General features: G+C 22.5%; 59 protein-coding genes, 6 non-coding genes and 2 pseudogenes across 65 annotated transcripts in view, besides 2 other annotated features; 31 read left to right on the top strand and 36 right to left on the bottom strand.

Moving 5' to 3' along the window:
• Positions 1-316, bottom strand: part of PVVCY_1000680 (ribosomal protein S8e, putative) — a gene marked incomplete at both ends in the record, with an annotated part of 780 nt that extends 464 nt beyond the window's left edge. The window contains one exon of the mRNA XM_008625520.1: positions 1-316. This exon is cut by the window's left edge and continues 464 nt beyond it. Within this exon, the coding sequence (XP_008623742.1) occupies positions 1-316 (316 nt within the window).
• A 1,189-nt stretch (positions 317-1,505) lies between these two features.
• PVVCY_1000670 (RAP protein, putative) lies at positions 1,506-5,255 on the bottom strand (the record flags this gene model as incomplete). The annotated part of the gene is made up of 3 exons (XM_008625519.1): positions 1,506-1,593; positions 1,795-1,854; positions 1,993-5,255. 3 exons carry the CDS (start codon positions 5,253-5,255, stop codon positions 1,506-1,508), a joined length of 3,411 nt encoding a protein of 1,136 aa, XP_008623741.1.
• Positions 5,256-6,596: 1,341 nt separating this feature from the next.
• Positions 6,597-9,338, bottom strand: PVVCY_1000660 (E3 ubiquitin-protein ligase, putative; the record flags this gene model as incomplete). Its single annotated transcript, XM_008625518.1, has 1 exon — positions 6,597-9,338. The coding sequence occupies one exon, from the start codon at positions 9,336-9,338 to the stop codon at positions 6,597-6,599; it is 2,742 nt and encodes a 913-aa protein (XP_008623740.1).
• Positions 9,339-11,149: 1,811 nt separating this feature from the next.
• Positions 11,150-11,923, bottom strand: PVVCY_1000650 (conserved Plasmodium protein, unknown function; the record flags this gene model as incomplete). Its single annotated transcript, XM_008625517.1, has 1 exon — positions 11,150-11,923. One exon carries the CDS (start codon positions 11,921-11,923, stop codon positions 11,150-11,152), a length of 774 nt encoding a protein of 257 aa, XP_008623739.1.
• Positions 11,924-12,929: 1,006 nt separating this feature from the next.
• On the bottom strand, positions 12,930-17,192 carry PVVCY_1000640 (conserved Plasmodium protein, unknown function; the record flags this gene model as incomplete). The annotated part of the gene is made up of 1 exon (XM_008625516.1): positions 12,930-17,192. One exon carries the CDS (start codon positions 17,190-17,192, stop codon positions 12,930-12,932), a length of 4,263 nt encoding a protein of 1,420 aa, XP_008623738.1.
• A 2,505-nt stretch (positions 17,193-19,697) lies between these two features.
• On the bottom strand, positions 19,698-21,647 carry PVVCY_1000630 (AAA family ATPase, putative; the record flags this gene model as incomplete). The annotated part of the gene is made up of 1 exon (XM_008625515.1): positions 19,698-21,647. One exon carries the CDS (start codon positions 21,645-21,647, stop codon positions 19,698-19,700), a length of 1,950 nt encoding a protein of 649 aa, XP_008623737.1.
• A 2,026-nt stretch (positions 21,648-23,673) lies between these two features.
• Positions 23,674-26,079, bottom strand: PVVCY_1000620 (rhoptry-associated membrane antigen, putative; the record flags this gene model as incomplete). The annotated part of the gene is made up of 6 exons (XM_008625514.1): positions 23,674-23,759; positions 23,884-23,934; positions 24,051-24,098; positions 24,282-25,528; positions 25,679-25,724; positions 25,989-26,079. 6 exons carry the CDS (start codon positions 26,077-26,079, stop codon positions 23,674-23,676), a joined length of 1,569 nt encoding a protein of 522 aa, XP_008623736.1.
• A 2,490-nt stretch (positions 26,080-28,569) lies between these two features.
• Positions 28,570-34,212, top strand: PVVCY_1000610 (conserved Plasmodium protein, unknown function; the record flags this gene model as incomplete). The annotated part of the gene is made up of 1 exon (XM_008625513.1): positions 28,570-34,212. One exon carries the CDS (start codon positions 28,570-28,572, stop codon positions 34,210-34,212), a length of 5,643 nt encoding a protein of 1,880 aa, XP_008623735.1.
• Positions 34,213-35,075: 863 nt separating this feature from the next.
• PVVCY_1000600 lies at positions 35,076-35,148 on the top strand. Its single transcript has one exon. It is a non-coding gene; the product is annotated as a tRNA-Lys (tRNA).
• A 904-nt stretch (positions 35,149-36,052) lies between these two features.
• On the bottom strand, positions 36,053-36,125 carry PVVCY_1000590. The gene has a single exon. It is a non-coding gene; the product is annotated as a tRNA-Lys (tRNA).
• A 556-nt stretch (positions 36,126-36,681) lies between these two features.
• Positions 36,682-36,753, top strand: PVVCY_1000580. The gene has a single exon. It is a non-coding gene; the product is annotated as a tRNA-His (tRNA).
• Positions 36,754-37,173: 420 nt separating this feature from the next.
• On the bottom strand, positions 37,174-37,246 carry PVVCY_1000570. Its single transcript has one exon. It is a non-coding gene; the product is annotated as a tRNA-Thr (tRNA).
• A 576-nt stretch (positions 37,247-37,822) lies between these two features.
• Positions 37,823-40,387, bottom strand: PVVCY_1000560 (DNA mismatch repair protein MSH2, putative; the record flags this gene model as incomplete). The annotated part of the gene is made up of 1 exon (XM_008625512.2): positions 37,823-40,387. One exon carries the CDS (start codon positions 40,385-40,387, stop codon positions 37,823-37,825), a length of 2,565 nt encoding a protein of 854 aa, XP_008623734.2.
• Positions 40,388-41,165: 778 nt separating this feature from the next.
• On the bottom strand, positions 41,166-42,872 carry PVVCY_1000550 (conserved Plasmodium protein, unknown function; the record flags this gene model as incomplete). The annotated part of the gene is made up of 1 exon (XM_008625511.1): positions 41,166-42,872. One exon carries the CDS (start codon positions 42,870-42,872, stop codon positions 41,166-41,168), a length of 1,707 nt encoding a protein of 568 aa, XP_008623733.1.
• Positions 42,873-46,675: 3,803 nt separating this feature from the next.
• PVVCY_1000540 (conserved Plasmodium protein, unknown function) lies at positions 46,676-51,250 on the top strand (the record flags this gene model as incomplete). The annotated part of the gene is made up of 1 exon (XM_008625510.1): positions 46,676-51,250. The coding sequence occupies one exon, from the start codon at positions 46,676-46,678 to the stop codon at positions 51,248-51,250; it is 4,575 nt and encodes a 1,524-aa protein (XP_008623732.1).
• A 2,259-nt stretch (positions 51,251-53,509) lies between these two features.
• PVVCY_1000530 (60S ribosomal protein L37, putative) lies at positions 53,510-53,788 on the top strand (the record flags this gene model as incomplete). The annotated part of the gene is made up of 1 exon (XM_008625509.1): positions 53,510-53,788. One exon carries the CDS (start codon positions 53,510-53,512, stop codon positions 53,786-53,788), a length of 279 nt encoding a protein of 92 aa, XP_008623731.1.
• A 959-nt stretch (positions 53,789-54,747) lies between these two features.
• On the bottom strand, positions 54,748-55,383 carry PVVCY_1000520 (conserved Plasmodium protein, unknown function; the record flags this gene model as incomplete). Its single annotated transcript, XM_037634408.1, has 2 exons — positions 54,748-54,789; positions 54,949-55,383. 2 exons carry the CDS (start codon positions 55,381-55,383, stop codon positions 54,748-54,750), a joined length of 477 nt encoding a protein of 158 aa, XP_037490507.1.
• Positions 55,384-56,108: 725 nt separating this feature from the next.
• On the bottom strand, positions 56,109-56,430 carry PVVCY_1000510 (conserved Plasmodium protein, unknown function; the record flags this gene model as incomplete). Its single annotated transcript, XM_037634407.1, has 2 exons — positions 56,109-56,196; positions 56,366-56,430. The coding sequence occupies 2 exons, from the start codon at positions 56,428-56,430 to the stop codon at positions 56,109-56,111; spliced, it is 153 nt and encodes a 50-aa protein (XP_037490506.1).
• Positions 56,431-57,467: 1,037 nt separating this feature from the next.
• On the top strand, positions 57,468-62,820 carry PVVCY_1000500 (conserved Plasmodium protein, unknown function; the record flags this gene model as incomplete). Its single annotated transcript, XM_037634406.1, has 9 exons — positions 57,468-58,116; positions 58,227-59,044; positions 59,173-61,455; positions 61,596-61,926; positions 62,056-62,155; positions 62,258-62,312; positions 62,419-62,514; positions 62,629-62,696; positions 62,808-62,820. 9 exons carry the CDS (start codon positions 57,468-57,470, stop codon positions 62,818-62,820), a joined length of 4,413 nt encoding a protein of 1,470 aa, XP_037490505.1.
• Positions 62,821-63,222: 402 nt separating this feature from the next.
• On the bottom strand, positions 63,223-66,906 carry PVVCY_1000490 (importin-7, putative; the record flags this gene model as incomplete). Its single annotated transcript, XM_008625506.2, has 1 exon — positions 63,223-66,906. One exon carries the CDS (start codon positions 66,904-66,906, stop codon positions 63,223-63,225), a length of 3,684 nt encoding a protein of 1,227 aa, XP_008623728.2.
• Positions 66,907-68,340: 1,434 nt separating this feature from the next.
• PVVCY_1000480 (ATP synthase subunit C, putative) lies at positions 68,341-69,332 on the top strand (the record flags this gene model as incomplete). Its single annotated transcript, XM_037634405.1, has 4 exons — positions 68,341-68,577; positions 68,855-68,950; positions 69,086-69,206; positions 69,289-69,332. 4 exons carry the CDS (start codon positions 68,341-68,343, stop codon positions 69,330-69,332), a joined length of 498 nt encoding a protein of 165 aa, XP_037490504.1.
• Positions 69,333-71,244: 1,912 nt separating this feature from the next.
• Positions 71,245-71,985, top strand: PVVCY_1000470 (40S ribosomal protein S29, putative; the record flags this gene model as incomplete). Its single annotated transcript, XM_037634404.1, has 3 exons — positions 71,245-71,300; positions 71,780-71,879; positions 71,977-71,985. The coding sequence occupies 3 exons, from the start codon at positions 71,245-71,247 to the stop codon at positions 71,983-71,985; spliced, it is 165 nt and encodes a 54-aa protein (XP_037490503.1).
• A 1,382-nt stretch (positions 71,986-73,367) lies between these two features.
• Positions 73,368-76,406, top strand: PVVCY_1000460 (RNA helicase, putative; the record flags this gene model as incomplete). Its single annotated transcript, XM_008625504.2, has 1 exon — positions 73,368-76,406. The coding sequence occupies one exon, from the start codon at positions 73,368-73,370 to the stop codon at positions 76,404-76,406; it is 3,039 nt and encodes a 1,012-aa protein (XP_008623726.2).
• Positions 76,407-79,029: 2,623 nt separating this feature from the next.
• PVVCY_1000450 (inositol-phosphate phosphatase, putative) lies at positions 79,030-86,317 on the top strand (the record flags this gene model as incomplete). The annotated part of the gene is made up of 2 exons (XM_008625503.2): positions 79,030-85,562; positions 85,684-86,317. The coding sequence occupies 2 exons, from the start codon at positions 79,030-79,032 to the stop codon at positions 86,315-86,317; spliced, it is 7,167 nt and encodes a 2,388-aa protein (XP_008623725.2).
• A 2,277-nt stretch (positions 86,318-88,594) lies between these two features.
• PVVCY_1000440 (DNA replication licensing factor MCM7, putative) lies at positions 88,595-91,078 on the top strand (the record flags this gene model as incomplete). The annotated part of the gene is made up of 1 exon (XM_008625502.1): positions 88,595-91,078. One exon carries the CDS (start codon positions 88,595-88,597, stop codon positions 91,076-91,078), a length of 2,484 nt encoding a protein of 827 aa, XP_008623724.1.
• A 693-nt stretch (positions 91,079-91,771) lies between these two features.
• PVVCY_1000430 (origin recognition complex subunit 2, putative) lies at positions 91,772-94,108 on the bottom strand (the record flags this gene model as incomplete). The annotated part of the gene is made up of 1 exon (XM_008625501.1): positions 91,772-94,108. One exon carries the CDS (start codon positions 94,106-94,108, stop codon positions 91,772-91,774), a length of 2,337 nt encoding a protein of 778 aa, XP_008623723.1.
• A 1,265-nt stretch (positions 94,109-95,373) lies between these two features.
• Positions 95,374-99,429, bottom strand: PVVCY_1000420 (conserved Plasmodium protein, unknown function; the record flags this gene model as incomplete). Its single annotated transcript, XM_008625500.1, has 1 exon — positions 95,374-99,429. The coding sequence occupies one exon, from the start codon at positions 99,427-99,429 to the stop codon at positions 95,374-95,376; it is 4,056 nt and encodes a 1,351-aa protein (XP_008623722.1).
• An 858-nt stretch (positions 99,430-100,287) lies between these two features.
• Positions 100,288-102,813, bottom strand: PVVCY_1000410 (conserved Plasmodium protein, unknown function; the record flags this gene model as incomplete). The annotated part of the gene is made up of 1 exon (XM_008625499.1): positions 100,288-102,813. The coding sequence occupies one exon, from the start codon at positions 102,811-102,813 to the stop codon at positions 100,288-100,290; it is 2,526 nt and encodes an 841-aa protein (XP_008623721.1).
• Positions 102,814-104,510: 1,697 nt separating this feature from the next.
• Positions 104,511-107,647, top strand: PVVCY_1000400 (mRNA cap guanine-N7 methyltransferase, putative; the record flags this gene model as incomplete). The annotated part of the gene is made up of 2 exons (XM_037634403.1): positions 104,511-106,932; positions 107,094-107,647. 2 exons carry the CDS (start codon positions 104,511-104,513, stop codon positions 107,645-107,647), a joined length of 2,976 nt encoding a protein of 991 aa, XP_037490502.1.
• Positions 107,648-108,851: 1,204 nt separating this feature from the next.
• Positions 108,852-109,799, top strand: PVVCY_1000390 (peptide chain release factor 2, putative; the record flags this gene model as incomplete). The annotated part of the gene is made up of 1 exon (XM_008625497.1): positions 108,852-109,799. The coding sequence occupies one exon, from the start codon at positions 108,852-108,854 to the stop codon at positions 109,797-109,799; it is 948 nt and encodes a 315-aa protein (XP_008623719.1).
• Positions 109,800-111,154: 1,355 nt separating this feature from the next.
• PVVCY_1000380 (conserved Plasmodium protein, unknown function) lies at positions 111,155-114,523 on the top strand (the record flags this gene model as incomplete). Its single annotated transcript, XM_008625496.1, has 1 exon — positions 111,155-114,523. One exon carries the CDS (start codon positions 111,155-111,157, stop codon positions 114,521-114,523), a length of 3,369 nt encoding a protein of 1,122 aa, XP_008623718.1.
• A 520-nt stretch (positions 114,524-115,043) lies between these two features.
• Positions 115,044-118,736, bottom strand: PVVCY_1000370 (phosphopantetheine adenylyltransferase, putative; the record flags this gene model as incomplete). The annotated part of the gene is made up of 1 exon (XM_008625495.1): positions 115,044-118,736. One exon carries the CDS (start codon positions 118,734-118,736, stop codon positions 115,044-115,046), a length of 3,693 nt encoding a protein of 1,230 aa, XP_008623717.1.
• A 2,787-nt stretch (positions 118,737-121,523) lies between these two features.
• PVVCY_1000360 (E3 ubiquitin-protein ligase, putative) lies at positions 121,524-132,906 on the top strand (the record flags this gene model as incomplete). Its single annotated transcript, XM_008625494.1, has 8 exons — positions 121,524-121,604; positions 121,904-131,332; positions 131,497-131,593; positions 131,768-131,889; positions 132,033-132,193; positions 132,326-132,460; positions 132,595-132,731; positions 132,881-132,906. The coding sequence occupies 8 exons, from the start codon at positions 121,524-121,526 to the stop codon at positions 132,904-132,906; spliced, it is 10,188 nt and encodes a 3,395-aa protein (XP_008623716.1).
• A 1,416-nt stretch (positions 132,907-134,322) lies between these two features.
• On the top strand, positions 134,323-138,201 carry PVVCY_1000350 (serine/threonine protein kinase, putative; the record flags this gene model as incomplete). The annotated part of the gene is made up of 1 exon (XM_008625493.1): positions 134,323-138,201. One exon carries the CDS (start codon positions 134,323-134,325, stop codon positions 138,199-138,201), a length of 3,879 nt encoding a protein of 1,292 aa, XP_008623715.1.
• Positions 138,202-139,000: 799 nt separating this feature from the next.
• On the bottom strand, positions 139,001-141,421 carry PVVCY_1000340 (phosphoinositide-binding protein, putative; the record flags this gene model as incomplete). The annotated part of the gene is made up of 1 exon (XM_008625492.1): positions 139,001-141,421. The coding sequence occupies one exon, from the start codon at positions 141,419-141,421 to the stop codon at positions 139,001-139,003; it is 2,421 nt and encodes an 806-aa protein (XP_008623714.1).
• A 1,968-nt stretch (positions 141,422-143,389) lies between these two features.
• On the bottom strand, positions 143,390-148,948 carry PVVCY_1000330 (conserved Plasmodium protein, unknown function; the record flags this gene model as incomplete). The annotated part of the gene is made up of 1 exon (XM_008625491.2): positions 143,390-148,948. The coding sequence occupies one exon, from the start codon at positions 148,946-148,948 to the stop codon at positions 143,390-143,392; it is 5,559 nt and encodes a 1,852-aa protein (XP_008623713.2).
• Positions 148,949-151,635: 2,687 nt separating this feature from the next.
• PVVCY_1000320 (methyltransferase, putative) lies at positions 151,636-155,025 on the top strand (the record flags this gene model as incomplete). Its single annotated transcript, XM_008625490.1, has 1 exon — positions 151,636-155,025. One exon carries the CDS (start codon positions 151,636-151,638, stop codon positions 155,023-155,025), a length of 3,390 nt encoding a protein of 1,129 aa, XP_008623712.1.
• Positions 155,026-155,702: 677 nt separating this feature from the next.
• On the bottom strand, positions 155,703-164,375 carry PVVCY_1000310 (conserved Plasmodium protein, unknown function; the record flags this gene model as incomplete). The annotated part of the gene is made up of 1 exon (XM_008625489.1): positions 155,703-164,375. One exon carries the CDS (start codon positions 164,373-164,375, stop codon positions 155,703-155,705), a length of 8,673 nt encoding a protein of 2,890 aa, XP_008623711.1.
• A 3,153-nt stretch (positions 164,376-167,528) lies between these two features.
• On the top strand, positions 167,529-176,519 carry PVVCY_1000300 (conserved Plasmodium protein, unknown function; the record flags this gene model as incomplete). Its single annotated transcript, XM_008625488.1, has 1 exon — positions 167,529-176,519. The coding sequence occupies one exon, from the start codon at positions 167,529-167,531 to the stop codon at positions 176,517-176,519; it is 8,991 nt and encodes a 2,996-aa protein (XP_008623710.1).
• A 1,396-nt stretch (positions 176,520-177,915) lies between these two features.
• On the top strand, positions 177,916-189,639 carry PVVCY_1000290 (conserved Plasmodium protein, unknown function; the record flags this gene model as incomplete). Its single annotated transcript, XM_037634402.1, has 1 exon — positions 177,916-189,639. The coding sequence occupies one exon, from the start codon at positions 177,916-177,918 to the stop codon at positions 189,637-189,639; it is 11,724 nt and encodes a 3,907-aa protein (XP_037490501.1).
• Positions 189,640-190,507: 868 nt separating this feature from the next.
• On the bottom strand, positions 190,508-192,928 carry PVVCY_1000280 (conserved Plasmodium protein, unknown function; the record flags this gene model as incomplete). Its single annotated transcript, XM_037634401.1, has 1 exon — positions 190,508-192,928. One exon carries the CDS (start codon positions 192,926-192,928, stop codon positions 190,508-190,510), a length of 2,421 nt encoding a protein of 806 aa, XP_037490500.1.
• Positions 192,929-195,379: 2,451 nt separating this feature from the next.
• On the top strand, positions 195,380-195,994 carry PVVCY_1000270 (conserved Plasmodium protein, unknown function; the record flags this gene model as incomplete). Its single annotated transcript, XM_008625485.1, has 1 exon — positions 195,380-195,994. One exon carries the CDS (start codon positions 195,380-195,382, stop codon positions 195,992-195,994), a length of 615 nt encoding a protein of 204 aa, XP_008623707.1.
• Positions 195,995-196,524: 530 nt separating this feature from the next.
• PVVCY_1000260 (conserved Plasmodium protein, unknown function) lies at positions 196,525-198,422 on the bottom strand (the record flags this gene model as incomplete). The annotated part of the gene is made up of 10 exons (XM_008625484.1): positions 196,525-196,611; positions 196,756-196,828; positions 196,948-197,084; positions 197,195-197,261; positions 197,353-197,445; positions 197,604-197,698; positions 197,831-197,920; positions 198,035-198,112; positions 198,233-198,297; positions 198,419-198,422. The coding sequence occupies 10 exons, from the start codon at positions 198,420-198,422 to the stop codon at positions 196,525-196,527; spliced, it is 789 nt and encodes a 262-aa protein (XP_008623706.1).
• A 1,259-nt stretch (positions 198,423-199,681) lies between these two features.
• Positions 199,682-205,600, bottom strand: PVVCY_1000250 (erythrocyte membrane-associated antigen, putative; the record flags this gene model as incomplete). The annotated part of the gene is made up of 1 exon (XM_008625483.2): positions 199,682-205,600. One exon carries the CDS (start codon positions 205,598-205,600, stop codon positions 199,682-199,684), a length of 5,919 nt encoding a protein of 1,972 aa, XP_008623705.2.
• Positions 205,601-209,052: 3,452 nt separating this feature from the next.
• PVVCY_1000240 (conserved Plasmodium protein, unknown function) lies at positions 209,053-211,110 on the top strand (the record flags this gene model as incomplete). The annotated part of the gene is made up of 1 exon (XM_008625482.1): positions 209,053-211,110. One exon carries the CDS (start codon positions 209,053-209,055, stop codon positions 211,108-211,110), a length of 2,058 nt encoding a protein of 685 aa, XP_008623704.1.
• A 956-nt stretch (positions 211,111-212,066) lies between these two features.
• Positions 212,067-212,495, bottom strand: PVVCY_1000230 (conserved Plasmodium protein, unknown function; the record flags this gene model as incomplete). The annotated part of the gene is made up of 1 exon (XM_008625481.1): positions 212,067-212,495. The coding sequence occupies one exon, from the start codon at positions 212,493-212,495 to the stop codon at positions 212,067-212,069; it is 429 nt and encodes a 142-aa protein (XP_008623703.1).
• Positions 212,496-213,829: 1,334 nt separating this feature from the next.
• PVVCY_1000220 (conserved Plasmodium protein, unknown function) lies at positions 213,830-217,465 on the top strand (the record flags this gene model as incomplete). The annotated part of the gene is made up of 1 exon (XM_008625480.1): positions 213,830-217,465. One exon carries the CDS (start codon positions 213,830-213,832, stop codon positions 217,463-217,465), a length of 3,636 nt encoding a protein of 1,211 aa, XP_008623702.1.
• Positions 217,466-218,391: 926 nt separating this feature from the next.
• PVVCY_1000210 (conserved Plasmodium protein, unknown function) lies at positions 218,392-218,925 on the bottom strand (the record flags this gene model as incomplete). The annotated part of the gene is made up of 1 exon (XM_008625479.1): positions 218,392-218,925. One exon carries the CDS (start codon positions 218,923-218,925, stop codon positions 218,392-218,394), a length of 534 nt encoding a protein of 177 aa, XP_008623701.1.
• An 851-nt stretch (positions 218,926-219,776) lies between these two features.
• On the bottom strand, positions 219,777-224,684 carry PVVCY_1000200 (conserved Plasmodium protein, unknown function; the record flags this gene model as incomplete). Its single annotated transcript, XM_037634400.1, has 1 exon — positions 219,777-224,684. One exon carries the CDS (start codon positions 224,682-224,684, stop codon positions 219,777-219,779), a length of 4,908 nt encoding a protein of 1,635 aa, XP_037490499.1.
• Positions 224,685-225,952: 1,268 nt separating this feature from the next.
• PVVCY_1000190 (centrin, putative) lies at positions 225,953-226,824 on the top strand (the record flags this gene model as incomplete). Its single annotated transcript, XM_008625477.1, has 4 exons — positions 225,953-226,027; positions 226,149-226,257; positions 226,568-226,669; positions 226,784-226,824. 4 exons carry the CDS (start codon positions 225,953-225,955, stop codon positions 226,822-226,824), a joined length of 327 nt encoding a protein of 108 aa, XP_008623699.1.
• Positions 226,825-227,915: 1,091 nt separating this feature from the next.
• PVVCY_1000180 lies at positions 227,916-227,999 on the bottom strand. Its single transcript has one exon. It is a non-coding gene; the product is annotated as a tRNA-Tyr (tRNA).
• A 421-nt stretch (positions 228,000-228,420) lies between these two features.
• On the top strand, positions 228,421-228,493 carry PVVCY_1000170. Its single transcript has one exon. It is a non-coding gene; the product is annotated as a tRNA-Ala (tRNA).
• Positions 228,494-229,727: 1,234 nt separating this feature from the next.
• PVVCY_1000160 (chitinase, putative) lies at positions 229,728-231,860 on the bottom strand (the record flags this gene model as incomplete). The annotated part of the gene is made up of 1 exon (XM_037634399.1): positions 229,728-231,860. One exon carries the CDS (start codon positions 231,858-231,860, stop codon positions 229,728-229,730), a length of 2,133 nt encoding a protein of 710 aa, XP_037490498.1.
• A 3,077-nt stretch (positions 231,861-234,937) lies between these two features.
• On the top strand, positions 234,938-235,308 carry PVVCY_1000150 (conserved Plasmodium protein, unknown function; the record flags this gene model as incomplete). Its single annotated transcript, XM_037634398.1, has 2 exons — positions 234,938-235,129; positions 235,282-235,308. The coding sequence occupies 2 exons, from the start codon at positions 234,938-234,940 to the stop codon at positions 235,306-235,308; spliced, it is 219 nt and encodes a 72-aa protein (XP_037490497.1).
• A 1,521-nt stretch (positions 235,309-236,829) lies between these two features.
• PVVCY_1000140 (conserved rodent malaria protein, unknown function) lies at positions 236,830-238,887 on the bottom strand (the record flags this gene model as incomplete). The annotated part of the gene is made up of 2 exons (XM_008628205.2): positions 236,830-236,906; positions 237,000-238,887. 2 exons carry the CDS (start codon positions 238,885-238,887, stop codon positions 236,830-236,832), a joined length of 1,965 nt encoding a protein of 654 aa, XP_008626427.2.
• Positions 238,888-241,605: 2,718 nt separating this feature from the next.
• PVVCY_1000130 (early transcribed membrane protein) lies at positions 241,606-241,980 on the bottom strand (the record flags this gene model as incomplete). Its single annotated transcript, XM_037634397.1, has 1 exon — positions 241,606-241,980. The coding sequence occupies one exon, from the start codon at positions 241,978-241,980 to the stop codon at positions 241,606-241,608; it is 375 nt and encodes a 124-aa protein (XP_037490496.1).
• Positions 241,981-244,382: 2,402 nt separating this feature from the next.
• On the bottom strand, positions 244,383-245,471 carry PVVCY_1000120 (erythrocyte membrane antigen 1; the record flags this gene model as incomplete). Its single annotated transcript, XM_037634396.1, has 2 exons — positions 244,383-245,240; positions 245,376-245,471. 2 exons carry the CDS (start codon positions 245,469-245,471, stop codon positions 244,383-244,385), a joined length of 954 nt encoding a protein of 317 aa, XP_037490495.1.
• A 1,987-nt stretch (positions 245,472-247,458) lies between these two features.
• Positions 247,459-248,736, bottom strand: PVVCY_1000110 (lysophospholipase, putative; the record flags this gene model as incomplete). Its single annotated transcript, XM_008627147.2, has 1 exon — positions 247,459-248,736. One exon carries the CDS (start codon positions 248,734-248,736, stop codon positions 247,459-247,461), a length of 1,278 nt encoding a protein of 425 aa, XP_008625369.2.
• A 4,710-nt stretch (positions 248,737-253,446) lies between these two features.
• On the bottom strand, positions 253,447-254,328 carry PVVCY_1000100 (erythrocyte membrane antigen 1; the record flags this gene model as incomplete). Its single annotated transcript, XM_037634394.1, has 2 exons — positions 253,447-254,097; positions 254,236-254,328. The coding sequence occupies 2 exons, from the start codon at positions 254,326-254,328 to the stop codon at positions 253,447-253,449; spliced, it is 744 nt and encodes a 247-aa protein (XP_037490494.1).
• A 2,106-nt stretch (positions 254,329-256,434) lies between these two features.
• On the bottom strand, positions 256,435-257,947 carry PVVCY_1000090 (fam-a protein; the record flags this gene model as incomplete). Its single annotated transcript, XM_037634393.1, has 6 exons — positions 256,435-256,548; positions 256,671-256,904; positions 257,001-257,110; positions 257,262-257,331; positions 257,417-257,672; positions 257,832-257,947. The coding sequence occupies 6 exons, from the start codon at positions 257,945-257,947 to the stop codon at positions 256,435-256,437; spliced, it is 900 nt and encodes a 299-aa protein (XP_037490493.1).
• Positions 257,948-259,806: 1,859 nt separating this feature from the next.
• PVVCY_1000080 (fam-a protein, fragment) lies at positions 259,807-261,052 on the bottom strand (the record flags this gene model as incomplete). The annotated part of the gene is made up of 4 exons (XM_037634392.1): positions 259,807-259,808; positions 260,185-260,336; positions 260,478-260,818; positions 260,960-261,052. Coding segments are annotated over 4 exons (588 nt in total).
• A 3,604-nt stretch (positions 261,053-264,656) lies between these two features.
• PVVCY_1000070 (PIR protein CIR protein) lies at positions 264,657-266,929 on the top strand (the record flags this gene model as incomplete). Its single annotated transcript, XM_037634391.1, has 3 exons — positions 264,657-264,716; positions 264,846-266,570; positions 266,660-266,929. The coding sequence occupies 3 exons, from the start codon at positions 264,657-264,659 to the stop codon at positions 266,927-266,929; spliced, it is 2,055 nt and encodes a 684-aa protein (XP_037490491.1).
• Positions 266,930-268,395: 1,466 nt separating this feature from the next.
• Positions 268,396-269,592, top strand: PVVCY_1000060 (annotated as a pseudogene).
• Positions 268,396-269,592: a sequence feature (PIR protein CIR protein, pseudogene).
• A 1,627-nt stretch (positions 269,593-271,219) lies between these two features.
• On the top strand, positions 271,220-273,140 carry PVVCY_1000050 (PIR protein CIR protein; the record flags this gene model as incomplete). The annotated part of the gene is made up of 3 exons (XM_037634390.1): positions 271,220-271,240; positions 271,371-272,966; positions 273,054-273,140. 3 exons carry the CDS (start codon positions 271,220-271,222, stop codon positions 273,138-273,140), a joined length of 1,704 nt encoding a protein of 567 aa, XP_037490490.1.
• A 1,763-nt stretch (positions 273,141-274,903) lies between these two features.
• PVVCY_1000040 (PIR protein CIR protein) lies at positions 274,904-276,079 on the top strand (the record flags this gene model as incomplete). The annotated part of the gene is made up of 3 exons (XM_037634389.1): positions 274,904-274,936; positions 275,074-275,889; positions 275,987-276,079. 3 exons carry the CDS (start codon positions 274,904-274,906, stop codon positions 276,077-276,079), a joined length of 942 nt encoding a protein of 313 aa, XP_037490489.1.
• A 5,251-nt stretch (positions 276,080-281,330) lies between these two features.
• Positions 281,331-284,699, top strand: PVVCY_1000030 (CIR protein PIR protein; the record flags this gene model as incomplete). The annotated part of the gene is made up of 3 exons (XM_037634388.1): positions 281,331-281,345; positions 281,488-284,325; positions 284,430-284,699. The coding sequence occupies 3 exons, from the start codon at positions 281,331-281,333 to the stop codon at positions 284,697-284,699; spliced, it is 3,123 nt and encodes a 1,040-aa protein (XP_037490488.1).
• A 1,464-nt stretch (positions 284,700-286,163) lies between these two features.
• Positions 286,164-287,277, top strand: PVVCY_1000010 (annotated as a pseudogene).
• Positions 286,164-287,277: a sequence feature (CIR protein PIR protein, pseudogene).
• Positions 287,278-288,358: the final 1,081 nt, after the last annotated feature.

Below are 288,358 nucleotides of genomic sequence, written 5' to 3'. Positions count from 1 at the left end.
TAAGTAAATTTGTTAAAACTTTAGTACGTTGTGTTTGATTTCTTTCTAATAAATATGCAGGTAATCCATTTTCGTCATGTATTTTTTGAGAGCTCTTTGCATCCTTAAGTTCATGTGATTTTATTGTTTTCTTAAGATTTACTTTTTCGGTATATTTCTTCTTATTGTATATTTTTGCTTTTATTCCTCTTAGTTTTTTAGCTTTTAACGATTCTTTATGAACTTTTCTTGCTTCCTTTTTTCGTGTTTTCTCAAAATAATCAAATCGATACCCATACCTTTTCCTGTGAAGCTCGATATAATCGTTCTGCGGCATTTTGTTCGTATATGCAAAAGATATAAAATTATTAATATTTTTTATATGCTATTATATAATAAACTATAGCGAATTCATATAGTCCCGCAGTCCTCGTTCAATAAAAAATATGTTATCAAGCAAAAAAATCACGCCTTCTTAAAACAATTATTCATTTATTTTGATATCATAATTAGGGTATTATATCTTAGTTTTTGTCCCTTCCACTATTTTTTCCTTTTATAGCAAATTTTCCTTTATGATTTCATATATTTCCCCTTATTATTTGGAAAAAAATAATATTTATATATCTCAATTACGGTTAAAAATACCAAAAAAATATAAATAATAATGAATAAAAATTAAAACAAAAATAATCTACAATTTTGTATAAAAAAAAAATTAAGCCTAATATACTTGAAAAATTCTGTAGCAAAATTGAGGCCAATTTTTATTTGAAAATTTTTTAAAATATTAAAAAAAAAATCATCTTATATTCGCGTATATATTAATCTAGTTGTTTAATTATGAGATAATTTTATTACTCTTTTTTTCTCTATATTTTTTGCCTATTTCTATATTATTGTATATATTCTTATTAATTTCATGTTATGCTTTCAAAAAAAAATTTTTTTACATAGTTCTCCGTCATATGCTATATGCATATTAGTAGTATGCATATTAATATTATTTTTTTGATTTGAAAAAATATTATAGGCTACGCCCTCATTTTTTTTCCTTATCATAATAAGAAAATAATATGCTACTTGGAGAATGAAAAAAAATATACAATATTTAAATACATGATTGAAAATGTTAAGGAAAATTCTTGACTAAATAAATATAATATACATTTATGTGAAATTTTTTTAGTCATATGAAGTTTTTTGAAAAAAATTAAAAAAGATATATCATATATAAAAGACTCGCACTTTTTTTATTTGTTATACCAAAATGAACAAAAAAAGGAGATGAGTGGTAAATTGAAAATAATTGTGAAAAGGCAAAAAAACAAATATGATAGTATACATTTATTTGCATAAACTCTTTAATTAAAATATGAAATAAAAAAAGAGACCAACAAGTAAAAATTTTATACTTATGTAGACTATCACGTAAACTTAAAAAAAAAACAAGTAAATGAAGTATTAAAAAAAAAGTATAAAAATATAGAAAATTATAAAAATTTGTAAAGGTTTCAATATATTTTTTATGAACTTTTAATTTCATTAAAGAATGATTTCAATCCCTCAGGAAGCATCTTTAAAATGTAATTTTCCTTTCGTGTTTTGGTAAACCTATAAATAGATAAGAATGAACATAATTCCGTGATAAATGTATTTTTATCATTACTACCTTCGTTTTATATAAATATAATGAATTGAATTATTAACATCATACATCCATATATTGAAAGGGAATTCATATACTATATCACAAAGCTCATCTGCATAAAATGAAGCTTGTCTATAAGTTAGCAAAATATGAATTATCCTTACCATGGTTTAACTTCCCAAAAGGGAAAAGAAATAACATGCCATCCTTCATTATTTAGTAATCTAAGAAATATAAAATAATAAATAAATTTATTGTTTCCATTTATAAGAAATATGATTATTTAATAAGGGCCCCAAAACAGTCATATAAATATTGCACTAAGTTATGCTTTTTTAATGGTTGTATTTTTTTGTTCTTACTTTCTTTTTAAAATGGTTTTCGTATTAAGTAATGGATAATCCGTAGTTAATGATTTTGTTTTGTAGTGGAAAGGGCCATTTATTTCAATAGCAATGTTTTTAAAAAAAGGAATATTATTTTTCACTTTTTTAAGGTCTTCATATAGTATAGCAATATCTATGAATAATCCATTTTCAGTTTGATATTCAACATGACATGGTATTTTAAAATCTTTTTTTATAATATCGGCTATTTCATAATGTAACGAAGATGTACTGTATGATGATATTTTCATATTATTTAAATACGTATTTTTAAATAATTCTAAAACATTTTTATTAAACACAAACGTATTTATTTGATCATTTTTTTCGAGAATGTCTTTAATATCTTTGTCATTTCTAAGTGTTATATTTTGAGTAGTATTATTATCATTATTATTAGTATCGGCAGCATATAATCCGCGATATGCAAGATAAGATTGATACAACTTGCAAATCATAATTTCGATAGGTGTATTTATGCTGTTATCTTTTGTATAAGCATAATATGATTGGTTGAAATATATGTTATTTTTGTAATAATTTAATGTCTCGGTGTTTAAATTTTTAAAAAAAGATAAATTATAAACAAAATTAAAAAGTTCTTTGTCAATATAGTCCATTGATGATAAATATCGAACAACATCTACTAATTCGATTGGTGAAAAATTATTTATATTTTTAAGAATAAGTTTTGATACGAAATAAATCATGAGAAATTTCACTGAGGGAATATTGATACTGGTATTGTTTTTACTCGTGATTACATCTTTTTTCATTTGCGAAATTTCTTCAGGTGTTTGATTAAAATTTATATTTACGTCTTCTTTTACATTAACTAAATTGTTAACCGTATATAATGCTTTTATTAATTTTAGTATAAGCCCCGTATTTCTATAATCTAAAGATGGTAATTTTTTAAATATTAATACATACAAATGATTCAGTAATTTAAAACAATTGAATTCTAAATTTGCTAAGCTATAAAACGATATAATTAACTCTTCTATAGTTAATTGTTCAACAATTTTTGGCAATTTAGAAGTAATGATTTTTAAAAGTTTGATATTTGTATAGGGGAACTTGGACAATGTATATAAGCAATAGACATAAAAGTTTATAGAGCGAGCGCTGCAATAATTGCTATTATCATTAGTAGCGTTCTGAATTACTGATGTTCCGTCTTCTTCTGGGTTTGAAACACTTTCATCAAATTTTCCATTTTGTAAAATATTCATTTTATCACTTCTTTTATCTTGAGGACTGAACATTTTTAGGTCTTCAAATTTTTTTGTTTTTTCATCTTTTGATGCATCATTAGTAGGGCTATTTAAATTTGAATAATTCCCAGAATGATAAATAGAATAAGTAAAATTTTTTCCATTAAAAACCTCGAACATATCGGAGCAATTTTTATCATCTTTATTTAATTTTTTATCCTCTTTTTTTTTCCCGTTCTTTTTTAAAATGTCAAGCATATTTTTATAAACATCTTCTACGTTAATTTCATCATATAATGATTGAACCTCATCTTCTTCATTTCGCGTTAAAGCATTCACCATTTCTACTTCATTCGACGATGTACTATCTTTTACTATTTGTTTCTCTTCGTTATTATTGGAATCATCTGTCGTATTATCTATATTACTATTATCCGTTTGTATATGTGATGATATAACAGCTTCTCTTTCTTGATGAGGATATGCTTGTGTAACTAGCTGATTGGCTTGCATTTCGGGTTGACTATCCTTTTCAAAGTATTGCAGTAAATATTTTGAAAAGTTTTGGAAAAGTGGCTTAATGTAGACATTTTTGATAATACACATATGCACAGCCTCACATAAATTGTAGATATCAAACTTATCAATAAAAAAAATAATATAAAAATAAATATATTTATATATATTTGCATGATCATATTTTAATATAGAAAATGATTTTAGAATTATAATTATATCCTTAATATTTATATATGGTATATATGCATATATGTTTTTGTTTTTTTCATAAGTTGATAATTTATTATTAGTTGAAAATATTTTATAAATTATTTTTAAATGTTTATTGATAGATCCAATAATTCTCATAAAATTTCTATTTCTTGTGATACTATATAATCTTTTTCTTTCATTTTTTATTTTCAAAATACTTCCATCATCATCAATGTCGTTATGTTGGTTATCCATGGTTAAGAAATTGTTCGTTAACTGTTTTCCATAATTATTTATATTATCATTTGTATCGCTATTTTTTGTTTGCAAATTATAAAAATTGTATTTTGTCCCATCCATATTATCAACTTTTTGTCTTTTTTCGTTCAGATAATTTTTAGCAATTTTATACAAAGAAAATACACTCATGGTAACATTTAAATAACTAAAAGGATACGTATCAAAAGCAAAAAATATATCATCAACATTTTGTTTATCATATATATCATCATAAATCTTATCAACGTTATTTTTTAATAATTCGTTATTTTTTTTTAAAATATAATTCCAATTTATTTTTTTATCAGTTCGTTTCCTAATCATTTTAATATTCTCTTTAGGACATACCCATATACCTTCTTTTATTAATTCTTTTATAGTTTTACTATTTTTTTTTAGCAATATATAATCATTTATTAAATCATAGTTGGTTTCTTGTGGTTTTATCGTACCACCATCATTCATCTTGAAATTGTTATCATGGGATGGGGGACTCAAATTGTCTTCAGATACCTCGCTATCACCATTCTCGTCAATTTCGTCATTTACATCATCGTTTTCGTTAATCATATCATCAATATTTTTATCAACTATATCCTTGTTTGTTTTTTTTATAAATATAGAATGCGTTTTTTTTAGTTGTTTTCTCCATAAATCCTCCCCCTTTTCTCTAAACAGGGAATAACCGATAAAACCTGATCCATTCTTCGGTTTTACAAACTGATGATTTTTATTAAATGCCCGAACAAAGGTGCCTGGTCCTTCATTGTTATCCCCAATATAGTAATAGGAAATACCCAACCTTCTTTTTTGAGTTCTACTTGCCAAATTTAAACTTTTATTTGTTATATGTTTTACATTTAGCTGATAGGTTGGCTTATTTATTGTTGAATAAATATATCTCGGGTAATCATTTTTGGAGAGTATTTTAGGCACAATATTTGCATCGCCATGTTGTGTAAATAAAAGTATAATAGCTATGGCATATATTAAATAAGATACCAATAAATATGTATTAACGAAAAAAAACATTATATTTTATATTCACATTTTAAGTGAAGGTAAGGAAGGTACAATATATACACAATGAATGTGAATAAAATAAAGAATTCGAATGGTTTACAGCCTGAAATGGTACATAAATATATTCATACGTGTACCTGCATACTTGCGCTTATGAATATATAGTTTCCTTACTTATTATTTTAGAGAATTGTGTATATGAATATAATTCACTTTTTAATTTTATTAAGGAAATTTTTATTCATTTTTTTGTACTTTTCTATGCTTATATTTTGAAGCAATTACTATTTCTCTTTGATTTCATTAGGCTATTTATTCATTCATACTATTTTTTTTTTTTGCGTTCTCTTTTTTTTATCACAAATTGTGATCTCACTTATAATGTCGCTTTGTTTGGTTTATTTTTATTATTAGCATTATTTATTTTTTTTTTCCATCACTTTTTGTAATAGTTAAAAAAAATATAATAATAAATAAAAATTTCCAAGAGAGGTTGCATAAAACGGGTTTAAAAAAGGAAATATAAAGAAATAAAGGAAATGTAAGGATACACGAAATGAACGAGAAACACCGGATATTGGGGGTTATGTGTAAAGGAGGGTTACTGTAAAATGTAGCCTTTTAAATAAATATTATATATTTTTAATAGTAAATATTATGTATTTATAGTTTAAAATTTTTAAATTTGTTTGCTTTTAAAACTTTAAAAAATTATTTAAAATAAATAAGGAACTTATGAATAATGCGGGCATAGGTGAGAAAATATCAAAATGCGCAAACAGCCATAGACATATATACGCATATGCACATTTTTAAAAAACAAATGCCACATTTGAATTTCAGTTGTTTTAAAAACTACAAAATGATGGAGAAATGCGAACAAATAACATAATAATAAACATGTGATAATAAATATAAATAATAAAATAAATAAAGTGCTATAAATTGAAATATAAAAATATACACGAAGTAACACTGCGATGCCAATAAAGCAATGAAAGCATAATAGGAATATAGGGGAAAACTATGAATGAAAAATAAAAAAAAAATATGCCTAATGCTCAGGAAACTTCAGATGCTTATAAGCGTTATGATATATGCAAGCTAGCCATATATATATGTAGCTTTGGCACATGTATAATCAAGAGAATAGTACATATATATACGTGCTTGCTTGTGCATATGTTTTCTTTGATCATACATAATTATCGCATGGTGTACCAACGGTAATGTATATTTATCAAAACGAATTTGGATAAAGCAAAAAAAATAATGAAAAAAAACGGGCTAAAAGAACGATAATGCACAGGCCCAGGTCGCAAACGATCGAGAGAATCATGGTCAGCACTCTTATTCTTCAAAGGCCCATGGGTTTGTCTTCAAAAAATTATCAGTTGCCTCTTTAATGGCATAATTAGGTATAACTTCTCGAATAGAAAACTGCTCTCTACTTACTGGATCAAATGAGCCATTGTGTTTTACATGTTCATACAAAAAAATTTTATCATATGTCACACCACTTGGAGTAATAACAGGTTCATTCATTAAGCACATAGATATTTTACAACATAAATAATCTGGAATTTGCTTTTTTTGGAAAGTTCCTAATACTTCTTTAAATAGATCTTCTGTTTGTTCTGTTCTTAAAAATTTTTCTTCATTAGTTATGTACCCCATTTGGTTTAATAAATTAATTTTTTCAATAAAAAATGATTGCAATTCTGCATATTTTAATTGTTTAGTTTGTTCATCACGCAGATATATTAATTTTTTTGCTTGTAAAATATATCTATTGATTTCACTTTCGTTAGAATCTTTTAAATAGCTAGATAATGTTTTTGCTTTTGTTAATTTTTTTAATCCTTCTTCTAAACTATTTAGATGTAATAAAGTTAATCCAAGTATATAATGAGCCTTTACGGATTCTTCTTCTAAATTTAATGCTTGCCTTGCATCTATATTTGCTAATTTCCATAATTTTTGTTTTTTATAACATAATGCTCGATTAGTAAAATAAACATGATTTGTATTATCATATTGTATAGCTTTTGTATAATAATCTATTGCGGATTCAATATAGCCTAATTTATAACTTTGGTTTCCTAATACTTTATATTTTTCGGCTTCTCTTTTTCTTTCTTCGGGGTTTAACATATCTAAATTTAGTGAATTATTATTTTTTCTTTCAACTTCATCATCCATGCTACTTTCTTTGCGACGATTTTTACTTTTCTTTCGGCTAGCGCCATCATCACTATCCCCTTCGCTATCTCCTTCGCGATTTCCTTGTCCATTATTATCTCCACTTCCGCCATCGCTATCTCCTCCATTCCCTTGCCCATTATTGTCATAGCTCCTCCCTCCACGTTTCTCATATCTATCACGCCTATTATATCTATCGTTTCCCCCGCTCTCTTGGCCATTATTTCCCTGTCCATCGTTGCTCATTCTCATCTGGTTAGTATAATTCTCACTATATGCATTATTACTAAATCGAGAATATTTTGGGTCGGTGTCTTGGGAATATTGGTTTAAGCCTCTTTGGGTATCGGTAAAAATTTCACTATCATCTTTATTGTTGTTATTACTGTTATTATTATCGTTGCTAAAAATGGAAGTCCTTTTATTTTCTGTATTAGTATTTACAAAATTGTAGTTTATGCTGTATTGACCGTTCTTGCAATTCCTTCTATTACCATCATGACCCCCATAACCGCTATTAGGGTTATCATTTAAGATACATTCAGAAGAATGTGGTCGTGTTTCAGAACTTGTATTTGTACTCGGATTAGTAGTTATACAGTTATTAGTAGAACAAGTTTGGGTATTCCGATCATTGGATGTATAGGCTGATATATTTTTATTTAATTCTGATCGATAAATATTATAATTTTCTTTTTGTCCATTTTCATTAGTTTGTTCCTCTGAGAGAGGATTATTATTTTCGCTGCTATTCCAATCAAGGTGCGAATTTTCATAGGCATAATAAGTATGGCCATTGCTATTATTATTTATAGTATGAGATATGCTGCTACTCCTTTTATTAACATTATTATCATTTGAACCAGTATTTCTCGATATTTTATGCTTCTTCTGATTAATTCTATTGGTTTGAGAATAATTAGGCGATTGACCAGAGTAAACAGATGAAGGAATTGAAGAGTTGGAAGATACCATAGAAGAAACGGAACATGATCGATTATTTTTAAAGGATATTTGATCACTATTATTAGAAGTATTATTATTTTCGTTTCCTTGGTTATTTAAATTCATTAAATTATCTTTGTATTCGCTACTATTCTCATTAATAAATCGATTTTTATTCATACAATATTCATTGTTTATATCATATTTATTTCTAGATTGATCATTGTTATTAGTATTTTCAGTATTGGAATTATTATGATTTTTTATGTTTTCAATTTTAATATTATTTTTATCATCAAATGTGCATTTATTATAGTCTATATTATATTGTGTATTCATTGTATCGGAATTATTATTATTACAATTATGTAAATTTCTATATATGCATTTATTATAGCTATTGCTATTCTCCTTTATGGAATTCATATCGATAAAGCTGGTTTTGTTATTTTCTGCATTAGTTTCCGCATTAAATGGTATACTAGTTTGATGAAGATTTTGAAAATTGATTTTATTGTATGTGCCAGAAAAATTCATATGTGTTTTTTCCTTATCATTAGTATGAATAAAATTTATTTGAATATCATTACTGTTGGTGTTGTAGTTATTATATTTATGATTATTAATGCATGTATTGTTATTTCCAATTTCAGAAGTAGAATATCCTTTCCCATAATAATCAGGGCGAATATTTTTTATATTATTTATGTTTATATCACTCATTTCTCTAATGTCAGTTATGTGTATGTTATTATCCATTAAATTATAGTCATTCTTGCTAGTATTATCGGCAGTGCCATTACTAATGCCAATTTTAATACCGCTATTATTTTCGCTTTTGTTATGAATGTTACTTTTAATAAAATTGTTGAAATTATTTGACAAATAACTAATATTCCAGTTTTTCAAAAAACTTTTTTTTTTCACTTCCCTATTATTATCCATAACTTTTAATAAATTTTATAATATATTTTTTAGGAAAAAAAAAGTACCCTTTATATATTTAAATGTGTTTACATTACAGGTTTTTTCCAAAACGTACTGAAATATTATTATTATATTATTTTTATAACATACAAACAAAACATATATATATAATATATATATTTTGAAAATTCAAAAAAATAGTTTGTGCTATTTATAAATATATTATTTATTACAGTTGCTTTCCATAGTTTTTTATTATTTTTTTGTTCATTTGTATTCATATTGCATATCATATGCTTGGGCCATTAAACCGCTTCCCTTATCCCCGTTTATATGTAGCCATTCAATTTAACTTATGCTTGTGTATTTTTGTTTATTTTATTTTAATTATTTATTTTTATTTTATTAAATTTATTATTATTATTTATTTATTTTTTTTTGTAGAAAAGTCTTTGAATAATTACAATAAAATGCCATAAAAATAAATAAATATATACATATATTATATATGTGCAATCAATATGCGTACAATATAAATAGTATAAAAATATATCATAAGTAGTATGATTATTTGTATGTATATAAAATATAACAATATTTATTTATGTGTAATAATGGAAAATATATCCTTTAAAAAATATCGTAAATACGTATTTTCACATGTAAAATAAGCAGATATCATGCATATATTATTTTCATACTCTCCTATACCATATGCATATTCTCATCCCCATTCTGCAGCTATCTATATATAGTTATATGAACAATAGAGTATAACTGTATTTTGGCGATAAATACGAATTGGTGATGAGGATTTATTATACACGATGCTCCCCCTCACGTCATATTTATCGATTATCTTATATGCTTTATTTTTGGCTTTAAGTAATTTTATTAAAAACCTATATGTATAAGTAAAAAATTATACAGGCTGGGTTTAATATTAGTTATATTTATATATGATACTAAATATTGAATTAAACGGGAGAGCTAATAGCAATTATTACAATAATATTAAAATAGAAAAATGAGACTACTAATTTATATATAAGGACACAAAACAATTGGATGGTTATAAATTTTATATAAACCAATTTATGTATTATATATAATATACTAATAATTAAAGAATAATATGATCAAAATATGTTCTCATAAAAAAGAAAAAGATGAAAAATCACATGATAAAGGATAATATATATAGTATATTTCTACAGTTTTGTTAGTGTACCCATACAATTAGGATTGTAGTATATTCTTTGCATATATATGGAGACAACCTATTTGAATTACAAACATATTGTAACTGTTATAAATAGTTATTTACCACCTAACATATATATTATATTTGTCATTCTAATGAGCTGTAATAAATGAACTCCTAAACTATTTTAGAAATATATATATATATACCATTACTTAATAATTTTCTTTATTTTTTATTACAACGTTACTACTAATTTAAAGAAATATACCACTTAAAAATATAAATTTGTATCATTTTCCTTTTTTTTAAAATATTAATTATTGGTACATTAAAAAACATATATATTTATATTGTTCAAGTTTATGTCTTTTTTATTTACATATAGAATTTATGCAATACAATTGCACACAAAAAAATAAGGATAAGAAACAAATTATGTATACATATGCTCATTTGTGCATGCATATGCCTAATTATTTATTAAGCTTAGTGCGACTGCTCTTGCAAGTAAGCTTTACTTAGTATTTTTTTTTTTAATTTCCTCTAGAATACAAAGACATCAATAATCATTTGCAGCATATGCATATACATAGTTGTGTATATTCATGGAGGTATTTGCTCGCTATTCACTTGTTAGTTGCTGTTTTTCTTGTTCATTTGATGCTTCACCCTCATGGGGCTCCTTTTCTTTAGTCGCTAGTTCGATATAATTTTGAGCAAGCTCTTTAGGTATGTGTACGTTTTTATAATAATTTCTATGTGATTCATCTAAAAATGACAATTTATCGTCGGAAACAGGGGAGTAAATAGGCATAACAATTTGGTTAGAATCTTCGTTAAGAATTTTATGTTTCAATGTTGCGTTAAATGTAGAAATATTTTGTATTATATTTCTGTATTTGTCGTTATATTTCTTGCATTCAACTAATAAATATTTATACATCCATACATCGGCACTCATGTAATTATCAACTGCTTTGACTAAGCCAGTGGGAAATGTAACTTCATCAAGATTATTATTTTTATCATTTATATAATTATTTATATTAATTAAACATTTTTCATATTTGTACATTTGCTTTATTAATTTTTTACAAAGTTTTATATGCTCGCTATTATTTTCAATATTGTTCAAATTAGTAGTTTTTTTATTTTCACATATACAAGCTATTTTGGTTAACTTAGATATAACTGAAACTATCTTTTTTTCTAAATTTTTGTCTTTAAGTTTTTTATCGGATGCGTTACTATTATTATCATCGCCTTTAAAATTTTCTTTACTTTGATTTGAATCACTGTAAACTGAACTCTTATTTCTTACTAAACTACTTTCAGTATTGCTATTTTCATTCCCTAGTTGTATTTTTAATTTTATTCTTCCTTTATTTCCTTTCATTTTAGAATATGTATAAAACCCTTTTTTATGTGTATATTATAAGAGGATTACTAAGTATTTGGGGTCCTATGATTACTATTATTTCTATTTTAATTGTTTGATTCTTGCTTCTTTTTTCACATTTGCCAAGTTACTTTAGAGCATCCTGGAACTGATCGAATATACTTATGTGTATGGCGAACAAATGGAATTTGTGGAAATATATACATGCTATATGCATATATATAAATATGACATGCCTTGGCTTATTTATTCACTTGCATTTTCATTAGGAGAATGTATAGGGTAATATTTCAAGAAAAATGCAAAAATACCCGTTTTATTCAAATATTTTTTACAACAAACAAAATAAATACGATAGAATAGTAGCAAATTAAATTCAGTTTCAAAAAATATTTTTTAGAAATTATTAAAATTGGTTTTCATAAAATTGTAATTTTATTTTCATATAAAGGCTCCATTTGTAAAACATTGCAGTGTATATTATATACCTACTATTTGTTTTAAAAATTCATTTTTCATTTTATTTAACGGAAATAATTATATTGTTCTAAAAAAGGTTATTATATATATTTTTTACCCATCATTATAAGAGCCTATCTTAGCATATCATCGCCCCTATAAAAAGGAAAAAAAAATGATGCCCAAAAAAAGCAAAACTTAATATTCAACAATGTCAATACCCTTTCACATGCAAATGAATATCATTTGTTTGAACCTTTAATTATTTTTATTTTATATTTTTTTAAATAATAACAATAATAAATGTTAAATGTATAAATTATAGGTAAAAAGTAATTAAGTTATTTTCAAACGACGAAAAAAATACAAAATTGTTTATTATAAATAGGTCTCAAAAAATTTATAACACACATATTTCATGCATATATATAAACAAATATGTAAAGGTAAAAAACACACAAGCAGATTTATTCATGAAATGTAAAAAATTAAAGCATCAAAAAAAAACGACGGCAAAATAAAAAACTGCAAATGTTAGCAGAGACTAATTTAATGTACATTGGGAATACTCTCTATAAACGGACAAAATCGATTCCATTTGTTTTTTCCAATATCCCATTTTATTTATAGATTTCATAGATAAGTCTATTAAACTTATTCGATAAAATATTTGTTTGTTATCCCATGGAATATAAGAATTTATCATACGGTTTTTAAATTGCTTATATTCTTTTTTCATAAAATCACGTTTTTTTCTACTTAAATTTAGTATTATAAATGGATATTGATAAGAAGATAATTTATTTCTCCTAACATATTTCTTAATGTGTTTTTTCATGGATTCCTCTTCAACATTATTATTTTTTTCGCCTTTATCGTTTTTTTCGGGTGGAACGATTTTAGATGAATCTTCTTCATTAATTTTTTGATCATTACTCAAATATTGGTCTTCTTTTTTATTACTATTTTTGCTTAGAATTAATGGCTTAAATCTGTTGTTCTCTAAAAATTTAACAATTTCTACATCATTAGCCTTGTTAGAAGTTGGTATATATAGGTTAAAAATTGTGCTGTTATCACAAAAGGTTTTGCTTATTAAATAACGGCAAACAAAATATATCATACTCTTAAAAATTAATAAAGCTTTTTTATATATTTTATCATGATTATATGCTATTCGTCTTCTATTAATATATTTATCCAAATTAATTAGTCCAACTTTTTTTCGATAAACTTGTAATGCATTAGTTAAATATTCGAAATGCTCATTTGTTATAAATGTTTCTTTTGATAAAAATTTATTAGCTATATATTTTTTACTTTTTTTATGGTTTCTTCTAAAATCGCTTTTGTAGTCACATGTATATCTTTTTGTAAATTTTTTTGCACTTTTATATAATCCGTAATATAATTTTCTTGTGTTAATTTTTATATCAGATTCTAGATAATCAAACTTATGCTTGCATAACTTATTAATGATATCTAAGGCCTCAATTAGGAGTTCATTTCCAAGCATAAAATGAGCGTTTTGCATATAAATAAAATTTTTATATTTTATTTTATATCTATATTGTGAATTTGTTTTTTTCGTATCCCTACTACGATGTTTACGTTTTAGTTTTTTTCGGATATTTTCCTCGTTAAAAACATAATTTTCTATTCTCTTCAATTTTTTAATATCCACCAAATGGCGCAAATGTTTGTTTGAATTAAAATAGTGATTTTCCTTAGGCATAAAAATATCCTTCAAACTTGATTTGTAATACATAAAATTTGAAAAAATATGTTTTTTTTTTTTTAAATTAAATAATTTTCCAAAAATATCTATAAAGTCCATCATAAAATAAACTAATTGTATCTGCCCTGCACTGAAGGAATGGAAGTACAACATTTTATAAAATATATTTTTTTCATGTCTTATAACGTTTGTTAAAATTAGTAAGTTTAAGGTATTTTTATTAATTTCGGTAACTTTTTTGCATGCCATCATTGCATTATTATTATTTAGCACTTGTTTAATCATATTTACAGAACCAACATAAGTATTATTATTATTCCATCCAAAAGTACTACCACTGCATAAGTAACGGCAGCTACCAATCTCACATATATAAGCATTTTTTAATGCATAAAACAATCCATTAAAAATTTTACGAAATTTTGATATATGGCCTTTTTCATTGGCTATATTATTTTTGATGGTGTTAAGAATTTTTTCCGCATTATATTGCAATTCTTCAAAATATCCCTTAATTGCTAAATTCATTTCATTTGTAATTAGGGTGTTATAATAATAATTTGTTTTGATTTGTGTATCATATATATATAGAATATTTTTTTTAATTTTTTCTTCATATATTTTAAGTAACTCCTCTTTTTTTATGTCAAATTGTTCTTTCCATATAGGAAATTTGTTATCTTTTAATTTAATTAATTCATTTTTGTAAACATGGAAAAAATGTTCACACCATTTTTTTACATTTAAAAACATACCATTAAGATTTGTTATATTATTTTTTGTATTGGAAACGAAATTATTCAACAAATCTGGGTCATTTAATAATTCTTTATTTTGCATAAAAAATTGAATAATTTCATTTTTTATCCTTCTGTAACTTAATTTAATATTTTTTTTTCGAATTTTTTTCTGATTGGAATTTCCTTTGAATTCATACTGAGCCAATTCTTGGTCCCATATTGTTTTTCCCTTTACTTTGTTTTTTTTCCAACCATTAGAATGTAATTTATCGTCTAAATAATTTCCCAAAATTAAACGGTATCGTGCTTCTAATAAATAACATGTTTTTTTATAAAGAGATAGAAAATTTAAATAATAAATATCTTTATATAATTCACATATATCCAATAATTCATCTACACTGCTTTTATAATTTTTTTTTTTTAATGAAGATAACACTTTTCTAAGTTTGCAATCTGCACTTTTGTTCATTATATATTTTAAATAAAAATTATTGCTAAATATATAATTTTTATAAGCATATTTTACATGTTTTGGGACAAATAAATATCTTTGAGAATAATCTATTATATTTCTTTTCTTCTTGGGCATTCCCCATGACATTTTCATTTGAATTTTATTTAACAAGTACAAAACAGTGTCATGAAAGACATTTGTATAGGTATCTTCACCAGCATATATTTTTTCAAAATTATTAGTTTCACCTGAGCGTGCAGCCCCATGTGCTTTATTGCTGTTACTAGATATAGTGAAATTATTAGCGTTATTATTGTCTTTTTTTTTCCCAACATAGCATGCTATACTGCTATATGACGAAAATACAGGATGCTTGAAGTTTTCTAAATTGAAAGATTCTAAATCTTTTTTTCGCTCTTGTTTTCCGTTTAGATAATCAAAATATAATTTAATGGATTTATTTTTACTTTTTTTTTTCATTTCCCAAAATGCATCACTCTTTTCATTAATACTGCTATGCCTTTTATCATTCTTCCTATTTAAATAATTTGAAGAATAGTTAAGCTGTGAAAGAGCTGTGCTTTTCTCCTTTTTGTTATTTATGTACATGTTCATATTGTTATTTTTCGATAAAAATATATAATTTAAATTCGTAAAGATGTCCTTGAAATTAAGATTAAAAAACTCATTTGGCTCATATAATGATAACTGTTGTATATTTTTTTTATTATTTAATTTTATTATTTGTTGGATATTATATTTGTCTATCATATCATTATAATCTGGGATACCACATTTTAATTTTAATTCGACACTAATATAACTATCGTGAAAATTCAAATGTTTATTATCATTATTTTTTTCTTTATTGTCCTGGTTGGATTCTTGTGAAATTGGAAGATCCTCGTTCTTATCTTGCTCAATATTTTCACTATTTTCATGGTTCTTAGGTTGATTATTAATTGTGCTTAGCAATTGTAAATATGGGGGTATGAAGAACAAGTTTTCCTCTACATATCCAATGCTATACCTTTTTAAATTGTTATACCAAACAAAATTGTGAAAATTATAAATTTCCTTAAACATATATTGATTTGTTGTTATGCGTTTTTTTTTTTCTCTTTCTTGATTTTCTTCGTATTCTTCTTTTATTTTGTTTAGCATATTAATATAATTATTATAGTGTGCCAATAAATATTTCACGATATCATGTTTAGTAAGGCTCATAAGATGTATTTGTATATTGCGAATAATATTAGAAATTTGATTTTTATAAATATCTGATTTTTTAAATATTTCTATATAATTATAAATAAGTTCTAATAGTTGTTTCATTTTTTTTTGCAATCGTCTGACAAACTTGTCCACATTTTCAGCAATTTCTGGATTAGCTTCCTTTTGGTTTTTAATGAATAACTTTAATTGATTTTTTATATAAATTAGTATTCTTTTTAAATTGTAATTATCTAATATATCTTTTATAAAATCAGTAAATTCTGAATTAAAAACAACAAAATTATTATCAACTAAATAATTGTCATCAAATATTTGCTTATTATTATATGTTAACTTTTTAACCCAATAATATTGTAGCATGACATTTAAATAATTTATATCATTATCTTTTAAAATTTTTATAACTACATTTTTTATAAACATATCACTAAAATAATGTATGTATTTAAAGGTGTCAATATAAGAGTATAAAATGTTTGTGCTTAATAATTTATATTCATAGTTAATCATATTAAATCCTTTATTTGCTAGTAGTTTGGAGTAATAATTATAAACTATATGTCTATATTCTTCTTCCCTTTTTCTAACCACAATCAGTTTATTCCCCTCCCCAATTATCTCTAGTGAGCTTTCCATTTTCCCAAATATTTATATCATAAATTAAGCGGTTTATGGTATATGTTGTTTCTACTATAATACGGTTAATTGCAGAATGTAGATTCCGTATGCTCGTATGTTGTATTTTCAAATAAATAAATTTATGTAGCAATTGTGAACAAATCAAATTTGGGGTAAAGCGTAATATACATAAATTGTATAGTTGGTCTTATTAAAAACAGCTCACGGAAATATATTTGAATCAATAAACACAAACTGAATTAATTTCTTTTTGTTTTGATAAACTTATCAAATATATAGCATTTTTTAAAAGATGCGACATCGAAAATGTAAAAATTATAAACATTAACATAAACGTATAAGCAAACACATAAATGAATAGGTATATATATTACTAATTGCTTGATTACAAAGAAATTACGATCAAACAAGTAAAATTAGCATGATAAAAAGAAGAAAAAAAATAATAAAAATGAAAGAATATATAAAAAACAAATGATGTAATATTTCGTCGTTATATGTAGAAACATTAGCGTATTTAATTTTATATAGGAAAGTATAAAGGGATGATAAATAATTTTTCCTTAACAATGTAGTTTGGCCCCTTTTTTTACTAATATTATTTTATTATTGAAATATTAAAGAACATAAAATAAAATATAAAATGAATGGAAATATTAAAGCAAAATTAAGCGTGTAAGAAAATAGTATAGCTATTAAATAATGGGCACAATACGAATTTTACCAATCACCACAGGTTTTAAAAACATATAAAAAAAATACACACATAATCTATTAAATATGAAGTTTGTGAGAAAATATGGTAGTAAATATAAGGATAAATACAATATATAAACATATATACACTGTAAAGGAATATATACAATATATAACTGGGCGGACGAAGAAAAAAATGTTATTTTTCAAAAAATTAAGAAATAAAACACGAAAACAGCTAATATATGTTTATCACATACCTTAAATATTGCGTTTTCCATTTTTTATTATTACCATTTTTGGCATAGAAAAAATATATAACATGTTATTTTATATTTTTTTATTTTTTCATCACAATTCATAATGTATATTTTTTTTAATTAAGGCTACGCAATTTTGTGTTTTTTTCCTTTTTTAAAAAACACTAAATAAGTTACATTGCTAAATGAAAATAAAAAAAAAAATAATAATAAAATAGTTACAATTAATAGGTTAATTAAACCATATTATATAACATGATAACAATTTTCTGTATTGCATAATAGCAATATATATTTTTTTTTGTATATTTTTTAATATTTCGTAGAAAAAAAACTTATAATTTCAGCGCCACTGCAACTCTATATAAATTATGTATTGTATGCATACATACGTAACGATTTTTTTTTCTTGTATCATCTTATTTTATAAGTATATTTTTTCTATATTTTATTATTTAATTTTTATTATAAAAATAATTTAATCAGGTCATGGTTTATTTTCAAGGCGTAAAAATAAAAATATTATATATACAATTAAAAAAAAAAAATAATATATATGGCATTGATTGGTGGTGAATATATTCGAATTATTACATAAAATATTTTTCTAAAAAAATATGAATTTTAATCTATGTTATCTATGTGTGTTTAATATATGGATAATAATATGATTGGGCAGTTTTGCTTTATACCTTGCTATTTTATTTTGGCATGAAAAAATAGAGGAATGTAGAGAATACTATAAATATGCATATGCATACACATATCTTTATTGAATATATTTTATTAGTAGAAACCTGTTTTTTTCTCTAAACCATATATACAATTTTAGCATTGGGTAGCAGTTTCCATTTAAAGCACCCTTTTTTGATTATGATATGATTTAAAAAAAAAAAAATGAATGTTTCTCTAAGTGACATGCTTATATATGTGCTATTCTTAGCCTTCTAAGCATATATGCATATTAAAATATTTTGAAGGGTGAAGCGAATCGATGCATGGTAAATACGCATACGAACATGTGCGTGTATGCATTTTATTTTTTCCATTATAAAAGACATTTTAAAGGGAATATATATGATCGAAAAATAAAATAATAATTTAATAAACGTTTATAGGGTTTAAAAATAAAAAATCATAGAATAAATATAAAAATGGCAAATTTTAATAAAAAATAACAAGCATATAAGTTGTGTATGCATGTATAACAAACATAATTGAAGGTAAATTAAGCCGCTTAAATATGTATCTATTATGAATCTGTCTCAAATATGTTCAATTATAGTTTAGCACTTTTTATTTTGGGGTTTATAAGCTTTATGTTATAAACTCACGATTATACGTCTTTATTTTGCACATAAAAAAGTAGGCCAATATGTTGGCCAATAGGATTATTTTGTATGATAAGTGAAAATAAATAGAAAAGATAAATTTTATTGTAAAAAATGAGACTATAAATTATTGTAGTAAAAACAAACGAAACAAACAATAGGGCTGACTATTTACATAGGATATAAATTATAAAATTTTCTTCATTATGAGATTACTAACTGTTCATAGCCATTTTCTTTTCCTTCGAATAGGCTGCACTATGAGAATTACCTTTATTTTCAGTGATTTTGTTATTTTTCGGGGTATCTCGTTTATCAGCACCTTTATTATTATCATCACCATTTTCATTAGTATTATGAGCCGAATTAAACATAAAATTATTTTCATTTTGTTTTGAATGCATTTGTTGCTTTTTACGTTGATCAACCGAATCAAAAGAATTACTTAGATTCCATTGAACAATTAAGTCAATTAGTTCTTTTGTGACAACTTTTGAATTGCTACCAAAAACACAACTTTGTATATTAAAACAAAGCTTTGATATTTGTCGTCCTGATAGACCTACAAGTTTACTAGATAGATCACTTAAATATTGATCATCAATGTCTTTGTCAATTATGATTTTATATTTTCTTAGTGGGAAAACATATTTATTAAAATATACTGAAACCATTCTTTTAATTTCATTAACTTGGGGTATATCAAAATTATATTGTTCATCAATTCTATCAATTACTGCTGCATCTAATACGTCCTTGCAGTTAGTAGCTAAAATTATGGAGAAATTTTTTGATTCTGTTCCTGTATGATATAAAAAAGCTGCTAATGCATTTCTTAAACTTTCTGAAAAATGATTTGATGATTCATTTCTTCCTTTTCTTAAAAATGCTTCTGCTTCGTCAATAAAAATTATACATTTTTTATTTTTCCTTTTTTTTACAAATTCAAAAATTTTATTTAATTCCACAGGTGCATGGACTCCTAATGCGCTAACATCACCCCCATTTATTATTATATAGTCAAAATTACTATAATATGATAAAGTTTTTGCAAAAAGGGTTTTACCAGTTCCTGGTGGGCCATGTAATAGTATATTTTTCAAATAAAGATCATATCTTTTTGAATTTTGCATACTATTAATAGACCAAGTTAATTTTTCTTGTAATTGTTCATTAAGAACAATTTGGTCGAATATATTTCCACTTCCCTTTTTCGAAGTAGGATTAACTCTTTGAAATATTTTATTAATACGATGTATGTTTTTTTTTATATTGAATATATCGAAAAATTTATTTATATGCCACAAAGATGTTTCTCTAATTAATTTTGGTTTCCCTAATTTTGTTTCAGCGTATGATCTAATAAATCTAGTTGTATGCTTAGTAGTATATATTCCTACAGCTGTTAAAGTAATAAACGAGGCAAATCTATAAAGCCTTTCTTTATCACTTAAAAATAAAAGCATTGAATTATTAAATTGTTCAAAATATTTATTTATGCTTTCTAATTTTGTTTTTCTTTCTTCATCTGCTTTCATTTTTAATGTTTTTAGATGTATATCTAAATTTTTTCTTTCTCTTTCTATTAATCCTTTATTTTCTTCATGAATTTTTGCTTTCATATTTTCTCTTTCTAACATTTTTTCTTCTTTTATTTGTTTCATTTTTAAATTTAATAATTCTAGTTCATTTCTTTTTCGAATATTTTCTTGTCTTAAATATTGTTCATGTTGGGTTTTTAACCAATCTTCATTTTGTTTTTGTTGATCTAACAATTTTTTTTGATATGCTTCAGCTTCTAATCTTGTTTTATATTCAGCTGTTATTCTTTCTTGCTCTTGCTGATAATTTATCGTTTTTCTCCTTTCCTCATTTTCTATTCTTGCTTTATTACTTAAATATTGAGCCTTTTGTAAGGCTATTTCTTCCATTTGCTTTTCAAATTCTTTCTGTTTTGTTAATTCTTGTAATTTTATTACTTCAAATGCTTTTTTAGAATTTGATGATTGATCCAATTCTTTTAATGCCTTTGCTCCCCTTTCTAAGGCAGTTGGGTCAAAATTACCCGTAATATGGTTTGTCTCTCCCTTATTATCTGTTACATTATATTTATCACTTGGCAATGGTCCTGAGACCATCTTCTTAGAAATATTTGGGAAATTCATTTTTATAAAAATTACTAATTACACAAAAAGAAAAAACGTCCCCAATCAACTGCTTAAATTATATTACTAATTGAATTTTTCACAAAAGACGCTTTGTTTGAAAAAAATATATATACTCTTGTATATACAAACTCCTTTTCATAAGCTTGATAAAATATCTCCCCTATCACTGTTATAGTTCAAATAGTTAGGGGGAAACGTACATAATATGTAGATATGTATATTCATATGCTCACGATGTTGATATAAAATAGTTTCTATTATATCATTTAAAAAAAATATTTTTAAAAAAGGCTAGTCCCTTCCATAGTATTTTAATTGTGGTTCTTCGTGGAAATTTGACTTTTTCTATTTTTATTTATTTTTTATGTCATTCGTTTTTCCTTTTTTTAAATGCCACTTTCACAGATAACTCCAAGCATTGAAGCACTGAAATTATTCTGATACCAAAAAATATTTATTAAAATTTAACATTTTTTATAAATTATTTTATTCGTCTTAAAGAATTAATGAATGGCAAATAAAACGTTGACCATCTAGATTTATTGAAGGATAAAATAATATGTTATACACAAATTTCTTCTATTTATATTTTTTTTATTTTATTATTTTTTATGGTTATAAAATATGCATAATTTTATATATATGCAAACTACAAAAATAATTTTTTATTTTTTACGTGATTTATAGCTTTAGAAGAAAATTAATTCTTTAAAAAAAATCAAATATTTGCATATAATATTTTACGCATACTCAATATATGAAATCGTTCAAATTTTTAATCTTTACATATTAACTTATGCTCCCGTATTTTTTCCACCATCATTCTATATAAAAATAAATTTTTTTTTATTCAGCCAAATTATGACGAAAGGGAGAATTTTTTAATTTTTTTTTTATTTTTTCCCCCTTGTGTTTATTTACCATATCTGCTTTCCACATACATTCAATTTATTACTTGTTTTTCTTCGCCATTTTTCAATATTATATACAATTCATAAAAAAAATATGCCCATTGATCAATGAGTAACCATAAATTTTTCACTCATAATTGCCTAGTTTTATTGGGAACAAATGTATATATGCATATGCATACTTTTTCCAAAGTATTTCAAAATTAATATAAGTAATACATCTAGGGGAATATTGTTCTTCCCACTTTATACTCAACTCTCAAATATAGAAGAGTACTATATGTTGTGAGCGTAATACGAAATATTTATTCTTTCCTTTTTTTAAAAATAGTAATTTTCTTATCATATATAATACGAAAAAAAAACGTTGTTGCCGGTTAGTCTATCTGGTTGTAAAATAATTCCTTTTGAAAAATCCTTTGAAACCATTTCATAGAAAATTGAGAAATAAATGGAAATTACATATTTTCACATTGATTCCCATTTTGTTAAACATGTGTACATTTTTTAATATACATATAGTTATTAAAAAAAATAGTTTTTAAAACATATTAAGCATAGATACTATAAATTTCACAGTTTTGGAAGTTTTTATTCATTAAAAACAAACAAACAAACAAAAATGGCATGCAATAATATTTACATTTTGCCGTGATTATCGATATGGAGACTATATTTATATGATATTAATAATAATATAAAAACAAAATACGGCAAAAAAAAAACTTTTCAACCGAAAGGAAACAAAATAAAACACATATAGAATTATATATGTACACGATGTCTAAATAAAAAATTAAAAAAGACTAAAAATGTATTAAAATTAGAAAAAATATATATATCTATTCTATCACATTTTACTTTTTTTTCTTTTTTGCATTTAATAATTTACTTCATCTTGAATTATTATATATGTAACAATGTGATAAGAAATAAAATGGAAAAACCAAAAGCAAAAAAACAAAAATAAAAACGTAATTATGAAAACATTATGATACGCACATGCATATGCTTTTATGCAGTATTGTATATATGTGTCTGCGTATGCATGCTAATATAGCGTGTCATATAACTTCCTTATTTTATTTATATATAATCCAATTAGTATTTTTTTAGTTCATTATATATAAAAGTCCTAAAATAATAAGTGTGAGAGAGCTTAAGAAACTTATGGAACTAGAATTAGGCTCATTTGGATCTGAAAAAGTGAAAAAAATAAAAATAAATGCATAAGAATACAAGTATATGACATACTCAGGAATACTAAAGAATTCCCAATGAACAAAAACAATCTCAAAAAGAGGATAAATATGAATAGTTACCATCATCATTATCAGGATCGTCTGTTTCGCCAATTATGGGGGTATCTTCTTCTAAAAAAAATAATCAGAAATATAGATATGTAGATATATAAAAAGAAAATAAATATTCATGTGTGAATAATGAAGATATTTATTTTTTTTTTATCAGTCTCATTTATTTAGCATACCATTGTGGCTTTCTAACTCCATCATATCGTCACCTGAAAGCTCTTTCTCTGTGGTGTGAAAATTAGAAAAAATAAAATAAACAACACTCAAAATATAAGAAATATTTAGCAAAAAATATCAAATAAAGATCGATAAATAAAAGCATGTCATTGTTTTGTCATTATTATATAATTTTTTATTATCTAACTTTATTTTTTGCCTCTCGGGAAATCATTTTTATATCTACTTACCATATTCTTCCAATATTTCGTCTAATTTTTTATTTTTTTTATAAGCATCTGTGTGTATATGAGGGAATATTTGGTTTTCTCCTCTTTTATAAGGAACATGTTTTAGATTTTTAGCGGAGGTGTTACTTTTTAAATTGTTTTTGGTAGATTCATTGCCTAATTTTTCTTTTTTATGGAATTTTGGTGCAACAGCATCAAAAACACTAGGCATCATATCGGATGCAAATTCATCATTTAAGAATCCATGTTCTTCTAAATTTGTTTGATCCATGTTATTTTTGGTATTTTTAGCTTTTATGTCCTCAATGTTTGATTTTGTTGAATTTTTATTGTGACTTCTTAGTGATTGGTTGTTTTTAAATTCGGTGCTTCCAGTTTTATTTAATTTTTTAATCATGTCTTTAGTACTATCATTTATTGAGCTTGCGCTTGAATTCTTATTTTTGTTTCCTTTTTTAACAGCATCTTTTATAGTTTCTTCACTATCAAATAAATCGTCGGAATATATGTCGTTTGTTTCAATAAACGATTGAGCAGTTATTGATGAATTAATATTATTTGCATAGTTGTCATCATCCATATCTTCATCCTTTTCATTATCAGCTTCTTCATCATATTCGTCAGTTTCTAAGAAGCTTTCTTCATATTCATTGTCTTCATCTTTTTCATTGTCAGCTTCTTCATCATATTCATCAGTTTCTAAGAAGCTCTCATCATTTTCATTATCGTCATCATATTCGTCAGCTTCTAAAAAGCTTTCTTCATTTTTATTATCTTCATCATTTTCATTATCAGCTTCTTCATCATATTCGTCAGCTTCTAAAAAGCTTTCGTCATGTTCATCTTCATCCTTTTCATTATCAGCTTCTTCATCATATTCATCAGTTTCCAAAAAGCTTTCTTCATATTCATTGTCTTCATCTTTTTCATTGTCAGCTTCTTCATCATATTCGTCAGTTTCTAAGAAGCTTTCTTCATATTCGTTGTCTTCATCTTTTTCATTATCGTCATCATACTCATCAGTTTCTAAGAAGCTTTTACCATTTTCATCGTTGTCTTTTTCATTATTATCTTTTAAAAAGCTTTCTTTATTTTTATTTTCATTGTCAGTTCCAAAAGAGCCTAAATCCCTTTTGAATTCTTTTGCATCATAATAATCCTTTTGGGCATTAGAATCATAATAATATTTGTCTGTAATCAAATCATATTTACTAAGTTCTATATCCTCATTTAACTGTCTACTTATCCTGCAAAATTATTTAAATTTTAAAGTATAATTTTTTATGTGTTTATTAATTCATTGTTTTACTATTTATTTAAATAAGTAGATAAATGATGTGCATAAATTAAATAAATAAGAATCACAATTTTTAAATTATATTTTTTCAAAAAAATACTTATTTATGCTGCTAACGATGTTTTCATTGATATATTGAATGTTTCCTAAAAAAAAAAATAAATTATAAATTGGATGAATGAAAAATAAATAAATCGAAAGAATCTTCTAAATATTATAATAGTATGGTAAATACAATATCTCTTTTCATAGAAAAAATAACACATTGCATTTCATTAACTTGTAAAACAAGTCTACGTTGATGAAAATATTACATCTACGTATGTATATATATGCAACATAGATATATGCAAAAATGTATACAACCATACTAACACATGTATATATATACGCATTGGAATTTTCAGTACCTCCATTGTTTTCTATAATGGCAGCATTTTTAAAATTATCAAAATATGTTGTAATATTTTGAAAAACGAGTAAAGATAAGAGAATCTTCATGTTTATTGAAAATTAAAAAACAAAAAAAAAAAATAATAATAATAAAATAACGTGCAGAATTATTCTTTATAATTTGGTGTCAATAAATATTTGTGTATTTATAGTTTTCCAATTAAACAAATAATAATAATGATAAATATGTACTACTAAAACTTATTTATAAATTAAAAATAAATTTTGCTACATATCATATACTATTTGTAATATTAAAAAAATATATAAATAAAAGTAGCATGCGTAATTTTATTAATACACATTTAGACAGTGTTTTCAAATACAGTTTTCTATTATAATTTTTAATTAAATATATAATAATGTTATTGAAGTGTTAACTTAAACAATAGGTGTAATAATCATAGAACAAACACACCAGAAAATAAATATATGCATAAAAGTATAATTATATTAAATGAAAAAAAATGCAAAAAAAAATGCAGGAGAAAAAATAACTATTTTCACTTATATTACTAATTAACATGTTTAAGTAATTTTTCCATTATTATTTTTTGTAGACAATATATTTGGAATTATATTTCTATTGATAATACCACATTTATTATGCTACATTACGATTTTTCTAATTTTTTTTGTGTCTTTTTTATAAATTTCCATTTTACTAAATTCGTTTGGACTATATGCATATACAAGAAGAATAATTTTATTATGCATGTGAAGTGCCTGCTATTTTTAATTATTCATATTGTAAAAAAAATAAAATATCTCATAAGTTTATATGTTATATTTGGTTATATAATTTATTGAATGTACATAGCGTACATATTACTTTGTAGCTGCACTGGGTGGCAGCATTCTATACCCGTTTTTTTTTAATAAATTGTTTGCTACATTATTTTTATTTAATTCCCCGTTATATATTACCATTATATATTTTACATGCAAAATATTGGTATTCCATATGATATAGTTATTTTATATAGCACATTTCATATATTTAGCATTTTCAGTATATTGTATAGATATGGCGCTTTAAGGAAATATTCAAAATGCATCATTATTTTTATTTTATAGATGTGCACAACGATAACTAATTCTGTTTTTGGGTAGTAATTACAATGCACATACGAATATATGCCCAAAATACTTATGTATATATTGATAACCGAAAATAGGTGTGAAGAAAAAAAATGTTAATTAATGTACCCTTATATGTAATGTTACATGCATAGCCTTAATATTGTGGGAAATAATTTTTAATTTATAGACATATTATGCATGAATAAATTATTACGATAAAAATACTTTTGTCCCGTATTATGATATATTATATATATTTTTTTAGAAACAAATCAGAAGTTGTTAATGTATTACTTTTTTTATTATTACGATTTAGCTATTATATTTTTTGATGATGCCTTTTTAAGGCTAGTTTGCACTTTATGGTTTTAGAATATATGGGTGTTCGAATTGGGATAGAAATGAAGTTCTATTGAATCCATAACTTTATAACGATAAAAGTTATGTGTCAAAGGAAACGAAAAAAAGGATAATTCAAAATATTTGCATATTTTATAGAAAAAAAATGATTATTTTATATTTTAATATTTTGTATTTTTTCCAAATATGGATATTCCATTATATAATGTGATAAAATTATTAATGAAACTTTGTCAACTGTAATGATAGTTAAATACACGCCCTAGTAATAGCTCATATTACGTACGTTGTGTATGAAAATAATTAAATCTTTCGGTATATTCTGTAAATATCTAAAACTGAAATAAAAAAAATTAATATTATTTGAATTTTCTTAATACGATTTATTATTAAAAAAAATCACATAAGAGTAAAAAAAATCGTAATTTAAGATTAGCATTTATGTATGAAATAAAATATACAAAGTGCTGAGATATATATATACATTATTAACTGGAATTATAAACATATATACTTGAGGGAGTGCGTATATTATATATGCATATTATTCACATAATGATTAAACCTTAATAAAAATATGCTGGGTAGCTATATAAGGTAAAAATTAAAACGCTTGTAGGTTTAACTTAATTTTTATTACGTATTTTTTCATAAGATTTCATTGCCATCTTAAAAAATACAACATTTTTAATATCAATAAAAAAAATATATATAATATATTAAGAAGTAATAGCTTAATCAAAGGCTCCTGGTAATTTAGTGCAAAGCCATCACAAACTTACTGGAAATTACTAATAATATAGTGAAGATAATAATATTCGAAAGGGCTCGTGACAAAAATATAAGAAATAATAGCATATTAAAAGCTTTACAAAATATTTAGAGCAAACTAACGAATTATTTTATTCTGAACAGCATATATCTTGATGTACACATAAGTTGGTATATGCGTTTTTTTTTTAATTTAACTGTTGCCGCATTTTTTCGGTGAACTTTTTGTTGGCTTTTTCGCCATTCCCACGAAATTTTTAAAAAATAAAACGTGGTTGGCTTGTTCATTTTCTTGTTATGTTTTAAAATCGAACCTTACTTTTAATGGCTTACCATTTATTTAAGAAGTTACAAAAAGTAAGCAGTAAAGAAAGCCGGGTAAACAAAGAAAACGTAAATGATGGTTTAGATAAATGGCTAAAAGATTTGAACGACATAGTTGATAAAACTATTGTTGATGATAGTGATGATGATGGAAATAATTTTCCTGATAACAATTATGTAGTAAATATTAAGGAGTATTTAAAAACAGTAAATAAAATTGTAACACATAGTGAAAAGGTAAAAAATAAAAAACCTGATGAATTAAAAGATGAGAAAATAAATATATCACATATTAAAGAATTTTGTAAAATATTAATTACATGTAGTAGCTTATTAAACAAGTTAAAAACTGAAAAAAAAAAGGAGAATGAAATATTACAAAAAAATAATATATGGGATCTCTTTGAAGAAATTATTTTGAATAGTTCAGAAGTTTTGAATAAAATAATTAGTTTGAATAAAGACATGTTTCATACAAAAAATATAAGAATAGATTGTAATGAATTAAAAATATATATAAATTATTTAAATACATTATTTAAAGAAACACACAACTGCGATATTCTGTTTGATCTCTTTTATTTAGAGTTTGAAAATTCTATATTTATTAAATATGAAATTATATTGTTGTTACAAAAATTATATATCTATGACAATATAAATTTTTATTTTTATTTATATGAAAATGTTGTTTATTCAGACAATATTAATTCATGTTATTATTATAATTTGTTTAGTGTAAAATTTTTTCAAATTTTATACAGCGAATATTACACAGAGGGTTCTAGTAGCAATAGTAATAATCATATTAACAAAATAAACAACAACATTAATTTAAATGACCAAAATAAACTTGTGACAAACTTGCATGATCAATACATGCTAATAATTAATAAGCTAAGGAAAGGAAAATATTATTACACTGATTATATTAATTATCCGTTTAATTATTCAAGCGATAAAATTGTTTACAAAAATAAAAATGATAATTATTATATAAATGAAAATAAGGAATTTCATTCAATTCCTTTGAATAAAACATTTAAATCTTATATATTTAATCATGATAATGATTTCTTAATTCAAAAAAAACTTAAAACAGTAGATCAGAAAAGTAACTTATATGAATTAGTGACAGACTCGCATGATTTGAGCCACTCCAGTTCCTCCTGTTCATATTCTGATGATATTAACACAAATTTTAAATCTGTAGAAAATGCGGGGAAAAATAAAACAAAAATTGGTAACAAAAATGATGCAGATATTTCTATTATTAGTGAAAATATAAGAAGACCATATCAAAATGAAAAACAAGAAAAGAGCAATTCGATCAAAAATTGTTCTAATGCATCATCAATTAACATAAACCCTCAATCTGATTCAAACAGGAACATTTTTAATGATGGGGATAAAAATAACATAGAAAACATCAACACGAATAGTGACAATGCTCGAAGTAGTAACGATGATCCAAATAAGGACAGTGTGTACTACTTTAGTTCTGATGTTTCAAATGATATAATAAGTGTTAACGAAGAATTTGATGGGGATAAAAAAAAAAAAAAAAAAATCGATTTTTGTGAGGAAAATATATGTTTAATTATGTTTCGAAATAATAAAATCCGTACTTTAAGAAATACCATAGATAAGTTAGTACTAAATAGAAACAATTTTGTTTGTGAACTAATAACATTAATGAGTTCAAATCAAAATGCCTACCTAATAAATGAAATTATTTTATTGTTATTATTAATATCGAAAAATAATAGTGAAATTAAAAATATTATAACTTATGAAAGAGTAATTGAATGTATATTAAAAACGATAAAAGAAGAACACATTTATTTATTTAACAACTTTGATGAATTATTTTTTTTACATAGTGATACACATTTTGTTCAGATAAATCCAAAAACAAAGATCCGGTGTTTTATTGATGAAGTATATGAAAATAGTGAAATTGAAAAGGAAAATATAAAGATAATCGATTCGAATGACTATATAAGTAAAAGCTTGCAATGTATTAATGAAAGTATCAGTAGTAATGGAAAATTAAACGATTCGAATTTTATAGAAATAAAGAAAAAAAGCACAGATGTGGATGAAAAGTATAATTCTATAGAAGTATATCTTGACAATATTTCAGTAAACATAGATATTAAAAGTAGTTTATTACTTCTTCATTGTTTAATAATAAATAGTGATTTTGTTTTGAAGTATATTTATGAGCTAAATATATTAGACGAATTTATTAAATTAGTTCTCAATTTATATAATATAAATATATATGTATATAAAAATTTTTTCCACAAATTTTATAATAATTCTTTGTTTATTATGAGCACTTTTATTGATATTATATATAACATAGTAAAAGTGAGTAAGGAAAATAGATCAGTAGATATTAACTTAAAAAAATTATTACCAATATTTCAGCGTGGAAAATTTTTTGAAGGTTCTATTTTTTTCCTCTTTAAATTACTGCTGATATATTTAACAAATATATCTAAATATGCTTCTAAAAATAATAAAAGGTTCATAGAAGCTCGTGAATCTAATAAGTCCGATAATAATTTGGGTACCCCGAAAAGAGAATTTCCACATAGTGATACTGGAAGCCATACAGTTATTGGCTCATATAAAAAATTAGAAGCTGCGGAAGGAAGTAACTTGGGTGATAGCTGGAGTGGTTATGAAAAGGGATCACCAAATTATAATAACGGACTGAGCAACCTAAATAATGAAATGCTTGAAATGTTTAAAACGTTTATTCACACAAATGTTAGAAACATTTTGAGTATATGCTGTAAATTTTTGTACGAAGATGAAAAATATTGTTCTGAATTTATTTTTAGTCACTTTAATACTACTAAAAGTTCTAATAACAGTAGTGCATATACAAAGATAAACAAGTCGAAAAGTTTTGATACCCTTGAATCAGATGCACACGGAGAAGAAACTAACTTTATTCTAAAAAATTATCGTCAAAACAAATATTTCTATTATGAGCATATGCTAAATTATTATATAAACAATTTGAATCGTATTAAATACGTTGATATGTTGTTGATAATATTTTTTTTCGATAAAAAAAATGTAATCCAAAATTATATATACGAATTTTTTATGTGCTTATGTGAAAAGCATAGTAATATATCTAAATATTTAAATTATGTTTTTTTTGTTCAAAAAAATTTATTCTATTATTATGTTTCTTATATAATGAATAAAATCAAGAAAAAATCGTTATATTTCAAAAAATTTATAACCAATTTGAACAAGCTAGTTGATAAAGGAGAGAAGAATGACTGCACTAAGAAAAAACACATTGAAAACGAGGTAGAAAGAAAAAAATTATTTTTCTATAAATATATGAAAGACCTAGAATTGATACATAAGATATGTAATCTTACTTCTAGTAGCATTAATGTGAAGGGTGAAGAAAATGGCAACAAAGATGATAATAAGGTTTTAAACAATTTCAATATAAATTTTGAAGAGATTATTTATTATAACTGTATGTATGTGCATATGTATAATGGAAAAGAAAAGAAGTATTTTAAAAAATTAAATAACAGGTTTAATAAAAATATATTAATATATAGAATATACAATTTTTTATGTCAAAACAACATTAATAATAGTGAAAAGAGAATAAAACTAATGATTTCCCTTTTAGGAAATAAGTATGTGGAAAAACGAGTAAGTTGCTTAATATGCGCTTATGTTAGCATTTATTTATTTAAAGAACAAAATGATAAGGCAAAAAATAAAGTTATAAACGTAATTATAGAAAAAGATATGTTTAATAACTTATATAATTTTTTAAATGATTTTATAAAATATAAATTTGACAATAAATATTTTTTTTGTGCATTTACACAAAAAAGTAAAATCGTCGAGCAAGATATACAAAGTGTATTACACATTAAAAAAGATAAATACTTTCTGTTTTATTCATATCAAAAGGATCTTTATTTTATTCATTATATTTACTCCAGTTTTATTCATCATAATATATTAACATACTTTTTTAATGAAAGCAAAAAGGAAGCAGGGGAAAGAAATAGCTTGGGTGGATTTGAAAAAAGAAGAAGGCAAAGAAGACGAATAAAAAATACCTCCAAAAAGGGATCAAATTATAAGGATTGCTTAAATGATGCATCTAAGAAAAAATCTAAATATTATGAAATGAACAATGGATTATCAAATGGAGAAACGGGTTCAGAGAGTTCTTATGAAATTGAACAAAATTACACAGATGAGGAAAATTATGAAAACAGTGATTTCGACAAAGAGTCGAATAAAACAGAAGATGATGAGAATAGTGAATCGATGCAAAGCAATCAAATTAATAGAAAAACAAAATATCTTCCAAATAGTAGTGCAAATAGAGGAAGTAGAAATAAAAAAGGGAAAAATAGAAGGAAAACAAGATCTCCATCCTTAATATATATGTATGATGATGAAAGAGATAGCAGTGATAGAAGCTCAGACTCAAGTAATTATTATCTCAACGATGAAAAAAATAAAAGAAAAGGAAAAAACAAGAGAGAAAAATTAAAAAAAATGATGGATGATATTAATAATATGAGGAAAAAACAACATGAAGACGAACTTAAATATATAGAAGAAAAACTATACTTAAATAAAATGATTGAAAAAAAAAATGACATAATAAATAATATTTTATACTCTTATTTATTGATTAAAGAAAAATCAGAAAAAATAGAAGAAGAAAATATTATGTTAAAAAATAAAAATTCTTTGCGAGAAAAAGAACATGAAGTTCTTATAAATAACAATATGGATGAATTAAAAAGGGAGCATATAAAAATGTTGGATAATTACGAAAAAATAAATAATGAAAATAAAATCTTACAAAATAAGGTTGAACAATTTTCTGATCTGTTAATATATCTATACAATAATGTTAAAGGATGTAGTAAGTACATGGAGAATATTGAAAACTTGAGTTTTTTTAACAACAAAAATAAAACACACAACATGAATGACCAACCAGATAAAACATTGGGAGCTTACGATCAATTAGATGTAGCTCCACAAGGAAAGTGTTATGAGGAAACATATTCGAATTCACATATCGGAAATGACATTCAGCCAAGCCAAGAACCAAGAAATTATGACTACCCAGCTCCTAATACTCAAGTAGGAAATTATGAACACCAAGCTCCTAATATTCCAGTAGGAAATTACGAGCAACCATTTCCTAATATGCAAGTAAGAAATTACGAACACCCAGTTCCTAATATGCAAGTAGGAAGTCATCAGCAACCAGTTCCTAATATGCAAGTAGGAAGTTATCAGCAACCAGTTCCTAATATTCCAATAGGAAATTATGAACATTCAGCTCCTAATATGCAAGTAGGAAGTTATCAGCAACCAGTTCCTAATATGCATGTAAGAAGTTATCACCAACCTAATTCACAATATCCTATGAATAATTATGGCCAATTTAATATAAACCCGCACATGGAAAGTTATTTGCAAAATAATATGAATCAAAACGTGGGCAATCAATTCTATATTAACAGAAATGAAAATATGGGTAAAGAATTATATATCGGAACAAATACAATAATGCATAATAATGCAAACCCAAATGAAAACGAAAACAAATAATTTAAAAACTATCCTATTTTTTTTATAAGTAATTGGGAAGATGATTTTTTAACCCCGATTTTGTTAAAAAAAAAGAAATTTCCACATGACTTTATGATATATCTACAATTATCATAAAATTATTTCGGTATTATGAGCATATATGCCGCTTTTTTTCCTTTTTTTAAGTGTAGATATATATATGTTTATTCGCTAGCATAATTGCGTATTTCCTCGTTCTAAGCGTATAAACAGAACATATAAAAATAAAGTATATTTGTCTTTATGTTACATTTCACTGATTTTTTTAAATAACACAATCTTTATTAAGAATATTTATTTATATACTCTTTTTAATTCCATAATTTTATTAAACCTTTTTTTAACTACTCTTTTAAAGCGTTAAAATGAATATCTTTTATATAGCCATAATTTAACAAAGGACATACGACATTACGTAAATGTGCAAATAATATATAGCATATTTATCATTATTTTATAAAACCCTTAAAAGTTTTTATATTATTAGCAATTTTGATTTATTTACAACAAAAGATGGAAAAAATTGTCAAAACAGCAAAAGCAACAAATATATTCTTTTCATAATTTAAAAGGGGTATTATAATCATATTTTTTAGAATATATAAAAATTATATTTTTTTTGATAAAAATTATTTATTCACATTAATATCACAAATTGGGAATTATTAATTATGGATACATTATTATATACAATTTTTACAGTTTGATTTTACCCTTAACATTCTTTATATATAAAAAAATGTTTACTAAAACGGAGCAATAAAATATATACCATGCTTAAAATTTATCGAAAAAGAGAAAAAATAAAGAAATTAATTTATCGTAAGTATGAAACATTAACTGCCTCTTTAGCTCAGTCGGTAGAGCGCCAGACTTTTAATCTGGTGGTCAGGGGTTCGAGTCCCCTAGGAGGCTAATAAAAAAATAAGCTTTCTAACTTTTTTTTTAATTCAAATTTTTTTTATAAAAGACAATAAACTTGCAATATTAATAAATTTATTAAATTAATTTTAATTTATTTAAAATATAAATTAAAAAATTAAAAATATATTAATTATATGTAAATACCCTTTTCATTTCCTTAATTCCTTTTCGTATAAAAAACGTATTTATATATGAATAATTTACAGTATATATTATTATATCAAATTAATTTATCTCATTTATTATTTTTTACTATTATATTACTATTAAAAATATTGTTGTATTATAAGAATGCAAATTCCAATTATTTTTTTAACTTTCGATATTTTCCAATGAAGGCCAAATATAAAATAATCTTTCCTTTACCATTTTATGTGACATATTATATTGTATGTTTACAAGAAATAATCGGTTTATTTTAGACCAACGTTGTATTCTTTTCTTAAACACTAAAAGTTTGTTCATACTTAATTAAAAACTAAGGAACAAAATTATATAAAAATGTGCTTAAAATAGTTTAAGCTACAATGATGCCTATTTATATTGTTAGACGATAGGAGCAATGCACATTCATTATAGTTAATAATGATTCATTTTTCCAATCTTTAAAAAGCTAAAAATTATATTACACTTGTTTTCATTTTAATAATAAATTGAAGAGCAATGAACTGAATGGGTAAAAATTATAAATTTTTTTTTAATCGTATTAGTAACATAATTTTATTATTGCCCTTATTTTCCTCATGTTGAAATATTTTTGTAATATTTAATAAAATTAATAATTATTATATTTTTGCACATAAAACTACAACATTATATGATATGTAGTCATTTATATATTTTAAAATATTGTTCTCTCAATAAAAAATTTATTTTTAATAAACAAAAATGAAAAAGCTACCTAGGGGGCTCGAACCCCTGACCACCAGATTAAGAGTCTGGCGCTCTACCGACTGAGCTAAGGTAGCAATCATAGTTTTCTTCAATATGCCTTTTATAAAACATATTATGCCAATATATATTTTTTTCAACATTTTTATATTACTCAAATATTCAACATTATGTATATATAGAATTAAAATGATTGTGTTCCTATACTTTTATTTCCAAAAGAATGATATTTTATTATTATTACTATTTATTTTAACACAGTAAAATTATAATACTATGGCGTATTTATGATTTTGATATATTAAAATGGCATATAAAAAAAGAAATAAATAAAATATAAAATAAAATATAGTATTAGAAAAAATTAATCATTGTAAATTATTTATTTGTTATTGAAATTATAAATAGCCTTTGCATATTGCCTATCAAATGTGGTAGGGATACATAATATATCAAAATAAAAAATAATTATAAATAAATATATAAGTAAATGAAAAAAAAAAACAAATATTATCTACAATTTAATATTTTATTGTTTTAATTATATCATTTTATTTTTCTTATAAATTATAAAAGCTAATTTGTTTGGGGAAAAATTGTATTATAAATATAAAAATTAAATAATAATTTAGCGTCCAAATCGTCTAGTGGTTAGGACTCCACACTGTGGATGTGGCAACGCAGGTTCGAATCCTGCTTTGGACAAAATTTTCTTTTGTTAAAATAATTTTATTTTAATTAAATTAAATAAATAATAAATCTATGCAAATATAATAATAAATTTGTATATTTGTAATAAAATTATAGTTTAAAATGGGTTTTTATAATTTATATTATATTAATAATATAAAGCTTATAAAGTAGGGATAAAGTTAATTGTGCTTATATATTTAAGAAAATAAAACTGCCATATAAAAAATACCATAAAAATAATTTTAGCATTATAAATAATAAATTCTTTGCTTATCTTATTAATATGGCCATATTTTAAGCACAGCTTATACTTTTTATTATATATTCATACTTAACATATTTTTTGTGTGCTATAATAAATATAACTATTATTTTTGTATGACACAAATAATATTTATTTATCTCTTAATATAACTTAAATAAAAAAAGCTTAGCCTACAACCGGAGTCGAACCGATGACCTTCCGCTTACTAGGCGGATGCTCTACCAACTAAGCTATGCAGGCATACGTAATTTTTATTTTTGTATATCCAAATTTAATATTTTTTAAGTAACAAAATATTATTGTTTTTTGTAAATATAATTATTAAAAATTAATAATAAATAATTGTACACAATAATTTATTCATAATGTATATATTAATAGTAAATTTATTATGTTTCAATGAAATTTAAAAATATTTAATTTTTTAAAAATATAAAAATACATACCTAGCTAAGCATGAAAAAAGAAAGGAAAACTTTAATTTGGGAAAGACTCATTTGGTAATTTAAAAATTATTTTATCCTGTTTTATAATGTGATCTGTTAATTATATTCTTATTAGAATATAGTTCCATATTTAAAGAATGGGAAAAAGAATATGAACCACTTATATATGCGGATATTAAAAATGAATGGTGTTCTTTATTTTCCGGACAAAGCCATGAAAATCTTCATTGAGCGTCTTTTTTTATTCAAATATTATTATCTATCAATTATGATGATAAAAAAAAGTGGCATATTCACACTAAATTGTTTATCTGCTTATTTGTTTACATATTTTCCAAATTGGAATAAAATAATGTTCATATTCTTATTCTCACAAGGAACTAAAATTATCATTTCCAAGTAATTCAACTAATAATCCTTTATTTTTTTTAAAAAGTGAAATAAATTCTTGTTCATTATTTGCCTTAAATATCTCCTTTAAGCATGCCTCGGATTTGTTATGTATTTCAGTTTTGGCTTGATCATATTCGATTGAATTATTATCATTGTTACTTTTAAGTTTGTTTTTAAAATAATGTTTATTTTCAATTGATTCTAATTCTTTTGACTTTTCAAATGATTTGTCAATAACTTTCTGAGGTAGTTTCGCTATTTGTGCTACATGTACCCCATAACTTTTATCTGCAAATCCCTTTTTAATTTCGTAAAGAAATGATATTTTTTTTTTTACGTCATCAATTTTTGCGGACACATGATTATTTGAGACAGCTGCATACTCGTCCTCTAAATTTGATATTTCATGAAAATGAGTTGCAAACAAACACAAGCATTTTATGTTATTTAATAAATAATTAGCAACCGACCAACTAATACCAAATCCTTCATATGTTGATGTCCCTCTTCCTAATTCATCAATAATAACTAAAGTATCGCTGTCAGCATTTTTTATAATTGCAGATACTTCAATCATTTCAGAAAAAAATGTAGATATCCCTTTTAATTGAATATCTGATGAACCTATTCTACACATAATTTGAGAAAATATTGGTATTTTTGCATATGTGCTTGGAACAAAACAGCCAATGTGTGCCATTAAGGATATTATAGCTATTTGTCTTATATATGTACTTTTTCCTCCCATATTTGGGCCAGTGATAATATTTAATCTATTATTTTCCTTATCCATATATATATCATTTGGTATAAAATTTTGTGTTTGTAAATAATTTGCTTCAACTAAGGGATGCCTTGAATTTCTTATTTCAAGTATCTTTCCATTTTGTTCAACAATTGGTCGAACGTATGTAGATATACATTGTGATATTACATAAGCAAAAGAACAAAATATATCTATTTGAGAAATAATTTTTGATAATTTATTAAATGGTTCCCAATAGGAACTAGCTACTTCAATAGCTTTATTAGCTAATTGTTCTTGTGATATATTATAACTATGTAATGCATATTGATATTGTTTACATAATTCTCTTAACTTATTTGTATTGAATAATATTTCATTTTTATTTACTCTAACCTGATTGTATGTTTTTTTTCTTTGTTGTATAAATACTATATCTTTTTTAACCGATCTGAATAAAAATACATTAGTGTTACAATCTATTAATTTGACATCTTCTTTCATACCACTATTATTAGAACTATAATTTTTGGTATTTTTAGATTTGCTATCTCCTCTTTTTAGATAATTAATGTCTTCTTCGACTTCTGCTCTATGATGTAATATCTGTTTATATATTTCTTCTTTTTCTTTTGACAAGGCCATTAAATTATCATCAAAATTTGGAGAAATTAAAAATTGATTTTTTATTACTTGATCGAAGTCTACAGTTAATTCTATTAATTTTAGGAATGAAGTTAAGCTAATAATTATAGATTCTAATGGGATTATAAAATTTTCTTCTAAGGTTTTTTTGGTATTTTGTTTGTGTGTATCATTTTTATATTCATTTAATGCATAATATATATTTTTTGATGCAACAACAGTATCATACAATTTTACCAAATCTTCAATAGTGCATTTATTATTAGAATTTCTATATGGCCTATTATGTGTAGCTCCGTAATTATCAGACATATTACCATTTTTTACAATATTGTTGGCAATTTTTAATTTTTTAATAATCAAATCTAAATCACAAACTTTTCTAAGATAATCTGCTTGAATCATAGATCGCAAAGCTTGATCATCATTCATAATTTCAACCATATCTAATCTTTGATTTATTTTTTTTTCATCCCTTATTGGATGCATTATCCATTTTAATAATTTTCTCTCCCCAATTTTTGTTTTACATCTATTTAAAAATTTATACAAGGTCATAGTATTTCCACCATTCCTTTGTGAAAGTATTTGGTTAGACCCTCCTGCATTATTTTTTTGTTCTTTTGATATATACGTATTTATATTTAATGAGCAAATAGCTGCTTTATCTAATTTTACATATTTACTAATGTTATACCATTTTAGAGTACATTTATTTATTGCACTATCTTCATTTAGTAAATTTAAATATTTTATAATACTAGATAATGCTTTGGATCCTAGTGTTAAATTTAAAAAAGATACATAATTTTTTACATTATCATTTACTTTTATTAATTTTTCCAAATCTGTTTCAATAGACATAGTTTGGAAAATGTCTTTATTTAATTCACATAATTTTATTTCACATAAATTACAAATTAATTGTATTCTTTTATTATCTAATATATTATTACATGGTAAGTATATTAGTGAATCAGGGTTTGTTTGGATTAATATTGATTCTAGAGTAGTAAAATGATCATTTTCGATATATTCAGATAGCGAAAATTCATTCGTTGTGGTACTATAAATGCATATTCCTACATATCTAATGCTATTCCTAAGTTCCGATATTAAGCTAACCAATAATTTATTGTCATCTTCCATCATCCCACGAATATTCACCTTTTCATATATATTATTTTTGTCGATCGGTTATCTGCATATGCTTATATAAAGTATATAGGCATTCCCTGATTCGAGCAAGCTTTATATTATTATTTTCAATTTTCCCTTATGCGTTTAATGTGGATAGGCATGACTTTATTATAGACAAAAAATATTAAAATTTGTAAAATTTAAATACGTTATCTTATTTTCATGAAAAATAAATGATGCACTGTTTTTACTTTTATGGTAAAACTGAAAAAAAATCAAACTAATATTTGAATATGCGAAGTAAGGAAAGAAAATTCATTTGTTAAACAGCATATTTTACTTTATTTTTGAGACGAAGAAATAAAGTAGCCTTTAAGTCTATATATAATACATGTGTATTATGTGCAAATTTTATCATTACGTATAATGCTAATCTGCCCGCGAATGTATATTTTATTGAAATTATGAAATTTTTTATTCTATTAATTCAATACTATTTATCTAAAACGCCACAAATCATGGCAAACTTATAAAAGTTTTTATTCACAAAATTTTTTTTTTTTTACAAATATGTAAATTGTTTACTAATTAATACGTTATTTACATATAAAAGTTTAGAAGGTACAAAAAAAAATTATAATTTCACAATGGAAATGCAAGGGGATAAAATATATACAAATAGCAAATGAGATGTTGTTTCATCGTGTGTGCATTATGTCTGTGTACATATTGTGGTGACAAGAAGAAATGAAAAAAGGATAATACATGACGGAAATCGGTCTTTTGGGGGTTACTTATTTACTATGAGGGCATCTATTGAAAAGAGTGTATGAAAATTTGTTGTGTCAAGAAGACACATATAATTGTTTGTATATTTTTTCAAAATTTCTTGAACATTAAAAAGGATTTGTTTTTCCAACAAAGATTTTTTGTTGTTAAGAATTTTATGACTTTGATTATGCTTGGGATATATAAAAAGTTGGTGATAAATTAGTTTTAAAGCATATAGTGGAATACAATCAAGCATATTAAAAGTGTTTTTTATTAACAAATTAGTCATAGGCATATTAATATTTTTATCTATATTTTTGACAAAATCGGGAATAATGTTATTTATGATATATGTTAAAAGTAATATTTTTTTAAAATAAGACGCATTGAATAAATAGTTTACGTTTTCGAAATTGATTAATATAAAATTATTCTCATCACAATTATTATTGTTCATATTTATTATGTTTTTCTCATAACTGCTTTCTGTAATATTTTTTGTAGATTTAAAATATTTGTAATAGTCATAATTACATACCAATTTTAGCAACATCGAAGATATATATATCATTTTAGTTATAGAGGATATTTTTCTTTTAATATTTTTAATAAGATAAGAAGAAGACAAAAAAATTATAAAACTCATGATAAGATTGTCATATATTTTTTCTTCATCTTTTTTTGAAATTATGTTATTCTTATTTATATCTGAAGTGTAGGTGGTACTATATTTTTCTTTTTGCAATGAAAGCAGATAAATAAATATGTTATAATAATATTTATTAAAAAATATATCATAATAATATGCATCACATTTTGATAAATAAAACAAAAGTTTACTAATATTTTGTATATTTAAAATTGGGTCGCACATATTGTATTCCCTATATATATCATCACTAGTGTGAGCATTCTTATTAGACTTGTTATTATAGTCATATTTGTTTTCACTATCTTTTCGAATGCTTTCTAGCCTTATTTCATTGGTGGAAGATAAGTTGGTATTCCTTTGAATTATTGTATTGTGCATACACAAACCTTTTGCAGACACATTTAAATGCGTTGAGGAAAAAAGAGAATGAAGATATTTATTTAAAAAATTGAATGGTCGTATATTATTAGTACTAAAGCATTTATATAGCTTTATTAGATATTTTATTTTTTGTAATTTTTCACTATGACTACCCCTACTATTATTATTGTGATTAAATAATATGGTATAGTTATTTGGATTGTAAAATTTGTGAAAATTATGCAATTTTATATTTTTATTCTCCTCTCCTTTTCTTTTATTATTCACTACATTATAATCCGAGTATAAATGAATTGGTCTACATAATCGGATAGATGAAATCAATAAAATGTTATGAACAAAATTATAATAGTTTGTCTGGAAATTGCATTTATATTTATAGATATTGCAGTTATATATATGATCTATTATAAATTCATTTTTTATTTTGAATATACTATATATTGAAGTATTATTAACTTTGTTGCATATATAATATATTAAATTTTTGTGAATAAATAAATATTTGTTTTGTAAGTAAAATAGATTAAAACAAGATTCGATTGATAAGTAAGTTCTATATTTATTGTAAATAAAATCATAGTAAGGAATACAATTATAAAAGACGTTTTCCTTTTTTATTTTACTAATTTTTTCTATTATTTTTTGTGTAATCAGAATATTTTCTTTTACCATTACTGAATTCATTCCCATTGTTATATAAATTGTTTTATCGACTTACTATTTTTTTTCTCCTCATTTTTGTAATCAAAAAAATACGGTGTATACATTTATTTGGTACATCAATAAAATATGAGCCCATGCTTCGTTTATTCATATTATACATATATGTGATGGGGTATTATTTTTTTTTGATTTACCTATTTTCGGATTTTTAAGCCATATGCTTTGCTTATACATAAATTTTTTACACGTAGTTATGTATTTATACAATTTGTGCTGGAATTGGTGATGATTAGCCTACATTAGTATACCCGTTTTAATTTTCCGATTTTTATATTCGACCATTTATTACACAAAAAAAGTTTAAAAAAGTATAATGATGTTGTAGATATACAAATAGCTAGCTAAATTAGATAAATACAATATCTTCCCCAAAATATGTAAGCATAATATGCAATAATGCTTGATTAATTCCTTAATTTACAACATTCAGAATTTTTTTTTCATATATTGTTCTGATCGCATAGATATAAGTTTATAAATTAATTTATTTCTTTATAATGATACATGAAATTTAAATAAAAATATAGAAAAATATTCCCCGGTGAATGGATGACATCACATGAAAATTTAATTTCATAGGTCGTCACAATTATAATAAGGAGTTTATATTTTTTAGGAAAATTCATACCATACATATATGTATAATATGCATGTGCATAGTTTTTCATCTTTTTTTAGTGAAAATATTTATCAATTTATTGAATTATATAATGGGATTATATTTTATTGAAGAAAATAAAATAAATTATTAAAAAAGAATGTGTATATTATTATATTGAATAACTTTTTCTTTCTTTTTAAAAGCCTTTATTATTTTATTCTTAAAGGCGAAAAAAAACACAATAGAAAAAACTCTCTATATATGTGTATGTCACTAATAAAAAAAAATATATGTATATAAATATTTCAAAGAATTGCATCTACCATAATTTATATACTAAATGCCTTTTTCCGTTTTTTCATTTCTTAGTATAATATAAAACAGTGATATCAACGTCTTTTTATTGCTAACTATTATTTAAAAGATTTTGTTTTCGTTAATTTATTAAACCCGTACGAAAAACTTAGCATTTTTCTCATGCATTAGCATATATAATAAATATGTAACTATATGTGTACTTGCACGAATAGTTAGCACAATAGTCACTATAATTTTTTATATTTCTATACACACAGCTTTACATTGCCTCTTTTATATGCCCCATTATTCAAAGAATGAAGAAAAATGTAAGAATTAAATTATTTTATAGTAAAAGAAAAAAGAGGTAAACAATTGAATTAAATTGGCAATTGTATATATATCATCTATTTTTCGTATTCATATGGTTTCATGCAAATATTATGAAGTACCCTTGTCTTTTTAAGGATTGCCATTAAAATTATATTTGTAGATATAGATATAATACGAACACATTTACGTAATAATAATAAACATGCATATATATATTTAAGTACTAAAATTGTTTATTTTGAAATAATTTTAAGCAAATTTCCGAGAGTTATATATATATTTTTATATGTTTAAATATAAAGCTAGTTTATCACATGGCTTTTTTTTGTTTAATGTATTTTCGTATATTTCACATGTTTCACAATTGTATAGTTTATTTAAACAAACGGGAAAACAACAAACATAAATTTCCAGTTGGTGAATTTTTTTTTAACAATAATAGTATAAAATAAGAGGAAGATATGCTAAATATCAGCACAAATACACAAAAATGTCATTTCGTTAATTATTTATAAACTTAAGTTATTATTCCTTTTTTTGTGTTTTTTTAGTTATTATTTTTCGAGTAATATTGGTAAAAAAATAATTGTTTTATGGTTTTTATGAATTAATAAATTATATGCGACTGCATTATAATTATTGTACTAAAAATGGAATAACACCTCTCTATATATATTTAATATAGAGATATATATTACTTATAAGTATTTATATTTATTTATATATAGTACACATAGCATGCTTGCATAGAAAATAAAATAAGCTATGTAAATATTGTATAAGCTTATTTATTTTACTGTATATAAGCAGCCTGTATTCATTTAAATATGCATAAATGTATTATATATATAGTACTGAAGGGTTATTAATTATATATATATATTTTTTAATTTATATATATAATTTCTTTCCTTATATACGTTTGATTGCATGCTATTATACTATAAATGCATAAACATGTATATGTGCATATTTTTAAATCCTTATTTGTTATTCAAACAAATGTATAAGCCTGCATTTTTAAAAAAAAAATGACATAATTTTTATAGATTTGTTTACCTATTATATATTACTGTAATAAATTAATTTAATTTTATTATATGGGATATATATTCACGCGTGTTTTATTTTTTGTATATAATAAATATGTATGTAATATAAGTGTATATATTACATAAATGAGTGTTCTTATTTTTAAAAATATATGCAAGTTTATTATATAAAATGGCATTACTTAAAAAAAAATAAATAATGTTGTGTTATAGCTATATTTCGGTATTCGTAAAAAATCGTATACATATTTAATATATAGTATATATGTTACGAAAACGGGAAAAATATGAATGCTATTTTTTTCACATTTATGTATTGAACTAAAAATATAAAATTAGTACATCCATATTTTACATATTTATATATATAATTATATCACAAATGATGAATTGTTACTAGGGGAAAGGTACGAATATTTTTTCTTTTGTATTATTTTTGTAATAAATAACATTGTTCTCTATTATATTTTATTTTATATATTATTTTGTATTTTATTATATATATTATTTTGTATTTTATTATATATATTATTTTTTATTTTATTATATATTATTTTATATTTTATTTATATTTTATTTTACATTTTATTTTATATTTATTTAAGATATATGCTTATACAATAATAAAGAATAAAATGGGCAATCAAACCAACAAATGAACAGTTGAATGTTCGAATAATCAATATGTGTTATTCATATGTATATATAGAATATAATTTATTTACATACTTATGGTTTATTTAATTTCATATAGACTGATTTACTGAATATTTAGAAATATAAAAGTAACATATATTTATATTTGAAAGTATATGCTTAGAGAGGGGTAATTATTTCTATAGACCTCCAAATATATTAAATTTAAATATTTTAAGTACTTCCACAAAATATATATAATAATAAAAAAAATAATAATAAAATAATAAAAAAAAAATAAAAATAAAATAATATTTATATAATAATTAAATAAAATATCTATATATATATCAATATTCTATATGTATAACTATATATAGTGGTACAATCAAAAGCAGTTAAATGTAATTATTCATAATTCTTTATTAACCGTTAAAAAAAAATTAAATACATATATTTATATATCACAGTACTCTTATAAATATAATTTAATATGATCAATTGTCATATTAAATGATCGTAAGCAAGCACATAGTGTATATATATATATATACGTTTTCGTGAATATATGCATATATATGTGTGTAGGCTCACAAACATATGCATATATGCCATATATATATTATTAGGGATATGTAATAAACCATTTATAAATGTATATATTATTTTCCAATATTACGTATATGTGTATACATATATAGTATAATACGTGTATGCTATATACGTATATTTATTTTTACAATTAAATGCGTTAATTTGTATTCGTCTTTAGTTAAAAAAAATTTATTATTATTAGCACTATTATTATTATTATTATTTATTTTTTTAAGTTAACGTTTATAATATAAAAAATGAGTACAAACAAAGATAATAAGGACAATAATGATAGCAAAGAGAATAAGGAAAGTAGCAGTGGCGGAAAAAAGGTTGGAAAAGGTAGCACTCCAAATAAAAATAGCAATTGGAAAATAAAAGAAAGTTCATGGGGTAATGAAGACAAAAATACAATTAAAAAGGGGAATGATAATAATGGTAAAGATAAAAATGTTATAAAAAAAAATGAGAATAAAAAGGATAACAAAAACAGCACCAACCACAACAACAATGGGGATAATTTAGCTAACAGTATTGATAAATTAAAAAATGAAGAAAATAAAGAAGATATAAATGATGAAATATTTGATGGAAATCAAAAAGATAGTAAAGATGAAAAAAGAAAAAAGAAAAAAAATAAGGCCAATGCAAATATTGAAAATGGAGAAAATAATAGCGGAAAGGGTAAAGGAAAAGAAGATATGAATACTGAAAATTATTTCGAAAAGGATAATGATAATAATACCATGAACATGAAAAATAATAATAATAAAAATTCAAATACTCATGGTAAAGCATCCAAAGAAAATAAGCACGCAACAAAAAACGAAAAAAATGAATATGGGCACTATAACAATTATAGTGGAGATAATGATTGGAGAGCTAATAATAACTATGATGGAAATAATAAAAATAATTCATATAACTATAAAAATAATAACAATGTGACCAATGCAAATAGTAATACTAAAGATAAAAATAGTGAATATAACGACGGTGGTGCCAATAATAACGCACCTATGAAAGATTTTAATAAAAAGAAAGGTTATAATAAGCATGAAAATAACAATGCAAATGGAAATGTGAATAATTTTCCAAACAAAAATAGTTACAAATATGATTATAATAATAATTTCGGAAATAATAATCCAAGCAATAATAACAATAATAATAAAAATTACAATATTAAAGGAAACAAAAATTATAAAATTAACAATGCAATAAATAATAATAACCCTATGCCTTACATTGATTATCCTCATAATGAAAATGGCGCAAATCCAGTAAACAATATGTTTGTTTATAATAATGGCAATATGCTTAATCCTGCTAATAATGGTGTTATAAATGGAAGCATTAATAATAGCGGAAATAATAACAATTATATAGGAAATGGTTATTTATATAATTATGCTTATAACAGTTTCTTTGATGAAAATGAGGGTAAAAATATGGATTTAGCCCTCAATTATTATTCTGCAAAATTTAATGGAACTGGGCCAGATGGATATAATGCTAATAATAACCCTAACAATAATAATAGAAATAATAATAGCAATGGTAACGAAGCAAACGCTATAGATGCTCGATTTAATTATAATAAATTGATGGGGGATATATATAATTACTTGCCTATGAATTATTATTATTACAATTTAAATAATATGTATTTCAATAACCCCAACCATAATAATTATAACAATTTTCATTCTATGTATCATGATAATATGAAAAACCGAAAAAATAAAAAATTTTTATATGATAAAAATAAAAAAAAGAATTACAAGAATTTAAATGCATCGAATATTTATAATGAAATGAAAAATCGAGTTATTGAAATTTTTAAAAGAGAAAATATTATGTCTGACGACTATTTGTTATATTATATGTATAATAATATCAAATTAAATATTGACGTAATTGCTAAGCACCCATATATAGCCCCTTTAGTTACCATAGGTGGAGGGGGAGCTCCCGCTACTCCTGCAAATAACGGTAATACAAACCCTACTCCTAATGACAATAATAACAATAATAATATGGCAATATTAGCTAATGTTTTGAACGATTTAAAGTGTATTAATGTTGATAAAAGAGATGATAACATGGATGATGAAACTAAAAATGGTATTTCCGAATCTGGCAATAATGGTGGTATAGATATAATCGAGGATTCAGATAATATTATAAAAAATGGCACTCCAGAAGATGTTCTAACACCACAATATACGGAGGATGGTGATAATGCTTCGAAAAATAAATCCGAAAATAATGAAGCCTCAGGGGAAGTTGAAAAAGGGGAAACTTCGGGCACTACTGATAAATTGGCAAAGGAAAACGAAGCATCAAAAGCAGGAACTTCCGACGATGTTGATGCTATAAAACGTGAGGATTTTGTAAATGAAAATAAAGATGAAGAAAAAAGTGGAGATAAAAATAACGAAAATGATGCTAAGGCAGAAGAAAATGGCGAAAAAGATGAGAAATTAGAGAATTCAATCGATGGGGCTGATGACGAAAAAACAGAAAAGAATAAAATGACAAAAAAAAATGAAGACGAAAAAAATGCAGAAAAATTACCATTTGAAGAAGATAATAAAAACTTTTTATTAAATTTGAACAATAAAAGAAATGTAATAATAGTAAGAGATATAAATTCACATTATATTAATGTAATAAAAAGTATCGTTTTAAGTACCCCTAATATTCAACCTAATGATGTATTAAACATTCGAAACGATGTTAATAATACTATATTTATTACTTTGAGAGATGAAAAAAAAACAGAAGCATTAGCACAATATTTAAAAACAAAATCAGTAAATGACAAAAAATTAAATGTAAGAATTAAAACAACACAAAAAATTCAAAACATTATTGAAAATAATATTTTTAAAGCATCAAATGCAAATAATAATTCTCAAGAAAATAATAATACCACTGGAAATGCAAATAATAATGTTGATAGTAGTAGTACTACTACTGTTGCAGGCAGTAGCGTTAATCAGGGTACTTCAATAGTCGGAACAAATTCTCAAACCCTTATTGGAGGACTTCCAAATTCTTCTAATCCACCTGCAATGCCAATCGGACCTCCAAAACATTTTTATAATTACAATAATTTATATTATATACCTAATGGGCTAAATGGTTATGATAATAATATGTATGGGCATCATGGAGGAAATAATCCAAACCCTCATTTCGATGCATACTTTAATTATTACAATTATAACGTTAACAATTCATCTCATAACTTATTTCCAAATATGAATATATGTGATCCATATAACGCATATAATATGTATAACGATATGTATGGCCAAGGAAATGATATGAAAGGAAACAAGCATATGCATAATAATCATAAAGGTATGAAGTATATAAGAGGAATGGATGCTGCTAATAATAACATGATGAGAATGCCGGGAAATTATAATGGGATAGATGGTGAAAATTATTATAATAATATGTATAATAATAATATGATGCCAGGGGGTGTAAATAATGTAAATTATCCTAATGCTCATATGGATAGTGGAAATAACAATAAGAAAAATGAGAAATATAATGAAGATTCGAGAAAGTTTTATGGTGATAATGATAAAAATAATAATGCAGCAAGAGGAGGTAAAAACCCAAAAGATAATCCAAATGATGGTAATAATAGTGGAAGAAAAAATAATCGAAACAATAATGCAAAAAATAATTCAAAAAATAATAGAAACAGAAGTAGAAGTAGTAGTAATTGCAATAACAACATGAATGGAAATAATAATAATAACAATAATAGTAATAATGGAAGTGGTAATACTGGAAATAGTGGTAATAGTGGAAATACTGGAACTAATAATAATAGCGGAAACAACAACACCAATAGTAGTAGTAATAATAATAATAATAGTAACAACAACGGAAATGATAATAAGAGCATGATGAAAGTAAATGATTATGGAAAAAATTTTAAATCCAATAAAAATAATAAAAAAGAGTCACAACATGGTATGAAATATGAAAATGCAGGCTCAAAAAATGATGGTAAAACATTTGAAAGAAAAAAAGGGAAAGGATATTTTAACAAAAAAAATACCAATGGTGTTAGCAGCAATAATAATAAAACTGTAGAAAAAAATGCATCAAATGGTGGAAACGGAGAAGGAGATGAAGAATTAGAAAAAAAAAAAAAAAAAAAAAATGAAATTAAAAAAAAAGCCGACATCGCTGAAAATGAAGATTCAAATGATTCAATAAAAATTGGTCATGAAAAAAAAAAAAAACCATTAAAGAAAGATAATGATAAAAATAACCAAATAGATGGTGAGCAAAATGGTATTAATGAAGATGAGCATGATGAAGACAGAAAAAATAATAAAAAGGAATGGAAAAACAAAGATAGCAATAATGCCAATTCATTAGGCACAGACTCCAAAGATCAGACAAAATATAATGCTAGAAATAATGCTAGTCGAAAATTTTTCAGTAATAAATTTTTTTCATTCAAAGATAAAAATGCAGTTAACCACGATGAAAAAAAAGCGGAGAAAAATAAAAACAAAAATGAAGATAGTACTAACACAACTAACAATAATAATTCAGCTAATCAAGTTATTGGATCAAACAATGGTGTTCCAGGGGTTACCATTAATCATAATAATGCTTATGGGAATCCACAATTTTTAAAAAAATACTCATATGCTGATATAATGGATTCATGTAAAAAATTAACAAACAAAGATGCACCTCCTGAATGCATTGACAAATTAATGAAAGAAAATGTTTCTCTTTTTAGAAAAGGGGACGATCAATTTTGTTGGAAGCTAAACGTTTTCTAAACGCGATAAGAAGCTTTACTTGCTAATAGTAGTATATATATGTAGAGATAAATAAATTAAAATAATTATTGTAGTGTTTCATCTTTTGTGTGATAATATGTATATATCTTATACTTTGAATTATTTTTATTTTATTTTACTATATGTTATTATAATTAATTTTTTTTTTTTTGTTGTTGTTGTGTGTGTGCGTGAGTGTGTGTACATTGCTTATACTATATTTTATCTTATATTGGTATTATATTTTTTTTAATCTTTTTTAATTTTTTTTTTACATGTTTTCAAAATTATTTGCATAAACTAATTAATAATACACTTATTAAAAATATGAAATAAATACATGATATAGAATACCATTTTTAATATGGCAAAATAAAAATAGGGGTACATTGCTTATATTCGAAGTAAGCTCACTCACATATATATACTTATTTTACTTTTTTGGGCATACAAATGCAAACGATTAAATATCATATTTTACAACACAACCAACAAAACTATGCTGCCTATAACTAAATAGATAGAATATATCCTGTATTATATTTTTTCTATGCTAACTTTCTTACATATATAGGAACACGTTGAAAAAATTAAGGCGCTATTTGCATAGTTACATTAGTATAATACTGATAAATTTCACAAAATTGGGTTAAAAACTTTATATTTTTTTAACAAGAAATTTGGTGGTATATACTTAAATAGTATCAAAACGTAGTACCCTAATTTTGCTAAAATGACATTTTTTCTTTTCACAAAACTTTAAAATAGTTTAACTATTAGAGAGACAAGTTGTTTTAAGAACCATTGCAAAAAAAATGAAATGCTTACTTTTAGGTTTATTAAGCATTTTTTGTTATAACTTAGTAGAAAGTTACGAGATAATGATACAAATATGCCTCAAAGAAGATAAATAAGAAATTGTTACATATATTTTCTATTCATATAAAGGTATTACCGATAATTTTATTCGGAGTTATTTTCCTTATATTCTCTCCTATACGATAATTGTTGTAATTTCGATATTCCCAGTATTAAAGGGATAAAAGGGGATGAAAACATACAATTTTTTTATTCTTTAGCTTTTAAAGTATTAAAATTAGGAAAATTAAAAAATTGATTTTATTTAATATTTAAAATGCTAAAACTTTTGTTAATTTTTTGAAATTATTTTATTTATTTTTTAATTCTATTTATTTGCTTGTTAATTATAATTATATTTATATATGCAACAATTGCTCACATTTATTTTTATATAGTATGGGGAGTGGTTTTTAATTAAGAAATAATCATATAATATATATGCATAGTATTATATATAATAATATATATTATATACGTAATACTATGCATATACAATACCCCTATAATGACGACCCATAAGCCCTCCAAAAGTATACTATATGTATTATGGTTACAATACGATAACACATACAAATAGGAAGGATGAACATTTATTAAACATAAAATGGCAGTTTTCCATTTTTTTATTAAAAATATAAAAGTTAAAATTTCATAAGTTTTATTTATTTTTATATTGTACTAAAATTGAAATATTAAATAGGGTATTTAAATATACGTTATATCCAAAATAAGGTATTTTTTTCGTTGGCTTTTTTGCAATAAAGAATGTAGGGGCAAATAAAAATTTTCTATAATAAATAATTTATATGCCTATATAGCATTTTTTTATTAAATGCATATGAAATAATATTGTGTTATGGATTATATAATAACCCTAATATATATAAACTTGTAGGAAGAGGTTAACCCAGCCGGTTTCCGACAAAAATAAATAAAATTGTGTATATATTGAAAATAATGAAAATAAATAGGAAAGCACCATATATAGATATTTACGATATAAATATATGCTAATTTATTATGGATATTTTAATGTAAAATATATTTTGTATAATGCCATATATTATGAGCTTATATCTATAGCATATAATAATGTATTGCATATAAATAATGCATACTATAAAAAATTATACTTTATAAATATATGATATAAATTAAAAAGTTCGCTGGAAATTATTCAAAAAATATAAAATAAATATAACAATATTAATAAAATAAAAAATACTTACAATTGTAAAATTACATAATTGGAAATGCAATATTAAGGAATAAAAAAAAATTAATTAACTATATAAAAATAGAATAATATATATTTATATTATTTAAAAAAAAGATATATAATTTTACTAATAACATATTAATTTATTTATATAATTTTTAAATATTTAAAATAATAAAATGGGTAAAGCTGGAAAAGGTACAGGATCATTTGGTAAGAGAAATGGAAAAAGTCATTTCCTTTGCTTAAGATGTGGAAAAAGGAGTTATCATTTACAAAAAAAAAGATGCGCTTCATGCGGATATCCAGATGCTAAGAAAAGAAGATTTAACTGGTCAGTAAAAGCTAAAAGAAGAAATACAATTGGTACTGGACGATGTAGATATATTAAAACTTTGAGGAGAAAACTAAAAAATAAATTTGCTGAAGGAAGTACCCCTAAACCCAAACAAAGATAAATGGTATATCGATATATCCCATCAAAAAATTAGCAAAATATACAATATTTGCTTGTGACTTTGAGGGGGGTTGCAATCCAGGCAAAATGAAAACACGATGAAAGCTAATATTTTTCATAATTACCCAAAAAAATAGTATTACCACAAAATATTATACATGAATGTATATCCATGTGAGTACTATGGAGGTATACTATTATTACGTTTTGTTATAAATGGTATTCATAGTAAAAAAAAGATGTTTCTTTATACAAATTTTGTTCAGAACTACTTAAAAAATGAAAATAATCTATACCAGTTTTAAATGAAAAAAATAAGATATATAAAAAAGATTAAACTTTTAAAAAGAGAACTACTAAAAAAAAAGATGCAATTATGTGTTGATAATAAAAAAATAAAATAAATATATATGCATATATATTTATGTTATGTTTTTTCCTTTTTTCCCTTTATGTATATTAATTTTTTATGAAACATTATTTTGTTTACATACTATTTATGCTTTGCATTATTTATGACACATAATAAAAAACATTAAAACAAAAATAAACTGTAATATTTTATATATAATACAAAAAAAAACGTTATCCTTGATAGGTATATATACATATCTGTATTGTATATATATGAGCATATGAACAGGAAATATGCATAGATATTATTTCCATGTTTCTTCTTATTATTCTTTTTTAATTTTAAAAACAATTATTGCCCGAATGGGGTATATTGAATAGTGCGGTAATCCATGACCATGATCTGCTACCAAACATATGTAGATTTATATTATTACAAAGTGATAAAAAATCGAAGGAAACATGAAATTGAAATTAAGTTGGTTTTTTCAGTGTGCAAACTTTATCTGTTATTATTGTTTGTTAGTTGTTTACTTTTTTTTTATTTTTGTAAATATAGGCAAAGAAAGCGATTGGCAGTGAAAATTTGTGTGGCATTATATTTTTTCATCGTTTTAGAAGGAAGTCGGATATTTGGCATCGCATTATCTGTAAGATTTGAAATATGGAAAAATAATAAAATTAATTGAAAAAAAACGAAAAAATAATAAACTACAAAAAACAAAACTTGTTAATTCCGTCCTAAATGTTGCTTCGAATATGAATAAGTAATACTATAATTGTGTGCTGTTTTATCTTTTTATTTACCTCTTTAGTGTTGTATTCCTTTCCAAAAAAATTGGCAATTTGATTATCCTTAGGGGTACGATTACCTTTTTTAGTGTTCATTTTATTATTTGTTTTATTACTGGATATACTAGTTTGAGGAATATCAATTGTACTACTTCTACTAGCGTTGATTGTACTGCTTCGACTAGCGTTAATTGTGCTGCTTCTACTAACATTAAGTGTACTATTTCTGCTAACGTCAATTGTACTATCTTTACTAATGTCCAAAATTTCCTTATTTACCGAATTTTCTATTTCTGTAGCATCACTGATCACATTTTCATTTATAGTTATAATTTTTTTAGGAACTTTTTTTTTAACATTTATTATAATTTTGTTTTTTCGTTTTTTTCTCTTTTTAATTTCCTTTTTGGTGTCATCGACTTGCACACTTTCATTTAATTCAGTATCCATTTTTTTTCTTTTTAAAAATAATATTATTTAGCGTCTAAAAACGCATTTTTAAATACAAAAAAATATAAACAAATAAAAATGGCACTTTAGATAAACTCTTGACTATTTTAGTTCAATGAATTTATATTTCTACATATAAAGAGACATGAATCTAAAAATAAATAAATGAATAAAACAAATATAAATGTAATGTAGACAAAATTATTAGATGCAATTGTTGAAAAAAAAATATAGAAAAAAATGCTTATAAAATTTGTATATATTATTTTTTTTAAATTACAAATTTATTTTTATTTTATTTTTCCCAACAGTTGTAAATAATATCACTATTTTGTTTGCAACACTTTTTAGCATTACACACATAAAAAAATGGTATAATATGTTGACACATGACTATAAAAAGTGTCACAATAATATATATATATTTTTTATTATTTCTTATTTATTTAATTAAAAAAATATTATAATTTTTCTAAATAAAAAAAGAACAAAATAGAAACAAATAGTATATAACTTGAAAAAAATATTATAAATTAAAATTTTCAAATGAATATTTATAAAATATTCTATGTTATGTGGGTACAGTTGTACATGTAGAATTTCACAATAATAATGAAGTAAAAAAAATATGTGTTAAAAAGGATTTTGATTAATTCACAAATTTTATTATATTCGGTTTGGTAATTCGTCGTTTTATTCTGTCTCGATTCAACTAATGAATCCAGTTATTTTTTTTGTGTGTCAATGATATCATCCTTTTGGTAGTAACAAAATCGAAACAATTTTAATTGATCTTGGCATTTTCCCCAATTCCTGTGTGTAAACATGGGAGAAAAAAGTATTATCATGAAAAATGATGTAAAGGATATAATTGTTACGCTATATATATTGGATATGTATATTTTAGATAGTTATTATCCATTTTCATAAAAAGTAGTTCACTGATATATGTAAATATATTTTTATTCATGTTCAAAGAAACCTATCATATTTTTCCAAACAATCAAGCAGCTCATTATACTCGCTTGCACATTTTGTATTTTCCATATTTATGTATGAATGGGGAATTAAAAAGTAAGCAATCTATGTGATAGCAAAAATGATACTGAATTAATAGTAGCCGCTTATGAATAAGTAAAATTTGTTTACAATAAATTAAAGTAGATAAAAAAAGACTATCTATGGAAAAATAATTCTAGATTTTGCATTTTTAGCTATTTAAATTATGCCTTATATTTTTTATCCATTTTTTATATATTTTTTCATGTATTTTTTTGTTAAAATTAAAAAATATCGTTTATCGGCTAAATGCATGGATCTGTATAACTATAAAACATTTCCGTTTCCAATAATTTTGATTTGTATACGTTCTTAATTCAAATGCGCATAAGCATGGGTCATAAGATAAAACAAACATAAAATGTATATACAATTATATATGTATAAAACGTATATTTATTATTACAAGGAAAATAAATATGAAAACATTTTTTAAAATCGTAAAAAGTACGATATGAATTTCAGGGTAAAAAAGTAATAATAATAATACAATTTTGTGAACAAAAAAAGTAAGAATAAAATATATGTAAAAAGGGAAAAGAAAAAAAATACACACACACGCACAAGAAAGTTTTGAAAAATACCACATGAATATGGGTAAATTCAACATAATTTGATTAATTGTAAATACATATATATAACACTTAAAGTCAAATATAACAATTTGGAAAATAGTATTTGTAAAAATAAAGCAATGGGGGAGATACAAGATTAAGTTCAGATCGAGTGAATTAAGCATAGGAAAGAACATTGAATAGTACGAGAGTGTTTAAACATATATTTTTGCTTATTCGTTTTTTTTTCAATTATTTGAAAATTAAGTTTTATACGATATTACTACATAGTTGCTTATACAAAGTTGGCGTTACATCCATTTAAAGAGAAAATTAAAAAAAATCAATTTATAAGAAATGTGTGACAAAAGAAAAAAGAAAAAGAAAACAGGAGGATTGATTTTTATGAAAGTTATTTCATAGTGTTTGCTTCAAAAAAAATTAATGTACCAATTTATATTAACCTGAATAATGCGTTATTCTTATTTCATTTGGGTCTTATTACTAATTTTGTCAGAAAATGTATCGATTTTCGCTTTAAAATGTTATAATAGGCATCCTGTTAAAACATATATATTGGTTAATTTAAAGGGACAAAATAATAATTTGGTAGGGAAATTGTCAAAAAATGAAGCAACTAAAAATAGACAAAAGGAATTACACCTTAAAAAAACAAAAAAAGTTATGTCCCTTTTACGTATAAAAGGTAATAAAGACGATGATATTACATATGAAGATATCGAAGAGTATTTAAAAAATGAGGATGTAAATAATTCAGAGGAAGATGATGGGAGAAAAGAAATAATGAAATTAATCAATTATATTCCGACTTTGAAAAATGAAGAAGAATTTTTTTCAAAATATGGTTATAAAGCTTTTAATGGGAAAAGAGGAAACAAAAATAGTATAGAATATTATTTAAACGAAATGAAAATTTTAAAAGAAAAAAAGGAAAAAAAAAATTACAATATCCTTAATTGGATTTTATCTTATTATCTAAGGCGCCCAAATGATGAAAATAACCTTCCTTATAATAAGTATTATCAAAATATCCAGTCCTATTACAACTACATAAATAGTTTGATTAGCCATCAAGGGGGATCTCTTTCCTCTTTTACAGGTTTGTTCTTCTGCTGTTGTATATTTGTGTGTATATTCATATGCATGCTATAGTTTTGCTTTATTTTTTCACACTATTTCATTGCTTCGGATCTTTATAAATTTTTTCAGATCACCCAGATAAAAAGGACAATATTTTTTATAGAACAGGGATTTGCCATTTCTTATCATTTTATCTGAAAAATGTGAATATACTAAAGTATGGGTCTTTTTTTTGTTTAAGTGGTATATTTGCATTTTTGGTGAAAGGGCTAATAAGAAATATAAGGTTTGAGGATATGTTTTTATTACAAAATTATTTTAAATTAATATATTCAATAAAAAATTTATCAATATATAAAATAGGAGCATTTTCAATATTATTTAATTCGTTATTTTTGAATAAATACAACCAATATTTTTCAATATCAAATGATTTATTTGGAATGCTATTTACAAATTATTTTTTTTATGAAGGTATAAATAATTTAACAAAAAAAAAAATCGAAGATTTTATGGATAAATATAATTGTACAAAAGAAGACATATTTAATTCTTTAAATGATTTATTTTCACAATTTTTAAATAAACAAATATATGTAGAAAAAGAAATGGATGAAAAAATAATTTATAATATAAGTTCTTTTATTAAGTTATATAAAAAATTATTTATTAATAATATAGACAATATTAAAAATATTACATCTTTAGTTTTGAATAAATATAATGTGTATTATACAAGTTCCGAAAATATTAATAAAGCAAATAGTGAAGTACTTTCACGAATATGTTACATATTTTATATAATTAACATCTTATTAAAATATAGTGTATCTTCTCTACAAAACTTTAACATTATGAATAATAATGAATATAATATTCCTATGTTTAAGAATAATAATAAGTTGTCTAACTATTTTTTGTTAACCTCCATAAAGGATCATTTGATGGTAAGTACTATGAAATACACACTCATTTTGTGCGTCCCTGTTGATGTTTGGATAATGGTAGTGTATAAATAGTCATATTAAGCATAGGGATATAAATAATTTTCATTTTATATTTCTTTCTTTTTCAGATAAGTGAAAATGTTATCAGTGATTGCATACTCGATCAGATGAAGAAAAATTACGAAAAGCACATATCCTCACTTATCAAAAATAAAAAGATGTCTACAAATATTTTTGATGATATTAAAAAATTAGATTTTTTAATCCTTGACAAAAGTATAATAAATGAAGTAAATTTATCTATTTTTAATAAACTTGTAAATGATATTTTGAAAAAAAAAAATTATGATACACCATATTTTAAGCATAGTAAATTGGATAATAAAAACAATGACGATTTTAATAATGTAAAAGATAATATTATTGAGGACACAAGTTCAACTGACCCATCGATAGGAGACAGTGAAAGGGATGATGACGATGGTGATGTTGAAAAGTATTATAGCAAAAATAGAAATTATGAAGAAGAAGAAGAAGAAACAGAAGATATTGGAGGAACAGACTCAGAAATATATGATGATAATGAAGGTATAGATGAACGAATGTATAAGTCTATAGAAGATAGTGTCGATTATATAGTTGAGGGAAGTGTAAAAAAGGATGAAAATAATCAAAAAACAAAAAGTTCAAATGGAAAAGATAAGAACAATAAAATTGATGAAGAAGAAAAGAAAGAATTAGAAACATTGCTCAAAAAAATAAAAGATATTCATAGTTTTCGAAAATATTTATCAATTCCTAAAGAATTCGTAGATAATCAATTAGAAAAATACTTATTCCCATATATGAATAAAGAATATAAAATATTTCTTAATAATTTAATTTTTAAAAATTTTAAAAATAAAAATGAAAATTTATTCTTTTTGAAGAATGGAATAACATTAAGTTCTGGATGTACTGAGCATATTATAAAAAATATTATTCTCGATTTTGTTATTAAAACTAAAGAAAATGTTAATATTTTTTTTAAACTAAATAATATGGACAAGTGTTTAAAACTTGTTCTCAACTTATTTTATGTTTATAAAAAGTTAAAGAAAAAAAGAAAATATATTAAAACGAAAAATATGGTTCTTAACTTGGAAAAATTATTTTCTCATAATTCATTTAAAAGTCAAACTTCTGGAAAACAAGAAACTCCCTTGGAGACAACCAGAACAACCCCAGTATCAGATTATACTAATGATACTGACATTTTAAACAATATTAACAGTACGAAGAAAAATAATATGGATGAAAATGTCGCAAAGGAAGATGATATTGATAATGATATGAGTTTTCCTAATCAAAATGACGAATTTTTATACAGCGAAAATTTCGAAGGAAGCATGCCAGAAGAAGAAGAAGGCGAAGAAATACTTTCATTAGATGAACGAAAGAGATTATATGAAATTTTTGTTTTAAAATATATGAAAAATAAATCAGAAAGGAATATATTCAAAAAGGTTTTCAAATTGGATAATATAGAGACTGACAAAGAAGTTGAGGATAATATTATAAAAAATTTTTTAGAAAAAGTTGTAAAAAATAATTTAGAAAGTTTAAGAAAACTAGACAACGATTATGGAATAATAAGCAATGAAAATTTATTTGATTACAAGAACTTGAAGTTTATAGACAAATTCGAAAAAGTAAAAAAAAGTAAGCATGATAGTAATATAAATATAAACAAATATATAATTCAAAAAGATGATATTTTTGAATATATAGACGATGAATCATTTGAAGATATAAGTAAAAAAATGTACATAAACAAACTATTATTATTAAAAGATAATCTTTATAATAACCGAAAAACTTTATATTTATATGAAATTATATTAAACATAAATAATTCAGAAGAAATACATGATATATATTTAATTGATCAATATGAAAAAATGATAAATGACATTATTAAGACAAATTTATTGAACAAAAATTATACAAATATTAAAAATATGTATTTAAAAAAAATTATTAATTTTCTAAATATTTCTGAACAAAAAGCTACAGATGTAGAGTTAAGGTGTATATATGATCATATATATTCTATATTTTTATCTATTAAGGAAAATTTCTATATATATAAAACCGATTTGGATTTTTTTAATAATATTAATGAAATATTGACTATATATAACAACTATGATCTTATCAAAAAAAAAGGGGATGGATATCTTCTTAAATTTGCACTAATTGAAACGAATCATAACCTTCTCCAAAAACTAATTGAGCGTTATGTTTTGTATGTAATCGATATTATAAATAATGAAAATAAATTGACCTACAAAGAAAATATATTTAAATTAGCAAAAATTTTGAACGTCAACAATACAATTATATCTGACATCGGCGCAAAAATATACAAGGTAAGTTCGTCCCCAATCCGGGAAAAATAAAATCAACGTCTTTCTTTCGATGCTCATGAAAGTTGTCATATTTCATAATCGTTCTATACACATATATATATTATTATGCATATCTTTATCACCTTTTTTTGCCCTCACAGAAATATATAGAAAGCCAGGAGCTTCACGCAATGAATAACATGGATGTATTTTTCAACTTTTTATTTAACATGGATAAAGGAAAACAAGTGGAAATAATATTAGATTATTTAAAACAAGAGGTGCAAAGCCATTTAAACTCAAACGAGGATTATCAAGAAAAGTTACAAAAGTTATATGATCTGTTAAATTTTATAAATAATAATTTAAAACTTAACAAAAATATTTTTGATTTTTATCATCAAAATGAAGAAATTATTTATGAATTTTTGATATCATGTATTGATGATTATTTGGATAGGAAGAAATCGACTACCTTTATCTCTTCTCAAAGTAGGTTTTTATATGCATATAATTTGGTGGCATTTTTCATGTTTTTTTTACATGAACAGCTTATGCAATTATGAGAAAAAGTAAACACCTTTGGTGCAATGTTTACACATATATTCTTTTTATTTTTAGGTGACTATATGACGGATTTTAACAACTTTTTGATCAAAATTAAGATGCTAATAAAAGGCCCTAAAGAGAGCTCTCGTTTCACACACGTTCTAAACATTTTGTAAGACCATAAATAGATGGATTATTTATATATAAATTTCTGTTTAGTTATTTAAAAAATAAAGTTATGGCACTATATTTTTTTGTTTTCTTTTTTTTATAGGAAAAAATCCATTATCAAAAAGGCAATTAGCTTTATGGAAAATTTTAAATATGACGTAATTTTATAAAATATGAAAAATAGGAAAAAGTATTTGTGTACATAATATATGCTCAATTTCAAAATCCACATTCATTTTTTTCTCCCTTTTTTCAATTATGCAGTTGTGTGTAGAGAAACTATATAACTTCATTACACTCCAGATGATAGACAGTACCTTTGTTTTATCCGATATAGATATCGAACAAAGGAAAAAAATGGTATGCATATATATTATGTAATTTTTTTTATGTACAACCTAATGTTTATAATAAGGATAACAAAATGTATACGTAATATATATACATGTTTATACTATATTTTTTCGCGTTTAGATTAATATATTTTCCTATCAAAACATTGATGATGAGAAAAAGCACTTATACATGGATATCCTCAATAAGTAAGTATACATACAAATATTTACATTTAAATAATATATATTTATATATGTGAATAGGAATATAGAGCAAGATTTTGTGACATTCATTTTCCTACTTTTTCCCTTTTTTAGAGCCCTGCTATAGCTTTTACAAGGTTCAATTTGATATTTCGTGAAGCATTTGAATATTTTGTGACTTTTAAAATAAGTTATAAAAATGCATGGCATTAGCGAAGCATATAAATATGTATTCGCCGTTTTGTTTATTTATTAATTTGCTTATTTAGCATATTTCCGAGCAAAATATACTCGCATATGTGTATATTTTTGCTTATATATTTAATTGCATAATTTGTTTGAATTTTTTTTTAAATAATATAAAGGAAAATGTTTTTTTAAGTAGCCGCATGAGCTAGCAAAAAACGTGCACACAACTATTTCGTTAAGTTTGTTAAAAAATAAATTTTTATACATACATATATATACGCATGCAGGTATGGTTATAAATTTAGGTACATTAATTGTTTAAAATATTTCGCATGTTTAATTATTTTGACTGTTCCTGCATTTGCGCAGTTAAGTCAGCATCAACAAGATATTTAATTTTTCCTAATATTTCTTGGTTACATAAATTTTCATATTTTTTATAAAAATTAAAGGTTGCGTCATATAAAGTTTTAAAAGGATTAATATCGTCAAAAAAACCATTTCGATATTCATCGCTACTATAATCTGAACAATCGTCATAGTCATAATAATCATCATCGTCATCATCATCATCTTCATCTTCTTCTTCTTCCTGGTCAGCATTTTGATTAAAATTTCTTCCTAATTTATTTTGAGTTTGATTATCTCCTTGTATTTGTGCCAATTCATCGACATTATCTATAACATGATCTTTAAGCTTAATTTTAAGATCATTTTTTTTTTCTAAAGCTTCAATAGTTTTAATTAATTTAAATGCTTTATCATTAGTAGCATCCTCATTTTCATCAATGTCGATTTCACTATTTTCATCTCCTGATGAAGATTTTGAATCTATTGATTTTTCTGATGAATCATCATTATTTCTATTTATATGATAGTCATTTGCAACATTTGCAATGTTTATTATAAAAGAGTTGACGTCAGGTATGTGCATACTTATATTGGGGTTGTGTATATTTTCAAGTATTGCACTCATAGCTAATACATACATTTTTCGTGTTGAATTAATTTTGACATCACTCATATTTGATAAAAATAGTAATATATAATTTGTTTTATTCATTTTGTTAAAAAAAATAAAGAAACTTTCAGAATTATAAATTATGATTGAATAAAATAATTTTTTAATATATTCAATACTTGTTTTGCTTAATATATCTTCATCATATTCACTGCATAAACTATCAGCCCCATCATTAGCTCCATTATTATCTGCCCCTGATGGTGTTTCTTTTGCTTTTTTCTGACTTAATAATAATGCTTGAACTTGATCATGTTTAAATAGTTTTAATGAAAAAGCTGTTAAAATTGGTTCTATCAATTCATCGATTCCTCGAATTTTTACTGTAGCTTCAAACAAAATATAAAATAATTTGCAACTGCTTTTAATAATTCGTGAATGTAAAGCAAATATACCTAATCTATATATCATATGTGTATATTTCATACAGTATCTTTCGCTATATATATTAACAAAGTATTGGGTTGCTTTCGAAATAATATTGTCAAAAACTCCAAGAGAGAATGATAAGTCAAAAATAAAATCATAAAAATAAGCATCTGTATTTTTTTCGTTTAATATCATATCTGTGCTTAAAGCAAGTTGTGGATTATTTCTAATCATATTTAATTCTTGCAATTTCAAATTATCATCGGTATTGAAATAAAATATATCATATAATTTTTCAAAGCGCATATAAACTTGTTCATCAATATCTAAATAGTATGTTATATTAGTAAGAAGTGATAATGCTTCCTCAAGGTAATCAATAGATGGTGATTTAAATGTTTCATCAACAACAACATATAAATAAGATAAAGTGCTACTATAAATTTGAGCTTTATTACTTTCATTAACGGAATCAAGCAAACTTAAAATAGCAGTTAAAATAGATAAAATAACGGAATTTAAATCTAATTCTTCATTTTCATTTTTTTTATCTTTTTTTTCATCCCCATTTATACTAAACTTTGAATCTTTAAATAGTGAATTATTATCATCTGTTAAGGTATTATTCATTGCATTTCCAGTATTACCATTTCGTAAACTGTTTTCAAATGAGTTTGAAGTTCTACCTCCTTTAGTATTTTCCTCATCTGCTTCTTTCTTATTTATTAGAAAAACAAAACTTGAGCATAGTGCTATAACAACGTCATTAACATATGGTGTTATATAGTCTTTATATGTATAAGCCAAATTATCTAATGTCATAACAATATATTCACATTTAACTTCCTTAATGACATTCAATAATCGCTCGATTAAAATTGGTATGGTTTTTATAATGGCTTCTTTTAATACATAATTTTTTATTTTAAAGAACTTTTTAATATAAGATGCACTAGCTACACGAATTAACAAGCTTGAGCTTTTCATGTGATTTAATATGATTTCATAATTACGTAAAAGCCCATTAACATCTTTAAATTGTTCAATTTTTTTTATAAACGAGCAATATGTTACAATAGATTGATAGCATAATAAATAATTTGGGCTATTTAAATCATTTTCTATATATGTCTTTAAAAATTCTTCTATGTTCATATTTCGTTTTTTATCACATAATCTGTTATATAAGCATTCTAGTATTTTTAGTGCACCATATTTATATTTACAAAATTTGTTTCGTAAAACTTGCTCAAGTTTGTCTGTATCTATAGGGTTGTTATCTGCCCCTTGAGGATTGGCTGGTGAAATTATGCCAGTATTAAGATCATTATATATGGAAGCATAATTTTGGTTATATGCACTGATAACACTTTCGCAAAGCATAAAAAGTTCGGATGTATGTTTTACTCCCCTATACCTAGTGAGATCTTTTATAAAAGAAGTGACACTAACTTTTTTGTCTTCAACGGAATAGCTGTTAAATATATTCATTGTATAATCATATTCATCGTAGAGTATTTTTTCTATATCGTCATCACTATAGCATAATAATGGGAATATAATATTTTTAACCAAAAATTCGATATTATTTTTTATATAATTTTTATATATAACTGCATTTTCAACACCATATGATAAGCCTTGTATAATATATATCAAGCATTCGTCAGTTAAACTTTTTTTATTTCTATCATAAGTTTGCAAAATTATTATAAAATCGTCAAAGAATGGGCATAACCATTTATTTAAAAAGTTTTGACAAAATTTTTCGCTTAAATCATTGTTAAACTTATTGTAATTAGCATTGATATATCTCGATAATAATCTTGTAACAATGTCTAAAACTATTCTCTTGCATTTATATTGTGGTAAGGTTTTTAGATAATTTTCATCATTAATATAGTTTGGTATATTTATTTCATTCTTTAATATATGATCAAATAAACTAAAATAGTTATCCATATACTCCAAAATTATAACCTCTTTAATTAAAAAACTATCATTAACATAGTAATAAATTTTGCATATAATACTTAATATTTCACTCACGTCATTATTATTTATATCTAATGAGCTTAAATCATATAGGCAGTTTATTAATGGATAGAAATATTTATTTAAAATTTCTGTGTATAATTCATAATTCTCTTTTTTTTTTATTTTTAATTTTTTAAATATTAATTTTAAGCAGTATAAACTAACATATAGCTTCCTTACATCCTTTCTTTGATTTATATCATTTAATATATTTTCTAAAATATAAAAATCTTCAGGGAAATTCTTATGGATTAAAATTTTCATAATCTCAAATAATTGAACATATAATTGTTTGTCTTTCATCTCTAAGTATAATAAGCTTTCATAAATATCTTTTATAAGTATACATATCTCTTCTTTTTCTAAACTATCATAATTATTTTTTATACTATTTTTTAAAAATATCGAAGCAGAAATTCTTATACTGTCATCTATTGTGTTTACACTTTTTACTATGTTCAATGTTGTATTGATATATCCCGCTATTTTCGGAACCTGTTTTAAATATTCTTCACATTGAATTCGTCTTGCCCTTGATGTACTTAGGGATCCTTCCAGCATTTCACAAAATGTTCCCACATCCAATACATTTTCCATTCTAAGTGATGTGTAATTTAGAAATTTTAACGTGTAAGAAGAAAAGAGAGGAGTACCTTTTCAATTTTATTGGCTAGCTCCAAAGATAATAATAATATATTATACGATAAAAACGTACAAAAATATAAGGTAAAAGTATATAAATATGTTATATAAATATGCTATTAAAACAAATAAAATGACTATATAAAAGAATATACATGTTCTTAAACATTTATATATCTGTGTCGTATATACATAGATAGGTAAATATTTTTTATATGTATCTATATTTTTATAGCTATTATAATACTTTAATTTTGTGCTATATTTATTTTTAAGTATATTCCAAAATTATTATGTCATTGAAACTTGTTATTTTTACCCATTTTTTTAACTAAGTTTTTTTTTTCCATGCATATAAACGTGTAAACGTATAAGTATGTTTTTATACTTGTTTTTTAGCTAATTCGATAAGCATTTAAATAAACCTTTTTGCGTTTATATATGTTTATATTAATTTGCATGTTTTACATAATTTGAAAATATGATTAATAGGTTTGTGTTTTTTTCATTTATTTCATTATTATATTTTTATGTTTTTTTATGTCAACAATAAATAACGTATAAATTAAAATTTTGTATAATTTTATGTGAACAACTGTAATAGAATATAATACATTATTGCGCATATTTATTTGAATTTGTTTTAAGGTATGGAGGGCGAAAAAAAAACAATATAAGGTCGGTAGGAAAAAACAAGGGCATAAAATACAGAGTCAGATAGTTATATATTATTAAGGATATTTAAAAGAATAATACATGAATTTTTTTTAATTAGGAATTTATAATATATTATATATGTTTTTATTTAATTTCTCCGTGTTTTGTATATTATGTATATATATGCACATGTATTTCAAGTGTGTTTAAAAAAAAATTATTAATTGGGTAATGTATAAAATAACATATAGCTTTATATGTCAATACATATTATGGGCATTCTTAAGTGTAGATATAAAAAATGTAATACTACTCGACACTCTTAAAAAAGTGAAAGGGAAAAAACAAGTACAAACAAGCGAGCATGAAACAATAAGCCAAAGTAAAAAAAAAATATATTTGTTAACGCTTTTTTTATTACAATTATTATATATGTATTGAATATTTTTATAAATAAATATTATGCTAATACCTTAAAAAACTTTATACACCTATTAAAAATGATATAATTTGAACATAATATGGAAAAATTATTTTAAATAAATAAGGGGAAAACAATAAATATATGTACACAAAATAATACACATATAAAATAGGCATTATAACAATTACATAAAAACATTATTAATTGGCATAATCATTACAATTATCATTAAAGTATTTATTTTATTGCATTGTGTGTTATTGTTACAATTATTCGTTATCTCTAATTTTTAAATAGTACAAGTAAAAATGAGTAGGTTTTTTTTTAATACGTTAAACTCTTCGGGCCTTTTTCAAAATTTTAAATTTAAGAGTTCATTTTTAAATAATGGATATTCAATAGCAAGCAGAAATGTAACAATCAACGCTGGAAATACTATTTCAAATAATGGCTTATACAAAAATTATAATTTTCACAGATTTTATCACACCTCACCATTTATGTGTAAAACAATTAATACCCAAAACGTCAATGCTATTCTCAAGGTAAATATATATATTTTTTTTAATAAAAGCATGTTCACACAACATAAAGAGCAAATTATGTGTGTATTATTTTTGGTGTGCATAATAATGAATTGTTTATTTTTTTAATATTATAGAAACTATATGTAGCTTTATTATTATATGTGTAGTCACACAAATGATATGTATTTATCTATTAAGTGTTTGTCTACGGATTTTATAATAATATGCCTTTTAAAAATACATAATGTTTTGGTGCCACATATGCTGTATTAATTTGTGAATACATTTTTTTTAGGACGAAAAAAGTTGCATTAACAGTAAATTAGGTGTTAGACATGATAGTGGTATAGCAAGTTTATCAGCAGCCATTGCATTGATGTCAGTTGGAGGGGTAATAGAGAAATAAATAAAGTGTAAAAATATTTATGTGCATATTACAGCAATAATACTTCCATTTGTTTGCACACACATTATTTGAAAAAATCATTTTTATTTTACATTATTTTTATTGAAAATAAAACTATAGGTTGCTCAAGGTATTGGAAGTTTATTTTCAGCTTTAGTTTTGGGTACTAGCAGAAATCCATCTATAAAGGATGAATTATTTACTTACACTTTAATTGGGATGGGTTTTTTGGAATTTTTAGGTAAATTTTTTTCCATATAATTTGTCTTTCCTTTGCTGTTGCTTCTCTTTACATTATATTATTTTTTTTTTCATTTTTATAGGTATTATTTGTGTTTTAATGAGCGCAGTTTTGCTATATTCATAAAATAATAGAATATGAATTTTTTGCTTTTTAATATGGTACAATTTTTTATTCCCGTAAATAATTAAACCCTAATCTTATATCAAAATAATAAGTTTAATGAAGAGTAGGGAATGTTTTATATATTTAAGAGCATATGCATATATGTTTTTTCATGCTTATAATATTAGCATTCATCCATAAAAATGCATGAAATATATATAGATATACTATCTATTTATTATTTTTATTTTTTTCCTCTATATAATTAATTGTTTTCTGAGAAAACTTTTAATTATATATAGTTTTGTTTAATATTATATACATACTTATAGACATTTTTTTTTATGTTAAGAAAAAAAAGGACACCAAAACAAAATGAAAAGAAATAACAATAATAATAATTATTATAATAGTTAGAATAATAAAAACTTAGACATAATTTAAATGATACTTTAAAAGCATTTTTATAAATATGAAGGTGGTCTACTCACTTTGTTTTTTTTTTCCTTTTTTCTAATCCCTTCATGCAAATTCGAGGGCGATATGTTTTCAGAATTAATGTAAGATATATTATAAAAAACAAATAATATAATAAATAAGTGCACACAAATTATATATATGTTGGCACTAGGTTGGTGTATGCTTGTTTTCTTTAATATAAAGAGCAGTTCGTAGAAACCACAATACATTAATAAAAAAATGGATCGCAAATCTATTGTCCTTGTATTTTCATAAACCTTTAATGGTATATGTTTATATAAGTTTCCTATATTATTTTTTGAACATGTACAACACTAGCGTGAAATATAAAGTCCTTTTACCTCTTTCGTTTGTTTTTAACTAATGCGCATTAAAAATAGAAATAAAAAAGAAAACTGTAATATAAATAATAGAAAAGTGACAGATTTTCTTAAAATGAAATTTTAATTTACACAAAAAAAAATAATTGTTGAACCCCTTCACTCGCTATGTTTTCAAATATAAATATATGATATAAGAAAAAATCGAAAATATTTCTTTATTTCCTTTTTATATGTACAAAGTTGTATGTTCGTTGTGATTAAAAATGTTGATTGGTGGAGTTTCCTTTTTTTCAAGCATTTTTTTATATGCATACAGCCGATTATATACTATTAATATCGTATATATGAAAATCATATCATTTATAATTGTAATTGAGGTAATAATAAAAATTTAAGAAGAATAAAATATAAATTGTGGAAAAATACTAAAAAAAATAATAATATATAAAAATATATGAAAAATATAAAAGTGTATATTATTGTTACGGTTTTAGTGCCCCCTTTTTTTTTCTTTGTGAAAAAATGGAAATTTCTTCAAATATATTCCTATATTTTACGAAATATTAATATTGCCTTTAATATAGAAAGATATGCATTAATTTTAAGGATCGGCTTTTATAATATATGCATGAAAACTTTATAATAATTTATTCATAATATCGCTATGGGAAAAAAGGGAAGCGCCATTTATAATATGTTGCAATAAGAGGATATTAAAATGTTTCGCAATATACTATATATTATTTAATATATAGCTTAAATACATCATATATATTTTTTGTTTATTTGATGGTTTGTATGTATAACATAACGTGCATCATTATCATTGCAGTTGGCTTATTTAAAATAAAAAATATGGATATTAATATAATTAATATATTTAATATTATATTGGTTTTTTATGCAAAGCAAATTTAATTAAAAATGTATGAACATGAAATTTTATAATAATTAAAATTAAAAAAAAAATATTTTTTTACATTTATTCTCATTAGAAAATAAATAAAATATTTTACAAAATTATTAAATAAATATTAAATATTATTATAGTGATTTTTTCACAAACAAATTATTATATCTAAACTAACCTTTTTTTAATTGATATATTTTCCATTTTTTATAATAAAACAATGGGCTGTATACAAAACGTTCACCCCAAAAAATACGGTCAAGGATCAAGGCAATGGTAATATAATATCATTTACTGCTTTTAAAATTCATGAATTACAAACCTATTTTATTTATTTATATTTATATATATATATTTATGCGTGGAAATAGTATACATATATTTACTATGTGTTAAATAAGCGAGTGGGGAAATATATAGAGAATGTATGTTGACTCATTTGAATATTAATATAAGTGGCATTTTATGTATATGCATTAATTTGTGGATATATAAATATAGATATAATAATGTACAAATATATAAGTATCCTTACATATATATATAAGATCCTTTTATGGATATATACAAGTTTTCGTATTATATAATAATGTTTTATATATAGTATTTTTCCATCTATAAATATTGCATATGCATTTAATGAGGCATATCATTATGCCTTTATATAAAAATACATAATAACTTTTATATATGAGTGGATGCATATATGTACAGTTGTATATATGAATTTTTTATTTCCTTTTTTTTTATTATAGCCGAGTATGCTCCAACAGGCACGCCATCATAAGAAAATATAACATCAACATATGTAGACAATGCTTTAGAGAAAGAGCTGATATAATTGGATTTAAAAAGGTTTGTACATTTTTTATATTTAAAAATAATTTAATATTTTATTAATTTTTCACTGAGGTTATATATATATTTTTTTTTTGATTATTCCTATTTACAGTATAGATAAAAGGACAAATCCTAACAACCATATTAATGAAGGAAAATTACTAACCATATCTATCATTCGATGCTGCTTTTTAATAATTAATACTTAATTTTAAAAATAGAGAAAATGTAAGGCAATCATTCTGAATTTTACAAAAAGAAAAGAAATAATGAAGAAATGATTAAACACGAATATGACAATTTAAATTTTGATTTCCTAGTATATATGTTTACAAATAGATATAGAGAGCAAGTGGATATATGAACTAAAACATTTGAAAGAAACAAATTTTTGGAAGTATTGTAATTAATTTTTTTTATTCAAAAATTATGTATTAAAAAAAAAAATATTTATATATATGCATGTATTATATATGTGTATTTTTGTAAATTGATACGAAGCTACATGATAATGCCTTTTTATCATATATGTTTTATTATTCCCTATATATTTGTTAAACGAACACAAACACATAAATACATATATTAATAAATACACTGTATATTATATATACCATTATAGTCTGCCCTCATTGTATTTTTATAAGCCCCATTTTATTATAAAAGTGGGTCAAAAGGTTTATTAATTTTTTTATAATATTGAATTGGTGAAAAAAAATGGAAATAAAATATATCTTAAAATGGCAATTGTCTGATAATAAATTGCTATTGATATTTTCGTTAATTCTTATTAATTTATTATGTTATACTCAATTTTGTTGAAAAATATAGTTTACATAAATTAGGGTATTATATATAGATAATGAAAACAAAATAAATGTTAGAAAGTAAGCAAATATGGAAGCGGTAAAGGAAATAACATAATGGCTGGTAAATGTGTATATGCTAATATATGTAAAGCAGAATTAAATAGCTTTCATCATATTTTTCTTCTTTTTAAGAAACATTTTTATAAGGTATAATTTTCGAATTATAAAAATTAATAAAATTTTTCATCAATCAAAGATAAACGAATGTAGTATAAATTATAGAATAATTTTTTTCTATATTGGAATATTACTATTTTTAATTTCTATATCCATATGTATGTCGTATTTGCAAAATATATGTGCATATAAAGAGAAAAAAACACTACTAATATTACTCATAAAATATTTAATTTTTGCTTGATAAAATACAACATACAAAGTAGAAAAAATAAAGAATATGAATTTGGATATATTCATATTTATATATGTGTGTTGTAAGAGAATTAGAATATAGGGATGTATTATATTAAAAAATGGATTTTTTTTTGACGAAATCAGATATATAATATGGTTTAACTAGAGATATAACCATTTTCAGTCATTTGAATTTTCCATTTATTTTTTTTATTTTTCAAAATTTAAAAACACATAGCAATGAGTAGGTTAATATTTATGAAATTGTAAGGCTGATAAAATGATGAAAAATTGGTACTTTAGGCAGATAATAAATCAGCAAAATGTAACACTTTGTAAAAATTTGAAATCAAGTCTTTTCAAAACAAAGATATTAAGAAATATATCAATTGTACGACGAGTACGAAAAAGAAATATCCAAGCAAATATAAACGGTGATGGAAATTTCGAAATAAATAACGGAAGGAAAGGACAAGACCCAATCAAAGGGGGTATTAAAAATACAAACAAATCAATACTTAGGGAAAAGCGTGAAAAAATAAAAGATGATTTATATAAAAATAGTTTTTTAGATTATAATTTTAAAATAAATATATATTTAAAGCTTAATGAGTTAAAAATATATAACCCAACAGAAATTCAAAAAAATGTAATTCCGTTGTTGCTACAAGGAAAGGAAGAAAAAGAACTTACAAAAAATCAAAATGAAATGGATGTAATGCCTTCACAAAGCTTATATAAAACTATTTTAAAAAATAGAGCATATGTTAATAACTATTTAAAATCGAATTCATATATTAGTACTGATTTTTATGATTTAGAAAAGTACAAATGTGTTAATATATATGAAGATGATAGACATGCAAATAGCAAATATGATAAATTTGAAAATAACAAAATAAATACAACAAAGGATAATAAAAATGCATCAAAATGTTTTAATGATATATATGTTATTGTTAGTCCAGATAATAGCGGTAAAACACTGAGTTATTTTCTTCCTATTATTGATAATTTTTATAAGAATAATGAAAATATTATGACAAATTTGTCTAATTTTTATAACTTTTTAAATAAATATAATTACAAAAAATACCGAAATAAACTATTCCGTAAAAAAGAAAAATTAAGATACCTTAAAAATAAAGAAAATTTATTTTTTAATATATCTTATGAAAAATTTAAAATAAAAAATAGATATATATATATGAGAAGATATAACAATTTCAATGTCAGTAATAGTTATATTAATAATAAAAAAAATAATAAGCTTAATAGTTTAAAACATAAAAAAAACATTTCTTTTCCATATGCCATTATATTGACAAATACTAGAGAAGCAGCTTGTGAACTTTTTTCATTTTTAAAATCCTTTGATATAAATATCGAGCTTTTAGCTGGTGGTTATGGAAATAAAAAAAAGTCTATCAAAAAATTTCATGTCCAATCCTTTCATTCTAACAAGAAAGAGACAACACATTTTTGTGATAACGACGATATGTCTAATAAAAACTTAGACAGCTGTTTCAACACAGAATCTCAATTTATTAGTTCCAATAATTTTTTGAAAAATATAAAAAGTAATTCTCAAAAAAAAAAGAATGTTGTAAATTACAACATCGATATTTTAATAGGAACACCTGATAAAATTTTTGAAAAATTAGATAATGCTAAAAATAAACATTTGTATAATTTAAAATTTTTAAAATATTTAGTAGTAGAAGAATCTGAAACATTGTGTAATCCTTTTAATGAAAAAAAACTTCAACTTATATTTAACCATGTTAAAAATTACACAAATATGTATTATTTTAAGAGACCTGCATTATTAAATCAGGGTGGGACTCATAATGATACTGAACATGAAGAAAAAAAAGAAACACAAAAGTTAGAAGATGAAGAAAAGACGGATAAAATAAATACTAGAAAGAGGAGTAATAATACTATTAAAGAATTGAATAAAAAATATGCTAGTATTACTGAAGAAGCTAATGAAAATGATCAAGATGATGAATCCGAAATTGAGGATGAAAAAAATAATAGTTCCAGTATTAGCAATGAAGAGATAGACAATTCTCGTGATGAAACTAAATCCGTAAAGACAATAAATAAAAATGAAAATATAATAAAAAAAATTGAAAGTATTGAAAATACAAAAAATACAATAAGTTCAAATATTCCTATTACAATATTTGTATCAGCAACAAAAACATTTTGTATAAGTGAATTTTTGAGCAACAATATTAGAAGTAAATATGTGCAACAAATAATTAATTTGAATAGCCATGATATTCGTAGTGAAATAAAGCATGTTTTTATTAATAGCAAAAGTAAGGAGAAAGTTTCTTTACTTCTCGAAATGCTTAGCAATAAAGAGTTGAAAAGAAAAGAAGGAAATAATAATAGTCAAAGATCGGAAAATAGAGGTGTAAAGGGTAATTCACATATTTTTTTGAACAAATATGTGATATTTTGTAATACTCGAAAAAGTGTAATGAATTTAAAAGATATATTATCCGAATTAAAATATAAAGTCAGTTGTATTCATAATGAAATGAATTATAAAGACAGGAGTCAAAATTATAGAGATTTTAAAAAAAGCAAAACAAATATATTAATATGTACAAACATACTAAGTAGAGGTGTACAATTTGAAAATTGTGAAATTATAAATTATGATATTGGTAATAATATAAATGATTATATTTATAAATCGAGCAAAGTCAACTTAAACAAATTTAATAACACAAGTAATTCATTAACATCTTTTTTTAATAAAAAAAATACAAGTCTAGTAAATGATATTATAGAAAAAACTGTTGATAAAAAACAAATCGTTTTTCAAAATTTAAATAAAAAGGTTAGTAAAATGCTTAATATACATAATAAATATTATGATATTATAAAGAAAAAGAAAAAATATCAAAAGAGAGGTGGAAGAAAAGCATTAAATATGGCACCTAGAAGAAATTGTCTCAGTAAAAAAAATAAAATTTTGTCAAAAAAATTATATTTTTATCATAAAATGGGTATTGAGCGAAAGAGACTCATAAAAAAAGGGATACTTAAGTCTCACGAAAAAATACCGCGGTATCCAAATAGAAAAGCAGATATATACGATAGCAATGAATATAATACTGTAACCAAATTAGAAGATGGATCATTACAAATATTAAGGAAAAAGAGAAAATCGAAAAAACCTACAAATGATGAACAAGGAAGTTATGACCAAGAAACTATCGTTTTGGACAATATGCCAACTTATGAGGATGAGGGAAAAATAAAGGAAAAAAAACATCAAAAAAAAACATATTTCTAGAAATTTCGATTTTATAATATGAATGTATATCCTTTTTTGTTTAAAACTGAAAAAGGTGTATACCAAATTTTGTATTTTTTTAATTTTAAACCTTTTTTTGGTAAATTATGAGCCGTGCATCAGTTGGAGTGAAAATAAGTAAAAGACTATTTGTTTGGTTACCCCATATATTTGACGCTCCACATTTTTGTTATTTTATTTATTTTTATCATGTATATATAAATAATTTACATAATTTACTATGCATAATGCATTTATGCCTATTTTCCCATTCCCTTTGTTTATTTTGAAAAATTTATGACTTTCATTTTATGGAAAAAGATATAATGTATACATATATTTAAATTACATTATTGTAATAGATAATTTGTAAGTTTCGTCTTAAAGTTCATTTATTACTTTAATCTCATTTTTCATTGTAAACTTATGCATTAATTGTTTTATATTTTTTTAAGTATATTATTTTTAATCTGCTAACTACCCAACAATACAAATAAATCAGTGATATAGAATGAGGCTATGTCGTTCATCAAGCAGTATACACACATATATATGTGTATATGCAATTTGAATGTAAATACGATTTCCTCAATTCATATCGCAAGTATAAAATATAATTTTTTAACATATGAATATTATCTTATCTGTGCGATGGAGCAACATGGTCATATGCATATGTGATATTCAAGGGTTTTTAAAAAAATATTAAAGTATGGAATTCAAACTAAGAATATGATATTAAAAAGTAGGTGATATATTTATATATATTCATGTTTATGGGCCATATATTGTAAGAAAGTAAAACTGAGCCCTCAAATGAATGTGACTAACCAAGAATATATACACGTATTTTACACCCTTTTACTGCCTTTTTATTTGTATATAAAAAACAATGTAAAGAATAAAAAATAAATTTGATTTTTATACTACATAGGCATGTGATCGTATACATGGGAATAGAGATAAAAAAATATGCCCCAAAAGTAAAAATAGAAAATTAATGTGTTAATAATAATTTGGTATTATAAAAACTTTTATTATATGAAAATTATAAATGAAATTTGTTTATTTTAAATACCATTTTTTTATTTTAAAAAAAACATAAAAATTAATATTATAGCTTAAATTGTGAAATTATATATGCATAAGCTTAAAAAATATAAGTGATAAATATATGGGAAAATATATACAAAATATATCACATTTATATATATGCGTATTAAATTGTATAGCTAATTTTTTTTTTCGTCTTGCATTGAGATATCTATTGAATGATATGCAAAAAAAATATATACACAAAGAAAATAATAATAATAAAGCAAAAACAAAATATTTGAAAAATAATAATACTAACAAACTGAAAGTTATATTATTTCCACAAAAAGCAAATAAATATGAAAATAAAAAATCATTATTATATATATTTTTTAACAATTGTTTTTAATATATATTAAATTTTGTTATTATTATAGCTTTTGAATTTTCTTATGAATATAACAATTTTTGATGATTTTCTTTATTTATTAATTATATACTATTTATTATACAAAAATATTTGTATTCTTAATGTGATTATATAATATATATATGATTATATTCCCTTGCTTATGTTTCTCATACGTATGGAGTACTCCTATGCCATTTATATATGCAAACGATAGAGAATTTGAGCATAGGATTAAAAGAAGTAGTTATATATTTGTTACACTAAAATATTTAAATGTGCAATAATGATATATTTATGTATATAACAAAAAATAAATAACATATGCCTATAGCATATAATAATATATATGTATATATACATGTGTCATAAATAGTTACTTGTATGAGGTATACATTTATTTACCCCCAAAATTAACACAACTTCACATTTATATATGCATTTATATATATAATTTTTAAAACGATAAAGTTAAAGAAGGCAATTAATTTGTCATAACTTTATAGCTGGAATATACTATTCTACTGACAACAAAAACAAAAATTAAAAAAAAATCACAATTACTGTTAATCGATCAAAGACGATTTAAACATGATTAAAATGATTCAAAATAAGTGCAAGACAAGAGAAAAAGTATGATTGTGTATGATTCATTATTTTAATTTATTTTTAATTTATATATATAGGATAAGTTATCCACTGCTATATATATGTACATATGTATGCTTGTGTGCATAATAATTTATATGGCGTAAATACGTTAGCAGATTTCCTTTGCTAAAAAATATTATACAATACATATACTCAAAAAAAATGTTTTGTTTATATGAATACATGATTATATGTGCAAATACATGAAAATTTTTTAAAGACGATAAAAAAAAAGTGAATACGGTGATAATATTGTGTGTTCTATTGTTTATTCTAGTGTTACTACATTATTATTTTTAGTCAGAGCGTACTTATTTATGTATTTTATGGCCATGTAAAATAGAAATAAAAAAATAATAAAATTGGTATTATTATCTCTGGAAGATTGACCTATTTTTGCCTTCTACTATGCATATGTTTCCTTGACTATCAGGAATCCTGCTTGAATTGGGCTTATTTTTATTTTATTGAATTTTTTATTTGTTTTTTTTCAAGTCATTTGTTCTTATATAAACCAATTCAATACTGATGAATGCAAATAATACAGAAGGAAGATATTTGTTAATAATATATGAAAAAGTATTTAAAATAATTTATACAAAGCATTTAAAAGGCAATAAAGATGAGATCTCTAAAACCCCATGCTTGTTTATTTACCGAGAGACTGGGAAGTGCTCCGAAAAGTTAATATATAAAGATAGTATTCGAAAAAACAGTAAAAAGTTTGGTACGCTATTAAATGAATTAATAGTTGATAATATAATAGGTACAATAGAAGTCCATAACGAATTATTTTTATTTGTTTGTGAAAAATGGAAATTGTTATGTAAATTTTTTTATTTAAATAAATATAGAAATATATATAAAATTGAAAGGGTGCAATATATACCATATAATATAAATCTCTTCTCTATGAATACAACAATAAATAATTTCCTTAATATTGATGATAATTCAACGAGTTTTTTTATTAACAGTTCAAAAAATAATGAAGATATAAATAAGAAATTTGAAGTTGTAAATTCGGACCAGGTGAAGGATATATATGCTAATATTAAAGGTTTAGATGAAAATCAAAAGAATTTACAAAATAGGAGAGGAGATACTAACAATGATGGAAAATACGAGAGTGACTCATTAAGTACTTCAAATAGAATAAATAATAATGAAATAAAATTAGACAAATTTGAAAATAGCGGAATTATAATTGCAAATGAAGAACCAACTAACCCTTATCGTTTTAGTAATGATATATATAAAATAGACGATCAAAATATATGTAATAAATATTTTATGGATAAAATAAATAAATCTAATGATGATATAAATAATAAGAATAAAATAGAATATATTGAAAATTTAGAAATTGTAGAAAACACTACTGAACGAAAAATATACGGCAATAACTATGAAGATAATCAAAATAATTTTAGTAAAAAAGAAGAAAAAAATAAGAAGCTGCTAAACTTTAATACAGCAAAAAAATGGTTAACAAATCAGTTTAATAATAAAAATATACTGAACATAATTTCAGATATAACGAATTATGACAATAAAAATATGAGTGGAATTGAAAAGGCTCCCTTGGGAGTTCAACAAGAAGGTAATAATGAAAACCAACTTAATACTAACCAAACAAATTCACAAAAAATGAGCACAAGTACACACATTCTTGATGATAATGCAATGTTACTTGATCTTATGAATGACAAAAATGAATATAATTTAGTAAATGAAAATACGTGGAATAATAATATGGGAATAGAACCAAATGATGCCAATGTCAAATGTTTTGATATTAATGAGTATGAATATGTATATGATACTAACAAGAAAAATGATTTAAATTATGATAATGAAATAAAAAATGACAAAAAAAAAAATGGTGATTCGAACATATTGATCGATCTAGATGATGATAAGACTCATGAAACTTGTTTTAACGAAAATAAGGGTGATGAAAAAGAGCATAAAAATCTTATACCCTCATTTAATGATGAGGGAAAAAATGAAAATATAATCGACAAGCCATACGATACTAATAGTGTTGAGGACACCCAAAAAAGTAGTGAAAAACAAAACAAATGCAAAGGTGGTGAAAGTGTTAAAACTGTTAATGGGGATATTAAAGATTTGATAAACACCTATTATTTTAATGCTAGTAATTATGATGATATTGACAAAAGAGATCCATATTTTATGGATATTAAAAGTGAAAATACAGAACATATGAAAAATGAAGAAGATAAATTAATTTTAAAAATGGATATCCCAAAGATATTAAAAATGATTCAAAAAATATTATGTACACATATGTATTATTCATACGATTTTGATCTAACTCAGTGTATTCAAAAAAAAAGAAGAAAAAATATTGAAGAGAAAGAGAGGGCTCCTTTATTACATCATTATTCTTCCTTAAATATAAGAAAAAGTTTTTTAAAAATATGTGAAAAAAAGTTTATATGGAACTATCAAATGATTAAAAAAATAAAAAGCAGATGTAAAATTGATGATAATTGGTTTTGCCCAGTTATTCAAGGTTATATATCTTATACATCTATCGAAATGAATAAAAAACGTGTAGAACTATTTTTAATAAGTCGAAGATCTTCGATGTTAGGAGGTACAAGATTTAATAAAAGAGGTATAAATGATGATGGACATGTAGCTAATTTTGTTGAATCAGAACAAATTATTAGAATTGATAATAGAGATAATATGACATACAGAAGCCGATTCGATAAGGTCGATGTGGATAGTTATGTTAAAAAAAATGACGGGCCTAAAGATAATCAAAATGATGAAGTAAAAATGAATAAGATATCCAGCCCAAAAGGAATAGATGCAAAAAAATATGAAGGAAAAGAAATTGAAATGAAGTGTTTTAATAATTCCCTAATTGATAATAGTAACAATCAGGAAATTATCAGCAAAAGCGATATAAGCGAAAGGGAAATGAAACCTGCAAGAATGAGCATATGCAGAAATATTATAAATAAGCATATATATAAAAAACCTATCGAAATAGATAGAAATAAATGTATAAACAATCTTTTGAATTTTGAAAATCGGATTATTTCGTTAGTTCAAATAAGAGGTTCAATACCATTATTTTGGAAACAACATTCTATGTCATCCCATGTGAATATTGAAAGATCATCGTTACTAAGTATTAAAGCATTTAAAGAGCATAACAAAAAATTAATACATAATTATGGTAATAATATATATTATATAAATTTATTAAGTCAAAATAAAAATAATGAAAAAAAATTAACAAAAAAATTAATTGAATTAATGAATTGTGTTAAAAAAGATGATACTTATAAAGAAAAAGATTTTCTAAATTATATAGAATATGATTTTCATATTTCAGTTAAAAATAAAAGTTTTGATGATGCAATGGATAGTTTTATAAATAATGTTTTATTAAAACAAATAAAAAATGTTTCATTTTTTGTTGAACCAGTAAATAATGAAAATAGTAGGAATCAAAAAAGTACAGATACTTGTAGTAAACCTAATGAATCATATATTTTTCAAGATGGCGTTTTTCGAACGAATTGTTTGGATTGTTTAGATAGAACAAATGTTTTTCAATACTACTATTCTTTGTTTTTTATTTTATATATTTTAAATGTTTCGAAAAATGATAAATTCTTAAAGCCTGTTAAAAAATCAAGTATTAATTTTCCAAAAAATGCAAGTAGTATATTTAGTAACAATGAATTGGTAACTATATTAAGTTCAATGGAGATGGATAATTACTTGATTGAACCAACAGACAGAATTCCATCAGATAAATTGTATGAATATAACAGCAATGCATATTCTTCGGGTCATGGCTCAAGCCAATTGAATAGTACCAATAATTCTAATTTAAGTAATAGTGGTGTAGCTAAAAAAAAAAACAATAACGAAAGTAGTGGCCATAGTGCTGTTAGCTTTTTATTAGAAAGATTTAATTATATTAGCACAGGAGGATCAAATAATGAAAATTCCAATAAAGGAAATGAAGAAAATAAAAATCAAAACAATACAAATTTAAGTCCTGCAAATATGAATGATACATATAATGTAGCAAACCGAATTGATAAAGGATATAGAGCAGAACAAAATGATGAATATGTATATGTATTAAAACATTTATTTAAAAAGATGTGGGTGGAAAATGGTGATATTATAAGTACACATTATACGGGTACAGGTAGCGTTTTTTCGTCTCAAATAAATGTTGGTCGATCATCAATTACTACTAATATTGATCATGCTATTAAATCAATTGAAAGATTTTATCAAAATAATTTTGAAGATAATTTTAGGCAAGAATGTATAGACATAATTTTATGTGTAGGTAAATATAGTAATAAAAATAAAAGAAGAAATTATTTAATTGGAGGAGATTATAATTATTTATTAAATTATAATAATTTTATAAATATGGATAATTTTATCAAGTTATGTAATAAAAATCCATATTTTTCTATTCCTCATTTGTATCAAAGCATGAATAATAATAAAGATAAAAGTCAAATTAATGGCATAACTGAAAATTCGAATAAATCCATTAATAGCGATGGTTATATATCTCTAAAGGCAAAAATAGGAGGCCTTTTAAAAAGCAAATTTGATAAAACTAAGAAAAAACGAAGATTTAGAATTCGATTATCTGAACGATTAAGAAGAAAGTATTATTCAAAATCGATTAAATCGATTCAGAATAGGAATAAAGACAAAAGTGATAGCAATTCTAAAAGTGATGAAAAATGGTTATTAAAAAATAATACTCCTAAAGACACTGAATTGGGAAAAAGAAATAAGCTTAATGAAAAAACCAATGGTGCAAATAATGTTTTAATAAGAGAAGGAAAGAAAAAGACACATAAAAAAAGTGCATTAAGTAGTGGAACTAGTATTATTAAAAAAGAAAATGAGCAACATGATGATGAAAAGCTAAACCACACAATTGTGAAAAAAAATGAAAAACGTAAGAAAAATGTAAATCATAGTAATAACAATATAGGTGGTAATAATAATAAAACAGGAAAGGAAAGAAAAAAACACAAAAGCAATTTAATATATGTAAAAAATTTATATAAAAAAAGGAATTTTATATATAGTTTGAAGAATAAAAATAAATTTGGAGATTTACTAAGTCATGATTTGATAAATCAATATTATATGAATAATGAAGATTCAAAATTTACGCAAAATCATATAAAAAGTAAAAATAAAAATTACAACTATGAAGAAAAAATAATCAAATTATGGACAGGAACATGGAATTTATGTGGAAGTGATATATATGAATTAAATGATATATCTTCATGGTTACATGAAAATAATGAATATGTTGATATGTATGTATTTTGCTTTCAAGAGGTTGTTGAATTAACTGGATTTAGAATTTTAATGAACATGAAAGATACATTTAGGGAAAAAAAAATAGAACAAAAAATTACACAAACTTTAGCAGAAATTTCACAAAGACAAAAAGAAATGTATTTAAAAAGTCAAGGCCATCATAATGAAAGTTATTTTATAGATGAAAATACTTCAAAAAATGAAAACAATACAGAATCAAACAAGGATTATTTTTACGATAGCTATATAAAAGAGGATAGAAAACTTAAACATAACGAAACAAATGAAAACGATAAAAATGATGACAATTTAGATATTCTTGATATATCTAAAAGTGCATTTTTAAATAGTTGTTTTAATAATTTAAATAAGGAAAATAACGAAGGCAATAATAATGATAATAATTCATATAATATGAACAATAATAAAAATTATGAATTTCCAAATGATTATAATTTTGTCGATAGTGATTTGATTTCTAAAGAGAATAAAAGTGATCATGTTGGTAGCGGTAATTTGAAAGGAGATAATAATTTTCTTAAGCATGATGAAAATAATACATTTTTAACACAAAGCTTAAAAGGAAGTGGCACAAGATTTAGTCGTAGTGTAAATGAAATATTTGAGGATAATTCCTCATTAGGTTTAACCAAAGATATAGATATTTTAAACTCTGATAAAAATGATAGCAATTTTTTTAGTAATAATGAAAATTTAACTAATTATAAGGGCTCACAAAGTAGTAGTATATATACTAATGCCCAAGGAGAATTTGGAACAAATAATAATAAGCTCGATAAGGAAATGAATGTATTTAAAAGCTATAAACAAAATGATGAGGATATAACAAAATCAAGTGCTAATAGTAGGTTTGTAAATGTCAATCACAATTTTGATGATAATAAAAAAATGTGTATAAACAGAAATATGAATACCAATGATAGTTGCAGCAATATAAAAAATACATGTAGTGGCAAAGATTCTAGCCAAATGGGAAAACAACATGATATGAAAAAAGGTAGTAACACAAGTAGTAATATCAGAAAAAATAATGATATGAAACATGAGAAGTTTGCAAAAAATAGCCAAAATTGTAATAATAACAATAATAATAAATACTTTTTTAATCTAAAAAAATTTAAATATGTAAAATTAAAATCAGTATCCATGATAGGATTATTTATCATAATTTTTATTGATGAAGGTTTAGTTGATCATATAAGAGAACTTGATGTTTGCAAAGTAAAAGTTGGGTTAAAGGGGAATACAGGTAATAAAGGAAGTGTATCTGTTAAATTTAGATTGGGCTTTAATTCATTTTGCTTTAACAACGTTCATTTGGCACCAGGACAAACTAACATTTTTGAAAGGAATAGTCAAATGCAAAGTATATTAAGTAATAGTTTTCAAAGCAATAGTTTTCAAACCCAAGAATTAAATAATATATTTAATTTTGATTATTTTTTTGCTTGTGGGGACTTTAACTTTAGAATTAATAAAAATCAGGAAGAAGTTTTTAAACTCATTTCAAATAAAAATATTACCCAATTGTTGAATTATGACCAATTTATATATAATAAGATTTATAATATTTTACCCTTTTGTTTATTTTATGAAAGCCAAATTACATTTAACCCAACTTACAAATATAAAAAAAATTCAAACATATATGATGTTAGAAGAATCCCAGCATGGTATGATTTCCTCGCATGCACAATTAAACAAAATTTTATATTTATTTGTAATTTTTTTACACTTGTTTATATTTTTTTCTCATTTTTTTACACTTATTTATATTTTTTTCACTTTTTTTAGGTGCGACCGAGTATTGCTTAGTGGAAAATTAATACAGTTGTCTGAATTGGAGAAAAAAAGAAAGGAATTTATAGATACTAAAATGAAATGCGAGCAGGATAGCCCAGATAATAATATAGAGAATAGTATTAGCAAAATTTTGACTAACAAAGAGGTGAATAATGATAACGAAATTAATGATTTTTATTATAATGATAGAATATATTTCAAACATATGAATTATAAGACCCATAATAATTTCTTTTCAAGTGACCATAAGCCTGTTAGTGCAATTATAGAATTAAAAGTTTTTTTTGATAAAAAAGATATTGAATATAAATCGAATAGTTCATATAGTATTACAGGAAATAGCGAGTTCAATCGTTTCACCAAAAATTCTAGCAACACAAGTAATAGCAGTAATAATAAAAATAATAATTTGCTAGATTATTTTTTCCCAAACAATTATGGTATAAGCAAATATACTAGCTATCCAATATCACAAATTTTAAATTACTCTAATAATAATAATAATAACAGTAATAATAATAGTAATAATGATAGCAAATCAAAAAGTGAGGTGAATGAAAATAGTTTTCAACAAACTCCTATTTCCAAAACCGATCCAATTGACGAATATACCATTTTCAAATAACGATAATGATTTTTAATTTATCGAAAAAATAAACTAACCAAAGGAAATAGAACAAAATAAATAATAATTATGCATTTAATGAATGTCTGTAATGTACTATATATATATGCAGAACAGTAATCGAGGGCATGTACATACCGCAAATGCATAATTATGTATGGATGTGCACACAAGACTTATTCATATACATCTCTTTTCTTTTTTATGTAAAATTAATTTGTATCATTTCTCGTTTTCTTATTTTTTTCTCAATATGTTCACGTTTAATTTGTTAATTACATATTTGTGTGGTTGAATTTTTATTGTATTATTATGTTTTCCTACACATGTATATGATGAGAGTTTTTTTCTTTTGTACATATATATTAATTTACATACCGCAAAAAAAAAAGAGAAAAATAGTTAAACATACATAATGAATAATTAATTTATTATATTTTTTACATAAAGATATAAGCATTCGATTTATTGCTTAAATATTAGTATTTTTATGTTATGAATGTATTTCAATAGTTATGTGTATAATGTGCTTATATTTCCTCATTAACTCTAATATTTTTTTTGTTGTAAAAACAAAAAATGGATTTTCAAAATAAATTAAGAGAAAAAAATGCATATATAATTAAAAAATAATAGGCTTGTTAGCAAATTTCTAAAAGAGGTTAAGAGCTTGTTTTGCTTCATCCACATTCAGAAAGTGTGTAAGTAAATATATGTCTGTGTATAAGCATTGAAACTATTTGAAGGCTATGTTGAATGTGTTCCATACTATTTATAGATTGAATATGTAGATATAAAATTAATAAATTGTTATAAATAAAATTTATATAAAAATGTGTGGTAAAATATGTTTTAGTTGCATGGGGTTGTTTTAAATAAGGCTCTTATTTTTACATAAGCACATGTTACTAAATAAATATTTATTTATATTTATGCTAATGTGATTTTATTTTTTAGCACATTTTTAAATACACAAAATTATCCATAATTGATTTTTTTATGTATATAGAAAATTATAATTACATTCCAGTTAATATGATTATTCATCCAAATTTTCAAAGAAAAAGAATTGAAAAATATAATATTTTTTTAAAATAAAAGTGTATAAATACATTACGGAGATATATTTTTAAAAATTTATATTAACATTTAGTGCTAAGCACACCCTTAACCTTTTGTAATTCGTAAGTATAAAAAAAGAGAAAAAATACTTGTATTATCAAAGATTTTCATTTTTTAATGTTTCTTTATTCTTGTAAACTATCTATACACATCGTGCTTATAATTTATAGGCATCATAAGTACACATTAAATTCACATTAAAAAATTTTTCCCTAGTTTTAAAAAAATATTTTGTATAAAAAAATATATATGACATGTGTAATAATATTACATATAATATAATATTGAATACCTTTTAATGCATATGTCTACTTAAAGGCTTATATTTATTTATATTTTTTCACCCCTAAAAGTGTAATTTATATAAGATAATAATCCCGTGTTTTAAAAGATATTTTATGTAATAAAGTATTATTTTTATTAATATTATTTTATTTTTATGGCCCGAATTGAAATGTGTCTATTGTAAATCTTCATTTTGAAGTATTAACATTTTTACCTAATATCTTATTTCATATTTTCTCTGTGTTTTTCAGCGATTTCTCAAAAAATATACGCAAATACATATATTTTTAATTGTATATTTTTTATTGAAACGTATTATAAAATATGCCACTATGAAAAATTAATTCCTTTTAAATATTTTTATTGGAATTGAAAGGTTATTAAAAACAAATTTATCAGAGCATTCATTTTTTTTATTCTTTCATTTTATTCCGCTCTTTATTTTGCTAATTTAGTTCGTACTTTATGTATTTCTTTTGTTTAGTTTAATTTCAACTTTTTCAGTTTCTTACGTAAGCCATTAATTTTTTTTTTTCACCCATGTAATTATACTATAATATTTTAAGGCGTAAATTTGTGAAAAAAAATGAATTAACTACTTATTGATTTTTTTCACACACCTTGTGTTTTGTGTATTAAATATTGTAGTTTTATTTTCACATTAAATGTTAGATTGTGTATGGATGTAATATTTATGTGTGTAATTTTTTTTTATTTTGCAAATATATATGTATAAGCTGAATATTAGAAAGTGGATATAACAATAGTTAATTAATTTTATTTATTTATCAAACTCCTTTCTCTTTTCCTCTTATTTGGATAGTCTCAATTTTATTATTTCATTTTATTTTATAAAAAAGAATCAAAGATATGGGGGAAAAGGGGTTGGATATTAGGACATTTGTAGATGATAACCACTCAAAATATCTGGATGCAGTTAAAAATTATAGTTCACATGTTGATGAACTAGTAAAATTTTTTGATAATTTTGAAGACCCAGCAGTTAATCACATAAATTGGGGTAAACTAAAATATAAAGGTTATTTACAAAAAATATACAACCATGATACTGAAGTATTACCTATATATTTAGACGACTTAAGAGAACATTTTTGCAAAGAAAATAAAGATGCTGATTATTCAGTTTATAATGGTATTATGACAAATACCCATAGATATGTTGAACTATTATATACAGCTGCCGATAAATGTTTATCCGATGAATCCTATAAACGATTTATTAAAGAATATGGTGAAGAAGATGAAAATGAAAAAACAAAACGTAGAAATTTAAGAAGAATAAATAATGAAGATGTTAGTGGATATTCAACAGATGAAAGTGAAAAAGAAGCATTTAATAATTTATTTAGAGATATGATTAAACCTATTGAAGAAATTAGGGAAGAACGAATGAGAGAATATAAATTACCTGCATATTTAAGAGTTAATTTTGAAATAATATTAATTCCAAGTTCTAGAGATTTAATTAGAAAAATGAGAATAGTAAATGCTGACTGTATTGGTTCATTAAGTACATTTGAATGTGAAGTTATACGAGCTACTCAATTAAAACCAAGAATTCAAGTTGCCACATATGAATGTGATAGATGTCATGTTTTTGCTTATAAAGCTGTTGATGGACCATTTTTTATGCCACTTTTTGATTGTCCAGGTTGTACTAATGTACATGGAATTAGAGGATCATTAAAATTTCAAGCAAAATTAAGTAAATTTGTAAAATATCAAGAAATAAAAGTTCAAGAATTAGCTAGCCAACTTCCTGAAGGTGATATACCTAGAAGCATGAATTGTATAATACACGGTGCATCTACTACATCTGTTCAACCAGGTATGCATGTCACACTAACAGGGGTTCTAATGCCTGTAACAAAAAGTGGGTTCCAAGCATTAAAAGGTGGACTAATTGCAGAAAAGGTTTTCCATATTTATTATGTTCAAAATAATAAAGAAAATTTTAATGAACATATAGATAATTATGATAAAATTATGGAAGAAGTTCAAAAATTAAAGAGCAGTCCTAATCTTTATGAAAGATTAGCATATAATATTGGACCTGAGATATATGGTCATGAAGATGTTAAAAAGGCATTATTATTACAATTAATAGGTGGATGTACAAAAAAAAAAAAAGATGGTGGTTTAATAAGAGGTGACATACATATATTATTAATGGGAGATCCCGGAGTAGCAAAAAGTCAACTTATGAAAAAAGTTTGTTTAATAGCTTCAAGATCTATTTATACTACCGGAAAAGGTAGTAGTTCGGTTGGTTTAACTGCTGCTGTATTAAAAGATCCGAATACCGGTGAAACGACCCTAGAAGGTGGTGCATTAGTATTAGCAGATAAAGGAATATGTTGTATTGACGAGTTTGATAAAATGGACGAATTCGATAGGTCAGCTATTTATGAAGTTATGGAACAACAAACAGTTTCAATAGCAAAAGCTGGTCATTGTAGTAATATGCCTGCACGATCATCTGTTTTAGCAGCTGCTAATCCAATTAATGGAAGATATGATTGTAAAAAATCGGTAATGCTTAATATGAATTTACCTGCTGCTTTGCTAACAAGATTCGATTTACAATTTTTGCTTCTTGATATATCAGATCGAGATAAGGATAAAAGATTAGCAGAGCATGTATTAAATATATTGAAGTGTGTAGATTCAACTGATGATAAGAAAAAAAAACGAAAAAAAAAAAAATCAGGTTTAAACAATAAAGATGATAATGACGATGATGGATATGAAGAAATTGACAAAACAGTCTTAAGAGCATTCATACAATTAGCAAAAAGAAAACAACCAACTATTTCCCCTGAACTAATACCAAAAATTACACAATGGTATGTTTCATCAAGACAATTAGAATCACAACAAGAAAGATATAATGATACCCGTATTAATTATACAACTCCTAGAGCTTTACTTGCTATTTTACGAATATCCCAAGCATTGGCAAGGGTAAGAGATAGTGATATTATTGAAACTCCTGATTTCGAAGAAGCTATTCGTTTAACAGAGCAATCAAAAGCAAGTGTATCATTACAAACAGAAAAACGAAGAAAGAAAGATTCTTCAACCGAAATTATGAATATTATAAAAACAATTAAAGAAAAGATTATGGAAAAGAAAAAGAGATGGAATGGTTGGATACCAATTGAAGAAATAGAAAGGGAGTCATTAACAAAGGGATTTACAAAGGCACATGTTTTTAGCACCATAGATAGATATGTAGAATTGACTGTTTTTACAATAAATGAAGAAAACACAGCTATTGCCTTCCCAAATGATGTATATGCCACTGGTGATGATGATGAAAATTATTTTTAATCTCAAATAAAGTCAAAATATGTAGGAAACTAAATACCAGAAGAACAAGTAACTGAGTAGTATGGCAACTTCATGGTGGCCTTATATGCATATACTCGCATTAATATGATGCTGTTTTTTTTTTCTTTATATTTTTACCAATTTATGATGAGTATAATTTGCTTTTCTAATCGCACATACTCATAATATACTTTGTTTCATAATAACGATTTTTTTTTCCATCATTTATTAATATTTTTATCGTTTATTACAAAACACGAAAACTTTTCGGATCCATTTTTTTTTAAATTGCTCTTTTAAGTATTATAATTTTGTAAATCACATACACACAATAGTTATGTGATTAATTTTTTCTTTTGTTTACGATTTTATTGTTGGAAAAATAAATTTTTCGTATTATGAAAAAGGGGATTTCGCTTTAAAAAAATTTTGTTATAAAATATAATTATGACACTAATGAGGTTTCTAGAGATTGTGATATGAAAGGAATTAAATAAATGGAGGCCAATGTATTAGCCCCGTTGCGAGACAGAAAAAATAAAAAATAAAATAAATAAAAAAAAAATAGCAAATGGGTCAAAAAGTAAGTACACATCAAATTGAATGAGCAATGTAGGAAAGTCAGGAAAATGAGACTTTCTGGTATGGGGAAAGAATTTGACTTTCAAACTCATCAGATAAAATGGTGTAAGACTATTGTAATGTATCTACAATTCGTTTCAGTTCATCATTATCTACATTAATTTTTAAGAATGTGTTTCCTTCTTTAAGTCTGGTTTCAGTTATAACATTATGTGAAACAAATTCAACAAGAAGTGAATTAATTCTGATGCTAGATGCACCTACAGTAAAGACTCGTTTATCTTGCAATAATAATTCTTTTTCGACTCCAAATATTCCTTTTTCTAAATTTTCTAATTGCATAGATGCAATGATTTTAAACAATCTTTTATGGTTAATACTTAATGCACTAAGGATAGTTTCAATATTTTTTTTTACATCTACTTGTTCACATTTTTTATTAAAAACCCATTCAGGTAAAAACTTATTCCACTGTCTTAAAATTTCATGTCTATAATCTATCCATGTGTGACATTTCATATAATGGAAATTAATGGAACTTACATTTTTAAAATTAATATTTAGCTCAAATGAGACATCATCAATAGTACATATAAAATAGATATTATTATATTGGCTTAAAAAAGAAAAGCAATCATAATATGGGTATAATTTAGCATTATCTAAATTGTGTATAACAAAATAAAGTGGAATATTTGATTCATTAACTTTCTCTGTTAATTCATATAACAATTCAAATGATTTTAATTTTTTTGTTGTTTTGTGTTTATAATGATATTCTAATATACGTATAATAATTTCTTCTAAATTTATTTCTTCTTCAAATCCTAATATAATACATTTATTTCCATCATTTAAACAAATATCAGAAAAAAGATTTAGCAAATGATATTTTGAGCCTATACCATATAAACATATATTTATATTATTTAATAAATAGACTTTCCATTTAATGAACTGTTTAATATTATAATGGTATAGTGATCTTTTTTCTTTAATATGAGTATGAGGTAAATTATTTATTAAATATTTTAATTTTTTTATTTGATCATAATTATCTAAATTTTCATCTGTTGGAATAAATGCAGATAAAGATTTTATTTTATCACTTGGTTTTATTGTTTCTTTTATATTTAAACTTGAATAATAATCATAGGATATTAATTTTTGAATAGAGCTATCTACAATGTCTTCAATGTTTTCGTTTTTTTTCGATCTTCCTTTTTTTGCACCTGTATTGGAAGTTTCATTTGTTTCATCATCTTCCTCATCATAATTATTAGAGTTTTCATTTTTTTGTTGTTTTTTACTTTTTTTATTTTTTAAATTTGTATTATTTGATTGATCATTTGTTGGATTCTCATCATCTTGTGAATTATCTCCTTCACTTTTCATTCCTTCAGAATAATCACTACTTCCTTCAATACCATATTTTGTTGGATCATTGTAAATATTTATATCAAGTTCTTTATCAGATTCATCTATATAGTTATCATAATCTTCACTGTCTTCTTCTTCTTCTTCTTCGCTTATTTCTGAGTCTGTTCCTTTTGTTTTTGTCTTTTCTTTCAAATTTTCAGTTTCTTCTTCTTTTAAATTTCGATTTTTGGTCATTTTTTTTTTTAACCTAGTTTCTTTGTTCATATTTTTTTTATTAACTCTTTCATTTCTTTTCTTTTCCATCATAATTTTTCTCTGATGTTCAAGTTGTAACTTCATTTTTTCTCTTTTTTTTTTTTGTTCCTGATCAAACATATTAGTGAGAAAATATGGAATGATATTTTTTTCATTAATTTTATCATAGTCAATATTAATAATATCGTTTATTTTCATTTCATCACAAATATTATGTTTTTTATTTTTCAAAAAATGTTCTAATTCCTTTTTTGTATGTTCTCTTAAAAATTCTATGCTATCATTGCATGCATTTGCTTCATATTTTTCCACATAATTTTTTTTAAAATCTTTTAATAGAAATTCATCATTGTCATAATTATCTTCATTATTTATAATATTCAAAGTATTATCAATATATATATCATTTTTTAGTTCCATATTTCTAATTAAATTACTACCAATAGTTGAAGAACCAAAACTAATGTTTGTGTCTGACGGATATGTAAGATCGATCTTTGGGTCGAAGGTTGAATAGGAATCTTCATGAAATGTAAATGGGGATGAATCAATTTTAAATGAACTTAATCCATTATTTAAGTTATCAGTAGGTAATGATATATTTTTATCATATTTTATTTTTACTTCTTCTTTACTTAAAAATTTATTTATATTACTTGGTATTCTTATAATAAGACTAGGCATATTTTTATTATTTCCTGCCAAGTCTGTTATTAAATATTCTTCTTTTTCATTTTCTTTATTTTTTCTTCCATCTTCATTGTCCAGCTTAACAATTTTTTTGGGGGAGTGAACTTGAATACTGTTCAGCATTGTTTCCTATCGGGATGTTTGGAATATGGGGTGATAAAAAATGTGAGCTATAACTTTGTCATTAAAATGAGACAATATACAAAAAAAAATATGAAAAATATGAAAAAATACGAAAAAATATAAAAATTTTACTAAATAAATGGTGTATATAATTAATATACAATTTTAATGCAATACCATTAATACATTGAATGTATAGCCTTTATTTAATATATTGCACATTCAAAGGAATGTCCAAATTTTCATACTGAAAATATGCCACTTTTTTTTATTTTTTCTCCCATGATATAATATGCCATATCAATTTTATGACAAACACACATGAATAAATAAATATATATATAACCTTCAGTTTTTAATATCATATAAATAAATATAATTATAAATGTTATATTTAACGAAAAAGTGTGAATAAATATTTTAAAGCATTTTTTTTATTCATTTAAGATATATATTTTATCACCCCATGAATATTTATGAATTATTCTAGATTTTTTAATTTATTTTCAAAATTACCTATATATTTTTTTCCTTTATTAAGCATACATTTATTTTTATATATGAAATGGTCTTATATCCCACTTTTTCTATTTTGTGTATGTATAAAAATATCGACAAAAAATAATAAGTGGAATTAAAAAAAAAATGGGATATAACAATCATTTCTTCTTTTTTATTTTATAAAATATTTTTAATAAATATAAAATTTTTATGTGTAATGCAAAATTATTTTATATTTGTGTAGCCCTTTCTTATCTCCTGGAAATTATGAAAAATTATTGCACTTTTTTTTAAGCATATTTTTGTTAATATTATGAATAAAAGGTATTAAAGTCTTTTTATCATTTTTTATCATTATTTTGTTCTTTTTTTACCTTTTTTGATAAAATTCAAACTTTCATTTTACTTTAGCATAATTATTTTTCTGTGTGTATATTTTTTCCACCCATTACACATTACTTATTCATACATTTTTTATGTTTATTCATTGTCACGTAGTAATTTTCCGTCTACTTTTAATGAGGAAAGATATTTAAGAGAAAATTTTTAATTACAAAGGTATAAAATAGTTACAAAGATATAGCAAAAAAATAATTAATAAAATAAAATACCACTTATGTATAGCAAATGCAAAGCAAATAATACAATGATGTTGATACTGTTAAAAAAATGGGTATATAATATAGATATACAAAATGACACGAAAATATATTATTTATAATTCGGTACAAATATATTATAGAATATATTTTTTTCTTCGATTTTTATTTTTTAATTAATATAGTATCATAATTGTAATTGTTTAAAAAGCTGTTCATAAGGTTAAATGAGGGCATATATGAATTTATATTTTCGTTAGGATTAAAAATAATTTGAACAGCTAAGTATTTTTCTTCACTTGTTTGAATAAGCATAGGTATTATATAATTAAAAAATATAGTATTTATATATATGTTTGTTATTTGATAATTGCTAAATTGATTAATAATAGGAGTATTATATAAAATCTCATAACTTTGGTGATTAATATCATTATCATAAGTTTTGATATTATTTTTTTTTAAATAATTGTAAAATGCATTATTTTTATAATTCTCTTTTTCCCCTTCTTGTATACATACATGATGGAAAAATTTAATAATTTTGACATATTCATTAATGTCTAATTTATTTTCTTCACTAGTATTGTAACTGTTGTTATCGTTTTGAGAAAGTTTTTTGAAATTTAAAATATAATTTGTTCTTAAAGAATTTGCTTTTTTCATATTATATATTATAGATAATATTATATTTCTATAAATATATGAATATTTATAATTATAATATAAGTTTTTAAATTTTTTTACAAAAAAATGTTGCATTTTCATATTCTCTATAAAATTTTTGTCTTGTACAATGAAATTTATATTATGTTTAAAAATAAATAACAAATAATTTATTAACAAAGAAAAGTTTGGTTTACTTAATATGTTATATTTATTCTCTATATTTTTTTCAATGGAATATGATATGTTTGAAAGGGTTTCATTTTGATTGTATTCACTGATATTGTTTGTAGGTAAGTCCACATTTATTTCTCTAGTAATATTTTCACATTTTTGACTATCATTTGGGTATACATTTTGTTTTTTTATTTCATTAATCTGATGATAATCATAATGGCAACTAGTTAATTCATCAGTTTGAAAATTTTCATATTCTTTCATATTTAAAACATCCAAAAAATTCGTTTTCAAGTGTAATATAACTTTATTAAAATTGTTCAACATATTTTTATAATAATTTTTTTCATGCACTTCTCCATGCATGTAATAATAGTTGAAGTTGTCGTGAAATAAATTTGAATGTGTAAAGATATAAATAAAAATAAATCTGATAAGTAAAAACTCGTAATTATCATCTTCATTTTTTTTTTTAAATAATAAATTATAGTTTTCATTTTTAATAGAAATGTTTTGTAATTTGTTCTTATCTATATAACTTGAACTTCCCTTATATGTTTTATTTGGTACATATATATGCCGTTGTTTTTCCAAGTAATTTTTTATAAAATCATAATTTTTATCATTTTTTTTTTTTAACTCATCTAATGATGATACTAATTTATTGTCTATATCTCCATCCTCATTAGTATTGGAATTATTTTCGTTAATCCCATATTTTTTCTTTATATAATTTAATAGTAAAAATGTAATTATAGATACATTTTCTTTTTTTTCTTCTTTTAAAATAAAATGTTGTATTAAAATCAAAATTGAATTGATATTTATTTTGTCTATATTTATAAGTACATATTTTTCGAATATACCAAGATCAATTATATCTCGTATGTTTAATTCTGATGAAGATAACAATATGTTACACATGAAAGAAAAAATATAAGTCTCCTTTTCAATATTATCATTGCAAGTAATGTTTTTTTTTATCATTTCTATAAAGTTCAACAAATATAAATTTATAGAATTTCTTGGCATATTTAATTGTGTGTAAGAAAATAAAATCTTGTCAATATCAAAAATATTAATATTGTATTTCCACACATTCTTATCAAACAAATTAAATAAATACTCGCTAAACTTGTTATCGTAACTATTATTTTTAAGCAATAATAATATGTCTAATATGTGCATAAAGTAGCTTTTATTTTTTACATTTATCATGGCGATGTCATTATCTTCTATTAATTTGGGATTCCCTATGTTATTATAAGTTTCATTTTCTGTTTTTAGGGTCTTGGACAAGCCATTTGAGTAATTACTTTCTTTCATTGTGTTGTTATTTTCTGTATTGTTCATAATTTTTAGAGGTATATTGTTACCCCGTTTCAAATCTATATCGTTATTATATAAATAAATTCGTTGTATTTTTTTGTAAACACATGAAAAAAAAATGTTGTCATCGATAGGTAGATATTCCATATCATTGGTTCCACTGTTTATAAAGAATTTGCTTGTATTTTTATACAAATTATTTTTGCTAAAATATTGTTCATTTTTTAAATTAGAATAATATATAAAATTTAAAAATATTACATATTCATAAGGTGTTAATAAATGAGAATAATTATTAAACAAATAAAATATATACAAATAAAATTCTTCGTTAATACGTAAATTGTTTCTAATAATATATAATGCCAAAGAAAAGGTACTAATAAATTTTATATTTAAATAAATATTTGTTTTTTCATTTTTATTTTCAAATTTATAATGGCAACTATTTGTTTCCTCTTGATTTATTACATGTCTAGATATTTCTCGACTATACAATTGCATTTTATATATGAGCTCGATATATTTTTCATATATTTCGTTAAGATATAAATTTGAATAATTATAATGTAGTAACATCAAAGAAAACAACTCAACATTTTGTATGAATTCAAAAGAATTTATTTCGGATTTTAGTAGTGTATTAATAAGATATATATTAAAAGAACTATTGTTATATATTATATTATTTTTTAGTTGATAAAAAAATAAATAGTTTATATCCTTCAATGTAAGTGGTGTTTTAGTAACTATATCTACATAATTTTTCTGATCATATTTATTTTCATTTTTTCGATTTTTTGGGTTATTGAAAAGTATAGAGAAAAAGAAAGGATCATATTGAGTTCTTTCAAAATTATTTATTTGCAATAATAAGCATATATTTTTAATTGACAATGGATAAGTATTTTTTTTTAAAATCATAAATAAATAATCGTAAAATAAATTAAAAAAATATGCATTCAAACTGTTTTGTCCCATTATTAATATGTTTAGAAGGTTGTTTAAGTCTTTCTCATTTTTTATTTGATTATTATTATTATTTTCATGAATATTATAAATTTCATTTTTTAAAAATACACATAAATATGTAATTATAAAGCTAATGTCAATATTTACACTTCCTTTATTATTTTTGCTAAGAATTTTTTTTTGTCCCATGCACATTTTATAATAGTCTATAGAATATGTTAATTTATATAAATCGAATATCGTTACATTAATTTTTTTTTTTTTCTCTCTTAATAATTTTATAAATTCATAAAGAAACATTTGTACATAATCTATGCTTTTTCTTTTGACACTATTTTGTTGTATTGATTTAGGATGTTTATCTAACTCTGTATTTATTTTATTGTTAAGCATGTTATGAGTACTATCATTTGGTTCTTTTTCAAATGTGTTGCCTTCATGAAAATTTGGATCTCGTATATCGGTATAAATTAGATCTCCTTGATTTATTTCACCTCCTTGAGTTATTACATGATCTGATATGTCTTCAACAATAGCACTGCTCAATGTATCCCCCGAATGTGTAAGATAGTTAGAATAGTTATTTGTTGTCACCCCATAATTTAGATTATTATTATTATCAATATTTCTTAAGAAATTATATTTTTTATATTTTACAGCCAAATAAATGATATTAATTATTTCAAAATCTAAGAGACAATCTATATTTTTATAAAATATAAAAAAATATTTATTCAAATATATTTGCTCATAATTTATTAATTTCTTTTTTACTAATGATAATACTTTTCTTGTTTTTTTAAGCCTCGATTTATCCAAAATATTTTCATATAGTTGGTTTTTTTTTTCGTCTATTTTATTTTCATCAACATTTTGGGGTAGGTGGTTTATTGTAATAGTGGAGGGTGTCTCTTTTATCTTCTTTAAATTTTCAACATTTTCAAAATTAAAGATAAAAAATTCGGAATATAATTTCTTCGATATTTTTATACCTCTGGTATGAATTATTACATTCTTAATATTGTTTATTTTTCTACTTGCATGTAAAAAAAAATAAGGATCATACAATTTATACATGCGAAATAAGGAAACTGAAAAATGGAAACATTGTTACGGAAAAATAACAAAGAATTGGAAAAAACATATATGCTCTATAATATTTTATTAAAATTATCATAATTTAATTATAGTATGACATTATTTTTTATTTTTTAAAAGAAATATTATCATTTTCAATTTTAAAGTTAAAATTTTTTTTTTAGCGTGAGAGGAATATATGCATATATAGAATATTTTTGTATATTTTTTGTAAAAATGAAATATTTTAAAAAATAAAAAAAACGTCTTTTAATGACAAAATTTTAATTGAGTTAATAAATATATGAAAAAAATATGATATAATTTTGTTCATGATTTTAATATAAAATCGGGAAAAAAATATCCAAACACACAAAACACCGTGTTGTTAAAATCACACGTTGTATAATAATTAAGTGAAAACAAAACAAAAAATCACAGAAAAATATATTAAAATAAAAAAAATTATAATAAGTCTAATGAGTCATATATAATGTAGAAAATTTAATTGTTTTTATTACATATTTATTATATAAAATAATTTCAAATAATGATCATAATAAAGATATAGTAATACAAACACTGAATATTGTTACTGAGTTATGAAACAAAAACACTTATATGGGGCATATCGTATATGCCTACGCATGTATGTATATATATACTATTCGGAAGACTAATAAAACATATTTCTTGTCACAAATTATTAAGGATATAGCATCATATTTGTGGCAAATTATGGATGTGTGTGCATGATGAAAAAGTGAATCTTGATAAAAGAAAATTATATACATCCAAAATATATATTATACTCCAATTTTTTTTTTCTTTCGGTTTTTGGCTATATAGGGTGTAGCACTATACATACATTCCCACCTTAGATAATTTGTGTTTCCATTTTTTTTGATAATATTGAATCGAAGTAGATATATTTTTATTGATATAATTAACTGGTTTAAATACCATTATTTCTTCTGTTTGTGAGGAATCAGAACAACTACTCATGGTTAAATATGAATCATCATTAAAATATGAGTAGGAATCTCTTTTTTTCATAACACTTTCATTTTCTGATTTGGTAGTAGTTAATAATGTATTTTTTCGGTCTTTAGATATATTATCAAAGTTGGCATTATTTGTAGAATTTAATAAAAGTGTTTCTTTTTGTTTTTTGCAATCATCTATTGCGTTTTTTATATTATTTATTATTTCTCTGTATGTTATAAATATATCTTTTTGAGTTCTATCAACATTTTTATCATTTAAAACGAATTGTATATATAATAATGTAGTATTAATGCAATTCTCTAAAATTTTGAGGATATCGCCTTTTACATTATAATTTGTGGTATTCTTTTCGGTATGCTCATCTTGTTTATCTACCATATAACATTCACCATTTTCATCTTTTGTTAAATTGGGTTGGTCGTAAGTTTCTTTTTTTATTAGAACCGTATTTGTGTTATATTGATTTTTTATTTGTTCTGCAAAAAATTCATTTTTTTTTAGCATTTTTTTTTTCATATGATGTAAAATAAATTCAGCATTTTCTATAAAATTGTCTAAATCATTATTTAATATGTTCTCCAATTTTTTTAATATAAATATGTCAAATAAATTTTCATCCGTATAAATTGGGTCAGTTTCGTCTACATTTTCCTCTTTTTCCTCCTTTTCACCATTATCAATATGATCAGCATTAGGATCATTATAGTTACAAATTTCATTCGATTCATTCTTGTTATGTAACATATCTGATTCACCTAATGGCTTGTGAACCTCTGTCAAAATATCATCATTATGTTTTAGTTCATCTAATGATTGTGTAGTAGCAATACTCATTTTTTTTTCTACGCAAGTAGGTACATTGATACTATGATCGCTTAAATCCTTGTCTTCATCCCCATCGAATATATTGTTCATGCAAGAAATAGGATAATCCTCTTTTGTTTCTTCTTTTTGTGTGATATTTGTAGGGGAAGTTGTATGTTTTATAGGTATTTTATTATTTCGAGCATGGTACATTTTATGGTACTTTTCCAAGAAAGATTTGGTTTTATTTGTTGATATATTATTTTTACTTTTAATTATAAAATTATTTATTTTACTGCCCAAAGGTTTTAATTTCAATTTGGGTTTTGGTTTGATTGTTATTTTTTTTTTTAACAAGCTAAACTTTTCTATACTTTGGTCTTCATCTAAAATTAATCTACTTAAGGAGGTTTCTGAAAATGTCTTTTTAATTGCACCATCACTATGATAATTACAAATTGAGTTATCATCAGAATTTGTTTTTTTTGAGTTTAAATAATTTGGTGGTATTTTTAGACGGGGATTTTGATTATTAAAGTTTTGCAGAGATTTATGTTTTTTAATATTTTGATTTGTAGAAGACGTGTCATCATTATCTTTGTAAAGATTTATGTCTTGTTCAACTTGTTTTATATGGCTATCAGAAGGGTTATCATCATTTATTTTTATTGCACTATTTTCACATTGTTCATCAGCATTGTCTATCCCTGTGCTTTGATCATCTATTTCTTTATCACCTTTCTGATTTTCATCCTGGTTGGTTATGGTATCATTTATGGTTTTCTTTTCTTTTGCTGGTATTCTAAAGGTTGCTGGACAACTGTGTGTAACACTAAAATGTTTTAGTAAGTCTTTATTTTGATTATTTTGTATAGTGTTTGATTTATTTGTAGAAACAGATTTTAATAAAATTTTTTCAATTTTTTTACATATATAAAGAAGTTGTTCATCATAATTTATTTGATTATTTATAAAATAAGAATTTTTCGTAATTTCATAAGAGACATTATTGTTATGTATATTCCATTTAATTTGATTTGCCAAAATTAATATAAAATATCCAAAAATATATTTATTATTATTTTTATCATAACATAACATATAACTTTTTTTTTTATAAAATTGTTCACTGAAGTCTATTAAATTTAATTCCAAAAAGCCAAAGGATAATATTTTATATTTATCATCTTTAAAATATTTTATATATATTTTTATTATATTTTTTTCATCTTTTATGAACGGTTCAGTAATTAAAAAACATAAATATAAGTTGTTTATTTCAGGATCTGTTACCTTTATATTTTTACTTGTACATTTGCTATCTTTATATTTTAAGTATATGACTATATTCTTATCTTTTAATTTTCCAAATATTCTTTTATTTAATTTTAATTTTTTGAAATATAACACATTTGCATAAGAATGTCCATTTTCATGTATACTCACTTCATCTTTGGTAGTTCCATTACAATTGTCATTCTTTATATCCCCTAAATTGCAGTCGTCATTTTGTATATCCCTTAAATTGCAATCGTCATTTTTATTGTTATCAATATTCTCTATGTCACACATTGTTTTGTGATTGTTTTATATTATGTTTAATTTTATATTTGTAGAATTTGTAATTACAACTAATTCGTATTGTTTCATCCTCATCATTTGTTTTTGAGAATGTTATACAATTTTATTGCCTTAAATATTATTGAATGGGTATATTATTTTAATACATTTTTCACTAATTTATTGTTAACCTTTTTTTATTATTATCACTTTGTATGCATATATATTTCTATATGTGCATAGGAGTGTATAAATATGTATTTCAACAAATTTGATACAAATAAAGAAAATTTTAATTAAAAATGTTATATATAGCCAAATTAAAAAAATGAAATATTTTTATTTTGTTTCCCCTTATATATGGAAATAATATTTACTACTATAAACATATTTTGCATATGTATTTTTATACAATATTTACAGTGGTTGTATTTTTACATAATATTTATTGTGGTTGTGTTTTTACATAATATTTACAGTGGTTGTATTTTTACATAATATTTATTGTGGTTGTGTTTTTAACAGAGTTGTTTCTTTTTTCAGACGTTTTATATATATTTACAATTTTTTAGATTGTTACTAAATGAAAAACTGTCATTTTATTGTTTTAAATTAATTTAAATATACACACATATATGCATAAATGTGTATGCATATATGTACGTTAATTTAAATGGATGGTGTAATAAAAAAAAAATAAAAAAATAAAATTATGCATAAGTGAAAAACAAAAAAATAATAAGCATTGTAGTATTGAAATAATAACAAATGACAAACAGAACTTTTTTTATAATACCCTAAATAAATGATATATCAAATTATGCTTATAGTTTTAAAAATATTATAAATTATATAAAATAATAACCTAACTATATATGGAGGAAATTGCATATATATATGTATGCAGGTTTGTGTAAATGTATTCCTAATTAAAATGTGTATATATGACTCTCTACATTGATATAAAAATGTATAGGAAAATAAATAATGACTATTTATTTGTATTTTAAAAATTTTTTTGTTAATATTCCGTTTTTTCATTAAATGCAAAGAAATAATGTTTAGTATATTTTAAATGTAGAATAGAAATTTTATTATATATGTTTTCATATTCTCTATATAAGTATGTATTATATATACTTACGACATGTAAAATTTATCGCGCATTATTTTTCTGTGCATTAATAATTTTTTTTTATCAATATTTATATACAAATGTCTCAAAATTAAAAGATTTTTCTCTTTTTCTCGATTTTTTTTTTAATGGATTTTTTAATTCTTATGATTTTTAATAAAAATTAACAATAACTTTTAGAATTAGCGAAAATAAAACTATTTAAAAGAAAAAAAATTCTCTATATTTTTCATGAAATATAATTGCATATATGAAGAAAATGTATAAACAATATATGAATGAACAACAAAGCAATTCAATAAATATATATGCATAATTATTATCACAATAAATTCCAAAAAATTGTAAAAAAAAGAAAGGAACATATAATGTAGGTTACATAAAGATAATTTTTTTTCGAACCAGTGATTTAAAAAAGGAAAATAAAAATATATATAACTTTATGTATGCATATTTTAGCGTATTTATTAAAAGTTGTATATGTTAATACCTTTAGTACTATTTCTTATGTAATATATATTATTAATTGAGTGTATAAAGGGCCGATAAGCCTTTTTTTTTGGAGGGGGACATAATGAAAAGTGCTAACATTAAAGAATCGCAAGGGCTGGATAATTTAAATGAAAATGGACATAACGATAGTAATTACATAAATGAAGATGGTTTTGTAGGAAATGGGAATTATAATGAATATGGAATAGAAGGAATAAAAAAAAATGAAAACATAATACACACTGGTAATAATGAAAAAGGATATGTAAATATCGAAGGGGATGAAAAATTATGTATAAATAAAAATAATTTATTTCATGAGATAAATTTATTAATAAAAAAAAGACTAAAAATTAATGATATTATTAAATTAAATTTATTTTATAAAGACAATTGTACAAAAATAAAACCATATACAATATTTGATAATTATAAAAATGTAAATATGGAAAGTAAAATAAATATAGAAATTGTAAATTTTATAAAAAACTGTTTTAAAAATAATACTCGATTTATTGGCATTTATAGTAGTGTTGTAGAATTTCGTGGAAATTTTAATGACGAACTAATAAATTTGCCTATAATTAATCAGATTATTTTACAAAAAATAAATAACAATAGTTATAAATGTAATTTTAATATAGACAACTCTGTTCTTAATTATATATATGTAGACCTTTTGAAAATAAATAAAAGTAAATCTAAATTTAAAATACTGAAAAAGATATATGAAATAGAGGAATGGTATTATTATCCCGATGAGAAAAATGAAAATAGTAAAAAATCGACGAAAAAAAAAAAAGAAAGTGAAGAAGAGAAAAGTGAAAACGAAGATACAACATCAAGTGATGATTATGAAAGTGATTCTCTTATAAATTTATATAATGAAGAGAAAAAAAAAATTGAACAAGATGAACAAAAATTACTAAATATGAATGACCCAAATGATAGTAAAAAAAAAAAAAAAAAAAAAAAAATTGATAAAGACAAGTTATATATTCAAAAATTAAAAAAATTAGTAGAAGAAGATACTGATGAAGAATCCATTGCATCATCAGCAAATGAAAGTTCGAGTAACTTAGACGATTTATTATATAGTAATAAAAATCATATTTTATATAAAAGAAAAATATTATATACTAAAGATGATAATGATGATAGTAAAACAGTTATCAAAATATATAAAGAAACAAATAATGAAATGATATGTGTTTATTATCCAAATAGTTCATATAATCAATGTATAACTTTAAGTACTTTGAAGCAGGTACAATGTAATAGTATAGATGATAATGAAGTTTCTGATAAAAATATATATGATATTTATGTACGCGATTCGAAAAAAAATTTAACACAAAATACAAAAGATAATATTTTAGATTGTTTAAATGCTTTAAACGAGGAAAATGTTAAAGTAAAAAAAAGATATATCAAAGATATTTCTATATATAATTTTTGTAGTGATGATAAGTATAAAGGTTGTAATCTATATTTACACATATCAAAAAATAAAAAATGTAAAAATGTAAAAATTGATTATAATATTGATTATACACATTTTGATAATAATTACGATATAATTAAAATGTACGAAATAAAGGAAAGTACTAATACCTCAAATAACGAGAATGAAGAAAATGATGTAAAAGATGAAAATAAAAAAATGCCTATTGGCACATTATTTGATATTGACAAGGACTGGAAAGTCAATATTGATATGCATATGGATATAGAGAAAGCAATAAATGAGTTTAAAAAAAAAATAAAAAACAAAACGGATGATGAAATATTTAATGAAGATAATTACAACGAAGGGGACCATCATGAAACAAACAAGTTAGACTATTTAATTTACAATTTTTACAAAAATTTTGAATGTTTAATTAATTTAATAAATAAATTAAAAAATAGTTCAATAAAATATGATTATTTTTATCCTAAAATGATAGGAGATGTAAATGAAGAAATTCGAAAACATTATGATAAAAAAAAAGTAATTTTATTAAAAAAATCAAATATTAAATATATTCGAATATTTAATAATGAAGTAAAAAGAATAATGATATTGTTTTTTGTTTCTTATAATTCAAAAATATTAGATCTTGCATGTGGGCATGGACAAGATATGCTTAAATATAATTCAGTGAAAAATAAAATATATATTGGATTAGATATTTCAAAAAAAGAAATTGAACTAGCTAAAGAACGATTAAATCAAAATGGTATTAAAGGTTTATGTAATAATGATAGTTTTATTTTTTTACAAGGAGATATATTAAATAATAAATTTTATAGAAAATGGAAAAGTAAAAACATTACTTTTGATATTATATCAATTAATTTAGCAATGCATTATATAATATATAATGAAAAAGTGTCTAAAAAGTTTTTTAAAATTTTAGACAATTTTTTAGAAAATGAAGGATTATTGTTGGCAACAACAATTTCGACTATCACTTTAACCGATTTTTTGATGAACCGATCCGTTTTGGCTGTTTCCAATGGTAAGATAAAGATTAAAAACAAATTAATGATAATGAATAATATTAGCATGGTTATGTTTTATCATTCTTTACGATTTTTTATGAAGATCTATATCATCCCTGCATTTGGTGATGTGGATATAATTGTTACATTATTTTTTTTTTTTCAACAACATTTGTAGACACGATTTCCATAAAGCTAGAGAATGATCTATTCACTATAAAATTTGATCAAGAAAATTTGTTGAAAATTTTCAAAAGCAAAAACTGTTTAGACGATTTTATAGAATATGTTAATAATGCAGAGTCAGATAATAAAACAAAATATGAATATTTTTATAATATAATAAAAAATTCATTAGAAAATACAGTAGGAATAAAATATTACTTTTATTTATATGATACAATAGATGCTAATGAATTTGTTATACCTCAAAATTATTTAAAGAAAAAACTTCAAGAAATAAATATGGTTGAACTTTTTAATAATACAGCTATTATGTTTCTTCATTATATAACTAATAATTTAGAAACTTATGAAAAATATAAAAATATCAAATTTTTTAATTTAATTAATAAAACTATTGATCACAATATTTTCGAAAATATTAAATTAAGAATTAACAAAATTCATGGTTATGATAAAGACTCACAAATATATTATGATATATGTTCTTTATATCATGTTTATGTTTACAAAAAAAATTTCGATGCATCCATATTGGGAATTATGTAGCTTGGATTTTTAAAGTTTGTTGCAAATTTTGTATCAAACAAAAATAAATTCAAAGTCAGTTTGTACTTCATTGTACGTATACCACTAAATCATCATCCATGATGGAAAACAAGTTGATGCATTAAGGAAATAAGACGTTAGAAAAATAATCATATAAATAATAAAATGAAAAAATGATTAATGAGCCATCACCTGTCAAGATTAAAATTTTTTTTTCACTTTGTGATACTTATTTTTTGTGTATTTTAAAGCATACAATATATATTATATATGTGACACACGCATGTTGCGACTTTTTGTTTTTTTATAAAGTTGGATTTTTTTTAATAAGTTTTTATTTTTAATTTAATTCCATTATATATTATAAACACCTTTTCCATTCACCCATTTTATCCTATCCACATTTATATTTGTAATTGTTTTTTATTTACTTTCCGAATTCTTTTAAAAAGAGAGAAAACAACTTTAAATTTAAAGCAATCCACAATATTGTAAAAAAATTACAGGGAAAAAAGTTAAGGATAATTATATACATGTATATAATTACCCCATCATGGAAAAAAAATAAAAATAATAAAAAAACACATTTTTATGCTATTTTAATTTTATTTTTTAAATATGTTATTTGTTTTATGTGATAATAGTGATATATATCATGTTTAAGTTATATTGGTTTTTAGATCATAGTATATATCTTATTCATGTACTGTTATCTTTATTATATATGTAAGTATATATATGATATATATTATAAACAGTTTATATTTTTTAAGAACAAGTTTAGATATTATATATGTCAAGGTGATCTTAAAATAAATTGCTGAATGAAGATTAAAGAAAGATACCTATTTTCAAGATATTATACAAAGGTATATTATTATTAAAAAAGGAAAAAATTGGCTAACCATAGTGAAGAATAATTAATGTAGAATTATGAATATAACATATAAAATAAAACAAAATGGAATTTTAGAGCAAGGGCAATAGTTAGTATATATAAATAATAATATCATATATTGAGAAGAAAAAAGGGAAAATATATGTGTAATATATAGAAAATATATATATTTTTTTTTCTTACAACTTAAATATGTCTCCTGCCTGCAAGTGGTATCAAAATGAGGTATGCCACTGTAAAAATAAAAGAATGATGTAAATTATGAGATCAGCTAGCTTTTTATTGATTTTTATATTTTTCTTAAGTATGCCAATTTCCTGCAAAAATATAAAAATTTTAAAAAATGCGTTTTTTTTATGTAAAGGTGTAAAAAATGTAAAAAAGAGCTATTTAAGTTCATATATAAGGAAAGACGCTGAAAATTATTCGAAATATTTTAAAAACTCATGTTCCTTAATTTTATCTTCGGGTACAGGTGGGACAGAGGCATGTGATTTTTGTAATATGTTATATAATATGTATATGAAATATTTAGGTAAACTCAAAAATCGAAAAAATATAAAATATGAAGTTATAGATATAAGTAAAAATGAAATAGGTATAAAAAAAGTAGAAATAAAAGTTGACGGAGAATATAGCTTTTATAATTTAATATCAGAAAAAGGAATACATAGATTAGTACGAAATTCACCATTTAATGCACAAAATAAAAAAATGACATCTTTTGTAAAAGTTGATGTAATACCGAGCTTAAGCTATAATGATACAAATGTAGTAAATTTTTTAAATATTAATGAAAATGATAATGTTTCACTAAAAAAAAATAATAATACACGTAATATGAATGAAATGTTGATTAATAAAAGTGACTTGGTTATACAAACTATGAGATCAGGTGGTAAAGGAGGACAAAATGTTAATAAAGTTGAAACAGCAGTTAGAATTATACATAAACCTACTAATATATCTGTAAAGGTATCTAGTGAAAGATCTCAAATTTTAAATAAAAGAATAGCATTAAAAATGATTTATGAAAAACTTTTATATTTACAAATAGAAGCTTTGAAAAATGTAAAATATGAATTGTCTAATAAAAGTTTAACTCATTTTGGTGAACAAATCAGAAATTATATTCTTTATGGAAATAAAATGATTAAGGACACACGAACAAATGTTTTCTCTACTGAAATTGATAAAATTTTATCTCAAGGCGAAATTGATATATTTGTTGAAGCTTATCAAAAATGTTTATAAAACCAAACAAATAAACACAAGTTTTATCATTTTAACTATTTGAGTATCGCCAAAAAATGAAAGAAAATAAGTTTTCATTGTGAAAACGATAAGTTAGTATAAATATATAAGTCTACTAGTTTATATACCAATTTTTACACACATAAATATATTGTGTATATATGTGTGGTTATCTCGTAAGCTGTATATTTTACGGTTTACTGGATGAACCAATTTGTTACTGATTGAATAGTGATTTCACTTTTTTATTTTTTTTAATAAATATAATATTTCAATAAAACTTCTTTTCTTTTTAATTAAAAAAATGACATAATGTTTTATGTTCTTAAACATGTTTACATATATGTATATCGAGCCATATTATGTTTAGAAGGTTGGCATGTAAAGGTCTAACTTTAATGAGCATAGGGGGTAGTATATAAACAGTGTGAAATCCTTCTAGGAAATAAAAATGGAAAACAACCATAATTAATTTTGTTATTTTTTTTACAATTTCGACAAATGTTATTACTATTTTTAAGAAAATTATCATTCTATTAAAATGCCATTTAAAGTACACATATATATAATTTTTTATTCTATATTTTTACAAATATTTCATGAATTATTATAGCAAAAAATTCACTGCTTTAAGGTGTAATTTTTTCATAAAAAAATGTATATATATAATCCTTTTCTTATACAATTTTTTATATTTTATCCCTCTTATAGACTAACATAATGTTTTTAGTTAATATTTAATGCATAGATAGTGCTTATTAAATTATCCTATTTTCCTCCTCTTAGTTTACAAATATATATATAATATTTTATAAAATATATTTATTAATTATACAATAACAACAGTAACAATTATTTTGTCATATAATGTGTACACCCCTTGTGTAGGAAAATTGGTAATGCTCATTTTATTGCATTTATAAAATTTTTCTAAATAAAAAAAATAGTGTACAAGTTAAAAAGAGATAAAATGAATAATATTTCTCTAAAATTTATAAGTGTTTCATTTTTATAAATTTTTTTTTATAATATTTAATTGTTTTGTTTGTTGAGGATACTTCATAGTAGTATAAATGAAAAATCAGAATGTACATAAAATAGATATATAATTTTTTTTTCTGTTTTTTTTTTACACTTTTTAAGTACACATTAATCTATACTTTAATTAATTTATTTACTATTTTACCTTATTATTTTATTAATTAATTTGTTTATTATTATTTTCTATCATTTTTTATCATTTCTCGATTTATATTTTGTTTATGTTATTATAACTGGATATTATACACATATTTACACATTTTTTTAACACAAACTAATTTATTTGTTTTTTGTAATAAAATGAAAATATAAATATGGAAAGTTTTTTAAATAAATGTTTACATATTGATAGATTAAGTTGTAATGTGGATGATGAGGAAACAATTTTTCAAATATGTAATTCGGTGGGGTGTTTAAAAAAGGGGAATAAAGATGAAGGGGGTTGTGTAAAATGGGGTGAATCAGGTGTAATAGAAAAAAGCTTTTTGTGTGATTTTGATAAATATGTAAAAAGTAGTTGTATGAAACTAATAGAAGATGATTATGAAAGTCAGAAAAAAAATGAATATATAAATTTGAATGAATATTGTGAAAATTCTTTTAATAAATTATTTAATATAGAATATGTAGACCTACCTTTAATATTTTATAAAACAATATATGCTAATTTTTTTAGTTCATTTAATATGTTGGAAAATAAACAAACAGAAAAATTAATAGAAGATTATATATATATGATGAACATATTTTATAAAATAACAAAAAAACAAAAGTATATTTTATTACACAAAGCTAATAGTGCTCCTAACGAAAAAAAGCATATTAATGGTAATTATAAAAATGGTGATGCATTATTGTATAGTGATCATATTATAGCAATAGCTGATGGTGTGTCGTCTATAAAAAATAGCGGAATTAATGTTAGTAATTTTTCTAATGAACTTTTAAAAAAATGTCTAAATTTATATTTTTATCAAAACATATACAATGGACTATTTGAAGAGCAAAATAAAGAGATATTTAAAAAATATAATATGACATATAATCCTGATCAAATATTAAAACCTATTATATGTCGAAGTGCTTGTTCTTCTAATTATTTTGGGGCATCAACACTTTTGTTTTCATCTTTAAACAAAGATAAGTTACATATTTGTAGTATTGGAGATTGTCAAATGTTAATTGTTAGGCTAAAAAGGGATTTTGTAAATAATACGGTTTTTGAAAAAATAAAAATAAGACATACTGAAGCGAAGGATTTGGAAAATGATGAAAATGAAAGTGATACAAAGGAAAACATATTAATGAGCAATACAAGTTTTGATAAATGTGAAATAAATACAGTTGATGAAAATGGTTTACATTCTGATAATACATTCGAACATGACTCTCAAAAAAACAGCTTTCCAATAAACAAAAAGTTATCTCAAATATCTTCCAAATATGAATGTGAAAATAGCAGTGAAAAAATATGTACAAATTCTTTAGAGAATATAAAATCGAGTTTAATGGATATATATTCGAACAACAAAAGATTGATACAAAAGGATCTGTTTAATGGGGTACATGATAAAAAAAGTTTTGAAAAAAAAAAAGAAAACGAAGATATTATTTTATATATTGAAGAAGAAATTGATGAATGTGTTCTCCAATATTTTGATGAAATTTTATCTGATAATAATTATAAAATAGGTGATTTATCATTTACAATAAAAGACAAAGAATTAGATGTTTATTCAAATATAAGATCAAACACATTAATTTCTCAATATGTTTCAACTAAAACAGAAAGTGAAATATCTGATGATGACGATGATAAAACAATTTTGGCTAAAAATACATTGGATGATACTGGGTATAAAAATTTAATGAGAATTTTTACTTTAGATCGAACTGATATATTAAATAATAATCAGGAGGATGAAGAAGTGGAAAAATTGCAATATGAAGATATGGCAAAAAAAGAACAAATAAAACAAACAGAAGATAATATACAAAGAAATGGAATAAATGATAATAATGTGATGTCTAAAAATACGAAAAATTTTAACTTTAATAATTACCGATTTAGATATAATAAAGAAGATATCTGCGAATTTGATATAATTTACAAATCTAAAATACAGCAACACTATTTTAATTGTCCGTATCAGATTACTTATATGCCATCAAATATAAAAAAGGGTTTAAATAGTAAAAAAGATAGTATGGCATTAAAAGTAGATTTAAAAATGAATAAATATAGTGATATTATTGCAAAATGTTTAAGATATTCTGATTATTCTATTGTTGATATAAAAACCAATGACATAATTATAAGTGGAAGTGATGGATTATTTGATAATTTATATGATGATGATATAATAAAAGTTCTTTATAATAATTTTTATATAATAAATTTTAATAAATTTATAAAATTAAAACATTTCACACAATTTTATGAAGAATATAAAAAAACAATCAATAATATTAATAAACTAATATTAAATAATATAAAAAATAGTAATAAGACAATTAAAATGTCATCAGAAGAAATATACAATTCTATTTATAAATATGGAATATCTGATGAGCATAGTGGTAGTAGCAAAATAGAATTTAAAGAGGAAAAATACAGTAAAGAAATGGATGGAAAATATAATTGTAACTTAAATAATAGTCATATATCAGACAATGATAAGAGATCTGATATAATACAATCTAATCAAAATAAAGGAAACGAATATGATATTATAAATAGCAATTTTAATGATAAAGAATATGAACATTCTTTAAAATATTGTAAAAGTGAATCGAGTAATACTATTAATAACAACAATAATATGAAGAATATAATAAAATATGGTAAGGATAAATTTGCGATTCCTTCCAAAATTAAGAATATGTTTTTTAATAAAGGAAAGAATGATAATATACAACACACATATAATAATGTTCATAAAAAAAAAATGAATAGTAATGGCTCAGAGATTTTGAAAAATCAAAAAACAGAAGAAATAAATACCGGAAATCATTTAACATCATTTAATAATGGAAAGGAAGGAAATGATGATAAACAGTTCATTGAACAGAATACTTTAATTGAACCACCAAATGAATATGTTAATAAAAATTATGATCGAACTAGCTATACTATGAATGATTTCATACATTTAAACAAAACAAACAAAAAGAGACTTGTTGCAGAGAAAAAAATACCCAATGATGCATGTTTATATGATTCTTCTGATTTAATATTATTTGACAAAAATAATAATATATACTTAAATATTAAAAAGGCTTGTGATGAAATTATGGAACTCTCAAATATTTTAGCTAACCAACAACTAAATAACAGGTTGCTAAAAAAAAGAATAAAAATAGACAAAGAAAAGAAAAAAAATATGAACAATCAGAAAATTAAAAAATCTTCTGAACAAACAACCTTGTGTGAGCAAACTGAAAAAAACACAAAAGAAAGTAATGAAAGTACTAATACATTTTCAAATTGTTATGAAAACCAAACGGAAATATTTGATAAAGTCAATTATGATGATATTCAATCTAATAAATCCAAAGACAAAATTATATTAACACCTATATCGGAATATATATATGACAAATACAAAAAATATTTTAACATGGGAAAGCCCGATGATACTACTGTCATAATTTCTATTATAAAAAAAAATAAGTATATCTGAAACAAGCCATATATATATAATATGTCCCATTTGGCTATATTGTGTGCGTGTTTGACTTATGTATAGTTTTTCATTTATTTTTATTTTTTTATGTATGCGTTATAAAACATATAAATTAGCAACTATAAGTTATGATATTTGCTAATACAAATTCAAAAACATAACTAGCTATTTTTAAATGTTAAAAATAGAGTAATTTTATTATTTCTCTTTTTTAAATTTTCAAAAATTTAATATTCATTCGAAAATGACGAATGAAAAATGTTAAAGAAAATACAAAAAAAAACTCAACAAAAAAAAAACATATGGATGTGTACGTAGGTATCAAAACATATAGAGCATGTCTTTAACTAATAAAAATATACTTTATTAATTATAAACAATTCAAATAAAATAGTGGGACATTAACAAAGGGGATAATAAAAAAGACATAATATGGAGGATCCATATACTAAATATAAATTACACTTATTTAAAAATAAAAAATAAAATGAATAAATGAAATAAATATAAAAAAAAATTATAATAAATTTAAATGCAAATAATTTAATGCAGAAAAATAAGGGTAATAATAATTTTCATACGTTAAAATATGTTGAAAAATTATGTTGTAAAATGATAAAACATTATAATTGCTTGTATCTTTCATATGCTCTAATTTTATATAAAATGGTGTATTTTTAAAGTTAGTATTATTTTTTTTAAAGTCGTAATTTTTTTCAAAATCTATATTATAATCATTTAGTGGTGATAAATTCATATATATATATTTATGGATGATGGAATATTTCTTTTGATATTGAAGAAAAGGGTAGAACGTATCATAATCATTTTTTTGTTTCAACCCCCATTGTTTTTTAATATAACTATTAATAATCATTTCAATATGTGTTTCAAAATGTACCAAAAAAATAAACACAAAATCGTTTATGTTCATATTGTAGGTATTTTTCTTTTCTTTATTTTCTTCGTTAATCAAATAATTTAAGAAATAAAAGGAAAAAAATGAAATAAAATAATTGTCTATAAATTTGTAAATTAGCATTTTTCGAAATAACGTTATTTTATCATTATTATTTATGTTTATATTAATAAAATAATTAAATCTTTCATTATAAATATTGTTTAATAAACTATTTTTTGTAACATAATTAATAATATCATTTTCACTTAGCTTATTTTGATCATTGAATTTTTCCTTTTTTTCTCTAATTTTTATTGTATATAAGTTATTTATAATTTGTATACCTTTTTTATTTGAACAGACAAAATGAAAATTGTGTGTAAAATTTTCTCTTTTTTTTATATTATCATTGTTATCATCATTTGGTGATTTACTATTATTACTTGGTTTGTTTTTGATGTTTAAATGTAAATAGTTTTCTTTTTTTTGTATACCCTTTTCTACATATTTGGAATATTGATAAGGAGGCATATTATAATTTTTATTTTTGTATTTTCTCATTAATGTGTAGTTACACATTGTATATGGTGTTATAATGGAACCTCGATAAAATCCTTTTTTGTTTTTGAAATTATTTGAAAAATATAAATTAAAATCATATTTTTTTAAAGTATATTGTTCATTTTCCAAAATGGTGTGATGAACATTTTTTTCTGGGTTATTGTTTTTTTTTTTCACTATTGTCAAATTGGATAGTTCTTTCAAATTTGTGACATGTTTTGATGAATTAACTTTTGGAAACAAATCAAAATGGAACATTTTGCATATAATTGAAGTAGACAAAATCATGAGTATAAGTATAAGAATTTGGTTAACAATTTCTTCCATAATTGTTTCTTTCATATTACTGATATAAATTTTAAATATGTCTTCATAGTTTGTACAAAATGAACTATTTTTTTGTTTTATAATTTTATTGTTAATTATATAATTTTGGTTTATAAATTGTTCTTTTTTTTTTATTATTTGTAAAAGTATATTATTATAAAAAAAGAAAGAAAGAGTGACGGATATTTTTATAAAGAATTGGATTCTATTTTCTGTATAATATTTGTTTGAAAAATGATTTATAAAAAAAGAAATCAAAACAAATAGGTGTCTGAAAAAATCATTAACGATGAAATTGTCATTTTTGTTACCTCCATTTTTATTAGCTCCATTCTTATTAGAATTACTTTTTTTTTGCTTACAAAAATAACTTTTAATTCTATTCAAGTATAACTTTTTGAAATTCTTTCTTCCACTTTTTTTCAAAAAAATATCAGCATGCATTTGTGTGAGAAAATGGTTTATATTAAAATATAAGCATGCTTTAATAAAATATTTTAAATATTTAGAAAATTTTCCTTTTCTATATGTGCTATTTTCCATTCTGATTAATGTCGAACTAATTTTTTCTCTACTAGATATGTTTATTGTATCAAAAATATTTAAACATGTTTTTATTTTTTCAATATCATTCTCTCTATTCCTATTATTGCTGTCTATTGCAATCTGAAGATTATGTTTGATTTGCTCGTTCTTAGTAAGACTTGTTTTATTTTTTTGAAATATTAATTTTCTTCTTTGGGCAATATCATATCCATTAGCTTCTGATTCTTTAGACATAGTCAAACAGAACAAATCTCGAATATCAAGGGAAAACGAAAATGGATCATGTATCCTTTTTAAAACTATTATTTTTTTTTCACTTTTATTTTTATTGTAATTAATATGGAATTGTAAATAATTAAAAATTTTTTTCTTGTATTTATTTGAACATAGAAACTTGTTTCCTTTCCATTTTTCATCCTGACATAATTTTTCTATGTTTGTTTTTATTAAAGATTGGCATTTTTTTTTCAGAAAATTAGTAGATTTTGATACAAAACATGTTTCTTTTTCTTGATTAAATTTATTAGAAGTTCTGTAGTAACTATTGCTTATGTATTTTCTGTATTTGTCTCGATACGATTCCGATATTTCTTTAGGTTTATTTTTGTTATTTTTCATTGCAATTTGATATAAAATAGTGTGTGAATTTTTAATTTTTATAAAAGGTATTATGCTATAAAAATTATAAAAAATAAATTGTATATTATAAACATTTGATATTAAGAATAATACATCATATATATCAAATACTCTTAATTTTAAATCATCAATTTCTTCACAGTATTTTTTTTTATAAATATTTTTATTATTATATAATCCAATATAAAAAAATTTGTTGGCTAAAAAAATTGAATAAAATAAAAGAAGTGTATGTCCCATATGTATTTTATCAAAAGTTCCTGCAAATAGACCTATATCGTTTTTATTTAAGCTTTTGTATATTGTTTTTTGAATTTTATACTTTTCAATTTTTATGTCAGATCCTTTTTTATATTTACTTCTACACCCACCTTTTGTCATTTTCAAACATTTTAAAGTATCCCTTGTTTTTGTATTTATTTTAATACATGAATCATTTACCTCTTCTTGTTTTAATTCTTTGCAATTTTTCATATTTTGTGTATTACTATTTTCAGAAGCTTTAGGAACTTCATTTATATTAATGGAGGTATTATTGTTGTCATCATTGTTAGTATTGATAATATTGTTGGAAGTTTGTTTTTTCTTCTTCTTTGATTTACATTTTTCATCACTATGGTTGATAAAGTCAAGCCCGTATATTTTTTCATATACCTGTGTAACAGTTTTGCTATGTTTATTTAGTATAATAAATGTCCCATAATGCATTTTAAGCTCATTTAAAATGCTTTTTGATAATGTATGCTCATAATAATTATTGATTGAAAAGTTTTGAAAAAATATATACGAGTATAATTTGTGTAAATCTGATATTGGTAAAACGACACGAATTATTTTCTCTAGTTTTTTTTGATAAATTTGTTCAATTATATATTTTAAATAATAAAAGGTAGACATTTTTAAAATACATTTTGAACTAGCAAATTTTATAAGCAAGTAGACATTTTCAACTTTGTTTTTTAGTTTAATAATTGATTTAACTATGAGTTTAACATTTTTCACTATTTTTTCATAAAATTTATATTCCACAATTGATTTTAAGATTTTGTTTTTATTTATAAAACTAGCATTATAGTTCTTCAATAGTTTGTACAAATATGTTCCAATGTTGAAGTTATTAAATTTTTTATTTTTTGCATACCAAGATATTTTCCTTCCATTAGTTTTTGTATATGTAATAAAATTATAGTCTTCAATAATTAAAAACACATTTTCGTAAACCCCCCTATTCTTCATTTTCCCTACTATTTTACACTTTCGCTAATACGATAATAAAATAAATGCAATCATACCTGTATATATATTTATACAAAGTACATATAGGTGTATAAATATGAAAAGGATTGCATATGTATTTATCTGTTGAATGATTTTAAATACATTAAACATAAAAGAGAGGAAACAAATACGATTTCATCATAATATTGTTTATGCTTAACTAAATAAGTTACATTAAAGTTGTATATTTTTCGAATAACTTTTTTGGGAATATTTTATAGTTTTAATAATATGTATTTTATTATATGATTTTATTATATATATTTTTATTTATGATAATTTTTATTGTAATTATGTTTATTAGTTTTATTTATATTTTTTTTTTACAATTTTTATATGTTTTGTAACACATTGCTTTTGATTATATTTTTGTATTTTTTTTTTCAAGAAATTCATCGTGGGCATTTAAAAAAATAAAAACTATAATAAATAAAATGTAATGAATTAAAAATTTTAAGAAATACAACATTAAAGAGGATTGGTAAAATGTAATAAAAAAAATATAAACAAATAAAAACTGGAAAACTTATTGATATATAATTTTGCTTTATTGCAGAATTTTATCATTCCATAGTATTAACAAGATATATACATAAATATTATCATTTATACCTTATTTATAAAACATATTTTTTTTATCCATATACATACTTTTATAAAAAATATATAAAAATAATCTTTTAATATGATATAACAACTATCTACTTAACATTAAGGTATATAAAAAGTGTAATTAAACTAAATACTGTTGTTTTAAAAAATAAGACGGCCATATCATGTATGTACCTACTCAAAGAGTATCTTATTCCATATACTTTAAAAACAAATCGTTTTGCAAAACATTAAATTATATTCTTAATTAGTTCGATTTAATTTTTTATACTTCCTTTTTTATATCAATTTATTGACTATTAGTTTATCCTTAATATACATAATAGTGAGTTTTATGATATAGTATAAATTATATAACACATATTCAGGCATATATATATGTTGATATTCATATAAAAAAATAGAATTGTATATACTTTTGCAATTAGCTAATTATAATATAGTTCATTTTGTTTGTTTAGAAAATATAGCATTAATTTTTAAAAAGTAGCAATTACTTTTATATGTATAATAGTTTATACAACAACTGCAAAAATATATGGAGAATGTGTATACACACATTTTAATTGGTTAAGAATATAAAATGAAAATCTTTCACCCTTAAAAATTAATCTAATGTAATGTATTTTAAAATATTCTCAAGGAATTAACAAATATAAAAATAAGTATTGATATGATAATATTTACTAAATATCACATAATGTCGTAAATTTTAATATGTTTTCATTATGTTGCTAAATAAAAGCATATTTTGAAAAAAAAATAATAATGTCAATAAGTTTATTTACATTATGTACCACCAAAAAAGTTGTTAATTGATTTTATAACATTATATGAAATAAAAAAAGAATATATATAATATTTATTCAAAACAATGATATTGTTCCTTATATAGACTTAAATAGTAGTGTTTACTTGAAAGGTTTATATATAGTTTATTAAATTGGCATATCTATTGCTATATTATTTGAAAAAAATATTTTTATAGAGCGCCTATTGGTGTGTGCACATCCCCAGATATATACATAAGGTTTATGCAAAATATGGGCAATGTGTATACATGAATATTTCCTATATAGTTTATTTCACTGTTTTTTGTATTGTATAATATTTCAAATATATACTTTATACAAACGGTGTATATCTCATATATAAGTTAATCATAAGATTTTCCAAATATATATATGCATATAAGATATTTATAATAAATGCTACACGCATTTTTGTTGCATATTTATGTTCCTTTTAAAAAAAAAACAATCTAAATGATTACATAAAGATTACACAAAAAAAGCTAAAAGAAATATGATGAAAAAAGAAGGGCTATAATATAGGTGAAAAAAAAGAACAAATTGTAAATTTATATTTTATGCTACTTTCACCTTTTGTTCTTATTAAGTAAGAACATATCCTATAGATTGTATATGTACATATAATATTTATAAAATATCTAAACTTGTTTTATAACATAAAAATTAAAGAATAAAAGCATTCTCTTATAATCTCCATTTTCCCTTTGTTTAAAAATAATGATCAATATACCAATTTTTTGTAGGGAATTTATTTCTACACTTGAACTATTATAGAATCTCTCATATGTATATATATATATATTTATTTATATTTAATTATTAACTTTTTATCTATTATAAATCATATATATAATCCCTTTTTTTTCCTTATATATAACATTGTTATATGATATACCTGATCGGTTTATAAGTAATGGTAATAATAGCAGTAACAAAAAATACACATAAAAGGGAATTACCATTAATAAATTTTCAAATGTAGAATAAAAATATTATAATTTTAATTATATATATTATTTTTGTTTTTACGATAAAATATTTATTTATATATGTTATGCAAAACTTTTTTTATATCGCAATATTTTTTTTGCATTTTTTTTTTCGTGTTTTTTGATTTCATTATCACGGTTATTTTTATTTATATTTTTTGCATTGCATGTATAATATTTTTTTAAAGATATTTTTGTATATATTATTTTATTTATTTTATTTCTTATTATAAGGTACTTTATATCATATATTTATATTCATAGATATTTTAATAGGATATTATCTTGAAATATAATATGGTATATTATATAATATGATTTAAATAATCATAATGAAAAAATATATGATTTTTGAAAACTCACAATACTCATATATAATAAATACTATAAAACATGGAAACGAATCCGAGAAGGTAGGCTATTACTATATTAGCTTTATGAAATTTCATATATATGCATATGCTTGTGTTTAGATTCTTGTAAAGTTCTTTATTTTTATTTTCTTTTTTTTGGCTTTTTACGAAAAATTAGTTTTCTCTTATATCCTCTATTCTTGTTATTACTATTACTTTTTTACACACATGCTGTTTTAAAACAAATAAAAATTATATCTATATATTATTTATCGTTTGTTGGAAGCGTTGTATATATGTTACATGTATAAGCTTATACACATGCTCATATTTTTACCCCTTCTTTACCCCTTTTATAGCTCGCTGCGCTGAACGATTTTTATGAGCAACTAAATTTATCTGTGGATGGAGGAATAAGTAATTCACATTTGGAAGAATATATTAATGTGTTAATTCATGTAATTAATAAACCCCATGCATCGTATGATGATTCATACAAAAATACTGGAAATAAAAAAACATCGAAAGGATGGGGAAATGATAAAAAATTAAATAATGATAAAATAAATGATGTAGTAGGAGATGGATTAAATAATTTCTTCAAAATAATACAAGAGCATATAGGTGTTTATGCTACAAGTTTTGATGATATGGATGAATTTGATTATAGTGACAATAACAATGAGAAAGTTCGAAGAAAAAAAAAAAATAAAAAAAATAATAAGAGAAAAGGTGATAATGAAAATAACAATAGTGATAATAATAAAAAAGGAAATGAAAAATTATTAGAAAATTTGAACACAAATGAAGAAGAAAAACTAGATAAAGAAAATAACGAGGAAGAAAAAGGAAAAGATGAAATAAGTGAAGAAGAGGATGATGAAGAAAATGAATCGGAGGAAAATGATGAAGATGAAAGTAGCGACGATAATAAAAATAAATATAGTAGCGAATTTGATTCAGAATTTGATAGTTCAAATAATTGTTCTAGTATTACAAGTGAATGTAGTAATGAGTTTGATAACGAGAAAATGTTTATGGATGAAGCATGTGCAATTGATGTAAAATATATTAATATGATATATACTGCTACTTGCTGTATCTATACTATTTTAGATATATACCCTAATTCAATAAAATATGTAATTAATAATCGAGATTGTGTAAATATATTAAATAAAAAATTAAATGATATTGAATATATTGATGTTGCTGAAGTAATATTAAAAATTTTTGAAAAGCTAGTAGAAAAAGATCCTATGCTTATATTGAAAAAAAAGAGTATTAAATATATGTTAATGCATATAGATTTTTATAATGTAAATATTCAGAAAAAAATATTTTTTTGCATTATTCAAATGATTAATAATATTAAGAAATATAAACATATTAAAAAGTATATCATGCCTTATTGTAACACATATGTCAATTTTTTTCACTTCAATTATATTCATATATTAAATATTATTTGCACTTTATGGAGATCATTACTTGATAAAATAATTACTATACAATTAGATAATGATAATAAAATTAGAAGAAGAGCGAATTCATTATTATTAGATGAAGATAGAACTCGAAATTCTCGAAAAGGGAAAAATAAAAGCACAAAAGAAGTATCGTCTTATTTAAGCAAATTGATGGAAAAGAAGAAAAAAACGAAGAAAAAAAAAAAAAAAAAAAAACAAGGGGGTAATGATTCAAATGATAACGAAGATAAAACTGCAATGAAACATTTGCACACTAAGGAAGAAATTGATAAAAGTTATAATGTTATAGAAATATCAGATGATGAAAACAAAAGCAATGATATATCCAGTGATATTAGTAGTAATAGCAAAAGTAAGAAAAAGAAAAATTCTCAAAAAAAAATAGCTAGTTCAATTAGTAAAAACAAAAAATCCAAATTTTCCGAAAATGATATGGATGACGATTACGGGTGTGATAAGAAAAAAAAGAAGAAGAAAAAAAAATCTAATAAAAAAGAGAAAATTGATAAAGAAGATAATGATAGCGATTCAAATTCCAGCTGTGATCAAAAAGAAAATAAAAACGAAAAAAGGAAAAAAGCTAAAAAAAAAAAAGAAAAAGATGATATATACATTTTAGATGATAACATATCAGAAAATGTTAATGAATCACATGGTGAAGTAAAGGGTGAAGGAAATGTTTTTCCTATTAATAAAATAAAAGGCGATGAAACGAAAAAAACTAGTAACAATTTTGATAAAGGTAAAGAAGATAGCCGAAATAATAAGGAAGAAAAAAACAAAACAAATTGTATTAACAATCAAAATAATCTTTTACAAAATATAATTCATTTAAATAATAATGAAAGTATAAATAATAAGTTATGTACAGAAATAGAAAGCGTATATAATACTAATATTAGAGATAATATTATAAAATTATTAATAGAATGTAAAATAGAGGATAATTTATATGCCTTTATCGAAACATTTTATATTATATCTATACTAGTTAATTATAGTAATAATATATTAGAAGATTTTTGTAACAGCGACTTTTTAGAAAAATTTAATGAATTGTTTGATAATAAAAAATTTAAAAACAATAATATATTGATTATTTATATTTTATTTACTTTATATTCTTTTCTTCCAATATGCAAAATTGATGGATCTGTAATACATAAGTATGAAACAGAAAATTTGTTAGGAAAACAATATAAAGAAGAATCATTAAAAAGTAGCACACAAGAAAATGATATTATTAGTAATGACGAGTTTTGTTCCACTAAGTGTGTACCTATGAATTTTCCAGTGGATGTTAAAAAAGAAAAGCTCGATTTTTATAAAAATAATTTGAAATATTTAATGAAAGTTATAAAAATAATTATACCAAATATATATACCATATTTGAAGAAACATTATATTATGATACAAAATATTTATGTACATCAATACTGTTATCGCTATTTATTTCTCTCTATAAAATATCATTTACATCGTTTAACAATCCAGAATTCGTTCAATGCTTAGATTACATATTTAGTTATAATACAGAGTTATATTCTTTTATAAGATTTAGTATTTTAAATAATTTATCTGACACATCAGCTATTAGTGGTATTATTATATGCAAAATTGTCGAGTCGTTTGTAAATCTTATATCAACTAATTTAATGTATAAAGATTTGAAGGAAAAATTGAATATAAAAAGTGAAAATACAACTAATGAGGCATATATTAATTTTAATATGAATGATAAAAATATCAGCATTCAAGAAAATGATATAACGAACCTCAGTTTTCATGATAATAAACCAGTTTTTTTACATGTACTAATAAATATTATAAAAAATATATTACTAAAAAAGAAGAGAGAAATAGCTATCCAGGAAAACAACTCTTTTTGCAATAGTAATAAACAAATTTATAACATTATATTTTTGTACTTTTATGATTTATATAATTCTGACTGTTCAGGAAAAAATATAATAAACAATAATAGCTATTCCATTCCCCATAATATTTTATATAATAATCCAGAGCATAATGATGTTGATACATCGACAAATGGAAAATTATTATTCTTTAATTACGAAAGAGAATCTAAAAATGTCAATTTAGAATTTGGCACAATATTTTTATGTTATGAGAATGTAAAAAAATGCAAAAATAATGATGTGTCAAACATATTTTTAAAAGATTTAATTATTGATGAAATAAGCTGCTATAATAATGTTGTTTTATCTTACTATTATTTAATAAACTTGTTTTATAATTTATATCGTATGGGTGAAGATGGATCAATTTATTTTTATCAATACAATATTGCAAAAAGGTTATATTTTTTTTTATTTCAAAAGCTGTTTTATGGAAATACAGGAAAAAAACATACACAAAAGGTAGACAATTGGCAAGAAAACAATGGGGAATATGTTTTTAAAAACAATACTATTATTAATAATGAAGAATTTATATATAAGGAAAAACAAAAAAAGAAAACTTTGAAATTATTAAAAAATATAGATAGAAATTTAAGATTATATATATTTTTATATGCATTATTGTTTGTTAACAATGAAAAAAAAGAGGATATAGTACATGGCTTATTTTTAAATAGCATTAAAAAGTTATATAACATTTTAGGGATGGTGAAAAATATTGAAGAAATAAGCAAATCCGAAATTAATAATTTAGAATCTTCAGTTTTAAAAATTTTTGATGTTTATCATTATAATTTAATTACAAATAATGTATCTTTTTACCATTTTTCCAATTTGATTAAATTAACAAAGGATTGTTTAAATATGTTTGATAACTTGCCTATGCATTTTTTCCAAGAGAATTTAAATGGCACAAATAATTGTGTGCATACAAATATAAATGAGTTTAATACAAATAATAATAAAACGCTATGGTCATCAAATTCCGATGATTTTCCATCGTTACATCAGGAAAACTATTGTGGAAATAATGTGTTGAGTTCAAAAAGCAGAAAAATTAGTGATAATAATTTGGCAAAAAGTTTGAAACAGCGAAAAAAAAATAACATTGAAGATTCAAACATCGATGAGCGTGCAGATAATAGAGAAACAAATAAACAAGTAGAAGGTGTTGACTTAGGTACTAATATTAATGAAAAGAAACTCGATACTTCTATATTTGTTGAAGAAATTGAAGAAGAAAAAAAAAAACAAAAAAAAACTGAAGAAAATGAACCTCCAATATTTTATACTTTAAAAGGGCCAAATAAAGAAATAGGAATTAATAAAAAAGAAGAAAGTGCAAAAGATGTTAGTTCAACAAATACACCATATGCACCCCAAAATAGTTTTCCTATTAAGGATAAAAAACAAACAAAAGGAAATAATTTTATTGATGAAAAAGATATGAGTAGTGTCAAAAATTACAATAATGTGTATTATGTTTCTAAGGGTTCATTTTATGATGCCTTATCCAAAAATAATAATATAAGTACAAAATATAATGACAAAAAAGGAAAATGCATGTATAATAATTACAACTGTCATTTCCCAATTCATTTAAGAAGAAATGGGCTATATGTTGATAATGTAGCAATTTTTAATTCTTTGAACAAGGGTATACAATTATCAATGGTACAGGATAATAATGACGAAGTTTCAAATAATAGAATGTATCAAGAATTTAATAAAAATGAAAATAATGTAGTTTATGATTACACAAAAGGAAAAGGTGAGGAAGAAGATAAGAGTGGTACTTTCTCATATAAAAGCAAAGAAAAGGATGATAAAAATCGTAAAAATGTAAAAATATCACAAAAGAATTCGAAAGATTTAAAGATTAACAAAATGATATATACAAAAGATATGACAAATAGATTTTTATATTATTCCAAAAATGATTTTGATAAATCTAAAAATTTACAAGGATCTTTTAACATATTTGAATCATTTAATAAAGTTGAAAATTATATAAGAAAAAATATTAACAAAATTAATAAAAATTACAATTCAAAATATTATGGAAAAAATGACGATTTTATTATCCTATCAATTAATGGAATAAATGTGCATAAAGATTCATGCATTTCTGAATACTTAGTAAAATTAAGTGATTTATATTATTTAAATAAAAATGAATCATATATTAATGAGGAAAATATATATTGCAATTTTGAAAATTTTTATGTTTATAATGATGTAGTAGAACATTGTATAACCAATTATAATTATATTAAAAATAATATAAAATATTTATGGAATAATAATAGCCATCAGGGTATTTATAATACCATTAGTATAGGCAATAATAAACATAACAAAATGCACATTATAAATTACAAAATTATTAAAAAGCGAAAACATTCTGAACAAGCATATGAACAAGCTTTCTATGATGACGAACTTATGAACATAAATAATGATTTAAATATTGTTACAAAAAAAAAAAACAAAAAAAAAAGAGATAATAATTATGACAATATGGATGATGGCATACAAAAAAGTGAGCATAACACATTTTACAAAAATAATGATATATATTCCTATGTCAGCCCAAGTACTTATAAACAACTTAAGAGTAGCATAAACACCCCATTTTCTTGTAAAATTATAAATGATAAATATAATTATTATAATATATCTTTCGATTTAGTTAAACAATTGCATAATACTGCTGATGAAAATATCGATACGAATGGGGGTACAGAAAATGTTTCGGGAAATAATTTCCTTACTATGCTAAAAACAAAAGCACAAAAAGAGGCTTATGAAAAAAGCAAAAGTTTATATCACGAAATTGGAACAATTAATGATGCTTATGATTATAAATCTTTAAAACATATAAATGGGCAAGAATATTATGACGAATTGGGAAATGAAAAGATAGAGAATGAAAAAAAAACATCACCATATTTACTTGACTATTTAAAAAATTGTTATATAGATAACAAAATGGATTTTGAATTTTTAGAAAATAATTATGTAGAAAATGATTCAATTTATTTATCTACATATCTTAAAAACGAAATGACAAAAGTAACAGAACTTATTCTTTTAGATAATCACTATATTAATAAGGATATAATGCTTAGTACACATTATCACAATTTCAATGTTGTTTTAGATAATGAAAAAAGTAGTAATGGCAATATTTCATATGGCAGTAAAAGAAGTACTATTGAAGATATTGAAATGGGAAGAATGTGGGAATTTAATTTGTATAAGAAATATTATGAAAAAAACATGATATATAATAATGAAGGAATAAACAAAGAAAGTATGGAAACAAATCACGATCCTTTACTTCAACATGGAAATATGAGTAAACCAGGTTTTGAAGAAGAAGAATTTTATATGTTATTTAATTATATGCCTATGTATAGCGAAATTATTAAAAAGGGAGTCATAATGAAAACAGAAAATGATACAGAATGGGAATATGATCAAGCATTCTTCAATTTAAAAAATGTTAAAAATTGTTTATGTAATAATAAAAAAAAGAGAAAAATGGATAGAGATATATTTATTGAAAATATGTACAACTTTTTGTTATATAAAATATTATTTTTACTTTTTAAGCATTTTAAAATTTTCAATACTCAGCCACTTTTAGACTTTTATATGAGTAATGAAGTCGAAAATAAATTGATTTTAGATGAAAATAAAATTGAATCAATGAAATTACTAAACGATATGACAAAACATGAAATGAATTTTGTGAAATCTTTCTATTTATGCAAAAACAATGAAGGACCAAACAAATTATTACTTGATATAAATAAAATCGAAAAAAAAGATTTTATATTAAATAGTTTAAATAATAAAATAATGTATTATTTGAATAATCCATTATTCATGTTTAGTGAAAAATTACCATCATGGATATACAAAATATTTTATTTATTTAATTTTGTAATAAATATTGATATTCGATCCTTTTTTTTTGAAATAGCATATTTTGGAAACTATAGAGGTTTATATAATTATAAACAAAGAATAAAAGAATTAGTTGATAAGTTTAATGAAAAAGTAACTACTCGAAATGGAGCATTAATGGAAGAACATTTATTATCAGTGTGTGCAAATTATACTTATAATTCTGAAAAAAAAAAAATATTTAACTTTTTACAAGATAATACTACTTTATCATTACCTAGAACTAAAATCAAATTACACAGACATAAAATAGTAGATTCATCTTTCCGAATATTTAATCATTTACATTATATAAATTCGAATTATGTTACACCCTCCTATTTAGATATAGAATTTTTTAATGAAGAGGGAACCGGGTTAGGTCCTTCTTTAGAATTTTATAATGAAGTTATTGAAGAGTTAAAAAAAGAAAAATTAAAATTGTTTAAAATTGAAAATAATTATCTTTTCCCTATATCTTATAAAATAGATTTAAACAATTTTGATTTCAATTTATTAAAAAAACCTAAACATTCTGAACTTACAAATACGAGTAATAATAGTGCTAATGACATAGGAGCAGCTTTTTCTGGAAACCTTCACAATTTCAATAATCATCGAACATTTGGCTCAACAAATCATAACACATATAATTCTTCTTCGATTAATAAAAGAATAAATGGTGTTAGTGATGGGGTACATACAAATAGTTACCATTCAGTTAACAGCTTCATAAATCACTTTTTATATTCTATGAATTCAAATATGTTTAATAAGAATAATAGAAATTTGGATAATTTTGACGATATATCAAAAATAGGAATTTTAGATAAAAAATCAAAGAATAAAAAGAACAAAAAAAGTGGAAAAAAAAGCGGAACCAGTAAATCTAAAAATGTTTCCATTACAGATATTAACAATGGTAGTTTAGAAAGTGATACTAAAAAAAAAGTAAAAAAAAAAAAAAAAAAAAATGATGTCAAAGAAGAGGGTGAACTTGACGAGGATGAAGATGTTGAAGAAATTAAAAATAGTTCAACAAAAATGAGTAAAAAAGATAATATATGTCAAGAATCAATTAGCGAAAAACCAAAAGATAAAAAGGGAACAAACAATCAGGATAGTTGTATGGATAACTATTCCGAAGATGATAATAATAATAGTGAGCATATAAATAAATCCATTGATATGTCTGATAAAACATCATCTTATAAAAAAAATAATGATTTTGATATAAAAGATAAAAATACAAAAATATCTGAAAAGAAACAAATAAATACAGAAATAAATAAAAAAAAAAGAGGTAGAAGTTATGATGCTGTAAATGAACCAGATGAAGGAGAAAATAAGAAATATGTAGATGGAAAAGATGATATTAATATGAAAGAAAAAATAGAGGATCAAAGTTTTGATGAGGATGAAGAAAATTATTATGAAGATGAAGAGGAGTATGGTTACGAAATTGACGAATATGATGATGACGATTATTATGACGAATATAGTGAAGAATATGAAAAAGGGGAAAAGAAAAACAATTTGAAAAAAAATAAAAAAGAAAAGAACTTAGATAATAAAGGAACAAAAAATAGTAAAATTAATGAAATAGCTGAAAAATCAGGAAATAAATATACAATATCCTCAGTTTCATCTTTTGATACAATAAAGAAACAAAAAAATGATATAAGTGTAAAAGAAGAGCAAAGCGAAAAAAATAACGAAGTTTATGAAGAAACTAGTAAAAAAATGAAAAAATCGAAAAACGATGAATTAGTAACAAATATAGCAGAAAAAAAAATAAAAGAAGAAATAAAAGAAGAAATAAAAGATGAATATATCATAGATGACAATAAAAGAAAACAAACCGAAAAGGGGGATAAGGAAAGTAAAAATGCAAATATTAAAAAATATAAATTATTTACAAAAGATTTTGAAGAACATTTCTTGAAGGAAGATAATATAGAAATGGAAAAAAAAAATGAAAGCTCTACAAAAAAAAATAATGATACAAATAAAGGCTTTAATTTAGTAAAATCTGAAACTCAGGATATTATTAATTTGCTCTTTAGTGAAATGAATAATAAATCACCTTTGGATATGGGATACAATAGTAGTGTCAATAAAAATACTAATATGGCGGAAAAGGAAAATGAACGAAAACAAGAAGAAATCGAACCTACACCGAAAAAAACAAATGAAACAATAAATAAAAAGGGAAATTCAAAAAATAAAAAAAGCATAAGTACAGATCAAGATACATTAGAGAATAGGTTATTTAAATATTTCAAATTGTTAGGCCAATTATGTGCAAAAATATTAACAGATAATCGAAATGTCGATATTAATTTACATCCATTATTTTGGTACCTTGTAATGAATAACTCTGGGTACATCAACATGTCAAAATTGCACCACTATCAATCGGTAAGTGGGGAAAAATATATATTCTTGCTTTATAATAACAGATAAAAAAATGAAAGAAGAAAGAAATATGTTTATAGTAGTTCATCATCGCACATGCGGTTGTGCATATAATATTTAAGTATGTGGATTTTTGTTTTACTTTATTTATTTTTATTTTTTCTTAGGTTGATGCAGTAAACATGAATAGTATAAATAAACTATTAGAATACCGAAGAGATGGCAAAAATGTTGAAGATTTACACCTCGATTTTACACTATTAGGTAATAATTTTATATAAAAATTCTTTATGCATAGCGATAAATTGCTTAAGAGATGTGCTCATAAATGTTTGATGCCTGAGCCATTTGAAATATTGTTAAATTATTAGTCATATATATTAAGTAGTGTGAAAAAGTCTATACATAATATTTTGTTTCTTTTTAATATAATAACAGGAACTACGCCACCCGTTGAATTAATACCTGATGGTTCGAACATACCCGTAACCAATGAAAACTTAGATTTGTTTATAAACAAAACAATTCAATATTCTTTATATGAGGGAATAAAATTTCAGGTAAAAATTATATATATATTTGATATCATTATTTTTTGGTATACCTACATTTTATTGTCGTATAAATACATTATAAATTGTGAGCAAGTTAAAAAGGATATAAATAATTGGAATATATAAATGTTTAATTAATTTTATAATAGGTATGGGCATTTCGCTTCGGTTTTAGTACTATAGCGCCATTAATATGTACAAATATTTTTGACGAAGAAGAAATATGTGAGTATTTATTTGGAAGTAGTATTAATAATGATGAGTATTGGACAATATCTCATTTATCAACTTATATTAAACCTGATCATGGGTAAGCATAAAGCAATTACAATAAATAAACGGAAAATGTATTTTAAAATACCACTTATTTTTATTGATATGCATGTAAACACACATACGCAAATAAATAACAAATAAATTTATGACTTTTTTTTTTATGAAGGTACACAAACGATTCAATTACATTCATCACGCTAATCGAGATATTATCAGAATTTGACTGTAATGAAAGGAAAATGTTTCTTAAATTTTGTACCGGAACTTCTACCTTACCTAATAATGGGTTTTCAGCCTTAAAGTAAGAAAATATACACATTTATATATATAATATGGAGACAAAGGGGATATTTATTAATTTTGTGTGTATATGTTTTGGAAAATAAAGCTTATAAGGATTTTATATTAATAATTATATTTATTTTATATATTTAGGCCATTAATGAAAGTTGTTAAGAAAGAAGATAATAATGATTTACCAAGTGTTATGACATGTACAAATTATTTGAAAATTCCAGACTATAAAAACAAAGAAAAATTACGAAATCGACTAATGTATGCCATCAATGAAGGTAAAAAAATATTTTTTTTTTCTTGTTTTTATATTATGGTGCATTACATTTTTTAATATTATATAAGTATATAACTATTGTAGTTTATAAAAGTGTGTGTGCATAGAATTCTCATATATATGTGTGTGTACGTGATATTTTTTTGATAGGCCAAAATAATTTTTCCTTATCATAGTTGTATACAAGGATAGAAATTAATTTTTTCAATACAACAGTTTGGAATTTTAGTTATAAGACCGTACTAAACTATGTTTTTTTTACATTTGATTTCATTTTAAATAGCTTTTTCGTTTTTATACATATTATATTTTTTTTAAGAATTTAAATTTTAAATAAAATAATTAGAATTCGTTAAAACTTTTGAAAAAATCTAAAGATATTTAAAATAAAATGTATACTTTATATGTACACATAAAATTAAAGTGTTACATATTTTTAATTATTGCATGCACGACGTTCATATAATAAATAATATGTAACATGTGTATTCCTTTAACAAGTATTACGTATTTTCAAGAAAAAAAATAATAAAATACACTTTCAAGGTTATTAATAACTGTTTAATAGTAGTAAGGAAAGAAAAATAATACATATTATATGTTATTAGTAAATTCTATTTATTAGTTTAGGTGCATAATCCTAAATATTAATTAAACAGGAGAGTGTGTGTTATTATGAATTATAGATAAGGAGGGGAATAAATTCCACAATAATATGTGTACAATATAAAAATAAATAATAGCAATTTATGTTTATTTTACATGTATATTATAATTTTTATATGTTATTATTATATTGTGTGTGTGTTACATATTATACATATAATAATTTTTATTTATATTATCCCAGACAACTTATTTTTGTTACATTAGTATATTATACAAAAATATTAAAGACGAAAAAATCATAGATTATAATATATTATTTTTTTAATAATTAGATATTATAACATAAAACAAAAAAAAAAAATAATAAAAAATGAAAAAAAAAAATAGAAAAAATAGAAAAAACAGAAAAATAAAATAGAAATATAAAATATATAATACACATTATATTTTTTATTTATAGGAATACTAAATTGTGATAATATTTTAAAAGACACATTATTTTGTCATGTATATTATATATTTCTATTTTATTTTAAATTTATTACATTTTTGTATATTTAAAAATTATGTATACCTGTGGAAATAAATATATGAAGATACAACTAATTTTGTTGGCATACACTTATATATATATAAGTGTATGCGTATAATAATTATGTATCACTATATATATTTACATATCCGTGTAACTTGATATTTTATATTTTGTTAATCATATATAATAAAAGTATATTTGATTAAAATAGCCAATAAATGATAGTAATAACCGAATTTTAGATTTTGTACGTTCGTTTTGTTATTATTATTATTATTATTGCTATTATTATGATTTTTTGTGTGTAGCATATTTGTTTTAGATTTTTAATTTTCAAAAATCTTCCTTGTCAGTTAAATGATTTATAAGCTTATGATGAAGAATCTTTTTATTGGGCATTTTACAAATCGAATAGACGTTATAAAATAAAAAAATATTCATTGTAAAAATGCATCAATGTTTTTTTTGCAACTACCTTTTCAAATTTGTAAAACGAAAAAAGAAGAAAAAAAAAATAAATAATCAGAAAATTTCAGATGAAAGAGATACAACTGATATAGACGATATATATGATATTATTAATGTGGAAAATGGAACATATTGTAGTGCATTATATCAGGGTACCGATACTACAAATGTCCCAAAGGATGAGGACATTGAAGATAAATGCCTAAATGTGGATACGACTAAAATTACAATAGGTCATAACACTGTGGCATATCAATGCAACCATAATGAAAATAAAGACAATAGCAACAGTAGTACTACATGTACATATAATATTGATCAGAATAATATATGTATGCCTGATAATATAAAACAAATCGAACTATTTAATGAGTGTATTATCAAAATATGTAATAATGATAAACATAAAAAAAATTATTCTTCTATACTTCTTAATATATATACCGATAAAGAAAAAAAACCACATTTAAATCGGAACTTATTAAGAAGAATAAGAAACAAATATTGGAACTATTCTATAGATAGACAATATTTAAAATTTATAAATTATTACAGAATACAAAAAATTAAAAAAGAAATAATACAATTAATTCGTTTTATCAATTTGTATTTATCATCACATTATTGTAAAAGAGCAATTAATTCTCTAATTTGCATCAACAAATATGCAAATGAAGATATTATAACTGATTTGATAAGAAGAAAAAAAGAAAGAAAGACAATAAGAAAAAAAAATAGCACAAAAAATAGTACAAGAAATATTTTTTGGGAAAATACAAATTATAGCGAAATAAATGGCACATATAATAATATACATATGAATAATAATTTTAATGATAAAAATATATTTTCATATTTTAAAAAATCATCAAAATTTATTTCAGTATTTAATAATTTGTATATGCTATTTATTAGTGAAATATGTAAAATCGAACATACAAAAAAATGTATTTACAGTAATCCCAAAATAGACAACAATAAAAATAACTTGATCTATTTATACATATATTTTTTAAAAAATTGTATTAAAATAATAAACAATTTAGAAATGAAAAGAATAAAAAATCGAAGAAAAATACAAAATGAAAAAAATGATAGTAGTCATTATAGTAATATAAATAAATATATGAAAAAAGAAATTTTTAAAAGTAAGTACATAAGAAGTATTATTTATATTTGTAATACATATTTACAAAATATAGAAAATACACTTTTTTATAATATAGCCAAACTAAAAGAATATTATAGCTTTATTAAAAAGTGTGATATAAATATTAATAGAAATAATTATAAAGTTCGATGCAATAAATCATTTGACAAAAGATTATATATAAATAATTATAAAAAGAATAAAACAGAATGTTCCAATTCGAACATAATAATTTATTTATATATCAATGGTGGTGCAATTAATATCGAAAGAAATAATTTAAAAACATATGGTTTGAATTCTTTTATAAAATTAAAGGGTGATAAGTTTTCTCACCTTTTTTTAGAAACAGGGAAGAATAATGAAATAAAATATAACAAGGAAAAAACGGAAGATTGTAAAGAAATAGAAACAATAGAAAAGGATAATGATATATATTATATGGCAGATGATTTGAAAATACAACACGATGATAAACTTAATGAAAGCATGCCTTCTTTGGGTGACATTTTTCGAGTTGATCGAAAAGATACCCATAAGACAACTTTTATATCTTTAAGCACTCAAAGGGATGAACAAATTAGTACCATTAAAAAAATAAAAGAAGAAAAAAATATATATAAACAGAGAAAATATTGTAACATAGCAGGAAAAAATAATAACAAAAATTATAGTTATAATGAAAATGGAAAAAGTCGAAAAGATAAAATATGTAAAAGAATATTATTAACAACAAGTACTAAGAAATATACATATATAAAAAATAAAGATAATAATACAACTCGAGTAAAACCCATAAAATCATGTAGTAAAATTTATCCCACTAAAAAAGAAAATGATAAAATTAGTGAAGCTGAAGAAAATATTAATAGTTTAAATGATGGATCACGATTTTGTAGTATTGATATAAATTTAAAAGAAGTTTCTAAAGTCGAAGAAAATTTTAAAGGGCGGAATACTCAAAACTCTAATTTAGTAAACGAAAGAAATGGCATGGAGACAATTAATAGCTTGGATTGGAACGGATTTAATGTATTTCAAAAAAATAAAAATTCTCAGATATTCGGAAATGAAGATAATTTAAACAATTTGAATAATGAATATAATCGATATTCAAACAAAAATAATTATGAAAATAGTCCTATTAATATATTTATAGACTGTTTGGAAAAATGTGAATATATAAAAAATAATTTTAAATTTATAGAATTAATTAAAGACAATACAATTAATTTTTTATATAAATGTTATGATATAAGAAATAATAAAAATGTAGTTATAAAATGTGTAAATAAAGAAAAGCAATTATCTATTATGAGTTATAACACATATACAAATATATACAAAATTATTAAAAAAATTGATAATGAAAATATAATAAAAATTTATGATGTTTTAGAAAATCAATCACATTTTTTTATTATTATGGAATTATGTGAAGGTACAGATTTAGTCGATTATGTATCAAATGAAAATATACCCTTTGAAAAAATTAAAGATATAATTTTTCAATTATTAAGTGGAATTAGTGTACTACATGATAATTTTATTATTCACCGAGATATTAAATTAGATAATTTAATGTTTAAAGATAAAAATTTTGAAAAGTTAGTCATCATTGATTTTGATATGAGTATATATATTTGTACTAATGACCAAATCTATCCTTGTAAGGGCGATTGTATTTACAATAGTGAAACAAAGGACACATTTTATGATACTAAATTTGATGAAAATGATATGAATATGTGTGATCCTGATCAGACATCTGCAAAAAATATTGGCATTTCTGATAATTTCAATACAGGTTGTTCAGAAAAAAGTAAGAACAACATTTGTAAAGAAGGAAACAATGCAGCTACTTCCAATACATTTACAGATTATGCAAATCAGGGAAAACATGAGAAGGTAGATAAAATGGAAAATCATGATTCGGTAAAGATTAAAAATTCATGCTTATATAAAAATGAACCAGATGTGAATGCTTTAGGGTCAAATAATACATATACAAATAAATTTATACAGAATGATAAAAAAGGTAATAATTGGAATTCATGGGATATTTCAAATTCTTATGACTATATTAAAAATAAAAATAAAACCCATAATAAGAAAAGCACTTCATTAGATTACAACTATATACGGAAAGTTGAGAATAATTTTTTATCCTCAAATACAAGAAATATTGAAAAATCATTTATTAGTAATGAAGATAAAATTATATATAACGATTTGATCATTGGAACTAAAGAATATATGTCTCCGTATTGCCTAAAGGGTATGTATAGTATTAAAACAGATATATATAGTATAGGAGTAACAATTTTTTTAATAATTTTTAAAAGTTTTCCATATTTATTTGACGAAATTTCGATAAATAAATGGGAAGAAGAAATAATTAATAAAAACAAGGAAATAGTTATACCATTTTCCTTTCTATTTCACAATGTCAATTGTACTTATTTTATAAAATTGATGGATTTGCATTTAATAAATAATAATATATATTTTTGCAATGATAGTTGCTTATTAGATGATAATTTAAAAGAAATCGCCAAAATACAGGGAATTAAATTCGATTTTGATAAAATTAAGATAAACCAAAAAAATATTTATCTTGTTGAAATATTAAGGAAGACATTATCCCTTGATGTCTGTGATCAATATAAAAATGTGTCTCAAATTATGGAAAGCCCTTTATTTAATTAGATTTTTTTTACAATCATAATTAATCATATATATTGTAGGAGTTGATGCATCTTATTATAAAGTTAAGAGGTACAGTGAAATTATTTCTATCGTTATTTTTTATTATTATTTTTTTTTGTACAATGTTGCCGAATATACTGGAGAAATAATATATGTAAATATTTAATATAGAGCATAAATATTCCTATCCAGTCCCTATCTTAATATAATGTACATTGGCTGCATTAAGGTTACTACGTGTGTGTGTATACATGTGTAGTTACCTACTTAGGCATGCCATTGTTAACATTATTTCCTTTCTTTTTTGCCTTTCTTTTTTCGTTTTAAGTTTTTAAAATTGGAAAGAGAAATATAATTTTCATCTTTTCCTTTTTGATATTTTAGAATTTTATACCATACTACAGCATGTATATTTTTTGTTCATATTTATACCACTGCTACAAATTAGTAGATTAAATACTCCGATCTTTGGATATAATTATGAAATTCATATATATTTTTTTTGTATTTGATATTTTTGTAAATTTTTTTCATACAATTTTTTTATAAAATTTTTGTATAAACATTTAGAAACATATAATACACCATTTTAAAATAAAAAAAAAATAAAATTTAATTTACTTAATATGTTTTACGTATATATAATGTATACATATAAATGCATTATTTCGTACGTTATGACCGATTTAATTCGGATTAGCGTATGTATATATGCTTTCCTTTGTAATTGGAAAAAAAAAATAAAATGGTGTAAGAAAATCAATAAAATGAAATGTACATACTAAAAAAAAAAATAAAATTATCTAAAAGCTGAAATTAAGTCATCGTCATCATCACTGACATGAACTATATTTTTCCTTAAATTATAAGAGTCGTCATTTTCATTTATATTTGCCATATAGAGAGTTGAATCAGTATTATCAAATTGTATATTGTTTTTAATTGGGGAATAATTATTATTGTAGTTATAGCTCGTTGTGGTTACATGGTTAGTGTTATATGGTATACTATTTTTAGGATTGATATTTTGATCAAAAGTTGGAAGATCAGTATTATGGTCGTATTCCATATTATTACGATCATATTGGGTCGAATATATATTATAATTTTTTATTTCATTTTCTGGTGTTATATAATTATTTTTATTTTCAGTAGAAATATAATCATATGAAGAAGGGTCATTTTGTGAAATATATTTTAAACTGTCCATTTTTGAAGAGTTATTTATATCCTTATTATAGTAATGGTCATTAAACCCTTGTTTATCATAACTATCTCTACTATTGTTAAAGTTTTTTTTTTCATTTTTATTTGTAATTATACAAACATCCAAATTAGTAACATCTGAAGTTAATTCGTTTAACGAATTTGTACTTTGGTCATAAAAAATATTACTTTGAGATGATTTCATAATATTTTCTTTTGTCGAGCCATTATAATTAACTAAATTTTTTTTATAATTCGATGTATCGTATACATTATATTCATGTTTTTTATTTGCTTCCTCTAAAAGATTATCAATTGATCTTGAATCGCTTTGGGTACTACAATAACCACAATTACTATTATTATCACTTTCATCAAAATGAAATTGATTTTGTTCAAACTTATCATTGTTTCTATTTTTATTATATTCTCTATAATTTTCTTGTGTATATTTTGTTTTATAATTTTTTTGTGGTTTCCATACTTCAAAATTATCTATATCATTTTTCCAAATTTTTAAATTTCCGCTATTTCCCCCTGATAGTAATAATTCTGAGTTGTACATAAATTTTAAAAAGTAAACTCCATTTGAATGTGCATGAAATGAGGAAATTATCAATCCAGTTGTTATTGACCAAATAACAATTGCATCTTCATATCCTGCATATAATATCTTTTTATCTTTATTAACACTTAAAGATAAAACACGATTATCGTATAATAATGGGGGTATATATTGTGCACACATATTATTGTCAATAACTAGTTTTGTAATATTTTTCGGTTCATTTTTATTATAATTATTTATAGTATATGGATCGTTTCGATTGTTTTCCATAGACATAGTACCCTGTGGTGCATTAATCATATTGTCTTTGTTGGCATTCCCCATTTTCTGCTCATCACTTATTTCAACACTATTTGTGGAAATGACTTCATTAACATATTGATAATTGTAACAGGCAATTACATTATCATAACCAATAAACATGTATTTTTCAGTATTAGTAAAACACTTAATTTTATATCCGTTTTTTAACTTTTTTGTATCTAAATAGATAGGAGGATTAAAACTCATATTATATATAAAAAATAAGGAATTATCTGTACCAATAACAAGATTATTATATTGAAACAAATGACAAGTAGTTATTTTATCATTATCTAATCTTTTATTACATCTTCCACCACTTAATATTTTATAGTCACATAAATCGATTATTCTAAAAGCATTATCATATCCACATGTACAAAAAAAATTATCATTTATCGAAGACATTTTTAAAATAGTATCATTATGACAAGGAATACTTTTGATATAAGTTAAAATTAATAATTCTAAATTTAGTTTATATATATGTATTTTTCCATCATCCCCTGAAATAATAGCTTCATTATTTTTTTCTGACCATATAATATTTCTTGCTTTATATATAGTTTGTTCTTTATGTGTTTCAACAAATGTTGAAGTAAGATCATTATTATATGTAAATACTTTAATCTCTCCAATCATATCAGGTTCGATTATTGACCATAGTTTTCCTAATTTACTAAAATTACTCTTGTCTTCATATACGCATATTATAAAATGATTTTTTTCATTAATATATAAATCACTTAAGGAATATTTTTGAGGACCCACACTATTTAATAATTTGGTTTTAACAATATCTATTGATAAATTTATTTTGTCATAAAATAAAATAAAATTTAAAAAGGTTGCACAACATCTTATATCCGCTCTAATAAATAAATCTTGGATATAATTATTCAATATTCTTTTTCTATAATTTATATATTCATGATTATTATAAGACACTAACTTTTTTTTTGGTAAATTTGGTAAAGCTGAGAATCCCAAATGCATTAATTCACAATGCAAATTTTCAAATTCACTGTACCTTCGACTTACTTCATATTTAAGATCTTTGTAGTTAACTAAAATTATGTAATAAATTTTATCATCTCTGCTATCTACTCTGTTTATGGAAATATTAAAATGTTCTAATTCCATACTTGCGAAAGACAAAGATAAAAAAAGAATACCATATATATTTATATTTTATACCTTCCCAGTACGTTATTTTTATTATTATTCTGTATTTTGCTATTATTTAATATTAACTAATTTCAATGCTAGATTGATTGATTTGTTTATTTTTTTTTTCTGTCCTGCATTTAGTATATATCATCAAATATTAGTAAGTTAGAACAAAAACAATAAAAAGCTTTTTCATCATATTTAATTCATAGCAGCCATTTGAAAATATAATTCAAGCGCATAGCTGTTACAAAAAGAAAAATATTTTACAAATAAAATTATAATGATATTAAAACGAAAAAAATATAGAAATATGTAAAAGGAAAAACAAAATAAAATAACGAAATTGTAATCATAAAAAATGTATTTTTATAATGATACGAAGAATATTTGATTAAAAAAAAAATTGTGTAACTATTTTGTTATTAATTATAAAAATATTTATTAAAAATATAATTTATTCCCAAGAGTATGTATTGAAATTGAAAGAATAATAATAAAAAAAAAAATATATTAAAATATATAACATGAATAATATTGTACAAATATAAAAAAATATATATATATTTCCTATTCATTAATCTTTCATGTATTTATATTGATTAATATTATATGACATTTTAATATAATAAAATTAAAGGTGAAAAAAAATATATCACAAAATTTAAATAGATTATATTCTTTGATACACAAAATAAAAAAGTATGCATTGTGTATTTTAAAACAAATAAATGCTGAGGATAATAAGTATTTTCAAACTATTATATAGATATAATGTTTAATTACTAAAATACTATACAAAAAATTCATAAATGGATATAAAAATAACTTTTATTTTTTATTAATTTAACATACTTTGGAAAAAAAATGGTATAAACATTATCATTAGGAAGTTAAAGTTCTGATTATGCATTAATAAATTATCATAATTTATATTTTATTTTCTGTTCTAATATACATATATGTAAGTATTTATATATAAAGGCGTAGAAAATACATGTAATATGCCGCAAAAAAAGGTATACTTAAAAATTGTGTGCAAATGAAATTTACTTCAACTTTTGTACGTAGTTATAAAAATAATCTGCCTAGTGGGTTGTGTTGACACGCTTATGCTCATTTTTATTTTCATATAGGTTTTGAAATTATATATAGTTTAAAGATATACAAAGCTCAAAAATAAATTTATTTGTGCATGTTTCATACGAATTATAATACTATTGTTATGACCGATATTTATGTTCCTCATTTATTATATATAACTTTAAGAAAATATTAAAATGTCCATTTTTGATCATAATAAAAAAACGGACAAATGACTTACATAAAAGTTTTATAGAACAATGGAATACTTGTGTTGTAACAATTACGATCGAGTAATTTTATTATTTTTTTATTTTTTAAAATTCGGTCTTTTAATAGTTTTTTAAAATAAAAAAATCAATAAATAATAACAATAATATATATTATTCACATAAAAAATTATATGACAATATATATGCATATATATATATTAATGTTAAGAAAGTAAAATGGGTTTCCATAATAAAAAATATAAATATAAGACAATAACGTAAGAGCAATGCAATATACATACTCTTAATTACTATAATTTGCATTTAAATAATATCCAGAAAAAAAGATATAGTATATAAAACAAACAAATGAATCATAAAATAGGGATAATAATGTACAGTGTAAAAAAGTTCTTAACAACGCAAATAAAATATGATCATATATTTTAAAATTCATTTACAATATGGTTATTGAATTATGCTTTGTTTATAATGTTAATATTGTTTCAAGAATTTATATGCACACATAAATATGTTTTAACCGTTTACAATTTGTCATAACTACTATAATTTTACAACATTTACTTTCATCAATTTTTGAACTCTTTGAACGCATTCATAGTGTTACATATATATGTTTTTTTGCTTATGTGTTTTTATTTTTTTTTTTTTTTTTTTTATTTTTATTGTTTTTAGAATTTTTTGTGTTTGATACATTTGAGATTTTCTCTTCACTGATTAAGGTTTCTGTTTTTTCGAAGCTCATGTCTTGTGGGTTTTCTTTATTTTCTAAATTATCCTCTATAGGTTTTTCGTTGTTTTTGTTTTCAGATTCAATATTATCAACGACAATTTCACTTTTTTCCTTATCTTCTTTGAGTTCTACATTTTTCAATGAATCTTTTGAATTATCAATTTCGTTATTTAGGTTAGACTCTTTTTCTTCATTCAAATTTTCATCCACTTTGCTTATCTTTTCATTTATATTGTCAGTTTTTTCTTTTATTTCATTCTTTACTAAAATACCAGATTCATCCTTATTGTTCGAATTGGTTGAAGATACATTTAACACATCATTACTAGTTTCTTCAATTTTATTACTAGATAAAATTTTGCCAATTAATCCTGTATAAACTTCAACATTTGAATTTGTTTTTTCATCATCTTTAATATCCTCTATTTTCGAAGCTTGATTTATTTTATTCGAATCATTTATCATTAAACTAAAAAAAGAAGAATTAGATATAGGTTCTAAAATTTGGTCAATATTAGATATAGGCTCTAAAATTTGGTCAATATTAGATATAGGCTCTAAAATTTGGTCAATATTAGATATAGGCTCTAAAATTTGGTCAATATTAGATATAGTGTTATTTATTTCATTATCATACGAATCTAATTCTGACTCTTTTTCTGGAAAAATAGTTTCCCCCTCAGTTTTTTCAAAACCTTTATTCATAGATTTTTTTGTCTCTCCATTTTTTTCTTTTATTTCGTTACTTTTTGGATCTTGGTGTTTTGTTTTGTCATTCAATTTAATTAAACTTGTCGAATCTTTATTATTATTATTTTTTTCAACAGTTTCAACCTTATTTGTGTCTTCATTTTTACTAGATCCAGTTGAATCGTTAATGGTTGGTTTCTTTTTTTGATTCAAATTTCCTAAGAAAAATGGAAATGATACTTTATCATCCTCCTTTTTATCGGTTGTTACATTTGTATTTTTTTCATTTGGATTAGGATTTATAATATCTAAGTTTATATTTTTTTTCGGTAACTCTGTAACATCGGTTATTTTTATATTAATATTATGATTGTTATTAAATTCCTGATTGTGAGTTTTATCATTTTCTATATCATTATTACTAGATACTTGTGCATCCTTTATTTCATCAGTTTTGGAAAATGTATTGAAAGTAGGCTCATCAATTTTTGGTGCCGATTCTATTTTATTTTCATTATTTTTTTTTGGAGTCAAACCTGATCCAATAATACAACTATTTGATCCCATTTTATTTGCATCTATATCATCAGGCTTATTAGTCAAATTTAGTGTTGAATCTTTTTTGTTTTGTTGGATTTTTGTGGTGTCGGGAGTATCAAATTTGGTAAAGAAGGGTGTTAAATTTTTAGAGACATCAGAGGAAGGAATTTTATCTGTTTTTTTTAAATCAACTTTATTGTCTTTCTCGATGTGTTCGTTGTCATCATGTTTAATTTTGCTATTTATATCCTTAGTTTCTTTGCCATTATTTTTAAGTTTATCATTTTTGATGTAATAATTATCATATATATTTGTTTTTAAAATTGTTAAGGGCTTGTCTTCTGTGTTATGTGATGGTAATTTATTGTCCTTCGTAATGGCATTAGAACTTATTTTTTTAATTGAAGAATCATTTGAACTGATTTTAGATACATTAAATAAAAGATTAGAATTATTTATTTCTAGTAAATTTTTATTGTTTTTTTTATTAAAAACATTTAATTCGTTATTATTTTCTGGTTTGTTTTTATTATTGTTTAATGATCTATCTTTTTTAAGATTTTCAAAAAAGGATTTTCTTTGTTTAAATAATGAATTCGAATTTGAAGGTTCATTTGGATTTACAGAATTAACATTGGGAACCTCATTGCTTTTATTTTCATTGTTAAGATCAAGCCATTTATTAATTCGAGTTTTACTGTTACTACTGATCTTAACACTTGCATTATTATTGCTGTTACTGCGATTTTTACTAGCTACGAAATACGAAGAATCAGTACAATTATTGGATTGTGATGCGCCTAATAATGTATTACATGTTTTAATATTAAGAGAATTACTGTTAAATCCATTTGAGTTACCAAATGCATCATTATAAGGCTTAATATAATTTTCTGTATTATTATCCAAATAATTACTTACTGGGTGGCTGCCTAAGTTACTAGAAAATATGGCTTCATTTTTATTACTTCCATTGCTGTATAATAAAAAATTATGTGTATTTTGAGAAACCTTATTTACATCATTTTCAAAATTAAAATCTTCAACATGTTCGCTATTCAAATTTGAATTTATAACACTATTACTATTTTCTACATTTTTTAAATTGATTAAGAATGTTTCATTTTCTACTTTTTTTTTATAATTATTTGATACATGTTTTTTTAAGGAGGGATTATTATTACTTTTGTCACTCTTTTTATCCTCTTCATCTTGTATGAGCAAATGTTTCTTATTGTTCTTATCATTTACAACAGGCTCATTTAATATGGAACTTTTTAAAAGGTTGTCTTGAAGAATATTATTGCTTTTGCTAAATGGGGCTTTACTTTTATTTGATGGGTATTCATCGTTTTTCATTTCCAATTTAGTGATCTTTATTTCTTCTTTTATTTCTTTACTTATATTTTTATCCTCTGTTTCTAACACCTTTTTATCTTCAATTATTTCTTCGTTTTTCTTTTTTTGATCCATTTCATCATTATGGTTTTCTTCCTTAATTTCTTTTGTTTCGTTCTCTGTCTCCTGTTTTATTTCAGGCTCAGCGATTTTTTCATCACTTACTTGTTCTGCTTCTTTTTCTTTTTCAATTTCTTCATTTTTTTCTAGTTCTTCGGCTTTTTTCACCTCTTCCACTTTTCCCATTTCCTTCATCTCTTTTTCTTTTTCAACTTCTTCAATTTCTTTCACTTCTTCATTTTTTTCTATTTCTTCGGGTTTTTTCACCTCTTTAATTTTTTCTATTTCTTCATCTTTTTTCACTTTTTCCATTTCCTTCACTTCTTCAATTTTTTCCACCTCTTCAATTTTGTCCACTTCTACTTTTTCGCTCTCCTTTTGGATGCTCTTCGGACTCGATGAATTAATTGTATTACTCGAATTATCTGGACATGGTAAAGAATCACCAAAAGATAAATTTTTATTAGTTTCACATGAATTGTTTATTGTTGAATCTTCAGTAGAATCTACGATTTTGGGTTGCGGCAAGATTTTCGCATCATTTTCATTAATTAATTTAGTTTCATTTTTATTCAAAGTGGTAAATTCTTCTATTTTTTTATTTTTTATCAATGTCTTATTTTTTTCCTTTAAAACATTTTCACATTCTTTGGTATTTTTTTCTTTTATTTTACATTCTTCTTTTTGTTCTTTATTTATTTCTGTTGTCTTTTTCATATCAATACTAGTATTTCTTTTTTTATCATGATTCTTTATTTTTTCAGATAAATTTTTTACATTTAATATATTTTTTTCGTCATCATTATTTATTTTTTCCTTCTTTTCCTCTGTAAAATTTATATCACTAATATTTTTTTTTAATGTATTCATATTTGTAACTAACTTGGTTTTATTAACTATAGGTTTTTTTCGATCAGCTGTATTCGAGCTTTCCTTTATTGAGGCACAATCATTTATAACATTTTTATTATGATTTATAATTTGGTGTGTATTATTAATAGTAGTAGTAATAACTGGTAGAGCAGTAACATTTACTGGTGTTTTATTAACTTTTAAAATTGTTTGCGATTGCCCCATTTTTACATCCTTTAAGGTATCATTTGCTAATGATTCATTTTTTTGTTTTTGCTCTAAAGATATACTATCCTTAGTATCTTTCTTTGATTTTTTTGTAGATGTAAAATAATCAGGGGTTATATTTATAATTTTATTCTGATCATATGTTTCCTTTTGTTTATTATCATTTTCATCAATATTAATCATTATATCTTCTTGTTTCTTTACCAAAACAGAAGTAGCTAATTCCAATTTTGATCCTTTATCTTTGTCATGTTTCATTGTTTTCTCAATTTTTTCGATTTTATTTCCCCCTTCATTTTGTACAAAGTTGCTTGACAAACTTCTATGTCTCTCTTTGTGCGTTAAATTTTTGTTCGATGAAACTTTTCTTTTATTACTTTTTTTTGCTTCAATTTGCTTATTTTGATTCATTTCTTTATGATTGTTTTTTGTATTTTTTTTTTCTTCAGATGATTTTTGAATATCTTTTGCTGGTTCGATATATGAACCCTCAGTTATTTCCTGTGATTCATCATTTTTTTTAATAAATTTATCGATTATTACATTTTCTTCTTCTTTATTTTTTACTGCTTTAGAGTCTTTTTTATTTGAATCTTTTTCTATATCATTTTTTTTATCCTCATTTTTGTTAGATACATTTTCATGCTCAGAAGGCATCAATGTTTTTGTTACCGATTTTTTATAAGTATCAACAATAGTAATTTCTTTAGAATTTAAATTATATTTATTGGTATTTGAACCTTTTCGAAGATTTTCTTCATTTTTAATATATGACAATGAACTAACATTTTTTGAAGTATCAAGGTTTTGGTTGTTTGATATATCTACATTGGAAATGTCTTTTTGTTCACATACATTATTCAATATGATTTTATTTTCACATATATCCTGTTCATGTGGTATATTTTGAAAACTGATAGAACTTTCTTGTGTATTTTGTTCTAATGGAAATTTATAAGTCAAATTATATTTATCTCTTTCCTCAATTTGATCATTTTCATTTGATGCGTCTTTTTTATTTACTTTAGCTTCTTTATTTATTTTTTCAGTTTTATTTTTCTTATTATTGGATCCATGTTTTTTTTCGTATTTTTTAATTCCAGAATGAACAAAACTCAAATCTTCACTTATATCATTATATGATATGGAACTAATCTTTGTTACATTTTTATTTTTTTGATAATAATCATCTTCAAGACTTAAAGAATATTGATTATTATCATCTTCATCAGTGGAATAATCTGTTTTCTTTTCTATACATATATATTTTTTATCTTTATAATTAGTTAAATAATATTTATAATTTTTGTCATATGTGGTTAATTGGTTGTTCTCCAAATCTATTTGTAAAAATAAAAGGTTTTCTTTGGATTCTTTATTTTGATTTTCATTAATTAGTACTTTTAGCGCTCTTAATCGTCTTTCTATATATCCTTTTTTCCTTTTTTTAATGCATATATAAATGATAGAAGAGAATAATTCTAATACAAATAATGGAATGAGAGAGCAAAATAGAGAAGATATAAAGCTATCATAAAAATGATTAAATATATAATCAATCTGTACTATACCAAAAAATGATAAACCTATTGACGATAATATAGAGAATAATACTACTATATATAATAACAAGCTTGTAAATGTATTAACAACTAATGCATATAACGATATTGCTGTTGACATAAAAAATATAAAAAATAGTACTATTTGATAATACAAAAATAATAATATACAAAAAAGTGTTTTTATTCCAAGTACAAATACTAAAAATGTGAAATTTATTCTTGCCCAATTTTTTTTTTTCGAAAAAGAAAACCGGGTGCTTTCAATATCTTCGCTTTTCGCCATTTTTATTTCAATATGTAATTAATTATTATCTTTAAACAAATTGTATATACTCTTAAAAAAAAGACACATGAATGAATGGATATATATGGGCATACAAATATGCTATACGAAAATATCCATGCATGAACATATGTACACACACTACAAAAAAACACAAAATAAATATAGCAACAATAAGCAGTATTACTATTTAAAAAATGTATTGCTTTGCTAAATTGTATTTCCTTACATATATTTAACAAATAATGTAAATATTTATGTGGTTATTTTACAAATAAAATATAAAACTAATTATTTTTTACAACTATTTAACAAAATGAAAAAGAATTATAATTTATCATGAATATTCCCATTGTTATTATATATTAACATAAAATTGAAAATATAAAAATACTGCAAAGGGAGAAATACTATAAAGAGGAATACAATACTACAAAGTGGTGAGTGTGTAAAAAAATAATAATATAAATAAAATTAAATGAGACATACAATATATGTAAAATAGAGCAAAAGAAAATGAAGTATACTAAACATTCGCAAATATATTTTAACTAAAAAATATATAAATATTTTTTTATGGATATTATGCATTTTTGCCTCCAATATATATACAATTAATGTATATATTTTTTTATAAAAAAATAAGAATATATGTCTATGATAGTAGTCGATCTAAATTATAAATATACAACAATTTCAGACTGAATTGTTCTGTTACACAATATATAATAATATATACATTATTTATGTGTATAATTTATAATTTTTTATTTTTTTTTGGTTGCATTAATTTTACGGATATTTTCAAAAATACCCATTTATTGTATATCCTTTCTTTATTTTTCTCTTAACAAATTTAATAGATTTTATAATTAACAAATTAGTAATTATCGAATTTGCCATTATGTGACAATATTCTTTATTTTGTTTATATATTTGTATTTTTATTATTTATTAAAAAAACAAGTGGAATAATAAAACAAATATTTTAAATTTATAAGTAATTATTTATGCATGTGCATTATCGTTGTGCAATTACACTTGTAACGAAATAGCACTTAAAATTTTTTATATTAAACTAGGAACAGTGATACAGAATAATACTACTATTATTTCTCTCCTTTATTTAATCGTATACCTATTCAATAACTTACTTAATCATTGGTTTTTTTATCATTATTTTATTTTATGTTAATATATCCTATTTAGTATTTTGCAACCGCTATTTTATGTTTAAAGGTTTTTTTTATCGTGAACAGAAATATAAATTATATGTATAAGGTTTTAATAACATTCAAAAAAGAAAGCACCACGAAAAAATATACAAGAAATTAGGTACAACAAATGCTCAAGTATAAATATATTGAAATATTTATATACTTTTAGATTTTCCACAATAAGCCAAAAAGTTCAAATAAATTTATTTAAATCCTTATTGTAGATATAAATGATTTTTTATGTCTCTTCTGTTTGCATAATAAGTTAGACAATATCTATAATACATTGATCATGTAAAAAGTTGTTTAATTGTTTTTTTCCACATAATTGAGATGTTACCTTAAAACTTAAACTATAATTTTTATATATACACATATATGTGGAATGTATAGAATAAACGATGGTGTATTAATTTATTAATATATTTTATTCTATATTCATAATATTATATACTATTCATTAAAATGTTAAGTATAATATAAAGAATCTACATTTTCCATAAAAATTGGCTCATATTATATATATGTAATACTCTCCAAATTACTAATTTTTATTATTTGGATGTAAATATAAGTAACCATGTTATATAACATATTATGTGGAATTTTTACTAAAAAAAGTTCAAACATTAATATTATATATATTATTATATTTTATTTTATACTGTCAATGATGTATACAACAAATACTATGATATTTCTACCTTTAGCATTTTGTTTTTTATTTAAAAAAATATTATAGTAATCCTTAGTGAAACACTATTTTCCACTAACGAAGTAAAAATTTAATATATTTTTAAACCCTATAATATTTTGAATAATTTTTTATATGAAATAAATACTTTAATAAAAATTGCTAAACAAAATAAACAACAAATATCTATGAGAAAAAAGGTGCGATCTTCATATGGCTATAAGGGAATGGGATAATAATATTTTTTTAATATTCATAGGCTTTTTCGGCGACAGTATATATATAACATGTTATATATTTTTTTAAACTGATAATGCATATTTTTTTGAATATAAATAAATATTTACTTTTTGTTTATTTATATAATATGCTGAAATGATGTTTTTGAAAATTGTAAAAATTTGAATAAGTTTATGTAAATTTTGAAAAGAGAACAAATAAGAAAATAATTTTATTATAAATAAAAAGATTATATATATGTATGAGAAATTAAATACTAACTTAACGATATAGTGATACATTTGTGCTAAGTCAGAAACATCTGTAAAATTAAATTTTTTATAAAACGCTATATATATGTATATATATAATTTGAAAGGTATATAGAAAAGATGGAAGAAGAAGGAAGAAAGGATGTAACTCATTATGAAAGTAATAATATCCTTGAAAAAAACGACAAATTTTTTAATTATTATATAGGGCAGAATATAATTAACGAAAATGAGATTGATGAATTTATGGAAATTATAAATAAAGAATTGCCAATTACTTTTAGGGTTTTAAAGAATAATAAATTTAACAATTTTATTCATGAAAATATACAAAAAAAGTTAGAAGGTATATGCAAAAATAACTACTCTATAACACAATTAAATGAAGATGATCATATATATGAAATATATTTAACAAGATCACAAATAAAGAAAGATGAAAATTATAAAAATTTATATAATTACTTAATAAATTTAAATGAAAGTGGATATATATTCAGACAGGAACTAGTAAGTATGTTACCTGTTCTATTTTTGAAATTGCAAGAAAACTTTTTTGTTTTAGACATGTGTGCTGCTCCTGGGTCAAAAACGGCACAAATAGTTGATTATATGCATTTAATCGCTAATAAAAAAATTAAAAATGATTTAATAAATAAATTTATTCAAGATAACCACGGAAAATTGTATAAGCATATTGGGCAAGTGTGTGGTGAGAGTAGTGAACATATTGAAAATAATGAAGACAAAAATAGTGAGCATAATGAAGATAAAAATAGTGAAAATAATGAAGATAAAAATAGTGAAAATATTGAAAACATTGAAAATATAGATAGTGAAAATAATGAAGATAAAAATAATCCCACTTCAGTGATAAACGAAAGCACTGATACTTTCCATAGTGCAATGGAAACCCCAAAGAAAGAAAATACTGTTCAAGATCCAGTAATTGAAGAAAATGAAATTAAAGATAATAAAGATAAGGAAGAAGACATATACAAAACTTACTATAATATATTAGAAAACAATTTGTATGATGATGAATTTTTTAAATATATTTTAAATGCGGATCATAATTTATATAATGATTATAAAAAGTTAATATCAAATAGTAACCCTACAGGGGTTGTTGTTGCAAATGATGCAAATTTTAAAAGATGTTGTATGTTATTTCATCGTTTAAAAAATATACATAGTAATTGTTTAATTGTAACAAATAACAATGCAGTTAGTTTTCCATATTTATATTTGAAAAATAAAATAGATAATAGTTTCGAGAAAATATATTTTGATTCAGTTTTATGTGATGTACCATGTAGTGGTGATGGGACATTACGTAAAGATCGAAATATATGGATAAACTGGAATCCGTTAAATGCTTATAATTTATTTCAATTGCAAGTTAATATTTTAAAAAGATCAATCGAATTAGTAAAAGAAGGAGGTTATGTTATATATAGTACTTGCTCATTAAATCCTATTGAAAATGAAGCAGTTATATGTGAAGTATTTAATTTGGTAAGCAATAATGAATCTTTAAAATTAATTAACTTTGAAAATGAATTAGTTAAAAAATTAAATTATAGAGAAGGATTAACAGAATGGAAACTATTAATAGATGACAAATGGTTTAATACTTATGATGAATTTATTGATTATTTAAAAGATATTCAACCTGAAAAATTTAAAAAAATATATGAAAAAATAAAAAATGGTATGTTTACACCTAATAAAGAGTTTGTGGATAAAATTAATTTAAAATATGTTAAAAGGTTTTTTCCACATCATTATAATGCTGGCGGTTTTTTTATCGCCTTAATTGAAAAATGTGAACAAGTTCAATGGAAAGAAAGAAGTAAAAATGATGTGATAAAAAATATTTTAAAGGCAAAAGGATGTGATTTAAATGAATTGGAAAAAGAGGCAACAATTCGTAGGTATAAAAATAAAAAATCCAAAAAAAAACGAAACAAAAAAAAAAAAGAAAATGAAAAGGATAAAACAAACAAAAGCATGGATATTTCTGAGTCTGCCGAAAAAGAACATAATGATATAATTCCCCACAATGTGAATATACAATCAGAAAAACAAATTATAGGAAACGATGAAATAACTAAAAGTTATAATATGGTAGGTAGTGACGAATTTATGAACGATTATAATATGGTAAATCATTTTGATATTGTTAAAAACAACAAAAATGGAGATGTGGATGAAATAACTAATAGCTATAATGTAATAGAAAGTAGCAACATATTAAGGATGAACCTTCTGACTCAAAACTCGGGTTCCTCAGGATATGATATCATAGAATTGATAAATAAAAAGAGTGAAGAACAATTGAACAATTACATAGAAGGTAATGCTACCAATGAAAATGTAAATGAAACAAGCTTTGAAGAAATGGAAAAAAATGAGGAAGAAAAGAAGGAAGAAAGCGAAGAAGAAGAAGAAGAAGAATGGGAAGAAGTTGGAAAAATAGAAGACGTGGAAAAGGTTGAAGAAGAGAAGGAAATATCATTAGATATAGATAAGGAACGATATACAAATTACGAATACAAAGATGAATTTAATTTATGTGTTGGTTCTGAACGATTGAAAAAACAACAGGAATATATAGCCCTAGATTATTACGAAAGTTTATTAAAATCAAATGATTTATTAAATAAAATAAAAACATATTTTAATTTAAATGATGAATTTTTATCAATAAAAGATAATTTATATATTCATTTGAAAGATGATAATAATTCTAGTAAGTTAGGAATTAATGACAGAATAAATTCGAATATTAAAAAAATAAATTTTGTTAGTAGCAATACTAGAGATGTTTTGGAAAGTTATACCAAAATAAAATTAAAAATTATTAGTGCAGGAATAACAGTAATTCAAGTGGATAAAAATAAAAAAAATAATGTAGAGAATTATTATAGGATTAATTATAGTGGATGTATAAATTTTATGAATTTTTTTAAAAATATAGATGATTTTTTATTAAATACAGAATGTAGGCAAGATATTATTAAAAACTTTTTTTCTACTGTTTATGAAAATAAGGAAAGAGTATTCGATTTTGATGCATATATGAATAAATTAATAGGCGAAAGAAAAAGTGTGATGCAAAAATCTAATTCAAATAAAAATGGAAAGGAAACACAAAATGAATTAAATGAGAACATATTATGTAAAAAAGAAAGTGAACATGTTGCTCAAGAAAACAAATTTACAACTGATATGGAAAAAAATAACACAGTTGGTGATACAAATATTGTATGGGTCAAAAGTGATGTCATATTGGATTTAATAAAAGTAGATAAATCAAAAATAAATAGCATAACTAATGAAACAATAAAACAAACTGAACGACTAAATAAATATTCACCTAATGTATTATTGACCCTAAATAAAAATAAACAAATTTTAGCTATTCCATCGAACAAAGGAAATATTTATGTGGACATTACAATTGATAAAAATTCCATTATGATGCTTCCCTACGTATTAAACTAAAATTTGAGGAATGTTTCCCCTGGGTTATGCACACATTTTATATATGGATATGTCCTCATGACATTTACACATGTACTTTTTTTACAATAAAATTGTCATATTTTAAAAGAAAAATATTTTCGATAATATGGCTAACATATAAATATTATAATTTTTTAATTTGTTTTTGTTTTGTCAATTTTGTAAAAAATGTTGAATATAATTCTTCACAAATAGTAAGAAAACCGAACAATATTTTTAATATTTAATTTTTAAATTATAAACTTTTTTATTGTATTCAACTTATACAATTGCATAAAGGCTATATTTTATTCTTCCATAAAAAGAATGAGAGGAAAAGGCCCTTATGTAAATAGTATTAAAACAATTTAATAATATATATGATTATTAATGTTATTATATTTTTGTTATAATTTGTCACGATTAAATATAAAAAATAACTATAAAAGTTTAATACATATAAATATAGATCTGACAACGGAAAACAAATGATCCATGTCACATGAACAAAAAAAAAATATACAATAGTAAAAGTATAATTTGTATAGGATGCATAATTATTCTCATTTCATATGCATTAAGTACATAAAACAATACTTTTATTTTGTTTATTATTATGCCTTGGAAGGGATATACACTTCGTAGAATTAATCATTCAGGGGTATATATATATAGACTTATTTTGAACCCATATTTACGAACATGTTTTGATCTATATCATCATCACTGTTAATAATATTGCAAAAGTTATCTGCTGAATAGGGAATTTCTCCAAGATGGTGTGAGTTTGGCGTATTAATTATTTTTTTTTCAATTGATTCACTATTCATATTTCGAATATTTTCATTTTTTTTATGATTTTTAGAATTTGAATTATAGTGTTTATCTTTTTTAGTATCTATATTAGTGTGTTTTTTATTTTCTTTACTTATTTTTACACCATTAGCTGATTTTATATTTTTTTTTTCGAGTAACTTTTTTTTGAGTTCTTCTATAAACGAGATTTTGTGATCATTTTGAATGTCAGTTATTACGCTACTATTTTTATTTTTTATATAATTTAAGTTTTTTTCATGTGTATTTAGAATTTGTGTTTTTTGTGTGTCTTTTTTTTCGGGGTTATATTTGTTATTTAAATTATATGTTTTGCTATTTTGTGTCTCTTGATAGATATCAATACTGGTATGTCTACTACTATAATTATTGTTGCTGTTGTTATTAATTTGATTATTTGGGAGCTGGTGCACTAAATTTTTTTTAGTTTGTAAATTCATTTTCTGTAGGTCTTTGGTTGGTGTATTTTCATGGCTATTAAATGCATTTTCAATATATTTTGATTCAAATAAAATGTTGGGTTTTACATTAACATTTTGAACAGTTATATCAGTTTTTTCAAATTCATTAAATGAAATATTAGATAAACTGTTATTTTTATATACGTTGTACGAATCAATATTACTTAGAAGATTTTTTGGTAACTTATATATATTCATTGAATTTATGTCAATATTAGAACTTTCTAGTACATTTGAGTTATTAGAATAAAATGATGAATTATTTTGATCATGATAAAAATTTTGATTCATTTTATCCTTTCTTTGTGTATCATTTATGTTGCTATTTTGATATGAAACTGATTTCAACCCATTTAAATTGATAATTTTATATTCCTGATTTTTTATGTGTTTGTTTTTTATATTTTTTTTATTTATTTCTTGATTAACTTCATTATTCATTTCATCCCATTTTTGATTATTATATTCATCATTAATTCCATCATCTGTAAATACCTGTATATCATATTTGCTAATATTATTTTGTGGTGTATTAAGAAATATGTCTTGCTTATTATTTTTTTTAGACATATAACTTAGTGTGCTACTATTTAATACATGCTTAGATGCATTTGAATCATTTTCCGAATTAAATATTCCTAATTTATTTTTATACTGGTTTGATGTATGTTTATTATTGTCATCATTATTTTCATTTGTGGCTGGATTAATTTTAATGCTAGGAAAAATACTGCCTTGCTTGATTAATTCTATAAAAGATTCGTTTGTATTTATTTCGACATGTTTTATAACATCTTCATATTCACTCATTTGATTATTTTCTATTTTTTTTTCATTTTTTAGTAAATTTTGCAAACTTTTTTGTGATTCCCATTTTGTTAAACTTCTATTTTCAAAATATTCAGATGCATTTGATGACATACTTGAATTGGAATTTTGATCTATCACATCTTTGACAAAATTACTTGTATCTGATATATCACTGTCTTCAGTACTACCTGTGTCCATATAAAGATTATCCTTTTTTAATGAATACTCATTTTTTTCTAAATCAATACTATTAGGGCACCATGAATATGTACTAATTATGTTATTAAAATGTTGGATATAATATGAATTATTGAATGAATTAATTATATTTTTATTATTATACTTTCCATTGTTTATTATATGATATTTATTATAATATCTATTTTGAGTTTTCATTTTTGCTTCTTTTTCATTTTCTTCACTTGAAAAATTATATCTGTTATTCTTTAAAAAGCCTGATAGCATCATTACATTATTTTTGTATGTATTTTTTTCTGAATTATCACTACGTTTTAATTGATTTTGTTTATTATTAGATGCTCCTTTTTTTTTCATGCTACCAAATGCATTTGCACTATCATTACTGTTACTTTCACTTTTATTTTGGCTGACACTACTTTTATTGCTATTATTGTCACTCTTGCTACTACTATCACTTTTGCTGCTATCATTTGAATTAATATTTTTTTTTGTAATAATTTCTAGACTATTATTAATTTCATTTTTGCCAGTTAATTTGTTTAATATTTCTTCTATTTCTTTGTCTAACGTTTCATCATCTTCAATCAATTTTGTAGTTTGTCCATTTTTTATTTCAAAATTATTAGAATATTTATGAATATTAAAACTTTTGAAAAAATCGTTCGAAATTTTTTTTTCGAAGTCTGGATAATTTTTATTTTCAAAAGAATTATTATTTTTCACAAAAAAAGAATTCGTTGATGTGCTTCTATTTCTGCTGTTTGATTTTTCGTTATACATATTTTGATGGGTTAGGTAATATTTTCCACTTAGTGAAAGAATAGAAGTATTATTTAATTTTTCTGAATTTTTATTTCCTTTTGTAATTTCTTTTTCTATATTTGGTTGAGAGTTTGTATTATTTTTTGCATCTGGTGATTGCATAATATTCGAATTGTCCTTAATTTCATAGCTTATAAAATTATTATTATCATTCACATTATTAAATGTATTTTTTTTTAAATCATCGATATTTTCATCACTTTTATACTTAAAAGCTTCGTAAAACATATCACTACCAACTAGCAGCTCGGTTAAATCATTTTCTGTTGATGAGTTTGTTTCTGATACCTTATTTCGAAATCCATAAATATCATTAAATATGTTTTTGTTAGGTTGATAAATTTTTATTTCATCTTTATTATTAAGCATATCAATTTTGTCTATATTTATGGTTTTGCTATCGTTGAGAATATTTGATATTTTTTGTGTTGGTTGGTGACTAATAGTACGAACATAATTGGGACTATTGCTTATCGTTAAATTTATACTTGGCTTTTTTATAGTTTCATGAATTATTTGATTTGTTTGATGTTCTTGTGATTGTTTTTCATTATTTATTAATTCAAAGGCTGAATTTACAATGTTGTTATTTTTATTTGAACTTTCTATGTCATATACACTATGATATATATCATCATTTCCGTTTGTGATGTTCTGAATATTTTGTTTATATTTAATATTATTTTTGTCTTCCTCATTGATTCTAGACAAATTATTAGAAACGTTTTTATCTTTGGATAAAAATAAAGAATTGTTTTCCTCATTTATATTATAATATAAATCGTCATATTTATTACTTAACGAATCAATACATGAAACAGGCTTATTCACTTTTGTTTTAGATATATTTTTTACTAAATTTGTGTTTTTTTCATTTTTTTTTAAGTTTGTTAATTTAATTGGAATATAATTTATTATTTCTTCTTTTATCTTTTCTAAAGTATTTAATTTTTTAACATTATATATATTAGATAGATCACGTTGTCTTTCGTTAGTTTTTACATTAACATTCATAAGTTTTGTATTATAACTCCAATTTTTTAAAACATCTGTTTTGTTTAAAAAATTATTATCATAACTATTACAGTTGGTATAATTGCTTTTCGGCATGCTCATATTAAGAAAATTTGTTGAGTTATTGTTATACAAATTTGAAAAGAATACATTTTCCTTATTTTTTTTTTTATCCAATTCTTTAAATAATTTACTTCCATCATATGTATCATAATATTTTGAAAAACTATTCTTTTCATTGAGACTGCTAAATAAGTCATTTTTGTTCAGAAATGTATTGATTTTTTTCAGATATTGTCTATCATTATTATTTTGTTTAAATTTGTTTATGAATTTCGATGTATTATAAGTATGTTTTATTTTGTCTAGTTCTGTTTCTTTGGTATTTTCTTTTTTGTTGTTATTCCTATCTATGACCACTTCATTATATATATTTATATTATATGAATTATTATTTTCTAAATATTTATTAATATAATCTAATAAGAAGGTATCATTAAATTCATTGTCATTTATACCTATATTGCTAGAAGAGGATAAATATTTTTTTAAATTTTTTATAAGATCATAATTATCAATATTAAAGTTATTACTATTACTTATATTATCATTGGATATGTTCTTAGTTGAATTATTTTTTTCTTCAATTCGTCTTATATATTCTGAATTATATCCATATTCTTTTTCATAATTATCATCGTCATATTGATCTATTATTACTTGTTTATGCTCATTATATTTTCCTTGTGGTTTTTTCTTTGAATCATAGTTTATAGTATTGCTATATATACAAAAGTTTTCAACAAAATTATTTTCTTTCTTACCATTTTTTTTGTGATATTTATGGCTACTACTACTGTAACAGTTGCTGTGGCTTCTTTGATTATTTTTATTTAAATTTGTCTTTTTCATGAAATTTGAGTCATTTAATTTTTCTAATCCCTTTATAGAATCGTATAATTTTTCGATTTCATCATTTTGGTCACCTTCTTTTTCCTTCAGTTTATTTTTTTCTGAAATTGGGTCGTTATCAATATATTCCTTTAAAGAATCATAGGGGACTTCATTAAATTCTTTAATGTTTTGATTTGCTTTTTTAAGACATTCAATACTATCTTTATTTTTTGTCTTTGGTATAGTAAATTCATCAAATTTTGATGGAGATGTTAAAATTTCTCTAATATTCAATTTTTTTACATCAGTTAATTCTTTAGTGGTATATATTCCTTTGTTTGTCATATTTGATTCTGAAATAAAGCTGTCTAATATATCGGTACATTTTTTATTTTTTGTCATAGAAGCATTTTTGTTTGTTTGAATATTTAAATATTGATCATTTGGTTCGTTATTATTCGAAATGCTAATTATATTTGAAATATTTTCTTTATATGCACTCTTTCTAGTGTTTGAATGGGTTTCTATTTCATTATTTTGCTTATCCATAATATTCGAAGGGGCAAGCGAATTCACTTTTTCAGTTTTAACATTTTTGATAAAATTACTTAAAATTTCATCAAAATTATTAATAAGTTCAATTTCCGATTCATAGTGTAAATTACTAGATAAGGCGTCAGCAAAACTTTCCTTCATGAATTCATTTCCCGTGTTTTGAATAATTAATGTTTCTGCATATTTTAATAAATCATTAAAATTTATATTTTCACCATTACTTTTGTATTTGTCTTGTATTAAAGTACCATCTGTACCATGTAAGCTAAAATCATTAAATTCAAAATTGGTATTTTTTAAAATATTTATATCATCAAGTTTATTATATTTCCAATTTTCTATAATAGCATCTATCCTATTATTATTGGTATTATAACTTTTTATATTGTTGTTTTTGTTTTTATAACCATATGAATTATTTAATAAAAATATATTCTCCTTATTTTTGTCTAATATGTGTGCCCCTTTTTTTTCTAAATTATTAAATAAAAATTTTGTATTGCCATTTATTTTGTTATTATATTGATAATAACTATTATTTTTTTTGTTTTCTTGGGTATATTCATCTATTTCTTTTATAAGACTTTGTAAAATATCGGAAGAATTTATTGCAATATGGTTATTTAATAATTTGTCTGTGCTATCATTTGGAGCTAAGGATGATAAAAATAAGTTTATATTATTATTATTATCTTCAATAAAGGATTGCATATTCGATATATCAAAATAGCATATATCATTCCCATCGATATTTATATCCTCTAGAAAATTATTTATTATTCCATTTAATGAATTTGCATTATTGTTATTAGGTAATAAATCACCATCTAAAAGTGATGAAGATTTTAAGGGGGAATAAGGTTGTACAATTTTGTTTATAATATTTATATTGTTACTTAAAACTTGTGTAATGTCAAATAATTTGATGTCACTTTGTTTTTCAATACTATCATTTTGATAAAAATATTTTTGTATTTCATTTGAATTTTTAAGCAAATGATAAAAATCATTGTTAAATTTCTTACAGTCTAGATTTTTACATGTTAGCCATTCATTATATACTCTATCAATAATACCAGGATAGTAATACCAAAAATAGTTTTCGTCCATTTTATTACATTTATCTGGAGAAACATTTGGAGATGGTGAATAAATAGGTATGTTAAAATATTCATTAGTACAATTTGTAAATAATGAATTTGATTTAGTAAAATTTTTGTTTTTATTTATCAAATAAAAAGATGAATCATTTGTTTTTTCTAATGTACCCATAAAATTTTGACTACTTAGATTATTACTATCAAATTCATTTTCGTATGATGGAGTAGGATCATCTATCGATTTACTTATATTATGCATATCATTAATTTGAGAATCTGATTTTGTTTCGTTTTTCTTTACATTACTATAACTACTTATGGAATCATCATTTATTGTATTTGTTTTCAACTCGCTTGACATAGACAATTCATTGAGTTTGTTTCTCCCTAAATTATTAAAACCTTCACCATTTGTTTTGGCATTTTCATTGTTGAGTTTTGATTCTGATTCAATTAATTTAGTAATTACTTTCTTTTTATTCAAATAATATAATAATTCGCCATAATTTTTTACTAACACACCAATTATATGTGAGTATTTGCTATAGAACAATGAATTTGGATCACTATTCGAATATTCGCAATTTGTTAGATAATAATTATTTAGGGATTTATTACCCTTAAGTTTATTTTTATTTAGTTTTTCATCTTGAATATTCGTTACCTTTTTAAGTAATAATCGAGAATTTTTCTTTATAATATTTTTGTAACTATTAGTATTATTATCACCATTTGATATATTTCTATTTGGTATTATTTCTGGTTCGCCAGCAATACTTAGAGAATTACTAGACACATCGGATGATGCATCAATTACATCTAATACTAGATCTTTGTTTCCATTATTATTATACTTGGATGTTTTATTTTGGGAATTTTTTTGTTTCTGATAATTTGAATGGGTATTACTATTCCCTTCATCAGCATTATGGTTTATTGCATATTTTATATTCTTATTTGGTAAATTGTCTGGATCAATAATTGTATTTAATAAAAGTTGTTTATACAAATGAAATTCGTTATAAATATATTTACGTATATCTACCTCTGCTGGTTTACTGTTTTGTTTATAAGCATATAATATTTGATCATTATTACCCAAACATAATAAATATTTATCCTCCTTAAAATGTACTTCTCCATTAACGTATTCATCAAAACTTTTTGTGGTATAAGGGAAGACATTTGAAAAGTATATCTTTCTTTGAGCAAACAATTTAGATAAAAATTTTTTATTTGAAAAGAAAACATAAAATGTATATAATAAATGAAGTGCCAAAAAAAATATTAAATATGTCATATAAAATAAATAAATATTGTTAAGTAATTTGCTCATTTCTTGTACTTGCATATTTACTATTATTTTATTATTCAGTGGATGATTTATAGGTAACGATGTAGATACTATAATAACATTTGTTATTAATAAACTCGTCTGAATAATTAGCATTAAAATATTACTAAACGATCGCAAATTATATGTTAAAAAACTGCTTGCAAATAATAATATAGAAAAAATTGTAAGTAAATTACTCTCTAAAGCTATAAATATAAAGAAAAATGCTAACACCCCAAATGAAAAAACAAGGCATACATCAAGAAAATTAAAAAGAGTTATTATATTATGATATATCCAAATATGTTTTTGCTTGTATTTTTTTACAACCCTCAATGTAATCATATATGAAAATAAAATAAATGTGTAGAAAAGACAAAGGCATGTTTCCAGCATTAATAAATTTCTGTTTGCATTTATAATTATTTTAGCATCTGGATCTACAGCAACATTGCCTATCCCATTTTTATTAATATTCGCATATGAAAAAGCTGTAGCTATAGATATTAAAATAATTGCGACAATCGAATTCAACAATGACATATTAGAAAGAGAATATTTTAATTGCATTGATATCATAAATAATAATATTGATAATAAAATTCCCATCCATTCATTCATAAAAGAAAATATTATTAACAGTGTAAAAAACATACAACTGAATATACAATTTATGTCTCTAAACTGTAATAATCTTGAAATATATTGCTTTTTATATGATTCGTTATATGATTTTAATACACTTTTCATTATATCATTTATTTTTACTTTTACATTTTCTAATTTTTGGGGAAGGTTTTCCTTCGATAAATAGAGTTTGTAACGATATGCATTTGTATCTTGATTATGTTTGATGTTATTTATTTTTATATCGTCACTTTGGTTATCATTAATTTCGCTCTTTTCATAATTTTCATTATATTGATAAAGATTTGTACTCGAATTATTATTACTCCTTTTTTCTATACTTATGTTTGGTGTTTCTAAATTTTCTCTTTCTTCTATGGTTTCATTGATTTTGATTTCTTCTGATTCTGTATTATTATTATCATCATTATGACATAATGATTTGCTATAACTCATAATTTTATTGTATTCTTCATCATTAACATCTAAGCTTTTATTAAAAATATCTATGATTTTATTTTCCTCCTCAATCCTTTTTTCTAGAATATCGATTTTATCAAAATATTCACTTGTGCCCAGACTAATATCATCAGTTTTTTCTCCATCTTCTTCTTCTATCATTTCAGAAAATTTTGTGTCATGGAAATTGATACCATTTTCTATATCCCTTGAATTTATATTACTTAATTTATACATATTTTATGTTTTGTTTTACGTAAATTGAAGTTTATTCGGTATGGCTTTCTTTCGAATTTTCAATGTGAAATATAACTTATACACTATTTTATATAAAATAGTGAACATTCAAATATCCAATCTATGGTTTTTCTATTTTATTATTTTGTCTTTTTTTTTAAATAAAACATTCTCTTGATGACAACAATTTATAATCAGTGTGAATTATAACAAATATTTGAACCATGTGGTATTAATAAAACATAAAATTACAAATAATGCATATGATGCATAATAATGATGAGAAAAATCAAGAGTGTTAACAAAACAAATGAAACGAAAACATCACAAAAAAAAATATGAATACGAATACGAATAAAAAATTTATAAATAAAAATAGAACAGTTCTATTCTTATTAAACAGTATTCTCATGTTCTGAAAACAAATAAATATATATACACATAGTCATCCTTTTTATATGCACAATCATATATGGATATACATAAATAAAAATTTAAAAAGTTAATATTATTTTATTATTTCTCTCCAATCTTTATATGCCAAAAAACTTTCATTTTATATTAACATATAAAAAAATTGTGACAATAATAATGACAATTACAACAAATTGATAATAAGACAAATAAATTTAATTTTTTTTAACAAAATGTGTAAAAAATTAAAATACAAAATGATAAATATATAAAATATTTATACAATTGTAAAAAAAATTGCATTATCAAAAAAAAATTCTATAAAAAGTTTAACTTTTTGTTCTAAGTTTCATGAAGTTATTATCCTCTTCATTATGGATAAATGATAAAAAAAAATTAAGAATTTACAAAAAAACCAAAATAAAAAATACTATAGGAAAAATACATAATATTACAAAAATTAATAAAATACTTTTTTTCAATTGTTTATTTCACAATGGTCTAACAAAAATATAATATTTTTTATAAATACGCGTATTTATATTTGTCTATTCGTGCATACATTTACATACAAAAAAAAATATATATATTTTTAATAATTAAGGTTGAACATATATATTTTTTCTAAAAAGACACAATAGTTACATGGAAATTAAAATGAAAAGGGGAATATTCTATTTATTAAAGAAATAAACAATCCATTTTATTTTTTATTTATTATTTTTTATGTGTGCGAAGAAATATATAATTTACAGTGTCCCACATGTTATATTTTGTATGTAATAATTTTGGTATTAAATCATATGATATCGTTTTATTTATATATATATTTTTTTTTGTTATATATCTCATATTTCTATTATAACCATTTATATTATAAATGTACCAAAAGAAATGAATGTTTTCTATCGTAAGAAATGTTTTAATATTTTAAGAATTGTCATTTTAAAAAACCAAAAAACTAAATACACTGTCTGAGAAAAATACGCACACCGGTAAAGCACATTTATTATAATATATATTTTTTACATAAATAAGAAAAATAATCTGCCAATTTTTAATAGCATTATTTTGGGATAATATAAATTGTAAAAATGGGAAGTATATCCTTACTGAACAAACCTGTTTTATATAATTTTCTTAAATTTATATATTTTTATCAATTACGATAAAATAACCATTAAAATTATGCTGTTGATAATTTATAATGAACATGTATACTGTCGTAGTTTCACTACTTTTTTAATTAAATTATATTAGCTAAATTTTATATTCGTTATAAATAATATAAGGTAAAATGAAATATTATATATATTTTTTTTAATGGCATATAAATACATTCAGCTAATGCGCACACACAATATATTTTTCTATAAGTATGTGTGAGTTATCATTTTCATTAAAAGAATATGTATTACCAAGTTACTATAATGAAAATATTCTCTCCAAGACACAAAAATTGCGTATTATTTTTACATTAAACGTGATAATACATTCGAAAATTAATCACTTTATTGCAGTTGCTTGTGTCTTAAAATATATGATCTACCTTCAATATATATTTTTTAAGATACTATTTATACTTTGGGGGAAACAATAAAATTGTTATATAATAATAAATTACCCATGTTTTGCCTTTTCATGATATATATAATGTTTTTTAACTTGTTTTGTTTATTAAACTGCATATTTTATTTGATATTCATGAACGGATAAAAGAGGAAAACTATCAATAAAATAAGCATTATTAGGAGGGCAATATAAAAATATTCAATTGCATATGTGTAAACTTATTGTATAACCCCCAAAGAAATGTATTAGTTACTATTTTATCGTAGTTTAATTCGAAAAAACATGTTTTATATGATTTGGGTTATATATAGTATTGGTTTTTCTTAATGTACATAATTTGGGGTGCATTCTTCCCTCTATATTTAATATTTTGTTTTATATCATTCAGTTTTCACATATATATATGTAAATAATCAAACATATGATTAGTATATATTATATAATATAATAATAGAAACGAATAATTCACAAAATAATAAAAAATGAGAAAATTTATTCTTGGAATTGCTTTACCCGGAAAATACAGAATCGTTTGCATTGAAATAAACATGGTATAAAAAATTAAAGATTTTTCTTAAACAAAAAAAATATATTATATATATGTACAAAGAAAAGTGAGTATATGAATGACAAAATAAATATCATTTAACAATGTATATTGTTGCATTATTTGAAAATATGAAGAGATGAAATCTTGTAATATTAAATAAGCATATTGGGGGTTAAAAAACGAAACAATAGGATATTATATATTTTTTCAATTTAATATGCTTAAATATTTTATAACTGATAAAATATAGAACATATACGAAAATTTAATATTTTAAAGAAATTTGTTATTAATTAAAAAGAGAAAAAATATCGCTTATCATTTACTAAGAGATATTTCTTTTATCAGATTTTAAGTAAACAAGTAGAAGTTGATACTATATATAATAGTATTGTGGATAAAAATATGGTACCCACGGAAAACACATGAATATATATAAATATGTATGTAATAACCCTGAAGGATCAAAAAAATAAATAAAAAGAGTTAAAATACAATATAAAAAATAAAGTGGGAACACAATAAAGGTGTATATAATAATTTGAATAACTACTAGCCATAGTATCATCAACACAAAATATAAATTACTGATCAGTAAATGATAAAACGAGGTGAAAATGAATGATCAAGAGAAACGGAAATATGCAAAGGTTATTGAAAATGTTAAGTATTTCCAAAATGAAAACATTTTGATTGAAAATTTAAATGCATTTCATAAGAATAATATAAAAAAAGACAATAATATAGTTATAGAACTTATTGATATATTTTTAGATGATAGTAATTATTGTAATAATGAAAATTTTCTTTTTGATTATAACTTGTTAAAAACAAATAAGGAACTAAATTTAAATATATCAAAGAAAAATAAATCAAAAATTGCAAAACAATTTAAAATAAATGTTAAAAACAAAAATGTAGAAAAGGTAAATGAAGATGATATATATTATTTTGCGTTGAAATCGAAAAATATATGTAATTATAATCGTGAGTTTTTAAATGCTAAGAAAATATTATTTGAATATATTTGTAATAGTGTACTGGAAAAATGTGTAGATATAAATTATTTAATAGATAGAATATATGTCGATTTTCAATTAAAGAAAAATAATACTTACCATTTAATTCGTAATAATGATATTATAAACATTTTAATAGAAACTATTTATAAAATTTTTATTAACAACATTGATCAAGAAAGCAATATTTATAGTGAAGAGGACGAAGAAAATGGCAAAAGTAAAACAAAAAGAATTACAAAAAATCAAAATAAAGCCAGTGATAATATATATTATTGTAGAAATGAAATGCAAAAAAGTTATTTGGCATATTCAAAAGAACAAGGGAAAGTAGATGGAGGAAAAAATAATGTTGGTAGCAATGAGCCTATCAATTATTTAGAGTTATTCAAAATATTAATCACTATTGATAAAAGTTTTGTTAAAAATATATTTTATATTTTTTTAAAAAATATTGAAACATTAAAAATAAAAAAAATTAATAAGGTTTGTAATAAACTTTTTATAATATTAAAGCATTTAATAAGCTATATAGACGAATTTGAAATAGGAACTATTTATAATATTTTTTTGAGTAACGATTTATGTAATGAAATAAATCATAAAAATAGCACTGTGTATAATTATATTATTATGTTATGTTTAATAAATTTGAAAAATGTGTACAATACATATAATATGGAATTATGCATGAACATGATTTCGGACAAATTAATTATTGACGATGAGGAAATTTTGTGCTTAACCATGATTGATGTTAACGAAAAGGACGAAGAAAATCCACACACAAATATATCTCTGGATGTGTGTAGCCACAACAGTTTAGAAGAAGAAGCTGATGAAAAAAAGGAAGATTTTTGTTATAATAATGACGAATTAGATACTAATTCATATTCCAATATTGAAAATGATAATAACATTACACAGACATACGATCGTTATCATAATAAATCAACAATAGAAAACAGTGAGAAACCTTCCGAATATACTATAAATAATAAAGAAATAAATAGGAACAACCACAATTACGTGAAAAATGATGATATATTAAAATATATAGAAATAAAAAGGAAACATATAATTTTATTCATACTAATTTTCGCATTAAAAATATATGATATAAGTTATATTAATGGATGTGTACATAAACTTATTAAAAATTTTTTTCATTTGCTAAAAAAATCAATGTATTTTATGCAAGATAAAGTTTATCACATTATAAAAACTATAATCTTCATTTTGTTATTAGTATTTAGCAACTTGAATATTAATAATAATGAGACCGTTGTTTATATTTTAAAATGCATAGATATTTTGCTAAAAATTTATTACAAAAATTTGGGATTTACTGAGGAATATCATGAAGTAAGGAATAATAGTAGTGGCAGAAATGATAATATTTATACGAAAAATCACAAAATATTTGAAAAAAATGTTATTGGATTAAACAATGAATGTACTAATAAAGAGACTCAAAGAAATAACAATAGAGAAGAAAATATAGAGGATAATTATTCCGATGAAATAAACATTTTTGAATTTAACATATCGCCTATTTTATTGTTTTTGATAATTCATATAACTCTTGAATATAATTTGAACAAAAAATATATGGAGGATCAAAATAGCATAAATCATAAAATAATGAGTTTGTCATTAAAATTGAAAGAAAAATGGATGTTATACTTTAAAAATTATAATCGTTTTTTTCTAAAATATTTAATAAAAAGAGATAAAGATATTAAAATTGGTAGGAATAATGTAGATGGGGTAAACATGTGTAGCGGTAATCTAAGTATAATAAATAATATAAGGAATGAAATAAAATATTTGACTAAAGATGTCGATAATTTTTATGAAGAAGATATATTAAATATATTATGTTTAAATAATATATTATTTTATATATATGAAATGTTTAATCATATTGATTTAATATATTTGATTCGTTTTTTTAACTTATGTAAAAATGTGAAGCACACATTTTGTTGTATAAATATTGAAAGGGTAAGAAACGAATTGGATATTCTTCTAAATCTGAATACAAAATTATGTATTAATACATTTGAAAATTTGAAGATCGAATATATATCTAAATGCAGTTATATATATATAAATGCATTAATATTATCATTATTTGAATATAATTTAATTTATGTTTTTAAATTTATTTCGTATTATTGTTTAATAAATTCATCTGAATTGATAAAATTTCTACCAGCATTATTATTTATTTATAATTTGTCATACGATAATTGTTATATAGATAATACAAATGTAAAAACAAAAAAATATCAAAATGGGTTATATTATAACCAAAGAAATTTTTATCGTATCTTTGTAATCAGAAGTTTAATTTTACATACCCTATCAAAAGTAGGATGTAGTGATAGCAATATTCCAATTATTTACAACTGTGTATGTATATTATTAAATAAAAATGCAAATGAGATTGAGAATCAAACAAAACCATCAACTTTGGAGGATACCAACATTTGTAATGAAAAAAACATGAGCTATGAACAAGACTTTAATAAACTACACTATTTATATTGTTATGATAAATTAATTGATAGTAATGAAAACATAATGAGTAAATATTTTAAATATATTGAGAACATTTTGAATAGTCCTGTTGAAAGCAGTAAAGAAAGTGTGGAAAAAGGAAGTAGTTTCAATAAGTATAGTAAAAATGAGTATATAGAAAATAATACTGAAAATGATATAGTGGATTGTGTTAAACAAGATTTAGATGTTCTTTTTGATTTGAAAAATTTGTTGATCTTGCTAAAACTTAGCAGATTTTATAATGTCAGTAACTATATAGATATTATTATAAAATTAATAAGCACATACTTTCGAAAATATAAAAACAAGGTTAAATTGAATAATATATACAATAAAATACAGAATAATATAATAAAAATAAGTATATTAGTTTTAGTTGCTTTATCATTAAAAAAATATGTAGAGTTTGAAATTATTTATAATTTATTAAAAAAAAACTTTTTAAAAAATAATGATTATAGTGATTTTAATGTGTGTAATACGAATATACTTTGTTCTGTTATTATATTTACAAGATATTATATAAATTATTTAGTTTATAAAAAAAAGAATATGTGTAATGAAGAGTATGATATTTTATATCACACAAAAATTAAATATATTTTTAAAGATTTCTCTAAATTAATAAATTTAAATAATGAAAAAATATCAGAAGAGCTTATTAATCTTGTATCTTCAATTTATCCAATATATTATAAAAATAATGAATATATCGAAGCTGAAAATGCGAAAGATGGTGTTAGCTCCAATTTAGAAAATGGGGCTAGCATGAGAACTGAATTTGATATGGAAAATAATGAGAGAAGCTTGGATAATAATAACATGACATATTATTTTAAATCTTCAGAGAATAATAATTTAATGAGCCTTTATTTTGATAAATCTTTTGTACATGAATCATTCTTAAAGTGCAAAAAAATAAACATTTATGAAAAACTACAAAAAGTTATACTTAATGATGAAATTAATAATATTTCATTATACAATTTAAAAAATAACAACAAAACAAATAATAACCACTTGATAAGAGTTTTATATAAACTGTTTAATAAAAATATTAAAAGCGATTCAAATTCAAATTTTAACTATTATGCTAAATTGTTATTTACAGACAAATTTAATAATATTGATGAAATAATTGGAATCTTTAAAAATTTGTACTTTTTCAATGACCATTATATTAATTTATTTTTTTATATAATTGAATGTTTTTTTGAAAAGTTAAAAAGTAGAATAAAAAATAAGGAAGAGTTTATTATATCCATTGATGATAACATAAATGAATCAACAAATTTGTTAAGTCGAAAAAAAAACAACGAAAGTATTAACACATATAGAAATGATAGTGATATATCTAAACAACATAAAGAAAATACTTCAAATAAAGGATCTGAAATTAAATCTATAAAAAAAGAGAAAGATGAACACAATGTAATAAACAAAAAAGTAAAACAAGATGTATCTCATGAAATTATCTGTAATAAAATATATGAAGAAACAAAAAAAATTATAAATGATGAAAATTTAAATATATATGTATTTTATCCGCTATTATGCATATTATGTAAGTATAATAGTTATATAAATGAAGTTATAGATTTTTTTTTACAAAAAATTGATATGTATATGAAAGAAAATGACACAAAATTGAAGGTTGTAAAAAATGAAATGATTATATCATTGTTATGCTTAAATTATATACACATAAACATTTCAGAAGTTCCACAAATTTGCAAATATTTGATTGGAATATATATGGAGGTATCAAAAGAAAAGGGCGACGAGAATCGATATATTAAAAATACACTTTTATTTTGTTTAAGCTCATGTTGTCATTATACAAATTTAAGCACTGATGATATTATTACAATTTTAAATATACACATTGAAAATTTAGAATATGTGTTAAACTTCAAAAGTTGGAATAAAAATGTGAACATTACTTCAGAAATTTTAGCAAATGATGATGAGATTGATAAAAACAGAGACAATAGCCACACAAATCACAAAAAAAATTATGCTGAATGCCAATCCAGTCTAAATATAGATTATGAAAAGGAAGAAAAAAACAATTTAGATAAAAATGAAGAAAGCTTGAAAACTTTTGATGATCTTTACTTTTTTATATCGATAAACAATTTATGTTTTTATTTATATAAGCACTATAATAACACAAAATTTGATGAACTTATAAAGCATATATACAATATTATAATAAATTATTCTAATGAAAATATAAATAATGTTATAATTACCATTACAAATATTATGATGTATTTATATATAAAAAATATAATAAATATTTATGATATTATAAAAAACATCAAAATTATAATAAACAGTGTAAGATTAAATATTCAGTATAACTCAAAATATGTTGTATATGGTATGTGCTCATTTTATCGATTTATAAACTTTTATTTAAAAAAATATTTTGGATATTTTTCGTACGAGACGGATGATGGTAAAAATGAAGTAGTGGAAAATGTGCCTAATAGTATAAGGGAAAATACTAGTGAAATACAATATGATGATATAAAAGAAATAATGAAAATGCTGTCAAATAGAGTAAATATACTTATTGAAAAATATTTTGATGAGCTTGAAGATAAAAATATAAGTTTTCTTTCCTATTTTAATTTAATAGGGTTAAAAAGTTTAGGGGAATGTATGATATCTGATTGCTTTGATGCTTTTGATTGTTCTAATATGACAATTTTATTTATAAATAGATTTATAAAAAAGCGTTTTGAAATAAAAAAAAGTATTAATGCAACGAATAAAATATTTGCTGATAGTGATCCGTCTTCATCTTCTGAAGATAATATAAATAAAGGGGTGGAAAACGAAGGTATAATAGAGAGAGAAACCCCAGAAAGATATAATAATTTATTTATATACAATAATAGTAATCACAAATTAAATAATGATATAATAATTAGTGATAATAATACAATTCTTATATTTGTGTATTTGTTTTGTCATAAGTATTATGAAGAATTAAACTGTTCATTAATTAAGATTGAAAATTTAGATAAAAATAACATGTTATATTATCTTTTTTCTAATTTAGTGTGTATTGAAAGTTATTTAAGAAAGTTTCTCCAAATTTGTAAAATTATAGATATAGAAGAAGAGCTACACATTTTAAAAAAAAACAAAAAAAAATATGAAGATATCAAATTGAACATGACAAATAATAAAACTGAAAACAAGATGTTTTACTTAAATTTTTTTAGTGATGAATTATATGATAATTTAAATATATTTTTAAATACAATGAAGTTAATAAATTATATAAAATTTGATGTTCAAATAAAAAATATAATTTTAAACATATATTCTTTTATTTGTAAATTTATAACAATTCTCTACATAATTTTAGATATAATAATATGTAATATTGAAAAAGATGTAAATATGGAAAACATAAAAAGTTTCTATAAAATTTACGAAGAAGTTATCAGAAAAGTTCAACTGTTATATGAATGTAGAATAAGTATATTTAATTATTTTTCTATATATAGTGTATTTAATAGCTCATATAATCATATATTTTGCAACTTTAGCAATAATTTTTATACGTTGAGCACATATGAAAAATATATGTTTATTAAAAGTATAATAAATTTTAAAAAACTTAAAAAAGAAGAAATAAAATTTATTTTTTTAAATATTTTCAAAAATTTAAAACTATTTCATCAAGACACATCCCTATGGATTTACACAATTTCAATATTAAAAATCTTATTAAAAAAAATATATGTAAGCGTGAAAAAAAAAAAAAATAAGCAAGCAAAAAATGAAAAAAATAGTGTTAATTATGATAATTTAGGTTCTTATATTAAGTTGTCTTTTGTTACATTACTTGAAGAAGCTATACTAACAGTATATAAGGAAAATTATTACAGCTATTATACCTTAAGTGATAATTTTAGAAAAATTCTGAATGAGAACAAAAATGTTGAATATGATATTTCGAGGATAGAAAAATGCGATTACAATATAAGTAAGACAAGACTAGGCAACTATTTAAATAACGAAAAAAATAAATATGAAACTGGGAATGATTATAACAATGAAAATAATGGTGTAGTTAACAAAAAAGTTGTAAAGAATGATAAAAAGCACAAAATATTATACTTAGATATGCCTTTTAGTATTATAATGTGTATATCTGATTTTGTTTATTATTTGTGTAAATTAATAGTTAAAGAGCAATTAGAAAACGAAATAGATATTGATGAATTGATAAAAGATTGTCCTATTCTTATTCAAGGTTATGTTCGACTAAAATTTAATGAGTCGCATAAAAAATTAAACATTATTAGAAATAAAATATTGTTTCATACATTTGAGTATAATTTTACATTTAAGGAAAATTTTCAAAATTTTTACTATGTTGAAGAATCCTGTAAAAATAATAAAAAACTATTGATACTAAAGTTTAATTACCAGAAATTAACTGAATATTTTCAAACAATTTTTTTGATAAAAGAATGCATATATTTGTCATATATATATAGCCATTTTAATGAAAAACACCAAATATTAGATAGCTTATTGCAAATGTGTGATGCTAATCAAGTTAATAAAGAATATCTCTACATATTAATTACATCGTTTACATTATTTTCTTTTAAAAGCAATAATAGCTCTTTTTTTATAAACAAATTTATGTACAATTTTGATGTTGCTAATTATTTAGTTGACGGTATTACTAATTTTTTATCTGAGAAAAAAACAGATTTGGAACAAAGATACAAGGATGAAAACAGTGGAGAAGAAATTTATAGTTACTTCAATAATAATGTCTTGAATAAACAAAATCCTCAAAGTTGTGTGAATGATAATATCAACAAAAAGTTAGTAAGTGATGGTAATACCAATAGTAATCAAAAAAATAACGATGGTAATTTAATAAAAACTAATGAAATGAATGAAGAGTACCAAGAAAATGATATTAATAATTCTAAAATATTTTATATTATTGAAGAAGAATTAATAAGAACCAAAATGAGAAATAGTTTTTTTAAACATAAGAATAAATTACTAAAGGAGGAAAACTTAACATATGAAAAATTTTTAGAAAATGATATGTTCTTTTTAAAAAAATTAGGAATATTTTATTTAATAAAAAATAATGAAGGAAGAACAAAATTAAGGGATAAATATAAAAATATATTATCTTTTTTTTCCAAAAATGAAAAGGATGATTTATTTATAAAAACTTATGATATATGCAATTTAAATGACAAAGATATTGAAAAATATGCAAGCACTCAAGATATTATTGATAATTCCTATTATAACAATAATTCCTTTAACAAAAAAAATGAAAATAATTCTTTTATTTCTGATGATCAAGAATTAGTTTCAAAATATTTCACTGTCCCTTTATTTATGAAGGACGTCTTTACATTTTTTGAACTGAGCTTAAATAAAAATATTATACTAAACAATTTTAACGAGTTATTCTATAAAAATATTTCCAATATACACACTAATAAAAAAGAAAATGAAAAAAAAAATAAAGATGACAATGATGATAATAATAATGACTGTAAAGATGACGAAAGTGTCTCGTGCTCACTTTTCTCCGATGATGAGAATAATGTAGACAAAATATTATTCGACGAAAAAAGAAATAAAAAAAAAAAAATATTATTTTATGACAATGCCATATTAAATTATTTAAGTGTTAAACCACAGTCTTTAAACAATTTTGAACTATATATAGCAAATGCTAGTTTTATGAGCAAATTAGTACGAAGTTTTTTAATTGAAAATATTAGTATGTCAAACCAAATAAATATTTATGAAAATTCGAACAGTAATGGATTTTCTCATCAATTTGATTTAATTCAAACCTGTTTTAATAATTTGTCTATATATTTCATGAGTTTTACAAAAGGTTTCATTTTAAATAATTCAGAATATTTATATCCTAATTCAAAATTACACCTTGTTTATAGGGTTATAAATTTTTTATGTGAAAATTATACAAATAAATACTCTTAGTTTTGTAATAATTAATGCTTTTGTGGGTATAATACACAAAGAAATATTTTCTGGTGTAAGTGACATGGTGTTTTGTTCTAGTTTTGTGTATTTATTTTATTTTTCACTTTTTCACTTTTTTAATTATACTATGTGTTATACATGCTTTGAACATATCCATATTTAGTTTAAATCGTAAAATACGTATTATATATATATATATCTGTTTATGCCTTGGTAATAGGCATATATTTTAAAAATACACAACATAAAACTTATAAGAGAAACTTTATAATGGCTGTTTCAGTGGGACAAAAAATTAATTGTTTTCTTTATAATTTAAAAAAATAAAACAATAAAAAATATATGCATTATTATTTCCACTTAACTATTAAAGATTTCTATATTGTAAAATATTTTTCGATCTACATATAATTGAATCCATTTTTATAATAACTATTTTACAAGTTTTTTAACATCACTAATTTTTTTTTCTGAGAAAAAATATTTATTTTAAAATGATCGATAACAAATAATAGCTGGATATTTATGGGAATTTTGTAGTTATAAATAATGGAAAAAATTATGGAAACAAAGAATAATTTATTCGATATGTATTTATATATATATGCATAATATATACAATATATTGTATGCAAATATAAGTGGAGACATGAAAACAAAAAATGTATACCATACTTATATAAAATTTATTAATAAATAAATTAATTAAATATGGAAATAAATATATACATTTTTTTTATTTTGAATTACATTTTTACATGTTTGTATATATTTTGAATTTTTTTTGAAATACGATATTTTATATAGTAGGTATTTTGTATAATTATGGCATTCGTTTTATTATATGTTAGCAAAGGTATTAATTAATATCCTATAAAAAACTCATTACTTTATAGATATGATATACATATACATACATATGTATTCATAAATTTTGAAGTAATTTTGTAGTTTATAAAAGAAACAAAGAAAACTCCTTGAGGAAATAAAAAAAGAATCTTTGTTTGTAATACCAATGAAACCCTGAAATATTTGAGAATATTTTGTTGTTGATTTATAAATTATATATTTTTTTACATTTGTTCAATAAAATTATATATAAGTTTGTAATTCATTTTTATATCGTTATAGATTTACTGTCACTTTGTATTTATTACGCATTTTCAGTTGTACATATATTTGCATTATATTCGTTTAGTGTATCTATGTATATACAATGTATGTAGACGAATTCAAGGAACCAAAAATAGCTATTTGAATTGTATAAAATTATATGATTTGGTTATAATACCATGCAATTATGAGATTGAAAATAATATATACGGATTTGTATTGTATATAGATTTGTGTGAACAATTAGGAAGGGGTTGAAAAAAAAGTAAAATTTAATAAAATGAAGAAGGCAAAGGATGAAGTGATAGAAATATGTTCCCTACTAAATAATAATAAAGATAAAAGCATAGTTAAAGGAATAAGAGCATTATGTTTGTTTATAATAAATAATGGCTCTATATCAGACGATGAATATAACAATTATGTTAGGTTATTGATAGAAAATAATTATTTTCGTGTAATATATTTTTTATTGTGTCGTGAAGTCGAAAATGTGAGTTCTTCAAAAATAGTACAAGATATTGATTTAGAGTTTATTGAAATAATTTTTTATACATTAAATTGGGTATTTCGAAAATTGTTTGGAGGAGGTAACATATATATGAAGAATAAAAATGAATTCGATAATGGAAAAATAAAAGGACCTAACTTTTCTGAAAAGGATGGAAATATAGAGGAATATATAAAAAATGGTATATTTGAAGAATCCCCTGAATTTTTAATGATTGGAACATTATTGCGTGATAATTTGAAGTTTGTTGAAGTTATTGCATTAGCTAATATTTCCTATAATGCAATATATATATTAAATTGTATTTTTTATTTTTTATTATATCATAAAAGATTTAATGAAGTTTTTTTAAGATCCAATTTGGTGTTAAGCTTGATTAAAATAAGAGAAAATTTGGAAGATTTTTCAAATATAAAAAATAATGACAACACATTTGATAGCATTGAAGAAGAAAACATAGATGATGAAAATGACATGGATAACAAAAATGAATTATACAACGGAGACGATATAATAAATATAAAAGAAAAAAATGATGAATCAAGTGTTGTAAATAATAAAAAAAACCTGTCAATTAATATCGGGAAGAATGATGAAATATTGATATGCAATTATTGTTTTGAAAAAGAATTAGCTTTTTTATATAAACATATAGCACTAAAAAATTTGAAACATCAAACGAATAAAAATGTTAACATAGTGGAAAATTGTGATTTTTATGGTGAATTATTAATAAGAAAAAAAAATGGAGAAAGTAAAATTTTTAAAGAAGAAATAATAAATGTAGAGAAGAGAATTAAAAAAATTAAAAAAACGTTAAAGAAAAATAAAGGAAATAATAATGATAGTATTCGTGATTTAATTGAAAAGGGATCAGACTTTGAAATAATGAGAGTAACTATATTAATTTATTTTTTATATTGCTATATATTTAGTGTAAAAGGTCATTATTTATATAAAAATTTTGGAAAATTATGTAATGAGATATACGAAATATATAGAAATAGTACTGATGTGGTGAAACATTATATTTTGTTATGCACATATGAAATACTAAAAAAAGGCGAGAATTATAAATATATTAACATCTTTCTAGTTATAATGAAATTACAAAACAATTTCTTAAATAATATTCAGATCGAGATGAAAGAAACTGTTACTTTTATTTTAAATGAATTTTTGAAGCATAATGAATTTTCTCACATTTATAAAAAAAACAAGTTTAATGATAAAGTTATATTTCTTTTAAAATTGTCAAAAGAGTCATATAAAGAAACGGATAATCAATTACACAATAATTTTGATGAAATAATGGAAGAAAGTATTGAAAAATCAAAAAATAGTTACATTTTAGTTATAAATTTTAATAGAAAACAATATATGCAAACAGATAATGATTATAATGATGCTATAATAAAATTTGCTAAAAATGTTAAAAGCAATAAAATTGAACAAATAAATAATAACTTTTTATTATTAACTGATAAAAAGGAAATTCGTCGGATTTGTATGATATTTAAAATTATAGAATTGTATGTAAAAAGTTTTTCCACAGAAATGCATCAATTATGGGTCATTAGTCCTAATTTGAAAGAAAAAGAAAATGACAAAATATCGAAAAGTAATATATCAATAAATAATAATATTCTTAAAATCGAAATGTCTCATCATAATATAAAAATGATGAATGATAAATTTTTTGGATTCATAGATGATTTGAATGTAAAATATTTTCTTAATCATTATGTAATCGTAAGAACATTAGAAAAACATCAGCACTTTATTAATATGTATTATACTAGTTCCAGGTTATATAAAACATTAATTTCTGGGAATACATATATATTTATATTTCTTAATTTATATATCGAATTAAATAAAATATTTTTCATCTATAAAAAAAAGTCAAATTATGGCATGTGTATAAAAAACCATGGAGGAGATGTAGCATTTGATAAATTGTTTAACGGGGTGCTCGAGTGTGATATTACTGATATAAACGTCGACAGGCACATATCCTCGTTTAATTATGAAAAAACAGAGAATGAATATGATGGGATAAACAACAACGAGGAACACAATTTGCTACCAAGTAATAAAAACAAAAAAAGAAGAGTGAACATAGAAGGTGATAATATTGAAGAAGAAACAATAATATTTGAAACAAGCCAATTAAAAAGAAAACAACCAAAACATGAGGGAAAAAATGAAAATAATAACATAGATTTTGAAAATAAAATGGATAACAATGAAACTGATAAAAGTTTCCATGAAAAATGTCAGTATAAATATATATATATAAGAATTAAAGATGAAATTGTTCATAAGACAAATTTTTTAGCGTTATGTAATGAAGTTGTAGATTTAAAAATTGTTGTTGAATTGTATAAGAACAAAAAGATAAATATATATAATAACAGTGAAATAATAAATAATGAAGATATCTTAATTCAAAATATGAAAGAAAAAAATTATAATATTTATAGTGAAGAAAACGAAGTAAAATATAAAAACAAATTAGAAAAATTATTATTTTTTTTTATGCCCATGCATATTACAAAATATTTATTAAATTTTGGTATTGGAAAAAGTCGACATCAATATTTTGATTATATGGTAATATCCTATTTATATTATGTATTTGAAATATATAAATGTATTTCCTTGTTTGTTTTATCTCTTCAATCTTATATAAACATTCCGAGAGGAATAGATAATGAAAATTTACTCAAAAGCATAAAGTTCGATTTGTCAATAATGTTTTATAGCATGGCTAGCTCATATTATGTATTAGACATTGCATATGTAAATACGCTCTTGTTAAGCAATATTAATAATGTAGAAACACATGAAAATAGAAATATATTAGCAAGTAATGATAACAGTAATAGAGGGATAAAGAAAAATGGAAAAAATAATATCAATGACCAGAAAAAAACAAAAATTGAAGAGGAATATTCAAGTGGTAGTGATTGGGATAATTATGTTTTCAACATAGAGGATAAAAATAATATGATGTTAATGAATAAATTAGATAAAAAAAAAAACGAAAAGGAAAACATGCTAAATTTATGTTATTTTATAAATAATGTATATATAAATAGTAGAAGTTTAAACATATTTCATTTTATATTTTTAAGGAGTTTTATAAATTTATTTGATGAATGTGACTTGAAGAAAAAAGTAATACACACATTATACAACCAGAGAACAATTATTGAAGTAAATGATTTTACATTATTTTCAAAAATTAATGATAATATTTATAAAATATTTTTAAAGACATTTATAGAAAAGAGTTATTTCACCATCGAAAGTTACAATTTATTTAACTCTTTATTCTACATTTTTTTATATTATAAAAATAAAGTTATAATGGAAAAAAACGAGGAAATAAAAAACAACAGTAAAAATTATAGTATTTATGAAAAATATTATTATTATATGGAAATTATTTTATACAAAATTTTAAAAAAAACAAAATATTTTGATGACGAAACCTCGGATGTTTTACTTCTATTTCTAAAATTTTTAAGAAGTATAAATAATTCACGAGAATTTATTACTGTTTGTACAGTGTTTTTTAGAATTTTTAATTTGTTTAATACAAAAATAATAATGTTGCAAAGTTATTACAGAAATATAATGGAAAAAAAAAACACAGAAGAAAATTTAATAAACTATACCGTCAAAAAACGGAGAATAACAAATTGTGACAATGCATCTGGTTTTGATTTAATTATTGAATATTTGTTTACAAATAACATAAAAATTATATGTAATCATATAGTTATATTAAAGGTTGTTAATGATAATTATTCAAAAAAGGAAGGGCAAAATAATATCGAGCTATATGAATTTACTGTCAATGACGTTTTACAATTGTATAAAAATTATGTAAATTGGGTTAAATATATTATTTTGTTTAATCCATACATATATTTAAAATTAAAAAATAAAATAAAAAATAAAAAATCTTTGAGTGAACTCTTTAATACTATTACTAAAAAGAGAATGGATGGTTCTCCAAATTCAAAACTTAATAAGAATAATACTTCTCAAGAAAGTTGTAACCAACCAAACAGTAACGATTTGGTAGACGAAGAAAATTCTATAGAAAAAAATAAAAACGATGAGAATGAAAATGTGAACCATCCTTATAAAAAAGAAATAGAAGAATACAATGAAACGTTCCAAAATTTTTTGAAATTTCAAAAAAGTGTAAAATTATTTTTAAAAGAAATAAAATCAAATAAAACCGATGATACAACTAAATATAAATCAAAAATTGAAAAAATATGCACAATGGAGATGAAATTAGAAGCAAAAAATAACGAACAATATTTAATGAATAATAAAGAGGAACTATTAAAAAATAAAAAAGGAAATAGTATAGACTGTGATACTAGAAAACAATTAGGAACAGTTTTGAGCAAATGCAAAAATGTGTTAAAAGCTTATTTAAAAGAAAAAAATATATTTATATATGATCCAAAATATACTGAAGAAAACGAAAATGAAATGGATGAAGAAGTAATTTTTTATAAGATGTGTAATATATCAAACATTTTAATTAATTATTATTATATTAATTATATATATATTAAAAATAGTGAAGTAGATAATATAAATATAGATATTGTTATATATATAATAAAAACGATAAATTCTATATTAAAGATATATCTTAATATTTGTATGAATATAAATAGAAGATTTAGCTCATTAATAAAAAGAAATTGGGAATATATAGGAGCAGAAAATATGATTATGAATCGTAAAAATTTAAATAAAGATAATTTTCATTCTAACCAATTTATTGAAAAAGTTAACAAATTGAATAAAAAAACGTTTATATATTTTTTGAACATTTTCAAAAATGGATCGTTTAAAAATTTATTGAATATATTGGAAAATGTGGGGAAAATAAATAGCGACGTATATGAAAGTTTTATTTACCTTAATTTATGTTATATACATAAAAATCTATATTTCTGTAAATTAAAAAGGGAAAAGCATATAAATGTGCTAGTTGATAATTTAACATTTATAATTAATGCAATAATAAGGCATGATATAAGCAAAAAAAACGTTCTTTTTAAAAAAAAAATATGTACCATGGTTTTTTATATATTAAACAAATTGCAAACAAAGGAATGCCTTATAAACAAATTAATTGTGAGTCCTTATTTCTGTGATAAAGCAAAAAATGATAAAATTACAAGCTCAGAGAAATTCAATGATTTCGAGCAAATAGATAGTCCAAATCAATTTATTATAGAGGAAGTTCTTTCATTTTTTTTATATTATAAAACCAATGAAAATATTATTAGTAATACATCACTACTAATTAATAATATCATAAAAAATAAAGGAATAAATGCAACTATTAAAATTGCAGCAAAAAAATTGTGGGATTTGCATCTTAATAAAATTTATTCATATAATGACTTATTATTAAACTATGATTTAATTAAGAATATTACAACCTTTAGTTTATCAAACGATTTGGACAGAAACGGGAATAATAATGATATGGGTGTTGCTAAAAATAATTTAATTATTAAAAAAATACAAAATGATAAAATATATTTTTTAAATTATAAAGATATAGAAAGAGAAATAAAGAGTTGTATACTTTATAATTATATAACGCATTTTGGAATTGAAGCATTAAAAGACGAAGAAAATGTAAACATTAGTAATGAGAATTATATTATTATGTTTATTTTATATTTTATGAAAAATTATAATGAGTGGGAATTTTTCGATAAAACACATATTAGCATTTTGGAAAAAGTTACTTATAAAAAAGTTTTTAAACTGAAAAAAAATACATTTACAAACGAATTTGGAGAAATATGTTTAAATAAAATTATATATTCATATAAAAATGTAATTAATAAAAACAAAATTGACTTCCTTTTATTAAATACGAAAAGGATGAAAAATAAGAATTGTCTTTTTGTAGCCATGTCTATATTATATTTTCTGGGGATTTTATTGAAAATGGAAAATCGAGCAACTATGTTCAATAAATATAATAAAAATATAATACGAAGAATATGTAAAGTCGTTTTTCTTTATTTTTACGAATATTTTTTTGAAAATGATGTTAAGAAGAATAAACATATTTTTAAATCGTATAATAGAGTAGTTTTTTTTACGTATATAAAATATTTCAAGCAGTTTAAGAAAAATGACGGATCACATAAATCGGACGATATAAATAATGAACAAAATACAAGATTCAACAAGTTTGATGATGGGGATTTAAAAGACAAAGGAAACGATTTTCATATCATGCTTATGCTATTATTAAACTTGATTAATAAAAACAAGAACAAATTTCATATTGAAAATGTGATAGATAAACATTTCAATTCTTTATTAGTTAATATTTCGAATATTTTTAAAGGGGATAATACAAAACATTTGTATTACACAGATATTATGAAAGAATACATATACTTTTTGTGTGATCGCGATATGAATAATATAGTAAAACACAAAGGAAATATGAATTATATATTATTTAGCATATATTTCTTACTATTTAAATATATGAAATTAAGAGATTTGGATTTATTAAATATGATTGAAACATTTTTTAAAGATGAGGGTATAGAAAAAATAATTTTATTCCAAATAGATGAATACAAAAAGAAGAAACAAAAAAACGATGAAAAAATTTTAATTTATATTTTAAAGTTAATAAAAATATTTTATGAAGAATGGTATAGCTTATGTAAAAATAAAACAGAAAATCAAAATATACATTTAAAAACTTTAAATAAAAATATATTTAATGAGCTTAAAAAAATGTATAGTTACACGTTAGGGCGTATAGACATATGTATAAGAAATATATTTTTTGTAGATTTATCTTATCTTTTAAAATCAATTACTACTAAAAATATGCTTGACAATAAGCTAATGGATGAAGTTTTAAAATTTAAAGATTTTAATTTAGATAATGATAACAACTATAATTGGCTAAATATGAACTCCAAAATGTTATATAAAACGTGTAGTTTTTTTTTCATGAATGAAAATATACGTAACGAATTAGGAAATAATGAAACATATTTTACATTTTATAAAAATATAAAAAGCCAATCTTTGAGTGAAAATTATAATATTAATGAATCAAAAGATGAAAAAAATTATGATTATGACGACTTGCAAAATAATATAAATAAAATCGATACATCCAATAATTTAGGAAATTATGAAGATGATAACTATAATGAAAACAATGAGAATAACTATGAAGAAGATATGAATGATTATAAAAATGGTGAAGATAATGAAATTGAATTGGGGAGAATGGAAAATTATTTAAAAGATTTAGCTATTAAAAATTTGTATTCTATAATATGTCAAAATGATTACATTAAAAAAGAAGTTTATTTTTTATCAGACAATGACAAATTAAAAGACAATGTATATGATTATTTATTTTTGCTTTGCTTAATAGTTAGTAAATTAATTTTTTGTTTTATATTAATGTCAGAAAAATTAAGGGTTTTCTTCTACCATTTTAGGATTTTATATACGACAAATAATTATAATAATATTTTTTTAAACTATGATCTATTATATATGCAAGAAATTAACAGAAAAATTAAAAACTATATAAAGAAATATCCAGATATCCATTTTTATATTGATTATGACAATAATGAAAGGGAAGAAAATAAAGGCTATAATAACACTTCTTATTATAGTTATAGTAAAAATGTGGAATTAAATGAAGACGGCGATGTTGAAAATTCTTACAATAATAAGGATGAATCAATGAACGCGAAAAATCGTAGTAGTTTATTTATAAAAAACAAAAAATTAATATCTTTTGATGAGGAAAAAGAGCATTTTAATCATTTAAAAAAAGGTGAAAAATATAGTATGAATTGTAAATTTTGTATAAAATTTAAGAAGGTTCATAAGATACACAAATCAAATCGAATTTTTAGTTTATTCGATGAATATGAGAAAAAACATATAAAAAATATGATATACTATGGTAAAACTATTCGAACAACTATATTTTTAAATTGCCCGTATGAGAATAATATATATAACAATTTTGATACTTTTATAAATGGTCAAGAATATTTCGATGATACTAATGAAAATACTAAAAATGATGAAACGAAAAATATATTTGATAATTCTAAAAATGAAGTAGATAAAGTGGAAAACAATGATGACGAAAACGGTGATATCGATATGGATAGTGATAAAAAAAATGATAATAAAGATAATAAAAAAAAAAGTAAAAAAAACACCATAATTAGTAAAATAAACTCATATTGTATAGTTGACAATAATGATGATTTATTATATGGAAAAAAAATTGGAAAGAATCATTATAAAAGAAATTATAAAAGATTATTAAATCAATATCTTTTAGACGATATAGATTTTTTTGGAAAATGGATTAAAAATTTTTCTATAAGCGCATTGAAAATATTAATATGCTGTTTAAGTAGTAATGATATTATTGTTAGAATTATAAGTTTAAAAGGGCTATCCATTTTTTATCAACTTATAGAAAACTCATTTTTTCTTTACAAAATAAAAAAAAAAATTAATTCATTCAGAAGTAAAAAGCATAATAATACGGATGAAAATGATGATATATATGAAGATTTTATGGGGAATAGTATTACACGTATAAATAGAAATAACAATCAGAATGAAAATAATAGTCTTGGAATTGGACAAACGAAAAAAGTTTATGTAATTCCATTTAAAGAATTATTTTATCTATACTTTTTCATGAAAAAATTAAAATATTCAGTAGATCAGAATTCGTATTATATAAATCCTTGTATATCATCTTATTCCGTATTTTTATTAAATGAATTATACAATCAATCGAATATTCAAGCAACATTGAAGCATCTAATTATAAATAAAACGTTTTCAGTTTATTTTTTTTATGCCTATTTAGACAAAATACTTACAAATGAAAATTTAGTATCACTAAAACTGATAAATTTTTTCATTATCTCGGTTCAGTCGTTGTATTCAATAGGGTATGATATAGCAGTAGGTGAAAATCAATGGAAAGATGCAGAGGAAGGGGAAGAATCCCAGAATCAAAATTTTCATAATGAAAATAACGATGAATATTATAACGAAGGAAATAACAATTATGAAGATGATTATGCAAATGATAATAGAAGGGAAGATTATACAGAAAATAAAAATAATAATTATGTTGACAAAAGTTTTTATATAACTTCTAATATTGGTAATAGGATGATTCATGATTTTGAAAATGAAGAAGATGATAACGATGAGGAAGTAGAGAGTAAAATGAATGATGACGAAGAAAATGCGAATGAACCCATTTTGGATAAATTGCAACATATTGAAGAAAGTCACAAAAATGCAGTAAAAATTATTTACAATATTTTAAATAAAAAAAAAATTATTGAAATATATATGTCTATGTTTTTTAATAATTATTTAAATTATAATTTATTAAAAAATTTTTTAATATTGCTTATTACATCAACTAATGTAATCAATGTAGTTTATATGAAACATGACGATGTTAATTGTACTGAGTCGTGTAATGGAAATCGGAAGGATCCATTAGAAAATAACATATATTATGATGAAAATAAAAATAACAGAAACAGCAACCCAGATGTGATAGACGATAAGAAAAATTTGGAAGATAATGAAGAAGCTGAAAACCAAAATAATGATAATACTAATATGAATAATAATGATATTAAATATTATATTAATAATAATTTCGTTATAAAATTAGTTACCAAAAACAATATTTTTTTATGGATCAATTCATTAATGAATAAAAATCTTTTTCAAGAAGGAAATTCATTCAAGTATCCTTCCTCCTTTATTTTTCCAATTTTAAACTTTTATGATTTAACGAATAAAAATGAAAAAATATATGCTAATTTTATTTATAATAATATAAAAAATTTTAAAAAAAGAACAGTCAAATTATCTATGCCACTTTTTTTAATAAATCAGTTGAAGTTTATTGAAAATGATATCCAAATTCTTGAAGAGAAAAATTTTGACGAAGTAAAGGATGACAAGGAAAATAATTATAATGAGAAAAAAATCGAAAGCAGCTGTAATGAGAACAATGAAAGAGACATTGAAGATCCCAATTTGAGCAACTCCAACAAAGATGAGAACGTATATAATGACAATGACAGTAATAATAATAGTGAGACTGTTAGTGCTAGCAGAAGTATGATTGATGACGAGAGTGATATATATAACAATGGATATATGAATAGCAACGATTTACCTATGCTGAAACATTTAGATAACATAATTAAAAATTGGCATATGATAGGATATGTGTTTAAAGAAAGTTCTGGGAAAACAACAGGCATATTGTTATACTTATCATTACTGACCAATAATATAGTGTCTAATTTGTTTTACCCTAGTGTAGATTACTCGCATATTTTTGCAAATAGTTTATTAAAAGAAGAAAGAGAAAAAATCGAAAAATTTATACTAAAAAATGGATGTAATTTAATATATAAAAAAAATGAAAATAATAATAACAAATTTGAGATATGGAATTTTTGGTATAATAATTTTCATAAATGCATATCATTAAAAATTCGAGGAACTTTTTTAATAAATAAAAATGATATCAGTTTGATGAATTCGAATTTAAATGTATTTTCAGAAATCCTAAAAATTATAAGAAATTTGAATAGAAGTTTATATTACATATTCTTTAATTTATATCATACAGAATATTATAACTTGTTTATTTTTATTACTGGAAAGAAGAAACATATTGGAAGAAAAAATATATACTTGAAAAAAACTATTAGCAATTATGTAAAAATATGTAAAAGGTTTATTAAATATATTTATCTTTTATTTAATATGGTTTTTAATATTTGTACTAATCTATATGACACAGCAATATTAAATGATAATATATTTCAAAATTCGATATCAACAAAAGTAATTGTAGACAAATCTTTTATGAACAATGATATAAGTTTAATTGTGAATGAATTTATTTTATTTTTTGAAAACATTTGTATAATCATCAATTATTTTAATTCATTTAATTCCAAAAAAGTGAAAAAAGCTAGTACCGATTTTGATATTGAGCAATTAAAACATGGGGAACATGAAGGACAAGAAAAAAACATACATGATAGGTGTAGAACAATTGAAACATTTTATGGTAAAATCCATACAAAATTATTAAAAGAAACGTATAATAAAATTCCACAATATTCCAATTATTTCATATACAGAAAAATCATATTATGTGTATTACAAATGATACATAAAAATTGTTTCAAAAACAACAAACATTTTCATTACATATTTTTAAATAAGCTAATTACTATGTATCATTTTATTCACATTGATAACCAATCAAAAATATACTTATACATATTTGAGCTTTATAATATTATTAAAAAAGATCCATTGGAATCAATACTAAAGCAAATTCTTTAATATATATTAAATATGAAGAAAATATTTTCTCTTAAATTTTGAAACTTTTATGAGTTAATTTTTAGTAATTAATTATTTGGAATTGTAACCCAAATGATGGTACTAAAAAAGGAAGGAAAAATAGTTAAAATCAAAAATAAAATTCATTTATTTAGCATTTTTCCTGAATATAACTTTTTTGTCTATTTTTCATATATATATACATATATTATATGTTTGTTTTTTTATTTTTAATCCTTACATATGTACATTTATTTGTTCATTGATAATTAAAAGTATTTCATTACGATGTTATAATTTCACAATTTTAAAGATTTAAAAAATATGAAAACTCAAATTAAACCCTTTGAAAAATAAAAACTTTTTATTTAACGGATTTCAAACGAATAGCAATAAAAAAATGAATGAATGATTGAATAACGAGGTTGCATTGCATATGCATACTAAATATAATCCAGTAATATTGATACAATTTTTTGGGATAATTTATTGTCATAGGTATAGGCATTGCAATTGTGGGTTTTATTTTTACAGTACTGTGCATATTTAATATGCTAATTTTTCTCTATGCTTATATATATATATTATTTTTGACAGATAACTTAAAAATGTTAACAAAATATGAGGGACAAATTATATTAGTATAATTATTATACGACATTATGAATTATAAAATAAATGTAGAAAAGTAAATAAAATGAGAGCATTATATATTCATATGTGTGTAGATAAATTTGGTGAACGATTTAGACGAGGAATTTCTCACTTATTATGAATGTTACACAGAGATAGTTGTTTTATCAATAAAATAAAGCTGAATTTTATACTGTGCCATGTGTATGTATTTTATATTATATATTTTTTTATTTCAAAGATTCGGATTTGCTGTTAGAAGCTCTTTTGGTAATTCTTCTTTTAGTTTATCATATTCAATATTACGAGAATTGAAATGATTTAATAAATAATTTTCTTTTACTTCATTAATTATAATATCATTTATTTGTTCACTTTGATTGTTTTCTCCTGTTATGCTACTTTCTACAGCTACATTTTCATTTTTTTCGTCTATAGCTAAATTTTCTTTCGTTTCTTCTGTAACTACATTTTCATTTTTTTCGTCGGCAACTATGTCTTCTTTTGTTTCTTCTATAGCTACATCTTCTTTTGTTTCTTCTATGGCTGCATCTTCTTTTGGTTCTTCTATGGCCACATTTTCTTTTGTTTCTTCTATAGCTACATCTTCTTTTGTTTCTTCTATGGCCACATTTTCTTTTGTTTCTTCTATAGCTACATCTTCTTTTGTTTCTTCTATGGCCGCATCTTCTTTTGGTTCTTCTATGGCTGTATCTTCTTTTGTTTCTTCTATGGCTGTATCTTCTTTTGTTTCTTCTATGGCTGTATCTTCTTTTGTTTCTTCTATAGCTACATCTTCTTTCTTAATATTATCATCTGCTTCCTCCAAGACTGAGTTTTTTTTTTCGCCATTTGCCGAATTTTCATTTTGTGTTTCTTCATTTTCCTGTTTGATATCGACAGCAAGATTACTTGATTGATTCACCGATGAATCATTTGTATTATCAGCATTATCATTTATACTGCCATCATTTTTTATATCATCTTTACTATCTATTACTTTATAATCTGCTTGTGGAGTTTGTTGGCTTGGTATGAGATCATTTGGTGTATTGAGATTATTTGTAGAAATAAATTCAGATTGTTTTATATTGGTTGTATCTAATTGGATATCTATATCATTAAAATGTGTATTGTGAAAATTTGGATTTTGATAAATAAATGTTTTATAATTAAAAGGCATAGGAAGATAAAAATTCAAAGCATATATATATCTTTCAATAAATATCAAGAAATCATTTAGATGATTTTCATCAACTAATATTTCTTCATTGTATTTATGTATATAATTAAAATGAAAAATTTTGTCTTTATTTATAATTTGTGTTCTTAAATTTAATTTGTTGTTACTATTTTCATATTTTTTAATAAAGTCATATAATGATTTTAAATATGAGACACACTCATAAAAGCATTTTTTTTTTAGTTTACAAGTTTCTTGATTATTAATTAATGAAGTTTTAATAGTATTTATTTTGTCGTTCATTTTGTTAGTAATTTTATTTTTCAAATGAATAATTTCATCATTTTGGACATTAATATTCTTAAATTTTTCTTTCATTTTTTTATTTAATTTTATTAGTACATTTGTTTCATAATTTAAAAGATTAATTCTGGATATAAGACTATAATTTTTTTCTTTTGATGCATTTAAGTTTATTATAATATGATCGAAATCTCCATTTTTAGCACTTAAAGAATTTATAGAATTAATTGCATTATTCATGTTTTCTATGTTTGTTTCTAATTTGTTTATATTTTCTTTTTGATATTCATTTATAAATAATATCCTTAAGCACAATTTTTTTAGCAATATAATTTTTTGGTTTAATTTTTGTTTCTTTTCATTCTCATAGTCTTCGATTAGACAATTGTTATTAACAATATTTTCATTGTTTGTGTTACCTTGTTTTTCTTTTTTTTTATATGATGTATTCGTTTCGTCTATAGTCTTATTATATTTCTTGTCTTTATGACTTTGCTTCATTTTTATTAATTCATGTAATTTTTGTTCTGAGGATAAAATTTTTTGGTCTTTTAATTTTTGTTGTAATGTTTTAAAATTTTCTCTATGTTTTTTTTCCATGATGTCTTTTTCTTTATTCAATTCAACTAGTTCGGCTTTTAATTTTTCATTTTGGATAACCTGTTCTTTTTCTTGTATTATTAAATTCTTGATGTTTTTTTTTAAAGTATTATATTCATTAATTAATATTTTCATATTGTTGTTATAAATAATTCTTTCATTCCTTTCATCGTCTATAGAACTTTTTAATATGTTTATATCATTTGTAATATTATTTGTATATTCTTCAATATTGTTAATATTATTTTGTAATTTCACCGTAATTTTTTTATAATGATCTAAAGAGTTTTTTTTCTTCTTATCAGATTGGTCAATTAATTGTTTTTTTTCTAATTCGTCCTTTATTATTTTATGATGTAAATTAATTTTTTTTATTTTACTATTCTCTTCATATATTCTCCGAGATATTTTCTCGATCTCATGTTCTTTCTCACCTAAATATTTTACATCACAATCATCCGAGTCATTCTCCAATAATTTTTGATACTTATCCATTTTGTTATCACTTATGTTATGAATGTTTTTTGGTTTTTCTTTGAGATTTGTGTCTTTATTTTTTTTTAGTAGCATTTTTTAGTTTGATTTTTTATAAAAAGAAATTATATAACTGTTAAGAAAAAATATAAAAAATTGGTATGATGGTGTTATGCAAACATGTGATACATATATAAATCGTAATATATTTATTTATGAATTAATAAAATGTATGTTTTGGTGTGTAAAAGAGGTATATATAATAGACATAGGCTTTTCTCGATGATATTATCTAAACCTTTTCTTTTTCTATATTTTTAGACATATTTTATATAAATTTTTCGAAATAACAAATAGTAGGGCAAGTGAAAAAAACACCTAATGCGCCCTTATTATATTCTACTATATATATACATATTTTATAATACTAATACCATTTTCTTAATGATATTCCATTTCAATATTATATTAAAATTTTCTCCTTATTAATAATATGTTATGTGAAATACTATTTGATTAATTATAGTTATTTTTCTCATATCCAATTGAAAAAAGATAAGAAAAAAAAAGGGAAGAAAATGATAAGAAATAATATATATATGACAAAAGAATGCATTATGTGTATATATAATTATGTTTATTTATATGTGCAAAAAATTTTATCGCGCTTTCAAAGCAAAGACACAAATACGCATCTTGCGAGCCCGTAAAAGGGAGAATGTCAAAAAATAAAAAGTTATAAATAAAAGTAGTTATAATACAATTCATAAATAAAATTAATACTTTTTCTTTTTTTGTTTATTTTTCTATATTTATTAAAATAGGGGAAATATATATTATAAATTGTAGTAAGGGATTACTTGATTGAAAACTTAATAGGTGAGCATATAGAGAATTTCTTTAACTATAATTACCAAAAAACTATTTTTCATTATGTTTCTATAAATGCCTATATGTTTATAGAAACTTCAAGCATTACAACCTACTTATATATACAGAAATTATTTATTATTTAAAAATATTGCGGATTAAATATGTGTAATATTTTTTAATAATATGATGATATTGATATATAAAATCATGGAATAGTCTTAGTAAAGACATTTTTTCCCCATGTTTATCTTTGAAAAAAGGATATTATATTATTTTATTCTAAATATATTAATTTGTTACTTTTTGTTTTCAAAACATAGTTGTATAGGAATTGGTATTATATAGTAAATGTGTTGTGCCCATTCTTTATGAGCTTATTCTATATATTGCGAAGATAAGTCATTTTCCCTATTATATGACACTAAATGGGTTTTTATATATACAAATATTAAATTGTTTAAGTGAGGTATAATGATTTCATATATATATATATATATATATATATATATATGGAATTCAATTTAAGTATGGATATATATAATTTTTATTAGTATATTATGTGTATATAATAGGAAAACCCTTTTTTTAATATAATAGCCAAAATTTTTGAAACTTAAGTAGAAATATTATTTACTAGATAGTTAATGATAAGGAATAAATTAAAAATATTTTTTGCTTTTGTTTCTAAAAAATAAATTTTATATTTATTTATTTTTCAAGAAAGAGGGACATTATTATATAGTAAAATTATAGATTAGTTAGCTAGGGGATAATGGATCATATTAATAATAATATAATTATATTTTTAGTTTCGGATTTTCTTAAAATATTCTGGAACTTATCTTAAATATATGCAATGCTTATTTTAATTTTTATATAATTAATTTAGTTGTTTCATAATAACTTATTATATATACTTTAGTAAATAATATTTTTAGAATTATTATTTATATTCCAACATATTATTTATAGTAGAGATAAAAAACAAAATGAATAAAATAATAAAAAACGGTATATGATACGATACGCACTATATATATTTGAAATAATTTTAGGATCGTTTTTCTTATTTTATTAATTAATTGATACGTACCATTCATATAAAAATTACTGTGCTTTTCTTTTACTGTAGAAATAATACTTTATCAATACTTAAAAAAGGACGACATATATATAATGAATACTATTTCCATTATATTATACAATTAAATTTATATTTATGTCGTTCCTAATATTACAAGGAAATAATTATAGAAGCACATATATATATTTTTTTTACTAAGCGACCGATTTCCTCAATTTTCACCATTAGTTTAAATAAAGAAATTAAAAATAAAGGGGATAAATTTTTATATATTTTACAATTTCATAAGAAATAAAAATTATTATATTTTATTTTAAGAGAAAAATATTTTTTAATATTTTTTATAAAATTATTTAATTTTACAAATTATTAGTTTATATATTATGATTTATAATAAATAAATAATAATATATGTATTCTAAATGTTATTTTAGTTTCCTAATTCATTTTTATTAAATTTTGTTATAATTTATAAAAATAAAAATTTTGTATGTATAGATAACACATAATTTTGTTTGATTTGTATTGAAGAGTTCTACAAATTAAATAAGATAGATATTATTTTGTTAATTATATTTTTTTTAAGTAAAATGCATTATATAATAAAATTGCTTGTATCCCTTGCTTTGTTTAATGGGTTATGTGAAGGCCATTCAGATGGCTCAGTATATAATACAAAGAATAGGTATTCTAATTATGATAATAAAAATTTAAATAATATTTTTAAATCAAATAGCCCAGGATGCACTGGAGAACTTGAAAAAAGTATAATAAATGGAGAAAAAATAGATTGGAGTAGCTATGAGTTTATGGAAAATCATAACGGAAACCATAATGAAAGTTCAATTAGTATAAAAATTAATAAATCTAAAGAACATATAATAGAATTACCTGTTTTCGATAAAAAAAAAATGCCTTCGAACCAATTTTATAAAATTCTTTTTAACTGTGCTAAAGCATCTTCAGCAAAACCATATTTAACAGATATTTGCATAAATAAATATTTTAAAAAGTACAATGTACCATTTTCAACTGAATGCGTAAAATGCTTTTCCGATTTTATTGGTTGTGGATTTATATCATGTAATAAGGAATGTTCAAAAGATCAATGCACTAATGCTTGCAGAAATTGTAGTCAAAAAGCATGTTTTAATACCTTATTAAAATGTACACAATTAGATTCCTTACCAGACCCATGCAATTAAATTTATATATATTATATTACCCCATGTTTAGCACAAGGGGCAAAACGAGTTGGAAACATGCAGAAGAAGACTATATAGCAATGACTAAGAATCAAATGAACAAAAGGAAACCAAAATAATAAATCCGACAATATTCAATGGTTTTAATTTTATGTGTTATATTTTTTGTTCTATTTCATGTGCATTCTTCTATATTTTTTATTTATTCATTTTTTTTTATTGTATTTGCATTATCATTTTGAATAATCAAAATTTATGAATAACTTAAAATTCGCATAAAACGAAAACCATTAAAAAATATTTTAACAAGTTAAATGTTAACACTAAAAACAAAAAAACAAAACACCATAATAAAGCCAATACATGCTTTCTTTACATGTATACACATATATTATAGAAACAAATAAAAAAGGGGTAAATGATAACACCTTTTCAATCACATGCTTTTAAATTATAATAGAAATATTACTTACAAATAGTTAATTAGTAATATTATAAAGAAAAATTAAAAAGGCAAATAACATATATATTTATGCATATGGCATTCCTATTTTATCCAAAGTTTCTTCCATTAGGTGAACAAGTGTCTCTTCTGTGTCTTCTCTTTCTAGTCGTTCCTTTAAATTAAAAAAAATGAAAAGTTGTATTTTTTTTATAAGCATTTACTGATATAATGTTGTATGCACATATGTGGATGTATTATATATTTTTTATATCATAAATAATCACTCGTTTATTTATTATTTCAATAAAAGTTTTACTTTATCTATTTCCATTTTTATTTTTGAAAAATATTGTTCGATAAGGGAAACTAAATTTTCTGAGTAATTTTTTCTACAAAAAATACATAAATATATGTGAATAAATATATTTTAAAGGATATAAAACATATTTGATATGTCATTAATTTGGGGTTATTTTGTATAGTGGTTATATTTCTATATATAAATTACCTAGTTATTTTTTCGTTTTTGATTATTTTGATAATTTCGTTTATTTTTTCATCTACGTCTCTCAACATTTCTTTTTCAGTTTTAATTCTTTCATTTATTTCATTTTGAACGATGGATTTAAGATTGGTAATTTCGTTCTGAAAAAATATAAAATATAATAAATGATGATATAGACATTATTGCATAAATAAAAAATTATGACTGTCATTATGTTATAGAATAAGTTTAGCTAATTATAAATTCTTACATCATAATATTTTCTTAACGATGCTTCCTTTTCTTCAAAAATACCATATTCTTCAGTTATTTCTTCCCTAAAGAATATATATATGTGTATATTTGTTTGTATATATAGGTATGCATATAAATTTTAAAATATTTTACAAAAATAAATTCATATATTACTTTAATAAGCTAGATTCATTTTGAAAGTCTTTTATTAGTTTCATTTTGAGTTTATTCCACTCTTCTTTTTCGGTGTTTATAAAATCTTCAGTTCTATTTGTCAACAGTGAAGGGGGAAAAGGTGATTGAATTATAATAAACACGAATTATTATATTCATTTATATATGTGTGGTATTATATGGATAGTAGTAGACACAGTTATGTAAGTACAAATGTGTTTGTATGTCAATCAAGGCATATTTATTCTTACTTTTGTTCAAGGTTATACAATTTTTTTTGATGATAGTTTTTAAATTCTTCAAATTCGGATTTATAATTAGTAAAATCCGTTTTTATATCATTTATCTGATAAATATACATGCGAATAATGCAAATGTATGAGTTACGGTAAAATATAATGATAATATCGCAATACTGTTTAGAGGTATTATTATAAACTATGTATGAAATATTTATAAGATTTTTAATTTTTATTACCTTTTCATTCAATTCTTCAAAAATTTTATTTGAGTTTTCATTAATTTGGACTAGTTTCTCTTCTAATGAATTGACTTTTTTAGTTAATTTCTAAGTATCCCATAGAGAAATAAATAATTATATAACAATTGATTTAAACATGATATTAATTAACTGTAATCCAAAAAATTTTTATATATGTATTTTTTCCTTGATTTATATTACCTCAACTTTTTCATTTTTTTGTAATTCAATATTGAAATGTAGACCGCTCAATCGTTTTTCAAGTCTTTGCAACCTTTCCTGTAGTTGTAACAGAAAAATACGAATATTTAAATTTGTAATTATTTATTTTTTAAATATATTTGCATAATAATATTTGTATAAATATTATTATTATTCATTCATTTTATTTTTTCATACGCTGCTGTGCTTGTTTTGGCTTAAAGAAAATTGCTTGTTATAAACTTCACTTGTGTTCAGATCTTCTATATATATAAGGAAAGTATTATAATATGTGTATGCATATATGTGAATATTTATAGTCAAATTGATGACGAAATTGATACATTTATATTTATTTTATTTTTTAACATTTTGTTTTATTACCCATTTTAAACCACTTTATATTAGAACAAACAATAAATACATTATGTGAAGGAATACTTGAATTTATTATTTATTTTATATTTCTTCTTTATATATAATAGACAATTTGATTAAAATACAATATTGTATTCAAAGATTATGAAAACTTTTTTTATTAATTTTATATAATTATTAAAATCAGAAAAAAAATTAAAGCATTTACTTTTTAATAATTAAACCATTGAAAGTTACACCAAATTTTTTAAAGTGTGAAAAACAATATGATGCAAAATTATATTTTACTATTTATCAATGCATACAGAGTAGAATATATTTTTTTAATTAATACATTATAATATATATTTGCATTAATTCGTTGTTTTCTGTTATTATTATTTTATTAATTTTTTGGAGGGGAGAGGAAAATTGGAAAAGGGAATATTTCCACCAATAATACATGCACATTTATGTTAATACGGCATATACGTATACCTTTACATATTTTTAATTGATACTCATAAATATATGCATAAATATGCATATAAAAAATTATGGATGCTTACATTCCTGTGTGTACAGTATAATTTCCCCAATTTCATTAACTTTACAGTTTTGTTTATTCAGCCATTTATGGTCATTGGATAGCATCATTTAATTTTTATATTTAGCTCTTCTATACCTTAGCATGACCTCCATTAAGTAAATACAATTATATATATATTTGAATATTAAGGAAACATAAAACTGTGTATAAATCCGTTACCCTAAACAATGTGTGTATACTGCTAGAATAGGGATGGTTATTAAAATTTTTATACGTTGCAAAAATACTCTAACTTTTAAGTATCGCATATAGGAAAATGATATATGGATATGCAAACATTTATATGATATATCGAATAAAGGTTCAAGTTAATTAAATTTTAATCTTAACACATGTTTTTTTTAATTATATTAATGGCATATAAAAATAAATAAAGATAGAATAATAAAAATTTTAATTTTGATAAATAAAAAAATTAAGCTGATATTATTTGGGATAATTTTTAAATTAAGTAAACATATGTAGCATGCATGCATATTCATATATATAGCATGCATATATATGGAAATATAAACTGAAAATAAAATATCATATACTACAGATATAATTTGTATTAAAAAAAAATAAAAAGGTAAATAATAATATATGAGAGGGGTGAATAAAACAATAATAAGGATAAATTGTTTATGGTATATATTGTACCCTTTTGCAAAATGATATTCATTTGTGTGTATATATATTTATAGCAAGTCTTCCCAATTTTCTACAATTTCCTCTACTTTCTCTTCTTCTATCTGGTTGTTATTTAAATCTGAATTAATGGTATTATCAGTATTTTGGATGTATTTTGGGTCATAATCATTTGAGAACCCAGTATCATCTCCATAAAAATAGTAGTTATCCGAAACATTTACATTTTTCAAGTTAACAGATTTATTAATTTTGTTTAATTTATCCAATAGAGAATAATCAGCACTATCTAAATGTTCATTTAATTTAGTTATATGGACGATTGCTCTTTTTGATGATATCCATTTGAGCCATGGTAGCCAATTGGCTGGATCATTTGCTAATGTAAATTGATCACCAAATATGATAACTCCTCTTTTCGCTCTTGTTAACATAACATTTAATCTTCTTGCATCTCTTAAGAAACCTAACTCGTTATTTGCATTCGATCTAACCGCTGAAAATAAAATTAAATCCTTTTCCTTTCCTTGGAATCCATCAATTGAATCAATTTCTATTCTATGTGCAGCTTCATATGGGAATGCTTCTTGAACTGCTTTTTTTAATTTAATTTTTTGTGCATCATATGCAGTTAAAATACCTATTTCGTCAACTGATACACATCCTTCATTAACAATAGATTTTAAAACTGCTATCAGTGGTTCTATTTCATATAAATTAAATTTGGATGTTCCATAAGCATTTTCAAATTTACTTCCTGGTTTACCTAATGACACATCTATGAATACTAATCTGCACTTGGGATTTGGCCATAAGAACCCTTTAATAATGGGCCTGTTTTCTTCCGTAACATTAGCAGTTTTTAATTTATTATCATAAAAATGAAAGTTTGGAAATGTACAAATACTTAAATGCATACGTCTTTGTGTTGATAATAAATGTATTGGCGCAATTTTCGCCATAACAAATCTCTCTAATAACGATTTATCTAATCCTAATTTAATAGCATCTGGTGATATAATAGTTGGAGGTAATTGTTTATGATCCCCAATTAGTACTAAATTGGTACAATAATGACCTAAGGGAATCAGGTTAGATGGTTCGATTGACTGTGCACATTCATCAATAATAACTCTTTCAAATTTTTCATTATCAAAAATTTCATGGCCCGATCCAACACAGGTAGCTATGACAACATTATATTTTTTAACAGCTTCAAGAAATAATAATGCTTTCATAACTTTAGCTTCTTTTTGCATATTATTTTTTCGTAGTTTTAATAAATCTTTGTATCTATGAAATTCCATTATAGCTTCTTCATGAAAATCGCTATCACTACCAGCCCCTACACGAACAGCTTGAATATTTCTTTTTTTTAAACCTTCTACTAAATTATTAGCAGCAACATTTGAATCTGCAACAGCCAATATTTTTTTGTTGCTGTTTTGCCTATGCCAACTATCGATAATAGCACATGCGACATGGGTTTTACCTGTACCTGGAGGTCCCTGTACTAAAGTTAATCTTCGTGTCAAAGCGCTTAAACATGCTAATTTTTGAGAATCGTTAAGTGGTAAATTAGTTGGCAAATTAATACTTTCAACTAGATATTGATCAACATCTTCAAGGTAAGTATTTCCAATTTGTTTATTTAATGCTTCGTTTAATAAATCCTCATATGGATTTTTTGCTTCTCTACTATAATCTTTTAAAATATCTTCTTGCGAGTTTTTGGATGGGTCATTATTTTGTAAATTCATTTTAATTTTTTCATCATCAGCAATTTCTTCATTCATTTTTCCAGTTTGTGCTATATATTTTGCATGCTTATTATATGTATGTAATATTAAAAAGCGAATTTCTGGAGTAAAAACATAAGGCGATTGATATTGTGTTGGGACTGAACTTATAAATGTAATTGATCTTAGTGCTTGCAGCATTCTTTCATGTGTAACTATATTTAATAATAAATACAATTTATATTTGGTGTATTTAATATTTCCTTTTTTTGTATTTTCTGCAGAGAATATTCTTACATTAATATTATAAACTGTATTATCACTTTTTGTACTTGTTATACTACCTATTAAACTGTTTGACCATGCATCTTCATCTTTTAATAGCATATCATATGGCTTCAATATAACAATATCATCTTCTCTCATTTGAGTTGATTTCATCCATTCCTTTTCTTCATTCGTTAATGTACAAGTAAATGACAAAATAGGCATAGTAACACTTTTCATTTTTAACAATAATGATTTATTTTCATGCAAATATTCAAAATCTCTTTTTTCTTGTATACTTTGTGCCAAATTAGCTTGTAATTCTAATGCTAACATGATTCTATACTTTTTATAATAATCATGTGCGCATTTAGATATAAAAATAGAATAATCCAATTCTACTTCACGTAATAAGCTAATACAATGGAAACATAATTTATCGTTTAAAACAATTACACATTCGTCAATTAATTTTTCCCATAAATCTATTGAAACAAGTTTATGTACATAATTACTATTATCACTTTGATTTTTAATATATGGATTACAAAAAAATAAATTACTGGAACTATCAATATATTGTTCTTCACAAGAATTATTTTCATATACTCCTTTTCCCATATCGGCATTTGCATATGCCCCATTATTATTCATTCCTGATGGATTAAAGTTCATTTCATTATTTGAAATATTATTATTGTTCATAGAGTTAGAATGTCCACAATTAGCATTATTGGTTAAATTATTTATTTTTTCAGATTCAATTCTTCCTTCTTTACTAACATCAACAAGGGTGTTAAGTAGCCTGTTTATGTGATCATAATTACCATCTATCAATAATTCTCTAAGTAGATATACTACAAATATAGACCATGCATTACTACTATATTGCATTATAAATTGGATACCTAAATTAAGAGCTTTTGTTAAATCTTTTGAAATAAGATCTCTTATATATTGCGCATTTTTCCTATCAGTTGCTGAAACATATTCTATTAAATTATTTTTTACTAGCATATCATAAGCAGCTTCACATTTTGCTAAACTTTTTGTACTTCCATAACCAGAACTTTTTGCTTTACATGATATTTTGCCATTTTTCCATTCCCATTCTAAAGTACATTTATATATATTGTATACTTGTTCAAATGTTTCAGTTTGATGAATTTTGTATCTTGAAGCAATATTATTTCTTAACATCTGTATGCTACTAGCATCTTGTTTTGTTAAACCATACACAATAAGTTCTGATGGGTCTGATATTCCAGGTGGTAATTGTATTTCAGAATTTATTTCATTTATATTATCATCACCTATATTATTGTGATTGCTGCTGTTGTCGTTAGTATTTTGAGAATTGTTATTCCAATTTTGAAAGTTCATATTATTATTATTTGCATTAGTAGGCATGCTGTTCATGTCTATATTGCTACTCATATTCCTGTTATACATATTAGTGGTTAACGTTTGCATTAATTGATTATCAGAAGATTGTGAGTTAGGAAAATTATTGGTGATTCCATTGTTGATATTGCTATTATCATTATTAATATATGATTCATCATAATTATTTAAGTTTTGGATATTTCCACCAGCATTATATACTGATTGATTATCTCCAAAACTTTTGTTTGGTATTTGTCCTTTAGAATATTCAAATTTATTTCCACCAAATTTATTCATATTGGATTCATCATAACTTTTATTATTACTATTGTTCATAATTTTTCCAAACATAGCATTTTCATACATTTTATTATTATTACTGTGCATTTTCCCCAGTTTTTTATCATCTGGAATTTTAGAATACTCTGCTTCTTTAATTAATTGATCTTTATTATCATATAAAGTCATATATAGTTTTTGAATAGCTATAATTTCTGCCACTTTTTCATGAGCATGCGTACCTATTGATTGATATATTTTATTATTAACCTTCCATTTTATATTTGTACAATATGTATTATTATTAAATGTATTTTCCACATTTTTACTTTCCACTTTTAATATAACATTGAGGCTGTTTATCATCCATTTACTCATTTGATCTAATTCTAAAAGGGATATATTTTTTAATTTTAATAATATTTTTTTTACACATACTTTCTTACTTAGTTTTTTTGTATTATGTATTCCAAATACTGTAATTTTTTCATTATTTGCAAATGACCATATAATAGAACATTTTATTTTATCATTTTCATTTACAAATTCTTCTTTGGATTCTGCTTTTAAATAATTTTTTCTTATATAAAAGAGGGTTAATATATTTTCATCTTTATACATGTAATTTACAAAATCACTAAAATCAAAATATATAGATGCATCAGAGTCTAAATTCAGGGTGCTAGTAGAGTTGTTTCCAGAGGAATGTATGTTTATATTTTCTACATCTAATGAATTATCCAATTTGTTAATACCTCCCAGGTTGTTCATATTCGTTGAATTTGAAAAATTATCATAATTATTTATTTTATTAACATCATTATTATAATTATTACTTTTCTTATCATAAGAAATGTTTCTTACATGTTTATTCATAATAATGTTTGCTCCTTTTTCGTTTTCGTTTAAAATTTTGCTGTTTCCATGATTGGAATGATTTGTCATCATACTCATACGATTTTCATTTTGTCCATGAGTCATATTAACGCTCATCAAATTGCCTGTATTATTATTAGCATCATTATAATTGTATGATGAAATTTTATTTATGTTTCTATTGTGTATTGATTGATTACTTATTGAGTTTCTCATATTGTTTGAATTTCCATATGTATTTTGTGATGATTCATGTTGAAATTTATCAAAATTATCATTTCTTTTTATATCTTTATTTTTAATTATGTTATTAATTTTTTGTGTGTTCACATTTGTATTATTATTTTCAATGTTGTAGTTACCAGACATATTTACATCATCACTATTATTATTAACTATGTTAGTATTACATGCATCTTTTGTATTTAGCATGTTATTTGTTTTATCTATCGAGCTCATATTAAGATCTTCAACTTTATTTATGTCATTGGTATTAATGCTTGTTATATCATCTGAAACTTCCCTTTTAAAATTTTTTTGCAGATAATTTGTATGCCCAATATTTTTGCTATATTGGTTATTATTATATGTGGATAAACTTTTTCTTCCTGAATTAAATGCGCTCTTCATGTTATATTTCATATTATTTTGATAATTGTCATGAAAATAGTTATATCGTTCATTCCCTTTCATGCTATTATAATTATTGTTATTATTATTCATTGGTTCATTTTCTTTCCTTTTTTCATTCGAATGATTTTTATAATTTCCATTTTTTATTGAATTATCGTGATAATTTGAATTAACTGGAAATTTACTATTAGTAGTAATTCCAGTATTCGTGGATACATTGCTATTATTGTAATCAATTTTTTCTTTAGGATTTTTTATCAATGAATTTTCTTTATTGTATGAATTAGTGTTTACATTTTTTGGAATTACATTATGATCATTGATATGTGAAGTAGAGTCATTATTTGTGTTAAAATTTGTATTGTCCTTAATATTAGAATTCGAAAATTTAGTACTTGTATTTATTTTTGCTTCGTTTAATAAATGACTTGAATCATTATTGGTGTGTTTAGAGTCTCTATTAAAATAACCATTATAATTATTCGAATAATTATGGTTATTGTTTGGGTATTTACTATTATTATTCGATAAATAACTATTGGAAACTTTACTTTTGTTTTTATTGATATGAATGTTATTGTTCATAAAGTTGTTAATGTTATTTCCACTATTATTAGAGTTATTATAATGTTTGCTAAATAAAGAATATCTGCTATTATTTTTATAATTTCTATTATAACCCTTTACATCACTATTACTTTTATTAAATGACAATATATTATCATTTATGATGTTTTCATTGTCATTATTTGTATTCATATTTATGGAACTGGAGACTTTCTTGCTCATTTTATATTTTTTAAGCGATATATTTATAAAAGCATTATAATTTTTTTTATTTGAGCTGATATTATTTAATATTAATCGATGGTTTTTTTTGTGTTTTGAACATGAAAATGGAATTAAGCTGTGAATGTGCGAATTACTTTGTTTTACTATAATACTTTCTGTTTGCAATACGTTAATTAATGAAAAAATATACATGTATTGGCTTGCTAGTGATACTTTCTTATATTTCTTTAAAATCATATCATATATAAATATATAATAACAATCATAATATGCTAAAATTTTTTATAAAATGTGATTTCAAATTTATAAATACATGCAAATACATTATTATACTTCTATATGTAGGTATCAAGAGCATACACTGGTGTTATTTCTATTTTTATTGATGGGAAACACATAAATTTTATGAATTCACTAAATAAATATATATTAATACAAAAATAAGCAATTTTGCAACATTTTTATAAGGGGAAAACGACTTTGAATTTATTCTATGTAAAAATGTACGTTAAAATTTTAAAAGAAATATATTAAAAAATGTAAATATGCATTACTAACTAATGAGTAATGAATTAATATTAAAAAATTCGGGAAATAGCATATGAATAGATAAATAATATATATATATTATACATAAATATATATATCTACAATAATATATTGTATATAAATATGTAAATATTTATATTTGTAAGCATGAAATGCAAATAGTTACAATAATTTATATCAATATGGTATTATATATGAAAATTGTTTTATTTTGATTTGTACATTTTCTTCATTTATTCTCAACAAAATATGCAATATTGTATATATAAATGATATAATATTTCCCTTGTATTTAAATTATAACAATATGTTACATTGAATATAATATATATATAATATATTTTTTTTGAGGGTTTATTTTTATATATTTTTCCTTTTACACTGATTTTTATAAGATCATTCAATCAATTTATATTTTATATTTATATTTTATTATTTTTTGTTTTATTTTATAACACGAACACAATAATTTTATATATACATATTATAATTATTTTTATATATTTTTGCTGTTACTTTTTTTCACGTACATGTAAAATAATATAATACTAATATAATTATATATTATATAAAGTTTTATATACAAGCATGTATGTATTCATTTGTAGCCACTTTTGTATATAGAAACATATTTACGCGCATTCGTATTATACATATGCATTAAGGTTTTCGTGCTTATATAAAATGATAATTAAAAAAATAATGGCATAAAATTTTCATTATTTCCATAGGAATAAATTAAAAAAAAATTAACATTAAATAACATACGCGGTGTATATAAGATATACCAAAACAATAACAAATTTATTACCTTCTTGTCATGTATATATTTATAAGCTCCTTGTTTTTTATAAAAATGTTCCAGTGCTTAAAAATTTATTTATATATGTTTTTACGCGTAAAACATAAGTGATTGATTAAGTATATTTTGGTAATTTACGCAGTTTTAAATAAAAATGTAAAAAATGAACAAACAATTAAGGGCATATTATATCACATACTTAATGTATAATAATATATAGTAGTAACAACTTCTTTTTTCATTACAAAAATGCATTTAATGGATATACATAGCAAAAAAAATATTTATAGAATTATTCATAAGCACACACTATATATTTTTAATATATAGAGATTTTTAAATGTTATTGGTACTAAATATATATTAATTTCCCGTTTGTTGTTATAGTATATATACAATATAATGCGGGATAATACTGTTAATTATTGTTACTTAGGTCTTGTTTTTTTTCTTTATTTATTATTAAATAGGATTTTATATACATACATGCACATTTACAATTATATAAAAGTATATATATAAAACATATATATATTGCTTTAAAATGACGGGCATACACAATTATAAAATATTATTTCAAATATCACAAATATATATTAGTATATATGAAAATGTAATCATATTAGGCTGATAAAGTTAACTTTTAAAACATAATATTTTTGAATAAGCATTTACATACCATAGTATTTCTTTTAACACACTTTTAGTACTATAAATTTGTATTTAAATTATCATTGTTTAAAGAAAAATATAATAAAAAATCATAAAATTTTTTGATATGCACATTTATTGTTTTTCACTATTACATATGCATACATATAATGGTGAAATTTGAATGATAAAATATGTATGTTTTTGTATTCTTATTTTAGGTATATGCTTCATTTGCATTAGACTATATTTCATTTAGGTTAATATAAATGGAAATAATTTGAAAAATACTATTGTTTTATTTCATTTGAAAAAATATGATTAAAAAATATTTCGTTGTAATATAATTTAATGTGCAATTAACAATTATCCTTTTACATCGAAGTTCTATTAATTGCTTAAAAAGTATTTTTTAAAGTAAAATATAGGTATAAAACGTGTTTGTATATACTCTCTATATATGTACATACGCATACAGTCATTTATTTCAGCAATATAATTATATACATATACACTATTAAGTGTGTAATAGTTGAGACATAGTAAAAATATAGAGAATATTCTTATTCGAAATTTTAAAAGTTTAAAGTGCATTTTTTTGAATAATAAAGATAAGGGATAACTTTATAACGACAATATTTGTATTGCTTTCCGTTTTGTGTATAGACCAAAAATAAAATTTCGCGTTTCATTAAAAAAATAATATTTTAAAAATGAATTAAGCAATAAATAACAATATAATAAAATATGTTACGAGGTCGCTATTTGCGCATATAGTTTTGGGGTTATAAAAGTAAGAAGAAAAATATAGACGTTCTTATTATAAAAAAATAAATAACATTTGTGATATAGAACGCTCATATACAAGTTTTCACTTAGATATACACCATCATATTATATGATTATGTACATTTTCATGTATTTTTTTTTTTTAAATAAGAAAATGTTTTTGCATATTAAATTTTTAAAAATCATACTGTAACACTAATTTTTATTCTATAAAATAGCAAGAAAATTTTTAATTTCTATTTTTCTATAAAAACAACATGCATAAAAATTTATAGAATTTTTTTTAAATCGAATTATGCATTACAAAATATAATGTAAGTATCATTTGATAAATAATACAGCATATACACATTTAAGTTGCCATGGGCTTATTAAAGGTTAACAAAATGTATGCAACTTATTAAGTGACATATATATTTTAGATAATGAAAAAGTGAATAAATGAATATGGAATGAAGGGTATAAGGAGGATAAATAAGTGATAGTATATATTATACATAACATAAAATAGATATGTATATATATTTCTTATTATGCATAGATATATCGTTTCTTTTTATTGTATATTATAAATGAAGGGATTTAGCAAATCTATATATTACAATGAAGCAATTTGTTTATTAAAAGCAGGATAAATATTATTGGGAAAAAAAGAAAAATGATTAATTTCTTTAGTTCACCATTAAAAAGAAATGTGGTCACACGGAACAAATATGTTGATGCTTGGAATAGAAAAAAGGCAGGATTTAGCTCTAAACAAATTGGTATGTTGAATATAAAAACGGTTAAGGATATGAAGAAAATGATATGCTATATTGAAAATATATATTCCAATGATAATAACGAAAAAAAGAATAGTTTTGAAAAATATTTTGGAAATAATGATGTAACTGGATATTTGTATAAAGATAGTAACTTTGAAAAAATATATAATGAATGGAATAAGTTTCATTTGAAAAATAAATCAGAAATAGAAAGGGAAGAAAATGTAATAAATGAGAATAAGGATCCTAATTATGATAACAACAACTGTAAACATTTGAATTCTGTCTTTCAATTATGTTCAAATGAAAATGGTGAAATGAACATTATGAAAAAAAACATAATTGGGATTTATATTCCTGAAAATAAAAGTATTAATTCTATAAATGCAAATTATTTTTATATTTTTAAAAATTTAAAAGATTTAATGGATGGGAAAATTATTTATGAATTATATCTTATTTTGCCAAATTGTGTATTCCTATTGTCATTTATTAACATTTTCAAGGAGTTGATTTATTACGAAAAGATCATGGAACTTATTGAAATGAAAAGGGGTAAAATAGGGAAGAAGGAAAGTATAAAAAATATAATTAAAAGTAATATACTAAGACGAATTTATAAACATAGAAAAAATACTCTAAAAGGAGAAATAAAAGATTCCTTGGAAAAAATATTTTCTCAAAAAAAATACATTAAAATAATATATGAAGACTCAGTTGAGTTGTCTTCTTTTTTATATAAATTTTTAAAAATAAATTTATTTAATATTATAGATTTACATTATTTATACCATAATATATTGTCTATGTATGAGCTTAAAATTATAAAAAACAATATTTATCAAGTGATTAGTATATTGTTTCCGGATATATATAATAAAACAATATTTTATGAATACAAACAACTTCCTAGTATGGATGAAAAGTATCGAATTGGAATAAATATGAGTGGGCATAATAAAAGTAAAAAATTCCCAGAAAAACAAAAAGTATATTTAGAATTAGGAAAAGCTGATCCTTCAAATGTTAATAAGAAAGATAATCAACATTTTCAATGTAAGAACAAAATTATGTCTGTATATAATTGTGTTGATAATAATAACGAATTACTAAATTATGAAAAGCAATTAGTACACATTTTATACATATTCCCATGCACACACAAATTACTTTCTAAATATAAAGATTTGGAAGGATATAACATTTGTTATAAAATGAATGAATTAATTGAAAAATATATATCACTGTCTACTTTCCGAAATAAAATTTTATATATGAAAAATGAAAAATTATTTGATAACGATAATATTAAAAAATATAGAAAAGAAGCTAGTAATACCGAATATCATCAAAATAATTATGAGAAATATAATGATAAACTTATTACTTCATTGTGTAATAAATTAAATATAAATGAAGAGATAATATATAACCATCATTTAACTATAGGGGGGAATGTGCATGCGTATATATATGAGAAAAATAAATGTACAAAAAATATAACATTCCGTTTTAATTTAAACTCTAAAAATATTGTTTTTAAAAATGTTTTATCAAAGAAATATTGTTCTATATATGATAAAAATAATAGAAGAATCAGTATTTATAAATATTTATTAAAAAGTGTAAATAATAACATTTTTTCAAATACATCACCCACACTTGTAAATAGAAATAAAGCAATTTATAATTATAAAAATAATATATTAGTGGGATATTTAAATGATAAGGAAAATGATTTTCATTTTTTTGATGACAAAAATATCGGCGATGTTGTTTTGTGCAATATACGTGATATTTCTTCATGTGGAAAATATTTATATTTAGAAAGATTTGACAAAAAAAATTTAATTTTTCACTTTCGAAAAAAAAAATATGTTAATTTGGAGAGAAATTATGATTACGATGATATTAATAAGTTGGATAAAGACATGTTAAAAGAAATTATGTAGAAAAAAAGGAAGAAGATATAATTGTATTTTTTTTCATGAAATGTGAATTTGTTTTATATATGTCTAATTTCATATTATTTTTATATAACATTAAGATAATTTTTTGAACATTTTGTTTATTATTAAAAAGTTGCAACATATTTTATATGTATATTATTGCCGACATATAATGATGCTTCTTTTATTTAGAATATAAATTATATATTTGTTTTTTGTTTTTATTTTATAATTTGTTTAGTATTTTCCGTTTTTTTGTGGTTAATAATGGCGGTTTAATCAAAATAATAAATATACAAAAAAAATGCATGTGCAAATATATGTACATATGTGAAGTGGTAAAATTTGTTTATGTATTTTATTATTAAAGCATAACATACTCAGACTAAAAAAAAATAAAATAATAAATATATACATAAATGCGTATAGGTTGAATAATATTATAATTGGATAAAAAAATACAAATAAGTTGAATTACAATAATAAAAAACAAAAGAAAATGGGACAAAACTATTTAATTGAATTCATTCCATTTTGGTTATAGACTTTTTATAAAAATACATGCTTAGCAAGAAATAATGTCAAATAAATTTTTATAATACACAAAAATAATGGTAGATATTGCATATATGATGCTTTATTGATTGCTTGGCAAAATGATATGGCTTAATTTCATAAGACACTAATGTTATAGTAAAACAAATATACTCCATTTTATTGTATATTATGTGTGGCATTGGTGTGAAAAAACTGAAATAAATTTAAAAATCAATATGGTTCAAAATGGGGCTTTAATTATTTTATATAACGCAATATAATATAGCATCATAAGGGTAAATATTTATGCGTGTCTAAAATTATAAATATCCCTTTTATATTTCATCAATTTTTTTGGAAATGTCATTTTGGGTATTTTCCTCGTTATATTCATCTTTATTTTGAAAGTTTATTTTACTTTTTTAAATATCAAATATATCATCGTCCAAACCAATGTCTTGTTGAAAATCATTGTCATTAATGGATGGATCTTCGTTATTAAAATGTTCATTGGAATAATTGTTATAATTATTATTGGAATATGCGTCTGTATTATCATTTGGATAATTGCCTATATTGCTGTTAAAGGTATCGTATGTACGTGGACCAAATATTTGATCTAACACTCTATTACTTAAAAAAAAACCACATCCATATACAAAGCTTTCATAAAAAGTATTTAACAATCCTCCACCAAATCTAGATATTTGATTATTTCCATATTGCTGATTTTGAAGGTTATTTGGCATAGAATTATATTGTGTTACATTTCTATGCAGATTTTTTCGTACACCCCTCTTTGGCGTATTGTTATTTATAAATCTAGAAAAGTTCCTCTTAAAAATAATCATTTTATTAAACAAAGTGAGATTTATACCAAAAAAAATATATGCATATATATAGAAATAATCAACAATTCATTATAATATATATTTGAAGCAAAATTATATTTAAAAAAAAAAACAATAGTTTCTTATTATTTTTAATTAAATTAACTGAAAAGGATTAAAATATTGTTGATTCATTTTTTCTCCAAGTAAATATTTTAAAATCAAAAAAATAAATGATTATAAAACTTGTGTTATTTTATTGTTTATTTAATTATATACAATATTTTTGATTAAACAGAATATTAATATGTAGAAAAAATCAAAGAACTTTTTTTAAACATTTTTCCTTTGATTATTTAATGAATAAAAAAATATGTAATTTTTTTTAAAGAAATGTTTAAAAAGAATGTCAATTATTTGTGGTAAAAATTTTGTTTGTTAACATATTCATATAACTGAAATTCATAGATACAAGAAAATTTACATATTGGGAACAGGTGAATTATGCACTAAAATACATATTTGCCGTATAAATAAATATAAATAGCGTATAAATTTTTGATTGCATTTAGGCATAATTATATTTTAATTTTTGCTTTCCCTCATTTTGTGTAGATATTTAAAATTTGTTCCATGGATATAAATATTTTTCGATGATTTTTTGGAAATAAAATTGGTAACAAAATAGGCACAAAAAGTGTATTTTTTATTAGTGTAATAAATATTACATTTTTAAATTGCTATTTTCCAAATTATAAGTTTGTGAAGAGCTACCAATTCTTATCGTTTCATCTCTTTTTTAATAAAATATATAAGAAAACAAAATTTTATAAGTGAAAGGTGAAACAAAAAAACAAATAAAACCGAATAAATTGTTATAATAAGTAAATGGTAAAAATACACATCATATAACACATAGTCATTTTACTTTGTTTATGGCTCCTTTTATTTTATCTCATTCCATTATTGTGAATAAATGTATAAGAATAATTAAAACCTGATGATATTAACGATGTTATTTATAAATATTTAAATTTGTGAAATTTTATGATATATTTTTAACCATTTCTAATTACACACAACGATAGCATATTCGATTATCTATACACAATCCAACATAAACTGAACAAATATATATATCCATGCATTACTAAAAGAACTATTTTAATAATAGTGCAATTAAAGGCCCCTTAATATACTATTCATGCTAATATATGTATATATATAATTGACTTGATGTGTATATTTGAGTATACTTACTTTTGCATAAATAAAGGAAAGTGATTGTATTTCAAATGGTATGTAATAGGGGGAAAAAGGATAAATAAGAAAAAAAATGATACCATATTTGTATAATGGATATTTGTATAAATCATCTTTATAATAGGCAAATAAACAAAAATGTATTGCAGGATGTATTTTACAAGATCGAAAATATTGATAATGAAAAATTTTTATGTTTTGATGTAAATTCAAGTGGGAATTTATTGGTAGCATCCACAAAAACTTCTCTGTATTTTTTTAATATATTATCTGGAACTTTGCTAATTCAATATAATTATTACAATGAAAAAGATAATGAAAGTAATAAAAAAACAAGTGAAGACGACGATATATTAGTCAAAGAAGAATCCAAATATGACCTTGACAAAGAATGTGATAACAATGATGAGGTTTCTCAAAAAGCAGGAAAAAAACTTGAAAGTGAGGAAATGAGTAACAATGATAAAATTGTTATAAATAGCGAAAATTCAAATAATGAAGATTCTTCACTAAATAAAGTAAATCCACCAAACGAGAAAACGCTTACGAATGAAGAAAATTTAAAAAATGATGATATTTGTGATAATAACGAGAATTCTGTTTGTGTCGATAAAAATACTTATGAAAAATCAAATGATATGAATGATGAAAACTTTACAAAAAGTGAAAATGATGATGAAAACATAATTAACAATATAAATAAAGATGATACAAATGTGAACAAATGTGGCCAACTTTCAGTGGATAATGATTGTCCTGTTAATGATTATTCTATAAAAATAAATAATAAAAGAAAGCATGGTTCAATAAAGGAACAAAAAATTAAGAAAGTAAAAAAACGCTCAAAGCAAACCGACAAGCATGCAAATAGGCTTGGAGATAATTCAAATAACACCAAAGGGAAATATAATGATATAGGTACTAATAAGAAAAATCCAGAAGATAATTCGAAAGATGAAAATTATTGTATTAAAAAAATTCAATTTATTAAAAATGATGAATATTTGTTATGTATATCGAATAGGTATTTGTACATATATAAAATTTGCAACTATCCAATTACTAGAATCATATGTATTGATTTATTATATTTATGTATTGGAATTGAAACCATTATTTCGGAGAAATTGTTTTTTCCATGTTTTTTTTCTGAATATTTTTATCTTTTGTATAAAGAAAATGAAAATATAGGACCAAAAAATGATGCTAATAATGGTTCAAATGATGATATAAATAAATCCAAAGACAATTTTGATAAATTAAAAAATAGCGATGAAATAAAAACGGATTTTTCTTATAATAATGATGGCAGCCGTAATGATTCAATAGGAGAAATGGATCATTTAAAATTATTTGAAAGATATTACGATATTTACAAAAATCTAAGTATTAAGACAGTTAGAAATTTTGAGATACACGATATTAAGTGTGTAAATATAAAAAAAATATATATAGATGATAATAATAATAATGATGAAAAAAGGACAATATATATAATAGATATAATTTTGTGTTTAAAAGAACAGATACCATATATATCAAGAATGTATGTTGAAAAAAAAAAAATGAATAATAATAAGAATGATATAAATAATAGATACATAAACAACTTTATTATTGACATAAACCAAACATTCCCATTAATTTCTCTTGATCAAATGAGTAGCACATTTCAAGAAAGTACAGGAGAAGGTAATTTAAACACAAAGAAAGATGGGGCTTGTACAAAAAGTAAATCGAAAGTTAAAAAAACATCTGCAAAAGGATTAATGAAAAATATAGATGATAGCCGAGAAAATGAAATAATTGAAAATGATGAAGGAAAAGATAACGAAAGAGAAGGAACCACTGTTTCGGAACCTCAAATAGGCGATAATAAAAATTATATATACAACTTTGATGGGGGTGTAGAAAAGTGTAATGGAGAACACGGAAGTATAAATCAATGTGAAAAAATGGAAAAAACAGAAAGTTGTGATATAAATATGGATAATACCAAAGATGATTATATGCATTTCGTTATGTTTTATGAAAATTATGAAAAAAATCGTAAATATGTAAAAAAGTTAAAGAATACTTGTTTTTCTGTATGTCTTTATAAAAAAAAATGTAAAAGACGATTTAAAGAATTGCCAACAACATTAAATATATATGATAATTTAGATAATATTTTAAAAGAATATATTGATAATGAAAATAATTTAAAAACCGAAGAAACGAGAGTATTTAAAAAATATAATGATTATTATTTATTTGATTATTCTGAAATGGGAAAAAATGACTACTTTAAATACCCATGTGATTTATTAAAAAATACCAATATTTTTAAAAATATTAAAAGATATGGAAAATTAGATGAAAACAAATATTATATATTTGTAGGCACTCATTCATATATACTAGTTTTTGAATTACGTTATATAAAGAATAGTGATATTAAAGAAGCAAATGAAAAGAAACAAAATACCATTTTGAGTAATGATAATGTGTATGGACAAATTGAAAATATATCAAGTGAAGTATATAAAGCATATAATAATTTTATTAAAAGTGTGGGATTAACTGTTTGTGAAAACCATTTAAAATTAAAATATTTATTTAAAATATATTTAGGGATAGTAACACCATTAGAAATTGTTATGAGAGAAAAGGGGAATATGATATGTGTTAGAACTTCAGATAAAGTTTTTTTGTATAAAATTAATTACAAATATAATATTGAATGCTCTCTACCGGTTAAAAATAAGGAGCATATATCATGTGATGATAAAATTGAGAAAGAAGATTATAAAATGGAAGAATCGACTGTAAATATAAAAACAAATGACATAAACAAGGTGAATGATAAAATAAATAGTAACAAGATTGATAAGCATATATATAGTTACATTGATAAAATATATCTATATCATACAATTTATAATCCTATTCAAAAAGAAGTACATAAAGTATGTTGTTTTAGTGGAGATATATATCAATCCTATTTATTAGTAATATCTTTAAAATCAGGATTATACACCTTATATATTTATAACTTAAAGCATATGGATTTTCAAAATGCTGTTAAAGTAAATATTTCTGCATATAAAGGATTTAAAGCTATAAAATGGGTTAAATGCTATGATATGCTAGTTTCTTTATCTAATGCAGGTAATAATATTTTAGTTTTAAAAAATAAACATTTAAATAATTGGAGTTTTTTTATGCCTGATTTTGAATTAATAGATTCAAATATCGAGGTTATTGAAGACGACAATGAATTTGATACAATAGAAATTGCAGAGCCAAAATATGCAAATTTGGAGGATGATATATGGAAGTATATTATTATTTATTTAAATATATTTATAAAAAATAAAATATGGATACAAAATTTAATACACCCATCTTGTTTTTTCCCTACATTATATACGGGATATTATAAGAATAGCCCAAGATATTTTTTTTATGAATCATCTTATAATTTTTCAAAAGAAAATATCGTTTGTTTTAATACTGAGAAGTTTACAACAGAAAGGGATAAAAAAAAAGAAAAACACCAAACAATAATTTTCGAAATAAAAAGCAATTGGGAGCATTATATAAATGCAGAAAATGAAAAAACAGATACTGTGAAAGAGGATACAAATGATTTAACAATTGTAGATAACTCTAGCACAGTGGAACTGCTTGCCCCATCTTTTATGTATTATTTATATTACAAAAATATAATAAATTTTTCAATATAATGGAAAATTGTAGATTTAAGACAATTCTTTATTAGTATTGACGATGAATATATAATTTCACTTGTTTACAATTTTTTAGTTCTAATGCAACTACACATGTAACAAAAAAGTGTGCCCATATATAAGTAGATATTTACAATCCCCTTGATGTATGGATGTTTTGCATTGTTGTTTTACGTCATTTATAACTATTTCATTATTTATTTATTAAACGTTTATTAATTTAACCATATTCAATTTAATTATGTTTTAATCTTCATGCTTATATTTAAATATTTACGCATAGTTCCTATGGAATGAATGCGCATATACTCCCTTATGAGTTTTATAGTTTTTAGTATATTATTCAAATTTTCTTTAATATTACATTGACATTAACAAAAACCTAATTTAAAAAATTTTTAATATAAATACACAAGCACCTTTGTTATTCATTTAATTTTACGTTACTTTTTGCGATTTTTATAAGGAAATAGTTTTAGATAAATATATACGAATTGGTTATATTTACATTCCCCTTGGGACTTTTATATTTGTAAAAGTTTAAAATTTTAACGTCATTAGAAGAATATGAGCGTTCAATATTTATTAAAAAAATAAAAATACAAAAAAAATCACCATTGTTTATTATGAAAAATGAAAAAATAAATTATGGAACATGTGCATATATATCTTTCCATTGGCGCTATACAGGAAAGAAAGGCTTATGAAACTAAAACAATTAATAGTTTAATAATTAATATTGATCATAAATATTTTGCATTTCAAATAGAAATGTTTAATTGGTTTTGTTATGATTAATATATATTATGTCTTTTTAGGAGTATTTAAAGTGATTTTTCATTATAAATTTTATATAATATGATGTTTTTGTATTACACATTTTCCCTTTTTCTCCTCAGTTATATTTCGCATATTTACAATGTCTAGAAATTAATAACTGGATGGTTATATGTTATGCTTGACTTTATAACATTGAATAAGTGGGTATTTTCGATGGCAGCTGCTATCCTTTCTTTATCATTTAATTGCTTATTAATGGAGTGCTCAGAATTATGAGAGCCTGGGTATACATATATATTAGTTTTAAATATATTTGGTAAAGAAAACTGTAATTTGATATTTATCATTAATCCAATAAGTGTTGCTAAGGAGCAATTTGGTATTGTTGGAGTAAAATAAACAGTAACTGTTTTCTCTTCACGATTTATACTAATATTTTTTTTTTCTATTATTTTTAAATTTTCCAATGTATAAGAATACTCAGGGTCTTTGATGTCTTTTAATAAATCAAAAATTTCATCTACACTTATTTCATTTTCTTCGTAATGTAAGTCACACAAATCACTTGAATGATATATATTGTCCTTAATTGCTTGTTCGTTTATTGTATCCTTTTTTCCATCAGTGTTTGTGTTATATAATATAGGGTTTTCATTTTCAGGTTTATAATCATTCATTATGTTATGTATATATAATATATTATAATTTTTTCGCAAAAATAATAAATATATAGGAACAAAATAATTGCTTATTTCTTTAAAAAATAATTCATAGTATATGCATAATTATTAATTAGCTAATTTATAAGTATATGTTCACAGAGTTTTATATGATACGAAATTTGTGAATCTTCATAAAATTAAAAGTTTTTTTCTTTTCTTTATTCATTTATTTATGAAATATTTATATAAAACAAATATATTATCCAGTATAATAAATTATTTATTTTTCAACCCATCATTTTATAATTTAGAGCAAAAATGGAATAAGAAAATAAATATGTATAAGTATAATTTACGGTTTATATTATACAAATCGTGGATTTTTAAGGAGGGGGGAAATTGCTCCCACAAAAAATACGTATACAGTTTATACTAATTTGAATTTACTAAAAAATAAAATAATAATAGTTCATAAAGCGTATAAATTAATATATATGCTATAATAAGATACGAAAAAATTATAAAATATCATAATATATGAATAAATGTTAATAAATTATAACACTGAATTAAAAAATATAATCACATATAATTATATCACAAATATTTAAAAACAATAAAAAAAATATATAGGAACATACAAGGTAATATATGATAATATGCTTGTTTTAAAGTTGAATAATGATTACATTTCTACGGCATTAATATAAAATGTGCGTCTTATAGCATATAAATTTGCATGCATATTTATGGCAACCAACAAGCAAACACTTATCAGAAGGCTTATTTATTAGTCTTCATATTTTGACACACATTATGCCTGTGGATATTTCTGTCAGTTGATTTATATTTTCCCTTTTTTTCATTTACGAATTTACTGATTTAATTTTATTTTGTATGTATTTTATTATACCCATTTCATAACTAGCAACGTAATTATCGGGGATCATCTTAAAATGATGATATTTCATAATGATAGAACGCATATGCTTATATTGAAAAAAATCTGGATTACAATTCTTTATTAAGTAATCAAGCTTTTCTAAATTATAAAAATGTAAATCTAAATAGTGATCGTAATAATTAACTTCATTAGACAAATATATATAATAAAAATTGTGTCTCGAATTATTAGTTGAATTTTTTAAATCATTAAAAAATTTCATATATATTGTATTTTGTATTGCTGTATTATTATTTTTATTTATGTAATTTTCAATTTCTTTTTCAAAGTATTTTATATTTTGTATTATAGAATTAGATATTGTCGAAAAAAAGCATTTTAATGTATTTATTATGAAATGTTCTCCTGTGTAATTATCTTCATATTGATTATTGTGTGCTGTGTAATTTTCAGTTTTCCCATGTTTATTATTTAAAGGCGTTACTGTGCGTTTATAATAATGATTATGTGATAATAGAGTATTGCCATTTTTGGTTATAGGCATATACTTATTATTTTCTTGGGGTTTATAATTACTATGATTTGTTTGCTTTTTAAGGTTTTTAGAACTGTTTATTATAGGAATAATTTCCTTTTTGATATTATATATAATTTCTATATTATTTAAATTAAATATATAATTAATTAAATTCCAAAGTAAATAATGAATAACAATTGATGTAACTCCTTCACACGAAAACATTAATTTCCTTTTCCCATCATTTAATATATTTAAATATAAATTCATATATTCGTTCAAATTCATTTTAAAGTTTTTATTTTTTAAATTTAAGTCATCATTTGTTGTTTTTTTTTTCTCTTTTTCATTATTGTAAGCGTCATTGACTATTTTTAATACTTCTTTTATATAGTTACTACTGTCAATAATTCCAAACAAAGAATCACAATATATTAAAATTCGTAGCTCCTCTACAATTTTTAATTTATCATTTAAAAATGAAATGAATATATTATTTTTATCTTTATTATTTGATGTGCAATTTGAATTTTCTTCATTTATTGAAAGACCTATTTTTATTGCGTCTTCTTTTAATTTTGATATTAAGCAATATAATGATTCTATAGATATAATTTTTTCAGAAATAGCATATGCCAAAGTAGAACTATAAATTTTAGAATAATTATTTAAACGGAAATGATATTTTTTATTATCTGTAATATTATTTTTGTTAAAATTGTCTACGCTAGATTGTGTTTGGGGCAAGTTACTTTTATTTATATTCAAATTTTCTAGGTTGCATAGATTTTGCTCATTTTTAATTTTATCATTATAAGAAGTTAAGAAAGAATATAGTTCTTTATATTTTTCTTGTCTTTTTATAATAAAATATATACAATTTAATCCAAGTCTTTCATTGCATTGTTTTGGATCAACGATAAGTTCATCAATTGTTTCCTTTTTCATGAAATAATAACATAACATATATATATATAAATCAATTGTTTTAAAAATATTATTATGAATTTCATCTCTTAAATTGGGTAATAATTCATTAAGTTCAAGATATTTCTGAAGTACTGATATTAGCATATTTGTAGAGTATGATGAAACTATGTCAAAATTAACAATTTCAAAATCTTTCATGCTATATATTTTGTTTTTATCATTTATTAAATTGTGTAGGTTTTCTTTTTTTCCTTCTTCATTATTATCGACATTATTTTGTGCACCTTTCTTTTCACTTTTTCGTTTCAAATTTTTTGTATCATTAGGTTGATATGTGCTCTGTTTTTCTAAAGTAACATTTCCAGAAGATACTTGGTTAGCAGTATTATTTTCTGAATAACCGATGTAATTTATTTCCTCTTCCAAAGGTTCATTTAATATGTTATATGAGGAAAGATCTTCTTCTAATGTTTCGAAATTAAAATTCATTAATGGATTTTCCGAAAAAGGAATATTTAAAAAATTATTAAATATTTTTTTATAAAACGATATAACACCAGAAATTTTAATTTTTTTTTTTAAAATAGACTTATTTCTTATAGTTGGGATTCTTACCCATGTATCATTATTAATAGTGTTGCTTAATTTTCGAATATTCATAGAAAGTATTTTTGAAAGATTATTTTTAATATTTTTTTCTATTTCTTTAAAAATTATATTGTTTTCTATTATGCTATAAAAAATATCTATACTTTCCTTTTCAAAAATATTTGTACATGGAACATCGTTGAGAAAGTATTCTTTCCATGACTGTTTCAAATTTTTGTTTTTCTCTTTTTCGTTTTTATTTGTTATACTATTATTTAGAACCATATTTGTATCATTCAATTCGCATGCTTCTTCGTTAGAATTAGGATTTTTGGTGTCTTCGTGATCTTTTGGATGAGCTGTGTTTAATTCATATATTTTCAAATTGTATATGTATTTATTTGAGCAATCATTTTCAAAAAGAAAAGAATGAATACAAAAAATAATAGTAATAACTATAAATCCTAATCCATAGTTGAAATCAAAATCATCGAATTGTATATTTTCAACAATTGTTTTTATTACTTTTTCTATATTTTTTAAAAATTTATTTTTTGAATTTATGAATATATTTGCACATTTTCGAGAAAAGTTTGCATATTCTTCACAGTATTCATATTTAGTTATTTGGTCCATTAAATAATTTTCTATCTGATCTTTTATATTTGAATATTTGTCTAAAAATGAGTAGTTATTATTTTTATTGTTACATTCATTATTATTATTCATAAAAAGGATGTCTGATGGTGAATTATACGAATTTATATTTTTGGAAAATTGTGAAAAAAATGAATTATATTTTTTATTTTTATGAAAATTTAATATATCATAGAAATTAAAATGGGGATCATCAGCATTATCTTTTTGATCTTGTTCTGTTTTTTCTTTCTGAAATTTATGACCATATTTTGTCTTATTATCGTTTAGAATTTCGCAGTTATTATATTTATGGTCATTGTATTTTATAGAATTTAGATCATGATGTATTTTAATGGAATTTTGTGAATGGAGATTTTCATAATTAATGGGAATACCTTTTTCTTTTTTTTCGTCCAAATTCGTTTTTTTATCTGCCTCATCCTTATTTACTAATTTTGATGCATAATTTTTGTAGCAACTTAATAAATATATTATGATAAAATCATATTTGTTAAGAATATCAAATGTGATTTCATAAATTTTGACCATCGAGACATAACTATCTTTTTCATTTAATTTATAAACTAATTCATTTAAGGGAATAAACAACAAATTATCTTCATCTTGATTTTGATTTATATCGTTTTCACATGCAGTATTTAGACCACTAATATTTTCTGATGGATGTACTGTTTCCTTTTGCTTGTTTATTTCGTATTTATCAGTGCGTGAATTTTGTATGCCATTATTATTATGTGCATTTTTAAACGTTTTAATATTTTTCAAATCATCATTATATTTTAATTCTATATCACTTGAACTTTTACTTATTTTATGTATATCTTCTTTTAATACCCTTTCCGCTAATACTGTTTTGTTAGTATTTTCCAATATAGGAGTATTTTTTAATTCACTGTCAAATGTTTTTATGGATTTATCATTTAAAAACATAATTTCTTCTTTTAGCTCTCCATTAGATGCTTCCCTTTTTTCCACATCTCTGTCTCTGTTTCTTTCTTTTTCTTCCGCATTTTGTGAAAGGGCACCTTTAAAAGTATCCTTTTTTTTTTGTATAATTACAAATGATAGAATAACTTGCTTTGAAATTTTCCGAAAACACTGATATACATAACCTAATAAATTCTCAATAAAATTTGAAGATTTTGATTTATAAATCAGGTAATATATTTTGAAAGAAACTTGTATTTGTATTTCTAAGTTTTTTTTAGAATTATTTGAAAATAAAAACTCAATGAAGTCTGTTTGGTTTTTTTGTTTTAATCTATTTAGGTATTCCGAAGACATTTTTTCTTTTAATGCACGTATGCAATTAATATTTTTTAATAATTTAATATTATCATTTATTAAATTAGACATCTCGTAATATACTAAAGATGCATACTCATAATTTTTTTTTAAAATGTTTCTAAAAATGATTTTATCAAAAATAGAGATAATATAAATAATTAAAATAACTGAATTGATTTTTTGATTTTTTTTTTTTTTTTTAACCAATTCTATTATATTTAAGGTTTCTTTATATTTGTTATCTTGTATTGCTTTTAATTCATTCATATTATCGACTACTAAATCGTTAATATTTGATATGTAATTTTCTATCTCTCTAATTTTAACTGAATTTATAAGATAATCTTTATATCTTTTTTCTAATTTTTTATATATTACAGTTTCAATTTCTTTTCTGATCGAATTTAAATTGTTTATAATTTTCAAAATGTCGTCTACATTATATATATTAGTAACTTTGCCATATTCTTGCTCAAAAACAAATCTTTCTCTTTCTTCGTAAGTCCGTTTTTTATCCATACATTTTGAAAACAAATAATCATGTGTATTACGGTTGCATGTGTCATTTAATGGATATAATTTTGTCTCTTTATCTTGATCATTTTTCTTATTCTTGTTAATTATTTCTTTTTCCCTTTGGCCATATTTATCATTTTTTTTTTTAGAATTTTCTACATTGTTATTCTTTTTGTTTATATCTACAGCAAGTTCTGTGGTGTGATTGTTTTGATATGTTTCCTTGGGTGGAGAATTCTGAGAATAATTTTTTTTATGTTCTTTTGCGTCATGGTTAGAAAAAAAATAAAATTCGTTTCCTGTGAGATGATTTATGCTATTTGTTGTGTCAAAAATTAACACAGGATCATCTTGTTTTTCTTTAATTTCCATTGTTTTTGATTTGTATTTTCTATATATAATATCACATTATTTATTTTATTCATTTTTTTTTCACAAAAAAATATATAGTATAGAATATGCATATGCATAAGATGGGTAGATAATTTTATATTACATTTGTAATTTCGGGAAATATATGACAAAATAAATATAATAATATAGAGTGGTTTATATGTGTATGTGTTTCCTATTATGTAAATATATCTCTTAATTGATAGAAGAAAAAATAAGTAGCCTAGGTATCCAAGAAAGTGATATTTTAAATAAGAAAAATATATATATGTTCCTATTTTATTATAAAAGTTTCCTTTTTTGTTATGCTGTATTATTTTTATATTAATTTATTTTACGTATATACTTTATTTTAAAGAGCCTTTGGCGGTTATTGATGAGAATAATACGATATGCATTTAAAGGGATGCATACAAATGAACATGGAGTATTACCTATGTATGTGATATACAAGTAATATTATGAAAAAAAAAAAATTTTAAGAAACAAAAATATTTATATGTATATTTACGCATTAGTGAATATGATAAAAATAAATTTATGTGGTTAAGAATAAAGAAATGAATAATTAAGAAAAATATCATATATTGTGTATGATTGCATTTAAATAGGTAGCTCCAAAAATAAACAATTTTTTCCGCTCAAAATTTATGCAAAAAAATAAAAATATATTATTTTAAAAATGTCCATATCGTTATAATATTGAAATATATATATACTTTTTTTCGTAAATTTTTATATGATTTAATTTTTAATATATATTTATTTATTAAAAAACATAAAGTGTACTTGAGAGGAATTAGTGAAATAATTGTTTTACGAAATTGCGATAAATCAAAGTGTGCTAAATTTACGTACATAAAGATTATCGTTGTGTTAGTTAAGAAACCAATGTATGGAAGTAAAATACTTGACATCATCAAGAAGAGATAGCCAAGCAAAGATGAAATATATATATGCAACATATATGCATTATGTCTTATTATTTTCCTCCTCGCCATTTTAAACATTGAAATTTTATGTTTGTTACATCCAATAACATATGTTTCAGAAAATAGATAAAAGCGAGATTAAAAATAAAACAATTAATATACAAACTTAATAAATATTTAGGAACAATTTGATATATATGTTTTGCTAAGAATATTGTATGCGGTGTTAATCAATTGTGCTATTTTTATATTCATTATAATTTATTTGTTTTATTCATACTTTTTTAAATATACAACTAATTTGATTTTGTCATAATGAAACGATTTTACTTAAAGGCAAGTGCCCTCTTATTTATGTTTATATCTTTTTGGGATGAAATAAAATCGACTGTAATATAATAAAGCCTAATATTTATATTTAGTTACATAAATATATTAATGTACATATAAACTACAAAGTTGATATACATATGTGATTTTAAATTTGTTATGTCTTTAATTTATATTTTAGCAGAAAAATGATAATAATGCGGCGAAGGGTGGCGAAACCTCTAATTTGTCTAAACAAGAACTAGAAGAAGTTTATATGGAATTTGTCGAATATGATATAAATAGAGATGGTAACCTATATATATAATAAAAAACGACTGAATTAATTATATAACACGATTAAATTATTAAAAGCAATAACGCGTACAATTGCAAATATATATGTTATAAGATTTTATATGCGTACAAATATCGCAATAAAAGATATATCAATGTATTTATACATAAAATGATGAGGATATTAATATTCTTCATCTTAAAAATAAATTAATATGCATGACTTAAAACAATTTGAAAACATTTTTAATTGATATATACATACAACATAGATAAGTACAATATAAACATGTTGATTGTTTGTTTTTCTCAAATTTTTTAAAGGTTTAATTGACGCCGAGGAAATTATATCAGTTTTAAAATATATGAAAAAATCAGATTTCATAAATTTTTTTACAAAAGTCGATTTAGACTCATCAGGAACAAGTAACAATAATTTTATTCGTTGATATATATACTTGTGTGTATATTTTTCTCATATAACATTGTCTTGTGCTATTTATTCCTTTATTTATTATTTTTTTTATTTCGTTTTTTTAGTTTCACTTAATGAATATATGGTATTCATAAATTCATATTAACCCTTCCGTCCTAATAATAAAGGCTAATAATTACCAGAGGATTAAAATGAATGAAAAAAACGATATAGCTAAATTTGAAGATTTTTTAGACAATTTTATTACAAGATGCTTAATTTGAATTGCATTTTCCGTTTAAAGCGTTATATATACTATATGTATATACATACATTTATATGAACTGATGTGCATAGTTTACATGATATTCAAAAGTATAAAAACTTTTAATATTAGTGATGGGAAAAATAATTTTCATTTAGTAAATTCATAAGCCACATTTTTTTTTATTATTTATTATTATTTCATTATTTTGATTTTTATTTTTTTGCCCCTTTTATTAACTCTTTAAATTGTAAATATACAATTATTTTTCACAAAATGGGAAAATAATATAAAAATTTGTTAAATAGTAAATATATTAATATATATATACTAAAAATTGTTTTGCCCACATAAGTATCTATAAATTGAAAATAGCATAGCTAATGAATATATATATTACGATACCACTATGCAAGTAATATAATAAAAGCTATATATTGCCGCCCTCATAGAATTTATAATTATTTAATCTCAACTTTGCTAATTTACTAAATTAAATGGAACAATACGAAAGACATAATAAATGTGACTCAAGTTATATTTTAAATTTTATTAAAAATATTTAAAAATACATGCATCAAACTATCATAGATATAACAACAAACCAATTTACGAAAATTAGGATTTTAACATGAATAGGTTTAATCATTCATAAAAATAAAACACACAAGCCTATGCGGATGGAATACACAATTTCTAATCGTTATATCGAAATAATTATTATATATTAGAGAAATCAAATTATAAGCATATTAAATCATTTAATAATATTATATAAATAAAATAATTTTTATATAAAAATTTCGGAAATAAAGTATTCAAGTAACGAAGCTATTTTAGGAAAATTCATTTATTTAAAAAAATAAATATATATTTATTAAATATATGAATAAATTTTTTATATTAAACAAGAATAAATACTTGATAATTTTTTTTTAAGTAATAGTTAAAAAGTAAAATTAAAAAGGTTTTTTTTTTATAAAATAAAAATATCCGATGAACCGGAATCGAACCGGTGACCAACAGATAACCATTTCAACTACAGTCTGCCGCTCTACCAACTGAGCTATCATCGGTATATTTTATAAAAGTAAATGTTAAATTAATATAATTTCAAAATAATGATTATATATACCTTTTCCTTTAAAAAAGGCATATTAAAGAATAAATGAGCTAAGGGAATTTTCCTTGTATTAAATGAACATTTTTGTGTTTTTTTAATTATATAAAAAATATATTTATTATGAGTTATTTAAAATCTTGATATATATAATTTTTTAAATATAACCATGCATACATTTTTTTATTATGATTACTATATCCTTAAAATTTAAATATAGCAAAAATTGCATATATTGGTTTAAATTATTAAATATATGAATAAAGTTACATATTTATAAACTTATATATCTTTATATAAATTGGAAAGCATAATGTTATATAAGGCGATGTAAATGTATTATTTTAATAATATACAATTTCATTAATATAAGATGAGGGCGGCTAGCTCAAGTGGTAGAGCGCTCGCTTAGCATGCGAGAGGTACGGGGATCGATACCCCGGTCGTCCATATTTTTCTACATTAAAAGGAAACATTATTATTAATATAATAGTTTTCAATAATATATTATATTGTTGGTATATTGTAACAATTATTATGAACATATAATAATGATTTTTGTATTTTATAAATCATTAAAAAAACGTATTAAAATTTTTATATTTTTTAATATGTATTTTATTCGAATAAATTGGTAAATTACTCTCATTTTTATGTGGGAGTTATTTATTAATTGTTTAAATGTAAACTGGGAAATATATATTTTTTTATAAGCATATATTTAATAGGAATGTGCTATTATTTGACAATATTTTATGTTGCAAAAACATAAAATTGGTTCTAGCTTAAATGAAGACATACATAGATAATACATAATTATATTATCTATACATATAATATATCGAAAAGTAAGCATTATTTTCCTAATGATACAATAAAAGGCATCATATATTTTTTTATGTGTAAAGTTATACTTTGTGGCTCCAAAATATATAGGATTTTTATATTGGAAAACAATACAAAACTCTATATATTGACTAATATATAAAATTAGCGCATCATATATGAAAACTGTTCTATTTTTTATTTGACAACATCCACTCATTTACTATATAAAGGATAATAGAATTTCAATCATTATATATTTTATTACATTAAAAGATTATATATTATACATTGTGCATAACTAATATTCTATTATTAGTTAACATCTATAAGGCCATTGCTGATACAACAACACTTTATGATATAAAATGTATGAAAAATGTTAGTGACGAGATTCATTTAAATTATAAAATGTGATAATATAATTATTCATTTCACCGTAATACAAATGATTTAATTATTTTACTTAAAATTTTATGTGTTGTTAATAATTTCCAAATATATGCAACGTGGCTATAATTTGCGACTCAAAAAAAAATAATACAAAAAATGGCGTAACACAATACTGTAAAATGAATTATAAAATGTGAATTAAGACAAATTAAATTTTTACAAATGTTATATTCTTTAAAAAATTATTAATTGTAGAGAAATGAATTATTTATGTTACAAAAAAGTAATACATTTTTTGATTTATAATAACATAATTTCACAGAACAACTATAAATATTAATTTTCATGCGGATATTTATATGTATATAATATATGTTATAATAAAATATACCAATAAATATTTATTTTTTTTATGAATTGCTTACATTAATTTGTTGCAAATATAATATGTGAGAAATATTTGTATTTATCCATCACGCTCTTGTTCATATGGCATTTCTACTTCAATTGGTTTATGAGGGTGCTTTATATTCCATTCTGCTAATCCTGGACAACTGGATTCATCTAATTTTTCATATGATCCAAGATTAGAACCTTCTGGTGGTCCTCCATGCCATTGTTTAATAGCGAATGCTTCTCCTTTCCAAATGACTTTTGTTCCTGTTGGATAATCAACGTTATAATAATGTGCAGCTTCATTATTACATGTTTTTTCATAACATACTTTTACTAAGTTCCATTCATATCTGTCAACACCAGGTGCACGTGTTGAATATGACCTTGTTACCCATATAGCATCATTGTGTTTAACATATACTCCTAAATTTGGGATAACGACTCCTTGTACATAGTTATCTATAGTGCTACAATCATCAGGGTTAGGAGTTGAAACTATATCTACTGGTGCTTTTATTCCTGGATTTAAATGGCTCCATGCATTATCAACAAAACCATCTAGATCATATGATCCATTAGGTATTTGTTCTTTCATAAATAAATGCCAAATTCCTACACCATCGGCTCTGTTGAATTGGTGGTTATTGTCATGTATAGTTTTTGATACTAATTCTACTAATTTTTTGTTATCTGGGCTAAATCCACCTCTATTCTGTTCTATTGAAAAACCTAAGAAAACCGTTATATCATATTTTTTTCCATAATACAAATGAGATAAATACATATCAAGCATGATATCTGGGTTTGATGTTTCTAAATTATATGTTTGAATAAAAACAAGATCAATTTTATCCTTTGCTGTATTAAAAATATTAACAAATGTTCCTGTAGATAGCATGGTTGCTGCTTTGTATAATTCGCCATTTACAGTCATTTGATCTGATAAATACTGTGTATTATATGGGGTTTCTTCATCTTTACAAAATGACTCCCGTACTGATACACATGATAATGCTGCATTTGATGAGCCAGATATGGAAATTAGCTTATCTTTTGAAATGTTGCTTCTTATTAAATCAATTAATTTAATGTAATAATTTGAAAAGGCGAGCTCATTTAAATTGTTAAAACTTCCATTTGGTTCCCAGTCAATATCGACACCATCTAAATCAAAATTATTAACCATGTTTACTATTTGAGGAATATAGTCAATTTCTTTTGTTATATCTAGCATGTATGTTTCTCCTCCTAAGGATAAAATTATAATTACATCTGGACGAGCTTTTCTTATACGTTGGATTTCATTAGCCATCATACCATATGTTTCAAATTCTAGTCCATGCTTTTTTTGTAAAAATTTTTGAAGTCCATTATATGGTCTAGAAGCATCATAGTACATATTTATACGGGCAAAAGATATATAAATTACAGATACGTGTGGATTGGAATGAGTCATTTGTTTTCCGCTAACTCCTTGGCTATTCCATGATCCATAATATCCTGCAATTATACCTTGCTTTCTTCTTTTATATTCTTCTAAAATTTCCCTTGGAGATTTTCTTTCATGGCTGCCATTTCCAACTTCGTTTCCATTTCCAGTTTCGTTTCCATTTCCAGTTTCGTTACCATTTCCAACTTCGTTTCCATTTCCAGTTTCATTACCATTTCCAACTTCGTTTCCATTTCCAGTTTCATTACCATTTCCAGTTTCATTACCATTTCCAGTTTCGTTACCACCTCCTGTTTCTATACCACTACCTGTTTCATTACCATTTCCAACTTCGTTTCCATTTCCAGTTTCATTACCATTTCCAGTTTCATTACCATTTCCAGTTTCGTTACCACCTCCTGTTTCTATACCACTACCTGTTTCATTACCATTTCCAACTTCGTTTCCATTTCCAGTTTCGTTACCATTTCCAGTTTCGTTACCACCTCCTGTTTCTATACCACTACCTGTTTCATTACCATCTTCAGAGCAATATTTTCCTTTGCTTCCATTTTTACAAATATATTTTGTTTCACAAACAAAATTTTTGGAATCACCGCATAGTGCGTCAATATGTGATAAGGATTTATATTGTTTCCCTGTGTACGCTGTATTTATTGGGTGATTTTTAGTAGTTCCACCCTTAAGCCCAACGGCATAGGCATTATTGATTGTTGAGAATATAATTAAAAAAAGGGATACATAAATATTCATTTTTTCTAAATTTTACAAATATATTAAACACGAAAGAGTTAATTGTATTACTGTATAGACGGAAAAAATATAAATAAAATAATGTTATAAAGTCTCACAAAAAAATTAAAATGGAAAATAAAAATGTAAAAAAAAATTTAAAAGACACAAAAAATGTATATATAAATATAAAATAAAATATAATTAAATATTTAAAAATAAATATAAAATAAATTAAAATTAAATTTAATTTAATTTAAATTTATAAATTATAAAATAATTGAAAAAAATTGGTAAAAAGTTACCCAGCCGATTAACAACAATAAAAAAAAACAATATAGCTTTACAACCAAAAAATGGTGATATAAAAAAAGGCTATTTAAAAAATATATATAATATGTTTTGATAATATTAAAATAAATATAAGAAAAAAGAAAAAAAAGAAAAAATATTTATTTACAAATCATAAATAGCTAAAATACGAAAAAAAACTTCCAAAGGAAAATAAGGTAGCTATTCAAAAAATATATATACATTCATAAAAAAATAGTGATCAATTTAAAAATAGCTACAAAAAAAAAAAATAATACCTATGATATATAAAAACACAAGTATTCCCTTATTTATATGAATTTTATATAAGAAATTTTAAAATATTATAAAGCTATTTCATATAAATTTGTGTTTTATTAGATCAATCCCTTATCACCATTTTGTTTATGTCTAATATATTTTGATGCTTAGCTAAAAGATATAGATAACCTATTTTAACATAATTATAATATTTTCATAAGTAACTTTAAAAGTATTTTATTTGGCTAGTTTTCCGACATCACAAAAAAAATCCTAAATAAATATATTAAAATACCCTCACCTTAAGGATAATTTTAAATGCATATTAACATATATTTTTCGTTTGATTTTTAATGAATTAATTTTTGATACATTATTTTATATAGATTTTCTTTGTCTTTATATTGTAGGTGATATTTTTTTATAGTAATTATTTGGAAATTGTGTGAAACTTTATAAAATACCGAATATTTACCTTTGGCTATTTTTACTTTCTTATATATATTTTTTGTGTGTATATAATAAAATTCATTAAAAGATATTAAAGTATTTCATGTGCAATGAATTACTTTTCAAATAATATATGTGCATATATTTACTGGTGAATTGTATGAACTATTAAAAATTTACAACATATATAACTATGTATATTGCATATAAAAATTAAAATGATAATTTACTAGTATTTGCAATTGATGATATTAATTATTAGTAGTATTTGACCATATGCAGATGCTTTCTTTATTATTCCTAGTAATATGCATATTTAATATTTGTATATGGGGTTTTAATTTACTTGTAAAAATTAAAAAATTTTGTTATAGGATTTTTATAGAATATGATAAATGTATGCAACACAATATACTTTTATAAAAAAAAAAACTGAAACCTTTAAAAGATGAAAACATAATAGAAATTAAGTGCAATGGTAGCAGTGGGATGGTTGTTTGAGCGTGGATGCATTTTTTATTATAAAACATTCAATAATATGGGCAGGATTTAAAAGGAAATTGAACATAGAGAAATAATTATTTATTTTTATTCATTATAATTGTGCATAGTACATATATTCTTTCAATTATGGTTATTTAATGTTCTAAATAGAAAAAAATTGGATCGGTATTTCATGTTTTAGCTTCGTAACATTGTTTTTAATGTTAACAAAACAAGCGTTTATATTTTTATTATTATTAAAACAAAAACAAAAAATAATTATATTTTATGAAAAATATGCTTTAAAATAATTTATTATGAAAGTTACATATAATAAAATAATTATATAGTTTCATATAAAATTATAATTATATTTATAATACAAAAAGCATGCATCTGAATTACACACACATGATTAACTAATACGCCGATCAATAGAACCCGATGCAAAAAAATATAATAAATGAATTTGATAACAGTTAGATGATCTAAATTATATGTGCATTTATTATCATAAAAAGTATGTTTTATTGATATTTGAAAATATTTTTAATTAGGAAAAAAATTAAGTTTTACCTACTTATTTTTAGTTTTTATTTTAAATAGTGAAAATATTACACGCATACTAAAGTGTATTTTTTATCTTATATTTTAATATATTTATTATTATAAAATAACGTTAAAAAAAATATTAATGATTTGTAAAACATGATTATATATTTAAAAATAACTTAAAAAAATCAAGTTGTTTATAAAAGTTAACCGATTTAATTATTTTAATACATTTTCAAAAATAAAAAAGGTAAGTATTTTGTTATATTAAAGATTAAAAAAAACATAAATTTTATAATGATACAATTATATGAAACCTTATGTTTATATGAAATGTATAATAATATATAGCAACAGAACACATTTTAAAATAGAACGAATTGTTAACACACATAGTAATTTTTATCACATAAATATTTTCATTAACATTTTGTTTATTTTCTTCATTAATATTCACCTTAATATTAAAAAAAATACATTTTTAGCGAAGGAAAACTGAAGACATAAATTCACTCCCACATCTATAATAAATAGTAATACCAATAAACATAATATCAATAACGTCCGTATATTGCATATAATTATAAATTATAGCAGTAATTATATATTAACTAACTATCTAATTAGTATTAAATATTTAGTAAAAGATATTATTTCTTAATTTTCTTACGTAATAAAAATATGTTATAGTGTATAATGCATTTTGCATTGCAATGCTTATATGTTAAGTTTAAGGATAGAAATAAAAAAACATAAACACTATTAAATACCAAACTCATAATTAAGCACATTATATTATATATTTGTTATAATTTTAGTATTTACTTGACAATATATGCATTTATAATATTAGCAATACTTCAGTTAAAACAAAAATAAGCATGATAAATATAAACGTCTATCGTTGTATATACATATTATTACTATATTCATTGTTTATTCTAAATTCATTGATTATTATTTTTTTTAAATATAGGGATTATGCTTATTCTATTAGAAAGTTATTAATATAAAATATTATAGTAATTTTAAAAAATTCTATGATGGCGGAACTTACACCAGTTGTTCCATATGGTGTTGTTGCTCTTGGCGACGATGCTAAAGCACTTACGTCAGCTAAAGGTGGCATATTTTCTATATTTGTTGACCCTAAATTCTTACAAGGTGTTTTGTGTGGCATTATATTATTTTATTTAATTATGTATTATAATTCCCGTAAAAGATACCATCAGGTAATATTATAAAAATTATAGCATTTAAAAAATTATGTATATAATTTTTTTAATAACCATTTTTTGTCCTACAATTTATGCATAACTATGTTTAATGTCTGCTTTTATTACTTATGGATTAATATTTATTTTTATTTTTTATATTTTAATAGCAAAACAATTACTATGATGATGAATAAGGGATAGTAATATTATAACCAATTAGACATTTAATAAATTTATAATAAATGAACATAAGACAAATATAACATATAATCATTATAAAGGATTCTTATGATGTAATATGGCAATGTGCAGTAATTAAGATTAGCATTACTGTTTTATGCATCATAGGATTATAAGAGACGATAATAATATAAAAAAAATTATGTTGTATAGAATCCATGGGATATGTTTCGTAAATATATATCTAACTTTACACTACATATATAATTTGATATGCTGATTTATTATTTTGAATTATAAAATATAATACTGTGTACAATACTATGAAATGATACATGCTTATTTACTTTAAGATAATGTTTTATATTTTGATACAATTGTTTAAGATATTATTTTATGAAACTTATAAGATTTATTATTAAAATAATATATAATTTTTAAGATTATCATGAATTTCGGTTCTGGATTATGCTTTGGTTGGATTTTAGGGATCAGAGTTTATGACTCTGAATTTAAAAGACTGTATAAATTTTAAATAATAATAAGTCACATAGTTTTCGTTCATTATTATAAATATTTAGTGTTGTAATATCTATAAACAAAATTATAACTCAATTTTCTCTATATTTTTATCCAAAACGATGGAATTAATCAGTTATATTTCCTATATGATGACATTTTATATTTAAATTACTTCTATATTTTTGTCTCTTTGATTGGTATATGCCAAAATATATATGATATAGTGTTTAATATCAGAGGTGCCATAATATATGTTTAGTAAATATGACAAAAATAAAAAGTTAATAGACTAATTAAATTTCGATTTAAGATTTGGCCATGATGATAAATAGGTATTTTCGTGGAATATAATGTTTTTATACAACTTTTTTATTGGAGGCATAATTACCAATATGAATATTTTATATGATTTTAACAGAACAATATATTTCACATTATATGAGATAAATAAATATTATAAATAAAATTATTAGATATCAGCATCTGAGAATATATGCAAGTTGACAAAAAATAGAAACTATAAGGTTTTGTTAAATAACATTTAAATACCAGAAAATAATTATAAAACATTAATAAATTGAATCATTGATTATCATCATATAATTGTAAAAGCAACTGCAATATTAGATTCAAAATATATAATCTAATGTCTATTATTTTGCATTTGTTATGAAAATTAATTTTTATAATTTTGTACATATATATATTTTCCATTTTTTATTTAAAAAGATGCCAAGTCTGTACAATAATATTATAAAATCACATAATTAAAATCAAATTGAAACAAAATCATGAATTTAAGCTATGAAACATATTGAAAGTCAAATATATTCCTTCCAATATAGTAGTGTCTTATTTGAATTGCCATATTAATTAATTTTGGGTAAGTAAAAAAACAAAAAATTCCGATTATTAAAATGAAATAGGAAAGTAAATATACTATACTACCATCAAATAATCGAACAAATTATTAAGTGTCTGGAATTTCAATGCATCCTCTTCGTTGTTTGTGGTTATTGTTTTAGACTTTGAATAAAGTTCATATAAATGTACATCAATATTGCTATGGACTTGGCGGAAAAGGCGGGGGCTGTAAAGGAGAGAAATAAGCAAAGAATGTTTATATAAGGGGAAAATATGATGTAGTTCTATATACTATTAATAATGGGAATATTTAACTTACTTTTGTCGGAAGGAGTTACCATGAGATTCATATCCATCGCTTCGTTTAAGTATTTGGTTAGGATATTTTCAAAGTGTTTCATTTTTATAAGTGTTTTATTATTTTGGGGATTTGCTATCTGATTTTTGAATCCAGTTAGTGTCTTATTTTTAGCATCAGAATTTTTGGATCTTTCATTAATTATAAGACGATTACCGGGATTGAGAATATCACTTTCTATACTAATGGTATTTCTACTACTAGGACCGTTACTAATGACACCGTTACTATTATAGTACTTTCTAAAAATAGCGTTTATATCTTTAGCTTCGATTCCTCTTTCATGAAAAGCCTTGTCCTTATATACGTCCCTTAAACATTCACTTATGCATCTCTGAAACCTTGTACAAATAAATTTCAATAATGGTAAAACGGCTTTCTTTATTATACCTTTGAAGAATGATGAATCCAAAAAATATGCGCCATATAACATGTCTATCTGTGTAGTATTTTTTCCGCTACCGTCTTCACTAGGAACATCGTGTATAATAGCGGTTATGACAGCGCGAAAAGATTGAAGAAATTGATATTTAGATACAAAGTTAACTTGTGTTTGTAAAATTATACAATTATCAAAAAAAAATAATTTAACATTTTCATTAATATCTGCTCTTGAAGGTATTGCAAAAGATACGATTAATTTTTTTTTAGCTTTTTCCAATCCTACATTATATTTTAAATTAACTGAATATGCAGACGGAACTTGTATAGGATCAGGTAATATATCAAACTTGCTATAGTCAGCACCTTGTTGATCTACTCGCTGATAAAAATCATAAAATGGATTTCTTGGATGAATTTTCGCAAATATGCTTTTATAAACTTCTTTAAAATCTTTATTTACATATAAACTAATTGCATGATGTAAATCACTAAAAAAATCGTTTTCTTCTAATAATGCAATTTCTTCGGGATATAAATTCATAGATATCATTTCATCAACATCCTTTGTAATTAAAACTCTTTCCGAGAATTCAGAAGAGGATTCTATGTCATTTGAATCTAAATTGGTCTTTTGCTTTGTTGTTTGTGTTTTATCGTGTGTTACAGTATTTGCTTCCAGTTTTGGTTTTGAATCCATTGCATATTCTATCATCTTTGATATCAAATCATGTGTATCGTCTTTATCTAATAATGTTGTAAACGCAAATGATTGGTTTTCATCTGGTTTTATTTTAAACCACTCAGGAATTATATTTAATTCTTGTGATTTTTTAATTGATAGGAGTGATTCATATATTACTCTAACAACCGATGAATTTTTTAGTATTTGATTAAATGCTGAAACAATATAAATGTTATCATCTGATATGAAGCATTTCCCTTCAACTAAAACGGGGGCTTGTAATGAAAGTTTGTCTTCATCGTTTTTTATTATAGTAGGTTTTTTTTCATGAGTTTCGTCCACTGTTGTGCTAGATGAATCATTATTTTTATTATTATCATTTAATTGGCCTTTTTTTGAATTTGCCCTTAAATTTTTTACAACTTTGTCATTTGGGTCTGAATTATCCGATGAACTCTCATTGCTTACTTCTTTTGCTAGCAAATTTTCATAAACATAATTTATTATTTCTTGATTGATATTTTCATTAAGAATATCATCTGAAACGCTTTCGTCGTCGTTTAGTTTTGTCCCATCTTGATAAGCTTCTTCATTTGTTCCAACGGTTGTATTTTCACTATCATTGTCTTTTATCTTAATTTCTAAAATTTTATGTAAACCTAAAGCCTCATTATTATCATTTAATGTTAATTCGCAATTATGATGGTTGTTAGTAAATTCAGGTGATTTTTCCACTTCAGTTATAAAATCATGAAATGGTTTCCCTAGGTTTGACACAGCCATAACTAAATAATGGTATTAAAATGGGTTATTATTTGGCATATATATATATATAACCTTGAGGATAACGGGGTTTAAATTTTTATATCAAATATAAAAAAAATATAAAAATAATATACTTCATTAAGGATATGAAAAATGCATAAATATTAACAAAATTTTAAACATAATTTTAAAAATGGCATAAACGCAGGATACAAAAAGTTACCCCCACTTTATATATTTTTATAATATAAAAATTATATTATTAAATCGGTTAAACATTAATAAACTAATAAATGCTTTATTATTTTTTTTAATTATTATATATTTGTAGTTTTTCTATTATACTATATTAACAACAAAAACATATATTATCGAATAATGATACGCAGATTAGTATAATAATTAAATTCATAATTATATTAACAAAATAAATAGAAGAAATAAAAAATTTATATTAATCGTTCTGATAATAAATTAAAAAATATATTATTTTTTCTATATGTATTTATTTTCATATAAAAAATTATATGTTGCAAGAAAATGTTTTGTTGTATCACTGAAAAAAACAACGGTTCGAAATTAATAGCGTATGCATATATTATAAATAAGAACAAATTTTCAGAGAGAAATATAATATATATATTATATATTTAATAAATAAATAAATAAATAAATAAAATAAAAAATAGTATTTCGCAAAAATATGTAATATTTGCAATATTTAACTATAAAAAATATATATGTTTAATAGTTTTGAATAAAAAGTATTTTATACAAATTTAGATACAAATATATTTTTAATATACTTTATATTAAAAAAAAATAGTAATATGCCTTATGGCACTATATATGTAATAACATAATATATAGAATTCAAACAAGCTAATTAACATATGTTTTTTATAAAATCGGCATCCATATATAATTATATGATGCTATTGTTCATATCAACCAGTATTTCTTTGTTTAATCCTTGATAAAATCCCCTTCAAGTTTATATGGATTAATAGTATAAAATTATAATAATTTAAATGCAAATTATTTTAAATAATAGAAAATTTATTAAGAAGAAAATATATTTGAAATATTATTGAATATACTTATACATGTTCATTTTAGCTGTTTTAAAATATAATATATACCAACCATAAATTTTATTAATTGGTGAATGATAATTTAATATTATATCTTTATGGCAAATAAATAAAAGAACGCAAAATATTTTTATTAATACAAATTAAAGTTTTAACAACAATACAAAATAATGAAATAAAAAAAAGTGAATTTTGTGTGGAAATAAAATAGTTTCTTATAATATACTTTTTTATTAATATGTGTTTTTTTAGACATTATAAAAAATTCTTTCATAAATTTATGTTTCGTTATAAATAACGTCGATCTATCGAATCTTGGTTTACATTTGGGTATATGCATTTTATAATTGTATATTAAAATATATACAGATTTATTTCATTAATATTATAAAATATGCGTAATAATCTGTCCATGTTATAGATTATACAAATTATTCAAAATGACCCCGATTATAACATCATATATAAAATGTTTATTACAGTTATATTGGGGGAATTATAATTTAAGTTAAAAAAATGGGGCGTACAAATAAGAGGTTTTGTTAAGTAAAAATATCTATAAAATTAACATATTATGGTATATATAATTCAATATAACCCTAAACCTTGTAGCTTTCCACATATAAGGACTATTTCTATACAAAATCATAATTTCCTATTATGTAAGATGCGTTAATCATGATTTATGATAACATTGAATTAAATATATCAAAATGCACAATATCTTTACTTTATTTTATGAATATTATTATTTAATGGAACCCATTATTTTTATTCTACATATATGCTTAATTTAATGCTATAATTTCCAATGTCATTCTGCAATGGCAGAAAAATCAAATAAAATAAATAAACTAATATATTATATTGTTTATATTTATGTTATATCTTATTTGATTTTTTCTATTAATGTATATGAAATTTTTTTAAAGCTGTCGCAGTTTTTTATAGTTTATTATAATGTTACATATATATGCCCATAAAATATATTGCTATTATATGTTTTAAATAACAATATAAAAAAATATTACATGTAATGTAGCATTTGTATTGAAGCATTCTAATCATTTCATTAATTTTATTACTATAAACGACATTAAGATCAAATATCACTTACGCATAAAAATATATATCACGGTCTATTTGTAATAAGCAATAAATCACGAATTATTTTTATTATAAAGAGTGCAAGTAACATCATATATATATGTATTATATTCACAATATATTTTTGAATATTAACGATACGATGTTTTCCTTAAAATAAAGAAAAATGTGCTAATAAAAGGAAAAAAACGGGAAAACGAAATGTTCTTTCAATGCAACTTTGGTGTTAAATAATTTTATTGTGGAAATGCAAATACATATGTTATGAAATTGAGATATCAAATACTGGCACTTTTTAACAAACCAAATATATTATTTTATACATATAGTATATGAAAATTAAAATAAAATGTTCTAAAAAAGGCAGATTGATAACATAAAGATATGTAAATGCCTAGAATTATTTCCATCTTATTGATTTGTTTAATTATATTAATTTTATCAATCAATTTTTACAGTGTATGGCATATCTCGAATTTTTGGTCTACTCTCATAATATGATATGAAAATAGATAATATCAATCAGAAACTACAATTAGTGTGCTGCTGGTGAATATGCTCTTTGAGGATAATTACTTGGTGATGATGGCCTATTTTTATCTGGTCCTGCGGCTACGCTTTTGGCTGGGCCAGCTAAGGGTGTTGATTTAGTTTCCGATACTTTGGGTTTTGGTTTAGAGTTTCCTTTATTTTTTAAATGCATTACACCAAAAGTTGTACCAGCTGCTGCTAATGCTAATGTTGCGAGTATTGTAGATATAAGTGCAGCTTTGTTATTTTTAATTTTGTTAGCAAGGGAGTTACCGCCTTTTGGATTTGGTTTAGCTTCAACATAATTATTAGATCCTGGGACGAATACGTTTATGGCCAATAAAAAGGCAATAAAATATAATGCTTTTGTTAATTTCATTTTCGTATAATTAAGTAAAAAAATTATAATATAATAATTTTAATATTAGCAAAAAAATATAATAAATATATAATGAAAATTAATATAATTATAAGAGTTTATTATAATAATAGGATAAAAAATAAAATACAATAAATATTAAGATAGCAATATTTAAGGTTTTTAGTAATTAAAAAATATTTTTTAAAGATAAAAAAAAATTATGGTATTTACAAAATATATTTTTTTTAATTATATACTTAAATAAAATTTTAATATATTTTTGAGTGAAGCCGGGATTATTGAAATATTATAATAAGAATTTGATATTTTTATTAGTTTTTTTTATTTTTGCTTCCTTAATTTATTTATATTTTATTATGCTGATCGAACTTAATTGCGTACTATTTATAACTTTTTCATGCACTTTTGGCTTGCGTGCTAAATTATATTAATAGTGCATTATTAATTTCTAAATTTTGGAGTCTTTTTATAATAATTTTTTCGAAACGATTTCATATTATTTTAAAGTAATAAATATTAAAAATAAATAGTTAGTGAATATTGGGTATTTTTTTGATAAGATTATAAAATTTTAATGATTGAAATAATTAAGAAAAACAACACTGTTATTTAAAAAAGCGCATGACAAATATATGTTTATTTAATATATATAATAGCAATTAAATATTCTATATAAATTGTTGCTATTAATTTTTTTCGTGCAATAAATAAAAAAAGTATAAATATTTAATAAGGCATTTTTTTAAATAACTAAATTTGCCCGTGTTATTGAAAAATTAATTTATAACTAGTAACTAATATTATAAATCTACATAAATATACATAATATTAAAATTTTTGGAAATATTTCAATTTATTATCATTTATTTTGAAAGCATTTAATTCATAAAAGTATTTCTCATGGAATTTATAGTAATAACAAATGGTTAATGTAATGGCACAACATTATTATAATAATATAGTATATATAGCATATTAAACAAATAAAATAAAATAAATGAATTATAATAGTTAAAAGTTTGTTGCTCTCCTTTTTAAATAATGCTAATTATTATTGTCATTTATATAATACATATATATTAGGTATGTTTAACAGTTTTATAAGACTAATATGGGAAAATACGTTAATCCTACGTAAATAATATAAAGAAAAAAATACTAGTAAACGAACAAATAAGTATATATACACAGTTAATATATAAATAAATAGAACATTTTTATCAAATTGCTGTCCTTACTAAATTAAGTAAATATGAATGTATTATAAGCTATGTGCATATTTGTAATTTCGGACTTGTGATTCAGGGTTTTTTGTTCGAGATGTACTCTGATTTTGTTTTGGCGAATTTTTTATTATTTAATAATATTGTTTGTAATGCAATATTATTATATGCATATAAATAAAATAATGGTCGTGTTTGATTCTTATGAATTGTATTAAAATAGTTATAAAGATTTATTTTTTTTTACAAATTCATTTAACATCAATAAATATTTATCATACCAAAAATATAAAAGCTGCTGGCAATATAATTATTATTTTCACCACACACCCATAAATTCTTTTTATTTTTATGAATATTGTATTACATAAATTTTCACATTAAATAATGAATATTTTAAAATAGCGAAAATTTCTTACAATTTATTAGACAACAAAAATATTATTAACGATATATTGTTTTGCAGACGCATTATTTGGTTTGCAAAAAATTGTATTGTTGATTAGTGGGGAACGAAAAAACAATGAGGATATATAGGGTTCAGGGTTGTGTTTGGGAGAACCCATATTTTGGATTAGGGTTTTGTACTATGAAATCGATGTTATGGGTTAGGGCTATATTTTTATTAATTTGTTTATAATTTTATCATATTTATTTGTCTGTAAATGTTGATTAAATATATGTACTATCCCCGTATCTTTTATCGAGGGATGAAGTTCAAAAGTCGAAATATCCAACCAAAAAATGTTTATAGCATTAAAATGCAATTAAAAATGGTGGCAAAGTTTAAACATATTAAAGAAATGGTATGCACAAAAACAAATCTTACTATAAAAAATATATATGGGTATTTTTAATGTGAATATAAGAAAACACCCTTTTAAAAATTAAAAAAGACAAAAAATATATAATTTTAATTAATTAAAAAATTATATAACTTGAAACATTTGCAAACATATAATAGTTTTCTTATTACTATTATTATTCAACAAAAAATATTATATAATAGCTTCGCTTTTGCTCATTTTGAGTTTTCAATAATTATTTTTAGAGATATATTACTTCATATTTCCTTTATTCATTATTTACTTATTCTATAGTTTTATTTTATTTTTCGTTGTCATTTTCTCCATCTTCGAGAAATGACTAGCTTTCATATTTCCTCCATCTGACTCTTCACCTTCTTTGTTTTCTTCTAATTATCTTCAAGGTACGATATAACTTCCCTAAATTCTCTTTAAATTTTTCATTATCATCTTCTTCATCGTCGAGATGGGATAGAGCTCTCAAATATACTCTATCTAATTCTTCATCTTTGTCCTCATTGTCATTTTCTTTATCTAACTCTTCGCCTTTATTTTCATTTTCTTCATTTCCTTTTCCTTCATTTCTTCTTCGTTTTCTTCTAATCATCTTTAATGTACGATATAACTTCCCTAAATTCTCTTTAAATTTTTCATTATCATCTTCTTCATCGTCGAGATGGGATAGAGCTCTCAAATATACTCTATCTAATTCTTCATCTTTGTCCTCATTGTCATTTTCTTTATCTAATTCTTCTGCATCTTCATGTAGTATACTTGAATCCTCTTCATTTATTATACTTAATTTTTGTTCTTTTGGAAATTCTTGTTTTTCATCCGCCTTAAGCATTGCAGATGTTGTACCATCTTGTTTATGTACGTTTGTTTGGTTGAATTGAAAAGATTGATCATTTTTATTAAGAGGAATAAAAATAACCTTAATCATATGTTCATAATCTTCTTCATATGGCCTAATATACCATCCTACCCTCCTGGGGTCATATTCTCTTCTTAAAAATTCGGGAGCTTTATCAACGATAGTACCATTGGTTTCTGAGATAAAGAGCTCACCTAATCTAGGTTGATTTACTTTGCAAATTTCTATTACCTTTGGACTAAATTCATCTATAAATTTGATATTTGGAATATCAGGATCATAGGCATCCTTACTTTTATATGGTTCATCTGTTGTCTTATGGCTTTTCTTTGTTTTTTTTATACAAAATGGAAACTAAAAAAATAACAAAATTAAAAATATATCAAATATTGTTATGGTAATTTATTATTATATCTATATACAAAATTAATTAAAGCAATTAATATAGGCATATACAATATGATGTATTTTTGTGTTTTTTTATTATACTACGCAACCCGTGACGGCCTCCGAACCCAAAGTGCTTCTTGCTAAAACTATACTAAATATTATTGAGGATATTAGGCCTAATGACATTACCTTCATCCTAAGTAGTTTTATTTGCAGTTATATATAGGTAAAGCTTACTTTCCATTGTTACCAACTTAAATATGTGATTACATGATTCTATTATATAGATATTCACTCCAAAAACAATAACATATTTATATACTATTAAGAAACCAAAAAACGATATATATATATTTTAGTAACTTGAAGTTAATGTTTATATTACAATATAGCATATATAGGCTTAAGCAAACATTTTGAGAGAATTTAAAAACCGTAAAAGTTTAAAAATTTATATTATAAAACACAAAAAAAAATAAAAACAAATATAATTATTACATAAAAATAATATTTAATTATTATGTTTTAATATTGGAACAAGATTAATTCTATTAAACCTTAATTATGGATTTATAAAATGTTTTTTATAATTAAAAAAATATTATATTTTTATTACTTTATATAAATTAATTTAATTACGTAAAAATTAAATGAAAATATAAAAAACAGTTTTTATTATATTTTTAGAAAAAAATACAACTATATAAAATTTTTATACCTTTTTTTTACACGGAAGGCTTAGGGTTATGTTGAATTACATATATTATAATATGTTCATTTTAGCTGTTTTAAAATATAATATATACCAACCATAAATTTTATTAATTGGTGAATGATAATTTAATATTATATCTTTATGGCAAATAAATAAAAGAACGCAAAATATTTTTATTAATACAAATTAAAGTTTTAACAACAATACAAAATAATGAAATAAAAAAAAGTGAATTTTGTGTGGAAATAAAATAGTTTCTTATAATATACTTTTTTATTAATATGTGTTTTTTTAGACATTATAAAAAATTCTTTCATAAATTTCTGTTTCGTTATAAATAACGTCGATCTATCGAATCTTGGTTTACATTTGGGTATATGCATTTTATAATTGTATATTAAAATATATACAGATTTATTTCATTAATATTATAAAATATGCGTAATAATCTGTCCATGTTATAGATTATACAAATTATTCAAAATGACCCCGATTATAACATCATATATAAAATGTTTATTACAGTTATATTGGGGGAATTATAATTTAAGTTAAAAAAATGGGGCGTACAAATAAGAGGTTTTGTTATATAAAAATATTCATAAAATGACCATGTTATGATATACATAATTCAATATAACCCTGAACCCTGAGAACATTAATATATAATTTCATGAATTAATTTATTATAAATAGTACTGACTGTTCATATTTTATATGCATATTTATAAAATATGTAGTTGTGCATTATAATGTAGATTCTGTCTTATAACTTTTATGTTTGTTCTATTATTGATAAATTTACAAAATATATTTGTATCGAACACAGTAAATGGAATGACTTCTACATGACAAAATTCATCTAAATACATTATAAATGAACTTGTATTACATATACAAAGTAGTAATCTTATTAATTTAAAAAATCGGTTGCCTATTTTTCATGCGAAGTACATATATTCACTAAGGAGTGTTATTATATAAAAATATATATACACATCTAAAGAATGTTTTTACACAAATTTACGTAATAATACTTATACGATTTAAATAGTTCCAACAGCATTTTATTTTTAAAATGATATTCTGATAATAAATTTGATTCCTCGTTTTTTTGGCATTAAAATTGCCTTATATATAAAGAAACAGTAAATAGTAAACGGTTATTATTTTAATTATCCTTGTAGTAATTACAAGAACATAAAAGTTAATTAAAAGTAAAGTTATAATATAATTAATTTGAATTCGTATTAATTCACAAATTAACATTATGTACATATTTAATTTTTAAAAAAAATTGAAACAACAAAGAACATATATATAATGTAAAAAGATATAATATATTTATTATTATCTTTTCTTGTTTTAGCTTAAAAAATTAATTGAAAACGTTACATTTATGTTTACAAAAATCCAAAACAACATTTAATATGAACATTATTAACGCATATTTTATATTTAATTTTCTTATCCATTTTCTATTTCGTCCTCATCATTCATTCTTAAATCATAAATCCAATCAATAATTTTTTCTAAAATACCTTCATTTCCTGACTCCATCGTTGTAGCATGATCCATACCATCAACAATATGTATATCTTTTTTATTAACTTTCACTTTGTCATAAAACGAAACTACCCATTCATAAGAACAAATAGTATCATCTTTTGAATGCACAAATAATAAAGGAATATTTTTTGGCATATAATTAATATTACGACCCAATGCGATTGTTGCTTTTATAACTTCAGCTATATATTTAAATCTGATTCCATTATTGTTTCTAAATTTATCATATTTACTTACAATATCAACATAATCTGATTTTTTATAAACTGATTTTGAAAAAACTCGTGTATGAGGTAAGACAAAAGACAGGAATTTTGCTAGAGGTAAATAAAAATACTTAAGTGATTTGATTCCAAGATCCAATTTTGATTTTATTCTTATCATACCAGATAAAGATACGCAACCTTTAATATTGAATTTATCTAAACAATTATAAAATCCTTCATCTTTGTCACTAGCAATAGCAACAACATTTTTCGTAGCAGAAGTGCTGGCACAGGAATTATCAGAATAATAATCATTAAAATTATTCATATTAGTAGAATTGTCTAACACAGTTTTACAATTTTTGTAGTTATTTGAGTTCCACGCCTTAATCATGTCTTCTTTTTCTTTATTTAATGATTGTAATATTCTTAAAGCAATATTCCCTCCTATAGAATACCCAATAACATACATAGGAAGTTTTTTTTTTTTTGTTGTCACTATATCATAAGATTCATCATTCATTTGATTATCATTTGAAATTTCATCTTGAATTTGATTCATATATTGTAATACATCATCAACTAGATCATCAAAACAACTAAAATCGCCTCTTGCATTTTTCCATCCTTGTGATTCCCCATGTCCTTGCAAATCTAGTGCATATACTGAATAACCATTTTTATTAAATTTTTCAATCCAACTATCTTTGTAAATATAGTAATTATTAGTATCTACTATTAAGTCTTCATTTCCATTTGGCATTTTTAAATTTATTCTCATAAAAGTTAATCGACTATGCGATCTTAATCCATGTATTAACAATATAATTCCTATAGCATTTTTAACTAGCCATCCATATGTTTTTAAAAGTAAGTCATTTTTGTTACATAACCAACCTATCTTAGGATCTCCATCTAATTTACATGTTGCATTTCTTAATTCATCATTATTCAATTCAATTTCTTCCATCACCAATATTATGGAATATAACCATCCATATTGCAACTAAAAAACTATATATAATTAAAATTTTACTTTTCAAATATATCTATATAGATTATTGACACAAACAAATGTACCATACTAATCATATTATGGCTTTATATAAATTTATATATACAAACTCTACATACATATTATATTAGTATCAAATAATATTAATAAAATTGGATATATATTATAATAATATATAAAATCATAAACAAATTATATGAAACGGAAAAAAATATATGATTATAGTTTATTTTGTTTTCGAATTTTTTTTAGCATTTAATGCAATCAGATGAAATTACAATTGATATAGTAAAATTAATAAAAATTATTATATATTGTTTGTTTTTTGGTAATATATTTTTGGTTTTATTTAATTTCTTAATTTCAGTAATTAAAATATGGTATAAGAAAAAATATATGCTTAAAATATATAATTGCTATATATTATTTTTTATAAATAAATAATGATTTACATAATGCTATTACTTAAAAAATAATAATGAGCAAATGAAATATACATAGCATACTTATTTAAACAAGCAACGAAAAAAAACGACAACCAAAAAATTTTTTTTTTTTACTTCGATACAATAACAAGTATATTTAAATTGGTGTAAAAAAAATATATATTACTTTTAATATAATTTTTTAATTATAATAAATAAAATAATATCCTAGCAAAAAATGTTACTAATAAATATAATACTTTACAACTATTAATTATTTATGACAATAATTATATATTATATGGAATTTTATAAAAACATTTATATTTTTTTTTATTTAAAGTAATAAACATTTTATTTACCTCAAAAATATCGTCTGCAATTAATAACATATTACTAAAATTTATGATATAATTTAATCGTAAACTTTACAAGCACATATAAAAAGTTAATTTTTTCATTTTATGTGTTTATAATTTATATTATTATCACAATTGAGTGAATATATGTGCTACTATATTTAGCATACGTTAACAAAATAAAAACAATCCAAAATTGAAGAAAAAAAAACAGAATCGCTATTTTTAAATATTCTCAAAATGTATATAAGATAGCGTGGTTAAAGGTTGCCTTTCTTAATATTTAAAATTTTCAAAACTTGAAAAAACAAATATGTTTAATACATTTTATTATTTACCATTTGTCTATATATTATAATCCCTGAAAAACAGGACTCAGGTTTAGAGTTGCATTTGGGAAATTCGTATTTTGGATCGGGATTCTGTACCATGGGTTATAGTATTGTTTTACGGAAGGTATGTTTTGGGTTTTGGGTGTATTACAATTTAATTTTTTATAATTTGATAATATTTATTGGTTTATAAATGGTGATTAAATACATGTACCATCTCTCATGTGTTAATCTCGAAATGTTGCTCAAATATACACCCCTCGAAGGAACATAGCTATTAATATGAAAGGGACTGCATAACATAATTTTTACATACTATAATACTTCTATCTAATTAGTTCATATATATTAAATGTTGCAATATTATAACTTTAGATTTTATATTGCATTGCTAATTATTGGTTAACTATATATAAGAATCCTTATCATCTATTATATAAGACTTATTAATCCATGGCTATGTTGAATCATGAATAACACAATGTATTTCTTTATTTGGTGAAGCATTTTATTTAGTAAAACATATTATTTGAATCACTGTTATTTTTATTTAAATTATATTATCCAATTAAACTGTAATAATAAAACTATATATCTAGCTATAAATTATAATAAAACTCATTTTGAATTTTCTTTTGCATTACAATATATATTCAGATTAGCATATATGTTTTTAACATTAATTAAACAAATTAATAACACACGATAATAAAATGTAGATTCATAAAATATCGACCAAGATTCGACAACACAACATTATCTATAAAAGATATTTATGCATCTAGCATTTTTAATAACACAATAAAAATTGAACTATATATGCAATATTTTAAGTTTTATAATTTTGAGGCATAAATAAATTATATTTTGAAATAGCTAAAAATTAAAATATAAGTATATTAATCAAATTTGTGTCATATTTTGTTCTAATAATTATAAATAATATAATATATAGAATATCGTTATTATATGCCTATACGTATCACCTAATAAGATACTTTACTAATAAATAATATTGAAACATTGTTTTATTGTGGAAACATATACAATTATATATTATTGTAAAGTATAAAGGTAGGTAATAATAAATTTTCTTTAAACTAATAATATTTATATTAGGCATTATATATATATATATATAGAAACTTTAAAATAATTTAAATATATTGTTATTACGAAATAATATATATGTTCTAAAATGTTATACTTTAAAACAATGAAACAAGGAAAATTACTAATTGGTTTAAAGTATTTTTATTAAGTGCATTAACTATTCCGTTGTATTATACAATGATATATCAGCAACATAATAATAGTAACAACAATAGACAAGTGTATTAAATATGAACAAATATACCCATTTTTATAATTTAGAGAAATTGGTGTATATATTTTTGTATACATTTAAAATAAATTATATTATTTATATTAAAGTAAAAATAAAATATTAAACTTTGTTAACATATAATTGCAGGATTATATTTTTTTGGATGCTTTAAAATAGCAGTAGCATACAATTTTATTATAATATACTTTCATAAATATGAAATAATTTGCTTATATAAATTAAAATTAAACAAATTGCATAAGAATATATTGCTAATAATTTAATATTAAATAATAACATTATGCTTTACAATAATAATAGATAAAAAAAAGGGTGAAAAGGAATAAAACATATATATGATTTAAACCGTACTGCTTTGAAGAACCATTTATTATTAATAAGAAAATGAATATAACATATATAGTTTATTTACGGTTGTTTCCTATATCATTTTAATTGTAACAATACAATGTTTTACAAATAGTGTAAGGCGAATAACATATCAAATAAAAATATATATCGAAAAGTTATATAAATAGATGCGTTATGCCTTGATTTATTTTTATTTCATCTTATATATAAAATATAGTTGTTACATATTATTACATATGCATTAATAGATGAATTTATTAATACGATTATTGATATGAAGGATGATTTAAATAAATATGTTAAGAAAATAAGAACAGGGTGTGGTGAATATGAAATAAATATCATATATATAAATAATAATGAATAATTTAGATATAGAAGTCTTTCAGAACATAATATAGAAGATAATTGCACTTTAAATTCTACTACAATTCAAGAACCTTCAGGCAATAATAAGACTGAAACTATTTCAGATAATAAAAAGATTAAAGAATTTAATTGTTTTAATATATTTAAAAGAGATATAAAAACTAATAAATCTTCAAATAACAATGAATCTTTTTCTAAGGCGACATTATTGATGGGAAATATTCACATGTCTTTTCTGCAACATATCCAAAGCTTTTAAATATTTTATCAAACTTAAAAGAAAGATTAAAAACAAGCCATAAAATGGTAAACCAAGCGAACACTCTTCATATAGTAGTTACATTCAGTGATACCAAACTAAAAAAAGAACAAAATAATTTTTCCTAATTATCACTTAAACTACAATGTTTGATATGTGATACTTCTAAACGATCGAATTATTCTGGGATTTTCTACATGTACGAGCTCATTTTTTAAGTTTATAATTTGATTATGTAATTATTAAAATAAATGTAATATATTTTTATTATATATTTGAACAAAACTCTAACATATATATTTATATGAATTATTGCATTATTTATACTTATAGTATAGGATTTGTGAAAGAATATTATGAAAATAATTAATAATTGAAGCAATATTGATATGTATATATTAATTGTAATATTTATTATTTGCATTCGTATAATTTTATATTATATACATGTTTATATAATGAAAGTAAAATTTGACAAAATCGTATCTTTTGAAGTTTATTAATAAAATAATACTATAAGCAATTCCACAGATACATTATATATGTGTGTCTTTTATTCATAGTTTTCTTTCATGGTTGTCTTTTGTATGCATAAATTAAACAGCATTTTCTTTCGTAAAATTAGAACAAAATATTAATATATATAACATTCTTATATTCATAATTGCATTCCTTATAGTTAAATTGGAATAGTAATTCTATCAAATTGTGTGATCAAACATAATCACTAAATTAAAATGCTACTAATATATGTTTTATTGTTTATAATTTTAAAAAATAACTTATAAACTCATAATATATTTAATTATAATATTTTACATGAGAATCATATTAAATATTTATAGCATTAAAATGTAATTAAAAATGGTGACAAAGTCTAAACATATTAAAGAAATGGTATGCACAAAAACAAATCTTAGTAAACAAAAATATATGTGGATATGTTTAGCATGAATATAAGGAAACGCCCTTTTAAAAATTAAAAAAGGCAAAAAAATATATAATTTTAATTAATTAAAAAAGTATATAACTTGAAATATTTGCAAGCATTTAATCGTTTTCTTATTACTATTATTATTCTATAAAAAAATATATAATAGCTTCGCTTTTTTCTCATTGTGAGTTTTCAATAATTATTTTTAGGGCTATATTACTCCATATTTCCTTTATGCATTATTCATTTAGTTCATCGCTTTATTTTATTATTCAGCTTTGTCTTCATTTAATTTTCCTTCATTTCCTTTTCCCATTTCCTTACTATACGGCATTGCTTCCTTATTTTCTCTTTAAATTGCTCATTTTCTTCATGTTCTGGAAATAATCGAGCTATCAAATTTGCTACATATAATTCATCATCTTCGTCTTCACTTTTATTTTCATTTTCTTTATCAAGTTCTTCTTTATCTTCATGTAATGCACTTGAGTTTTTTTCATTTATTGTACTTAATTTTTGTTCTTTTGGCAATTCTCGTTTTTCAGCCGCCTTAAGCATTGCAGATGGTGTACCATCTTGTTTATGTACGTTTGTTTGGTTGGATTGAAAAGATTGATTATTTTTATTAAGAGGCATAAATTTAACCTTAATCATATGTTCATAATCTTCTTCATATGGCCTAATATACCATCCTTGTCTCATGGAATCATTTTCTCTTCTTAAAAATCCGGTCACTTTATCAACGATGGCACCATCAGTTTCTGAGATAAAGAGCTCACCTAATCTAGGTTGATTTACTTTGCAAATTTCTATTACCTTTGGACTAAATTCATCTATAAATTTGATATTTGGAATATCAGGATCATAGGCATCCTTACTTTTATATGGTTCATCTGTTGTCTTATGGCTTTTCTTTGTTTTTTTTATACAAAATGGAAACTAAAAAAATAACAAAATTAAAAATATATCAAATATTGTTATGGTAATTTATTATTATATCTATATACAAAATTAATTAAAGCAATTAATATCGACATATACAATATGATGTATTTTTGTGTTTTTTTATTATATTACGCAACCTGTGACGGCCTCCGAACCCAAAGTGCTTCTTGCTAAAACTATACTAAATATTATTGAGGATATTAGGTCTAATGACATTACCTTCATCTCAGTAGTTCTTATTTGCAGTTATATATAAGTAAATCTTATTTTCGATTATTACCAACTTAAATATATGATTACACGATTCTATTATATAGATATTCACTTCAAAAACAATAACATATTTATATACTATTAAGAAACCAAAAAACGATATATATATATTTTAGTAACTTGAAGTTAATGTTTATATTACAATATAGCATATATAGGCTTAAGCAAACATTCTGAGAGAATTTAAAAACGGTAAAAGTTTAAAAATTCATATTATAAAACACAAAAAAAAAATAAAAACAAATATAATTATTACATAAAAATAATATTTAATTATTATGTTTTAATATTGGAACAAGATTAATTCTATTAAACCTTAATTATGGATTTATAAAATGTTTTTTATAATTAAAAAAATATTATATTTTTATTACTTTATATAAATTAATTTAATTACGTAAAAATTAAATGAAAATATAAAAAACAGTTTTTATTATATTTTTAGAAAAAAATACAACTATATTAAAAATTTATGGCTTTTCTACAAGGAGGTTTTATGGTTATGTTGAATTACATATATTATAATATGTTCATTTTAGCTGTTTTAAAATATAATATATACCAACCATAAATTTTATTAATTGGTGGATGATAATTTAATATTATATCTTTATGGCAAATAAATAAAAGAACGCAAAATATTTTTATTAATACAAATTAAAGTTTTAACAACAATACAAAATAATGAAATAAAAAAAAGCGAATTTTGTGTGGAAATAAAATAGTTTCTTATAATATACTTTTTTATTAATATGTCTTTTTTTAGACATTATAAAAAATTCTTTCATAAATCTTTATTGCGTTATAAATTGCGTCGATTTGTCAATCTTGATTTACATTGGGGTATATGCATTTTATAATTGTATATTAAAATATATACAAATTTATTTCATTAATACTATAAAATATGTGTAATAATTCGCCCATGCTATAGAGTATGCAAATTATTCAAAATGACCCCGATTATAACATCATATATAAAATGTTTATTACAGTTATATTGGGGGAATTATAATTTAAGTTAAAAAAATGGGGCGTACAAATAAGAGGTTTTGTTATATAAAAATATTCATAAAATGACCATGTTATGATAAACATAATTCAATATAACCCTGAACCCTAAATATATACAAACTTATGCAGGCAGATCCTGTACCATTTATTAATTTATTTTTTTTGTTAATTTTTTTTTGCCTATAAAAGAAAACGATACATAATAGAATGATTAATTTAATTAATGTCTTATGTTTTTTGTAAAATACCCAAAGTTCAGATGCCTATGGCGTCGACTTTAAAATTCAATATAAATATTAAAAATGATAAATAAGTAAATTATTTTATTATTATAAGTAAATAAAATCATAATTATAATTAAAAAATATATATTTATATGTAATATTATGATATGAATATATGCATTTTAATAATTTATATAAAATGATGTTGTTTAACTGATTCTCTTAATTTTCAATTCCAATTATATATATATATAATTCTAAGAATAAAAACATTACTAACATATGAACGGCTAAAAAATACATATTTTAACGTTTTCATATTAATATTTATTGTTTGCATTTGGTAATCGTTTTCAAAGACAACATTTAAGAACGCAAATAAAAATATTAAAGAGGAAATATCTATTAATATATTAATTTGAGGATAATGATTGATATACTTATGATATTTATATGTTTGAAAACATCAAATTTTAAACATAAATGTGTGGTATATGGGAATAATTAAAATAACGAAAATGAAACTAGTGCAAAATGCAGATGCTTATTACATTTTTGCGACAAACATTAACATAGAGGACAATCATACAGAACAATATTGATGAATTATCACTTATATTTGATTGTTTATGAAATTACATACATATAGATGTATCTTGTATTAAAATGGATAAACCATTTATATATAAAAAGAACTTTGTTAAAAATGGAAAAATATGTTTTATGGTGATAATTTAAAATAGAAATAATCCATGAAAACAAATTTGTTATATTAATACATTCATTAAATCACATATCCAATAAAACTTATTTTGTGAAACTATGTATATTTATTACTAATGTAATCGTTTAATTCCAGAAGGCTTTCCATTCTTTTTAATTTATTTGATAATTTATGCGATTCGGGGGCGTTATCGGAATCATTATCATTCATCTATGAAAAAAACGTAAAACAGATAAATATATAAAATAAATTATTTCAATTTATTGGGAATGAGTAGGAAATATTATAAATATGCACATTTATAGAATATTGTATATTTTTATATTGCTTACAGAGTCAACATTATTAATTTCAACGTAGTCTTTTTTTTTTGTAATGAGATATCCGGATAATTGAACAAACAATTTTTTTAATTCTCCATTTCTAATATCCTCTTCAGAATCAACGTTAGCTTTGAACAAATCCGCACTTTTTACGATAGAGTTTACATATATTTTTTCATCTTTTCTATTACGATCATTTACATTTACTGTAGACATGACAATTATAGTTCTAGTTTCGGATAGCTACAAAATGAGAAAAATTATATTTTACAAATTGTAGTTCAATAATATGAAAAATATGATTTATAGATGGATAGAAGAAAACAAAATTATCCTTACTTTATATTTTGCGGATAAAGCATAAAGATATTTATGAGGGTTCATAAAACCGTTTTTGTAACGTTGTTGTATCATTAATAAATTTGGATTGTATGCATGGATAACTTTTCCTAAAAAAAATTATAATTTTGAACCATGGAAATTAAAATATTATGAAAATTAACAAAATGGCAAATAGAAATAATATAGAGGATTTATAATAAAACAAGGAATACACATAATGATAAACTATATTCAATTAATTAATTATTTTTTATATACCGCTAACAAAGTCAGGATTGTATTTTTTTGCACCATTGGGGTCCCATAAAATATTTACTATCTCATCATACTAAAGACAAGAAAAAAAAGGTGTATATATATACTTATTTTAACTTAATTTTATAACTTAAAAAATGATTTTCGTTAATTCATACCGCATCAGGATGTCTGATTCTAATATCAAATTTTCCAATCCCTTCATGAGCTATATAATTATTAAAATGTAAATGTGCATCTCTATTGTATTCTTTATATAAATTGTAAACGTATTCATTTTCAGCATAATAATATAATTTTTCTAGAGCGTCATCCATAATTTCTGCCGCATGATAAATTTCTTCAGCATTTGTACATAAAAGATGCTTATTTTGTTCATATATTTCATTCGAATCATATACAACAGGATAAGTACTATTTTAAAATTGTAAAAAAAATAATAAATGAATTTATAAGATGGTTTTTTGGCTTCTCAAGCATTATGCATTATATATTTGCACAAGTATGCATATAAAATTATCATAATGGCACATGTAGTGTATAAATTATTATGCATATTGTTTATTTTCTTACATATCATTAGCTAAAATAAATTCATTTGGAATAGGCTCGCTTCCAAGAGCCTTATTGCTCATATATGTGAACAAGGCTAAAATAGAAAAAACTGTTTTCATGTACATTTTATCCATTTTTGAATTTGACAAATAAAAAGTAAAAAATATATTATTATTTTTTTTAAATTATATAAATGTAATTAAAATCGAAGAAAAGTATTTTCGAGAAAATTATAAAAATTAATATTTTAAACAAATTAATATTCAAAGATAAGTTTGAATGCAACACTTGATAAATATTATTTGAATATAATTATTGATGCATTAGTGAAAGAACGATTATGAAGGAAGGATACAATATTAATAAATTATATTAAAAAATAAATATGTTGTTTATTTTGAATTTAATATATATTTTTTATATTTTTAAATATCAAAATAATCTGACTTAATCCCAAAATTACAACAGTTGTATATCCGTTTTATTTATAGTGCAACGGCACAATAATAATATTTGCCAATTCGTGATAAAATATTATAATAAAATTTACATTATGATAACTCACATTTTATATAATTTTTTATCGCTATAATCAAAATTTTACTATATTATATTTTTTTAATATAATTTCTAAGGCGATAAAAATTGTGTATGCTAATAGTATTGATATATATTTTTTGAAAATTAATGGGAATTATAAGATTACGTTTATATGTAGAAAAATAAATAATATATATAATAAATAAAAAAAAAAATATATGAAAAAAAATAATGAAGCATAGAGTTTGTAAAATAAATCATGGAATCTTTATACAAAAAATATTTTTTTATTTTTTAATTATAATTTTATCGATATCGAGGTGTTTATGTTTTATGGGTCAAGGTTATGCATTATGAGTTATTGTTTTGTTCACTCTATCTGGGTTTTGAGTTAGGGTTTGGAGTATATTATAATATAATTTTTTATAGTTTGATAATATTTTGTGTCTGTAAATATTGATAAAATATATTTACCATTCCCGTATGTTTTATCTCGAGATTATGTCTAAATATGCAACTAAAAAAGGGTATAAACATTAAATGAAAGGAATATCATAAATAAAATATATTCATAAATAATAACAATTATATTTGTAATATTCATAAAATTAATGCATATAGATACATTCTATTGTTAAAAGGAATAAACAAATAATATACAAAAAAAACATTATTAAAACAAAAAAACAATTTATGGTAATAATTTAAAGCAACCATTATGCATGGAAATAAATCGTTTTATTAACTTAAATTTTCTAATATTATGGTGCTGAAAAATATATATATGTATATGTTTATATGTGAAGGAACAAATAATCTAAAGCTTTTCCAATAATGCATTTTTGTTAAAAGCGAGCATGCCCATTAATCTAAGAAAAAAACAAATAAATGAATACATATAATGTTTAAATATCTTGAAAATTATAGCATATATATAATTATGTACATTTATTTAAATCTATATTTTTTTAACAAACGTTGAAATAAATTATTATGCTATTAAAATTTGTATATCGCTTACAGATTCGACATAGGTAACATTAACATGCTCGGATTTATTTTGAATGAGGCTCCCAGCTATGTTAACAAATGTTTTTTTTAATTTCCCACTTCTAATGTCATCTTCAGAATCAATGTCAGTTGTGAATAAATTTGCGCTTTCTATTATTGTGTTTTTATATTTTTTACCCGAAAGATTATGATCATTTATATTTGCAGAAGTCATCACAATTATAGTTGTGTCTTTTGATATCTGCAAAATTAATAAAAATATATTGCATAAAATATTGTGAATAATATGAGAAATACTATTTATAATGAAACAGAAGAGGAAAGGTTTCCTTACTTGAGCTTTTTTGACTAAAGCATAAAAATATTCCTCGCGCTCCATAGAATCTTTTTTGTAACGTTGTTGTATTATTACTAAATTTGGATTGTACACACGGACAATTTTTCCTAAAAAACAATATTATAAAATTGCATAGATGAAATTAATATATCATGAATTTGAAGATATGGGAAACAATAAATAATATCATATAATATGTTAATTTGACTATTTATTTATGTTTTGTATACTTTTAACAGAGATTGTATTTAAAAATTTGGCCTGATCGGGATCCCATAATTTGTTTATTACTTCATTATACTAATGGAAACAAAGAGAGATATATGTATATAAATTATAATAATTTTTAAATTTTAATATGGTTTATAACTTTTAATGGTGTTCGTTAATTGATACCTTATTGGAACCATAAACTGTATATTGAATTTTTTCAACATCTGTATGACCTTTATGTTTTTTTTTTATAAAAAAACATATATTTACAATTATTTGTTATCCAAGTTTCATAATTATCAATATCTGTAGCATGATATTCTAAATGTTTTATAGCTTCGTTCATAAGTTTGACTGCATTTGCTATTTCGGTGGGATTGATGCATAATAATTTCTCGTTTTTTTCATATATTTCTTCTGGACTATAATTGATAAAAATGAACAAATTTTAAATGCATACAAAAATAAAGATATTGTATTTATATTATAACATTATTGCACAGGTATGTATTTAATATTTTCATAATGAAATATGTAATATATATATTGTTGTATTTTCTTACGTAGAATAACGAACTATTGGTTTGGATTTTGTTTTTATTTTTGTATTTAATTTTGTTTTTTCTGTAAATTTTTGTTTTTTAGGCCCATTAGATACTTGAGGGGGGACGTCATCTTGTTTATGTGAATTATTTCGGCTGTATTGATAACTGTCCTCAAGAGGCATAAAAATATCCTTTACCATATCTTCATAGTTTTCTTCATAGTTTTCTTCATAGTTTTCTCCATAGTTTTCTTCATGGTTTTCTTCATAGGCTTTTTTATATGGTCTCTTACCTTTAACATTAACTGATTCTTCTGTCGTCTTATGGGTTTTTTTTGTATTTTCTTCCAATAATGAAAACTAAAAAAATAAAAAAATAAAAAAAATATCAGATATTTTTATGTTAATTTATTATTATATTTTTGTACAAAATTAATTAAATCAATTAGTACAGACATATAATACAATATGATGTATTTTTGTCGTGTTTTCTTATATTACGGAATTCGTGGTGGGCCCTGAATCAGAAGTATTTTTTGCTAAAACAATATTAAATATTATTAAGGAAAATAGGGCTACTGACATTACCTTCATCTTCAATATTACTTATTTGAAATTATACATATATAAAACTTATTTTGTGTTATTAACAATTTAAATATAAGATTACGTGATTCTATTATATGGATATTCACTTCAAATGCAATGACTTATATATATATACTAGTAACAAAATAAAAAACAATATATATATTTTAATAACCTGAAGTTAATATTACAACATAACATATATATAGACTTATGCAAACATTTTGAGAGAATTACAAAACATTAAAAAAAAATAAAAAGCATATATAATTATTACATAAAAATAATGTTTAATTATTATGTTTTAATATTTGAACAAGATTAATTCTATTAAATTTTAATTATAGTTTTATAAAATATTTTTTATAATTAAAAAATTATTATATTTTTGTTTTTATATAAATTAATTTAATTAAAAATTAAATGAAAATACGAAAAACCGTTTTTATTATATTTAAGAAAAAAATACTGCTATATTATATATTTTTATGCCATTTTTTTACATGGAAAACTTAGTGTTATTTAAATTATATATATCATAATATGATATTTTAACGGTTTTAAAATATAATATGTATCAACCATAAATCTTATTAATTGATGAATGATATTTAATATTATATATTTATCGAAAATAAATAAAAGTATAAAAAACAATTTCTATTAATATAAATTAAAATTTTAACAACTATATAAAATAATGAAATAAAAAAAAAATGTAAAATTTTTATCGAAATGAAATAATTTTATATATATAATTTTTTATTAATATATGATTTTTTAGACATTATGAAAAACGCTTTTATAATTTTTTATTGCGTATATATAATGTCGATTTGTTGAATTTTATTTATATTGGGTATTAGGGTTCGAGGGTTAGGGATCATTTGCATTATGGGTCAAGGTTATCTATTATGGGTTATTGTTTGCTAACTGAATCTGCGTTTTGAGTTAGGGTTCGGGATACACGTAGTTTAGTTTTTTATCATTTTACAATATTTATGGCCTGTAAATCCTGATTAAATATATGTGACACCCTCGTATGTTTAATTACAAGATTATGTCTAAATATACACCAAAAAAGGGGGCATATCCATTAATATGAAAGGGGTCACATAAAATATTTCTTATAAGTTATAATACTTTCATCTAATTCGTTTGTATATATTAAATGTGGCAATATTATAACTTTACATTTTATATTGCATTGCTGATTTCTGGCTAACTATATATAAGAGCCCTTATTATATACTATATAAGACTTGTTAAACAATAACTATATCTAATTATGAATAACACAATATGTTTCGTCAAATAAATAAACATATTATTTGTGCCACTATCATTTTGATTTAAGTTGCAGTATTTCAACCAAATTATATAGTAATCTTATATATGAAGCTCATTATATAATCAGGTTCATTTGGAACATTTATCTACATTATAATATGCCTTCAGGTTAATATACATATGTTTAATATTAGTTAAACATAATACTAGTATATAATAGGTAATCATAAAATATGGATTCATTAAATGTCGATCGAGATTCGACAATACAACATATCTATAAAAGATGTTTTATGTATATAACATTTTTAATAACACAATAAAAATTAAACTATATATAGAATATTTTAAGTTTTAATTGTAGTTACTGTTCTCTTTTTGTATTTCTTTATATTTGTATTCAAATTAATTAGTATGAATATTAGTTGCTTTATAAGCTTTAATTTATTTATCATAAAGTCATAATAATAGGTTAATCATTATTAATTTTTAAATTTTATAGTTTTGAGGTATATATATATTATATTTAGAATAGTTAAAAAATAAAATATAAAATATTAATAAAATTTCATATAATAATTTGTTCTAATAATTTTTATAATAATTAAAAAAAATTAAGTATATAGGATTAGGGTTATTATTATATGCCTATACCTATGCATATAAAATAGTAAAATATTCTAACAATAACTAATATTGAAATATTATTTTATTGTAAAAAATTCATATAATTAAATATTAATTTATCAAAAACGCACTAATAATTAATTTTATTTGAACAATAATATTTATACTAGGCTATTATATATGCACAAACTTATAAATTTATATTTTAAATATAGTGGTATGACGAAATAATATATGCTCTAAAATGTTTCACTTTAAAACAATGAAGCAAGGAAAATTAGTAATTGGTTTAAAGTATTTCTCTTGAGTGCATTAATTACTTCATTGTAGTGTACAGTGGTATATTAGTAGCAATAATAGTAACAATAATGGATTAGTATGCTACTAAATATTAACAATATATTATGTTTATTTGATGCACTATATGGGTATAAATTAGTTAAATATGTTCATAAAGGTATTATAAGATTAAAATTGTATGCATAATAAATCAAATAAAACACTACATTTTGTTGCTAAGTATATTTTAATATGGTGCTATGACATTAAAGTTATCAATCAATATAATAATTCCATAATGCTCGTTAAAAATACAGCTATTTCATTATATAAATAAATATCGTTTTATTATAAAATATATAACACATAATATATGTTTAGATTATAAGTATAAATGTGTACTTAAAATGGTAGATCATATTATATTGATTCTCAAATTAATTAATTATTCTAACCAAAGTATTAATAGAATTTTAAAATTAAGTTATACGAGAACATTTATATTTATTTTCTTTATTGCTTAAAATACATTTATTAATCATTTATATATTAAATAGATAATAAGAATGAAAAGAATAATATACATTTTATATATAATAACTATTACCCCCAAAACTAATTTATATTCATATTCATTTTAATTGTAATAGATCAATCAATATATTTGTATATTATGCTTTTTTAATTTTAAAAATTAGATACTATATACACTAAAAACTATTCATTAACTATATGTATATATAAGAAATGTTAGCACATAAGCAAAGTTATTACATATTCTAAAGTGAATTATTAATTAAGATAATTAAACGTATTATATTTATTTAATTAGAAAAAAGAATAATATTAAATTTAAACACAAATAGTGTTTTATATTTGTTAAAAATTATATAAAAAAGTGTAATATTTCACGTTGAACAATAGCATATATCAATACATGCCATTCAAATAATGAGATACAAATACATTTTTAACAATTATAGTAATAGCACATTTTTAATTCTTTATATATTTATAATAATATATAATTGGTTATGCTTTTACTATAAATCAAGAAAATGCATAGTTCTCTAATGTAAGAACGTATAATAATTAGAAAATGTGTTTTATTTAAACTTATTAAAATGTTACACAAAATAATACAATGAAGCTATTACAAATATTATTAAGAATAGCGATATTTCGCATATGATAAAAATGTTTCGAACAAATCAAAATATAAGGATACTTATCTGAATCGTAACAAAAGTGGATATATGTTTTATTTTATTATATTGTTGTATATTAATTTTAAATTAATATTATTATTGAGAAAAATGGTAATAATGTGTTTAACTACTGGAAATTTCACATATCAAGGCAAATAATTGGATAATTTTTTTGGCATAGTATATAAGTTTTATGTAAAAACAATATGACGCCAGTCTACAATTTAAAAACGAACATACAATCCTATGGACAAACACTAAAAATGGTAAATAACTTTATTTTAAAATAAAACATATCTATCCTTAATTTTATTATGTTTAATTTACATTTAAATAATATTAAATTTTATTTGATAAATTTTGAATTAATGTATATTTTTATAACTATTTCTTAGTGTAAGTTACTTCTCAAAGGTGATAGTTATTTTAATGATGAAAATGTCGATACGGAGGAAATTAAAAAAAACGCAAAACTCAAAGGATATTGTAGTAGCAATGGTTGTAAAACAAATGAAGATGGTATTAATGCTGTGTTCAAATACATATATATGGAATTCAAAGAATCAATACCAAGAGTAACTCAACATAATCATTATGATGAATATTTATTGATGTGGATAAGTGATAAATTGCTTAAGATACACAAAAAAGGAAAAGGCAAAAAGATTGGAAAAGGCCGTATGGACGATTTTACTTTAAAGCGGGCTTATGAAGAGTATTTAAAGAAACATAAAAAAGGATTGGATTATTGGAATCTTTTAAATATGAAGCAGGGTTTGAAAGAAGCTAATCTTTGGTATATGAGCGAATTTTATAAATTATTTAATAATATATGTAAAACAATTGTAGATTATAAAGATAACGGTGCTAAAAGTAAGCAACTTTCTAAATATTCTAAAAATTGCCTTACTCAATATAGAACCCTTTATAAGAACATTTCTAAATGCCAATCATATCTTGATTTATTGAATAAATTAAAAGGTATATATGATGATTTTAGAAGTCGTGCTATTAAGAGAACTGATTCAAAAAATGATTTAAAAACTAAACTTATAATAATTACACCAGAAGATGGAGAAGAGATGGAAGCGGTGAGAAGATTTATATCATATGACTTCAGTAATTCAAAATGTAAACTCCCCCAAAAAAAAAAAAAAAAAGCCTCACCACCAGAGCCACAACCACCACCACAATCAGCACAAGATGGTGGGTCATCGAAAACATCTCAAACAGGAGGGTCAAATAGTCAAAATGTACCAAAGACTTCAGAAAATAGTAAAGAAAATACAGGGGGTGGAAATGATAATGAAGGAGGTCAGAGTGACGGAAACGGAAACCCTGGTGATGGATCAAGTGATCCAGCATCAAGTACACCAGGAGGATCTTTTGATTTGGGATCATCAATTCTTAAATTTATATTAAATGGAACGGACAAATTGAATAAAACTTCCCAATTTATTCAACAAAACCAGAAAATGTTTAAAGATGCTAAGGATAAAATCAGTAGTGCATATAATGACACTGTGGAAAATTTAAAAAATGTTTATAATGTATCTAGTAGTCATTTTAATAATATTATTAATAATATAACTAGCCATCTTAATCAAGTTGGAACTCCTCCTAAATCAAGTGGTAAACAGTCTGGGCCAGGAAGTCCAATAGATGGTGGGAATAAATTGAATCAGTCACCATCAAATTCACAACAAAATCCACCATCACCTCCTCCACAACAGCCTCCACCACCAACACCACCACAACTTCCTTCGCCGCCAATTCCAACGCCAATTACATTACCAGACCCACTAAAAGGTTCGCCACAACAAAAACAACCATCTTCCCAATCGCAAACTATCACACAGCACCCTCCACAAGTCCCAGTTAAAGTCAATCAACCTAATCACAAAACAGTTGTTCAATTTGTAAAATCACTAAGTTCTGACCTAATTTTGAAAAAACCGTGGAATATATTTCCAACGACATGGAATGGATCAGGGGACTGTAAACCTGAAATAAAATTTATGAATGCCACATTAGTGTGTTGTACATCTGAACAGTGTAGTTTAACTGGAATTACAGTTACACTTGTTTTAATACCCATTATTTTATTAATTGCATATAAGGTAAATAATAATATAATTACTAAATACAACACTTTTAAAGAATTTTTATTATTGTAAAAAATATATATTCCCCTATATTTTTATTTTAGTATTTATCATTTGGATCATCAAAAAAATCAGAAAAAAAAAACATGAAGAAAGTTATAAATTTTCATGATGGAAAAAGAAAGACAAAAATAATTATAAGTTCAAATGATAGGAGCAAAGACCTAAAACCTGTTATAAATTCAATTGGTGGAAAAAAGGATTCATTAATAAATATATACAATATTATACAGGCCGATCCTATGCCATTTATTAATTTATTTTTTTTGTTGATTTTTTTTGTCTATAAAAGAAAACGAGACACCATAGAATGATAAAATTAATTAATGCCTTATTTTTTTGTAATTTTCAGATGTTTATGGTACTATATTTAAAGTAAATGTTAATATATAACAATAATAAATAATTAAATTCGTTTATTACTATTATTATAATATATATAAAGATGATGTTATTAGAATGGTTAATTTTCAATTATAAATTGATTTATATAATCTAAGAATAAAAACATCACTAACATAATGAATGATTAAAAAATATATATTTTATAAAATTATTTATTATTGTAAAAATTAATAGTAATATTTTTAAAAAATATAATAATAGCCTTACTCAAATCCTTGTTATATGCTACATACAATTGTTTTCTATAAATATTCAGTAAAAAATTATATATGATACTTTCTAACATAGATACATAAGTATTTGTTTTATTGAATGAATGATAAATCAATAACATATAATAGTGCATTATAAAGGTATCAATGTTATATATTTTGTCAAATATACAATTGGGGATATACGGTTTTATATTATAAAAAATGTGATCGATGGAGAAAGAGTTAAAGACTCAATTATATTAAATGTCTATTATTGCTTCATATTGTCACCTATTATATTATCAATACTTAGGGAATCATAATTTTTTAAATATAAAATATCATTATTTTATCTTAGGGTTTTTAATAAATTACTTGGATCATATACATTGATAACTATAAAAGTAAAATATATATGATAAAATGAGCAATGCATAACATTTAGCGAATATTATATATATAAAAAGAGCAAATGTATTTTATTTTGTCCTCTAAATATGCAATATAACAACCTAATTACACATATTTTTTTATTATGCTTTAAAATTTACATCAATACTTATTTATGTATTATATATTTAATATTTACTATATATTATTTTAAAAACGGTTTGTATTCAAAGACTTATTTAAGTTTATAAATAGCTCAATAAATATGGTTTCAGTGCTAATTATTGTTTTAAACCATAGGAAAGATGCTCAAAATATATTATAAAATCGCCCAATATGTTATATTTCTAAATTGAAGTATATAATATTAAAAATAAAGTTATTGAACACATTAAATTCGGCCATGAATTTATCTACATTAAGTACAAATAATATAAATTTATGTAATTTGAATAGAAAATGGAGCATGTAACTTAATTTTAAAAAACTATAATTTTAGAAAACTCTATATTATAAGAAACAAGTATATAAATATTTAATATATTTTGAAAATGACTATTTATATGCTTTAAGGATTATAGTAATAATAGCATTTTTTGTATAAATGTATCATATATACATATGGCAAAAGTATATTAAGCAACTCTCTATTTAAGGTAATTTAGATAATTGCCATAAAATAAGTATAGCATGTTTAACGAAATATAATTGCTGTACAAAGAGCTTAAATAGATACAACAAATATTTACGTAATATATATAAATATTATTATCCCCCATAATCTCCAAATTATGGCATCGTCATCTTATAGTATTGAGGATGTGGTATACAATTTTTAAATAAAATATTCTCTTCGCATGTGTTTTATATGTTGCATCGCCCATAAATTATATTAATTTTCATTTTATTAGCATTTATATTAATATGTTTTTTTGTTTAATTCATAAAATATACTTGTAGTATAAAGAAATTTTTACGATCAGTAACTATTTTGAGGAGGATAATAATGGTCAATTAACAGTTAATGAAAAGTACGTAAATTTATTCCACAAATATTGTCATTACGGAAGGAACTCAGGAGATGGTAAATGTAATGATTATTTTGAAATGGTTAGTTCTGGTGTTATTAATTTGCTAAATAATTTAAAGGATAAGAATGTTTTAGATTATGATAAACTTGCCGAATACGCTATTTTATGGTTAATTTATAACCTAAATAAAAATGAAAAAAATAAATTCACCACATTAAATGATTTTTATACTCATCATATAGAAAAAAATACGTGTTATAATAATAAAATAAAAGATAATGATACTACGACTTATAAGGATATTATATATAAAAAAAAAAATTTGATGTATATGGATATTAAAGAAGTATCTAAATTTAATGATCTATTTGGTATATTATATTATTTGTATTATGTAATTCGTGTTGATGATTTGGATTGCACAAGCGATTCGAAAAATGCTAATGATTTTGTTCAAAATTTTGAAGAACTCAATAATAATTCTAAGAATATAAAAGGCAGTCTATACACTCAAATATTGTCTACATTATCAAATGATTATAAAAATTAAAAAAAAAAATATTATGATAAAGATAAATCTTGCGATTTTCCATCTCTTTCAAAAATAGAACCTAAAGAAATTCCTGTAAGAAATTATGAAAAAAGTTCTGGACAATCATTGGGGGACACTTTTGAAGTTACATCATCAAGTTCGTCGATATTAAACACAGTAATTCCAGGTTTATCGACATTTGCAATACCGGTTTTCTTGGGAGTTGCTTATAAGGTAAATAATAAGGAATTAAAAACTATAATATTTAAATTATATTCTTGTGATCCCTTATATGCGTTTATCAAAAAATATATAATAATTTTCCCATTTTTATATTAGTATTCATTATTTGGAATTTATAAACTATTTCAAAGGCAATATATAAGAATAAAATTAAAAAAACTAAAGAAGAAAATGAAAATTAATATATGATTCGAAGAGTAGTGATAATTTGAGAAATCGTAATAATGATTGATATATGTTAAGAATATGTCTATTTGGAAATAAGTTATTTTTGACCATAATTTTGGATCATAATTTTTGTGCCTATAAGAATATTTAAATAATATAATCAATAAAATATAAATCTATATGTATATTTATTGTACTTTGCATTATTTTTTGTATAATTTGTATATGATTTTATGTAGTGGGTCAGGGTTAAGATAGTGTTTGTGGAACCCATAAATGGGTTAAGGTTAAGTACCACATTACATTTTATTTGTATAATTTTTAATAATTCGATCATATTTATTAGTTTAACAAATTGTTTTAAATATATATAGGACAAATTATAATAATTGCACTTCATATTAATATAACTTAATGGTAAATGTGTTGAACTATGTATTTTTTATATTTATTGTTAATTTATGGTTAATGGATTATGGGGGAATCGATCAAATGTCGGAATCGATACAGAAAAATAAATCCAAAGTATCGATTTGATTTTATAAGATAACGTCGATTTAAATAATTTAATATTTATTATGAGAAATTGTGGGGAAAATGGAAGTAAGGAAAAAACATGAAAAACTTTGGAAATTTAGTTGATAAAAAAATGGAATTAATTAATATAGAAAATGTTATGCAGACCGATCCGTCCATTTATTAATTTATTTTTTTAATTATCAAAGGGAAAACATTATTTATATGTTAAATAAATAATAAGGATAAAAAGAATAATATGGACTTTATATATACTAACTATGATTCTAAAACTAATTTATATTCATTATTCATTTTAATTGTAGTAGCTCAATTAATTTAATGTGTATATTACACATTTTTAATTTTACAAATTAGATAAGATGTGCACTTGAAATTATTCATTATTATATTTATATATAGAGAAATGTTAGCACATAAGCAAAGTTATTACATATTCTAAAGTGAATTATTAATTAAGATAATTAAACGTATTGTATTAATTTATTTAGAAAAAAGAATAATATTAAATTTAAACACAAATTTTGTTAATATTTATTGGAAATAACATGAAAAGTGTAATATTTCACGTTGAACAATAGTATATATCAATACACGACATTCAAATAATGAGATACAAATACATTTTAACAATTATAGTAATAACACATTTTTAACTCATTACATATTTATAATAATATAAAATTGGTAATATTTTTACTGTAAATAAAGAAAATGCATAGTTATCTATATACAAGCGTGTAATACTTAGAGAATGTGTTTTATTTAAAGATATTGAAATATCAAACAAAATTATACAAGGAAGATGGTCGAATATTATTAAGAATAGCGATATTTCACATATGATAAAAATGTTTCAAAAAAATCGCAAAATAAGCATACTTACCTGAATTGCAACAAAAGTTAATATAAGTTTTATTTAAATATATTATTGTATATTATTTTAAACTATTATTATTAAGAAAAATGCTAATAGTGTGTTTAACTACTGGCAATTTCACATATAAAGACAAATAATTGCATAAATTTTTTGGTGTAGTATATATGTTTTATGTAAAAACAATATGATATCAATCTACAGTTTAAAAACAAAATTCCATTACAATGACGAACCACACACTAATGGTAAATAACTTTATTTTAAAATAAAACATATTTATCCTTAATTTTATTATGTTTAAATTATATTCAAATCATATTAAATTTTATTTGAATAAATTTTGAATTAATGTATATTTTTATAAATATTTCTTAGTGTAAATATCTTAATATAGCTGATAGTTATTTTAATGGTAAAGATGTCAAAACGAAGATAATTAACAAAGACCCAACCATCAAAGGATATTGTCGTGATAATAGTTGTAAAACAAATGAAGCTGGTATTAATGCTGTGGCCGCATATATATTTAACCAATTCAAAATGTCAATATACGATGAAGAGTATAATAAGTATGATGAATATTTTTTGATGTGGCTAAGTGATAAATTATTTAAGATACGTGACAAAAGCAAAGACAAAAAGACTCAAAAAGGCTATGTCGATCCTATTACTTTAAATAGTGCTTATGAGAAGTATTTAAAGAATCATAAAGGAACGTTCGATTATTGGGTTCTTTTTGATCATATAAAGGGTTTGAAAGAAGCTAATCTTAGGTATATGGCCGAATTTTATTTATTACTTAATAGAATATGTAAAACAATTGTATATTATGAAACAAACGATACCGAAAGTATGGAACTTTCTAATTATTTTAAAAAATGCCTTATTCAATATAGAACCCTTTATATGAACATTTCTGAATGCAATTCATATCTTCATTTATTGAAAAAATTAAAAGGTATATATGATGAGTTTAGAGATTCTGCTATTAAGAAAATTGATTCAGAAAATAAATTAGCAACTTATCTTGAAAAACTTACAACACAAGATGGAGTAGAGATAAACGGGGCGAAAGGCTTTATATCATATAAATTCCCTAAAAAAAAATGTAATTCCCTCGATAAAAAATCGGCCTCAGTACAATTACAATCTTCTTCAAAAGAAGAATCACCGCTACCACAAGAGCCAGAAAAAAAAGAATCAGCACCACAATCATCAGAGTTACAACAAACACCAACACCAACACCATTGCCAGCCCCACCTCAGGCGCAAAAACAAGATTCACCATCTAAACCACCATCCCCTGAACAATCAAAAGATCAACCGAATGAGCAAAAAGATTCAGATGGCTTAGGTAATGATGGAGATGGGACGGATAGTGCTCCAGTAGGAAAAGAAAATCAAAGTACGCCAGGGGAGCCTTTTAATACTGGACCATTAATTTTTAGTATCTCATTAAAAGGCATGGAGAAATTAAATGATGGAATTACTTGGTTTGAAATGATTAAGAATAAATTTATATGCGCAACCAAACATATACATAATTTATATAATACAACTTTACCTAGTATACAAAATGCTTTCAATAAATCAATTAATTTTTCTAATCACAATATTAATAATATAAGTACCGATTCTAAGCAAGTAAAGCCACATGCTGATTCAGATGATAATCAATCTGAATCAGGCGGAGCAGGGGATGATACATCACCCCCCAAAAAAGATTCAGAACAAACTCAAGAACCACGAGAGTCCCATGACTCATCTGAAAACCACAATTCTGATAAAAACGATCAAGAATCTGAAAAACCGGTGGAAGTCCCAGTGGTTAAATCAGAAAATCCAGGAACCGAAACAAAAGGAAATGGAACAATAGGAATAGGTGATATATTTATATTCAAAGAATTCAAAAAAATTGGAATTCCAATTATAGTTATTATAATATCCATTACTTTAGCTATTATGTACAAGGTAAATAAAAGAAAATTATGAAATGTACGATTTTTAAAATATTTCCTCACTGTAAAATATTATTCATTTTTTATAATTTTATGTTAGTTTTTGGTATTTGAACGGAGAAAGAAATTAAAAAGAAAAAAAATGAAAAAAGTTACAAATTTGTTTGGTGTAAATAAAACGACATGAACAGTTATAAACTTAAGTGATAGAAGAAAGAAGATGCAAATAATTATAAAATCATATAGTCGAAAAAAACAGACTAAAAAATTTATAAATTCCGTCTATGGGGAAAAAGTCCATTATTAAATATATACAAACTTATACAGGCAGATCCTATGCCATTTATTAATTTATTTTTTTTGTTAATTTTTTTGTCTATAAAAGAAAATCCGATTTTTTGGAATTATAAATTTAATTAATAACTTTTATTTTGGAGTTCAGATTCTATGAAACCGATTTAAAAACTTTATGTAAGTATTAAAAATGATAAATATGTAAATTTGTTTATTACTATTATTATATGTAGATAAAATCATAATTATAATTTAAAAAATATTTATATAATTATAATTCGAAAAATATATTATAATATGTATAAATGTGATGTTGTTATAATGGTTCATTCAATTTCAGTTATAAATTTATTTATATAATTATAGGAATGAAAACATTATTAAAATAATGAATGAATAAAAAATATATTTTTTATAAAATTACTTATTATTTAAAAAATTAATAATAAAATCTGGAAAAAATATAAACAATGACACTATAAATTCTTGTCATAGTGCATATAATTGTTTTTTATATATATTAAGTAAAAATCAATATAAAAATATAATGGCACTTTCTAACATAAATGAATGTTTGTTTTATTGATTGAATAATAAATCAACAGCATATAATAGTGCATTACAAATGTACCAATGTTACTTATATTGTTAATGGTAATTTTTGGGACACACAGCTTTATATTTTAAAAAACTGAACACATAAAAAAAAAGTTAAAGACCAAATTAATTTTAAATATCTGTTTATTATTCCATATTAGCATGTGTTATATGATCTGTTCTTAGTGAATTGCAACTTTTTAAATTTAAAATAGCATGTTTTATCTTAGGGTTTTTAATAAATTACTTGGATCATATACATTGATAACTATAGAAATAAAATATATATGATAAGCATGAATAATTATGAGCATTTAACGAATATTTATTTAAATTTATGCATTAAAAGATCAAATATATTTTATTTTGTCCTCTAAAGCGCAATATAACAATCTAATTACACATTTTTTTTATTATGCTTTAAAATTTACATCAATACTTATTTCTGTTATGTGTTTAATATTTACTATGTATTATTTTAAAGATAATATGTATTTAAAGAATTATTTGAGCTTATAAATAGCTCAATTGTATGGGTTCAGTGCTAATTGCTGTTTAAACCCTAGAAAAGATGCTCAAAATATATTATAAGATAACCCAATAAAATATATTTCTAAATTGAAGTATATAGGATTAAAAGTAAAGTTATTGAACATATTAAAATCGGCCATGAATTTATCTATATTAAATAAAAATAATATAAATTTATACAACTTGAATAGAAAATGGAGCATGTAACTTAATTTAAAAATACTATAATTTTAGAAAAATCTATATTATAAGAAACAGCTATATAAATTTGTAATATATCGTATTAAATAACTATTTATATACTTTTAAGGATTATAATAATAATATCATTTTTTGTATAAATGGATCATATATACATATGGGAAAAATATATTAAGCAACTCTTCATTTAAGGTAATTTAGATAATTGCCATAAAATAAGTATATCATGTTTAACGAAATATAATCGCTATGCAAAGAACTTAAATAGATACAACAAATAATTACATAATATATATAAATATTATTATCCCTCATAATCCCCAAATTATGGCAGAGTCAAGTGATAATCTTAAGGATGTGGTATACAATTTTTTAAATAAAATATTTTCTTCATATATGTTTTATATATTATATCGTCCATAAATTATATTAATTTTCATTTGATTAGCATTTATATTAATACGTTTTTTTGTTTAATTCATAAAATATATTTGTAGTATAGAGAATTTGCTACGATCGACGAGTATTTTTATGTGACGGATGAAGGTCAATTTAGAGTTGATACTGCACACAAATCAATCAACGATTATTGTAATTCCTGGTGGGACCAAGGAAAAGACAATTGTCATAATCATCTTGAAATGACTAATTGTAGTGTTATTTATTTGCTAAAAAATTTTAAGAAGTATGGTTTAGAATATGATAAATTTGCCGAATACGTTATTTTATGGTTAAGTTATAAACTAAATAGAAATCCACAACATAAATTCGACAAATTAAATGATTTTTATACTAAATATATAGAAACAAATACCCATTATAATAATATAATAAATGATGATGGTAATATGACTTATAAGGATATTATAGATAAAAAAAAAGAATTGATGGATATGAATATTAATGAAATATCTAAATTTAATGGTCTATTTAGTATATTATTTTATTTGTATTATTTATTTAATGTTGAACGTTTGAATTGCGAAACAAATTTGAAATTAGCTAACAATTTTGCTGATATATTTAAAGAACGCAATAATGATTCTAATAATATAAAAGGCAGTCTATATAATCAAATATTGTCTACATTATCAGATGATTATAACATTTTAATAAATAAATATGGTAATAAATGTACCAATTTTAAATCACTTACAGAATTAAACCCCCAAAAAATTCCTGTAGGAAATTCTGTACAACCTACTGTACTAAGTCCTGAAGGTACACCATCAAGTTCATCGATATTAAACACAGTAATTCCAGTTTTATCGACATTTTCTGTAATATCACTTTTCTTGGGAGTTGCTTATAAGGTAAATAATAAGTAATTAAAAACTATAATATTTAAATTATATTTTTGTGATCCCTTATATGAAAAAATATATAATAATTTTCTCATTTTTATATTAGTATTCATTATTTGGAATTGATAAACTATTTCAAAGACAATATATAAGAAACAAATTAAAAAAAATAACGAAGAAAATGGAACTTAATATATGATTCGAAGATTAACGATTATTTCAGGAACAATAATAATGATTGATATATGTTAAGAATATGTCTATTTGGAAACAAGTCATTTTTGACGATATTTTTTAACGATAATTTTTGGGTTTATATGAATAATTGAATATTATAATCAATAAAATATAAAATTAATATGCATATTATTGCATTTTTGTATTGTTTTTGTCTTGTTTTTGTATAATTTTTATATGATTTTATGTAGTGGGTCAGGGTTAAGATAGTGTTTGTGGAACCCATAAATGGGTTAAGGTTAAGTACCATATTACATTTTATTTGTATAATTTTTAATAATTTGACAATATTTATTAGTTTAACAAATTGTTTTAAATATATATAAGACAAATTATAACAATTGAATTTCATATTAATATAACTTAATGGTAAATGAGGTGAATTATGTATTTATTGTTAATTTGTGGTTAATGGTTTATGGGGCAATCAATCAAATGCCAGAATCGATATAGACATATGATTTCAAAGCATCGATTTGATTTTATAAAATAACGTCGATTTAAATACTTTAATATTTATTATGAGAAAATGGGGAAAAATTGAATTAATTAATATAGAGAATGCTATGCAGGCCAACCCCCATTTATTAATTTATTTTTTTATTTATAAAAGAAAAGACATTATTTATATGATATATTTAATAAGTTTTATTTTCGTATTTAAAAGACAATATAAAATTCAAGCAATAATAAACACACGGCATTTTATTTATTAGTATAAATAATTAGTGTTTTGATATATGGGAGCCATATTAAGGCTCATTCACCTATTTTTATAAAAAAATATAAATATTATTAAATCATTAAACATTTGAAAAGTATAAAAATAAGAACGCATTTAGATGCAAATAATAATTTTTGATAATTGCTATTCATATGTTTGTATCTAATATTTTATTACAATTATTAATATATATGAATTGCATGTAGATAAACGTTAATATAAAAATATAATTTTATAAACCACCGAACATGTTATTATATGAGTCTTTAAAATATACTAAAGAGCTAGCTATATAAGAACATGCAAAAAATATATTTTTTAAGCTTAATTTTTTACATAAACTCATTTTTTTATAATTAAAATAATGTATTTTGTACGAACATGGGTTTTTATTTGAAAAAAACATAAATATAAAAATGTTCGCAATTGTATATCTATATCTCTGATTATAGGAGTTATTATATATTTATATGATGATATATACATATAAATTAGTGCATTATTTTATTTATATTTTAAATATTAAAATAAATTTTGTTATATTTAATATAATGGCTCAAATAAACAAAAAACATTCAAGAACAAATATATGCATTTTTATGCATTTAAAATATATTATTTTTTATTTATTTATTTTTATTATTTATAATAAAGTAAAAATAAAATATTAAATTTTATTATAATTATAAGATCATAAATTTGTGGATATTTAAAATAGAACCAACATATAATTTTATTATAATATATTTCCATAAATATCATATAACCTGTTTACATAAATTAAACAATTTGTAATATTAAATAATAGCATTATTGTTTTACAACAATAATATATAAAAAGGAAACTAAAAAAATAAATTATATATATTGTTTAAAGCATTTTCTTCGAAGAAACATTTTCTATTAATAAAAAAATGAATAAAAGGATATTTAGTTTAGTTTGTATCATTTTGTATGTCCTTTTGGCTATGTCAATACATTGCTCGGAGCAGAAAGTAAATTGTCAAAACAAAATATAAATTAGTATATAGAAAATTATATAATAATGTTTATTTACATGTTGTGACGTATATATATTATTATATTTATTTATAGGATGATCGATCTAAGGCATCTGGCTTAAGAAGTAGAATCAGTCGTGTTATCAAACAAATAAGGAGAAGTAACAAAAAAAATGATATAGAATATAAACGTGAAACTCAATCAAATAATAACAATAATTACAATTATGAAAGGTATCGTGGCCCCTATGAGGATGAAGCACCATTCAATGATTCCTGTTGTAGTTGTTTTGGTTGTTAAATATGGTGATTAAGAATATGATTAGGGTTCCCATTTATATATTTATTTACATTATTGTATATAATTTGTGAAAGAATATTCCGAAAACAATTAATGATTAAATAATATTAATCCATTTGCTATAACCATAGTATTTATTATTTGTATTTTGTCTTACAACTTATTTTTATATTTGTTTTATTATTTTATATAAAATGTAGCTTTAAACATACAAAATTTGATAATATCACAGTATATTTATTTTATTAATATATTTTTTGGTACCATTGTTTTGTAGACCCCAACATAGAATTTTGTTTTCTTTTTTGTAATACTACACAATAATAATTAAGTTTTATAAATATAACTTTGCAACATTTAAAAATTCATTAAGTAAAATACGAAAATATACCCCGCGAATTGAAGAATACTAAAAAAGTGTGAATTTATAGGAAATATTATTATATGTTATATGTACAATTAGCCAAAATATTTTAAGTTATTCACAAATATTTATTGTTTATATAAAAATGATTAAAAAAGTAGAAATAAAATAATGAAACATAAAGTTGTAGAATCAATAAATATATATAATTAATTTTTTTCCGATTATAATATTCTTGATAGCGAGATGTTTATGTTTTATGGGTCAAGGTTATGCATTATGGGTTATTGTTTTGTTCACTGTATCTGCGTTTTGAGTTAGGATTCGGAGTATATTATAATGTAATTTTTTATAGTTTGATAATATTTTGTGTCTGTAAATATTGATAAAATATATTTACCATTCCCGTATGTTTTATCTCAATATTATGTCTAAATACGCACCAAAAAAGAGGGCATATCCATTAATATGAAAAGGGTCAAATAAAATATTTCTTATAAGTTATAATATTTTCATCTAATTCGTTCATATATATTAAATGGGGCAGTGTTATAATTTCACATTTTATATTTTATTGGCAATTTTTGCCTAACTATATATAAGAGTCCTTATTATTTATTATGTAAGGCATGTTAACCCCATAGCTATATTGAATCATGAATAACACTGTGCTTTCTTTATTTGATGAAGCATTTTATTTAGTAAAACATATTATTTGTGTCATTATTATTTTGATTTAAATTGTATTTTGATCCAACAATATAATAATATCATATATGAAGATATAATATATAATTCGATTCATTTGTAAATTTTATCTACATTATAATATAACTTCAGGTTAATATGTGACTTTAAGATTAATTAAGCATATTACAACATATAATAGGTAATCATAAATATAGATTCACAAAATATCGATCGAGGTTCGATAATATAACATTACCTACAAAAGGCATTTTATGCATCTACCATTTTTAATAATACAATAAAAGCTGAACTATATATACATATTTTAAGTTTTATAACTTTGAGGTATAAATAAATTATATTTTAAAATAGTTAAAAGAGAAAATATAAGTATATTAATAAAATATATATCATATTTTGTTCTAATAATTATAAATAATATAATATATAAAATCTCGCTATTATTATATATATAAGCATATAATATATTAAATATTTTACTAATAAATAATACTGAAATATTATTTTGTTTTGGAAACTTCATATAATTAAATATTAATTTTATCTAAAGGGTACATAGTAATTAATTTTATTTGAACTAATAACATTTTATTAGGTTATTATATACATACAAATTTAAAATAATTTAAATATATTGTTATTACGAAATAATATATATGTTATAAAATGCTATACTTTAAAACAATGAAGCAATGAAAATTACTAATTGATTTAAAGTATTTTTATTAAGAGTATTAAATATTCCGTTGTACTATACAGCGATATAGAAGGAAGGAACAATGATAACAATAGATAAAGTATTAAATACGAACAAATCATTAAATTCATTTGATTTGAATATGTTGATATATATTATTTAAAACTGAAAAGATGCAGAAAATAAAAAATAATTATTATAATTTATACTTGAGTATAATTCTATTGTAGTAATATTAATACTAAAAAGCCATACATTATTAATTCTATTAATAATTTGAATAAAAATATAGTTTTCTATATTGAGCTAAATGCTTCATATAAAATAGGGAGTATATAATATGCTTAGGTTCTAAGTAGTAATATGTACTAGAATCGTAAACCATATTATAGTGTTTCTAAAAGTTTATTATTACTACTAAATAAATAAAAATGTTAAACTAATAAAAGTAGCAAATTTAAATTTAAATAATAGGAAAATAATTTTACTGAATTATTTTTTATAGCTTAAGTTGGAGTTCATATTTATATATTAAATAATTAATAAGAATAATATATTTATATATACTAATTTAATTTTAAAACCTATTTATGTGCCATGCTGATTTTAATTGCACATTTGTACTTTATCTTAGAAAGATACATATATAAAGTGTAATTTATTTATTAAAATATATTTTATATTAGGAATAGTTGCATACAAAGTTATTGCACATTTAAAATGATGCATTCATTTATACTATTAATTAAAATATAAATACAAACGAAACATCATATATTTAGGAAAATTAATAATAAGTCATTTTTTATATATTATAATTTAAATAAACAATTTGATTTACATTTACTAGAATTAATGCTAAAAAATGCAATATTTATATGGAATAATAGCTTATATCAATATATGACATCAAGAATGAGATACAAATATATTTATATCAATTATAGGAATAACATATTTCTAATTCTTTATATATTTATAGTAATATATTCGCCGAAATTGTTTTATTAAAAAAAGCAAAAAAGTACGTTGTTTTTCTTTAGGTTTAAACTTATAACTGTAAGGATATATGCTTACTTAAACCCATTACAATGTTACACAAATTATATAATGGGATAATTTCAAACTCTATTAAACATAATGGTTTATATATATATATATATATATTTAATTTATATATATGATGAAACATGTTTAAATAAATTAAAACATAAGCCGATTTAAATAAATTACCATGAAAAGTCAACATAATTTTCCTTTAGTAATTATATTATATCATTATTATATGTCAATTTTAATATTCAAAACAATCAGAATGTGCTTAACTGCATCTTTTGTTTGGTTCAGTATATATATTTTAAATATAAGTAATATGATATCACATATCAACAGATTAAAGATAAAATATCATTACAATGGCTGAGAAATTAGTAAGTATATATTTTTTAAACAAAACACCTGTCTTTACATTGTTTGAATGCTGCATTACCTATAAATTACTATTAAATTGAATTTCTATAAAATTTATATTAGTATTTATTTTTATCTAAATTTATAATTTTTTTTTCTTAGTGTAAATTCCTTCTCGAGGTTGATGGATATTTTAACAATGAAAATGTCGATGAAAAAAAATTTAATGCAAACAGTTCATTTGGATATAGATGCCCTTATGAAAAAAAGGGAAAAAAACAAATACCTCGTGGATGTAAAAATAATTATGAAAGAATTAACGCTGTAGCAGGATACTTATACCAAAATTTGTATCAAATTTCTAATCAATTAAATAATGTAGGAGATCATCATAGCCAATATCTTGAGATGTTTATTATGTGGCTAGGAGATAAATTATATAAGTTAGAAAAAGGAAAGGATGCAACCATTAAAGAATCTTATGAAAAGCATTTAAAGCCTTTTATGTCGGGATTTAATTATTGGAACGTTTTAAATAATAAGCGTGTTTATACAGAAGCTAAACTTTGGTATATGAATGAATTTTATAAGTTATTTAATCATATATGTAATTTAGTTATAGAATATAATAAAACCCACAAAAACACGGATACCAGTAACCTTATAAATTATTTCATGCAATGCGATAAAACATATAAAGCACTTTATAATATCGTTAAAGATTGTAAACCATATCTACATTTATTGGATATTTTAAAAAAAATATATGAAGATTTTAGATTTGATAAAATTATTAATGATAGTACAAGACCATTATTATCTAATCATTTTAAATCTCTTAGAACGGGTAAAAATAATGACGAATATTTTGTAACTCAATCTAAAGACCTTGATTTTCAACATGATGGATGTGTAAAACGTGAAATACCAAATGACCAAAATTCCAAAAAAGGTGTAACAGGTGGTAATATTGGTGGATCACAAGGCAATATAAAACTACCACCTGTACAAAACCCCGCAGCAGCTAAAAAACAACCAGTACCTGCTCAAGGACAACAAGGAAAAACACCTGGAAAACCACCACCTTCACAAGGACAACAAGGAAAACCATCTGGAAAACCATCTGGAAAACCACCTAGAAAACCACCTGGAAATCCTCCTGTAAAACCATCACCTGCACAGACAGGAGCTCCCAAACCACAAACACCATCACAATCATCTTCAACATCTTCACAAAAGGGTACTTCATTAAATGGATCTCAAACATCGGGGCAACTCCATCAAAATGGGGCAGGCAAGGGAAAAGGAAGTAAAGCTAGTGATACAGGAGTTTCAGGTAGTGGAGGAGGTAGTGTAACCGAAGGTGCAAGCGGCAATAAAGTACCCTCAGTAGGTGGAAAATCAGTTACAGATAATGGAGGAAGTGGTGTAATAGGAGCTGGAAAAGGGGGTGGAGATGGAAATAAAGTAGATACAAATTCCAAAAAAGGTGTAGCAGATGGTAATATTGGTGGATCACAAGGCAATATAAAACTACCACCTGCACAAACACCAGATATAAAACCAAACCCACCACATACAAAACATCCAGCACCTGTACAACCAGTATCACCACAAAAATCAAAAGGGTCTGTACTATCTGCAAATGTAAAACAAGTATCTGGAGACTCACCAGGTGGAAAACCAGCACCTACACCACCACCACTTCAAACATCGGAAACAAACGATCAAAGTGGAGCAAAGGGTTCAGACATCAAGAAAGGAAATAAAGTTGACGGATCCAATGTACCAGGAGGTGGAATCAGTCATCCAGGAAGTCCAGATGGAAAACCAAAAAATGGTGAACAAAAGAAACAAAACCAGGTGGGCACCCCCTCACCAGGCCCTAAAGCAGGAAGTCAAGGAAGTTCAGGTAGTCAAACAAAAGATTCCGAGAATTCATCACCTGGTTCAAATGGTGCAGGTATATCACAATCACCAGATACAATGCCACCACCACCTACACCACAAGGGGGTCAAAAATTAGGGACAGGTCCTCAAAGAGGAACAAAGGATTCAAACAAAGGACTAGACCCTTCTAAAAGTGAGAAAAATGGAGCAGGTATTCAGAAAGGAAATTCGGATAGTGTAGATACTGGTAAAGGAGTTCCAAGTGTTGATACAGGAGCTTCGGGTAGTGGACCAGGTGCTGGAACAAGAAATACAAATAGGGGATCAGGAGGTACATATAGTCAAGTATTATCTCCAGGTAGTGATCAAGGAGTATCGAATGGTGGAGCAGAAGGTTCAGGAGATGGGCCAAGCGTTGAGAAAGGAGATACAGGTAGTGGAACAACTGATGGATTAGGAACCTCCAATACTGCTCAAGTAAATCCAAGTAGTGTTCCAGGGAGTTCAGGAGGGACATCAAAAGATAACTCACAAACGAAAATAAGCAAAGTGGATGACCCCTCATTGACTTCCCAAGTAACAAGGCCGGGAAATCAAGGGAATGTGGGAGGAATTCCACCAAGCGTGCAAATTACCGGGAAAGATCCACCAAGCATTATAGATAATGGAAAAGGAGACACTACAGATAACACAAATACTGGAGATAGTGAAAAAAAAGATTCAAATAGTGTCACAGTAAATAAAGGGACTACCGAAAATAACAAAATCGATCAACTTAAAGGTACAGATCATACACAAGGAAGTTCAAGTAGTGTAACAGGAGGTTCTGGCAGTGGGCCAGGCGCTGGAACAGTAGGTGGATCAAATAGTCAAGTAAATACAAATGTTGGGAAAGGAGGAATTCAAACACTAGCAACTACTCAAGTTACATTACCAAGTTCTGATATAAGTCCTTCAAATATAGGGAATGGAAATAAGACTCTTGGAACGGCCATTAAAGTGATCGAAAAACTATCAATATGGTGTATAGCACAAAATAAAAAATGTAACATAGTAGGTATTGGTATTATAGGATTTTCAATATTCAGTTTTTTAGCAATTATGTATAAGGTAAATAATGTGAAACTATTAAACATATCATTTAAATATATTTTTGCCACTACATAATTACAAATATAAGAAATATATTATATTTTTCTCTGTTTTTATTTTAGTATTTATCATTTGGATCAGCAACAAAATCGAAAAAAAAAAACATGAAGAGAGTTATAAAATTAGTTGATGGAAACAAAAAGACAAAAATAATTATAAGTTCATATGATAAGAAAAGAGGCCTAAAACTGATTATAAATTCAGTTGGTGGAAAAAAATATCCATTATTAAATATGTACAAACTTATGCAGACCGATCCTATGCCATTTATTAATTTATTTTTTTTGTTAATTTTTTTTGTCTATAAAAGAAAACGAGATACCATAGAATGATAAATTTAATTAATGCCTTATATTTTTTGTAATATTCAGATGCTTATGGTACTATATTTAAAGTAAATGTTAATACATAACAATAATAAACAATTAAATTCGTTTATTACTATTATTATAATATATATAAAGATGATGTTATTAGAATGGTTAATTTTCAATTCTAAATTGATTTATATAATTCTAAGAATAAAAACATCACTAACATAATGAATGATTAAAAAATATATTTTTTATAAAATTATTTATTATTGAAAAATGTTACAATTTTGTTAAAATATAAAAGGTCGCCCCATATTTCCCTTTTATATGCCACATACAATTGGTTTTTATAAATATTCAGTAAAAAATTATATAAAAACGTAATGGCATTTTATAACAGATATATATATATGTTTTATTGAATGAACAATAAATCAATGGAATATAATAATGCACCATAAAGGGATCATTGTTATATATTTTACTAAAGATACTAATTGAGATATGTGAGGTTATATTCTAAAAAATTGAATCAATGGAAAAGCGTTAAAGACTCAATTTGTGTTAAATGTCTTTTATTATTCCATATTAACGCATATTAAATTATCAGTGTTTAATGAATTACCTTTAATCACAAGCAGCATTGTTTTATCATAGAATTAACAAAATATTAAAAATTTAATAAATTATTTGAATGTATATGCATTGATAACTATAACAGTAAAATACATAAGATAAAAATGAACACTACAAAATATTTATATATTAAAAGATAAAATGAATCTTATCTCCTCCATGCAAAAGTGTAATATGGCAACCTAATTATACTTAATTTTCTATTATACTTAAAAACTCTCAACAATAGTTATTTAATTGTTATATATTAATATTTACTAAGTATTATTTTTAAAATGGTTTGTATTCAAAGATTTATTTAACCTCAAAATGGCTCAATAAATATGGTTTCAGTCCTAATTGTTATTTTAACCCGTAGAAAGATGCTCAAGATATATTATAAGATAACCCAATATGTTACATTTCTAAATTGAAGTATATAAGATTAAAAATAAAGTTATTGAACATATTAAAATCGGCCATGAATTTATCTATATTAAATAAAAATAATATAAATTTATGTAATTTGAATAGAAAATGGAGCATGTAACTTAATTTAAAAATGCAATAATTTTAGAAAAATCTATATTATAAGAAACTATATAAACATGTAATATATCGTATTAAATAATTATTTATGTATTTTTAAGGATTATAGTAATAATAGCATTTTTTGTATAAATGTATCATATATACATATGCCAAAAGTATATTAAGGAACTCTCCATTTAAGGTAATTTAGATAATTGCCATAAATAAGTATAGGATGTTTAACGAAATATAATTGGTATGTAAAGAGCTTAAATAGATACAACAAATATTTACATATTATATATAAATATTATTATCCCTTATAATCTCCAAATTATGGCTGAATCATGTTATAATTTTAAGGATGTGGTATACAATTTTTTAAATAAAATATTCTCTTCGCATGTGTTTTATATGTTGTATCCTCCATAAATTATATTAATTTTCATTTGATGAGCATTTATATTAATATGTTTTTTGTTTAATTCATAAAATATATTTGTAGTATGCAGAATTTAATAAGATCGATGGCTATTTTGGGGAGAAGGACGGTGGAAATGGAGGAAGAGTTGAATATGTTAGAAAACCAATAATTGATTATTGTAAGTTCGCGAATAACACAGGAAGTACGTTTTGTGATGATTATTTTCAAAAGGCTAATTCTGGCGTTATTTATTTCCTAGAAACGTTAAAGGAAAAGTTTGATTCAAAATATGATAAACTTGCCGAATACGCTATTTTATTGTTATGTTATAAACTAAATGAACATTCAGAACATATATATAAATTCGCCAATTTAAATAATTTTTATACTAATCATATAGAAAAAAAAAAGTATTATAATAATAAAATAAAAGAGAATGGTCGACCTATAAGGATATTATAGATAAAAAAAAAAATTTGATGAATATGAATATTAAAGAAATATTAAAATTTTATGAAGCATTAAAAACCTTATGTAACATGTATGATGAGTGTAATAAAACCACCTTAGATTGCAATAATTGTTTGGAAAAAGCTAAAAAGTTTGCTAATCAATTTGAAGAACTAATTAAAGATTCTAAGAATATAGAAAACAGTTCATATATTCAAATGATATATACATTATCAGATGATTATAACAATTTAAAAAATATATACGATAGTAATAATTGTACCGGTTTTCCATCTATTACAAATATAAAACCGTCACTAACCAAATTAATTTCAGTTTTATCGACATTTTCTGTAATACCAGTTTTCTTGGGAGTTGCTTATAAGGTAAATAATAAGGAATTAAAACTATAATATTTAAATTATATTTTTGTGATCCCTTATATGCGTTTATCAAAAAATATATAATAATTTTTCCATTTTTATATTAGTATTCATTATTTGGAATTGATAAACTATTTCAAAGACAATATATAAGAAACAAATTAAAAAAAATAAAGAAGAAAATGAAACTTAATATATGAATCGAAGAACAATAATTAGTTCAGGAATAATAATAATGATTGATATATGTTAAGAATATGTCTATTTGGAGACAAGTCATTTTTGACGATATTTTTTAACGACAATTTTTGTGTCTATAAGAATAATTAAATAATATAATCAATAAAATATAAAATTAATATGCATATTATTGCATGTTTGTATTGTTTTTGTATAATTTTTATATGATTTTTATGTTGCTGGTCAGGGTTAAGGTTGTGTTTATGGAACCCACATATGGGTTGGGGTTAAGTATCACATTACATTTAATTTTTTATAGTTTTTAATAATATTTATTGTTTAACAAATAGTTTTAAATATATATAAGACAAATTATAACAATTGAATTTCGTGTTAATATAACTTAATGGTAAATGAGGTGAACTATGTATTTTTTGTATTTATTGTTAATTTGGGGGTTAATGGTTTATAGGACAATCGATAAAATATTGGAATCGATATAGACAGATGATTCTAGAATATCGATTTGATTTTATAAGATAATGTCGATTTAAATAATTTAATATTTATTATGAGAAATTGTGTGAAAATGGAAGTAAAGAAAAAACATAAAAACATTTGTAAATTTAGTTGATAAGAAAATGGAATTAATTAATATAGAAAATGCTATTCAGCCGACCCCGTCCATTTATTAATTTATTTTTTTAATTATAAAACGGAAAACATTATTTATATGATAAATTTTGGGATATACGGGTTTATATTTTAAAAAACTGGATCGATCGAGAAGGGTTAAAAATTCAAAATATGTTAAATATCTTTTTATTATTCCATATTAGGATGTGTTATATTATCAATTCTTAGTAAATTGCAACTTTTTAAATTTAAAATAGCATTATTTTATCTTAGAGTTTTTAATATAATACTTGGATCATATACATTGATAACTATAGAAATAAAATATATAAGATAAAATGAACTATATAATACATTTAAAGAATATTTATCTAAACTTATATATTATAAGAGCAAATATATCATATATTTTTCCTCTCAAAGTGTAATATGACAACCTAATTATACTTAATTTTCTA

This window comes from Plasmodium vinckei (assembly GCF_900681995.1).
Source record: "Plasmodium vinckei vinckei genome assembly, chromosome: PVVCY_10".
In the NCBI taxonomy this organism is placed as follows: domain Eukaryota; phylum Apicomplexa; class Aconoidasida; order Haemosporida; family Plasmodiidae; genus Plasmodium; species Plasmodium vinckei.
The sequence above is the reverse complement of the archived record's forward strand: the minus strand, read 5'-3'. Positions and strand labels throughout refer to the sequence as shown.